The 288,358-nt window shown below is 37.6% G+C and overlaps 5 protein-coding genes and 3 long non-coding RNA genes across 14 annotated transcripts; 4 read left to right on the top strand and 4 right to left on the bottom strand.

Annotated features, from left to right (window-relative positions):
* Positions 1-51,524: 51,524 nt before the first annotated feature.
* Positions 51,525-117,113, bottom strand: LOC148219892 (uncharacterized). The gene is made up of 3 exons (XR_015799568.1): positions 116,214-117,113; positions 56,883-57,016; positions 51,525-51,657 (listed from the first exon to the last, which is right to left on the bottom strand). It is a non-coding gene; the product is annotated as an uncharacterized LOC148219892 (long non-coding RNA).
* On the top strand, positions 111,079-184,751 carry ITGA1 (integrin subunit alpha 1). Its single transcript, XM_014889710.2, has 30 exons — positions 111,079-111,387; positions 139,688-139,808; positions 141,935-142,047; positions 143,016-143,104; positions 143,193-143,307; positions 143,970-144,097; positions 150,035-150,183; positions 151,912-152,062; positions 153,621-153,786; positions 157,285-157,358; positions 158,322-158,466; positions 159,597-159,739; positions 161,401-161,544; positions 163,008-163,262; positions 163,691-163,821; positions 165,706-165,869; positions 166,072-166,208; positions 167,113-167,223; positions 167,775-167,860; positions 168,084-168,219; positions 169,228-169,308; positions 171,044-171,120; positions 171,786-171,875; positions 172,894-172,996; positions 174,756-174,869; positions 176,407-176,511; positions 177,608-177,712; positions 178,361-178,453; positions 179,878-179,994; positions 180,764-184,751. The coding sequence occupies exons 1-30, from the start codon at positions 111,360-111,362 to the stop codon at positions 180,806-180,808; spliced, it is 3,516 nt and encodes a 1,171-aa protein (XP_014745196.1). The 5' UTR covers positions 111,079-111,359; the 3' UTR covers positions 180,809-184,751.
* On the top strand, positions 117,257-121,935 carry PELO (pelota mRNA surveillance and ribosome rescue factor). The gene is made up of 2 exons (XM_014889711.2): positions 117,257-118,158; positions 119,290-121,935. The coding sequence occupies exons 1-2, from the start codon at positions 117,433-117,435 to the stop codon at positions 119,719-119,721; spliced, it is 1,158 nt and encodes a 385-aa protein (XP_014745197.1). The 5' UTR covers positions 117,257-117,432; the 3' UTR covers positions 119,722-121,935.
* On the bottom strand, positions 150,091-167,118 carry LOC148219891 (uncharacterized). Its single transcript, XR_015799569.1, has 3 exons — positions 166,407-167,118; positions 162,705-162,777; positions 150,091-150,210 (listed from the first exon to the last, which is right to left on the bottom strand). It is a non-coding gene; the product is annotated as an uncharacterized LOC148219891 (long non-coding RNA).
* A 4,794-nt stretch (positions 184,752-189,545) lies between the features above and the next one.
* On the bottom strand, positions 189,546-274,990 carry LOC148219890 (molybdopterin synthase sulfur carrier subunit-like). 6 transcript variants are annotated; one of them, XM_088156336.1, is made up of 4 exons: positions 273,392-274,990; positions 272,924-273,045; positions 270,164-270,310; positions 189,546-190,859 (listed from the first exon to the last, which is right to left on the bottom strand). In XM_088156336.1, exons 1-3 carry the CDS (start codon positions 273,401-273,403, stop codon positions 270,184-270,186), a joined length of 261 nt encoding a protein of 86 aa, XP_088012462.1. In that variant the 5' UTR covers positions 273,404-274,990; the 3' UTR covers positions 189,546-190,859; positions 270,164-270,183. The 6 variants fall into 6 exon arrangements, with proteins under 6 accessions (XP_088012462.1, XP_088012461.1, XP_088012460.1 ...); XM_088156335.1 differs by lacking the exon at positions 189,546-190,859 and adding an exon at positions 209,405-210,845; XM_088156334.1 differs by lacking the exon at positions 189,546-190,859 and adding an exon at positions 267,981-268,093.
* ITGA2 (integrin subunit alpha 2) lies at positions 192,123-259,430 on the top strand. Of its 2 annotated transcripts, XM_014889709.2 has the most exons (30): positions 192,123-192,255; positions 210,805-210,928; positions 218,295-218,404; positions 219,290-219,381; positions 223,535-223,649; positions 224,042-224,169; positions 225,313-225,461; positions 226,424-226,574; positions 226,999-227,164; positions 228,397-228,470; positions 229,785-229,923; positions 232,452-232,597; positions 233,395-233,538; positions 235,428-235,631; positions 236,419-236,555; positions 238,026-238,165; positions 239,126-239,277; positions 240,324-240,434; positions 240,978-241,060; positions 241,845-241,986; positions 243,566-243,658; positions 244,667-244,743; positions 244,842-244,925; positions 247,992-248,094; positions 248,887-248,997; positions 249,441-249,545; positions 249,845-249,958; positions 252,179-252,268; positions 255,590-255,706; positions 256,447-259,430. In XM_014889709.2, the coding sequence occupies exons 1-30, from the start codon at positions 192,216-192,218 to the stop codon at positions 256,534-256,536; spliced, it is 3,531 nt and encodes a 1,176-aa protein (XP_014745195.2). In that variant the 5' UTR covers positions 192,123-192,215; the 3' UTR covers positions 256,537-259,430. The 2 variants fall into 2 exon arrangements, with proteins under 2 accessions (XP_014745195.2, XP_088012455.1); XM_088156329.1 differs by lacking the exon at positions 192,123-192,255 and having other exon boundaries at positions 210,729-210,928.
* Positions 265,249-269,044, bottom strand: LOC106861367 (molybdopterin synthase catalytic subunit). The gene is made up of 4 exons (XM_088156330.1): positions 268,924-269,044; positions 267,940-268,093; positions 266,429-266,552; positions 265,249-265,354 (listed from the first exon to the last, which is right to left on the bottom strand). Exons 1-4 carry the CDS (start codon positions 269,042-269,044, stop codon positions 265,286-265,288), a joined length of 468 nt encoding a protein of 155 aa, XP_088012456.1. The 3' UTR covers positions 265,249-265,285.
* LOC148219889 (uncharacterized) lies at positions 272,960-277,368 on the top strand. Its single transcript, XR_015799410.1, has 3 exons — positions 272,960-273,242; positions 276,184-276,320; positions 276,999-277,368. It is a non-coding gene; the product is annotated as an uncharacterized LOC148219889 (long non-coding RNA).
* Positions 277,369-288,358: the final 10,990 nt, after the last annotated feature.

Raw genomic sequence — 288,358 nt, 5'->3', positions numbered from 1 at the left:
TCAGGACATTAGAAGAACTGTCCAAACCAGGTTGTTATGATGTCAGCATAAAATGAACAAATAATCTGATCAATAATGCCAGTTCTCAATGTAGAAATCTCTATAATTTTGTCCAATAACTAAAAAAATGCTTATCATGACCATATAAAAGAATAAGGGTAACTAAGTAAAAATTTCTGTTATCGAATTTTCTACAATCTTTGTGAGGCTCAAAGCTGTCAGGGAGGTATAAATAGCTGAACACCATTTTCCCTTAGCACCATCAGAGAAACCGAAATATTTTATGACTTTAGTAGGTATTTTTTATCTTAATCTTTTTGGTTTTGTATACTTTTCTGACAGTCACATTTGAGATGGTTTATGTTCATAGTGTGTATCTAAGTATCTGAGTCAGATTTCCTCTAATAAAGACTGGTTCGATTTCACGTGTTCATTTTCATCATCAGAGACGGTTCATTGCTGCCCACACATTCTCGTTTGTGTTAGTATTGCTCTGTTAGTTAGTACAGGAATCCTTTACTGCTTGGTAGGCCATCAAAATTGGAGCAAAACTGCAGTGGCCCATGAAGTTTTATCTCCCATGTAAAAATCAGCTATCAATTAAATGTCATTAAGATTAAGAGTCATAGGTCCCATTAAGAGTCATAGGTCCCATTAAGAAAGCTGCAATTACTCCCTCAAAAAAATTGTGAAGAACCACAGAAAAGCTGTATCATGGTTCATCTGAACAAGATAACATGATAACAAGACAACAAAAAAAAATTTTATTAATTCAAGACTAAGTTATCATTGACTTCTAAAAATAAGTATTTTTAATTCAGCACTGATAACTGGTAAATTGGGACAATTTGAGATGCATTTTGTAGGAAATTTATTTCTTGCTAGTAATCACAAAATTCAAGAAACAGTCAACAACTGCTACCAAAAAGACCACTAAAAGCAGTCTAGAAGTCCTCTATTTAGAAGCTGAAGCTAATAAAATCTGGATATTTTTCACCTTCTATTCAATTTCGCAGTGAAGATTATGACAGAAATGAAATATCATTAAAGGGTGAACCAAAACTCCTGTCTATAATTAACCATTAGTCCTAGCTGCAGAGACAGAGACACTGGAGAGACCTGGACCTCAGGAAACCAAATCACAGCCCCTGCAGTGAAAAGAGAAATGTGGATTATAAATGAAATGTAAGCAAATTGTTGTAAAGGACGACAAGAAGATTTTGCTGTTTTAGGGAAGAGTACAAAGCCTAGAGTGCCTTGCACACTACTGAGGTAGATAGCCACACATTTTGCTTGATTAATTGATCTTAATTGCAAGCTTATAGGGGTTGTGTTAGGTCCATTTTGATTGCTTTTGACTTCAGCAATTTCAATACTGCTTTTTATCAGTTTAAATTGTAATCACCTAAAATTTGCACTTAAAAGAAAAATTATAGGCTGTAACAATATTCTATGAGACTATTAAAATTTTATATTTCAATTAAATTCTGACATGATATTAAATTCAATATACTGAAATTTCAGTTGTAATATCAAGGTTAGAAAAACAAGCACCACAAGTTAATAGCACAATACTGACTATTGATGGATTTGATGAAACCAAATTTTCTTTTTTAGTTTTTACAATTGAAATTGCAATGTTCATATTTTGTCTTTTTTTCAGATCAAATTTCCCCGTTTATAATAGTTGAGCAGGTCTTTCACTGACAGAAACACCAGAATGGCATGCTACATTCTCCCAAGAATCTGGGTACCAAAGCCTTTAGCATTAGATGTTGCTGAAAATATTTCCAAATGATACAGTAATGCGGACCTAGAGTACAAATCACTAGCCCGGACATTTCTTATTAAATTTCAGCAATTCAATTGCCATGAGAAGAAATTGACAAAGATATGAACCAGGCACCTGCAGTGTGGAAGATGTGACTAATATCATAATAGTCCTAACAGTAAATGTTTTGAAAGTCATTTAAGTAATTGGACCATGTTATTTTATTGGTGAAAAATACTTTCTATATAAACGTATTTTTTTTCTCTCATATTCTGTTATTTTTGATTGATTGTGCAATATTCACTATCAAATATTTAAAATATGATAACCTGCATTGATTGTCTATATGTTGAATAAGTAATAGGATGTTAGTATAAATAATTTTATAGAATAACAAAAGAAAAAAACTATTTAATTCCAGTTTTTGTACCCTTTGCTAAAAAAATCCTAAACTGACGTGATTATTTGACCGGATAGACTTAAATCTTAAATTAAGTAGATCTAAACGCAATATAACAATGTACACTCATATCAGTATGAAGCACAGCTATTCTGATTTGCAAAAAAAATATATATTTTCAAAAATTTGTGGAAAATTTGTGACTCCTTTATATGATTTCTGCAGGCCAAGTCAATCAATGTACACCATAACCTTGTATTTTGTTAGTACTACACAGACTTTGTAGAACCAACACTTTTACTTGTAAATAACCTTGAGGCTGTGCCTAAGGCAGACTGTCAGGGACTGTGAATAACTTCTTTTCACGTGTCTTCACAGCAGAACAGCAAGCTGGTTGAGGACTGCAAAGTTCAACTGGTTAATAGGCTGAGCAAGTATTTTCTGATACGGAAAACAAATGAGAAAGAAACAGGAGGAGTCTTAGGAAATGCCAGCACCTTGACAGTGCTGTGCATCATGTTTGAAAAAGCCACATAAACAACTTTCCCTGAGTAGTCTCTGTGGACTCTTTCATGAAACCTCAGTCTTGCTCACAGAAGTGGGGAAAGTCTCTGACTTTGTAGGAGGATCAGTCTAGCATAGAAGGTGGCACCTAACCTTAGGAGATATTTTCATTTTCCATCTCAGGGAACTCTAGGCTGTCAAGGGAGCTTGAACAAATCTATCATCATCCCTCTGAAGTACCAAGTCCAATTCCTTCCCTTGGGCTCCCACAGTAACCCTGAGCAGCAGCTGAGTGCAGTCAGCTCAGCTTTTGGTGGGGAGCCTGGGACCTGAGCTAAGGACAGTGCATGGAAGGGAACAAGGCTTCCACCTTTCAGCCATGGAAAGTTATAGCATCAGCGGACACAGCAGTGAAAACAAAGCCTTTATGCCACCATTCTGCTCAGTTAGAATGCTGGAATAACACAGCTTTGGTATTCAGAAAAAAATCTAGACATGTCCATTAATTACATGGTTCATGAGGGAAGCAATCTCCCCAGCATGAGCAGGCCTAGGTGTAATATAGCAGCCTATTAGTCAATTGCATTTCCAAGGGAAATGAAGGAGTAAATATAATTTTTTTTTCTCATTCTGTCTCGCAAAAGTAGGAAAAACTAAATATTTTTATAATTTTTCAGTGGTGCTTATAAGTTTTAATGGTTGGGGTGTTTTTCCTTTTGAGTCTTAAATTAGATAGATAGATAGATAGATAGATAGATAGATAGATAGATAGATAGATAGAGATAAACAAGTTATATGAAGAATTTAAAAATCAAAGCACTGTGATCCTTCAGCAAACATCCAGACAATTCAATGTATGACAGACATATTAGAGGGTCTTTCCAGTTCAGCTTTCTGAGACTTATTTGAGATCAATTATCACAGAAATCAATAGAAGAAGAAGTATCTTTAGTCAATGCTGATCACCATGATGGACCTCTGGAATAAACTAAGATTTTGAGGAGAACTCTTGAGCACTCAGGATAGTTATTGCCATACCACATATTTTGCATTTACACTTTTACTAAGCTAACAATTTTTTTTCTTCACTCACATAGAATTCCTAATCCCAACATGGGATTTTTTCCATGATAAAATGGCAAAGAAGGTATGAAGGCTAGCAGTTTTCCCTAAATCCTTGGAAAGGGCAGTTAACAGCAGCTACACACAATCAGACTTAAGTGGATCTAATAATGAAGAACAACTAAATTGAAAAACATATAAACTCAGCACACATTACTGTGTTTTTCCCTTAGTGACAATTTGCAGCTGTATCTGCTATTTCCTTTTCTAGACAAGTCTTTCATTGTCTACTTTCCAAAAGAACCTTCTTTGACTTTATTAACTCAACTGTTATTTACAACTAAGTTTTTATTGTCCTCCTGTCTTTTATGCATATGTATATGTATTTATAGATGTAGTTATATGTGTATATAAATATTCTGCTGAATTTTCTTTTCCCAATACCACTATGATCTGTTGATATGTAACATTATCTGAGACAAGCTTTGGACTTAAGTGTTTTAAATTAAAATACAATAAATCAAAAATACATTAATCACTTTTTAAAAATCTTATAAATGAGAACAGTGAAAAATGAATCTTATATTTTGTCCTGTGACTCATTCTTTGACAATAATTCTTTGGTGAAAAGAACTAATGTACTAGAGAATCAATAAGCTTTCAGACATACTACATCAGTGTGTTTCCTTTGTTGATCCATGTTTTCATTATTAACAGTTTACGTCAAGAGTGGCCTCTGTCTAGCTGGGGTATTTTTAATTTATTTCATCACTGTGGAATTCTTGACTGTTTGAGGGATCTCAGGTAGAACAACAGAGTCAGAAACCAAAATTAAGACTAACGTATTGCAATTAAGATTGCCCAACTAAATCACTTGGGTGTAGGATTTAATTGCTCTTTTTGTTTGAAAAGAATTTTTGTTTGTTTTCTTCCGTAATAAACTAATAAACCTGATTGAATTTCTGATTCTCATTTCATTCTAGTGAATCAACTATTTACAGGTTGTTTATGTTTTGTCAAGTGAATGTTATTGATTTGTCATAAGTCATAAAACCAGAGGGTGTTTTGTTTGCTAGAGAAACTCCTCAAAATCATTGGTCTTTAATAATAACACTGGAATGGAATCACAATTACCATTAAAGCATGTTGTTAGCAATCTAATAATATTATGCTTACAGAGCAAAGAAGCATGCACTTCAGTAGAGCTAATATAGCAAACTTTACAGATAAGTAGAACCAGATTAAGATGTGTGGATCAACCTTCTCATTTCAGTATATCCTGGAAATATATTCACAATGTCACAGTATTCATATCATTTTGCATTTTGCAAAAACAAAGCACAGCATAAGACCTTTCTATTTCACAACATCAGCCCCTAGTCTGACTGTACCATGCACATCTTGCAGCTGAAGAACCTGTTATACAATGACAGAGCTCTAGAGTAATTTGAGTTGGAACAGACTTTTAAATGGCTATCTAGTCCAAATCCCTGCAATGACGAGGGAGTTCTTTGATTTGATGTTCACATGCCAAACACAACTAAGACAGGACTGCCTTTTACCCATAGCACAGAATTGCAGGCCCCTCTTGCTGCTGCTGTTTGATGTCTTGTCTTCCTGCAGTGCAGCTGAAATGAACATTGCTGGGCTGGGCCAGGCAGGCTTCACCTGCCTCAGTTAATTGTCACTTGACGTGTAGGGTATGGTAAGATGAAATGTAGTTGGTAACTTCTCATTCAAAGGAACAGTTTTTTTCATTCATAGGGAGGAGCAGGCAGAGGGCGAGCTGCACTTTCCTACAAAATGAGGTGCTTCCAACTCAATAACATAAAAATAGCCTTTACTGATCAGTGTCAGCCTCATATCTAGTGCAAGAAATTATCATCATCCTGTATGATAACTTTTACTCAATACAGTAAAAAACGACTAAACCCTGTATTTAACTCCTTCACCAAGTCTTTGTGATTGCCCAACCTTGCCTACCATCATCAAGTGCATAGGAAGCTTGGGTTCTCTCTTTCACTGGCCAAGCAAAGATGGTCTGAGCTGTTCTCCCAAACAAGCATAGGGATAACTATCACGACAGTATAAGAAGGGCTGAATTTTTGTCTAGAAATAATTTAGTCCCTGGTGGGTTGTTGCAATAGTTCAGATATTTACTGCTCCCAATCAAAAATATTTGCAAGATGATAATCTCTTACTATTCAAGAGATGGATCCTAAAATGCTCCTAGTTGCAAGGCCTGAGATTAAACAACTATGCCCTGTACAAAAGTTCTGACAGATATTCTTCTCATGTGATTTTTAGATTGTTTTTTCTGCTACACCAAAACTTTCGTATTTGATGCTGTGTATTGCTTGCTTGCTGGGAATTTTATTATCTTTGTGTCCTTGAGCTTATTCTTCCAAATTTCCCAGAAATCAGTGAAACTTTCTAGTGCATGCTGTTATTCATTAAATAAGATCCTATTTAACTTTGTATATTTCTGCACTTGCACTAGTTTTCATTACACAAACTCTAAAAAGAGATCAGTGGATTGAAGAACCAGTACTGTAAGCCTATCATTTTACGTTTTGCAATGATTTAGACAGAAAGCAGTAAAATCTTTTCTTAACTCAAGATGAACTATTTCACTTCTTCTGTTAATTCCAATCAGATTTGTGGGTTGTAAAAAACTCACTTATGAGGTCTAGTCTGTATATACATAAGGCAAGGACTGGCATGGTTCTAACAGCTAGAGTAATAATGTTGTTTTTAGAACACAACACTCCTATAAGCAAGACCCCTGGCCTTCATTTTCCAGTCACAGAACTTTAAATGAAACATAAACAACAGGCTGGACAGAAAAAGGAAGGATAAAGGTAGATGTGAAGGCAGAAGGAAGTGACAGAAAAATTGGGGAAAGAAAGAGTGGGAAGAAAACAGTGGTTCACATTCCAGTGACATTTTTGAGAGAAGGGAAATGTATTCTAGCATATACACTGTCCTTTGATGTACGTACTTTATGCCAGCACTTCTTCCTTAGGAACAGTCACATTGTGATGCTTAGAAATACATTTAAGCTTTTATTTCAGAAAGCTTGTAATCCACTATTTCTTCTCCCTGAAACCTTTCTCCTTTTATTAGCCCCTGTTAACTAAATCCCCTTAAATAACTAAATAGTACTCTAATTAGACAGCATAAATTTAAAATCTGTGAGTTGCCACCTAATCCTAAAAGCAAATAAAGTCTGGAGGTGACAGGATTTTGAGCACAGACCCACATTTTCAGTACTTCTATTCTTTGGAAGGTTTCAGCCTTGCTAGAATGATATGCCTCTGTGATTAGCAGAATTAAACACCTCAAGTCCCAGTAGAATATTAAGATTAACAATCCTTTGTGCTTTTGCAGGCCTTCATCTGAGAGCTGTGTTCAGAATACAGAGTATAGTGTAAAAATTCGCTTAGCCATGACCATAGCAGTGCCTAACATGAGTCAGGGGTTTAACTGCTCACCTCAGGTAGCAGCAGGTTCAATTTCTTTTTCTGCATAAGAGTTCAAAATTGTAGAAGTAAATACTGACCAACAGGAAATAGGCTTTTGATTCAAACATTGAGATGTGTCTCAATAGCATGGCAATAAATACAAATTAGACATGTAGAACTAACCAGAGAATTTGGATGGCCTAATTTGGAAGATCCTAACCCTTAAAATAAATTTTCTACCATTTTACATACATTGTAATTTAGGTATATGAACAATGTTTTGAGTAGAAAAATTATTAAGATTATAAAGGAAATAAGATTTAAATAAGATCAATCAAATCAATAAAAAATGGTTTATTAAAAAATGCCAGAAAATAACTCATTAAATTTGTGATCCTTCTTTATCAGTTTTCTGATTAAATTTTTAATGTCTTTATCTTTTTTTCAAAACATTTGCCACTGCTTTGACAGACACCTATACTGTGTAAATGCAATATTCAATTCAATATACAATTTCAATTCAATATACAATTTCATCATATTAAATTAGCAAAATTATTCTTCTTTTTATTTTTTGTAACTCATACAGGATTTAACGTTTTATATAAAGAGTGATATACTGCAATACAATTTTTGTAAATTTCTGAAATGTTCCTGATTTTTCAAACATTCTTCAATGAATCTGTAAAAAGCACAAATTTCAGAGTCACCACAACCTATCCTAATGACTTTAGCTGAAGTACACTGACATAACAGAACAGTTATTTTCCCACCAAAATTATCAGTTTTCTACTCACTCCAAAACAGTTGAAGAAGAGACTATGTGACACTTGGTTTTCTTGTCTCTGTACAAAGATATTTCCCATTCAAAGTATTTTGCAGGTCACTCAGCTTTCTGTTAGGTCCTTTTCATCTGCTACTCTGATGATACTTTTGCTAAAGTTTTGCTAAAATGGAAAAACTGAGAAAACACTATACTGAACCTTGTAAGCTGAACTGTGTTAGCAGGCATATGAGAACATTATGCAGAAATTATACAGTTTTCTAAGCAAAAATAAATTCATGGAAAATCAGACACTTAGAAAATACCTCTAAGCAATGATCTCTCTCTAATGCAAAGTACTGGAAGACTTTAAAAGCAGGAGTTTTTGTTCAGTCCTAGATTCTCCATACCAATAAAACATCTATAGATTTTAATAAAATATTTATCAAGTAAAGAATTTCTTTTCATCATCTCCTTTATATTTACATATATGATGAAAGAAATAAAATTTATTTAAAAATCTAAGATTTATCAAAATAATTTATTTTCTCCTCACTACAAAAGAAGAAAAAACATGGTTTTTAAACTTTAGCATAAAAAAGAAAAGTTAGAGACACGCATGTGTCTGCAGGGCTGTGATTTTCTTGGCATAGTGGAGACGAGGTGGGATGGTTCCTGTGGCCTGAGTGGAAGGATACAGGTTTTTTGGGAAGGGCAGGCAGGGAAGATGAGGAGACAGTGTCACCTTCTATGTCAGTGACACCAGCTGGAGAGCACAGAGCTGTGCCTGGGGTGGGTGAGGAGCTCACAGACAGGTGATGGGTCAGGGTTAAACGGAGGGTGAGGACAGGGGACATTATAGTGCAGATCTGCTCCAGGCAACCTGACCAAGGAAGGCTGAGCAGATGAGACTCTCTATAGAGCAGCCTTGTGTTCATAAATCCTCGTCCACATGGGGATTTTCAACCTCCACAATAGCTGTTGGAGGGATAGCAACCCAGCAGTTTTGTGGAATTCATTGATGATAACTTCCTTCTTCTGTGAGGAGTTGAGGAGAAAATTACTCTGTTGGATCTTGTTCACAACAAAAAGGAGGGATTGGTAGAGAATGTGAAGCTCAGGGCAGCCTAGTCTGCAGTGACCATGAAAGAGTAAAGGAAACCAAATCCTTAGAGCAGCAAAGAGTGTATACAGCAAGTTCACTGACCAGCACTGCAGCAGAGCAGATTTTGGCTTCTTTGGCAATCTGCTTGGTGGAGCACCATGGGATAAAGCCCTGGAGGGAAGAGGGGCCCAAGAAATTGGGTTGATATTCAAGGATCATTTCCACCAAGCTCAGGAGAAATGCATCTCTACAAAGAGCAAGTCTGGCAAAAAAAAAAATCCAGGAGACCTATGCTGTGACTTGTGCTTCAGCCACACCATCCAAGTCACAGAAGGAAAAAGCAGGGACTGGGAGAATGAAAAACCACCTGCTGGAAGGGATGCCATGCAGAGGGACCTGGACAGGCTTGAGAGGTGGGCCTGTACAAACCTCATGAAGTTCAACAACACCAAGTGAAAGATCTTGTACCTGAATTGAGGCAATCTCAAGCACAAGTATTGTATGGACAGAAAATGGATCAAGAGTAGCTCTGAGAAGGACTTGGGAATGTTGATGGATGGTAACATCCACCTGAAGCCCAGAAAGCCAATTTTATCCTGGGCTGCATTCTGAGCAGTATCACCAGTAGAGTGAGGGGGGGGGGATTCTGCTCCTCTATTCCATTCTGGTGGGACCACACCTGGAACTCTGCATCTAGCTCTGGATACTCAACATAGTCAGGACATGGAACTCTTACAGTGGAGGGTCATGATTATGACCAGAGGACTGGAGCATTTCTCCTATGGAAGCAGGTTTAGAGAGTTAGGGTGCTTAGCCTGAAGAAGTCTCCAGATAGACCTAGAAGATGCCAACAGAAAATCTGAAGACAGCTTTTTAGCAGAGCAGGTAATGACAGGAAACAGGGGAATGGCTTCAGGCTGGAAGAGAGTAGGTTAATGTTAGCTATTAGGGAGAAATTCTTTACTGTGAGGGTGGTGAGGCACTTGCACAGGCTGCCCAGAGAAGCTGTAGATGCCTAATTCCTGGCAGTGTTCAAGTCCAAGCTGGGTCAGGCTTTGAGACACTTGGTCTAGTGAAATGTTCCCCACCCATATCAGGGGTTTGGAACTAGATGATCTTTAAGATCCTTCCAACCCAAATAATCCTGTGGTTTTATGGATCTATTCTAATATTGAACGCTGATTGCCAAATTAATAGATTCCATTTTAGATTTTTTTTTTAATGCAATAAAAGGAAGGACTGCTGTTTAAGAGTCCTATATGTCTTTCTGTCATGTGAGACAGGCACACGAACTGCATTATCATCTTGGATTTACTATATCTGTACACATTGCCTGCATACATTGAGTGACCACATTTTTGAGAGGTGTATATACCAAACATTTGGAGGTCTCAGGCATTTGCATGGAACTGGGCAGTATCAAGGGCAGTGGTTGAAGTCCTTTAAACCTTGACTTCACAATGGAGTTATTAATGTGAGGCACTGTTCCTGCTTCACAAGTAGCCAAATTAAAAGTGTTCATTCAGATAAAAATTCACAGATGAATTTAGAATCATAGACTTATGAAATGTTTTGGTTTGCAAGAGACCTTAGTGATCACCTAGTTGCATTGCCTACGATGGGCAGGGATAAAGTTGGTTATTAAAATTATGTTGATGTGAAAGTTCATGTGACTGTGGGGCTGACATCAAATATGAGTAATGGAAGCTGGATATGTCATACAGAGCCATCTGGCATCATCCTCTCATCCAGCACTTTGAAAGGGAAATGCTTGAAATTGTTTGCTTATATATATTTCACAATTGGATTAATAGTTTATTCTTATTTGATTGGTTTATGTTAATTTATTGCATCTGTTTATTTTAACTAACTCTTTCTCTTGGTTGAATACAGTGTAGAGCACAATGCATTGTCTTCAATTGCATCTCACAATGGGACTAGTATAAACATATTTAAGCAGTATTAGAAAATACATTTCTACTCAATTCCAATCTACTCATTAGGAATTAACAACCTTGATTGCAAGGTGGTACAGGAGTTGTTTGGTTTTGGTTTTGGTTTTTTTTTAAAAAGGAAAAAAAAATCTAATTCTAGTGAAGATTTACAGGACTGCAGAGACTAAATGGTATGACTTTTTTTTACAGTGATTTTTAAAATCTATGCAAAACACTACCACACTACAATAATTCAGATAGGAACTTCAAGAAGAGAAATAAATACATAAAATAAATAGTATGACAGTTGTCTCCTTAAAATTAATACTTGGGAATGACGATGTTAATTCAAGTTCCCATTTATAACTGGAAACACACCGCATTTGGAAAGTAATAATCCTATTGCATTCAAGGGTATAAAATCACTGATGCTGCATTTGTAAAAATACTATACAAAAAGAAGGAAATTTTTTCATAAAGGTTTTTAACTGCTTGCACTTTTCTGTAACTACCAAAATAAAAAGAGAAAAAAAATACGGCCAGATATATTGGTTAAATATAATTTAAATGTTAATGGGAAATACAGAAAGTCCATGTAGATTAATTCCAGAATTATAGAAAATAAAAAGCGAAAAAGAGTGTTGGGACATACTTTCCTTTCCATTAAGCCTGGGAAAACCTCTATCTTCCTCAACTTTTTGTGATCACTTTTCTTTTTATATGCCAGGAATAACTCTGGAAAGACAGTCCTACTGGGAGGAGCATGCTGAGGTGTAGGATACTGCTGCATTTTTGTGCAAGCAGCTGAGGAATTACAAGTAAATCATGTATCTATGCTTCAGTTCCCTTTCTGTGAAGCACTAACAGCTTCTCCCTTTCCGTCTTTTTTTTACCCCCTAGAGATTTATTCCTAAATGATCGCCTACTGCATCTTTGTGCAAAAAGCAGTGAAACTATGACTTTAACTGGACAGTTTGGATTCACTGACTAAAGATCACACAGCTGTGTGATCCAGATTTGCCAATTTTAATTCAGTAACTTAGAGTTTTGTCAATAATGAATATTAAAAAAATATGTAGAAATTAATCTCAGATTATTTGTCAATGATTTTAAAATAAGTAATGTGGTTCTCTGAGTGTTAAATCTTAATATAGTAAATTGCCAGCAACTGAATATGAGCCATTGATAACAGCGTTATGAAACAAATAGATTTATGTTTTCCACTACTCAAAGGTTATTAATCTTTCTTTAGTCGATCCTCTCTCATTTATGAAGTGAAGCCATCAATACTTTCCATAGTGATAACAATATTTGAAACGTGTATGCTCTAATTTTTCACCTAGATCACACAAAACTGAAATTTGAAAGACTCAGAACAAAAAGGTCAATTTTCTTCCATCTTCTTTGGACAACATTATTTTTGAAAAATAAAATTAAGATGGAATAAAAGATCTCAGTTTCAAATAAACAGTCTGTTTTTCTTGCACTAATCAGTTGTACAAGACCACTGTCAATGTTAGTTCTGTGAAAGAGGGAAAAAGGCAGAGGAAGAGACGAAAAGATAGCCCAGTAAAAACTCCACAAACATAGGTTGCCAGTTTTCCAGGACACTTACCTTTCAAGTGCATGCTGCACTCTTTCACCATCCTTCTAGCTTTTAAACTCGAGCTCTTTATGATGCTAATGAAGAAAGTAGGCAGCAGATGCTTCATCTTAACCATGAAAGAGAGGGTAAAGTGTGACTCTGGATAGTCTTCAGAAAATGAAGATCATGGTCAACAGACACTTGGAAGATTAGCTGTGTTCAAAGCACATTCAAAAATATGGAGAAACTCATTAATGTTATATCACATGGATATCCTCCAGGGTTAAAGAAACAAGATAAAGTTTATGTTTGTGTAGGATACAAGTGAGCCACTAAATAAATAATTTAATCAGTTCAATATTTCTCTCTCATATTGTAAAGAACCTCTCCTCTTTTTGTGATGCATTTTTTTCTTTTTTTTTTTTTTTTTTTTTCTGTGGAGAAACAAATATCTGAGCTCACTGAGCAGGTTTGTTTGTTGCCAGCACCTGTTATCTGCAAGCTATGATACAGGCTCTGTGAAGCCAAAGAACATTAAAAGTGGGCAAGCTCTTCAACTCTCATGATAATTAGAAACAAGATGGAAGAAGTGCAAGGGGAAAATAGAGAATGGCAGGATATATTTTGAAAGATGAAAGGAACCTAGAAGAGCAGCAGTCTAATTAAAACAGAAGTGGATATGCTACAACCAGAGCACTCTTCTGTAAATGATGCATCGTTAAAAGACATTAAAGCTTCGTTCCTGAAGAAAATTTGTTACTACTAAAATAAGAGGAGAAAAACATGAGAGAGAGATTAAATTGATATTATAAACTCCAACAGTCTAAGAATAAAGATAAAGGGCTGAAAGAAAAATACCATTTAAATAAGCTAATTCTGGAAGACATCAGAAAAAACAAGACACAGATATTAAAATCCAAAAAATAGCTCCAAAATAAGAGCTAAAATGTTGATAAGTCTTGTCATATCTTCTATTATCCTATTCATATGATCAAAACATTCTTCATTAACTTGACCAAGGTGTCAGAGCTCCCACAGTTTATTACTTCTAAATATAGTGATAATTTATTGATGCGTGGGGGCAAGAAAGGCTAACTTTTCAAAAGCATTTTGTTTGGTACTGTAACTTTTAGGTATTTGAGTTATGACAGCTCCTCTGCTTTCCAGAGAACCTCAGTACTCCTTATTCCACCTGAATTCTGAAATATTTCCTGCAGCATTTTTTAAGCCCATGGTATTACTCTCTGGTCAGAAAAAATAGATGCATTTACCAGCCAGAACTGTAGCCAATTCTTCAGCAGGGTCTTTAAGCTATGATTTACACAAGCCTGCAGAAAGGTCTGAATACGTGATTGCTGCTATGGCAGTCCAGACCTAAGCTGAGCTTAGACCTTTTTAGGAGGGCAATATTCTCCCAGTGAGCCAAGTGTCTGGAGAGGTGGACACAAAACGGCCAGTTCAGAATGCCTGTGTAAGATCATGCATATATAGTTAGTCTGTAATCTGAAATAACATTTGTTAGATAGTGTGATGACCTACTTCATATTCAGATCTTCTTTGCAGGAAATGAACTCAATAATTGTGTCATATTACAGGGTAAAGTGCACAAACGAAGGGAAGGAGGAATAAGGAGGGAAAAAAGGGATCATTACCCTCCAGATGGAACTGGAAGAAGCCACATATGAGCTTTTGCTGTGCAGACACTACGGGAAATTTAATCTCTTTTTTGTTAATTACTATGTAAATTCACTGTTCTGACAGTTTCCAAATAAACCTACTTTCAAACGTTATTTCATATTCAGTTTTAGCAATTCTTATAAAAGTACCAAATCTTGGCAAAATACAAGATTGGTCAGCTGTCAAATATTATTCATTGTTTTAGGATTAGTTTCAAGATATTGATTTGGTAATTCAACCTGTATTAAATATAAAAAAATTAAATACTCTCCCAAGTATGAATGGATACAATTTTTAGGAGTTTGAGTTGTGATATACTCCTTTGAGAAGCTTCATTTTTCTTCCTTTTCCTAATAGTCGTTATCTGCATAACTTTCACAAGAGGGTGTAATATTAAACTGTCAGATAAGAAATGGGTAAAAAACTGGGTCATGGCTGATACACATTTGAAAAGCACAGAATCATTCTCCAGGCCTTTCGAATGGCAAAGTGGCAGCAGAACACATACATGGTTTTCAAGCCTCTGAAAATTGACTCTACCAGCCCTCGAAGGAGGAGTACTCGCCACCTACCAGGAGACCCAGCACAACAAATGTAGAAGACCAGAAACTGGCAGGCAGAGCCTAGGAGAGGAAAGGGTGCAAAGGAGAGAGGAAAATTTTAACAAAAACACAGGTAGACAAGAAGGAATAAATTTTAGACAGCATTTCTATCACCAAACAATACAGGAGAAAGAAAGAAACCTTTCTTCCAGACCAAATGGACTCATGAGAAACTCTGACAAAAAGAATGGAGACAGAAAATCCAATAGCAATGAAGAAATGCAGCTGGGGTCAGTTCATATTGTGCAACAAAGGTGAAACAGGCCATGGCACAGACTGAAATTGCAGTCAATTGTGGGAGGAATCAATTCCTTCAGTGCTGCACTTATTGATATTAGTTCATAAAAGTAAAAGGAATTTGTTCTCAGATAATCCATGCCCCTGTTTTGTTAATATAAATACTGAGCTGCAAATGTTACTATTTTATACTTTAAACTGGATGCAGAACCTTTGCCCAAAGCCTCTTCCTTGCACTATGGTGTAAGGAATCAAGCAGTTTTCAGTGAAGCAGTTTTGTGTACACAGAGATACAAGTGAAAATACCATTTGACCCACTGAGTGTATTTCCCTGAGGATTCATATGAATTTTCAACAATTATTATTTTTTTCCCCAGATCAGTAGTTTTAGTACAGCAGAACATTGTACTTAACTCTTGTGTAAAATGTATTCTTAGTGAAGATTAAAAAGTATTATCAAAGGTTAAAAAGTTCCAAATATCTAGCTTTCAGAAATGCTTTCAGATAACTTATATTGAATTAAAAATAGATGGCATGAATAATTTTTAAACTATTTTTTATACTATTTTTCTCCAAAAGAAAATATACTATCTGTCAGGATTTATTTATAATCTAGTTGAATCTACGAAAAATGAAATAAAATTAAAAAAAAAATACCAAAACCAGATAGGAAGTTAAGTCAAATTTATGTGGCCTTAGATGTCCTCAGAATGTGCATCTTCTGTAAATTATGATATATCTTATAAAACTGGCATTTCATTATATAAAATATTATATTATAAAGTATAATTCTTAAAAATGTTATCATTCAAATTCTATCCCTTCTTCTCATTCTTGGATGCAGGGGGAGGGGTTGTTAGGAAAGGTGAGTAGGAATACATTTTATAGAAATAAGTATATCACAATCTAAAGGATATTCCCAACTAGACAAAATCTAAATGATGTGCACCTTCAAATGACATCTAATAAGTTTTTCAATCTTTTCATGAAGTTAACATTTCTGATACTAAAACCTAAAATTTTTCCTGGTGCCCTGTTTCACTCCAATATAAAGTAATATAGAGGTGGAGTGGCAAAGATAGTTAATGTTGTGACTGTCTTGCACTGTAGTTGTAAGGCAATCACTACATAGTGTAATTTATCACAAAATCATTGATTGGCCTGGCTGGAAATGACCTTAAAGATCACCTAGTTGCACCCCTCTGCCACGGACAGGGACACTTTCCACTAGACCAGGTTGCTCCAAGCTTCATCCAGGCTGGCCTTGGACACTGCCAGGAATGGGGCAACAACAATTTCCCTGAGCACATGTGCCAGTGCATTCTGTCATGCATTGTCACTGCATGTTGTTGTAAATAGCCTCTCTCCATCTTTCTTGTAGGCTCCCTCGTAGGCTACAATCAGATCACCCTAAAACCCTCTTCTTTTCAGGCTGAACACTCCCACAACTCTCAACCTTTCCTTACAAGAAAGGTACTCCATCCCTCTGATATATTTGTGGCCTCCTCTGGACTTGTTCAAATGGGTCCATGTCCTTCCTGTGCAGGGACCCCAGCTCTGGATGCAGTGCTCCAGGTGGGTCTGAGCAGAGCAGAGCAGAGGGGCAGAATCCCCTCCCTGCCCTGCTGCCCACGGGGCTCTGGATGCAGCCCAGGACACGTTTGGCTCTCTGGGCTGGGAGTGCCATGGCCAGGGCATGTCCAGCCTCTCACCCACAGCACCCCCAAGCCCTTCTGGGCAGGGCTGCTCTGGGGCTCTTCATGCCCAGCCTGTGCTGATACCAAGGATCGCCATGAGTCAGGTGCAGCACATTATACTTGGTCTTATTAAACCTCATTAGATATCCATGGGCACCCTTCCTGAACTTTTCCAGGTCCCTCTGGATGCCATTCTCTAAGCATTTTATGAAACTGTATTTTAGACCTGATTTTTATAATCAAGTAAAAAATAAACCATCAGCAAAACCTGTTGTTCAAAATAATTAATGTTGCCAGAAGGAATGCAATGCTACGCATCTGTGTACAGTGATGTTGATGCCTTGTTTTTTGTGTATTTACATTTGGCTAGTGATGTTATAAATTTGGGTCATGCTGACAATTAGTATTCCCTTTCAGCTGTTGGCTGCCTTTTCAGTCATCACAATTAACTCCTGGTTTAATATAATTTCTAGAGTGTCATTGTCTCAAATATATATGATAAATTAGATAGACAAATAGTGATAGATACATTAGATAGATAGATAGATAGATAGATAGATAGATAGATAGATAGATTAGATAGATGATAGATGGATCTACTGTCCTAATTATTATATTTCTTATTAATATTGCGTAGATTACACTTCTATGCCTGGTCAACACTCAGTTGGGTGGTGTACTTTGGGGTATAATGCTGGAGACTGTGGCAGCTGTCTTACTCTTCCTGACATGTTCTGTAAAGGAATAAAAATCAATGGCCCTTCAATTTTGCTTTCATTCTTTGGGGATACAGCCTTCAAGGAAGTAACAAAAAGATCACACTCATCTGAGGAGACTTTCCACTTTGCTGGAAGAAAACAACATACTTATCAGTAACCAAACAAAAAAGGAGCTAAGATCATTAAACGGGCCCAGATAAATTGTTTCACTAACTGTGTTCTTAAAAAGGACAGAGAGCATGAGCAACTTACTGTTGTCCCAATGGATTGTTGAAAACTCGCAATCTCCATTAAGAGGGAAGAAATTAAATTGAGAGGAGAGGTACTTGCAATGTCTTATTATCCTGCATTGTCTCAATAAATTGCACAGCTAGTAAATGTTATCATATCTACATTTCTTAATCACGAATCCACTGCTGATGTTCATAGCATGTCTCCTGCAAACTTAAGACTGGACAATTTGTCATACCACTAAACCCTTTGGACAGTTATGCCTCAGGGGGCTCAGTCAATCAACAGCAGTAGAAAAGAGATGCATTTCACATTTTCTTATTTATAGGACTTGAATAAGCAATGAAAGTGGGTGCAAAACACTTTAGAACTAAATGTACTATTATCATTATAACTTGCAATCTGAACATATGACATTCAAAGTTGAGAAAATTGCTTATGTTTCAGGAGACTCAACAGAGTTAATCGGCAATCAGAGATCTCTCAGCTGATATGCAAAACAGCAATGGGGAAGAAGGGCAGCAAAATGCCTGGGAAAATGGTGGAGATGAACAACAGAAAAAGGTTGTTCAATCAGTAATATCAGCAGCAAAAGGTGCATTCATGCACTTATCGTCAATTTTCTAGTGTACATCAGCAGGGGAATGCCCACAGAGACCGGGGCTGGGGCATGGTTATACCCTATCCCAACAGGTGTCCAAGTACTGCATATAATGCTCTGTATTGAAAATGACAAGACAAAGCAGACAGTGCTGTAAATTACTAACATCTACGTGTGATACTGGGATGACCACCAGAAAGCCAAAGAACAACAGTGTGTGGGATAATTGACCTGATAATTCCGAGATTGCGATCTCAGCTTCTACTGACAGATTTAACTATGTCTGTCTGTGTTTCAAGGCCACAGCATTAAAAAAACACTAAGGCCTTGGTTTCCGGTTCCTTCAAGACCATTTTAACCTGTATTTTCAATGCCCTGGCTCTGTGTGTATGAGAATATGCTAAACATTATAAGATGAAAGATTTGATTTTCTGTACCCCTTGTCTCCCCTCTGTTTGGCAAATATATATGAGTAAATATATTACACAGAGTATAACACACTGTGAAAAGAAGAGTGAGCAAATATAAAGAACTTGCTGCTGCTGACACTTCAGTCCTGCCAAGCACTTCTACCTGTTTCATAGATCAGTTTTTATTTTTTATTATTGTGACTAAGTAAAAATGGGCTGGTTCATTTTTATTCATGCACAGTTCTACTGCACATGGTTTGCACTGTCAAGGTGTTGACGTCTAAAAGCTGTGGGTCATATTTTCAAACAATACATATCGATATAGCCCTAGGGAAATCATTAAGCAAAACTTTTGTACCAGATGGAGAACAGCAGTCCTTATACTAAACCTGTAGAATGTGGATTGTGATTTCTAGATTGACAGCAATAACTTTTCTACTCAGCATTTTTTCCTTTAAAACTTAGCCCATCTTAATAAAACTTAACCCATCTTAAATCGCTTATGTGTGTCCTTACAATTTTAAACACTGACATCTGCTATTTCTTTTATTGATTTGATTCTCCCTTTACACTGCCTCAGTAAATTATTTTTGTGGAAATTTTGTTTTGTGACATATCTTAAGACCACACAGGACAATCAGTATACTAGTGTAGTTTCTCCTAATTTGCAGAAATCAGACACACATCAAAGAGACTAAATGTTCAAAGCCTAAAACAAGGTTTTTCTTTCTAAATAGTTTGCGGTTTAGGTTTCATTGTCAAAAATTATGTTGGAATTACATCCGTAAATATTAATTCATATTTACTAAAATGTGGATCCCTTCAATATAAAATCTTGAAATCCCACAATTCATCAGACCTTCTATAAAATCTAAATTTAAATCCTTAAAATGAGAAGTGAGGTAAGAAGTGATATTGACAGAACTGTGATACATATTTTCAAATTAGATAGTATAAGATCAATTGGTTTGGTTTTTTGTTTTGGGAAAAGGAGGAAGGAAGGAAGGAAGGAAGGAAGGAAGGAAGGAAGGAAGGAAGGAAGGAAGGAAGGAAGGAAGGAAGGAAGGAAGGAAGGAAGGAAGGAAGGAAGGAAGGAAGGAAGGAAGGAAGGAAGGAAGGAAGGAAGGAAGGAAGGAAGGAAGGAAGGAAGGAAGGAAGGAAGGAAGGAAGGAAGGAAGGAAGGAAGGAAGGAAGGAAGGAAGGAAGGAAGGAAGGAAGGAAGGAAGGAAGGAAGGAAGGAAGGAAGGAAGGAAGGAAGGAAGGAAGGAAGGAAGGAAGGAAGGAAGGGAAAACTTTTCCTCATTGGTAAATATTATCTTCTCATTCTGAAAACAAAAGTGGGACAGCTCCACAAAGGAACATTCTGATCAAAGCAGTTAATGCTAAATATAATGCATTTAATGCTAAAAATATTACTCAGTTGCCATAGAGGTAATTGGAATGCTCCTACTAATTTCAATTTTTTAAAATGTCTTTTGAGAAAATTTAGAAACGAGTGGAGTAACAGATACATAAGGTCTCAGATTCTTCTATCTTACAGGAATCCATAACAAGTCTAAAGTCAATGTTTTAGTTATTAAAACTATTATTTAGTTATTTAGTTATTAGTTATTTAGTTATTAGTTATTTAGTTATTAGTTAAGTTTAAATAGTTCAATTAAAACAGTTAATATTAAATACATTGAAATTGAAATTCATTAAATTGCCCTGTTCTAAGATTGGAATATAACCAATTGTGAAAAAATGTTACAAAATATATTAAAAAGTCAGCATCTAATCACAATTTTAATGTGTGTGTTATGTTAATTTTCACAGTTATTTACAGATGCCAGGATATATGCTGGTATATGTCAGTATAGTTTCAGGTATTAGTAGAGAAAAGTTATTATCTTTGGAAAGATGGCCTCTTGACTACTGCAGGACAATTCTTAGTTTAGAAATAAGAAAATTGCACTGAATAATTTAGAAAATATTCTGGAAAATTGCATTTGAGCAATAGTGAAATGTCTTTTATTTATTTATCTCTGTAGAAACTACAAAGGACACATGTCATCTACCAATCTCAGTTTTAGTGCATAAATATTCAGCTCAAGTTCTCCCCAAGTGTGTCTTTTGGTTTTCCAGTAACTGTGTCAACTGCTGTGATAACAATCATCTAAATAAGCTCTATTATCCTTTTATTTCTGATGAAAAAGAAAATTTTTTTTTTGGATAAAACACTGAAGCAATGGGAGCTGGGGAAGAAAACACCTGACAGGATTTATACCCATAGATCCTACCAAACCAAACACAGAAGACAATTTCCTGATGCCTGCACTCTTCTACAGGCTGACCTCTGTCTATCAATTTGTTCCAGCCTACAAACTATGCTCAAACATATCTGATGGTAATCGACAGGAGTTTATAGGTGCATAATTTTTCTTTTCCTTTTCCTATTTCAACTTGCATAAGACAATACTTCCATATGGGAATCAATCGCTACCACTTATTTTTTACAGTTTTAAAGAGTAAGTTTCATAGTTGCTACATGCAGATCATATGGAGGAAATAGTGAACAATGAACACCAGGCATATTCTTTTGCCCCAAATCTCCCAGCTGCACAAACATGCACAAAGTCCAGAATCATGTTTCAAAGAGCATACTTAAATGAATTCCCAACAATTTTGTATGCCCATAAGTAATGCTTAATATTTCTTAAAACATCAGCAATAGCTTCAATGCTACACTAAAAATTGTAGCTGAAGCCAAAATCTAAAATCCTAAGGCATCAGCAACGTACGCCAATTATTGCAGCATACCATAAAACCTCTTGAAATATTATTTCAATCCCAGACATTGAATGATAAACTGCCTAATGGTCTGAATTTCAGAAAAGGAATCCAAGTTTCTTTTCAAGATATTTGAGGTAATACCATAGCATGAAAATATGGCCTTCCGTTTCTTTTTCTCCTCTGTGTGCACTGAACATCTTTCATTCATATTTAGTAAGGAGGTATTCCCCAGGCATTTAAACCTCATAGCCTAATTCCAGTTTGAGATTTGATTATCCACCTTAATCCCATTAGACAGTGATCTTTTAAACAGCAGGAAAATTGCTGACAAAATGCCACCAAGAACATTAAAATTCCATTCACAGGGGGAATTTAATATTACAATTAGTTGCAGTAGCAACATAAGCATTGTAATTGTTTACATTTATTTAGTTACTGAGTGAGAATTAAAAAATGCTGAATTAAATGAGCAATTGCTCCATAAGTGAAAAAAAAAATTAAGAGGGAAAGCAAGACAACTTCAAATTCTAACTAATAAGACTAACTTCCATTTGCTTGTAACTTAGATGATTTTAATCTCGTATTAGAAAATGGATATTTTATTCTCTGAATAAATGAAATACAGGTATTTCTGTTAGAGTTATAAGAAAGGAACATTTCCTTATGGAAATATGCAGTATAAGAAAATTTGAACTATTTCATCATTTGGGGAATCAGTCTGAGGGTAAATGCCTAGGGCCCATTTAAAAAACCAGCTGTACTGGAGGGGATCTGAACCTCTGGTCTTCTAAGTGACCAGTTTTGATGTTTCACACTCTTTAATACTTGTCTGCATAGCATCCTAGGACTGTATAGCAACCTAGGACTCTTGCTACAATTTAGGCCATGACCTCTTTTTCTTCCATCATAGTTATGGACAGTACATTTCTCCTTCCTCTGTGCATATCTGAAGGTCATTACGCTCAAATGATGGAATGGGCAGACAATAGCCTCATGAGCTTAACAAAGGCAAATGCAGTGTCCTGCCCCTGAGGGAGAGTACATCTCCTACATCTTCCTACATCTGCGCTGTCTGCTGCCCAGCTGGCTTGGTAGCAGCTATACAGAGTGGGACCCAGTGGATAATGTCTTAAAAATGAGTTCATCTTTTGTTTTCCTAGACAAGTCTTCTTGTAGATGTGTTTGTGAAAAGAAGCTACTGAGAAGACACAGAACACTGTCATGGTGGGTGCAGAGTGGAATGTAAAGGTTCAACAGATACAAAGTCAAACATGGGAAATTCCAGATGGATGTACAGCCAATTCTTCCCCTAAAAGTGTTTAAATGCTGGAACAGGTCACTTACTCAGAGAGGCTGTGAAGTCTCCATTATTCCTGCAAGTCTTGAGACCTCAGCTGGACAAGATCCCAGGGAAGCTGATTTAAGTCTGAATTTAGCCCTGCTCTGAGCATTTCTGCCAAGTATAAAAAGTCTTAATCATAATCTTCAGCAACTTGTAGCGAGTGAATTAAGAAACAGAAAATCCAAATGCTTTTAAAGGAGAGAGAAATAATATTAATACACTGGAAAACACACATTAAAAGTGGACACATGCTTCTCACATACTGAACAAATGCATAGAATTGAAATAGTACAAACTACAAGAATTTACCTACATATTTCAAGATATTTTATTGTTAATGCACCATGTGCCTCCTGTCATCAGCTTACAGGTATGCCTTCTATCCTTGCTAGCACTTCCTACACACTTTTCTATAAAATATATTCCAAATATGCAAAAGCCAGCATATTGTGTCATTATATTCAAGAGTCTACATTTTTTAAAAAGAGTCACTCTAGATTTGTAAAAAAATCAGAGATATCCTAGAGTTAAAAATTCCAATTTTATTCCCCTTAATAAAAAGAGAGATATTACTTTTATATTCTTATATGGTAGCATGTATTTTTTTTTTTTGTTTTGTATTCTACTGTGTGTAAAGTCTAGCTACTTTGGTAATAAGCATCCATGCAAACAAGTGGAAAATTAAGTAGATGAAAGGAAATTCACAGAAGTATGTATAAGTGTGTGCAATTGTGAACAATGCACATTCACAGCCATGAGAGTTAGTAAGCCACCTCTATGTGGAGCAGCAATGTGAACAGTAAGATATTCAATAAGTTATATATATCTCCGTTATTTTTCAGATTTTTCTGCGAGAAGTAGCATTTTGGAACCAAAGTATTAAATTATAATAAGAAAGTTTTAATTTCCTCCCTGTTTTTTCTAGTCGTCCTTTCTGAAAGTGCACATTGGTTCTACAAGCCCCTTACTGTACTGTAAATCCAATTCAATACAGCAAAGAATATTTTTGTTTGTTTTCTGCATGTATCTTTGGAGTGGGGAGGGTTGTCTATTTACATTTGTAAAATGTTTTCAGTGTTCGAGGAGTGACCAAAAGGGGAAATTGCATATTGGTGTAGAAGTAAACCATGACAGTTTTTATTCTGAACTGCACAGATTATTTTGTTGTGTCTGTTCTAAATTACGTTTTACCAGATCTGGAAAAAGATAAAGGAAACATCTAACATACAGTGACTTCCTCCTGTTAACATTTTGAAGGACTGGTCAGGTGAGCCAATCAAGCTTTCATTCCTTCTTCAAAAAAATCTTTCTTGTTCATAACAGGAATGAATATAGGAAAGGTCTGGATCAGCCTGCCATCAGTGACCACTGCTGACCAGAACTGGAAGGCACCAGATAGGCAGACATTTGCTGCCCTCTTTTGGAATATGCAAGTGAAGATTCAGAGGATGATTCAATGTAGTTTTGTTTTTATCAGATGTTTCCCTTAGCCGCATTCCGCACAATCAATGGATTTATAGTCAACTTCTTGGCTTACTGACTTATAAACTCATTGCTGAGTAATCAAAACAAAAAAAATATTTTTGAGATTAATTTTTTAGGTACAGAGGACATTTGGATACACGGCATATATTCTTTAATAACTGAGTAATTGAGCATTTATTTTACTGGATAACGCTCATATTTTTCTATTAATTTTAATAAAATTATTTTATGCAAATTTGTGAAGTGTGTGAAGTGTCCTTGAAAAAATAATACAGTTGGTCTTTCTGTTTTAACAGAAAAAATAATTCATAAAGAATGGTAATGTCTCTTTATGCATAACAACTCTTTATTCATTATTTATTCTTTATTGATTCTGCCTTCAATTTGACCTGACTGACATTTCACTAAATATTAGAACTAATAAACTGAGAATCTAATGAGATGCCATGCAAATTAATCTGAAATATTACAGAAGTCTAAGTACCTTATCAAAATTGTCACCACCTACCAACACAGCAAGGAAATTATCAGAAGCCTATCAGAGACTTACAGTGGGGCATTAGGACAATAGAAACAGTATATTGTGCCCATCAAGGTCATCAGAACTGAACCAGGAAAAAAAATGGCTGTTTGAAAAGAAAGAAATGTGGAGCGTTTTGAAGCAGTTATGGTAGCAAATTAGGGAGCTTCTACTAAGTAACATAGGTTGCTAAAGATAACATCATTCAGTGAACAAAGGAAAGTCCATTTACTCTACAATCACTGTACACACGAGTTAATCTGTACCAGTATTTTTTCCTGGCCTTTTTTTTCATCTTTTCTGTATATGACAGAAAATAATTTTGCTGTGGTTGAAATTTTTGGGTAGGAAAACCTTAATGAAATTAAATGAACCTTCCTTATTCTTAAAAAATACTATCCTATACCATCTTAATATATGATAATTGTTTCATTGTTGTGCTTTAATGAACATGCTATGTTGTAAAAACAGAATAAGACAATTCTTTTTGTTATCAAAATCTCTATAAAAGTGCTTTATCAAAGACTACTCTAAAATAAATTCTCTATGTTGTATGAAAATTCTCAATCTTTGAGCTAGATCCTGCGACTACTATTTCCTGTGTTTAGGTAGTAGCTCTTGGACTTTCATGCAACATCTATTTTATGGCTAGAACAGGCTCTATAAAGCTCCAAATTCTAATTCTGCTGGGGGTTTAAAATTTTTGAGACGTTTGTGAGCTGTCTGGTTCTGAGTCAGAGAATATAGTTACTAAGCTGTGCAAGTCTAGAATTAATTACATTACTTGGTGTGAGTTCTGTCATTGAGACTACTAAAGTAAGTTTAATGTTGAAAGTTATCAACAACATCAAATATGACGAGTAGGATAATAAGGAACTACCTTTTAGAAGTCAATATTTTAGAAGTTTTGTATTGACAAATTTGGCACTTTCATGCAATGGCTTTAGAAATATTTTGGCTTTAAAATATAAAATTGCAGTTATACATTATAAGGGTTTTTTAAGTTTAAATATTTTTCTCATTGCTCAGAGGGATCCAAGAGTCAGAACAACACTTACAATTACCCTGTCATTTTCCTTGTTGATTCTGGACCTAGTAGGAATAACAATGTTCCTCTCTTTCCACCTTGAAAATTTTGAATCATGTAATCTCTTCCATAATTTCTTTTTTCCATAGTCTTTTTTGTAGTTCACAGGTAACTGGCTTAATTAAACTAGAACAATCAAATCCAGATTGAGGATATTGCTAAAATGTTGTTTTGGAAAACTTGAAATATATTTTTATTGCCCACTACATCCCCAGTACCTGCGTTTATTAGTTATTTACCTGTTTTCTACTATATTATGCACACTGTGTGTGCATATATACTATAGTAGAAGCAATTCTGACCAAACTGTGTAAGTCCATTAAAGGTCCAGTACAGGTCTTTAAAAAATCAGTGTGTTTTTTTACATCTTCCAAAGAAACTCAGAGAATAATGTTAGTCTAAGCCTACCAAGTGAAAGAAAGGAACACTTCATTTACGACAAACACAGGTCAGTCTGATTCTGTTCTAATTCTTGAAATCAAGAGAAAATCTCCCTAAGTTAAAGAAATCTAACTGGTTTTAAGGGGAGTCCGCAATGATTTATTAGTTTGTCAACCAACAACGTTAGAAATCTACTGAAGATTTATCATCTGCTATCATAGAAAATTATTTTTATTTATTTTTTACTTCCATTTCACCTGCAGTCAGGAATTTGAAAATTTTCTCAGCAATAATAAGAGCATAATTTCTGTCAGTGGTGCTTCCAAATATACAGTCAGTCATTCTCATCAATAAACTGTGATGACTTTAGAAAGTGGTATATGGGGAAAAAAGTATAGAAGCCACAGCACTGACAATATCAGGCAATAGATCATTACAATGTCCTCCAAGGCCATCAGTGGAATGGCTCATCTACTGTCTTTACAATTCCCCATGTAGCTATTCAGCAGAACTGATTATGATAAAGAATTTGTACAGGTAGCATTAGAGTTTCCATAAAAGATCTTGATAGCTTATGTTGTAGTAGGTGTTATAACCCTATTTTGAACATATCTTTCCAACTATATCTACAAAAATCACAGTTACATGGCTGCATTGGTAAAAAGCAGACATTTGCGTTTGCACATAAAATCTGAGTGTATGTATATCTACACTTAGAGATTTTGGCTTTTTCCTAGAGCGATGATGAATGTCATAATTAAAGCAACAGCATCTATAGCCAGAATAGACTTATTATTTACCTGACATGTTCAGATTTTATCTGCTTTCATTCACCAACTGTAACATGAAACTTTCTAAACATGTAATAACTATTGTATAATAAAATTTTATTTTTATTTTTGTGGTCTGTAAGCCTTCCCTGTTCCTATGAAGAGCTTTTTTTTTCCCCCACAAAGTAGTTAATTGGCTTAACAGTTCAATTTACTTATACCATAAATTGCACACTGCCTGAATATAATATAGCAACAAGATGTCAATATTCATGAAGACATAAGGATACCATATACACTATAAACTTGAATCACCTTAGCTCTTTCAGTAATGTGTTCGTATCTTTAGGGTCATACCTTTTAGTCATCTCAATAACCTCAGAGAAGTAAAAAGACATATATAGTGCACTTCCAGGAGACACATGATGAGTGCTGTTTCATACATGCAGTGTGAGCTGTGTCTCTCTCCAGAGATCTTCAAGGGTTTAGGATAATAGGAAGGCAAAGAGAGACACAGAGAGGTGAACCACAGCTGTCAGCTTTTTTATTCCTAGTTCTGGTTTGCTTAAGGGTTTTAAAACTGTCACTAAGATCAAAAGCCTAGCACTTAAGACAGCCCTCAGGCAGTCAAAGAACAACACTTTCATGTTTAGTGCCTCCCACCAGAATTCATAATATGCAGGCTACATATCCATTTGTACTACTGCAGCATTTCCTAATTGGGTATAATGGATACTAGTAAATGTGTATGCCATGAGATTTCCTGCAAATCTTCTGTATCTGCCAATTAAAAATATCTGAAGATATATGTCAATATACAGAGGAATACAATATATATGTAGTTAACTTCCAAATGTCTTGTTCTGTCCAGCTACCCTCTACAAAGGAAACTTCATAGGACCGTAGGTTCCTCTAATCTGGGAAAAAAGTCATGCCCACAGCATTCTTTGCTATTCCTGTCCTTCTGTATTGGCAACCTGTCGTAGAAATTAGCTGCTGGCCATCCCACTTTGAAACATAACTATCAATCTCCATATGAAGATGCATCTGGATATGAACCCAGATACCATCCAGACAGGTTAGTGGATAAAATCTCTGAGACATCCGCTAATCCTGTTTGTAAGAACTCTTCCTAAATGTTGTTGATTTTCTGCTTTTTTTATTGAGTGCTACTCACTCTGACAGGTTTCAAGACAAAACTCACATTTAAATAGTGGTAAATCATATATGTGTTCTCTTAACTAAACAAATATAAGATGGGTAAGTAGAGAAGATTGATCATTTATTGAAGGCTTTTCTTGGCCTGTATTTCTGACCCATTATCAGGAAAAAAATAAGTTTGAACAATATTCCCAGAAAGACGATATATTATTTTCCCTCTGAAGTAAACCCTTTCAAAAAGAAAAAATGAGCAAATTACTAATGTCAAGAACCTCATCTGTACAAAATTCTTCAAAAAAAATTTATTACAATAGCTAAAATTCTTAGAAGTGTATAATATTTTAGCACTATCATCATTGAAAAAAAAAATCAATTTTTTTTTCATAACTTTTTCTGGAAAAAAAGAAAAAATTAAAAAGAAAAAAATTACAGGCAGTCAGTTTTAACGCGGCATTTGAATACATGTTGACTATGTTGTAATTCCTAGTAAAGTGTCTTCATCAGAAACCATAGAAAGTGCACCCCATGGAGCAGACAAAGTAGCATTTATTCAGCTCCATGATGACATTACCCATGGTCTAGCCTTGGCCACTCATTTTCTGGGTCATTCTGAACAAATTGATCCACTTTTGTCCTTTTCTATAAAACAAAGACAACAACATTAGGTCCCTTGGGAAGCTCTCCAGCATCTCCTGATAGAAAAGGTTGTTAGGCTGTGACTTACAGCCTCATCAGAACCAAAATAATTTCTTTATTGATTGTCATTGAAAGTAGCTTTTTCAGGTCTTCCAGCTTTCTTTCTAACACTTTCAAATTTCAAGTCACTTTTGCCAACTCATATGTGTTCCTGTATATCTATTTAGCACCCAGTACCCAGATATTTGCAACCTCATGGAGTGCAACAGGGATCTTAATAACAGTAAAGTGTAAGTTTAGAGATGTTTTGGAAGTCCAATATTAGGGAGAAAACATTTTTCAGAATTTTGACATTCAGAGTAACTGTTTCTCAAACAGAGCAGGTTTTCCCACTTCAGAGAGATGCTTAACCTCTGCCTGGAACTACAGTTTGGATCATGACAGCCTTTTGTCTGCATAAAATTCTAAAGTCATTGTATGAAAACTATTGATGATGACGAATCTATGGTAATTGAGATACAACATCTATTTCACTGCCATTTCATTTTCAGTTTTGTATGCATTTGCCAGAGGTAAGTGTTGTGGTACTTCATATCCTTACTGATTTATTTCTGTCATGACATGTTAGTTGCCATGCAATATTACAAGCTGTGGCACAGCAACCTAGTACAATCCACTGAAACATGGTACATAGGAAACTTCACCGAGTGCTCTTTCTCCCTTCTACAAAGATAACACCATCTGATACCTACAGTCATCTCAATTTGAATGAGTAGATGACACTGCAAGGCAAATGGAGCGATGATGTTATTACAGGACTTGAAATGTGTGAAGTATATTTTTCTAATTCTATCCAGACAAACAGAAAGCAATAAACCATTCAGGTAATATGTGAAACAGCCAAACCGTAAAAATTTCACAGAAGTTATGTAAGAGAATTTTCTTGTCATTTGTGTGTTAGATTGCTTTTATAAAACCGTCAAACTAACCAAAACTGTGAGAGAAAAGCTCTGCGCCTGTCTTTTCTGTGCACCATTATAGTAAACCACAAATCATTATTCCTGTAACAAAATATCTCAAAAAAACCAATCAAATTATATAGTTACCAATTAATTAATAACACCCCCAAAATACATAGTTTTAAGATAACCGTGTGAGAAAAATGTTTTACATAACTGTAATAACCTTTGAATCAAAATTCTTATAAGAGTTTATCGTACTTCTAATAATTTAATGAAGTACCAAGAGGCTTATGCGTTTTCTCTTGATTCAAAATAAATCCATGGTTTGCTAGATGTGTTTGTAGTTTCCTGCCCTAGTCTAAATTCCAGATATGTAGGCTCTTAGTGTTTCCATTCTCCACTGCTAAAATGGAAGAAAAATTCTGTACTGTTATTGTCAGAATAAGTGGGGTCTAAAGGAACATAATTTCTCACCCCTCCTACTTGGTGAGGCCTCAATTTCTCAGAACAATGTGCCCTCTCAGAGAGATGACAAGGAGCAGACTACAGCACAGCAGTGCTCAGCCTCGTCCTTGCAGAACCCTTCTACTACACTGCATGACTGAGGGAGTTACATAAAGCTAGAGCATGGCCTAGTTGAGAACCAAAGCCAGGGAAATGCCCTTAAGGTCTAGAATTTGCCAGCCAGCTGGCATGTAAGTCTGACAAAATATGCTGTCTTTCACCCCTGAAAACACCATGAAGTTGTTCTCTACCTTTTCCAAGTCCTGAGGGACTGATCCCAGCAAAACTAGTCTCTCTATTGCAACTCCTTTTCCCACTTGTGCTTACTTTTATGCTTAGTTAGATACTAATTAACGTGAGTTTGATATTTACATTGGTAAGAAGAAAAACACCCCTTTCTTAATGAAGGGTGTCAACTATTTATTCTTCAAACATTCATCATGTCATTTCCTAAATTTTCAAGACGTTTGGATCTCACAATTGAGTGCACCCCCAATTATCAGCAATTATTTCATTTGTGCATGTACAAAAACAAAGCATATAAAGAAGGAATTTGCATGTAAACTATTTGAAGTACTCATTAAAAACACCTTTTCTAAATCTCTGAGAAAGAATTCCTTCTTTCAATTCTCAGAGCCTGAAAATATTCTGGACACATGAAGTGAGTGAAGAAGTGCCCATCTTAGCATTCTGGACAAGAAGTCTATACACATTTTTTTACATGTAAGTTGAAAGCAATGCCAGGTGCATTAGACTATAAACTCTGATAGAATTGTGACGTTTAAAGCTATTGTATCTGGAAAATACCCAGTGTACCTATTGATGCCTTTTATCTATATTCATTAGTATTACTGCAGTGGTCTGCGTTATAAAAGTTCTGTCTGATTGTTCAGAGCCTTGTCACGGAAGGCACTGTACATGCAGTGCTGTAAAAGCTTCCAGTGGTGGCATGTGAGAGGCTACTAGCAGTGCTAACGACTACAAAAAAAGACAAGATGGGAGAACTGGAGTAGCAGCTCTAAAGAAAGAACATTGTGTCATGTGGCCCAACTGTAAAATAGAAAAATTGCATGCAATTATTTCTCCAAGCTGAGTGTGATGATGTGAAAGGGACAAACTAATGATGATGCACTCTGCTTGTTAGAGGTATTTCCTTCCTGCAGCTCAAGGTTACAGTGCTCTTCGCTTGGCTGTTCTTTCTTCCTTCCACTAGAAATGTGATGGTTACAAATAACTTCTGTAAACAGGGAGTTAATAACACTCCAAAGACATTATGAAATAATTTTAGTTCCTAGTGCCAGACATTCAGTCTTGGTAATATTTTTTTTCCTGACTTCAAGCATCCTGTATTGATTGATTAATTATTCTACCAATGAACTAACAAATATTGACCTTATAGAGTTGAGCAGCATTTAGCCAAAAGTCAGTAATCCACATCGATCACTTAATGGAACATCAAAGCTCAGCATCTCTGACAGTTTTATGTCATTCAGCAAAAATCTGTCTATGTTTTGATGATACCTTGACCTTTCTTATTATGCATCCTTGGAAGAAAACAAAGACCAATAATAAAATTAAACCTGTGGATAATATTTTGTTATCTATTGTGAAACAATCGCTGCAACAGAAATGCTTCCTGCAGATTTGCCTACAGGGTCAGCCTGCTTTTTAAAGACTAAAAATACAATTTTCTAGTTCTACAATCAGGCACCTCTGCATGATACATGAAAGTGATTTTATGACATCAGAGTATTATGAAAAAATAAGGGGAAAGTGCTGGTGTATGTATTTAAAAAATAAAGAAAGAAAGAAAACTCAAACCCACAATTTCAGAATAGGATGGTGAAGCCTCCTATTCAGCTTGGGATCTGTCTATGCAGCTGTCACAGCAGCAATTCAATTCACCCTGCCTCTGCACAAGAGCTATTGCTAACATCACGGATCAGGTACAGAGAACAGGGTTTTTGCTACAAGCCCTGAGCAGATACAGAGAACACCCTTGCTAAGCTTATTTACTCTGCTTCTGGGGTATGTCTTCAACCTCCAAACCTAGCTAATGTGCCTTTTCACACACAGCAAACATCGAAATCACATATGACTGAAAGCACAGATGTACCCTGAGGGGATTAGTGAGAGGCAGATGATGGGGATGGTTTCTTGCCCAGCTTCCCTCTGCAGAGAAACAGTGTCCAGAGAGTTTGCACTAGTGGCTAGCACCTCAAGCCGGCTCTCTTCTCTTCTTCAAGCTAATGTCAGTCATTAGGATAGTGAAATACTCCAAGATATATAGCTACCCCAATATTATTGTATGCAGAAGTAAACTTCAGTTTACACAAAGTAAATCCCAGATCCCTGAGTGACAAGAGCAGCGGAAAAATGACAAAGGAAGCATCAAAGTTAAACTGGGATAGAAGGAGAAGGTAGAGGATTATTACTTCAGTTCCTTAACCCCAGCAGCTGAAGTAATTCCTCTCCTTGGCAAGAAACAAGCCTAGGAAATCCCCTTCTCATTTTGAAGAGGGCTCACTCTAATCTTCTTGTCCGTATTATTCAGGTGTAACTTGCCTAGGAAAACATGCTGCAGAAAGCACTGGCATTCTACTAGTATTTAGTTAGCTAAGAAGCTCATGAGGCTCAGGCTAGATGTGCTTTCCTGGCTCTGAATCCATTGCTTCACTAGGCTGGTTTACAGACAAAACTAGTCCATCCATCTCTTTACCTAAATTTCAGAGATGTTCTTTTGATCCCAGTCTAAAATAGATAAATATACACTGCTGTGACATCTCCTACTCAATACTGTTGCATAAAGAAATATGTAAATATTAAAATAAATAAATATGTAAATATATAAAAAAATTCAGGTCCACCTGACTTCTGAGAAATGATAGAGTTCTACTGAAAGCCAAAAGAGACAATGCAAAGAACTGCAGTCCCAAAGTCTGGGAAGGCTTTGATCACAACAACCTGGGTATAAGAGAGTTCTGATTCAGCTCCCTGAAAATATTGCTACTGTAAGTCAAGATTGCTACCATAGAGGTGTCTTAATGATCATTATTTCTTATTCACTGACACAATAATTCATAATTTCAATTCTACTTGTCATTTACTGTGATCTCATGAGAAAGACTCTTGGTTTAGTGAAATCTTCCTTTTTTACTAATGTCAAGTTGCATCCAGGTTGTTATTTTCATTGAGTGGCTGATTTTTACTGAAAAGAAAATTTTTCAAGCTGTACTGGTGAGCATTTCAAATATTTTGCCAAGAGAACATTTTAAACTGATTGCCAACTAAATTGCATGCATGAGTGATCAAGAGAAAATGGTGCAGTTCAATATTAAATTTGATTATGCTTGTGGTTCAATAGGACTCTGAGCATTCAACTTTTATATCTGCTAATGATGCAGCCCAATTTTGGGCGCCCGAGTAAGAAACCAGATTTTGAAAACATCCCAGTAACCAGGAAGCTTTAAAAAATCAACCCTAAGAAGACCAGAGATTTTTGAAAATTATGTCATTCAGTGTCTCAAATCCATCACACATACTTTAAAAATCTACCTTAATTTCCTCAGTGAAAGCCATTGTATATAATATTTCTTTGTAGCAGGTAGTGAGTGTTGCAAGGTAATTAACAGTTTATGCAAAACTGCAGTGCTCTAGAAATCCACCTTGTGCAATAACAGAGTATTAAACAATCGCACCATTTCCTGCATTCCAGCTTAGGGTGTAATTGTCTCTTGCAAAACCTTTTCCAGTGGAAGAAAATCGTAGATAAATGAGCTATAAGTTCATCACACCTGTCCATCTCCTAACCTTGAAGCACAATTAACTCTAACTTGTATTATTATGCATAAATACTAGAGGTTAAACACACTGTTGTTTTTTTTTAAATTCAGATATAGTCTCTGTTCTAGTTGTTCAAAATCGTAAGTCTATTTCTTATGATATTCAAATTCATTGTGTGTGAAGACATACAACTCCCCATTTGTTTGTTTCTATTATACTAAGTAACACACCTTATTTAAGAGTTTTGTCTGAAATTACAGCATGGAGCAGAACTCTGGAAACAGACAACCTGACTTCCTAAATTGTCTGTAATCTAGAATAATAACTAAGCATTTTACCACACACAGTATAGATGAAATTGTATGCTATTATCAGTATCTGGAATAAAGGACACTATTTGTCTGCTGCCCTACAACAGATATTCATGTCTGCACATTCACACAGACACACACACATGCACTTCCATCTACAGAACTGAAGAGATATTATTTAAAACCACTTCCAAATGATGGAGGGTTTTTTTTCATCACCCTGCCACATTTAATATATGCTTTGTGCTCAAAAACTATATCAAGTAGGGAACTCAGTTGAAAATAAATTGTGCTGTTGTTCTTTTCTTGTGTGTTAATTTGCTTCTAAATTTTCTATAGGTACCCTCTTTAAAGTGGTACATTCTGTTTCTATTTTACTGTATTCAGCAATCAGTGTCAATTACTCTTGGTAACCATGGCAACAAGGCAACTAACTGTTCTTAAATCTTCATTTGTCCACTATTTTTACAGAATACTATACAGTTAAGAATGTTTTCTTAATAAATACATAGTGAAAAGCTGGAAGGGAGAAATTAATAACCTCTTTTAACAAATAATATATTGACAATATGTTCTGCAATAAAAACATATTTTCTCTTCCAGATTTAAACATTCTTTAGAAATTAACCATATAGAAATAGCAATTTCACAGTTTTCAGGATCTTCAAGACTATACTCAATGATTTTTTATTTCTTGTCTGTATTTAATACCTTCCCAGAAGACCTGTGGAATCTTTTCTGATATTAAGAGTTTACTGCCTGTAGTAGTCTGTTTCGAGATGACTACTAATATCATAAGAAAATAGCTAAAGACCCTAGCACAAACATAGTTCTCCAATATCTTTTGGCATCCTCAAAAGCTAGTAAAGTATACAATGGTATAGAATAATTTCAGCTGCTTCTGTGATTCTTATGAGCTCCAGTTCAGACATAAAAAAGACGGTGATATTTGTGTAAAAAATCAGGGACTCGATATGGGTAGATAAGGGCAGATCAACATGCAGCAAAACTAAAAAAGTGTCATGCCACGAAGTGGGAAGACGGGAGAAAAGGTTTTGTATTCCGGTAATGATGGAAATTTGTACTGAGCTATCAGTGCAGCAAACTATGTAGAAGGAAAAAAGAAATGAATGATTGTGTGCATCTATTCTGTTTGGAGACAAGAGAAACTCAATTTCCTTTTCAAGTAAAAAGCATTGAAAAATGTGAGGTATTAAAAGGATTTCATGCCCAGTTTTTGTGGGGTGAACTCCTTAGGAATACATTGTTTTTTAATCACTAACGATATAATAAAGTAAGCAAGCTTTGTTGTGATGTGTGCAAAAATATTTCCTTATCACAACATTTTATAAAAATGCAAGAGTTTATACATTTATCCTGTTTAATACATTTAATGCTGCAAAGTGTGCAGTCCAGTTTTACTTTTCTCTTCTTCAGCCATGCACTTCATACCATTGTGTATTTCTCTAACGTTTGGCTTATTTTCATACAGTAAGAATTGTACACACACACCCACCCACACACATGCACACATGCACACACACACACACACACACGCACACATCCCACCCGCCTTACTTCGAGCAAAATTGTTACTTTGTGCACATGAATCTAGAAAATATCAGCTTATGAGATAAAGGACTGACAAAAAGCTACAGGGAATTGAAGCTGGCCTTTCAGAATGGAACATTTTTTAGCTCTAAGCAGATATTTCTGTACTCTGTCCCTAGTAAATCTCACAGAGGTTTGGATTTGGTTGGTAGAAAATGCACTTGTAGCTGCAATGTCTCATGAAACCTTCAAGTACATCTCAATAGACAATGTCATAGACGCCCAGCAGTCCTAGCTACAGTCTCATTTTACCCATACAAGATAAGCAAATAGAGAAATCTGCATGAAAATGGAACACTGGGTATAGGTGGTGATAGACGTGAAGATTTGGTTTCAATTATTCTCTTTGCTCCTTCAGATTTGTGTATTTTTGTGTGTGTGTGTGTTTTTCGAAAGTACTTGTTAAGTTAATGAATAATTGCTTTGTACAACAAATTCCTGTCTTACATATTTTTTACATAAATTTGGGCAGGACATAAGATTTTCTAAGTTTCACAATTGCCTTTGGTAAATATGCAGTCTAAGTTCAATCCAGATGGGAATGAGCACCCAATTTTGCACAACAGACACTTCCTACTGTTCCTGCCTTCCTACTTCTAAATCTACCAATTCCATTGCACTAACTCTTCCAAATCTAGGTGCAACCACATCTCTCATAAGACTTCCTTGAATTTACCCTCATCAAAAATTTTCTCCCTGACATATGGATTAAATAAAAATGTACTTTGACAATTTAGAATTTCTACTTTATGAAAATAGGGTTTGTTTTCCCTGCCCACCCCCCTCCCCCCACTTTTTTTTTCCTCTTCCCAAAGGGAAGTGAATATCTATGATGTTGTCAGGCTGGTTACCAAGATTACTATTCTACATTTGGGGAACTGAAAGCAATATCAGTATTTTCCATCTATCAAGTGTTCCCTTATGTAACGTTTCAAGGAAAATTTTACAACTCCTGCTGGGGTATAGCTGAATCTCTTTCTATCACTGCATCTGAGACGAAGGAATGAAATTTAATGGTAAAATGTACATTGGAACCAAGAAAAAGACCACTATAATACTGTCATTGTCATACCATTACAAGGATTTTATAATGTACAGCTACTGCTTTTCTCAATTGACATCATGTAGGGCTCAGCTAATGAAATGAGACATGGAACATAATGCACCAACTAGATGCTGGACAGGAAACAGTAAATGGATCATGAATCCAGCCCCCCTAGCTAAATCAGTCAAAACTCTGAATAGCAAAGAGACTAATGCTTTTAGCCATTTTCCCTTCCAGTTATAAGCCATAAAAATCCAGCACTGAAGTGTTTCTGTTATCTGGCTGCCCACCGTATTGTGAAAGCCATGCTCAGAAGACAGCCATGCTCAAACGCATTTTTGCTTTTGAGTCACAGCAATACAATAGAGATGCAACATGCAGATTAAGTTCAAATCCATTGCAGAAGCTGTGGCTCACATCAGTATATTCCAAAGTACAGGAACTGCTCACAGTCAGAGACAGTTCATCTTTTCAAAAGAGAAAAGACAGACATGGTGAACTACAGGTCAGTGTCACTCCAGATCCAAGCAAGATCGTGGAGGAGTTCCTCCTCCAAACTATGCTATGGCATGTGAAATATAAGAATATGATTGCTAACAGCCAGCATGACTTCACTAAGAGTTAAATCATGCCTGATAAATTCGGTGGCCTTCTATGATGAGGATGTGGCATTAATAAGCAAGGGAAAAGACATCATCTAGTTGCACTTGTGTATTTGACACTGTCCCACAATATATCCTTGTTTCTAAACTGGAGGGAATGGATTTGATGGGTGGACATCATAGAAATGGAACTGGATAGATGGTTGCACTTAAAGAGATGTGATCAATGGCCTGATGCCCAAGTGGAGGCCAATGACAAATACCATTCCTCAGGATCAGTGGGATTGGTGCTGTTTTACTTTATTGGTTACAAGGACAGTGGGATTGAGTGCACCCTCTGCAAGTCTGCAGACAACCGTGTGGGGCAGTTGACACACTGAAGGGAAGGGATGCCATCCAGGAGAATCTTGACAGGCTTGAGAGGTGGGCCCATGCAAACCTCATGAAGTTCAGCAACACCAAATGAAAGTCTTGCACTTGGGCTGGAGCAATCCCAGGCACAAGTACAGGTTGGGTGGAGAATGGATCAAGAGCAGATTAGAGAGAAGGGCTTGTGGGTGCTGTGGGTGAGAGGCTGGACATGCCCTGGCCATGGCACTCACAGCCCAGAGAGCCAAACGTGTCCTGGGCTGCATCCAGAGCCCCGTGGGCAGCAGGGCAGGGAGGGGATTCTGCCCCTCTGCTCTGCTCTGCTCAGACCCACCTGGAGCACTGCATCCAGAGCTGGGGCACTCAACACAAGAACCAAGACTTGTGCGAACATGTCCAGAAGAGGCCATGAAGATGATCAGAAGGCTGGAGATCCTCTCCTAAACTGAGAGTGGGGGGTGTAGAAGAGAAGGTTCCACCTAATAGCAGGCTCCCAGTACCTAGTGGGTCTTAAAGGGAACCTGGAGAGAGACTTTTTATGAGGACATATGGTGATATGGCAAGAGGGAATGCTTTTTAATTAAAAGAGGGTAGGTTTAGATTAGATACTAAAAAGAAATTCTTTACCGTGAGGATGGAACTGGTTGGCTCAAAGAAGTCTTCTTGACCAGTTCTTGGAAGTGATCAAGGCCAGGTTGTAGCATAGAATCATGGAGTATCCTGGGTTGAAAGGGACACAGAAAGACCATTGAGTCTACCTCCTGACCCTGCACAGGATATCCCCAAGATTCTCACCATGTTCCTGAAAACACTTCTTGAACTCTGACTCCTTTCCTGGGGAGCCTGTTCAAGGGCCCAACCACCCTTTGGGGAAAGAAACTTTTCTAAAAATCCAATTTATTCATCCCCTGACACAGCTTTATGCTATGCCTTTTGGTCTTATCACCATTTACCAGAGGAATGTGGCTTTGCGAAACCTGATCTAGTGGAGAGTCTCCCCTCCCATGGCATGGGTTTGGAGCTAGATGATCTTTAAGATCCTTTCCGATCTCCTGCTACATCTCCAGCTCTTTGGCTAAGTTGCATACTGTAATCATCAGGCTTCTCTTCTCCAGTACAGGAATTAACCATGTTTTACAGTACTACTGTTTTTAGGGGGAAAAAGGGTTTTATTTAGAAACAGATAGTAATTTCATAGCTCTTCACAGGCTGAAACTTTGAAAGATAGCTTTAAGTTATATCTATAATCTTTCAACAGGAATTGACAGTTTTCCTGGAGTACTGGAAGCACATTTTTTTCTTCTCTCCAAGCACATATAATTGAGCACATGGAAAAACAGCAATCTGTGTTTAGGCCTCTCTCTAATGCAATTGGTGAAGTTCACAAAAGACAAAAAAGCACTGGGAATGAACCAAAGCCAGACCTCCATGGTCAATTTTTTTCCATTATCTTGTTTTTTGTTGACTAAAACTACCAGGATCTTAATTCTCTTCCAGGGGGTCCCAGACACCACAAATACAATCCCAGTTTCTCAAACTTAAAATTAGATTCTTCAATGCTAAAGGCCTGGTTTAAGCCCAGCTGGAGATGAAACACCACACAGCCCCTCACTCAATCTCTTTCTTTACTTACTCCCCACCCTGGTGAAATGAGGAGGAGAATCAAAGAAAAACTTGTATGTTCGTATAAGAACAGTTCAATAATTGATACCAATGGAAAATGCAATAATAATGGTAAATAATAATAGTGATCATTAAAAGGAAATAAACAGATGATGCACAATGCAACTGCTCACCACCCACTGACCGATGCCAGACTCCCCTTCCCGAGCCCAGATCTGCTCCGCTTCTAGGTGACACCCCCCAGTTTATATCCTGGGCATGCCTTCTGTGGTGTGGAATATTCCTTTGGTCAGTTCCAATCACCTGTCTTGGCTATGCTCCTTCACAGTCAGTTTTGGGAGGGTTTTTTGCATACCTCCTCATTGGCAGAATATGAGACAAAGAGAGCAAGTCCTTGAACTTATGATAAACAAGCCTTAGCAAAAACCCAAGCATCAGTGTGTTATCAACACCATTCTCATTCTGAATCCAAGCCACATTTAGCACCTACCGAGAAGAAATTGGCTCTATCCTAGATGAAACCAGGACAAGATCCCATTAAACTGCTCGATTTTTCAAGGTGACGAGAATATAAAAACTCTAAAATATTATTTGTGTAACAACTGGTTCTAACCAAAATGTTTTCAAAATTTGAATCTAAACTAGAAAGAGGTAATGATCCATGTAGAAATAGTAATGGCACCACTGGATCATACTGACTTACATATACACTGCACTTTCCAGAAAGCTATAAACTTCAATTTATCCCGAAAGCTAATTAGGGGCAAGAAAATGCAATTCCTCTGTTAATAAATCTCTCTCTGAATAGCGTTTTTTATACTAAGATAAATCAAAGATAGATAGCACCATCATACTTCTTTAGAATACGTTTTATTTTGCAGCAGAAAAATATGTCTTCCTAAAACCAGGGAAGGTTTTTTTTTTCAGAGAACTACCATGTTCTCCTATGCTTCTGAGTTATTTGCTCTAGTTTAGGCATGTACATTAGCTTTTACATTTCCAAAATGTGTTAACACACTTAACTGTGTATTTTCCATATTATGTTAGGATTTATCAATGTTTAATCAGTTGTATCAATTTGTGTTACTAAATTTTACTTCTGCTGAAAACTAAAACAATTTACTTTTGCAGTTTGCATTTACGTTCTCTAAATTATATTTATGACACATTTGCCGTTGGTGCTTCATAGCAGTCTAAAAAGAAAAAATATTCCCAGTGTTTGTAGGGTTTTTACATTTACCTATATTTAAAAAAATGCCACAATGCTCAATTTTGTGCTGCTATGAAGAATGCAGGATAATTGAATTTCCCTAATAGTGTATTTTTCACTTTGTCGCTACTCCTTTATATACTGTTACTAGGCTGAAATAAAGTGCCATTTTGTGGTTATCAATATAAAGAGAAAACCCAAATTGCATTTTGAAGCACCAAGTTCCAATACTTCTTTTAAAATTAAACTGTAACATGCATACAGATATCATATAAAACACACTGGATGAACCCTGGCTGTGGTAAGGGCGAGTGACATGAGAATAGTGGTTCTCTTTTTCATAGAATAGTGATTCTCTTTTTCATAGATAGGCTGCTAAAAGGCACAAGTATCTGATCATAGATCTATGTGACATTAAAATCTAGTATACAATCTGACGTTGTCTCCAATGTCAATACACCTTTGGTTTCTAATTTAATAAATATAAAGCAAATATGAAATTATAAGATACTTGGAATAATTCTTTCTTCAAATTTAGATAATAATAAATAATTGATGGCTTACAATGCCAGAATAATTTATATCATATTGCTTATAAATATGGTCTCTGAGATTTGGAAAACTCTACTCTAAAAACAAAAGGAGGGTTTTTTTTAAAATGAAATAGATCTTTTTAAAATGTTTATAAACAGAGCAATGCAAGTAAATAACAAGTAAATAACTTTTTTCCAAATTATATTTTAGAATATACCAATTTGTTTCATATTAAGTTATGTTATGCATAAAAGTAAACATATCAAGGTTGGTAAAAGGGATCAATTTGCAGAATTCTCTGTTTACGGCATTTTTTTATCTTCTCATATTAACAAGAGTACCTAATATCTTGACTCTAATTAGCTCTCAGAAAACTGTAACCGCATCACAAAGACTTTCTTTATTTTCTCAAAATTGCATGTATTGTGTAGATGTCCTTTTGGGATTTAATGATCATTATGAAGAGTCAGGACATATGGCACTTAATTTTTTCTGCATGTATTGACCTAATTTCCTCTTATTAGGAACTCCTTATCAGATTGAGATGGAGTCTAACCTCACCACTGAAAAACACCTGTAAGATGATTTGGAGTCATATTACTAATAAAACAGCAGACAAAGATTTCCTCCCTAGAAAATTAGCATTTCCATCCATCTCCGAATGAAATGACAGGAGGCAACTCCTCTGCATATCAGATATGCCAAAGAGAAAAATCCTATTGCAGTAAAACTAGGGAGTAACCACTGAGCTAATTGAATCAGGGTTGTTATGATTGTAAGAGATAAAAACACATTAAACAAATTAGGATATTTTGCAATACAATATATGATTTAAAATTCACATTTTCCCAACAGAAGGTGATCCATGATGCCTAAATACGGATGCTATAAAGCTAACAAAGTTTTAGATTTCAAAGTGTAATTAAACTAAGAGGAAGCTGCTTTTGAACAAAATGAAAAAAGCTTTGAAACTTTATGCACTTTTCATGTTCTTTTTCTTTCCACTCTTTAAAATTTTATTATTAAATCAACCTAAAGGAAGAAAAAAAAATTAGCCTAAGGTTCTGGAAAATTACAATTTTTGTGACCATTGAAGGCTGAAATTTCCACCCCATTTCCCCTTATTCTTGCACTAACCAGTTACAATTTTTTTTTTCTTTTCTTGGTCACATTTGCAATATTATCTCTCTTCTTTTTTTTCCAGTGCTGTCACACTTTTTATTGTTTGGCTTTTGGTGTGGTCCAGACTGTCCTTTACTAAAGCTCTTATCATGCAATTTAAGGTCCCCAGCCATCTGCTATGCTGAATGTTCTGAGTAAACTCATGATACATGGAAAATGCAAGCACACAGAAGATGGCTCTTTCTGGTGATAGAGAAATCTGAGAAAATAAAAATATAAAGATTCCTTTCCCATCATTCAAGAAGCCCAATGCTCCTTTGGATCATCATAGTTTTGACTGTTTCATTTCAAGTGAGAATCATCACTGGAAGACAGACAATGTGTCAGCAGGAGCCTAATTATAGGGAATCATAGGAAATATCTTAAAACATCTACAATATTCACACAGGCTGTGCTCAGTTTCATTGTCTCAGCACATTGGTATTTCCTTTTGGTAGCTAGCTCTGCACAGATTGTAAGAGTGAGGACAAAATGGGAAATTATTTGGCTCATAATTGTGTTTCTCTGAAAGCATCAGACAAGAGATATCTGGTTCCTTTTTAGAGGTTAAGTTTTAGGTGCTCCTTCTCTTCTGCTTGGGGAGGGTTTGTTGTGTGTAATAGGATGAGGAGTTGTTTTTTCTTTTAAGCAAATATATTTCCTATATTTCCTATAATATGATATACCCATATCATATACTCATCATCAATACTCATTGCTGAATAATTAGGATGCAAAAACTAGAATTAGACTTATTAAAAGCTGATGCATCCTGTTTTTATATGCTTCTGTGTTACATCCAGAAAGAGACTATAGTTTCACAAATATCTTCACATTTTATTCTGTGCTTAAGAGTCAGCTAAGACTAAGGCAGAATTCTGACTTCTTTATTGCTTGTTGTAGGTTGCTTATATATGTTAGCTGGCTAACCTAGCTACAGAACAAACATAATTTCTATATATTCCTAAAAATCAAACTCAAGGACAAAATTTTATTATAAAATGACAATAAAATATAATGTTTCTTGGACATAAAAAGCATAATAGAAGTTATTTTCAGAGTGAAGAACAGCAGTTGAGGAAATAATAAAGAAATACAGTCACCAAAGTGAGTGATTGCCTTCCCTTGTGGCTACTTCCATCAGGAATAATAAAATTAGAAAAATCAGGAAAAAATAGAAATAGTATCCTGATGATAAGGTACCCTAATGATAGGTGGTAAGAGCAATTGCAGTTAGCATTTGTTTTGTGCTTATCTTTAGGTGACTTAAGAATAATGAAAAAATAAGAAAATATTCAAAGAACCAGTCTGAAATGGGTAATTTCATGATAATGTGCATCAATGGAAAATATTCATCCTTCTGGGTCTTATTCCCAATTCCTATTCTCCTAATGTTCCAGTTTCCAGTTCTGTGCCTGTTGGTACAATTTTAGTCTACTTAATAGAATAATTCAGTTCATTCAATGATGTATGGCACAATTCATATACATTTTATTGTTCTGTGTTTGTTCAAAAATGTAAAGGAGTTAAGCAATGATCCAGGAGAGAAAGCAATCAAGAGAAGGCTAATATCACTGATATCTCCAGTATGGCCTAGATCAGAGCTCAAAACTTGTCAGGAAACAAATGTTTTGAAGTTAATGACTACAAGTTCTCTTGGCAAGCTGCCTGAGGCACTCAGCTTGTAAGATGAGAAGTCTCATTTCAAAGAGCAATCCGTTTCCTAAAAACAATCTACATTCATAAAGCCTAAAATTTGCATCATCTCCAAACTTGATGACTCTCAGCTATCATATCTGCAGACACACTTACAACTTGGTCACACACAGTGGAATTTATCCACATGAACAAATTTTTATGCTGGATGGTATTAGGTGTCACAACTGTGTCAGGACCACCTGTCAATCTGCCATGTCTCTAAATTTGCTCATGTTTTAATAAAGTTCAGACTGTCCTGGTGCATACAGCAAACAGGTAGGTATGTATCAGCAGAGGAAGAGGAAGATGTTCAGAACTAATGATGCAGCAGATTAAATCCTACTATTTTCCTCAAGTTAGATGGTTTCGTTTCTCTAGTGGCCACCCAAGAAGCAGAAAAATAAATAAAAATTTTCCTCTTTTGCACTTTATTCTAGCATTAGCATCTCAGGTCGTAAGTCAGAATATTTTTGTGATCTCTACATGAGTAGATTGGTCAAAAAGTATTTTAATGTAACTATGTATGCATTTTGAAGAAAATGGTATATTGTGAACACGCTGTAATATGTAATTACAAATTACACACTATGTAATATTTTCCACATACTTTAAATAAAAAGCAGTACAAGCAAGAAAAGCCATACATTCCTGATGCAAATATCTGAAAACATGCACTCACACAGAACACAAACACATGAGAAATAGGAAGGAAACTGTGTCAACTGAAAGGGAAAACAATCAGTTGAGGTTTATTTTCCAGGCAAAACCACACATAGAGGGATAAAACCTGACCAAACCAACAAACTAAAAAACTCCATCCAGGATAGATGACAAGAAAAACAGATTTTCCCACATTCCTGCTTCACTCAATTCTTTCTAAGGACCTTATGTACAGAAGTATAAACAGAAGCAATTATGTGCAAATTGGCTGAATATCACTGATCTGATCCACCTGAACCCAAGAATATAGCCTTTTTACTCTGCATTCATATTTTAGCACTGCAATGAAGACTAAACTGCATTATAACTAAAAATGGACTAGATTTTGAAACACAGAAAAGAAAAAAATTTTAGAGCCCACTGCCGCCTCCATCACCATATAAACCAGCTGTGCCTATCTATCTCAATGGTCCTAAAGGTGATGCAGAAAAAAAATTTTCAGAAATAGTAATGAGTAATTTCCAGTTAGTCTAAGCTGTAATATTCCATAATTTTCTTCACCAGTTTAAAATAAACTACTATGTTTAAACTTTGGAATATAATGGTATTCAAATTTCAGGATATAAATACGGACATGTGCTCTTAAAACCTTTACTGACTGTCCTTTCTTATGCACTGGTGAAATTATCATTCTTTCCAGTAGGATAGGGAAAGGACTAAAATATTCTTCGGTCTTTGTGACTTCCACTTTCTGTTCAGTGCCAAAGTAAGGCTTCAGAACTGGTCTACTAATGCACAGGAATGTGTTAGGAGCTCAGCACAAGAATTACTGTGTGAAATTATAAGGCTTATGTTATACAAGAGGTGAGACTAAATTATCATAATGGCCCCTTCTGGGTCTTAAAACCTATGAATAATCAGTGTCTCCATCCTAACGTAGACTACTACTTCATGTAATCTAGTCATCATCATATTTCCTACAGAGGCTAGCACCTGAGATTTCAGTGGAAATCAAATCCCCTTTCACCCTTTTAATGTAACTAGATAATTGCATAAGGGAAGAAAAATTTCTTCCCAACTCTTGTAGGCTATCATATTATAAATGAAAGTAAGGTGCTTGTTTCCTTTTCTGAAATAAGAATGTTTTATCCCATTAAAAATGTAACATTCTTGAACTTCATATATGGTTAACACATACAGCTGCATCCAGCCACTATTTAGTTGATACTGTGGGGCATTTATGAACCAAAACTTAATTGGGAGTTTTGTGATACAGGAAAATTTTCATCAGCAAAGTAGTCAAGAGAAGTTCAGCCATAGTTCATGCGATCTTTTCAAAAATTCATATTAGAATACAGCCGTAAAGAAATGACAGCCTGAATCTGAAAAAGGGTGTCTTCCCTAGTATGTCACATGGTCAAGAAATCCTGTACCAAAAAAGAATGCTGAGCTTTGCTGCAAATATTTGTGGTTCTCCTTTTCATACAGTCTTTTTACCCAGTGCTGGAATGCTGACGTATCACACTCTCAAGATGAAGTACATAAAAGTACCAAAAAAAGTACAAAAAAAATAAAAAAAATTTAAGTACTTTCAAACGCATGTTGAAGTGAATTTTAGCATTTACAAAAGTGTGATGACAGAAGATACTATGAGACCCATGCCCATGCAAGGAGCTAGGAAGAGGTAAAAGAGGCTAGGAACAGTTATAAGATGAACTACCAACTTAGTCAATGAAGCATGGAGAGAATTAGTCAGACAAATGAAGCAAAATCCCAGACGTATCCTTCTACCTTTTTTTCATGAAAAATTCAAGATGAGTGATTAGCTCTGTAAAGTCTTCAGTTCACTGTCTCAGGTCTTAACCCTAGGTCTTAAAAAATGTAATGAACCTAGCAAGATTGTTCAAACTGCATAACCCCAAACATTAGAGCTGTAGTGCAGCAGTTATTATTTCTTTTCAGGAGACTTCTTGTAAGACCCTGGTCTGCTCTGCTGCATGACAGAGGGTCCCTTCTCTATGGTACAGAAATAACCCATGCTGCATGTTCACTATTAGAAATTCTTCCTTCATTATTCTTTGCTTTCCTATTATACTATTCAAAGCAAAGGTATTTTCCTTACATCTAGAATGCAAACTTTTAATATAAATGAAGTTGCTGCTTGCACTTCCCTACCATTTTCACTGTATCCACTGAAAAATCTGTGATCTGGAAACCACAGTTAAACACAGCTATCAGGTGTCAGGAAATGTAATTGGACTGACACCTGCACACAAAAGGGACTGGAAGGTAGGGATGAGATGGGAGCAGCCATCTGGACAGGGAGAGCCATTTCAATCTTTGTATGAAAACCTGTGACACTAAGTCATATTAACAATTTCTCAATTCATAAAGTCTGGTGACTTCTCCTTCCTAAGACACATGTTTATAATTACCACAAAGAAAGCATTTCACTTCTATAGAATCTGCAGAACTGCACCAGGAAACAGGTCTGAGAATTCACAGGGCGACAGGTTCCTGTAACACATTTCTATTACTCTCTGAGCACCTCCAAATGCAGAGTAACCACTGTTTCTATTGTAGGAACATGGTGATTATGAAAAAAAAAAAAAAGAGAGAGACTATTACAGGAAAACATAAATCTAAAGCTACTTTTATTAACTTTCAATAATATAAACATTTTTTTCTAAATCAACCACGGCCTTACATTGTCCAACTAATTTTTCTTCCAAAATGTTTCTTAAGTTAAACACTTATGTTTGCAAAATGTCTTATTTTCCCCCAAAATCTGCTTAGAGGTGTGGAATCATTGCAATGTAAATGGACAGATTTAACTCCTCTCTTTTTATCCCTTACAATACAAATAAAATTTGGATTACCCGTGTTCAAAAAATGCATTGAATATATGTATGTGTGTGTAACATTTGTCTATCTGATACATATTCTAATAGCAATTTAAGGTCTTTCTTGGAATTTATACTGCAGCCATTGATTGTGAGTTATTGTCATTATGTATCTTGAAAAAAATTTAAGTTAAAGCATAAGTGTTTTCTCTGTATAAGTATGTATGGAAATATATAGATTCACATACATATACAGTCACACAGATGAAATCTCTATTTCCATAACCTCCTCAACAGAACCCTGAAGGGAGTGAACATATTTAAAAGTATTTAATGGTGATTAATACAGTTTAGATGTTGATAAATTAGTGTATTTTATCATTAAAATCTGCCTACCAATATGCAAGGAGACATAAGATAAAACCATCTATTCTTTCCAATAGCAATTCTATATTACAGTACACCCAAACTGAACCAGACCACTTCACTGTAAAGCACCTTCAAAATGATCCCCCTTTAACAAGTGTGTACAATGAGTCATTGACCTGATCATCTTAGAAAACCATATGTGCTAATGGAGAAAAAAAAAGACTGGGATTTAACTGGGGAAGTGAGAGAGATGGCCAAGAAAGCACAGCTGCATGAAGTATGTTATAAGGAGCTTTGGTCTATTCTAGAAACCACAGAATCAGTGTGGTTTCTTTCTGCCTTCAGCCCAAAGATCTGGGAGAGCTGCCAAAAGCAAAAAGAACTGTAGGATGCTAGTTAGGTTGACTGGAAAGGAGGAAGATGTTTTATTAAAATAGAATGTTTGGGGTTTTTCTCTGAGAGGGGAAGCTGCAGAACACATAACCTGCTGGTAGGGTCATCAAATGATGAAGGAAATTTCTTAGGACTAAAACACCTCTCCTCCCAGTGGAAACTGGGGAAAAGATCCTATTTCCTCCCAGGTAAACAGTGGTCAGAACTGTTGATATTCTGTGCTCTGTCCTGCAACCAGGATTTTGCAAAAAACAACTTTGGAGAGGAAAAGCTTTGGATAAGGGTCTGGAACAAAGATAGTTAGTTAGTGGAAGGAATACTTTCAGAAAATGAACAGGAACTAGCTGAATTTGGGGTGAACAGCTACATCAAAACTGACCACGAGGACTTGGATGTGGTGTTTGACATCTTGAGTGCTGAGTGAGGGGTACACACTGCTTGGAATATACCACCCATGTTGGAGGTAGCAAATGTCTGCATGGAAGAAAATTTATGAGCAATGGATTTGATGATTAAAAGCTCAGGGAGGCTGAGGCTCCAAAAACAAGCAGAACAAAATCTGCATAACTAAATTAATCACCAGAAGACAGGTGATTATTTCAAGTGGAGGAAAGCAAGCCATGGTTTCATTCAGCAGGAGGAAGGGCAAAGTTCTTGAAGCAAATAGAGCAAGATGAAGACTGTAAGACTACTGTAAGACTACTGCAGCTTCTACTTGGATTCCCAAATAGCAAACTATGGGAATAAGCCACACTTCCACTCACAGCAGTGCACTCCTGGAATGAGTTTTGGCAAAAAGTATGACACTAAAGCAGCAATGGAAAATAAAAGCTATTAACCAGTCATGCTGTTATGTCTATTAAAGATGTTATTAGAGTCTAGAAGATAATTTAGAGAATATGGTAAATGTTAATTTACTCCATATCTTCCGAATATGGGGGGGGAGAAGGGTCTCCTTCTTTGTATTTTTTATTTCATTCCTTACTCCTTAGCCAGTGGCTGAATCACAGCTCTGTAAGAAATTGTGCAGCACTGTACGATTGAATCTGCAAACTCTATTCCAGAAGCACTTAGTATGTGCATAAACCAATTTCTTTTCTTAAAAATTACCTTCTATGCTTCACCAGAAGGAGTTACATTTCAATAAATTCTTCAGAGAGGAATTTGAAGAGGTATTCAGCTGCTAATAAACACAAGAAGTATTTTAAAATAAACAGTAAAGAAAAGTATGTTCTACTGACTAATACTGTATAAACCATAGGTACTCTTCAAAGAAAAAAAAAATACTTTTAAATAATAATTTTTAAATAAACGTACCTAGAATAAGTGCCAGAATTTAGATTTTTAAAGTGTAGATACTGGAGGTGTGTAGTAGGTAAAAAAAATCTCTTAAATGTAAAGACATAATTCTGATTTAAAATAATAGAAAAAGAAAGCAGTAGCTGTACAATTATACCTGACATCAAAAATACCCATAAGAAGTTTTCTTCATTCATAGTTTCTAGGAGTTGTACCACAATGCAAGCACCACTTTGAGCAGAAGTGTAGGCAAGGGGACAGAAGGGGGAAGAGGGAACTGCAGGTGACCTTGAAAGTGGAGGTTTTTGTCAACCAGATACTGCCACAATCCTTTTTCAATATGAAACTCTCCTAAAAGCAGAGCTCTTTTTTGCTATGTGTTTGTCAGAGGGAATTCTGAACATACGCTTTTAGTAGTTAGATTGGCTAAATTAATAATTCTAAAGTATTCCTTTAAAAAATTAAAAACTTTCTTAGTCTCAACAATCCAATACTCCACTAATTTCTGCCACTAATCTCAATTATTTATTTCCAACTGTATAACAAGTGGCAGAGCTCTTATCTTTACTTAATTAGCTTCAATTTGTAATGTTAAATTCCTGTTTAAGATTAAAAAGACCATGGCTGGCCACATGCTATCTGCAAATGACTCTGTTGTGAAAAGTTCATATGCAAATGCATATTGTTGATGCAACAACCATGAGTAATCAAGGCTGTAAATCTGTCATTGTGACGTACAATAAATGCTTAGCTCGACACTTAGTACAAGGGCAAATATGAAAGTGGAAAACTTGTAGATCAGTATTGTGAAGAAAACAATCAAATAATTCCAAACACTCTTTAGAGAGCTGTTTAGTTTAGGGGAGTTAAACCCTGTATCTTAAAATTACCAACTGTAGTTACAAAAACATTCTATGATAAATCATTTGTCTGTTGAGAATCACTGTCAAAAATGATACTGCTAGATAATTATCTCTTCAGAAGAAGCAAGCATTTCAGTTGCACAGATTGGACAGATACTGAACGTTATTTTGCATCTGAAAATTTTTGCGAATGAAAGGAATGAATTTGATAAGGTGATACTCCTAAAATCGTTTTATTTGTGATATATGCACACCTGGCTTGGGAGAATTTTGCTGTGTGGTCCACTTTTCTGCTTGAGATAATTCCTATCTACTTCTGCCAATCTCACTGGACTCATTTGACTTTTATTAGACTTTCTGCAATATAGATAGAGCTGAGTAGGGGTAACAGGAAAGGCCACGTCAGGTCTTGTACATGTCACATAGCTGCATCTATACACTTATAAAAAGTCATTTTCAGTGGCTGGATGAACCACAGAGTCTATCCTCTGTTAAAGGAAGTAGAGAAACTTGAGATTTCTGCAGACTGAAAATCTGCTGCTCTCCAGCAGGCTGCTATATTTTACTACAAACCTTCAACAAAAAGGTTATCATTTTATTTATCATAATAGCAGCAAAAAATCCTAGCAGTAAAAGCCACTGAATCAGAGAGTTAAAGCTGAAGTTTTATGACACCAAAGGAATTACTTATAGTAAGGTAAATCACCAAGAAAGGCAGGATTACTGAGCTCTAATAAAATTCTTTAATGTCCACCTACCTCTGGTCACAATGTACTTTGAGGATACTCTTCAGTATTCTTTTACTTCTGAGCATCTTTCAGTTTCTTTCCAAGTTCACATGGGACATTTTGCTGCCCATCCAAAGGCAATACAAAGTATCAAACAGAGGTAATACAAATATCTACAAATAACAAATGAGAAAAACATTTATTAAAAACTCCATTCTCCTATTTGTTGCACAAGCATACAAGAGGAAATAACTACAGAGTAAATACTGAAATCTACATGATGAAAATGCTCTCATACCTCAAATAATTTTACTGATCAGTTCTAACCAAAGGTCACAGTCTCAAACCAATTTTTGCTACTGCTATCTGACATTGTCAGTTTTACCAAAACTTGGATAATAGAGTGCTCATACTGTTCTTTGTTCCAAATTATTGGATCTCTTCACAATTCTGCAAGCAAAATGTATGAAACACCTATTAGTCATTTTGCATTTGCAGTTCTGTTGAGACAGGGAAGAAGTGACCACTAAGCATTCACAATCATTCCAGCTTTCAATTTATATGAGAAATTAGTATATCTGATCTTTCAATTAAAACTACAACCTGATTTGAATACCACAAGTCATTTACATTATTGTCTAAAATTTCAGGATTGGTATTCATATTGAGAAGAATACACAGAAACACTTGCCATCAAAATATAGTGAATAAATACTTCTGCAGTGACCCAGTTCTGACTGTCTCTGATGATTCAGTACATTCATGGATATGTAGAAAAAAATAAATAGGTCAAAGTCAGAGGAGGTTTGTTCCCAGGAAAGACTCCTGCATGGACAAGGGAGCATGAATTTCTTCAGACCAGGCAGGCATATGAGACTTCCACCATTTCCATTTCCACTAACCTCCTAATTTAATCAAAAGATAATTTTTCTGCCTATTTCTAAAAGCAGTGGCATTGTAGGATGATCTCTTAGGAAAATCACACCAAATTATCTCAGACCTGACAGTTCAAGAATCAGGTCTTCCTGCCTCGGCACATCTGTCTGAGAAAGGTACTTCATTCTCACCAAATGTTATCTTAGCCTGTCCTGAGACTCTGAGTGTACTTAAGTGATACCAATGTTTACAGTGTACTTGCATCCCTAAGACAGCTGCAAAAGAGTGATACGACAGATCAAAGCTCTGTGGAAGTTTTCAGGTAATCCTAATCACAGCCTATTATAAGAAACACAATCCTGTCTGACACATGGAGCAAATGACCTGTAAATGAAGCTGCCTCATGAACTATACAGACAGTTCTCTGTTTTCCACACAACTTTTGCTTCAAAAAATTTAGGTCAAATAGCATTTCAATTTTTTTTCTCTAGCAGATTAAATTGGGTCATGTTCCTAGAGAAGTGGGTCATTTTTCCTTGTAAATAAACAGTTTCATGCCTGCATATCCTTAGTTCAAAGACTCTATTGTTTGTACTCAAAACTGCACAATTCTTTTGCTTAGCCAAGAGGCAGTGATTTTTTTTTTTCCAAAGGGCAGTCTTTAGACTAACCCAGTAAGACACATGATTTTTTTCAGTACATGACAGTAAAGAGTCTCTTTTCTGCCTTTCCATCAAAACACTGACTGGGGACAAAATTCTTAGCCAGTATTGATTGATTTGCTCCAGTGACTTCAACAGAGCTGTTCTGGTTTATATCATGTGGGAATCCATGCTAAAAAAGATCAGTGTCCAGTGCAAAAATATAGAAAATTTATTGCCAATTTTCTAACACACCTCAAAAGATTATTTTCACATCTGTTCACGTGAGAATAAGGACCTTTATGAAGAGAAAATGGTGCAATTCCCTAGCTTGAACCTGTAAAGTTCAAGACAGATGATCCAGCAGCTTAGTGAATTTACACAGGTTGTTTCAGTTAAATGTTATAGCAAGGAAAAAAAAGTCAACAATAATATAATATTCTCTCCCTTCTTTTTTTTTTAGTTTAGGTTTATCAATTTTGTTATCATGTATGTCATAATAAATGAAAACATGGAGTATTCCCATTCTGCTTAAATGAGTTTTCAAAGGATCGCATACTGGTCTAATTTCCATATATACAGACAAACATTTCAAGTTCACATATGTGAATATGATGTAAGGCCATTCTTGTGCCAGCCACTCCCCAGTCCTTTGTGCTCTGTTTCACAGTTTTTTCCTAATGTTTAATGGCTACAGCAATATTTTCTCACTGTTGTTAATCTTTCATTGCATGTCTAACAGAAACTCAAGGATTTTAACATTTTTCCTTTTTAAATTCACAATCCTCTTGTTCTCAAATTGGCATTGCATACATATGCCCAACAAACCCTAGAATACCTACTGTCTTTATAAGTTTAATTCTTCTTCACTATTATTTCTTCACTATCAAAAGAGGAATATTGCTGTGTCAAATTTCAGCAAGCATAGGTAAAATAAGAATTTTAAAAGAGCATAAATTATTGAACAAGTAAGTTGTTTTTTTTAATTATAGGAGTGATATTTACTGAGTTTTCTGGGAAATCTAGTCCCACTTTATGGATGTTATTTATTTTTTTTATGTTCTGTACTACTCTATGTGCTTCAGGAAAGACTATATTTAAAGTGTATCAGCAACAGACATAAAAATTATTCTTACTCTTTAGTCACAAATTTAGTCTAGTAATATTATCTGATATAATTGCTATATATGTAACACACAGCTCCAGTCTGGTTTTCTATGGTTTTTGGAATCAAACCTTTCAATAGAGACACACCAACACTTTTTGTTTTGAAAAATCCTTTCAATATGACCTAGAATTTCCCAACTTCAGAAATACTCCAGAGATAACCCATCACGTTGTCAAGAGATTTGAGAGCTGCACACAGATTTGGCAGCATTTCTTGACATGCTAAGATTTTGCCATATTAGTCTTGATGTCTTGGTTGTATGAATAATGAAGAAACTTCTGTTAGCAGCAACATTTTCTAAATTAATTTGGAAAAAATCTTCCAGTAGATGCACTGCATCTTTTCATCAATTTTACTCTTAAGACATTTGTTCAGTTATATAATGAAGACAATAACTAACACCAGTGAATGTTGCTTTATTCATATCAGTAAGTGAGCTTCTGAAATGCTGAAATTCTGGAAAAAAAAACCAACTAAAATTATTGTCACAAGAAGATTGTAGACAAATAGAAAAATACCAAGTCTAACATTAAAAGAGTAAATGAATCCTTTTTATGTTGGTTTTATGATACTGAAAATTTTATTCTAGTGATTTCACTTAATTTACTTATATATTAAAATAAAGGGTCATAACATAAGCATAAACTTGTGTAGATTAGATTGAAAAGGGGATCATTCAAGAGAAGCACAACATAGCCTGTAGAGATCTGTATCATGTCACAGATGATCACCCACAAATAGAGACCAGGGCAGCAGTGCTCTCAGGTAAGATCCTTGAAAAGTATTTTTCATGACATGTATTTGTTTACTTTGAAAAACAATTCCATAGTATAATACAGATTTTGCAGATCTTTCTTAATAAAATTGGACTTTCTCATATCACAACGAGGTTATGATGTGTACATCAGACATGTGAGAAATAAAGTAGCCAAAAAACAGAGATCTCATTCCAAAAGGATGCAAACCAGCATTTTTTTCTGAAAAACATCACCCAAATAAAAAAATAACGAAACCAAATTCTACACATTAAAAAGGCAGACAGGGAAGCTGAACAGCCCTAATGGATAGCACTGGATTGTTTTCCAAACTTTGCCATTCTCTGTGTATATTAATTTAAATTACAATTAGTAAATTGAAAAGACATTGGTAAGAACATACCAGCTCTTAAACTGGATGCAGCGAAACAGAGTGCAAATAAATTGGAGAAGGGTGATGTAAAAGTAAAATCAAACCAAGACAAACAAAACTGGTCAATTTTTCCTGCTGTGTTTTTGTTTGTTTTTTGGGAGTTTGCTGGGGGGAAAGCTGGCCATTTGTTTGTTTGCTTGTTTGTTTGTTTGTGGGGAGTGGTGATTTATCATTAAGAGAATTGTAAATTCTGACATTCTATCATAATGCAAGTAGTTAGAAATGGAAATAAAGGCATAGTCAGAGAAAAAAGTTAAAAAAATTACTTAGAGATACTGATAAATATTTAAAAATAAATTCTTGAAATTCTTTTAAAATTGTGGATAATATGTAACAGAAATTAACAGACATGGGATTACATATGCAAAAAAAAGTTATGAATTTGTTCTCCCTTGTGCTTTCAAAACTGAAACAAGAAAGTCTATAATCAAAGTAATTTCAGAATATGAGAAAAACAAAAGGAAGTAAAAGTAGAATTGCATTAAAAAAAAACTTATCAGCAAAGCAGGAGAAGTTACTGAAAAAGCAGATTGGGATGAAGCCATGGGTATTGAACAAAAATTTTAAAAGGTTACTAGCAAAGAGACAAGAATACTCCTAGAAATATAAGCAAATAAGGGGCTGGTGTAAGTGAGACTGGTAACTATGTAACTAATTTTCCAATTTTGAAAACAGTGTCAATATGGTAATATTTGTGAGGTTTATATTCCTATCAACACAATACTGCCCAGTGTTGACCATGACCACTATTAACCAAAATCAAGTTATTTAAATAATACTAGATCTCTATTTAACAGCCTGTCATGAAATTTATTTTAATAGTACTCTTAGTCAACAGTCTTATCATGCTTTTACCAACAGTGTGATCAATATAAGCATTATATCTAGCCTACAATTTTACCCACCACTTCAAAAGCTTCATAAATCATCAACTTTTATAACTTCTTGATTACCTCCTAACGTTCATACAAAACAAGGATAAAAACAAAAATCACCCTCTGATGAAAGCATGCTGAGCACTTGAAAAACTTTTATTAAATGATATCCAGTTAGCAACACCCTGTTGGGCCATCACTGTGTAGTGATGATTATGGAGTGCTCTTTCGCATAAACTGAATAAATCTCATAAATTGTTGATGGAGGTGCTTTAAAATATCATCTATTGACCAACTTTACCCCAGCAACAGAACAGAATTGATTTACTTTGCCTCTCTTCTAAGAAATTTTATCCATAGCCTGAGGCTTGGGGATTGTACAGCAAACAGATCAATCCCATGTACTTTCAAGGGCTGGAAAAATCTGTTCATGTCTGGGTTTCCTGAAAGGTCTGCATCTTGCTACCCAATTTAGTGAGGCTTGCTCACAGTATGACAAGAAAGGTAGATAAGGGTAGCCCATCTCTAACATCAAAGAGAGCTCACATAGGCACGATTAAAGGTAAAATTGTCAGGCCAATTTTTACAGTGAGGTTAGATCTACAGGCGGCATGTAATTGAATTTTAGTTCCACCGGAGCCCCAACTCACCTTATTCCTTCCTTGTTCTGCCTTGGCTGTTCCAGGTAGTGTGAAAAGGCAAAAGGCCATGCTGGACATGGCCCATATGATCACTATCCATTAGACAGGCTCCTTGAGCAGTATAGCTACATGCAGATTGCAACCTGATGATAGAAAAAAAATAGAGGAGAGATCAGAAATGCCTTATGTTGCTGTTCCACTTCTACAAGGTTTGTGTTATAGATCTCTTCAACAACACTTTCTGAGCTTGCACAAGGTATGGGAAATATTTTTGTCTACAGCCTTCAGTGAATTAAAAATGCCTTCAGCATTTTGATCCACTTGCCTTTAGACCCTTCAAGAAAAATTTTTGCCACTTTTTGTTACCACTGGTGATGAAAACCTGAATTACTCCAGAGCTCTTCACACTGTTATGCCTCTGTCTTTCATACTTCTGTGATGCTGCTTTGCTAACATACACTTCAACTTACTGAAAAAAAAAAAAAAAAGAGTAAAGTTCATGTTGGTAAGATAACCCAAAGTTCATCATGGTAAGATAACTAAAGAAAACCAGGTAAATCCAACCATAAGTAGAGTCATATATTTCATCAATAATGTCCTTGCAATAGCATGATATCTTACTTTTGGGTGACATCTCTTTTCAGATCCTTTTAGATTCTTTTAGAATCTATATCTAACAGGGCCCATTGGTTTCTTTAGAACTGCCAGTGCATTTGAAATTGATTAATTAGTATATGAGGTAAAAGATTTAATACCTTATTGAATTGTCTCATAAGCTGTCAGGCAGGCATGGAATTGTTTTGCTTATAATAAAATACACAAAAGACCAGTAGAAAGTCCCCTATGTGAGGCAGTCAGAAACCCCTTATTAAATCCCTCCCCCCAAAATGAGGTGCACGTTGAAGCCTCTCATGGCTGTTAACTGCCCCAAATGTGGCATTGTCTATCAACTTGCATCTCCTGTCTCACCAAATTGTGGTTTATCTTTGGATCTGATTTTATCACAGAGTGCCAAAACAGAATTCAGCTTTCCAGGCCTGGGGACATATGGGAACATGATTTTCACAATTATTTTCAATTTTAGTGTATGTATAAACCATCGATCCCACTTGAAGTCATTACAGAGGTAACACAGCCTCATATTATAAGGTGGTTCCTTCAATCAGATTACATTTTAAAATAAAGTCACATCTCCAATATTATATTTTCTGATTCATTTTTTCTACATGTACGTCCAAACAGCTCTCATTTAAGCAAAAGTATTAATATATTTCTTCTTACCAGGCAGTGTAACAGCCAGGAACTTAAGATCCCAATTAAAATGTACTGGAAAAGAAAGGAAAACCAGCTCTATTTTTCTGGAGGCATTGCCAAGATGTAACCAAACTAACAATGAGTTTTATATTTTCTGTACTCCTTGAGCTACGTCTGCTTCTCACCTGAGAATTAATCCCTCTCCTCCATAAATATGCCCCAGATGGCTGAGGAGGGCCTTGAGAAGGCCTGAAAGGGCACTCTACAGAAGAGCTGTAGTGTCACACTCAGGAGGCACTGAAGTAGTCTTTTGTAAAACCTACTGTCAGTCATTTATCATAGTACTACACATCCAGGGAAAAAACAAGCAACGAGAGAAGGAGGGCAGAAAGCATACTCTTCCAAGGTCACTTTCTGCCAAACAGACATCACGCTATTTTCCATGAAAATGCTGCATTTCCTTTCCTCCTTTCTTTGTGAGATTTCTTTTTTAATTCCTTAAATGTGGGTCTAAGTCTAAGCTATATTTCTTCAGCTATTGTTGCATGTCTAAGACAAGTTTCTTATATCTTTGTAGAGGCCAACATATCAAGTTTCCAGTAGGATCACAGTGAGGGAAGACAAGGTTTCAGATTGAGCAGGAGGCCCAGGCATATGGGGAGAGCATTAATATATCTGCTGCAATTTTGTAACTGCTTGCCATAAGTCAGCTCAGTCTTTGTTTTCATTATTGCGTACACAGAAGGACCATTAGCACTAAAATTCTCAGTGTGTCCACATTATAGGAGCAAGAAGATTCAAGTTTTCATCTTGTTAAAATGCAGACCAAAGCTGACTAATTATCTGTAGCTAGGTACAGATGTCAAACCCTGAAAATATGGCATTTACCAAGGCAAGGTGTAATGGGTAAACTATTTTTTACTCACATCATCTACACAAAGAAAAAACCCAAACAAACAAACAAAATGTCTTCTTTTTTACTATTAATAAACTAGCTTAAACCCAGCACAAATTCTAAGAGTTTTGAAAGGAAAAGAACAAAGCAGAAAGAAATTTCAGCATGCTACTTAAAAAAAACAAACAAATAAACAAACAAGACACCAAACTCCACTGCCTGATTTAAAATTTTGCAATGGCTTCTGAAAAAAAACCCTAGTTTTTCTTTTAATTATTTCAATAGGAGTCAAGTTACTTGGAAAATATATTAGACTATTGCTTTCTTATAGCACACATCTACTTAACAAATCCAGAAATTATGTTTTGTCTGATTACATTTGTTTTAATACCTGCACACAGAATGTAATGGTTAAGTCATTTTCTCTCTTTTTTGTACCAGATGTATTAACCATAATGGACATTTTATCAAGGCTGTTCACAGATATGAAAACTCCTCTAGCAGAAGCAAGGTATCCAGGTACTTTCTACACACTCATTTAAAAAAAACTTTGGTCTTTAACCAAAGGAGAAGAGGAGGTGTGACTATGAAAAATTGAAAAACCGTTAATAGATTATCTTTGATGATGCTGTGTTTCAGATGTGAGAGGGATATGGGTCACATTATGTGAAAATAAAGTTTCGAATGCCTTGGGCACAGCCAAGAACTTTCATATCTGAGCATTCTTCAATGCTCAGAACTTTTGAATTGGTCCATTTTCTTTTAGTAGTATCACAGGCACTATGGGCCACATGACAAATAGGAGGACATCTCTGCATGCTCAAACCTTTCAGAAATAAGTCTAAAAGCAGAATAAATAGTTGTCCAGTTGCCCATATAGTAACATTTAACTGGGATTTTCTTGTCCATTATGTTTTCTTAACATAAGCTCTCATTTCCACAATTACTCAGTCATTTTATAAGCTGTGTTCTTTCCAACTTGCAGATGGTGACCTGTAAATGCAGCAAGAAGTGTTTTGATCTGTTGCTCCACTTATCCTTACAGCCTTGTGAGAGTACTAAAGGGAACCCATTATCTGAAAAGATGGTATATCTGTGCAGAACTGAAAAAAAAACCGTTTGAAATTTATATCAGAGAAATGTGATGCTTAGTCACAAGAAATTCTTTTAATGTACCTGTGACCTTTGCCTCCTGGATTAATGTTGGGAATAAGGCTGACTAACATTCTGTAAAAATCCCAGAGATTCTCTCCGGTTTAGTTCATTGCAGAGAACTTGTTCAGGAAGGAACAAAATATATTCTCTAAGTCTCTGCCTGGCACAGCACAGGAGTAAAGAAGGAAAACCAAAGAACAAAATGAGAGCTTTAAGGGTCAATACTTCCATCTTGTGGCTACTGAAGAAAATGCATATGCTTAAGTAAAAATGGAAAAATGGTTTCGTGTAGATAGTTTATAAATATTAATTTACTTGAAAAGACATTTTCTTTTATGCTGTAATCAAATTTGTATCCTAGAATTACCAGTGTTATATTCAGAGAAGGAAGGATGTGGAATTTTTTTCAGTCAGCCACAACAAGCTAGTAACTGTAGCAAATTCCTAATTGCAAGAAGTCGAAAGGATGAAATCCACTTCTGTGATACTCTGAATTCAAAATATCCTGAATGAAGGCAGGGATGTGATGGAAGTCTAGAGGCTAGTAGGCAGTGGGTGGTTCTAGAATTTAAGGACACGTGATAGAGTAACAAGCACTTAATTCACAACCTCTGGATACAACAGATACAGCTCTCCTCTTCGTAACTCTATGAACCTCAGAAGGGGAAAGTCTCACTTTTCCTGGATCTCCCTAAAGATTTTTCTGCTAGATTTATTAGTTACCTACATAAAGCTAAAACGAAGAGCATGTGGCTGATATGCCTCATTAGAGGTCCTATATGGTTCTCGTGTTAGATACCTGTTTCCTTACACAAATCACTGCTTAATAAACTTGTTTCCTTTATCATTTCCCTGCATCCATACAAATTCTAAGATAGTATGCATCCAGATCCTTGATTAGAATCTCAAAGTAGACTTAATTTATGATATGTACTAATGCCAATACCAACATGAGAGTACTCCTGTGCTGTTTGACACTGAGACGTTTGCTTTAATATTTGGCCATAAGCAATTCCTGGGAAACACCTAACATTCCATTTTAGAAAATAAAATTCTGAGTGAAAACTCATCTGGAAAAGTTGAAAAGGATGACAGTTACAGAGATTATGAGTCAGATATTATCACCTTAATAAGAATTAAATATGCAAGGAAAAAATTTCCCATGAAGCTTGAACGCCTTTTAAATATTCTGATTCATATAAAGCAACTAAATGTATAGACTGAGAAGATTTAAGGAATGTTAAGGTCAAACTCATAGAAACTGTTTTTTAGATCCATGTGACTGAAATAAGACCAAGGCCCAGCCTACTGAACTAGAAATGGGACTTCTAGGAAACACTTGATCCATGTATGTAGTAGGGGGCTATGTCTTACCAAAGTAGAAAGAAAAAACATAGTGAACCCTCCTGCAGGTCAACAGCAGGTGAAATTTGCCTTGAGAGCAAGATGATAGATTAAGAGACATAACATTTCAAAGCAGAAGATGCATAAAGCACATTTCAAAGACAGAAGCAACCAGTCAAAAGGACTCTGTTCACTAACAAGCCTTCTGTTAAAATATCTCAACAGAAGTTCTCACCTCAGGTTCCTAACACAGGAACTGTGGCTCCTCAGGTGAATGCAGATCCAGACCCCCAGAGCAGGGTTAAATTATGAGGGAGCACAAGACTGAAGTCAGAGCCTGTCAGCCTCAGGTGAATAAATGCTGTAATTATGGTATACAGACTATAAAAATGGAGGCAAGACACAAGAAGAACAGTGACAATAACAACTTCAACTCTACACTACCCTCTGAGTACACAGGTCAAAACACCTGGAAGTGATTGGCAGCATAGGTTAGTGCTTCAATCTGGGTTGTTTTAGTTTGAGGGGGAAAAATAAAGAGCTTCTCCCTTTGTGGAAGATGTTCAGCGCCTATTAAAAATAGTGCTTCATAACAATTAAACTTTGAATGAGGGATGCTCACCATAGTCAAAAGAGAGTGAGAAGGGTACCTTTGCAGTATGAAAATACTGCATATTTTGGGCTGTATTAACAACAGTGTGACCAAAAGCTGATATAAATGATGACACTGCAGTACTAGAAGCTTGGAATACTGGATTTAGTTTTAGACAGCTAACCTTTAACAGCTTCAGACTGAAAGGGAGTTGGCTTATATTAGATATTGGAGAAAATAGCGTTTACTGTGAGGTTGGTGATGCAGTGGAACAGAGACATTGTGGACGTCCCATCCCTGGAAGCATTTAAGGCCAGGTGGGATGAGGCTCTGAGTAATGAAATCTCTGCCCCATGCCCACAACAGGGAGGTTGGAACTAGATGTTCTTTAAGGCCCTTTCCAACCTAAACCATTCTCTATGATTTTTTAAAAAATGATAGTGATAAACCTGAGAGAATCTAGAAGGACAAGGCACTAAGGTGACCAAGGACTGGAGAACCTGCTGTTAAGAGTATCTGAGGGGACTCTGTGCACGAGTGCCGGGAGAAGAGGGGACCTGACTGCAGACTCCCCTACTGGAAGGTGCGTTCTAGCCTTCTCATCTGAGAGATGCATAATGGGAAAAGACTAGGCTCAGAAAGTGCAACAGAGGAAATTATAATAAAATATTTTAAAAATTATTCTCTGTGGTAGTGCTGGAAGAGATTGCTTGGAGACAAAGTGGAATTTTCATTCTCAGGGGTTGTGAAACTCAGTTGGACACAGAATCATACACTGAGGTTCGACGGAAGCTGTGCATTAAGAAGCCACAGTAAAAAAAACCCACAGAGGTCTCCTTCACCTAAATTTTTCTACAACTGCCTATTTTAAGAGCTGAGGCACAGTGTGGTGAGAATACTGGAAGCAGAACAGAGCTTAACTTATATCAGAGAAATTTGACTACAATATAGGTACAGGATCCTCAAATGCAATTTGCATAGCTGCCAGCCTGGTCAAGTCACACATAAGATCAGCAGAAATAATACCAGCTGTATCACAATCCAACATGATAACATTAGTCCAATGCAATAGATGTCAAAGATAAACTGTAGCTAATCATTACTCACTGACTGTAGGTCAAAAATGAAACCTTAACAGTTAAAGTGGTTTTGTGGCAAACAGTCAGTGAAGCTTTGCTTCAGAAGAATGCACATTTATTTTTTCATTTGCATAATTCAACACGCATCCTAGTGAGGTTAGCCTCACTAGGAAAAGAATCAGCAGTGTTGTGGCTGTCTGCAGGACTGGCCAGAAGCCATCTGCTGCCAGATAAAATGTGAAGAAATTGACTCTGTCCTGGGGACAAAATACTTGGGTTCCACTCCCTGACTCAGATGCTGCATGTGTAAAATCCATAAACCCATAGAAATATTATTCTTGTTAAGATTTCCTTCAGCTTCTAAATGTGATTGAAATTGGGTAGTAATTTCAAATCCTAAGGTGTATGCCCTGCAGAGTAAGAAGTCTGGAATGAATGCACCCTTAGCATCAAACTATAATTACAATCAAAATTCCTCCATGTGGAAAACTTCTGATCTAAATTGACTTTAGCTTACAATGATTAATTTAAAAACAAACAAACAAACAAATAAACAAATCCAAAAAAAAACCAAAAACCAAAACACAAAGAGAATTCTTCAATGACCAGACAGTCACAAAGATGTTATAATAAATAACCACAGTTTTCGTGGCAGACTGCATGAGTAATTAAAATAATGGGACATAAAAAGAAAATAGCTTTCATTTAGCCATGTAAAGATGATTCTATGTATGATGAAACAGCTGAATGAAATTGCTGTTCATCGGCTTAAAACATGATATATGGGAAAGTCTAGATGAGAGCATTCTCTAGTTTTTTCATGGTGGCAAAATTTTAATCTACGATTTGAGATATGTTTCCAAAAAAAAACCATTTAGTCTGCTCTTTTGGAATACACAACTTTCATATCCAATTCACACACCTAAGCTTCGTCATATTTTTATCCAATGTTATCCACACAAATAATATTCTGTCTCCCTGCTAAGGAACTCTTGCTCTAGGCCAGACAAAGCAAAGTTAAAATGCTGCCAAAAATCAGTGAGACTCATAAATTTCTGTACTAACATATCAATCTGAATGAGATTAACACACATATTTAGCACCTTTAAATCAATCCACACAGCAGTCATGTTTTAAGAAGAACATTTGTTTTAAAAGTTCGGAAAAAGCAGTTTGGGATTCATGGATTTGCTTTGGTATCATTCCAGATTATTTCTGTTACCCTGCCATTATGGATATAATCATACTAAATAATGTACATGTCCCTAATTTCTAAGACTTCTTTTCTACATTATAGAACCATCTTGCCACCAAAAGCAAGCAGTGAGATATATTGTGAATGAGATTCCTCAGTAAGGTAAAATCTATACAGTGAGTTTCTTACAGTAAGATGAAACGATGATAAGGATGCCAGCCAAATATGTCCTATGTATAATGATATATAAGAATGTTTTTAAATGTATATTCTTGCACAAATATGGTGCTCTGTGTCTCCCCATCCAAATCTACAACTGTGCGTCTTCTTTTTTACATGGTAGTGTCATTCCATACCTAAATGCCTTATTTGTAACATGAATGGAAGCTTTTTTCCTCTTCTATCAGAAGCCTCCACAGGTGAATATGGTTTCTGAAACAACTTCTGCTGCATAATGTTTCTTTAATTTCTCGGCATAAAAAACGGATCTAGACTTACATCTGTTAGATGTTCTTTAGCCAATAGAGACTGAGACTTTGCCCTTCAGTTTCGAAAGCAAAATTTTTTTAAAATGTTTAAAACACAAAATAGTACTAATATTAGTATTTAGGAACTCTAATGGAATTTGAATCAATAACTCAAAAATTGAGGCTTTTTTCTTCTCTTATATTAAACAGCTCTGTCTCTGATGGATTCTATCCAGCAGGACGCTGGGTATCTCTAAATATAATTTAAAACTCTTGCAGGAGAACAATGTTGAGCAGTTTTGTTAATGGATTTCAACATAAAATACAAGATTAAGACAGTTCATCTAGCAAATCTGATTCAATGCAACATAATTTGAAGATTATGATGGAAGGACTGTTCTGCACATATGGAATATCATAAGCAGCAATGATTCATTGCAGTAATTTATTATCATCACCAATATTATCACAAACAAATTATTGCTGTAGAATGTGGCTTAAAGGAGGTTGTAATTAGGATGCTTTTCAGTCACTACTTTACACTATTTTACAAAATAATGAAGATACTAAAACTGCTCCTGCTACGAATAGCTACAAATACCAGGACAGGTCTAAAGCTGGTTTCAATGAGCGTAGATGTTTGCAGGTCATCTGAAGATAGAATAATACATAGAGTCATATAAAGTGTTTTTCAAAATACCTAGAGCAGAATGGGACCCTGGATGCTGGAATTATCTTACTGTTGTTATTATTATGGTTTTGAGGCTCATCTCACTCTTTCTACACTATATAAGTATTAGGTCAGCAATGCTTTAATGTTAGCATTGCTACAGTTAGGCGCTACAAATGGGACATTCTGAACACTTAGGAATTAAAATAAAATTTATATAATCTGTTCAGAATTAGGCAATTAAAAATGTCTAGAGATTCAAAATCTTGACATAGCAATTTTTATAATAACCAATTTAAACTCATTTTAATTAAATCAGAATAGAAAATTTTTCACTTAAAATGAGTTATAGAGTCTCTATTTACTACCAGAAAAATTTTTATCTGGGCACAGGATGGACATTACTCTAAAAAGCCCTCAGGAAAAGGGAGAACAGACCAATGGATGGGTTCAGCTTTCCAAAAATCACATTTTTCTCATGTCTAAAGTAACGTGTAAAGAACTCAGAAGTGTCTTGAAGGGCTCTATGGATCCATTATTCACACAGACTAGACAAATGTTTTAGACTGTGTGCTGCCCTCTACTGATAAAGAAATATGACATACGTGGTCACTGCAAGTGCCTAGTAGATGATTCCTCTGAAATAAATGTGGTTTTTTTAATTTCAAGAGTGTAAAAATATTCAAAATAGGATAGGTCTGAAAAGTTTAAAGAGTATCTAAGGTAGGATCTCTGCAACACTTAGGTACCTAAAGTTCTGATCCTGAACTAGTAGAGTTCTTTCTTATTTGAATATTACAGCTATCACAGATTGAAGTTCTCCAGGACTACATATGACATTTTCCATTGACCTTGGACTGTTCTCATCAATTTTGAAATATGTTCAGGCAAAAGAACTGCTGCAGTGCAAACTTCCCCTCCGTGTGCAGTTTCTATGCTCTGTGAGATTGAAGAAGTGTACAGAAAAAGAAGAATTTACCATGTCTGACACTCTTTAGCAGAAGTGACTTACCTCCTATTCTGGGGAGGGGTCTAAAATCAAGTACCGTATTCCAGATGCAGCTTAATAAATGGTATGAGTACCCTTATCATGGGCAATTTTATAAATTAAACCACTGAACACATGATATTTCAAGCAACAGCCACAAGGTAGCAGAATAACTTTAATTTGAGGCACTTTTATGATGTAATGGATGTCCAAACAGATAAGAAAAGCATATATTAAAAAAAAGAAGCCACTACACATACCTCTGTCCTCCCACTCTTGAAAAACAGCCCCTAGACATTCCTTAATGACATGTATGGTAGCATTCAGCTGTGCCTTGAAGTTCAGTGAAAGGAAAATGGGGGTAATATGTAACACAATCTCATTAAAGATAAAGACTTAAAATTTATTTCACAATCCAGGAACTACAGTTCCTCTCTCTTTAAACCCTTATGAGAGAAGCAAAGATTTTGAAGCTGAATATCATTATCAAGAAATTTTATTGCAGAGTTCTAAGGATGACAGTTACTGTCTTTACTTGTGAATATATTGCAGAGTGAAAAAATATTTTAATTTAAATTATTTTTTCTCCATTTTAGCTCATGGTTTACCTTATGTGGCCACTGCATTTTAAGAGTAGGTTTCCTCAAGGGTTTAAGCTTTGAGGCAATTCAGATCTTAAGTATTTAGAGACAGATTTTAGCTCCCATAGAGAACATAGAGAAGTATTTTAAAATCCTTCACTTTCATGGACAGAAGATAGTTCTACAACATATTAAAATCACAACATTTCATACAGGATTTCAGACTTGTTAGACATTTTTTCTGTATTTTACTAATTTCTTGGCATCTTCCCCAGTTCCCATGACCTGGAGTGAACAGGCCATTAGTTTCATTCTGTTATCAATCTCGACAGGGTCTCATGAACCTCTCACCTACAGGAAGGAAAAATTGCTGAGATTTTTTTACTGATTATTTCTCATGTGCAGTCTCTGGGCATAGTCAAATGGGCCAATCCAACCTGATCCTTGTGGTGATTATGTTTTATATGGTATTACACTTAGAATAGAAATCCTTCCATATTATTTGGGCATGATGACAAGTAGAGACATGGGGAGCAGAAGGGCAACAGGATATAGTTAAAGAATTCATGTGAGATTAGCTCCAAGGAAAGTAACAGGAAATTAAATTTTAATTTATTATTTTTCAAATGCTAATTATTCCTGTAAAAGATAATTTCAAAAGATGTATTGCTGTTTCTTCCTGTGGTTTCCCATGGATATATGTATCAGTTTTGACCCACTGCTTACATGGAGGATGAGACTAAGCACTTTTGTCCCAGGTAAGGAGGAGGACGCTCAGGGCTGAGAAATCCTTAAGACAAATTCATAAGTCTTGATATGTGGTAATGTCATTAATATGTCAAAAGCCATGAAAACACTGCTCTTTTGCAATTATAATTAGAGTAAACTTAAATTTAGGTAATTTTAAAAATGTTTTCAACCTACTCTGTGTTGCTGAGTCACTACTGTGTCATCCTTCACAAAACTTCCAGAAAGAGCTGAAAAGTTTTGTATAGTCATTTAGTTTACTTACGTTATCACTTCTTTACAGAAAATCAGATAGTTAAGTTTTATCAAGGCTGGCCACAAAAACAGAGAAAAAAGCTAGAAAACCTCCCTTCATTGACTGGTTGGCAGAAAAGAGATAAAATGGTGAAGTGTTATACTAACCAGTCTAGGAACGGGGAAAATAACTGCTGATTAAATACAGATGCTGAACAAAAAGTCACTGCTAATCACGCCCACGGATACTGCTTTACAAAAGGAAAGAGTAAAGACATGACCTCCACTCACTCTTCATTTACTTTACTGCTACATGATTACTCATGCCTAAATACTACAGTGAAACAACTTCAGTGTTTCCCAACTGTTTCTACACATAAACAGGGTATTACAAGGACAAAACACAATTACCTATTTATAAGAAAAGAATAAAGGAATTAAAGTCATGAAACAGCAGAACTCTGATAGGCATTAGACATCAATAATTGAAAAGAGAATAAAAGAAATCAATTTAAACATGCAAAATGCAGAAAAAGCACTAAAATAAAATTTATGTTAAAAGAGATCAACCTAATACTAAAGTACAGAGTTAAATATGAAGCCTTGAGGTAACATGGCCTGATTTTAATAGAGCTATATTTATTTTGTAATTACTAAAAGGTTGATCCAAGACCAACCCAGATCAAATCAAAGTTCCCATTGATTTCAAAATGTTTGGGCCAGGTTTCAGAAAACAATTAAAGTCAACATACATTTTCTTATATGTTTCAAATATTAAAACTCAATTTTTCAATATTCCAGAAAAAAACATAAAAGACACATGAGCTTTTCTAGAATTTGTTCTTGCATATACCAAATGAACCAATTTAATTGATCCTGTGAAATGCTCATAAATCAATGAGTTCTCACTCCATAATGCATGGCACTGTTTTTCATACCATGACAGAAAAGTTGCTAAAGGGTTTATGGGATGCTGTCAGAAAGGCATCCAAAATTATATATCACTGACCACATGTTTTCTGTTTGGAAAACCTTCAGTGTGTTGTTTATGGAGCTGGCAGGGAATATTTGGAATATATTTGGAGATAGATAAATAGATAGAAGATTATATAAGTAGATAGATGATAGATGGTTGGTAGATAGATAGATAGATAGATAATCTTACTGCCAAATATATTTGGAATGCAGTCCCACAGTTTAATCTGTATAGGTATAGCCTTCTGTCTGCACCGATTTTCACTATAAACGAACTTATCCATATGTATTTCTGTTTTTCTTTAAAAAATGTTTTTCTTAAAAAAAAAAACATTCATAATGCCATCAAAGTTCTCTAATGCTTCTATTGTCAAATCAGCAGTGAAGATATCTGGTATTAAGAGAAGTCTGATTGCTCCCTCTGGACAAATGAAACCATTACAAAACATAGAGATTCCTACCGGAAAATCTTTTAAGTACCTTCAGTTTAAACTTTCCTAGTAGTTTAATTATTGTTCATATGGAGATAAACAGTGATACAATGACATCAATACTTTTAAATGGAATATTAAAGTTTTAAAAATGAGAGACTATGCATATCTGTTATATATATTTATTTTTCAGCTATGGAATATTTATATATATATATTTAAAACATACTAAAATTATTTCTTGTATTAGTAAATATTAAACTTCAATTTCTAAAATATAGGAACATTATCTGTTCCAGAACAGTAGAAGTCTGTTGAGCCCACAGTCTGGTCTCCAGTAGGGCTGACAGACAAGTACCTGAGTATAGGCAAGAGCATGACAAGGATATACATTGTCCCTCTCTAAAACCTGAGTGTCTTTTCAGGTCTTCATGAGATAGAATGGTTTCTATACATTTTATAATCTTCAAAGAATTTCCATTCCATCAAGTTTTCCATTTTCCTCTTTAATCCATGTGATTTTTTATTATTCACAACATCCTTTGGCAGGGAGTTGCTCTCATCAGCTATTGCATGATGAATTCTCTTTTTAACTTGTTTGAAACTGAGTCCAATTGGTTTCCACTTATTTTCTCCTTCTTCTTCTATTGTCTGCCCTATAACCTAGTTGAATTAATAATGCATAACATCACTGTATTTTACATCAGCTCTCAAGGACTGATTACTCTCATCTTTTGGAGGTAGAAATGAATATAGCTTAACTCTATGCCAGTCTACATATCTGAGCATTCTAACTACCCCTAAAACTGGCTGTTTCTTAATCCATTAATATAGACCATTTTGTAATATCTATAAAAAAGAATGGCATATCCTCTTTGTCAGGAAAACCTCAGATTCTTTTTCACTTATTTCAACAGAAATATAAATGAAAATACTATATGACAATTCATTCTATGAAAGCGTAGCAAAAAACCTGACTCCTCCACCTTAATCATTTACAGGAACAGCACTGTAGGAAACAGGAGCTTGGGAGAAATTAATTTGTGTGATGAACTGGGGAAATCTCCAAACCCAAAATTACAGAGCCTGATAGTCACTAAAAAAGTTGGATCCTGACAGCAGTAGGACACTAATTCTTGAAGCTGATACTTCAGCCAAAAATCTATGATCATTTGGTTTGTTTCCTCTTAAAACTTACTGTTTCTATTTGCATCAAGATTCTTACATTATTGTTGAATAAGAAATTATGAATAAGAAATGTATAAGAAATGTTCTGAGGACATTTCAGATCCAAAATGTGTTTACCATACTATTTTCCTAATGTCTGGAAATATTCTCCATTGTTTTCCAGGCCAACAAAACAGGGAGAGGTTTCTATTCCAGAAAACAGCACTAAGAGTGTAAATGGGGAAAGGATAGCATTATACACAAGGAATGAAGCAAGTGGGGGCAGGGAAAGCACAGAAGGAAATAGTTTGCCACATTGTGAGAGTAAAATGCTCTTCCCTGTTTGACCATATTAAAATTGCTTACCTAGGCAAATTGAAATCTATTTGACTACTGGCTAAGTGATGCTTTCAATAACACCAAGACTGTATTTGAGGCTAACTTTATATTTGGTTTATTTTACTTTGCATGGTTTTGTTTCCATTTTACAAAATCCATAGATTTTGCCTAGGCTATCTAAACCAAGTTACCTTCTTCTAGCCATCTGACTTAGAAATCTCCTGGGCTGATAGCATGATAAGTGACTGAAACTGCTTGATCTGGCAGTCATGGAAAGTTAATTTAAAAAGCAGCAAAGATGAATTAGTCTGCTAGAGAGATCAACGGCTACCTTCTCACACATACCCTCTTCCAACTCCTGTTTGGAGCCAATGGGAAACTCAAATTGCGTCAGCTAGAGAGAGATAAATTTTTCTGTCAAGTAAATCATTGGCTTTTGAATTTCTGCCTAAATATGGACTTCATGATGGGAAGAATGTCTGTGATGCTGAAATCGGACCAAAATCTCCCCACAGACAGAAGCAGAAAAATCTCAACAGTTTTAAAAAATCTAAACTCTTAGACAGGATTACTGTCACTAAAAACCTTTTGTACTTCTATTAATTTTTTATGCTATTTTTTCATTAGCTCATAGTTGCCTTCACATGGAGAATTTTTCTTGATCTATCCCAAACTCACTAAAGCCTAATGAAACAAACAGATATTACCTCAATAATTTCCATTTCACTTTTTAACATCTTTTGTATTACAAAATATTACTCTATTCTGAATTAGTCAGATGTATAGATAGTACTCTCTGATATCTTGGGGAAGAATTTCAGTATGTTTATTACAGTATTGTTGTGCAATTTTTAAACTCGTTCCTGTAAAAATAATTACTGTGAAGCCACTGTGCAGGCATTACACATTTTCACAATGCACCTATTTCTTTTATAAATAGCCGTAAACCTTCCATTTGTTAGCAGAAATTATGAGTTCTATCCAGAAACCTTGAATTCCAATATGAATCCTAAGTGTTCTCTGTGACACCACTGATCCTTAAATCTACCAAAGCAATTTCTGATAAACCATCTTACAACTCATATTCACCTTTGTGTTTGTTTATAGCCAGCACGCTCTTTTTCATGTCATTATTTTGCTTTCGTATTGACTGTAGTAGTTCCAACTTTCTCTTCAGAAAACTAATCATTAGCTACCATGTGTCACCTCAGTAGTACTTAATGATTGTAACATCTTTGTCTTTACTATCTGTCCTTGAATACTTCACCCAGGATTTTCTGTTTTCTTCAATCATTCATTACACTTCAGTTTTATTAGCCTGAAATATAAAAACACAATTATATTATTACCCTATGTAAGACAAGAAGTAAAACAAGCTTACTTCTATTTCTCAAAATAACAGGTTATTCTAAAAAAGGGGGCCAACCCAGACAAAGACCTTGGGCGATGTTATTTCAGAGAAAAATGTTCTGTCTCTGCTCCAAGAGCAAATGTTCAAATTGCTTACTCTGAGATTTATATATATGAGGTTTACACATGAAAACCTCTAGAAGTTCAACAATGTAAAGCAGAAGTTTCTGCACCTGGGTCAGGGTAATCCCAAGCACAAATACAGGCTGGGTGGAGAATAGATTGTAAGCAGCCCTGAGGAGAAGAGCTTGGGGCGTTGGTGGACAAGAAGTTCAACATAACCCAGCAACGTGTACTCACAGCCCAAAAAGACAAACACATCCTGGGCTGTAGTCAAAGCAGCGTGGCAAGCAGAGTGAGGGAGCCAGTTCTGCCACTCTGCCCTGCTCTGCTCTGTTGAGACCCACCTACAGTGCTGCATCCCGCTCTGGAACACCCAATGTAAGAAGGAAGCACAACTCTTTGTACAGGTCCAGAGGAGGCCATGAAAATGATCACAGGGCTGGAGCAAGTCCTCTCTGAAGGGACTTGCAGAGAGAGTGGGGGCTGTTCAGCATAGAGGAGGCTCTGGAGAGATCTTATAGTGCCTTCCATTGCCTAAGGGGGCTTACAAGAGACCTGGAGTGGGACATTTTACAAGGTCATGTAGTGATAGGACATGGGGAAATTACTTCAAACAAAGAGGAAATCTTTTGTGCTGTTTCAGTTGACTTTTATAGTTGCAAAACTGAAGTTAAGGGAGAAAACTTTTTAAAACATCATCCCCAAATTTTTCATCAAGAAAGCAATGATAGGTACTAAATGGTAGACCACAGGGACAGTTCACAAACTATATATTTCTTGTCATACTCTCAGCATGGTGACTATTAAGATCAGATTAGTTAAGAGTTGTCTCTGCCTGAATTAAGTTATAAAGGAGACCATATGCCAAAATCAATAGTACAGATTTTGTTTAACAATGAAAAGAGAGGTAGAGAAATAGTAAGAAATAGAGAAAAGATAGGCGGAGAGAGAGACAGAGACACAGATCAATACAATTGTGGATCCTTCTTTACTCTGTGCATATCCATGGTGGGGAACCCCAGTCCATTCAGAACGTTTCACAATATATTTTAGCAAACAAAGGAATCAATGATCATTGGCTACAGAGTTCTCTTATTCTACCAGTTAAATTACTTCCTCTCCTCTAATCCTAATTAGTCCACATGCTCAGTCTTTCACTTCTTTTGTATCTGTGGGTTGTGCATTTGTGACCCGCAAATTCTGTGCTCTGTGTGTCCATTATCAGTGATATATTCTTCTCCCTCAGTTTTGCTAACCTCCCTGTAAGTCTGAGACAACACTCAGAAAATAGTATCTCCTATATTTTATCTCAAGTTCCTGCTGTGGGGGCTTATCCTACAGTCCAGGTTCCAGGAACACATAGAGGCTTATTTGGGGAGAATTCAGTGGTCAATGGTGGTCATACAAAGCAAGCATCTGTCCTATAATGTGATCTTTTTTTGACCACTGAGATGCATGAGAGCAGTTGCTTCTTTATAAAATTGCCAACTTTGAGTCAGCTATTAGTGGTCAGAAAACAGAATGACTAGTTTAAATTCACTGAAAAAAATCTATTCCATGATTGGCTGACACATAAAGTACTTCTTTTAAGAAAAAAAAACAACAAAGGACAAGTAATAAAACAAACACACATAAATGAAAACAAAGTTAGAAAAGAAATTGAACGTGAAGGTATCTTAAAGAATAAATTAATAATATAATTATATACCAAAACTGTTACTCAGTGTTTCCTTTAGTTCTAATATTCTTGAAGTAAATGTCTTAGATGGACCATGGGCCTGTTGCAGATCACCTCTCTGTTATTACTGTCCTCTTACATTCTAAGATCCCTCACAGAAATTCTGAAACACCTATTGAAAAAATGTATCCAAAGCAGTATATTAGAATATCTGCATCTCAACATAGGTGAGCCTCCAAGTCAGGCAAAAACAGTCATCCATGTAGCAAACTTTATACCTTTGTAGTGGGCTTCAGCTCTCGCCAATAGGTCACCATATTTTCATTTTTTACATTTAGATGTGGAACATGGTTTTCTAGATTACAGTGATGTAAACCATGATCCGTTTGTTTCCTTTAATTTTAATATCAAGCTACACTAATAATGATTTACATTTTTGGTTTTTTCAATTTTCATTTGCAGATTCCTTTAATTGTTTTGTTTATAAATATACAAACAACCCTTTATTAATTTGTTTATTCTGCTTTTTAGTTGACTACTGAAGTAGTCCATACTCAATTTATTTCCCATATTTTCTTCAGAAAGACAGGCACCCTCAATGTTTTTGAATACTTACGCTCTTAACTGCCCTATACTCATTTCTACTTCTCTGCGATTATTCTTCCCTCAAAACTCTGCTTTCTATTTTTTCTTGTTTCCTAGATCTGTTTCACTGCTTAATATAATTTTCTGACAACCATCTGCTTACTTTAGACAACGCTTCCTTCCTGTGTTCTCTCACTGTATATATTACCCCCTTGTATCTTCACTTCCTTTCCCATTCTTTAAAGACTACCTGTAAAGATTCCAGCTACCAGCTACCATATTATTCACTAAAAACACCATGATTTTCATTTAGCTACTTCCCTCAAAATAATTCAAGCAACTTCTTATCCACGTGTTGGCCATGAATCCCTTCAGTGCAGCACTTTTAGCTTATCATGCTGGTAACATCATTCACTTAATAACAAAAAAAAAAAAAAAAAAAAAAAAAAAAAAAAAACAACAAAAAAAGAAACAAACAAACAAATTAGGAAAACTATTTACTATCTTCTCCATTAAAGCATTAAATACAGAGTCATCAACAAAAGTGTTTCTGCTGCATGTATTATTTTTGTTGCTTGGTACTGTTGCTGTTTACCAGGTCTTAAGAGCCCTGCTGGAATCCCAACTCTATGCTGTTTACAAACACAGAAGAAAATTAGGATCCTGGCTGAAAATGTCTTGCAGTCTACAGGAATCAACAGATAGAAAGAGCCAGATGAAGCAGTACAGACAACAAAGTCTTATCATCTTAATACTCTGCACATCAGTAACATAACTGTTGCAGAGGACTTTGGAAGCATCAGATTGAAAAAATAAATGTTTTTGGCTGGAGAGACATTGTAACCTTGCGAATCTCCATCCAAATGCAAGAAGCAGGATAAAAAAATATCTTAGAGTGTTTGAAAAGTCAACAATGGGATAATGGCTGCCAGCAGAGCACGTAAAGGTGGGAGAAATGCTTCAACTCAAAAACAGATAAAATAACTGATGAACTGATGTATGGTGGTGCAGATGTACCAGTCTGCCATTCTAGCAACCAAAACTCAAAAGCCTGATGAAAAATGTACATCATTCTGCATTTCTTCTTGAGGTTTTAAGTGCTAGTTTTATAAGCACGGTAATAATTAGGTATGCCAGTGACACTTCAAGTTGTAGTTGTTGACAAGTTGTAGCTTATCAGTTCTCGAAGAATTCAGTCGTACATACATTTAATATATACATCATAAAGACAGAAATAACAGTAACAACACTGGGTTCATCACATCCCAGTGGTGCACGTTAGGAAGTCTTAGGAAGTCTTCAATATTGCAGCCAGTGTTTACTTTCAGAATGGATTTACTCTCACATGTTTCATACAGTATTTACATGTTTCTCTTGTCCATCCTTTTCCAGTAAGCATTTTTATGTTTCCTCTTTCTTCGTGAATTGCTTGTCACACTGTAGCATTTTTTTAGTTCAATTTAAACAAATACATTCAATTTCACCCTGCTAAAGATATCCTGTGGTGGGTTGACCTCGCCTGGCCACCAGGTGCCCTCCACAGCCCCTATATCATTTCACTGCTCAGCGAGATAGAGGACAGAAAATATAACTGAAGTCCATGGGTCAAGACAAGCACAGGGAGAGATCACTCAACAATTACCAAAAGAGGAAAACAGATTTCACTTGGGGAAATATAATTTAATTTACTACCAATAAACTCAGAGTAGGATAATGAGAAAATAAAAACTAAATCTTAAAAACACCTTCCCTTCCTTCTTCCAGGGTTCAGATTTGCTCTGATTTTATTAACTCCTCCTCATCAGTAGGGATGTGTGGGCTGCAGTCAGTTGCAGTCAGACATATCATCTCTGCTGCTTCTTCCTCCTCAGAGGGAGCACTCCTCACACTCTCACTCTGCTCCAGCTTGGGGTTCCTCCCACAACAGTTCTCTGTTAACTACTCCAATGTGAATCCTTCCCATGGGCTGCAATGCTTCATGCACTACTCTAGCACGGGTCCCTTCAACAGACTGCAGTCCTTCAGGAACACACATGAGTCCCCTGTGGGGTAATAAGTAAACCAAAAAGCTGCTTCACAAAATTATCTCTCCAAGGGTCCACAGGTCCTTCCAGGAGCCTGCCCAGCATGGCTGTCCCACAGGGTGTTCATGTGCTGCAAGTGGATCTCTGCTCCATTATGAACCTCCTCGAGCTGCCTCACCATGGCCTTCACCATGGGCTGCAGGGAATCTCTGCTCCCACACCTGGAGCACTTCCTCTCCCTCCTCTGCACTGACCTTGTCTGCACAGTTGTTTCATTTATTCCCATTCATCACTTCTGACTGTTGCTGCTGGTATTGGACTGGGGTCCTTTCCCCTTCTTAAATAACCCAGAGGTGCTACCACCATCTGATGGCTGAGCCCTGACCTATGGCCTGGTTTGGAGCCAGCTAGCATTGGCTTTATCAGACACACAGGAAGCTTCTACCAGCCTGTCACAGAAGCCACACCTGTAGCCTTCCAGCTATCAAAACCTTGCCACACAAACCCAATATGCACACCAAACCATGACTGATTAGGATTATCATGACTGCTCTTCATGCTCAGTAAACTGTGAACTATTCTCCATACAGAGACTTCATATGTACCTGAAACTCTGAGATGTTTTAGGAATACATACATGTCCTAGTCTGCAATTCAGAAAATAAATTTTATTTTTGTGAATCACATTTTCATGAGATTTAAGTTCATTTGCTTAACTTTCTGCTTGCAATGCTATGGTCACTCTATCCATAGCAATTTTTTTCTTCCCCTTCTCATGACCCCAGTATTAGCAACTAGACAGCAGCTTGCTGTGCACACAGGTCCAATAAATTATATTGTATGGTTTCTCAGACAAATCTCCTTTAAAATGTTTGAACTGGAAAGACTTTTCTGATATTCTAACAATCAGAAACAATTTCCCTGATGATCTGTTTTGTTTTTATTTTGGGAGGGCCTTGATCTTATTTAACCTTAAAAACTTACAGGGAACTTCTTCCATAATAGGAATGTGTGTGATTACTCCTGAGGCTTCTCCCCAGGGATAATCTTTTGTGAAAGTTTGTTAGATATCTCCATGTCTGAATGGTTTGCTCTGCATTGATTTCCTGGGATCACTTTGACATCAGTCTGTAGCTGATATCCACAGGAATTTCGCTGTGTCCCTGTACAGAAAAGCTAGTCTTGCCTCTCCCCATTTGGAATCACTGAGAAGAATCTTCTAATAGAGTTTGCAGAGATTTTCTTACTCATTATGCTGCTCTGCAGGCTTTCCTGTAGGAAGGGTCCTCAGACTCACTTCTTTCTTCTTTTAGTCAAGCCATCTGTAACAATAGCAGAAAGCTGATGAAATAGCTGAGAGTGGGGAATGACTGCTGTTTGTTTAGTTTTCTAGCCTGTTAGAGTATTTCCTGCACAACATTAATCTTATGTTTCCAAGATACGTAACACAGAGCAGCATGGTCATGTAAGCACAAAGATTTTTCCCACAAGATGTTCAGCTGGTATCGGTGTCTTCAAAAGGTCCAGTCTGCATGCTTTCAACTTCTGCTGTGTTTGGTTGGAGATGAAAGAATTCCACACCCTCTAATTCTGCTCACTAAAATTAATACCGCAGGAGAAGAAGTCTTGAACAAAAATAATTTTGAACCTCACACCATTGTCTGTCAGAACTTGGAAATGGATACGAGGTGGCCATATAGCAGCTGCAAAATAGAACATATTCATCTAGTCAGTAACTGTAAAATGAAGATATTCCACATGCCAACTTCAAGAGGTTCCAGTTCATTTAACTCCCAGCACTTTTATCTAAAGTCCACCCATACCATCCCAGACAAATGCAATTGGATCTTCCAAGCCTCTTTGAACTTCTTGTGGACTAGGATCTAAAATATAACCTACCATTATGCCAATACTGGGAATGTGTTTTCCACCACTTTCCACACTTCGCAATTCATCTACTAATTTAGATGCTTTACATGGCCAATAGAACATTGTTTTATTGTTGTTACCTAAAAAGTAAGTCTTCAGTATAGTTCAAAGAGGAATAACAGATAATATTTCTTTTCTCAATATTCGCCCTCATTTTTCCTTGATTTATATGGCCCAAAAAAGTAGAACATTTTGAAGTATAAAGTAATTTTATTTTGAAGATGATTTGATTTTTATCATGGTATTTCTCTTCTTCTTTCTGTGATACAGCCTTATTAAACTAGATCCCAGCCCTTAAAACAGTGGTTTATGCACTGCTATGGAGAAAAGTGTTTTTAGGTAGACATGCTCTCATGATAAAAATCAGTCCAAGTTTTTAAGCCATGTTCATTGTCATATTTCTGAAATTGAAAGAAAATGGCTAGATCAGATGCAGTTAAAGTCATGGTCATAAAGTCTACAGCACAGGCCATGAGGAACATTCTTTCTTGTGCTTTAATATTTTGAAGTAATCATTTTATAGTATTTACAGAGTTATCTGAAGAACTGTCTTAAGGCAGTCATCTCTTGATACACTACTGCAATAAAGCATATGTTTAGTTTATGAATACTATTTGTTAGGTTTACCAGTGTTACACAATTTAAATACAATGAACGTACCAGGTGCAGTTTGGAGGGAATATTCTCATGAAAATGGAAGCTGCTTCCTGATTACTAAGAAGTGCCTAAAGCTTCCTTCAGTAACGTGGAGTATGTGCAGAACACTGACATCTCTACTGAGAAAATAGCTGAGCCAGTTGGAGGCATGTCTTCACTCACAAAGGTCAGCCAATGTGAAGTGTAACAGCTATTATTTTGGGCTTTCAAAGACTGGGAAGTCTGTACTCTGTTTTTTCCCTTCTCTCCCTAGAGAAAGGATAAATACCAAATGGGCCCAGCTGAGATCTGTAAACTTAACAGCTAGAGATGGGGAATAAACCATCTTAGATCAGTAGTCACTGCAGATTTTTGCTTTAAGATTAATATAGGGGCACCTCTTCATGTCAGCCTGTTTTTCTTTCTCTTTTTCCCCACAGGAATATTCAGCCATGAGATTGTATGTGGCCTCTTGCCCTGCATTTAATATCATCTTTCTGTCTTAATTTTTTTTTTAATCAGAAAAGCAACTTTAAATTCCTTTTATATCTCTATTTCAGCCTTGTTTGTAGATTTGTGGCCATGATACAGAATGAACACATCTCATACCACAGTCAAGCCCAGAGTCTGCCCTCAGTCTGGGTTTGTGGTAGCCATGATTGCTCTCAAGATTCTATTCACATCAGAACACAACATGTGTCTTCTTACATTCATGCTGTACTTAATCCTATAATTTCTGGAGCCTTTGAGCGCTCCTGGCATTAGACAAATCTTGAAGGGTGGCTGACTTTCATTACCATCTTACTATTCAAGAAAAACGCTGCAGTAGGTGGTCCTGAGTCATCATTTTGGCATGCCTTGGGGCTGATATTCTCATAAGTCTTGCAGTAGTAATTTGTTATGGAGACACTGTTTTAGCTGTAAACTAGACATTATTTCCGTGTAAACTCAAGTATATGCATCTAATGCAAAACCAGGCTTCCAAGCAAGGTAGAGATTTTTTGTGCTTTTCCAAATGGATACACAAGTCACATACAGAATTTTAATTTCATTATTTAGACACAACTTCCAATAAAATGAATCAAAATTCAGATTCAGCTGTTTAAACTAGACCTCCAAGACCCAATAAAGTGCCCTAAATCAAAAATCAAACTATTCTACAAGATAAACAATGCATATTTAGTTGGAAATAATAAATACATCCATTATTTTAGACTGCAATCTGTAATCACATTTATCTATGTTCACAACAGTCCAAATTTGACACTGACTTGCAGCACAGCTTTTTTTTATGCTATATCTTTGCAAGTATTGAAATAAAGGATCTTCTTAACATCTGACGTTCAAACTCATCCCTTTGCCACTGGTGAGATAAAACTGAAGAAAACATGTTTCAAGGAAGGTAGTTACTGAAGAGAAAAAAAATATGATTCAGACTACAATGGAAATGTTCTTCCTGATTTATTGGCTTAAAAATATGTTTTTCAGTCAATTTTCCACGTTCTGACTGTAGAGCATTTTGTACTTGAGATTTTTAACTCATTTTAACTCATAAAATTATTGTATGATGTGAAGATGATTGTTGTCTCAGTAAAATTATGACTATATTTCATATTATACCTATGCATCAATGTTGTGTTGCACAGGGACCTACCTAAGTACTCTAGCACTTTAAGATAAGTTTTCAACCAGAATTCCACAAGGATAGAGGCAAGCAACTGCTATTTGTCTGTGACATAAGATTCTACCTTATGGCACCAAGCTGGAATTTTATTCCATTTAGGCTTTGCCACAGATCACTCAGTAACTTTGATCTGGAAGCCATTGCATAAAAGACATTTCTTCTGGAATTGTTATCATGTGAAGAAGCAGAGGTTATTGCTGTTAGCAGAGACAGCTTCCACTGGAGTAGGAAAGAAAGACAGCTATGGATTTCCAAATTTCTCACAACCATCCCTGAAACTGTGTAATATTCTGAGGGAAAATGCATGCATTTTTCAAAGGCATAAAGACTTTCATCCTGCAGCAGTGAAAAAATTTCTGTCTACTTAGCGCACAGATAGTCATTATGAAGCTAAATACTCATAATAGCTTCATAAAACAATTACACTGTGTTATTGCTACCAAGTGACTTCAAGGATTTCAAAGAAGAAGAATGAAAAAAAACTTACTCAAATGCAAGCTCAATCACTTTTTATAACAAAAAGCACCATGCAATTTATATTCATATGTATTTTTTACCTGTCATTCCTTCAGCTTGATGGCTGTCAGAATACTACATTTTTAGTAGACTAGCAATTTCTGGAGAACTTAAATATACCCTATGATTATATGCTGCAGGGCCGACAGCTGAAATGTCAAATGGTCAGTGCAATGCCCCTGGCAACACTCTTCTCCCTTTGTGACAGAAATTCAGGTGCTTTTCTTTAGCTGCAATTAGCATTTGATGTTTGGAATAGGCTTTGGATTCTCTTTCCTTCCCTCGCCTTTTTTTCCTCTCTTTCCAGGCCTACTGAGACAGTCAGAAGACTGCATAAATTACCTTTTCAGCCAGGTCAGAAAGAAGGTTTCCTACCACATTATATCGTGTTATGAAATTGCTGATCCTTTTTCTATTGAGAGAGAGTATGGCAAACTTTTCAAACTCACAATCTTATAAAGATATCTAGGAAATACAGGCAGTGTATAAATATGAAAGACTGACATTAATATCTGATCACTTATCAGAGCACCATTATACTTACCAATAATGTCATGACTAAACATGAAATCTCGCAGAATCTTATTACCCCAGATTAAACATATTTTATAGCTATAGATTAGAGATATAATGAAAATTATAACTATTTTCTACTTACAAGTTTCTGCAAGTACTTTCTTACTACTTCTGCAAGTTTCTACACAGAATATTACAGAAAAAAGTAAATATTCTTTATAAGTACAAGAAGGATCAGTAGACAGCAAAATAAGTGCCTATGGTATCTGTATCTTTGTATGTAATGATATTATATGGACCCTTGTATCTGAAGAAATAAACAATCTTCATTTGATTTTCAGCTTAATTCCTTGGAGATATGTGAATTGCCTTCTGGTGTAGCAGTAGCTGGTATGGCACTTCAGGGTGATCAGAAATGTCATTTTCAGATCTCCCAGACAAGTTATTTTGTACTGCAGTGGGGTATAGAACCACGCACAGAGATGTTAGAGCTGTTCCATTGCCATTTGGAGGGCACTAATGAACTCTAGAAGTCCCACTCACAATCTTGTGCACATTCTTGAAATTTTTGTGTGCCATATCAACTGAATAAAACCTGAATGATATCAATTACATATCTAATTCTGTAAGAGTCACCTAATCAGATTAGACAAATATGTCTAATCAGAAACTCAGCAGTGTTTTATTGTTTGCTGGTCTGACAGCAGGTCTAGAATATTTTACTGCTCTAAGAGTACCTGCATATGGCAGGTAATAACTTCCTAAGCCTAGGAAAAACACAATAAGCTTAATACTATTTTGATTTCTTTGCCACATCCAGTCTCACGTTATTTTTAATGGAAAAGCTAAAATAAAAAAAACAATGCCGCATAGAGAGTGAGTGTTTGAAATACCACTGTCAGCTGTAAAGCAGAGACTAACATTGACCATGAGTTTTAAGATGTGATCAGACACTAATAGGCAAGAAGATGTGGACATTAAACACAATCTTCTGTAGTTCTGTGTGTCCCAGTTTCAACCAGTTGGTTTTAATTAGAGATTGGACAGTGGCATGGACTATGTGGAGCACCAGTCTGATTTAGCATAATGGTTCCCACATTCATTTTTCTGGATTACTGAAAGGCTGAAAATAAAAATTGTAATAGTTCCTGGGGAGCTATATAAAAACAAATACAATTATGCATGACATGAAAAATCAGGGCCCCTTCTAACATTTCAAAAATAATTGCTTTGGAGTAATTTTTTTCTTACAAAATAGAGTTCCTGTATAGAATAAAAGAGATAAGCTTACAAAAAAAACACAACAACAAAAAAAAACAGCAAAAAAAAAAAAATCAATTGAGTAATAGCAGTGATCTAGCAATGGTCTAGCATCGGCATTGGATTGGCTATTTGTGTCCTATCTGTCATATCCTGTGTTCATATTTTCATTATATGATTAACAAAATTCCTGAATAGACTCTTTCTGTGAACAAAGCACAAATTAAGATCAAATAAAATCTTACCAATGGTTAAAAACAGGATCTGAAAATCCTACAACAATTTGATTCCTGGACTTTTCCACAGAAAAGTCTTCTGCTGCCTATGGTTTGCATCAGCAGCTTGGTGTATAGCAGGTTTAGGAGGGAGATATCTCAGTCATATTTTCTGCAAAAGCCAAAACTGTCCCCTCACAGCCACTGAAGAAATCTTTATTAATATAAAGATATTTAAAGGCAAACGATTAATCCATCATACTATTCCTTTGAGTAGTTTCATAGCTGTATTTTCTTTGCATTCCCAGGAAATGAAACTCAAATTCATATCCAAGTACTTTCATGCATCAAGGCACATGATGTGGCTGCACTTGGTGCACTGTAGGGTTTTAAAAATAAGGGCAGAATATTGAGTAAAAAACTGACATAGTTTCTAAAACACACTCAACTGCAGTTTTAGGTAGACATGCCAGTGCCTTCACTGTCATTCCAGGGTAATACAACGCTATTGAAGTGCCATTCTGCCTCTTTGTTTGGGTTGGGTTTTAAGTCTACAATTCATAAATTTTCTTGCAAAAGGTAAAGAGGAAGGACAAAATATTGCAACTGCAGCTTTTCTTATGTAAAGCATGGAAGAAAGCAAGTTGAAAGTAGGCATACTTCCGAACTCTCTTTTCTCATATAATTTGCAGAGGAGTTCAAATGGAAAGTAATAACTAGGCTTTGCTGTTTAGGATATAGGCCTCCATCTTACACTTTAATTCATTTCTGAATGAGACAAATTTTCATGTGGCTGCACTGAGAAAAACGTCTAAAAATCCCACGAATTTCCAGTTATTTTAACAAGGGTTTAAAACAAGTACCAAGAACATGAAAGTGTGGACAGACCATTGCATAAAACAAATGCACACTATACCAGACAAATACTTTATATGTTTCTCTTGCTTAGCATTGTGATGCCTCAGCACAGTGAAAATAATAGGTCTTATCACATAGCAAGACCATTTGAAAATTAGTTGGGTATTTACTTATCCTCAGAGTGATTCTGGCTATAAGCCTTTAAGTGAGAAGTCTCTCCTGATGCAGAGAAATATGTATATATGTTCCATTGAACAGTAAAACAAATTCCACTTTCTAGTTTTTTGGCATGGCAATAGCTATTGTAACTCCTAGTAGAATTCCCTTATGTGTTCCAATTAATAAAAGCCAGAAAGCCCCTGTAAAAACTTAAGCATTTCCTGCAATCTTCAAACTGTTATTCAATCCAAGTTTATACATTCTAGTATATGGCTCTTTAAACTTGGATACCTGAATAGAACTACTCTCCTGCTCAGCAGCACTGTATTTTTGTACAGTGGAGGTGTCCAGGAAGTCATGGAGGTGGGCAGGAGTCTGGAAAATGTTGATGAGAGTTTTAGCAGGTTGGAATAGTGGAAGTCAGGGTAAACAAATAAGTTGGGAAAGCTTGAGGGAGCCTGTGGGTGCTCAGAATGGGGATAAGAGACAGCACAATATCAGAATGTCTACCTAGGAGGACAGGGAAGAGCAGAAATTATTGCATCAGAATTTCAGAAAGAAATGGTCATTGTTAGGGATGCTAGAGAATACTACACACATCACTCAGTGTTCAGCATCACTCACCTGTGCCTAAGCCTGTTCCTAGGTAACACACGAGTTAAAGCAATTAGGTAATACCTAAGTATGAGCAATGATGCAGAAAAAAATGTTGATGTTTAAGACATTTCCAAATTTGTTTTCCTAACATAGTTGTTGTTCATAATGGAAGTGAACATCACCTGGCAAGTGACCATAGAAACTCCTAGATTTTATAACTGAGGCTAAAAGAAAATGAAGCCATATGCAAAAATGAAGACAAAGAAGTAATGAAAAATAGCTTTGTTTAAAAAAGCCAACTCTCCCGCTAGCAACCAAAACAAGAGTTAGTACAACTCAGCAGGCATTCACAGTTACATTATATTCCTCTCATAAGTTACGAGCTTTATCCAAAAGGCAGGTTTTGCCAATGGGAAAGCAATGGAACAGATTCCCTAAATGTTAACAAAATTGGTTTCAGGCCTACTATATTGTGTTATTTTTCTGGGAATTCACTGTCAGCAGAGAGTGAAGAAGAAATAATGAAAAAAAAAGTTTTCTCTGTTGATTTAACTGGAGATGTATCCAGATTTTCATAGCAGAATTGGAAAGAAAAAATCCACCGAGTTCAACAATCAATAATTGTAACAATCAACACACTAATGGCACTGATCATTAAAGCTGTCTAAGAAACTGGCCTGAGACCACCTAGAGATGAGAAAAAAATCTGACTTGCTAAAAACACTGCTTACATTCTAACACTAATGGTAATAGTCATTTTCCTCAATTTATTTAGTGGATTGCTGTTCCCTAATTCTCAGCTTCATTGACATCTATATATTAAATCCCATTATGTGCAATTCTATCTCAAGTAGTATAGCTATGTTTTGAAACAGCTAAAAATAAATTATACTTCCATTTTAAAAAGTAAAACTGGAAAAACAGCTGATCAGCATTCCAGTCCTTACTTTTATTAGCAATAATGTTCCTGGTCAGGTTAAAAGATGTTGTCCTTCTGATAGATGAAAGTGCTCCTTCTGCACAGTCCTCATCCTGGGCTTTTTCTGATTGGTTGGTCTCATTTGTTTAGTCGGTATTTTTCTGGTTTACAGGGCATCTGGGCTTTGAAGCTTCCCTGAGCCCGGAAAGAAAGTATTACTGTTTGTCTCAGCAGAACTGCACATGTGCCTTCACAGAATGCGGATCCACCGCCCTCAGTGACTGCCTCCTCACTGGAACATGCCCTTTTTCAGACAGTCCACAACATCAGCAGTTTGCACTTAGAATTTAATGAACAGGGCCATAAGGTAGTTATATAGAACACTTCATTTAGGCTTCTAAAACAAATTTAATTTCCCATTAATTTGCATTTTAAAAATCCCTAATGGTAACACATTTCTCTGCTTTCTTTCCGTACCACTCTAAAAAGAAATATTGGGGGTGGGGGGAGGGGGAGTGTTGCAAAGAAGCATAAAAAACACCAGAGGAATTATTTGTGATGGGTAGGATGGTATCAAAATTTTGGTCCCCAAAATTCCGTGTCTCTCCTCTCTCCCCCCATCTTTCTCTCTGCCCCCCTTCTGACTCCCCATACACCCCACACACTCCCGAATCTGTTATTCCTTAAATCTCCATCTGCCAGTGGAGGAACTTCTGCACAGTTACATATAACATTCCCATCTTTTTCTGGTTATATGGCTTTATGACTGATATTTTTAGGCACAAATAACAGTCTTGTCAGTTCATAGTAGATTTGGACATTGGAACACTTAGTAATATTTCTGTCATAACATCAGTTAGAAACTCCTGACAGTTCTTGAACTATAACAGGTTACTTTAAGCAAAAGGAAGAGGATGGAACCACTATTCATCTCTGAGCTGAGGGAGAGACAAAGAGAGAGCACAGCTTTTCTAACACCCATACCAAGAAATATAACAAAAATTTTGCAACAGACTCAATCCAAAGGAACAGAACTGGGCACAATCACTATTAGCACAATGGCTGTCGTCAGGCTTGGCACCTGCACAATTTCTCATGGGAGTCAAAACACCCTCTCCTTTATTCAGAATGGTATTTGCATGACAAATATGTCTGGCAAAAGACAGAGTGATTTGGTTTTTTACTTTCTGTTAAATCTAGCTAAACTAGAAACAGCCTGGTTGTCCTTTAGCTTCTGATCTGTTTTCTTGGTAGCTAAATCCTAGATTTATGATTTCTTTTCATTGAAATTGCCCTCTGGTTTTTATCAGCAATATCTAGCACTATGTATCAAGGACTGAAAAGTTTTACAATGTTATGAGAAGGGAGTTGCAAAAACACAGATTGCTTCTTTGTTTCAAGTTACTCCACAAACTAGAGGCAAATATAAATAGCACGTCGCATATCCCTTCATTTAGCACTTGTATTCTTCATTAAGGTGATGCTGCCAACCCCTACAGTTAATTTCAAAAGCACATTTAATTACACCTTCTATCATTCCAACTGATGCTGTGTTATTTCTGCCAGTGTCCTGCCAGAAATAAAACTGAGTGTTAAAACAGCAACACAAAAAACCTTAGTATATTACTCTCAATTATATTATTCTCAGAAAGAAACAAAGCGGAATCAGAATCCTGCATTACAAGGTTATTACATACAGAGAACTCCAGCAAACTTGCTCTCTCTGTTCTTCTTCCAGCAACTAATTTTTACATGCAAATGAGAGATTTGTGGTACATTTCTCTCAGTTAGCTCATTGTGAATACTGGTTCAGGAAACACTCTGAATTGATGTATCAGTTCTGTCCCTTACTAGATCACATATCAATACAAATTTGGTCAGAATTGAACGGATAGCAAAGTCAATCTGTCCCTTGGAGGAGTTACCATCTCTCTGGGTGCTCAGACTGCTTCTTATCGGCAGCACCTACAGCAAGAAGTGAAGCTGGAAGTCCAGGATTGAAGACATCCCAAATGAAAATTCCACTTCCATTATCTTTTTCCTCACTCTCTACCTTCTCAGTGCACCTGCATCAGGAGTAGTACGACCTTGCTTAAGTATTGTACCTGGCAGGGTCTTAGTGGATTAGGAGCAGTCTGTGCCAATGAAAGGCCCAGACTTCCTCTGTGTACACAGGTTCCTCCTCCTCTCTTTGCGTCTCACAAAGGGTTCTCCACATGGCAGGCTCTGGTACTTCTTGGTTCTCCCAGGTTCTAGGCTGATGGGATGAGAAATCACATTTTGGAGCATCTGTATATAAAGTCTCCGGAAAGAAAGTAATTTGTCGTGATAGTTCTCAAGATCCATACAGGACTATGTTACTATGCTATCTTTCTGCTCATACCTATCAACACTAATCTTAAGACCAAATCTGAGTGAAGCAATCAGAAGAGCAAAGGCTACAAAAGTGCTGAGACCACCAGAGTGGAAAAAACTGAGGGAGAGGAGGTGTCATTTGAAGATTGTCTCCAAGCATTCTCTACCTGGAGGGACATGAAACCAACAAGTAAATAGGCATTGAAAAGGTAATTCATCACACAGGATCAGGCAACTCATATTTATCCTACTTCATTACAAGCTCACTTGGGGTCAAATCATTGACAGTGAGCATCGCAGTTCAAAAATAACTTGTGCTATTTGGATAGTTCTTAATTAAGGACAACTGTGGCTGATGGTGCTTCCCTGAGAGAGAAATTTGTCATCGAAAACCACTTCTGGTTCCACTTGCTCCTTTCAGCTTGCTATTCTATGACCTTGACATTACAGCAGAGGTGACTAGGGGGCTCCATGAAGCATAATGCAAACAACTACAAAGTTCTGCTTCCATGATTTTCCAAGGCTAAAAGCACACACACAATTAAAAACCAACCAAACAAAACCAAACAAAAATAAAAACAAACAAAACAAACAAAAAAAAACTACCAGGAAGATGAAAAAAAAAAAAAAAAAAGACAAAGAAGCAGCTAAATCACAAAATGGAGAGAGAGGAGAACATGTTGTTAGAGCATATGTTCTAGACATCTGATATATCTGTTTTAAGAGTCCTGGCTCCCAGAAGTTCACTTCATGCCTCTCCCCTGGATTTCATTCCTTTTGACTCTTCTACCAGAGACACTTCTTATTCTAGTTTTCCTCAGTACTTCCAGGAGAGGAATAGGGGGCTCAGAGATCATCCAACAATCTCCCTCACACTCTCAACAGATGTAGCCACCTGTTATGGTAGACGGGCTCTCTTTTGACTTCTGACTGCTTATTGCCCTAAATTTTCCTCTCAACATAAGGCCTTAAATGAATCAGATACCTAATAACTCCAAAAGACACTATTTCACTCAGACACAAAATATCACTTGTTCCCAAAAATAACTTTCCATCCAGCTATTTCTGCCCACATTGAAACATATCTATAGTCCTCAGCTAGGATGAGAAAAACCCTTGGGAAATGCAACTTATGATTTTGCAGTGTCAGATTTCAGCTCCAAATTCGCAGCAATCATTTTTGCTAGAATCCTTGAATCCAACTTTTCCAGTGTGAGAGATAAGAAAAATTTCTGGCTTGAAGTATTTCAGGTGTGAAGGCAGGGTCATGTCAGGCCTTGCTCTGGTGAAGCAGTGAACTACTCCATACACCCCAGCCCCAGAGTGTATCCCAACCCCGTCAGCCACTGGCACACTGAAGACAATGCTCCATATCCCACCTCTGAAGCCTCTCATCCAGTTCCTCAGTGGCCCCCAGACCAGAAACCCCACATCAGAAAAGGACCTAGGAAAACTAAAGGGTATTTAACCTGAAACACTAGGCAAGCACGTGTCTTGACCCTACTTCCTCTTGGAATTTCTGTCAACTGAACACTGCTGGAACCAGGAGTGGTAGTTATGTTTCTTCCTTTCTCTATCTTTTCTGTGTTTCTCTTCTTCTTTTTTCTAACTCCCTCTTATCAGAATTTTGCATAATTTAAAATCAGACAGTCTTAGGGTTTGTTAAGCTATTTTTCTGAGAAGTGTCTTATGTTGATTGAATATTACTCTAAACATTTTGCCAAAGTTCTTTGATTTTCGAACGTTGTTATTGCTGTTGTTATGACCACTTCAGGATATCTTGTTGGTATTTCTCTCCCATGTGTTTGACTCAGAGTATGTGAAAGACCACGAGCCATTTTAAGCAATGTTTTTTGGGCCTTACATTCAGCTTTAGTTAGGGGAACAGAGAACAGCTAGAATCTAATGAAAGGAAGACTATTCCACATGCATGCTCTAGTGAAGATGTAGGACAAAGTGCTTGGAACTGAAGTGGTAACAGATCACAGAAATTGTTACGGAGCAAGGCAAAGTCATATATACTCAAAGCATGAAACAGGAAATTAATCTAAGCCATCTATAAAAGTGTGACACCCTAGAAAGAGATTTATTAGAGTACTTGGCTACAGCTTTGCTCTGTCATCCTTCATAAGCTCCAAGACAGACTTTATAGACAACAAAATTCATTTTGTGCTAATGCCTAACCACCATATAAATTTAATTTTCACTGATCACAAGAGAATTTCATAATCTTTAAAGCCACATAAAGAAAAGATTTAAGATGCATCCCATCACCTATTAATTTTGCCCTCTACCTTAATTAGGGATATAATCTTTTTGGGTTGAAAATTAATAGGAACCAAATCACACTGTAAATGGTTTTGTTTCTTTTGAATGAAAATGACAACATATAAAATTCTTTGTAGCAAACACAAAAATCAGTGTGGAAATCTGAGACAATCTGGTTTAAAATACAGAAATTTAAAATGTTAGGTTGCTTCAATAAATATAAATTAATAATTTCTTTATGTCATATATAGATCCAAACTAAGAAAAGCATTTGATATTTGGAGTTCAGTCATGCAGTATTTGATTACTAAAATAGCATTTATTTAAGTGAATAAATTCAACTGGTCTGAAAAACCTGCTTGCAAAAGCAAGAAGTAATTCTTCCAAACATAAATGCTGCGAAAACAAATATTTATTAATTACCCAACAAAAAAGACAAGGAAGTATATTGCTGCAAACTTGAAGGTCAAATGGTCTTTTCCACAATAACATTGCAAAATTAGGTTCATCTCTAATGAACTTTCTTGTAGAAGGAAACTAGAGGTCATTACTTGACTCAGCAATGAGGATTCCCATGCTGTCAGCAGTCCGCAAAAATGGTCTTGTTCCTTTAAAAGTTCATAAGCTATTTCAAATCACTGTTTTTTAAGAATGTCAGCATTTTCTACTATGTCAAAAGATAATATTGAATCATTATTACAATTCTCTAGAATAAAAGTCCAATCTGGGCTGAGACAAAATCTATTCTTATTAGCAAACCCATGTTTCTAAGGATAGTACTTAACAGGAAGAGTGGAGGCTGATGGTTCCATTGTTTAATGTTTGAAGTTGTAGCAATTGACAAAAATAACAGGACTAATTCTTGATGGGTTTTGGGAGTTGTATGAGTCTTTTAAGTCAAAAATTTAAAAATGCATGCAAAAAAATGAATCGAAACAACAATAGGAAAATCTCTATAATTTTGCATTGCAGTTGTCCTAAAAACGACTAGAATTTCCTATCAAGCACCAGAAGAAATTATGAGGTAATCATCAGCCAAGCTGTAACAGATCCCATTGATTTTTAAAGAAGTCCACCTAAGACCATAACAGCCAATGCAAGCTATAGCAATAAAACCTAAAGCATGAATTTGCAGGAGTATTACACAAGAAACTGACAGCTTCTGAAAATGTGGTACAGACCACACTTGGTTTTCAGAGTGCAAGCAGATAATAATTTCCTGAAAAAACTACTGTCTGTGATGCCAGTTGTGAATCCCTACCCATATTAAGACGGAGACAGAAGTTTCCCTGAAACTGGTCTCCAGGGACAATAGTTTTCTGCCCTATTGAGTGAAAACACTCACAGATGGGGATTTCGTCTTCGAAATGTGCATTCTTTTCTGAATATTCACAAAAATTACCAGCAATTTTTCAAGACTCCGAAGATACATGAGCTGGTGATGATCACTGTACTCCAGCCAGAGTAATGTAACACACACATGAAAAAGAGTTTTTTACTATAAATTCTCTATGAAACTATTGACAGAGTAAGAAAGGACTGAGCAGTCTAAAAATAGTATTATACCAAAATTATTGACAGTTTTCAAGGAAGAGAAGGGACATGGCTGTCTCCATTAAGAGTCCAGCAGCTCTGAGTACAATTCCTCTAAAGGGACTGGATTAGTCTGGGGACAATATTTACACGTGAAACAGACTTGCTTCTGAAGGCAAAAAGAAGATTCTCTCTGTGAAGTTATTAGCACCTAGAACTTTGGGGTATAAGTAATCTTACCATGTGCAGCCATCTATATGTCAGATGACTTCCAAAATTCACTATTATAGCTCCTTCTGCATTCACTTCCAAGAGAGAACCACTTGACAATGTTCTTCTAGCCACTGCTGCAAGGTGGGAAGAATCAGTTCCTGAAGAAACTCTGTTTTTTAACAATAAAGGAAGTCTTAAAAATAGCTTTCACCACATTCCCAGATGTCAAAAAATGGACAGTTAAGCCCATTTTTGGCAAATATACATAGAATCACAGAATCACAGAATCATTTCAGTTGAAAAACACTTCTAAGGTCATTGAATGTAACCATTAACCTAGCACTGTCAAGTGCACCACTTAAACCATGTGCCTAATATAACATAGAACAGTGACCCAGTTTGAGGACAAACCTGAGGATTAAAAAATTGTAGTGTTTTATCATATCAATATCAGAAAATATTCTTCAGATCTATGCAAGCATTGAAACAGAAAAGCCAATATTGTGAATTCTTCATCTTAAATGAAGAAAATCCTGTAATTTCAGTTCAGATTTCCTGCTTAGCTGCTTGAAAACGTCTCAAATTCTCCTACAGCACATCACTCTAGAGCAGTCCAGATTCTAACCACCCACAGATTAAATTATAGTTACAGGCAAAACCTCAGTAGGTACACTTTCTATCTCATTTCATTTTCCATAAATTTGCACAGCTAGAAACATAGCATCAGGTAAGACCTCTGCTCTTATTTAATAAATCATTTCAGGCCTCTTACTGGAGGACAAGCAATGAAATGTCTTTTTCTGCTCCTGACAGATGAAGCACCTGGGGAGAGCTACAAAACATTTTTATCCTGAGTGTTCAAATATGGAGTTATTCATACAGAGCTTTTTTAATGGTTAACAGAATATGTTGTATCATTTCAAGAACTTACCACATTGTTTATTTTGGATCGGAATTTCACTCACATTGTGTTAAAATCATGTTGGTTTATTCAAGGTCTGGTATTGTTTAGCTACTTTCACTTCCAAGTTAATTAACTTGAACAAAAAGAAACACACCCAAAACACTGAAAAATTTCCAATAAAACATTGGTAAATTTTGATACTAAAAAAGGATGTGATGAGGAAAAAAAAGTACTCAGAATCTATGGAACTACAGATGGAGGAAACAAGTAATAAAGAAAAATGCCCATTCATATCAAGTTATGATCTAGCTGATACTAAATTATATCTTCTTAATAATAATAATGGTAACGCTTCCACATAATTCATAAACATAGAAAGATAACAGAAGGTAAACTTCACTGCTCCTACTTTTAACCATTTAAATGCTGTACACTTAGCTTAAGTTGGCAGTTAGGCTCCCTCTAGAGCTGGTGAAAAAAAAGAAGGTACAAGAGAGTCATTGCAGCTGAACTAAGTAGATTGGATATGGCTATGGGGGAACTTCATTTCACTGACTGTCCAATGAACCTTGACAAATGGGTTAGATTAGACAGACACGTTTAAATGCAGAAGATGTATCTTAGCAAAAAATGCAATTGCATGACTTATTAAGGAATCCTCTCCACTACCGAATTTGAGTGTCCAGACTGTTTAGAAATGTGAGAGAAATGAAGATTAAAAATTCTGCATCTAATGTGCAACGCATAGGCACTAGATTTCATCCAAGGATTAATCTAATTTATTCGTGTCTGCTTTTCAGATTTTATACCCCTTTAAAAGCCTTCAAAAGAATGTATTTCTATTCCACTTGGATGTATATGGGAAACCTGTTGTTCACATAATTTTATGATGCCAAATAAAAATTAATCTCAATGAGATTTTATAAGAATCAAATAATGCACATTCTAGACATATTGTTTCTTTAAAGGTAAAGAAGTACCTAAACTGTTTAATAGAGCAAGGGCTTTAAAAAGCTAAATGTCTTTTGTCATATTGGGAAAATAAGAAAAAGAAATTATCTGTCTCAATAAAAAACAAAGCCAGGGAAATTTCATTGAACTGATTTTCTCTCTTTTGAGAGATATTCTATGAACTTAATTTAGGAAAACTATTTTTATATTCCAAGAAGTTAAAAAAAACTTACACAGTCCTGTACATAAGGAGCATGAGATGCAAATATGAGTCTCAGTGGTCTGTTTGAGAAAGCAAACTGCACCACACTTCAAGGCACACTCTGAGCCAACTCCTACACTTTGAGCTGACTTTTACACGCTGCTTTAAACCAAACCATCTTTTATGTAATACTTTTCAGTGACTTTCATTTAAACAAAAAAGGACTAAACCTTGACCCTCCATTTGTCTAAGATAACTATAATCCTTGTAAGTGTTAGAGCTGGGATAAAGAGCTGTGGTTTCAGAGATATCATACAATGCATTGTCAGGAAAAGGCGTGGATAGCTTGCATACGAAATTTCCTGAAAACTATGTTTACAAGGAATTTGCTTTGTTATAAAGCGTTGAAAGCCTTTCCACATCTTACTAAACACTGTTCTCTTGAGAATATACATTTCGTAATATTTTTAATTCCTACAGCAAAATATAGTATATGGTTTTTCCTCGAGTATTTCTGTTCTACATAGAAGTTAAGCTCGCATGAAAATTTCCATGGCCTTTCATAGGTGGGAAAATACAATCTATTAATTATTATAGCATCTGCTTTTATGCTGACCTCTGTAACAGGAAATAAGAGCACAAATGACCCAATAAAGCTGGTGATAAAAAATATAAATAACATCTTGCCTTCTTGCTATTGTGTTGGCTTTTCTGCATTTCTTGGCATCCTGTATCACAATATAAACCACAACATCGTGTACAGAAAGACATTGGAGAAAAACGGTATGGTTTTAGGCAAGTTGTTGAAAAAAGATGCTGCTAAGCTGCATCTAAAAATTAGTTTTAGAAAACTACTTCGTTAGCTTATTCTTACAAGCAAATAGCACACAATACTAAATAATATTTATAAATATAATGCAACTCCTCTCAGTATATGTAACTATGTATTTGAGTTATTAAAAATACATATTAGACTTATAACCCTAATTATAAATGTTGTATTTCAATAGTAAAAGTACTTTGAATTCAAATTGTTCATCTACTTTAAAAAATCATAACATAATCATAACATAATACTGTTAAAGTTATCATAGATACTCTCTTGTGTTACTTGTGTCACAGCATTTCACTCCCTATCTCAAGGTGAAAAAAAAATCAACAAAGTTATGTATTTTTCATCAATTAATGACTGTAATTTTAAAACTGTATCTTTAAAATCTTTTTTGATGTAGTCAAGTATTCAAAGTATCTGGAGGTTTTTTTCAATATGGTATGTCTAAACAGGAGGTGTGTATCGATGAAAATGGTAGAATTTATCCTCGTTTTCCACAATAGTGGCTAGAAAGCTACAATACCCTTTTTCATTAATCTACCAAATTGTCTGGAAACCTTGAACTGAACTGTTCATCCAGTTGGCAAAGAATTCCATTGCATTTAACACAATTTTCTATCTTTTAACTGGGTTTTTTACAAAGACTACACATTTTTTTCCCCTTTCAATGTCTAACTCAAAGTCAATTTTAGACAAAAAAAAAATTACATTTTTAATTATAAATGAGGTGAATTATTTGTAATCTGAAAACGAAAGTACAGTGAGTAAGAGGGAAGGGAAGGTTTGGGAAGGGAAGGTTTGGGAAGGGAAGGTTTGGGAAGGGAAGGGAAGGTTTGGGAAGGGAAGGGAAGGTTTGGGAAGGGAAGGGAAGGTTTGGGAAGGTTTGGGAAGGGAAGGGAAGGGAAGGGAAGGGAAGGTTTGGGAAGGTTTGGGAAGGTTTGGGAAGGGAAGGGAAGGGAAGGGAAGGGAAGGGAAGGGAAGGGAAGGGAAGGGAAGGGAAGGGAAGGGAAGGGAAGGGAAGGGAAGGGAAGGGAAGCGAAGGGAAGGGAAGGGAAGGGAAGGGAAGGGAAGGGAAGGGAAGGGAAGGGAAGGGAAGGGAAGGGAAGGGAAGGGAAGGGAAGGGAAGGGAAGGGAAGGGAAGGGAAGGGAAGGGAAGGGAAGGGAAGGGAAGGGAAGGGAAGGGAAGGGAAGGGAAGGGAAGGGAAGGGAAGGGAAGGTTTGGGAAGGGAAGGTTTGGGAAGGGAAGGGAAGGTTTGGGAAGGGAAGGGAAGGTTTGGGAAGGGAAGGGAAGGGAAGGGAAGGGAAGGGAAGGGAAGGGAAGGGAAGGGAAGGGAAGGGAAGGGAAGGGAAGGGAAGGGAAGGGAAGGGAAGGGAAGGGAAGGGAAGGGAAGGTTTGGGAAGGTTTGGGAAGGGAAGGTTTGGGAAGGGAAGGTTTGGGAAGGTTTGGGAAGGTTTGGGAAGGGAAGGGAAGGTTTGGGAAGGTTTGGGAAGGTTTGGGAAGGTTTGGGAAGGGAAGGAAAGGAAAGGAAAGGAAAGGAAAGGAAAGGAAAGGAAAGGAAAGGAAAGGAAAGGAAAGGAAAGGAAAGGAAAGGAAAGGAAAGGAAAGGAAAGGAAAGGAAAGGAAAGGAAAGGAAAGGAAAGGAAAGGAAAGGAAAGGAAAGGAAAGGAAAGGAAAGGAAAGGAAAGGAAAGGAAAGGAAAGGAAAGGAAAGGAAAGGAAAGGAAAGGAAAGGAAAGGAAAGGAAAGGAAAGGAAAGGAAAGGAAAGGAAAGGAAAGGAAAGGAAAGGAAAGGAAAGGAAAGGAAAGGAAAGGAAAGGAAAGGAAAGGAAAGGAAAGGAAAGGAAAGGAAAGGAATCTATTTTTCTGTGAGTTTGTCTTGCAAAGAAAGCTCTTCACTTACTATGACTTCTTTCTTCCCTTCACCCACATCCCTTATCAAAAACCTTCCCCCATGCCATGACAACAATATTGTTGTAATGCTGAACTTCTAAGCATGATAATTATCTGTCTGCTATTATGTATGCTGCTTGATTGAGACTAACATTATCCCGCATGGGAACTGGTGGAAAAGATGAGTATCTGATTTAACATGATTTGACCACACTTCCCCAGACTGGGTAGACCATACTCAGTCCTCTGCTTCTCCTTCAAATGGAATCATCTGAAACTGACTGCTAGGTTCAAAGATTACTTGGGAAAATGGCACATATGCGATAGAACTGATAAGCTGACAGCATAATTGCATAATCTTCAACTCCAGAAGGGTGATTAAAATCAGCAAATTAGAAGCTGAATAGGGAATATGTTTGTTATCTTTTGAAAACACCATTTCCTTGACCAAATGGGGTCACCACAGTTGCTCAAAATTATACTCTTGCATTTTAGCAGGGCCCTTACAAGGACAAAACAGAAAATGAAAAGATATTTCCTTTAAAGAATATAACAAAAGACTAGGCACTGTGACTGTGAATTCTCCATATGTCATGTATTCCAGTCTATCAATATAGACAAATAAACATCTAAGAGAAGTTGAAAGGAAAATCTATTAAGTTTATTTCCAGTGCCTTTTCCATATCATGACGCCTTTTATTCCTCTTCATTATTCATTCTTCTACTTCTTCTATTTTTGTGACAGGAGATCTCACTTAAGAATAATGTTTGACCAATACCCATGTAATCCAAACAATGAACTCTGATACTATCAGTCGTTACAAAGACATGTGAAAACAGTGGGTTTTGTAGTCTTCCTTAGAGAAAGTGGAAGTTTTTTCTCCCTTCCTAATTCTACCAACAAACTTTCCTTTGTCAAAAGATGCAGAAGAGATTGGTGACTACCATAGATACACATTGAGCACATCCACCAGCATTCTTTGAATAAATCAGGTCAGAAGTGGTTTTCTCTCTTTTCAAGGATCTTTGAACAAGGGAATCTCCACTGTTTTGTTTTTCTATGGGCCACGATGCAATATAAAGATGTCGTCCCTACCAATGGATACACAATTAGCAGTTACATCAATCATACAGGTGGAAAATTGGAAAAACATCTTTGCAATCCTAGCTACCTTCTATGTAATGTATATATTCCCTTCAGAACATGCTGACATTCTTTCCATAATGAAGCTATCCAAAGATAAGTAATGGATTTTTCTAAATTAGGGATTTCATTTCCAGTATGGATTCAATTCTTATGTTTATACATCTACAGCGTAGACTTCTACCCCTCAGCTATCAGCCAGAATACCTGTAGACAACAGAGAAGAAAAGACTATTTCAGGTCATGAGTTATCTAAACTTTTTCAGACCTTTTGTGATATATCTTTAAGACACTGGAAAAGCCTGATTCTCTTCAGTGGTTACTAGAAAAGCCTAAACTAACCAGCCAATTATTTCAATAAATTTTACTACTAGAACTTAGTACGGCTGGAGGTAAAGACAGCCAGTACTGAGTTCCTTGTGAATTACAAGTAGCATCTTTCAATGTAAAGTGTATTCTTTGGAGCTGGCTTTCCCTTGTTCCGGAAAAATGGCCAGTTTTCTGCTTGAAATTTCAACTGTCTTTCCCAAGAAAAACTTGTCATTCAAACAAACCAATAAACCAAAAAATTAATAGAATTCTAGTTCACAGGAACTGAGAAGAATCCTTTCTGTTGTTCTGACTATGTAAAGGCTCAGATTCCTATTTTCAGGAACTCATTTTGTGAGGTCATGACAGGAAAAAAAGTCAAAAATATACACTGTCCTATGTATGTCTGCTACCCCACGGCCTCAGCTGCTTTAATAGGACTCATTTACATGTGGAATTCTGACAAATATTAACAGAGCTTAAGTTAATGTTTACAGATATAGTAGGTGCTTTTTGGTTTCTTCTGAGTTTTTTTTTAATATACCACAGAGAGGACAGAAAACAGTTTGTTAACAGCAAACTAGCTTGAGTTCATAATAGATAGACTAATGTTGGTACTAGTTATAGCTTAATCCTTTACCTCCTGCTACGCAATGTTACACTACTTTCTCCTTTTCTTCACAATATTCCTCATTTTTGGAAGATATTGCAAAACTTACCCTCTAAGCCTTTCTCATTTTCCCCCTTGAAATTTCCAAGACCTACTCAAATTCAATCAGTTTTCACTTGTAAACCAAAACAAAGTGTTGGCATCATATAAATATATATATATATATATATATATATATATATATATACACACACGTATGTATGTGTATATATATATATGTATGTAAAAGGCTGAACTGAGTTTTTAATAGCATGAAAAATGCTGATCTTGTTTAAGGGGTGGTTGCAATATTTTCATGTAAGAAGCTGCATTTCATTAATGACATACTCTGCTTTGTTATACTTTTAAGCACATATTCTCTCTCTTAACTGGCTGATCCTTGTCTAATGAAATCCATTTAAAAGTTGAAAAACAGACTTAAGTTAAGCTTAACTACTGCCTGCTTACACAAAAGTTATTTGCAGTGTTCAAAGTAAAATCTTTGATTTACCTTAAAAGGGTACCAGTTCTAATGACATCCCTTTCCTTTGTTTTTCTAACTCCTCTCTCAGCCTTACTGACTTGAAGATTCTAATCTTTGTTTAAAAAAGCAATAATTAATAGCTTAGATAAATCAAAGAATTAAATTAATTACATGGAAGATAAAAGAATTAAAATTAGTTCCTCTAAGTGGGGGAATGGTATTTTTAAGTAATATTATCTAAATGTTTAATATTATATAAATTTTTATCTGACCTAAAGAGAATACTTAAATGAGAACTCTACATACTACAGTAGGTCGGACTAAACAACTATAACACCATAACAATTCCCTTGACCTTAATGTCTGTTCATTCTAAAACAAATTTATTGCCACAGCTAATTCCTTCAGTGTGACAGGCGATCTTATATATTTTGCAGGTCTAAAGATTTGGAGAAAGTCAGTAAAATATGTCTTGAAACATATGCAGTAGGTTACCTTTTTTAATGTAAAATCTCACAACCAAGAACAACGTGATATGCAAAGTATTAAATCAAACTGATTGATTTAATAGTCTGGGTTATTTTAAAATTATTTCTTTTTTAATTTTGAATTTTTTAAAGGAAGTACAAAACTGAACAATTATCTGAATTTACAAGTTTCTTTTCCCCTCCAAAACAGTCAAAACAATGCTAAAATAATGTAAAACAACTATTTTAATATCATTTATCAAGAAGAGCCAAATAAAATTATGAGAAGCCAGTTTTATAAGATTTTCATCACAATGCTTGTATCATTATATGTCTCACATCAGTATGCTAATTACTCTTATTTTACAAAATATATGAATTTACTATCAATTCGATTCAAAAAACAATCCCTTGCAAACTTGTCAATCAAGCTCTCCGTGCAGACAAACTTTGGGCAAGACAATAACTAAAAAAAGATCAAGTTCAGCGTATTCTTGACATACATTCATAGATTTATTTGTTTACAAAATATGACATACTGATACCATGTGCAAAATTTCAAATAGTAAATTGGGTTTCGCTACCTTGAATGCTCAAGCTTTGTAGAAAACCTTACCATGTACCTTGCTGTGTACCTACACTGCTACATAATCTCCTGCTACATAATCTCCTGAATAAATTCCTTTTGCATTGTACATATGACTAAAAGCAGCAAAAAATTGGATCTCACAGTTTATTTCTGCTTTAGCCTGAGTGACTGTTTTGAAAAGCAGAAATCCTGTGACTTTTCAAAGCTCACTTCTCCCCAGCCTTGCACTTTCCCATGCGAAATACTCAATTCTGATTCAGTATTGTAATCACTACTGGAAATCTTGTTGCCATAGCTGCAGCTGAGATGGATGTCTTATCTTAAATTAGATATTACAACTATAAGACACTTATGAGTGTGGTCTAAACTTCCCTATTTCTTCTTTCCCTTCCTTTATCTTGCTAGCTGGAAAGGTTTTCATGCAGCTCTATAGACCAGCTGGCTACATGACCCAAATACACAAACAGAACTAGTATAAATGCAAGTATAAAACCAACTATAAAATAATTCTAAATGTTTCTATATGAGTTATTGGAATGGCTATTTATCAAGCACATATAATTTACACACGTTCCCTTTCTGGGTTAAGTACAGATGGCCCATCCACCCTGGTTAAAATCAGTAGAATTTTGTCTTGAACTGATGGAACGTGACACATCATGATATGAGTTCATTGGTGTCCTCATGTACTATCCAGGCCTGGTGTTAGCTGGATTGTGGCTGCCTTGTGCTCACAGCATTCACTGAGAAATTATTAAGATGATACAACAGTAAATATTTCATTTGCAAATATATGTATAACATCTACAGAAGCAAGGAGCTTTCTGGAGGCCTAAGCTGTCTTCTCTTGTCTCAGTCTGGAGAGACTCTAGGTCCTCAAAAGTTCATCATTTCTATGGTACCTCTTTTCCTGTTTTCCAAGAGGTAAGCCCATAAATACAATGCCTACCACATTTGTTAGTTCCTGAATGAGTTTGTGAACATACTGGTATTTCTATACTTTTTCCATCACGACCTCTTCTAAAGATGTGTCAGGATACTCAGTGTCGCACAGCCACAGCCACCACAAACACTTGGTTCTCTTCAGAAAAATTATGTTCAGTTCCTATAACTTGTTGTCATCTCTTGTATGTCGTTCCTGAAACATTGTCCAATCTTTCTGTTTAGCTTACTTTGAGAACACTTCACAGATGTAATCATGCCTTTTAATTCCTGCACCCTGTATGATTGGGCAGTTCCCTATGATATGGAAGTATGTTTTATTCTCGGCCTGGCAGTGCCTGAAGGATTTGATGTACATTTCTTGTCTACCCCTTGCCAGGAGCTCTCTTTTGGGGTAAATGTTGACAGTGGAATCTTCTCAGATGGATGTGAAGTATAATTTCTTCCTGTTCCAGTTCTTACCACTCAGTTCTTATGCTCTCCAAAGCAAGAGGAATGCTTCAAGGAGACCAGCTCGTATTGTCACACCACTGCAGCCTCGTTTTCCTAATTGGCACAGTGTATCTAGCAACTTGCATGCATCCATGTACAGCAGCATTCATCCAAGTAACGATAAACTGGGAAACTGGGATTGAAATCTTTAGGTCCTTGCCAGACCATTAATCCAGGGGCCTAGGAAACACATTTGATAAGGTACTCTTAATCTACAAAATACTGTTCCCCAAATCAGAATGGGCTACAAATATCAGATGGACCAGCTGGTAAGATACCAACTTCAGACCATTCCTGAAAAAAAAAGTCATCTGAATACTTCAAAATCTCAGGAAAGACCTTCCAAAAATATTTTTGGGGAAAATATTCTATTTTTTCCAAGCAGCTTTAAAGCAGTGATAATGACTTAGCTGAGTAGTGAGGAGAGAGATTACTAAAAGAAATACATTTCTGATACCTGGGATATGTATTCATCCTTGGCTAAGTAAAATACTCTTAGAAAAGATCATAAGGAAAGACTTTTCAGAAAATATTCTAAAATCAGATTAAATAGGTCTGAGAACAAACATGGTCAGTGATATGACCATTCATTTTATTTTAATAAGAGCCCTCAAAGAGCACTCTTGAAAGCAAACAAATCTAGTTCTTCTAACAGTCAAAACTCAGTTCTGTTCTGGTGACACAAGACCTTCCATTAAAGCCTGGAAAACTTCTAAAGAGATTCAAGATGTCAGGCAGCTAAATGTATGTTAGGTGCATAGGTATTTGATAATGGTGCCAGACTGAGTTAATCAAGAAGCTGCAATCTGTGAGTTCTGGACAAGGTCAAAAAGGCTAGTTTAGTCGCAGAGTTTGAGGGAAATATTGTCCTGAATTGCTCCACAGGGGGTTATTTGGATTGCTGAGATAACTTTAAAGCCTCTGCAAAACGTGCTGACCTGAATCAAGGTCTTGGCTGTAAGCCCAGCCCTACTGTAGAAATAAGATTTCCATAGACAGTAAACACAAATTAATCCAGGTGTAATACTCACATCCACTGCTTCATCAATGAGCAAACTATTAATAACATTAACTCTACCTCTGGCTTATATGTTGGTTAACAATCTGCACAAATGCATTGAATTGTTCATGCTTAATAGACTGACAAATATATTGAAGATGAAGAAAATTTGGTTTTTTGGATGCTATAAAATAAGGCATTTATGTGGGGTTTTTTTACATATATATATATATACATACATATATATATATACTTTTTTTTTTTTTTTTTAACTTCTATCTGTGTACAAACCTACCCCCAGGTCATTCTGAATCCACTATTAATGTTGCATCATCTGAATAAATGCTACACCACAACAGAACCCACAGTAAAACACTGAATATCCATCTTTGGGATTATTGGTTTACACAGTGTTAACCATGAATTCTTTGTAACTAAAATTTCTTTGTAACAAACAACTTTCCTCTTGAATTTTGAGTTCATTCTGGTCTCTAAAACCAAAATTTTCTATGAGCTGGAGGAAAAATGTGCATCTTTATTTTTTCAGATTATACTTTTACAACATATACATAATATTTAGACATGCAAATATTTAGGCCTATTTAGACCTGCCAAATGGCATAGCAATGACAGATCTATAGTATCACTTCTATTGATTTCTAACTCAGTAGCAGGTGAAAAGGAGAACAATACAGCATGAGCTACTGTTTTGTTTTTCACAGAGAATGAATTTTCAAACTAACAAAAAGCTACTAATCATAAACTCCTTATACCACAGCAAATCTTCCTCTTTCTTTATGACTACACAGTTTAAACAATTTCTATGAATTGCTAAAGTTTTATTTGTTACATTCAAGGATCATTTTGCAGAAATGAATCACAGCTTCTTGGGGCTTTCAATCAGCAAATATTGCCATCACTTGATTAAAATACTCTAAGAAATCTCTCTTTTAAATTAAAAAACAAACCCAAAGCCATGATTTTGACATGACCTAGATATTGTAAAGCAACTCCTAATTTAAACTGCATATTTAAATTCAAAATTCTGATCTAAAAATTGTGCTTTCATCTCTTCTCCAAACTTAGAGTTAATTACTCTAAGTAATTAATGTTTGTATGCTGGTCCATCCATGAGGTTCTCTAGATATTCAGCATTTTGGTTTTTGCATGGCTAGAACTGTGCTTCTGAAGCAGTTTGGTGTCTGGATCAAACCTTCATATCAGAAGCTCTTCTTTTCTGTTTCACTGAAGAGCTTGATCCTGGACATGCATTCAGAGTATGCTCAGCATAAATTGATTCACAGTGATTGACACTGCAAGGGAAATAGTTTTTTGAGTCCTTTGAAAAGAAGATTGTCATTCTGGTGATGAGTCCTGGTCACTGGTTCCTTCTAGGACATGCATTCTATATGTTGCTCAGGGCATTCCCATGTAAGTGAATTAGCCTAAAATGGCTGGGTGTATCCAGTGACAATTCAGTCACTTTTAAGATTCTCCTGGCTATCTGAAGGCTTATGGCGATGGTGTAGGCAGAGTGGTCCTGGTATGGGTTGTCTTGGGAGCCTTGCCTTTTGTCACTCCTTTTCAGGAGTTCCTGGCAGCACCTCTTTCATACACAGTCATACTCATGCCTATCATATCTCAAAGGGTTGAGATGCAAAAGCACGATGTCTTTATATATCTGCATAGTACTCATCTGACAGGGCTTATACATGTGCATTCAGTCATGTGACACACGTGTTAATATATAGGTCACTTGAGAAGACCACGTCTCATGGCATCAAGAGCTACACAACTCAGCCTGCATGGGGAAGAAAGGTTCATTGCAGCAGTTTCCAGAATTACAGTTCAGCAGATTGCTTCTGGCCTGAAGAAACCTTACTTCTCCAGTTCACACTATTAGTTTAAACAGAACACTAGAGCTAATTAGGCAAAAGTCTACTGGTTTTGACATTACTCTGGGAAACTGGAGATGCTTATTAAAAAGCATTTCAATGTGAAAAGGAACAGCAATTTATAATTCTGATCTAGAAGCTGAGTGCTTTTTTAATCTTCTAACAAAATTATACATACTACCTTCTCTGTCAGTTGTCCACTATTTCAATATGATCAACATTCAGAAAGATCCAGACTTCCAGACCACAAAACAAATTAATTCTATAGACAGGTAGATGGAGCAGTGGGATGTGAATTACAGGTCTCTGCAGGTAAAAATTACTGTAGCACCCGTGAAACAAAGAATTACAGAAATCTACAGGAGTTCAAATCCCAGCAGGAGCCTGGTTTGCAACTTTACTAAAAAAAGTAGCAATGTGCTCCTCACTGTAGAGATTTTTGCAAATTTCTAATTTGTCTTAAAAATCATACAGTTAAAAAACAAAGAGGTAATCCTAGCAAAAATATTAAGATTCTGTACTACAGGGATCTTTTTCCTTCTTGTGTGTGTGCTGTTTTGCTGGGGTGACTTGTTTGGTTGGTTTTACTCTGGGTTTTGTGTGTTTGTTTGTGCTGGGTTTTCGTATGAATTTTTTGTGGGTTTGTTTTGTTTATTGGCTTTTGGGGTGTTTTGGTTGGTTGGCTGATTTTTGTTGTTCTGTTTTGCTTTTTCAATTAAGGCCATAAAATAGGCTGTCATCATGATCACATTTGTGTTCCTTCAAAAAATGCAAGATTTTTTTTCTTCCTGATTAAGAAGATTAAAGGGAAGCTTGGGCAGTGATCTGTATTTAAATATTGCTTTTGCATTAACAGCGACACAATAGACATAGAAGAAGAATGCACGCATCAAGGAAAAAGGAGACAATGTTTCTATCTATTAGGAAAGAAAAAAAATATAATTAGCTTTCACAGAGTTATTACAATCAGTCACCTTTTTTCTGTAACCAAACAGTAATAAGTAATTATATCATGCAGACCAGCTGTGAAGGTAATGAATACAGTGCAATGTAATACAATGTAAGATTCTGAAGACTATGTAATTATTTTGAGAAATTAATGTCATCAGTTAGCCTCCCTTCACAGCATGCTCTCAATAAGTTATTCTTTTATACAGCTTCATAAATGAAATCTATCTGAACAATAAATAACATTGGTTATACAACATACCACAAGCAGAATGTTAAAAACAAAACAAAACTAAACAATTGTTTAGAAGTAGTAATAAAATGAAATGTGTATGCACTGCAGAAAGCTCAAGTCAATAATGAGAATAATTAACCCTCTACACCTACATTCTGGCCTCATTGCAAATCTTCTTCGTATATTGCAATAGAATCAATGTGCTGATGTACCAACACTGTCCAAGTTATTATATGTACCTTTAGTCAAAAATCCTATAAACACATTGTAATTTCTAGGTCCTTGATTTTGCACAATACAATTTAATTTCTGTTTTTCATCCCTACACTTGAAGTTACCAGTTCCATTCCCCTCAGACTCAATGTCATAGCTACAGTGACTTCAGTGGTGCAGAAACAGTGCTCCAACACAAAAAAAATGTTGATAGGCCAGAGAAATCAGTGCCTCATTCATGTTGGATAGACTGTTCTATAGTATACAGTTTGAAGAACCATATGCATGTTAAAGTTTGCTAATGTACTACAGAGCTCAAAGATAACTTAAAAACTAGCACATAGGTAAATAAATAAGCAAGCAGAAAATCTCCCCCTTGCCAGAAAAAGAATGGTTAATCAGGACTAAATTTGGAAGAAACTGACTCAAAGGAAATGGCATCAGGAATTATGAAAAGCATAGGCATATAACCTGAAATTATCTTAAAATCTGTTTTAATATTAAAATCCTTCTACATTATTATAAAGCAACAATCAAAAATTAAAGAGATTGGTGGAAGATGTATAGCAGTAAATGATGCTGTATAAACTCATCTCTTTCTGGTCTTGCTGTATTTTTGTGGCACACCTAATTCTGATCACTACAAATTTAGAATGACCATTTAAAAACTTGCATCTAGAGAAAATGCATAAGGAAATGCAGCAGGGCTGATGATGTGAGACACTTGAAATCTGCTAAGGAGGAAAACCAGAAATTTAAGTAAGAACAACGGCTGTCAATTAATTTCGTTCACAATTACACTATGATATTTGATACATAATCCAGAAAAGAACAAGAAGAAATAAAAGATATTGTAGAGAATAGATTTAACACAGAACACAAAGAGCATCTTCCATAACATTTCCTAGCAACATTAATAATACTAACACAATCTTCAAAACAAAAATTTTATAAAGATTCTATTGTATAGCAAAAAGGATTTTTGGCACGTTTTTACCACTGGTTAATACAGATGGAGCAGAAACATGGGCATTCTCCAAGAATATCAAGTATCAGTTAAAAGCTGAGCTGTAAAACATGAAAAGATTTATGCATAGAGTACTTCTGGAACCATACCAAATCCTTCAAGGTCTTAGTTCTGGTACTTGAAGAAGAAGCCCTTGAGTATTTCAGACATAATAAAAATCAGACTACAGACCCACAAGCTATGCCAAGTGAATTCTAGTATGGTCTTAGAATCAGATAGGAAAAAATGGAGAGTATGAAAATGAACAACAAAGTCATCAAGGTGAAAGACATGTTGGAGACGCTGAATAAGCAAGTGTAAGAAAAACACACAAATGTAAACTACTACTAATCTACAGTGCAGTGTAAACTATCCAAGATTTCAGTAAGTGCTGCCAATGATAAATATTCACTTAGAAGCTATATGAACACATTCTGTAGTATTTTCCATGCAGTGCATAATGCAGTGTAATAACAACAGTGAACACCACAGAAACACGTAACATATTTCTTACAATATTGATGCTGTCATACTATTCCTTTAATGGAAGAAAGTTAGACATGCTTTTGGCTGTTTGAAGTCAGTCTTGCGTTATGAGTTCCTCTCTTGAGTTACAGATTAGAGATCTTTCTCACCCAACAAGCAAAATAAAATTGCTCATACCCTCTTTAAGAGGGGAAGAAAAAATTCCATGAAAAATGAGTTCTATGTAAATTATAGTCACACTATGTAGAAGACTGCCTGCCTTTGAAATTATTTGAAGAACTTTGCTTCCACTTTCTTCAGCGTGACCTTTGGAATAAAATTTGTTTCCACTGGTTGGGGGTTTTCTGCAGGAATCCCACCCCCTAAAGGAGAAGAACTGTGTCTTTCTGGTTTTTTTTTTTTTTTTTTTTTTTTTTTTTTTTTTTTTTTGCTTTTCAAAGACTAGTTTTCCAGTCGTTAAACTAATCTTTAATCAAAAATAATGATTAAATAAAGTTCCATCCGATTCCACGGAATTACTGATATAATTACTCTATATCACGTATTCTAAAACTAATTGCTGAAACTGAGTTAGGAGGCACAGCTCAAAATCACAAATTATGTTTAATTTATAGCACTAGGAAAAAAAAATCTTCCTCAGCATTCTGTGACATCTTAGAAAGACATAAATTATGCAAGCCAGCTATATTATTTCAACTAATTTGACCTTTTTCTTTTATCCACAACTATGGATACTACTATCCATAACTATGATTTTGTATACTATTACAATCCACTGAAACTAATAATACTTGTTTATCTCACATTAAAATAGCCTAATATCTTAACTACTTCTGGGCCTGAGTGAGCTTCATCTAGAGATTCTTGCTTAACACAGATTTGCTCCTTACTACTAAGGTATGAAACTTTAAACTCCAACAAGAGAATTTAGCAGCATGTTACTAACATCGCTTGAATACTGCGCATAAAGCAACATTAACTGTGAAAAGGAGGGTTTGCGTTTTTTTTTCTAGTTTGACATTCCAAAATAGATAGTTGTCTGTAAGTCTGTAGTGTATTTTACTTTCCTGAATGTGTTCAAATAAATAAGAAATGCTAGCACAGTCCAGCAATTCATCTTTTCTAATTTTTTCCTTTTGACATTGCCTGATGCAAGACATATAAGACATCACCACAAAAACAAACGAATGAATCATAATATTAAGAATAATTTGAGAAAAATTAGGAATAACTCTTCATCAAAAATGTTTCTTTTTATTCTCAAGAAGTGCTATTCTCCAACATGATGTACAGTCCCCACATATATACCAAACGCTTCATAAATTTCATACAGACTTGAGTTTATTTTAGTCCAAGAGAAAATCCTTAGTTCCCTGGCTTCTTCCTCTGATGCAATACATTAAACATACAAAAAAAACCCAAAACCAAAAACAAACAAACAAAAAACATCCTTCACTATGATTGGAAAGCAAGTCCAACTCCTTTAGTTGAAGTATAGTGACAGAAGCAATACAAAGATTTCGTTGTTTGGTCTGGTTGGTTTTTTTTGGTGTTTTTTTTTTGTTGTTGTTTAAAGAAAATACAGCAGTTCATCTGTATAAGGTAGGTGGAATATATTACTAAAAAGGGTATTAAAAAAACCCAGCTTTGTAACCCTGAGGGTGCTGACTTTTGTGGATTACCACCCAGCACCCAGACTTGCAACTCTGTAATAAACTACATCAACTCCGCAAGCTGTTGGCTTAGGACATGGGGTTACGAACCCTGTTTTGGAATAACAGTAGTAGTAATGCAACTGACTGGGAAAAATGAAATGACAGTTTTTCCATAAACTCAGTCTTCTTTTAGTTTGGATGCCATTTCCTTTAATTTTATGCATAAAACCTTTGACTGGAAAAAATGTGTCTTGTCTTTTACACTGGCACCAACCAAGCTAAAATTCTCATTCAACAGAAGTTACACATGTGCTTGATTTCACCAGCTTTGAGTAGTCTGACTAAGATCTTTTCTTTTAAAACCAGCTTTTAAATTGTTCAGTTTTCTCAAATTTCCGCAGATCTACATGGAGCACCCTAAGTGTTTTCATGAAATTAAGACAGAAGTTGGAAGGTGCAATAAGCTATTACAGTGCTTATTAAAAGCTGCAGTTTATTAGTCTCAAAGGAACTTGCCAAATTCCACTAACTTCCACTTACTCACCAAATCCTTTGCTCCAAGTCAAAGAAATTATAGAGGGTTTTTCTAGAAGCACCAAAATTTCCAAATCCTTATATTTTGGTTTTCCTTTTTCCTGCCTGAGGGACTACGGGTTCTCTTGGTTAATAAAAAATAAAATTATTTTTCATATTGTTTATTTTATTCAGACCTAGTGTGGGACCTTATACACTGCTGAAAGGGTTCCACTTGAGCATCAGTCTGGTAAACTCAAAAAGTCCTGCAAAACTGCTCCTTTCCTGAGTGTGCAACAAACCCTGAAAATCCCTGATCACGAGCCTGAACCTGGCTGATTATTACCTTTGCTATTTATTCAGTTATTTACTTGTGAAGTCGTTTTGGGTGCAGGGAGAGGGGAAGGCATGCCATGCAAACGTTCGATAGATGAGGGCAAAGGCAGCTGTCTGGTATTTCCTCTACGCAGCAAAGCACAGGAGGACGCAAAGACTCGAGAAAATCGCCCACTGTCTGAAGAGTTACTGCGTCTCCCGAGCCGCCGAGAATGGGCAAGGGGTGGCTGGCTTCCTCTTGCGGGCAAATGACCGGTCGTAAGAGTGCGTTTTTAAGGGGTGATGTCAGAGAAATTAAACTTAAGCAAACACACCCCCCTACCTCAACGACGTGTTTCTCCTGTTGATAAGGCGAGAGAGGTGGCTGTGTAGCACACCCAGCTCACTCCTGCCCTACTGGGACGGGAGCTGGCTGGCGGGAGACACTTATTAATTATGAACGGGGAGATGTCCCTTTAAGGTCTGCTGTGCTCTCCGAGAGTGTTTAGCGGGGGAGACTTGGCTTTATTTGTACATCCTAACGCTGGGCTAATTCAACGGGGAGGTTTCCAAAACTCAGAGACCTTTAGAGGGGTGAGTGGGGGGGAGACTGTGTGCGGTGGGAGGAAGCTAAATCTTCTTAACGCGAAGAAGCAACGTAAAGACTGGATAACAAACAGGAAATGCCTAACTCGGCTGCGAGGCGGACGGGCGGCGCAGAGCGCTGAGCTCCACCGGCAGCGCAGCTCTGCCGAGCGCGCCGGCGGCCGGACCGCTCCCGCCACCCCTGCTCTCCGCCCGGGCTCCCGGGCCCCGGCTCGCAGGATACCAGGCATGGCTGCCTCCTACTGGATGCTGACAGGTGAGGAAAGCCCAGTTTCTGCCTTGCTTTGAAGACTCGGGTCCCTAAATCAGCCCTGCTCCCGGCGGGAAGCCGGTGAAGCCAGTAGGGTCTGGCACCCAAGGGACGGCGCCCTCCCGCCTCGATCCCTGCCTCGAGAGTGTGCCCGGAGCTGCCCTCCAGCCGCAGGCTGTGAGGGAACGTACTTCTCTCTGGGAACTTTAATCCTTAAACCAATTTTAGAATCTGGGGGCAAGGAGTAGTTGCCAGATGAGGATGAATGGCTGAGAAGGCATACTGTAATTGAATCTGTCTTGGAAGAAACAAGTTTATTTGTTTTTGTTGGTTTGGGTTTTGGTTGGTTTGGGCGGTTTTTTTTTAAATTCGGGTAGACCTTCTGCTTTCCTCTGTTTGGCTTTCAGACTTCTGACTGGTAAAAGGGAAGTGAGGAAGCACTCACTCACTTCAGAAAGATGAGTTCATCCAGAGATGGAAAATGTAATATTTCCTTTTAGGGGTTCATTGATTGTTAGTGACTTACTCGCTTTCCTAGAAAAAAGAATGCAGTAATCTTTCAAGTAACAATCTCCCTAGCTAGTCAGTAGTAACATTTTGGATCTGAAATCAGGGGAATCCAAGAAGTAGGAAAGAAGCTAAGGCAATGCTGGGATTCATGTGCTTGGAAACTTGGACATTGAACTCTCCAGCAGCTCTTGCGCAGGCAAGTAGCACAGAGTGAACCTGAAGCAGTTCCCCCCTGAAACAGGGGAAGAAATCAATTTCATAAGAATTGTCCAAATGCAGGCAGCAGCAAGTGGGGAAAAGGCAAAACTAGAGTTTTGTGCTTATTGGGCAAGACAACAGATACAGGAAAATGTGAAAATTTGAATATAGGATTTTGGCATACCATACTTAGTTGTTGTTCATAACTGTTCTTAATTTCATTATTATTACAGTGACATACTCCAAAACATGTTTTGGTTTATTTTCCTTCAAAGAAGGACACTGTAAAACAGCAACAACTTAGTGTGCCACAACTTCCCTGCAGAGTTGCAGAGTTGCCACTGACAGATAATTCACCAGTAATGAAAAAAAGGTTTACTGTCAGATAGGAAAACATTTCAAGAGCAAGTCTCATCCAGATTTGCCAGGCGATTACTTTTTTGGTGGTGTTATCATGGGGGTTTCTTTTTGAAAAGACTGGTGGGAAAGAGAATAGACTTAGAAATAAGAGGAGGCATTAGAGATACCAGGTAAAAGATTCAAATTGTCTCTGATAAATAAGAGAAGTAGTCCTACATAAGTCAAAATATCATAAAAATATGGACAAGGGGTTTTCTTCATAAAGAGAAATATGGTGACATTAAAATTAATTTAAAAATAAATTACATGCTGCTCTTCCTTAAAAGAAAAAAACAGCAAATAATCTGGAAGGCCCTAGCAGACAAAAAGAACCAAGAGTAAAGGAGGTACATAGAGATGTTATGTACATTTGTGTATTTATATAGATTTTTGTTCTTTTTTATTTTGACTTTGTTTGATGAGACCTCTGAGAATCTTGACCACAGAAAGTCTGACATGCAAACAGACAGAAGTGCACATAGAATTGAGAAGGGCTGAGAAAAATGATCTATGACAAAAGACTGAATTAGTTAGGCTTGCTTATCTAGTAAGAGAAACACTAAGGGCAAAATGTTGAACATTTCAAATATATCTTTTTATCCAAGTATTATTGCTGAGGATATTATTCCAGATGTCAGCGTTTCTTTGTTTTGTGAGAGCACTCAGTCCTGACTTTCCACATTGGACATGTTGATTTCCAAAGATATTGATGAATACTTGTAGATTCCAAAAAAGGACAAAAGAAAATCTATGCAACTGACTTTTCAAAAATCTTAGGAAATATTCAGAATTTTCTTACTCTTCAGGTAAAGAATGGCTAGGCTACCCAAAAAAAAAACCCACCTCTGTATAGTCTCTTTCACCAGGACCTTTGAGGAAGTTGGATGAACAGCTATAACTGATGGCTGAGTTTACTTTAGGTGGCCTCTATGTAAGTGGTTTGACTAGAGATCTGCTGAAGTTTTCTCCAGCCCTACACTTCAACAAATGAGGAATGAAGAAGTCAGTCTAAAGGGTTACATTACCTTTAAAAACTTCTTTACTTAACAGTGTTATGCAAAGCCTGTTCCCTACTGGACTTCTTATTGATGATGGTCTTCTTGCACTCATCTTTATAACAGAAGAGATGAAAATAAATAGATAAAGACAGAACTGTATGCAGAAAATGAAGTGATCTTTGTTCAGAGTTTGTAGAGGCAGGACAAGTCACAGGATAAAGGCAAAGCATGAAAAAAGATGTTTTCCCAAGTTTCCCTCTCCATGTGTCTCTTTTTTTCATCCTTTGCTCTTTCAAAAATAATGTCCAACATCTCTTAGCAGACTTCCGCCTAATTTAGAGATTCTTTCCTATTAGTTTTTCTTATCCAGAATTATAAGTATGTTTGCATGAATTCTAGCTAAAGAGGCTATAATGTGGAGGAGATGGGATTTCCTATGAAAATTACCTTTTCTTGTCTAAAATATGTACATAACCTATCTTCATTAAGAAGTTGACCAGGACTTGAAGATACAGGAAAGCGTGTCTCAAACATTTTCAGAATAATAACCTTATAACCAGCATGGCTCCAAAATCCCTAGAATATATGCTGTCACCATTTTCATTTTATCTTGCACTGTACTTAAAAAGGTCCAAAAATGGATGCCGAATTGCTGTAATTATTAATACCTATAAAATCGTATTTGAAAAGTGATTTATTGCAACAACTCTTAGGTCCTACACATAGTCTCAATCTTTCACCAAGACAGGAACAGGCTACGCAATTTTAAACTTGTATGTTAAAACTGTATGAAAAGTTAAAAGAACACACTTGTTTTGGTTCTACCATCGTCAAATTCATCTCTCTCCCTGTCATTAGCAAAGGTAGAATGAACTTAGAAACTTTCTATGGTCTTCTTAATTTTTTTGAGATGTTTTTCTTCTACTGCTCATACTTTGACATACTCAAACAAATAATAATACCCTGTATTTACTTTTTACCAGAGTAGGCAAAGCATCATCTCTAGTAAATATTTTCCTTTCTAAGTTCACAATGGTTCTGCTGATACTGGATACATCATTGATGTTTACATTTCCCACTAAATATTTGTAGATCAGTGTTCATAACTCTATAAATCTTACAACCTGCTTTTTGAGAAAAGGCCCATATCAAAATGTCTCTTTCTAAAGCGGTCAATTTGAGATTTTGAGTGGCAACTTCATTTCAAAGTTGGTCTTTCTTCTTTGATTGTGGTTTTGTTTGTTTGTTGTGAGTTTTTTGCTCGTAGGGTGTGTGTATATGTGTGTACATGCACATGTGTTATTGTGGGGGTTCTTTTAATGCAGCAAGTCACCTGTTTTCCTGAACTGAATGTTTATTTTCTACTAGATAGTATATTGGATGCCAACTTGGAACCTTTATTTAAAATATGTTGTATCTCCAGGGATGTAAGGCTGCTTGTGAAAATTTGACTGGAATGAATAAGCACAGAAAAGTTTGTATACACACAGCAGTAAAAAAGTAAAATACATTTTAATGTGGAAATTAAATATGCACCACAACTACTTTTTCTTGAAAGAACAGCATGAGGTGAACCCTTGCAATTTTATAGATGCAAAGAACGTAAAGAAGAAAAATTTGCCATGAATTCACCACTCAGCATTTAAATAGATAAGTGAAAGGAACTCTAAAGTAAAGTTGAATGCACACTCTCTCCTAAAGAAAAGCTGAATGCAGAAGTTCTCTGCCTCTGCTGTTGCATTAAAACGTTAATGCAAAATTATTACTATGTACAAGTTCAAGTTAAATAAACACACGTGCTTATGTTATATTCCCTTGGGTGGTCCTGCTTGATTCTGTGAAACTATTCATGCTAACAGAGTTAAGCATGTGTACTCACCGGAAGAGAGTCTGAGGTCTGATAAATAAATCCTATTATGTAATATCTGATAAAGTTGTTTTTACACCAGTATCAAGCTTAGGGAAAAGGAATGCACATTTCTGGGCCAGATCTGAGTTCACTACTGTCCTGTCACAACTGACTAGAGCTAGATACTTAAGAGAAATTTATAGGTACACCATAATGGGAGATATGGGATTATTTTTGCTCACAGTAGCCTTATATCTCATTAAATTATTGACTCCAAAGCCTTTCCAAGTCAGCAAATTCCATAATCCACAGTGGGTTGTTTTTTCTATTAAAAACAAAAAAAAGAAAAGCTAATAGAAAACAGAAACTTCCTTGTAGCTACCCTCTCATCTGTAAGAAGATACCCCTATGCTTTTCTGTTACCAGACTGTGTAGCCATTCCAAGCTTAATGTATCTGTTGCAATTGCCCAGACACACTTAGCATGGCACATTAGTGTGCCTACTTTCTCAACCTATTTTTATTTAATCATTTCTCATGCAAGCTTTTTTTTTCTATTCTCACTCTTTTCTTTGTTCTAAATTTACAACATTCATTCTTTAATGGAGTTCCTAGTGTTGTACGCTGTTTCAAAAATAAGCTACAGAATTAGAATCATAGAATTATAGATTTTTAAGCGGTTGGAAAGGGCATTAAAGACCATCTAGTCCCAACCCACCCGGCCATGGGCAAGGACAATTCCCTACAGACTAGCTTACTCAAGGCCTTGTCCAATCAGTACCAGGGTTGGGGTAACCACAACCTCCCTGGGCAGCCAGGGGTTAGACACTATTCTAGTGTCTAACCACCCTCAAAGAAAAATTTCTTCATATTAGTTACCTTAAATTTCCCCTCTTTCACTTTGTACCGTTTACTTATTGTCCTGTCACTGCAGTTCCTGATGAAGAATCCCTCTCCAGATGCCCTCTTTCCTGTCATATACCGGAAGGTTGCTATGAGGTCTCCACATAACCTTCTCTTCTTCTCCAATATTCTTCCCTTCTTGTTGATACAATTTTTCATTATTTCTGGCTTGTTAAATTTGTCTAAGCTGCAAATTCTAGTAACGGTTCAGGTCCATTTTCTTTGCAATATCATTGAACTGATACGTGTTTTAGCAAGGCATCTTATTTCTGTACGTGAACATCCAGCTTCGTTTGAAACGTGCTTATGTGCCTCCCTAGCATCTCAGAACTGGAAGGAAGCCGGTCAAGGTTCAGTACTGGCTGAACTGTAACTTGCAAATTTAACCAAAACCTTTTAAGCCGGAATTCAGTTTAAGAGCAGCGTCCAAGTAAGAGTTCAGGTTCTGATGTTGCCTGCGTCTGGTTTTCATTTCCATGGGTGACGGCCGCCCCGCTCCGCCTCAGGCGGCGGCGGCTGCCGGGGCTGGGTGGCACCGCGGTCCCCTGGCCCCTTGGCACTCGCTGAACCACGGGACTGTACCGCTCGCCTGTTTCGCCATCTGTGCCTGTAATCTTCCACAACTGCTTGGCTTTCGCCGTTTGGTTTTGGTTTGTTTTTTTCCCCTCGTGTTTTGAACCGTGCGGCACGGTGTTAGAAGACTTTAGGAGTTTGGACTGCCGCTGTGAAGCGCTGGAGGGAAAGAACGAAGGCGGGGACGACCCCCTCCCCCCCTCCTGGCGAGTAGCCGACTTTCAGTGCTCGCAGCACCCGGCAGCAACGCGGCTGCTTCCCAGGCCCCCTCCCTCACACCGCCCCGGCATTTTTCCTTCCGCAGGACGGAGCCTCAAGACGCGCCGCCAGGTTCCCCGCGCATGCGCCGTGCCTGCGGTGACAGCGCGGGGCGGGGCGCGCCCCGGCAGCGCCGTAGCAGGGAGCGGGTCTGTGCGCGTGCGCCGTGGGGCGGCCGTGGACGCTGCGCGTGCGCGTTGGGGGCGGCGGCGGGCGCTCCGGGAAGGCCGCGCGTGGGTCCGTCCGTCCGGGAGTGTGTGGGCCCGCCGGCTCCAGCCCTCAGCCTTCCGTCCCGGGACAGGCCTGCTGCCCGCTGCCCCCGTGGCACGGGGGAGGCCGGGGAGCGGCGCGAGGAACCGCCAGGATGAAGCTGGTGAGGAAGGACCTGGAGAAGGATAATGCGGGGCAGGTGACGCTGATCCCCGAGGAGCCTGAGGACATGTGGCACACCTACAACCTGCTGCAGGTGGGTGACAGCCTGCGCGCCTCCACCATCCGCAAGGTTCAGACCGAGTCGTCCACGGGCAGCGTGGGCAGCAACCGCATCCGCACCACCCTCACTCTCTGCGTGGAGACCATCGACTTCGACTCGCAGGCCTGCCAGCTGCGGGTCAAGGGCACGAACATCCAAGAGAACGAGTATGTGAAGATGGGCGCCTACCACACCATCGAGCTGGAGCCTAACCGGCAGTTCACCCTAGCGAAGAAGCAGTGGGACAGCGTGGTGCTGGAGCGCATCGAGCAGGCCTGTGACCCGGCCTGGAGCGCCGATGTGGCGGCCGTGGTCATGCAGGAGGGGTTGGCTCACGTCTGCCTTGTCACCCCGAGCATGACGCTTACTCGTGCCAAGGTGGAGGTGAACATCCCCCGCAAGAGGAAAGGGAACTGCAGTCAGCACGACCGGGCGCTGGAGAGGTTTTACGAGCAGGTGATGCAAGCCATCCAGAGGCATATCAACTTTGAGGTGGTGAAGTGTGTACTGGTGGCTAGCCCAGGTTTCGTGCGGGAGCAGTTTTGTGACTACATGTTCCAGCAGGCAGTCAAGACTGACAACAAACTTCTGCTGGAGAACAGGTCCAAGTTCCTGCAGGTAAGGATCTAAGCAGTCTCCAGAGTGGGCAAAAAAAGGCTTGAGAGTTGTGGATGATAATAAAAGGTAGTTACATGGGAAATAAGTCATTAAAGAAAATAGATTTCTGACTGAGCATCATAAGGAAATTATTCTCATGCCTCCCAAACTGTAAAGGAGTCAGGCATGGTACAAGGATGGTTCCCACCTAGGATACCTTAATGTGGAGTAGAGAAAGTGTTGGATATTTTAAACTCCCTGTAAAGGCACATTTACTTTTCAATTAAGTGTGAAGTGCAGGTTGGAAAAAACTTTGCACTCTTACTCTGTCACACTGGATAGCTTGCATGTTTAATAACAACTTTTTAAAAGTACCTGGATGTGGTATAGATTAGTTAATTTTGTATTACAAAAATTAACTACGCTTTTGTTGTTAGTTTGTACTACATAATTAAAGGCTGTCCTTTTCCCCTTGTTTCTTAGTCATCTCATTGGTTGAGTTGCGAGGGGTTCAGCCTTATACTGAAATAGGCATATTTACAGCCTAAAATAGGTTTTATGAGGATGCTTATGTAATTTTTAGGTTGGAAGAGGCCTGGGGTGATCTGGGGGCAGGGGTAGTGAAGTGAGTCTCAGTGCTTGATGATCCCAGTACTTAGAAGACCCAATGCATCAAGAGCCCTCCTTTTCCATGTGTAGCAAAGTGATAACAGAGAGAAGTTTTAAGCTATTTGCAGCTTTGCAACCATAATAATTGCAGAGTTGATGCTTTTGCACTATATGCTTGCAGTGTTGAGGGACCTTCGTTTTCTTGAATGTTCTGAAAAAGAGACTTAGACTTAGATCTTAGTTTCTTGGTAGTTTCGAGTAGCCTTACCTTGGGAACTGTTGAGCTTGTATATTTACCCCAGCCTTTGAATAAGAGCGGCAGTTTTCTTGTGCTGCTTGTCAGGCAATTGAGGGGATTTGGTATAGGCTTTGGGTTGCAGGAGAGATTAAGAAAATTATTTGTGTTTCAAGTAGGAGATAATTTCCCCAAACAATTATCAAGATTAATATTATGTATAATGGAGGATGTTTGTGATTCGTTAATCAAGAAAATGGTCCTTTTTCTTCATAAACACCAAACCTTTGACTTTGTTTTCACTCTAGGTCCACTCTTCCTCAGGACATAAATACGCATTGAAGGAAGCACTCTGCGACCCAGCTGTAACTAGCCGTCTGTCTGACACTAAAGCAGCTGGGGAGGTGAAAGCCTTAGATGACTTCTATAAAATGCTGCAGCACGAGCCTGACCGGGCTTTTTATGGCCTGAAACATGTGGAGAAGGCCAATGAAGCCATGGCCATTGATACCTTGCTGATCAGTGATGAGCTTTTTCGGCACCAGGATGTGGCTACACGTGCCCGATACGTTAAATTGGTAGATAGCGTACGGGAGAACATGGGCACAGTACGCATTTTCTCCAGCCTCCATGTGTCTGGAGAGCAGCTGGGCCAGCTCACAGGGGTGGCAGCTATCCTCCGCTTTCCTGTTGCTGAGCTCTCTGATCAGGAGGATGAATCTAGCTCTGAAGAGGATTGATAACAGTGACTTCATTCCAGTTTATTTTCCGTGTCATGTTGAAGTGACATTAAAGGTCCTCCCAACCTGAATACTGTGTGCAGATGTACTAGGATATGTAATTAAAAACTTTCAATAGTAAACATACACATACATTTATATGGTTTTACTCAGCACACTACTTGATGTCTAATCTATGGTAATAGCTGTTGGTATGCTGTGCTGAGCTGACTGTTTTTGCAGTTCTGGACCACCAGCAGTACAAGAAACTAATTTGTCTCCCCAGTGCTGCTTAGTCTGCATCTTAGGGCAGACTGCTAGCTTAGTGAAATTTGTAGGGAAAAAATAGTAAACTAACAGAGAGAAATTCACATTAGACTATTTCTATTCAAGTGCTTGAAAAGAGTATTGCAAAACAAACTTCTTGGAAGACCTGTCAAAACTGCTTGGTCTTCGTAAGAACTCCCTGTTCCTCATAAGGTGTGTGAAAGGAATGGGGTCAGTATCATCTCTTAGGGCTTTATGTGGTGATGTAAGTCTAACCACTTAAATATTTCTGTGAAACACTTGAAGCAGTCTTTCAGCAACCAGTTCCTTTAAGTTAACATCTATTTGCTAACATGATAGTAGATGCAGGACAAATGGTGAATCTCAGTGCAACCACTTAGTTATCTTTGAATGCTGTTACCTTGGGAGATTGTTCTGAAGACTAAAAAGATGTCATTAACTGTATATTGGTATTTTTTAGCACCCAGTTTTGAGAAAATACAGGAAAAAACTTAGAAAATCAGGACTCTAGTTTCCACAATGAATCTTCTGATAGCAAATAGCTTAAATTCATAATCTGATATTTTATTTGCATATCTCTTTAAAAACATACATAAACTGTGATACAGAAATGAAGATGACAAAATTATAAATTAAACTTCAACTTAAGATAGTGGCAACTATAAAAGTGAAAATTACTTTTTCAATTATTTGATCAGCTCAAAGTACTTAGAGCCAAAACCAGTTTTGTTTCTTCACTGGGCAGTAAATCTTCGTTTGAGGAAGCAAAAATTGCTTTCAGATTCAGACATAACCCTATGGTTGTATTGTTTGAAACCAAGGTTTGATGGTGTGGCTTGTATGGGTAAATAGGCATTACTTTTTTATATGTGATGGAAGGTGAGAATAGGAACCACGGAAGAATTCTGTAATATGGAAAGTGTTGTAAGAATGGAACATTAAGAAATAAAACCATCAAAACTCCTAGTCTGGGTAAAATAGTTTTAGGAAAATCGTTTTTAAGGGTGCCAATCCTCTGAATTTAATACTATCTATTGGTAGCTGAAACATCAGTCTAGACTTGATAGAGAAGTACTTTTGAATTAAAGCCATCTCCCTTTTCTATATCATCCACACAATCTAAGAAATTATTGAATAGAACATCTATTAGAGCTGTAACACTTCGATTCTTACTTGTTGAAGACAGCAAGCCCATTGAGACACTTGTTTACTGTCAGCTTGCACACCTGAATTATGTTACTTGAGCTTTTTTTTGTCTTGAATGGTGTTGGGTGCCACAAGTCATAGAATGCTCAGGTAAGATTTCTTTTGCAGTTAAGACTGCTTAAATTAATTTATTTTTATTTTAATTTGCGTAAGTTTATTATACACTCATTTAGCTACAAAGCACCTTGATTCCTGTTGTATCTAGTTTAATCTAGAAAAATAAAATAGGAAGCAGAAGAAGTTGTCCAGGAAATACTAATTATATGAAGCAAATTAGGCCTTAAAAAAACTCATATCTAAATAAGTCGTTAATTTCTCCAAGCTTTTATAACATTGGATGGTATAGTAGTATATTCTCTTTAATTAATGCAGTTTGTTGCAGCTGTACACAAATGACATATTCCCATTTGTAGTACACCAGAAATTCTTGGTTTTTCTCAACAAACTCTCTGAGAGACAAATCAAACTGTTCTTTGGTTGTGGGATAGATTGCTATTTATCAGACAAGATTGGTTACAATTATTCCATTGTAAACCAGAAGTTATGAAGAGTTTTTGCTGTGTACTACATGATTACAATGGTGATTTTCTGTTTTGTGCCTGTAGTTAGCATCAAGGAAAAGAAGTGCCCATTTTGTTGCATTTTTTTTTGTTTCATCTGGTAAGAAAATGTGACAATAGTGATTCTTTTGATTCCTTGAATTATTTACACTTAAAATTAAAATTATGCCATGACTTTGTATTTTGTGTATTTTTCTTTTTTTTAATCTAGTGCTCTCATGTTGTTACGTCTCTGAAAGAAATACACATGGGGTTGTAGAGTTGCCCAAAGTATGGAAGGATGGGATTGGTTTTTTTCCTTCTTTTTTTTTTTTGGTGGGGGGAGGAGGGGAAAGCATTTTTGTTGTAAAATAAATATACAATCACTATGTACACAAATGTATCCTGTTTCAGGAAACAGCTTAAAGGCTTGGTATTGAAAGTGGGTTGTGTTCAGTAGTTGCAGATGCTTGACCTGGGCAAGTTCCAGAGTTGTTAGTATCTTCCACATTTCAAGGAATTTTGATTAGTTGGAAAGTCCTTATTGACAAAGTTGCTTGCTCAATGCAGACCTTAGTTTATGTGTATAGATAACATTTGCACAGAAGAGACATGCTATCAACAGATGAAAGGAGTGCTAGAGCCATGGGAAAATATTTTTTGTGTCTGTTGTCTGGAACTAAACATACATGAACTAAAAAATGTGTCTCCATTTAGTTTAGTATTATATTCTGACATAATTCTGTGAATTAATAGTGTGGTTTAACTTCGAGTTTTTCAGTGTTCAAAATTCATGAAGACATAGTAGAAGTTCCTAAAGCTTGTTACATTTGGTAGGAAGAAAGCTTTTAAAACTATGAAATTAGATTAATCATGAACCCTGCTGTGCTATACAGTGATTCAAATAAATTTATTCATTTATTCATTTGCCTGTCTTGCAAATTTGTAATTTGGAACAGGCTCCAGTTTGTCAGTTTTGTCACCTTTGGCATTCAAATCCAGTTACATACATTTTTTGTGATTGTTAATCAGCTAAAGCTTGGTGCAAAATGCAGGGTCACCACCAGCTAGAGACCAAAATAATCGTACTGATTAAAAAGCAAAATAAAAGATAAATCCTTCAGTAAAACTGTAAAGCATTTAACAGTGTTTGATTGGGGAATTCCTCATCTCCCTCCTGTCTTTACCCCATTTAAGTAAAATGCTAGTAATAAGTGATCTTTGGACCACCAGTTTAACAAGTTTAACATAGCTCTTCAGTTTAATTTGTGATGGGACTAGACATGATGATTTTAAACCTGTCTAAATATCTACATTTTCATTTGCTACTGTTCTCTCACGGGTTAAGTAGCCCTGAATTTTAAAACTAACTTAGCTTTTGAAAATTTCTTACAGCTTCTGAGCTGCTGATCTTGGTTTGCCTTGTTCAGTGAAGGTATATTATAACTTACTTCTCATTGGATGTATGTATCACTTGAGCCTCTCAAATTTCTTTCTGGAAGCTGGATTATACATCTAGAAAAATGTGTTCATATGCATGTGTCTGTCAGATCACCCAGTCCATTCACTTTTCTCTAGGATTTTCATAGCTCTCTTTTTAAAGAAAAACTTGTTTTAGAGATTGAGTTTTGCAGGAAGAACCCCCATATTGTGAGAATGTGTTACTTGAAGCCATATTTCTACAGTGTGTTGTCTAATGATTCTACAAAAGACCTAAGAAAGCAGTTTATAAAATTTGAAGCAGCAATTAGAAGGTCTGCAATTAGGAATCCTTGCTTATAACCTAAAATCGGAATCCCTACAGGAAACATAATAAAAAAGAAATGAAGGACTGACTTCAGAAAAGTACTTATTTATGTACTTGTTAGATCGGCAGAACTTCAGACTTGATTTTTTTTTCCTTGCACCAGTTGCTTTAGTCTGAAGATTTCTCAGTTCTGATTTGATTTAGCAGATAATGGGGAGAGAGTGGTGACAGCATTGCGGTAGATAATTTTCCAGTATCTCTCTTTCTTCTGTAATGGCCACAACTTGCTTTTAGGGACTGTTTCATTCAGATTTTGTGTGGGAAAGAATATTTTGATTTTTCATTATTCTGCAAATTTGAGGTTAAGAAAATGTCTAACCATTTGGGTCTGTGATAATTATGATTCTTAATTCAGGCTCCGACAGCGGTTGAGTCTGGGCTTTTTAAGTAGAGGAAAGGGTAAACACAGGCTGTGAAGCTTCTTGTGTGACAGATGCCCAAAGACTTGCTGAATAAGTGTAATGTTTAGTCCTGCCACATGTTTTATTCTTGACTCAAATAGGGCATTGACTTGAATTTGAGGGTAGCTGTTTGCATGATACAGAATCTAAAGGAAAGACATGTATTTAGTCTAACAACCAGACTGCATATTGCCTGTCAGCTTGTGAACTTGACACAAGTTGAACTTGAACTGGTTTTAGAGATGCTCTATAGCTTTTCTGTGAAAAAATTGACTCCTAAGGTGTCTTAGCCTAAAATAAAGTGTGAGGAAAAGGTTTCTGAAATCATAGTTGTTTTTTCTGTCTGAAAATAATTCTTCCTTTTGTCCCACTTAAGGGCTATGTAAGAAACAGAGAGGGGAGTGGTATCAGAGCAGCCCTTCCTTCCAAGTTAGTGTCTTCTGGGAAATGCAACATGAAGCAGCAACTTTCAAGCCCTGCCAGGTCTTGTCAGTTTTCTGCTATATCAGTCTTTAATTTATTGCCCTCTTTTTGGGAAATGCTACATTCACAGCTAATGTAATAGCTGTCATGCTGCTCTAATAATCACTTAGAAGTCAAATTAGAGCTGATCATGAATCCTCTGGCAAAGCAGCTGTTCCGTTAGAGAATGTTAATTAGTTGAAACCAGTCCTCCTTTTTAGGAATGTACATACCAGACATGATGGGAAGTGTTTTCTCTGGTCCAAAATGGAATTTCTACTCAAAGCCAAGCCTGGAATAGCAAAGAAAGAGTGTAGGGATTTAAGAAGTCAAATGGAACAGAACATACAAGCCTTAAGGCCATTTTCTCTTCCATAGTAAACACTAGGTTAGAGGTGCTCTTTTCTGTCAGTGTCATTGGTAAGTACAACTTCCACATTGAGCAAATAAATATTTTTATATCTTGTCAGAGATATCTAAATCACAACTGGCTCAGGCATGATATCTCATGGGATGAGGGAGGCAATTTTCAGATTTCTGGTCTGAACATGAAAGGAAAATAATTGAAAGTTAGGACTGTTCCTACCAAACATGTTTCATCTGTAATCTTTTCAGAAAAAAGCCCTGAATAGTGTTTCATGTTTCAAAAATATTTTGGACCTGACGGCAACCAGCAAATCTGCTTTTGAAGATGGGCAGATTTTTTCCCATGCAGTACTTTTTGTTTAATTAGAACAAATACTTCTAACACACTTTTTACCATAAGGGTTTGTATGCAAAGACGTGTGTGTGTGTGTGTGTGTGTTTAGTAAGAGAAAAAGCTAACTTGGCTCTTGGCTTGTAGTTGCTTTGGTAGCTGCAGGATTGGCTCAGGATGTAGGGTTGATAATTATCTTCAAGACTCGAAGATTTGTTTACTGTAGGAGGAACTCGGTAGCAAGTGATAAATCCAGGAAATCTGACAGTTGTTAAATGCTCATGGACATTTCCTTTAATGGCTTCTGAAGCTCTAAAAGCTACAGCAGGTTTTGCTGAAGAAAATTGCCTTTTCCTTGACCTGCATTGTTGAAGTGTTTTAGATAAATAATCTAGTTTGGGTGTGAGAGAGGTTAATTAATTGCATTTGTTTATCTTGCCCAAACAGGTACCATAAGACCAGGGCCATTTGGTAAAGAGAACTGGTGTATCCCATATAATTTACTCCTCTCCTGAGTGGAAATTGCTGTTCTGAGATAGGTTGTCTAAGAGAAGCTGAAATGGACTTCGCAGAAACAGTGCTGGGTGAACGCTGGCAGACAGCCAGGACAGTCAAGTCTCCTGGGGCACTGGCTGCCCTCACTGCAAGGCTGTATGTAGGAGCTACTGGGACAGCAGTGGTGAGAGGCAGAAAAAGAGCAGCTGTCTCCTGAGGGAACTTTTCCAAGTTCCAGAGCTGTGAGGAAAGATGAAAAGCTATGGTTTAATGGAAAACATGAGATGCTGTTTTGGGTATGTGACTTCTTCCCAAAGGGAGACGCAGTGAATGTTTGAAATATCTGTACTCAGTTCTAACAACTCATGCTCGGTTGAGGGTAGGATGCCAGCTGATGTGATTAAGCTCTGTGTGTGTGTCTGGGGGAGAGAAGCTTTGAGCCTGAGACGGCTAGAGATACTAGACATACTGAGACTTTGCTAATCTTCTCACTGTGGAGTATTTTGCGGCCACCCTGCTATTGCTGTATTTGAGGCTTGTGAAAGACTGTCTTTGTTTTCCCTTCATACCTGTCTGAAAGCCATCTTCTTTTTCAAAAACAGTGCTTTGTGAAACAAACACCTCACTGTGTTGTGTTGGCAGTCTATGTGATAAGCAAAGGAAAAAATTCTAGTCAGACATTAAAAAAACTCATAAAACCAAGAGAAGCTGATTGAAATAAACCTTACAGGCTTTTTGAAAGGGTACCTAGTGAGAAGAAAAAGACAGATGAAACCATATGTAATAAGGTTTGTTGGTGGTTTTTAATGGTTCTTCAGGTCATTTCAACTGGGATAAACAGACGAGTAAGTCAAACCAGTCAAATGACAGGTTTTTAGGCCTTTTCTCTAGAAAGCCCCAGAATTCAGTTGTTAAAACTCTATTAGTACACAGTCAAGCATTGTGATCTTGGTAAATTATGACTGCCGAAATTATTTCAAGCTGTCTGCGTTTGTTTTATCTAAGTGTAGATTTGCATGGTCCTGTGTATTGTTCTTATGAGACAAAGTGTTTTGGTATGAATAAAAGTAAGTGTTCAGAAAAAACAATATTTAATGTTAACAACTGAGTTTAGACTTTCCTAATTTTGAAGACTTGTCTTTCTTGTCTAAATAGGTAATACAAATTTATAAGTGATGTGAGTTTTTTTGGAAGGTGTGTGGAAATCATCGCTGAAAAAAATGTTTAGGGCTTTAGGCAGTATTAATTTGAATTTGAGCATTTTGCTTATTTACAAAACATTTTTTAAACTGCTTTGTTCCCTACTTAAAGCACTTTTATTTTGACATAAGGACTGGCAAGAAATAAATGTATGTTAGAGAGCAGAAAGTTCCTGCTACTGAAGAAATGAAAAATTGGAACAGCGTTCCAGTCAGAAAAAAATCAGAGCAAAAGGTCACTTTTATATGAAATTTGTTTACGCTGGGAAATGTGATGTAGTTGCCAGCAGCAGATAGGAATCAATTCAAGTCCTGTACCCATGCTTGGAACAGAAGCAGAATACTTGCTGTTTTGGTTTTTTTCCATCAGAGCATTCTGTTGCCCTGTTTATATCTATTCAACTCTTAGCACATATGTTCACACTACATCTCAACAACTGCACCAGATTGCACCACAACATTGACCTCCTGTCAGACAGGGGTTAGCTGTCTGAGCTAATGATGCAAAAATGCTTGGATTAGGTACCTGATAAGGATTTCATGAGGACTTTCTTTTCCATCTCTGCCAGTTTGAGGTCCTCCAGGAGCTGCAAAGGTTATTAAAAAATAATTTTTGAGTATTTTATTTGTAAACAGGCATTAGACTGAAGTCATTGATCATTAAATGGGTTTTCTTTAGAAAACATGTTTTCTCCAGTAATTTTGAAATGAGCAGCTATGAGCACAGCTTTGTTTCTTACAAAGGAAGCTGTGGTATCTAAAGAGTTGTAGAACAAAGAAGAATAAAAAGAGCTGAGCATCAGCACTGCTGTATTGCCTCATAGCTGGGCAGGAAGGAAAAGCTGGAAGTGATCTGCCAGTCTCTGCTGCTAGAGGTGCTACTTGCATAAGACTGCTGTTAAATCTGTGGTAAGATAGCACGTACATGTAACAGGAGTGTTGTGGGATGTAAGTTGGTGGCACAAGGTTCATTTGTACCTTTTCAGGAGCTCCCTTTTTTAAGACTTTCAGGTCCTGTTCACTTTAGAAGACTGAGTCACTCTTAAATTACCCCAAAACTGACCTTAGTTTTGCAAACTTCAATTCAGCTTGGACAATTTCCTCACTATTAAACTTTCATGGTCATTCTGTGAGGGTGATGTAGATGTTTGAAAGAATGAGTAACAGGTTCTTTATGGAACTCCTGGTATCACGAGGATACTAGGCCTGGTCCAGATAAATATCTTTAAAATCATGGGTGTACTTTAGTGGTGTGGGTGGGAAATGAAAGTTATTAGTGCCAGTAATTCATGTAGAAAATTCTATCTTAAACTGCATCTAAAAAACAGGATGTTTTTCTACCTCTAGAATCCAGCTCTTAATTTTTTGGGGGGAAACAAACCTTCCTTTTATAAATTCTTCATGACTGGTTCCAAATTTCCCTGAATTGTTTATTGACCAGTAAAAATGAAGATTTGCAGCAAAAAGACCTAAGATTAATTTTGCAGTGCTTTTAACTGGTTTACCAGAAAAATCCCTACCGCAATGATACAAGAGGTATTCATGCTATTACTGATACTTGAGTGCCAGAGTCTTTAAAAATTAGTAGATATTGTTGGTGATGCATATTATGGTAAAGTTTTCACTACATTGCCAATCAGTATTGATAGTTCATGATGAAGTGACTTTTGGAGAATTTATAAGCTTTTCACTTAAAAAAAAGTATCTTGACCATAAAACAATACCCACATTAAAAGCCCATCAAATTTTACTGCAGTTTTTAAAATTGCTTTGTTTTCCAACTGCAGTGCGAAATGACAGTGAAATAGTCACCAATCTTGACCATATTCTATTCCAAATATATCCCTTATAATTATTTCCGGGAATAAGTGTCGTGCTAGAGGTGCATCTTCTGTTCTTATTTCATGAGTGATATCAATGGGAAATTGGCACTTTGATTTTGTCTTTTTTTCTGATGGTCCCACATGAACACTGTATGCCAATTCCTGGCTTACTGGTATAGGAATCCATTGACAGAAAGTTCAGTTTTATCTGTTGCCTCTAAATTATGCTCACCTCACAGGTAGACTGGAAATGAGCTACTATATGACGCATCAAGCTTGTGAAAGTCGTTGTTATTATCTTAGACCATAAAATGAGCTAAGCTGCAAAATACCTTTTGCAGCAGCCTTATGAATAGACTAGTGCAATACCAGGTGTTCTTTTCATCTTTGACCAAATGAGTAAACTTTTCTTTCTTAGGGTGCAGTGTCTTTCATTATATGTGTATGTTTTTTGTAGCCTTTACTAGATTAGGCAGCTATTTTTATGATGAAGTCCATGGAAAATTTGATTTAATTATCATTGTGGTAATTTGCAATTCCACATTCTTATCTGCTTGGATTTCTCAGTTCTAAGTGTAAACTTTATGTTATCACAGAGTCATGTTCTTTAAATTGTCCCGTACAATAAAAGATTTCTCATCATAGTTAATTCATAGGTAGAGATGACTAAGGAAACAAACTGGCTGAGGATTATCTTCTCTTTAGCAGTGAAAAGTCATAAATTTCAAACCAGGAGGGCTCTGTACATCTTAGCAGAAAGTCACTGCTGTGATCACCCGTGCTGGTACATGCTTGAAACTGGTTCAGGATTTTGCTATGAGCAGATCAGACCTGATCTGTGCAAACAGGCAGTGCCTGCTCCCTCATGCTCTTGGCAGGACAGGCTAGCTTTCCCTGTGGGCATTTCAGTTCTGTGCAGTTGGGGATGAAAAGGCATTTCCATCTGACCCTTTGTGAGAACACTAGCATCTGGGGACCATTCATGGAGAAATTCCAGCATTTAAAAAAATACATAACTTATTTTCCATTATTGCCTGTAGCAATCTCTTATCACTGTAGTCATTTTTTGGTTACCAATAAGATAAAAAGTTTTTTAAAAAAGTAAATCTTGAACAATATTATTGACAGTACATTTGATGCATTGCAAAGAATTAACAATAGGGAAAAGGAATTATTTGGATGATGGTTCATGTTTTCAGTCCAAGCTCCATGTCAAGCATTTTTTAAACTTCAAAATTTGCCTTTAGTAGCAGTAGGTTTTATCCCTTACTCTACAGTTCTTCTCTCAGAAAGCTGCACATACAATTATTTATTTTTTTTAATTGTTTCAACTTTACTAGGGTACTTAACATTAGTAAAGGTGTTTCTTTGTTAGACTTGTTGTAGTATTTCCCTGTGTCTTTAAAATGGAGTTCAGTTTAGTGAACATTATTTGATTTATGTTTTTTCTGGAACCTGTAGCTTTATGCAACAAGTTTATCTGAAGAATAAACTAAGTGTTAGTGCTAAGAAGCACTTTAAGAGTTTTCAGGTCTCTGCTGTATTAGGAATACATACAAACAGGGAAACAGAACTCTATGTATCCATGACATAAGAAGCTGCAGAAACAGAGTGTTTTCCTCTTACTGTACAGAACATCGTTCAGCTAAAAATGAATTTTCTGTTGTGTTACAAAGAAAATTATGATAGCTGCTTTATCATGGGAAACCACAGGTAAGTTTTCTCTATACATCTTGACTATACTTTGCAAGTTAATTTTTTATTTTAATATACATGTCCAGGATTTAATTCTGAAGTGTGTCTCTGCCCTACTTATCTCCTGTCATTTTTGTTTGGTCAAGCTTTCTTCTTGCTTTTGGGTTCCCGCCCTGCCCAAATCACTGCATAGCAAAATTGTTTCAGACCAAAGGAAAACCTAGATATTTATAATCTTCTATCCTTTCCCTTCCATTGCACTCCAAAAGAAATTGGATCACAGCTGAATTGATATTGATGCATTTTATAGAGACAATTATGTTTTTGTTGTACTGTGTAAAAAACTGCTTTAGATTTGATGCTCTAGCTAGCTGTGTGGGAGTGGGTCATATCATGCATATATTTGCACTTCCTTTTGGAGGATTTCTTCTGTTCTGAAGCCTTGAGTGATTTGATTGAGAGCAAGCCAATGGTTATGCTCAGTCCAAGGCAATGAAAGACAGGAGTTAGCCGTCATTGTGAAGGAATGGAAAAAGTTGTAGTACCTTAAGACTTTGAGAAAAATTACTCAACAATCTCTGAAAACCTACTGAGGGAGGAAATGAAAGGGTAAAGGAACCAAGTCAGGTAGGAAAAAAAAATTCCTTCATCCATGCAGCGAGTGATGTACTTCACTCACATGACTGAAACACCAATACATTTTATTGATATAAAACAGTGAGTTGACAAAATTCAGTGGTAAATGTGTAGTTTAACAAGATTTGATGGCAAAGTACACTTGACTATTAATAATGTACAGGGCAGAGACATAGCTGTCAGGGACGCCCTTCTGTTGTGTCCCCAGGTTCAGAAAGGACTCCCTTGCTTTTTAAACTCCTCTCAGAGAGGAATCTCTCTAGGTGCAGCTAGATCCTCTCTTGGTTCTAGATTTGGTCAATGCTTACATCCAAAAGATTTTATGTGCACAGTCAATCCTCTGTATCAGTTATCTTAGATGTCAGAGTTCAGCATGCTGTTACTCACTGAGAATGTACTTTTGCAAAGAGTCTTTCAATTCTTCAAGGAGTAATCTTGAGAGGTCCCTTCTCAGGGTGAGAAAGGACAATACTTGCAGTCCTGGTAGGGAGATAGTAGCACGAGTTTTAGTTAGGCATTGGTTTTTTACATCAGTTCTCAGATTATCAAATTTCCCACAAAGTTTGAAAGGAATTTATGTCCTGGGGCATTTTATACCCATTTGATGGAGTAGACTGGTGAAGCGTAGGCTTATCAGATAGAGTGACTTGTTTGGGGGCCTTTTCTGGTGCAATGGTTTACATTCTTAAAGTCTATTTAGATGGTTTTGTATGTAAATACCAGCACAGTGACAATGTATGTGCCTTCAAAATGCATTGATTTGCCTGCAGTGTTTAGCACTTTTTTTCTCGGTTTTGACAGGTTTTTTTCAAATAAACCGTGCAAGTGGTAAGGAAAAAAAACAAGTACAAAGCATGGATTCAAAAGAAACTTAAAAATATGCAGACAATGCCATTTGCAATTCACATTTGAACACTGACAAGTAGTGATTTCCTCAAATCAAAGGATTCACCAGTGTCATGAGTATTCAGGACTTTCTTTTTCCTTAGTCCCTATATTAGCATACTAAAATTGTGTAAGATGTAGCATGTTGCATAACGGCAAAAGTCACCAGTCTCCATGTTCTCAAAATAAACCTCTGTTGGATCACAAATGACTTACTGTTGAACACGTATTACACTTAACATCTCTGCCTTAAAATTTCTGACATAATTCTACAGCCTTGCGCGTGTTTTGTCCATGAGCTTCAACTCTAAAGTAAACTCTGCATTATAAACTCGGTACTGTAAAATGCATCTCTGATTCAAAGGTACATTTACAATAACCAACTGCCAACCACCAATAAAGTGGAACTATGTAAGGATGATCATATAATTTTTTAACCACACTGTGATGGGTTGACCTTCTCAATTGTTTGTGCTACCTATTGCATAAACCAGCTATATCTTTGGGTTGAATCTTAAGCAGAAGGTTAGAGGAACTGTTGTTCAGTGACATGATATATGTGATTTGATAAGATAGAAAAGGTATGGCAGCTATTTGCTTAAGAATGAAAAAAAAATACTAGGTTTGCTTCCTCCCATTAAGCAAATGTCACAGAATTTAATTTTGTAGGAAACATGAAATGAATACTTAGAAATATTAATTAATTATTTCACATGATAAGAAAAATAACACTCTTGATACTCAATTACCGTCATACTTGTTTAAAAGAAACAATAAGTTTCATGTTGGATCTATTTAAGTGGAGATTTTTTAGGCTAAGAGCAACAAAATTGTCCTGTAATACGTAAAGTATACTTGTGTGGAAAAACAGCCTAACTAACTAAACTAACTAACTAACTAACTAACTAACTAACTAACTAACTAACTAACAGTGAAGTCAAATGAAAAATCACTATAGAAGTGTCTCTGGGGCTTGGTATCTTGTGTTTCCTGCAGCACATGGTGTATTTGACCTACCATGCTAGTTTCAAGAAGGCTGCACAATGGAAACCTTACCGAATATCAGCCAGGAAAGCTGGGATTCATCATAACTGAACAAGTGGTTGTAGAATACCAAAGCAAATGTCCTATTTGACTCTTACTGATGAATTTTATTTCAGAAAACATAGTACATGTTCATTTTATCTATGGTTTCTGCCTGAAATATGAGGCTTACGCCTAAAGCTGAATGGTAGGAAATGAAATTTCCAGTGGAGTGTTCATGAGGAATGGTCTTTGGCAGCAAAGGAGGATGGACATCAAGGGAATGCAAAGATTGTAGGGGCTCGTGTAGAATTAAGTGTTGATGGAAGAACTATGTCCAAAAGATGGACTGGAAGTTGTTGGAGACAAGATCAAACATTTTGTAGGACTTGTTTCACTTTCATCAAGCTGCTAAATTTGCTAAGATAGTGTACATCTGCACAAGTCAAGAAGCAGACTTCATAAAGTTCTTTATATGTGACTGCATATTTCTAAGGCTTTTCGCTTTATTTGGTGAGAAACTGCAAAATGCTAAGGATTGTGAGGACGAGAGGACCACTTTCCAAATTCTGAACAAAATAGTTTTATTCTGATTACTGCTAATTGAGTGGGAGACATATTATTGGTCTCTGCCACTATATTTCCAAGTTTTGCCTGGTGCATTGTGTTACTCATTTAGTACCACATTACAAAGCATTGATTCAGTATATTTTCGGACTTGATACTGCATTATAAAGCTATTTTCCAGCACAAAATACTTAGTACAAAACCAGCAAAGAGAGCTTTATTTAATGGGTTGTACAAAGCATTTAATTGGTTTTGAAAAGCATTTGGCTACTGCATCTGGAATTACTTTCAAATATATATTTCTTGGTCTTCTGGGGTATTTATCTACTTTTAATAAGAAGTGGTTTATTAGTTATTCAGTCTCTTTCCAGAAAGTCAGCCTTTTGCTCTTCAAAGGTTAAAGATTAAAGAAAAAATGCTGGAGGCAAAATCATACAAAAGTTCTTTTGTAGCCCAGAAAAATAAAAGACTTGATTTAAGCAGTACTGAAAAAGTTTCTGAAGTTGATTTTTTTTTAATATATATATATACAGCTTTATGTGAAATATGTTGCTATTTAGCCAGGCAGAACTGAATGCAACAAGAACTCCTGCCTCAGCCTCCTTCTGCAGACCAGAGCACTGTGGCCCCTGAGCTCACAGACAGCAATTGTACAATGCTGTCGTATTTTCTTCCACTTTGCATGCCAGTGGCTAAATCTCTTTTTCATAGGAAAAGGCTGTGTAATTCTGCAGTGCCATTATCACAAGTGAAGCAAAAAATAAAAGCGTGTAGATTTGCTGGTCCGCTTGCACATGTTTGAGCGATTATTTAAAAAAATAGCATTTCTATCAGTATAACTTTTCAAATAGATGAATGTTTAATCTTCCTTGCTGCCAGCCAGGTGCAGCCCAGCCCTGACCCGAGTGCATGGTGTTGTGTTGGTGCAGCTAAAGGATCCATAAAGCTTAGAGGAGGTTTTATTTCCCGAGGCACAGCGCTGTGTGTAAGGACACGGTTTGTTCAGCTGAGGGCTGAGCTGCAGCTCAGGAGTGCAGGTGCCAACACACAGCAGTGTCAGTTTCCACAAGTGAAAGAATTTTCAAATTGCAAAGCATGATACTATTTGCCACCAGTTTGAAAATAAGCTTTTGTGGGAGGCCACAGCAATGCTTCCCTCACTGAGTCGCACTGACCAACACCCCACCTTTTATGCTGATTACTTTCATAGGTTTTCTAAGACCACAAGACAGGTAGTCTTTGCAACATCAATGTAAAATACTTTTAAAGGCTGTCGTTTACTGTCTTACAATTAGGACATCTAATATCACCTAGCTTTCAGTACATTTTGATCACATCCACAGTTCCCAGTTACTGTATTGCACAGCTGTTCTGTTTGCAGATTTTAAAAATAAATTTATAATGCCATTGATTGTAATACATACTGTACAAACATTGAGGCAATTTTTCTTTTCATTTATTTTCCAAGACCTCTAAATATACAAGAACTCCATGAGGCATTTTAATCTTATTTTCGTCTTCAGCTTAAATTTCTGCATTCTTTCTTATATTCCAGGATGGAGGCAGTCTTATTTTTTTAACTTTTTTTTTTCATTTCCAAGTGTTTTCCAATTAGGCATACTTATGAGGAACATTTCTGCTTGTTTTGGTGTGCTCCTTGGTGCACTGAGAGCTCCTTTGTTTCAGTCTCCTCCAAAATACAGATGAATTGATAAAAACATCAGAAGTGCTATTGCAATAAGTGTGAAATGAAACAAAAATAACTTTAACCACATGCTGGCAGGGAGAAGTAGTGCACAGCCAATGTGTTAGCCTTGTCCGTTTCTAAGTGTTAATTTGTCCTTTCCTGTTCTTGAAAGAAAATATTTTTATTTCTTGGGATAAGCTCTATTTATAGAGGATGCAATTGTTATTTGCCATAGACCATACAGTTAAATTATCCTAACTCAATTTATTTCTTCTCTTGTCTAAGTTGGTCTTTGTGATGTCATTTATTGTGGGTGATTTGTGTTAATCTCTTTCTCATCAGTAAAGAACCAGGTGTTAGGCTTTGTTCTGCAGTTTGGGTTATGTTTATATCCATCTCTTTAGGAAAATAAGGGTTCTGATTCTGTGTTTGTAAGGTTAGAGTGGCCAGCCAGGAAATGTGCTTGTGAAGAAGGCCCAGAAAAATCTGGTTCTTCATGGTTTGGAGGCAGAATAACTATCCAGACAGCACAAACGTTTAGTTAGAAGAACTCATTAAATAAAACAGAAAAGAATTTATTAGTGGCTACTGGACAAGTATGAGCTACTACTCCAGGTTTGTAATAGAAATAATATTTGTGTTGTCGTCTTGGTGACTGAGTGTTAACCTTTCACGTATAGGTACAAGCTGTGCTAAGCAAAGAATGGCACGTGCATCAGCTCATGTTCTGCTCAGTGTAAATCAGTAGTGAGAGGGACATTGTCCCAGGTTTTCTGCAGTGCCTTGTTTCTTGTAGAACATGAAGATAAAACTGCAACTTCAAGTTTCAACCTTTGAGAAACTTCCATACTCTGCATTTCTGTCAGTTGATTCTGGTCTGTTTGCAGTCATTCTGTTAACACTATGAAATAGTTCAAAATCTTAATTTACCTACATTATTTGTGTTTAAGTCAAGTACTATGTACCTTATGATTACTTTTTCTCCTTAATTCCCATAATTCTGAAGAGAATCCTCTCCAACTTCCCTGTAGTTCTCCTTTTTCCACTGCTTCTGCCAATACTCTTCTTAATTCATACAAAAGTTAACTAGAAACAGTAGAGATTGCATGCCATTTTAGACAGAAACTGGAAGTTTGAAAGAGTTCAAGCTAGGTATTATTAATAATTTAATTTTCACAGTCACAATCAGTAATATTTTTAAATGTTCTGAATTGTTAGCTTCTGTGTACAGTGTTCTCTCTATTTAAAAATGAAATAAAACATGAAAGCCAAGATGCAATAAATCAGTAGATTATTGTTAACTAGATGTGTAATATAGGTCACTGTAAACTCCACTTTTCCATTTACTATCTGCAGATCTGAACATCTCTTTGTCTTGTAAGATTTCCTTTTACAGGATCTATGGAAAATGCAGCAAGCTACCTTTTAAATATGTTAATTAATTATAAGTTCATTTTACACTGCTTATCATGACCCTTACTTTAATGCAAAAAAATTATACCCGTGATGTTTCAAAGCATATAGCAGACAAAGAAGGCCGTGCAGTACATTTGCATATTAAAATATGCCAAACAGTTTGTGTATGCAGTCAAACTTAAAATGTCTGATTTCTGGCTAAGATAGAATGGGAAGATGAGAGAGCAAAAGCAGAGCCATACTGGATCAAATCAAGATTATGTTTTGTCCAGTATCATGTCTGCAGGAATACATGTAAGCTGATAGCTGCAGTCAAAAAGCAACCACGCAATCATATGTAACATTCCTCTTCCAGTTTCCGAGTATCAGTTTCCAAGCTCTTCCAGCTGAAGGGATTTCCTGGACCAGATTCTGCATTCTGTGTGGGTTGTAAACTGCGGTGGTTTTGTCTTCCATGGAGTTATTCAGATCTCCATTGTGCTCATTACATTTAGCCTCCAGAACATCCTTTGCCAGCAAGGTCTACAGGTTTGTTCTGCTGTGTGGAGTCGCCGCCACAGTTTTATTTCTGACCAGTCTGGCCCATCTAGTTTCTTTTGGTTCCCCTAGCTTTATGTTTTTAGAAGAAAGCATTATTATTGTTGATTCTAAGTTGACCTCGCTCAGAAGCATGAGGATTTGGGTCGTTGGTAGTAAATGGCTGGCATTTTTATTTGTCTTCTGGTTTGCTTACTAGCATTTCATATTTTCAGCTGTTAAACCTATGAGGATTAGAAACGTGTCCATTAAAATGATGAGTTTTGTGCATGTTACATAAACAATTCAGGAAACTTCACGACCATTTCCTGTAATGACTACAGAGTAAAACTCCTCCATCATTGTCAATACTACATCACTGTGATGAAGCTCCTTGTCTATCAGCAGATGATAAAATGATGGTGGAGGATATCATGGTGAACAGAGTACAGGGGGCACATGCAACTTTTGGCTGCTTTAGGAGACAGAAAATGGGCAGGAATCTGTGGTGGCCTTTAGTGTTTCATATCATGGTACGTGTTGAATATCATAAGGTGAGAAAGGGGAAGAGTGTGCCTGTAAAGATCTCTAGATGGATGTTCTGTCCTTTTTGTTCAGAGGCTGAAGTGAAAGGAGTTCTGGAGATCATTAAGAGAGAAGTTGACATGGGTATATTGGGCTACTACGTTTCCTTTTGAACTAGATAATGAACTTGGACAGTTACTATAGCAGGTGACTCATTAGCACTGTTTCATTTTCTAGGAGGTAGACTGTGAGTGTGAATAATGCGGTTGCAATCCCTTATGTGGTTTGAAAAGTAATAATAGCAATTGTTCTTAATCTTTTAGTAGTAAATTCCAGATTTTACTTAAATTTAACAAAAGACTTGAACTAGTGATAACTTGACTGAATTCCTAAAAATTGGGTTTGTTCATTGTAATTATACTTGAATGACTGAGAATAGGGGAGAAAAATGCCTATTGCACATGAACAGGCATAGCAGAATCTCTTTAAGCATCAATGTTTAAGGGAGACAAAGTTATTTTCTACCAAATTATTTCACATCAGGCTGTCGATGATTAATTTTTTCTTATCACTTGCAATGAATATTTGCTGAAGAACTAATCTCTGTTTTAGTCTTTTTCACTTCCTTCTATTTCCTGGCTCTGACTGGAGAAAGGAAAACTAAAATAACACAAATTAAACTTTTCCCCTTTTTGCTGTCCAGTGAATCTGGAAATACCTACTGAATGACAAATGGTCTTCTGTGATAATTTTACTGCATTAAGCAGGAAATAAGATGCTGAGAAAGACAGATTAGCATTGACCACTTGGGAGCTGAATTATAGTAACAATCTTTCCATGAGAATTTTGTCAGCTCCATGGTGAATAACACAGATGTGCTTTAGTAACTGGATTTAGATGCTTTGACATGCAGCAAATATTGGGTATTTGGGTGCTTTTATGTAACTGTTAAGTGTCAGAAAATGATAATGAAATGCTTCTTTAAAATTAAATGTAATTTGTGTATATTTGTGGTTTTAAGCAATCTTAATGTTCTGCAAATTCACCTAATTTTTTACTCTCATGAATTAAATATGCAGTTTTGCAGCAGCAGAGTTGGTGGTTACTTTTGAAATTGATTTACAGGAAAAGATGGAAGAGATCACTATAACAAATAGTAAATAAAGAAAATATAAATAGCCTTATTTTTATACATAAATAGTGATTTTCACTTCTTAATGAGCCTTGCAGTTGGTTATAGGTTTCACTTCAAGCTGGATTTTTACCTTATATCTCAAATTTTTCTGAAACTTGCTGTACGGTATGACTTTCATACTTCTGTAGTATTTTCCTTGGTGATGATCACTGAAATTTAGGGTATGGAAAGTCAGAAAAAGCATTTACTCTCTTGATTGATCCCTTCATAGTCCAAGATCACCATTGCATAGTAACTTTTCCTAAATGCACAAGTATCAGAGTTCTGCAAATAATCACATATAGGTACTTTGGAGGTCAGCATATGTTTGCATAGGAAATTTATTTTATTCTTTTCCAAATATAAATGGTTTACAGAAATTAAGAGAAAACTAGATGCTTTTTGTTCTCTAATATAGATTAAAATAAAATACATCTGAAAGCTTTTCCTCATTCTTTTCCCATGTGGTTTTTCTGCAAAATGTTTCTGTTATAAATTAGTTATTTCTCAATTTTAGTAACCTTTAGAACTACTTACTTGAATAAGGGAAGGAATATATTGTGTTAAATTCTTGCTTTAGAAATTAATGGAGCTAAAAGAATAACTAAACTAAACTAAACTAAATAAATAACTAAAAAGTTATTTATTCTTAAAGGTGATGGTGTTTTACTTACTGACATTGGAATTGATTTTAAAATGAGTGATGGGAGTTTGAAAAATATGTTTTGGATACCAAAGTCCAGTTTCTAACAACTCTGAATTTAGCTGTGTATCTATGTATGAGGAAGTTTGTTTTCAATCACTTACAAGCTGTGATATGTGTGCCTCAAATGCCACTTTCAACATGTCTTCTACCTTTTGTTAAGTCATAATTGATTTCTTGGAAGTATTTGGGCTTATTTGTACTGCTACATACTAATTTTTTTTTAATATTTATTTTTTAAAGCTCTCTTTCACCTTGTTTGCACTTCCAATGTTGATGTGAAAAATGCACTGACATTCAGTGGGCCCCTGGAAGATATGTTCGGGTACACAGTCCAACAGTATGAAAATGAGGAAGGGAAATGGTAAGCTCTTTTTCTTTTTTTAACTGAACACTCCAAATTATCAGGCATTCAATGCTGTACTTTTATTTTCAAGTTAGGGTCAGATTCTGTTAGGCATATTTCTTAAACTTATGCACAGTCCTTAGGAAATCTGGAAAGATTGGGAGAGAGAAAAATCCACATGTATACCTCCAATTATCTCCTCAAGTATATAAATGACTTCACAAAATGGGTAAATTCCCTCACTGACGGTGCTGAGAAAGTACTATGTTTTGCCTAAGCTCTGTTTTTTCCATTTACCAAATGACATCTTTACTTTTTCCTTCAGTTAATGTATTTACAATTAAATTGCTCCTGTTTTACCTACATAATCTGCATTAAGTGCTTTTTTCCCTAAAGTTTTCTGACCGAGGCTGTCTAAACTGAATTTTTTAACTCAGTTGGAAGATTTGCCTGTCAAAATATTAATTAGTACTGTACTCCCTCTGCCTTCTCTTTTGGAGGGCTAAATATGTCTTGCAACTGGTAATATATTTGCGTTTGGGGCCTGGAGCCTTTATCTTAACCTCTTATTTCCTTCCTGTTGTTCTAAGTAGAGGCTGTATTTTGGCGTGCTCACTCATATCATTGCTTCTTGATCATTTGATAAACACCTGCCTATGCTTTTCCCTTGTTAAACCCCAGAGGCTGATGACTGGACTGGAGGACTGAAATAACAATTGTATTGTAAAAGGTTTGGGAAAGAGATCTCTATCATTCTTTGCAGCTGGCTCTGGTTTTCCCAGAGCTTTTTCGATAATTCTTGGTAAACCCAGGGACTCCTGCAGGCATGCAGGAATGACAGGCAGCAGGAGGCTGAGTGACAGACAGGCCAGACTGTTCTGTGGTGAGCAATCACCACTGCAATTCTGGTTCTGCCGGACTCTGGGAGTCTGACCACCACTTCAACACAGTGCCCAGAGAAACGAAACCACAGAGCCTGCTTTTGAACGTGCTAGTTCTTGACTGCTGCCATTGTAGGATGTTTAAATGCACATTTGTATGAGGGTCATGAGAGAATAAGAGTAATGACCTTCTTTGAGCTAATTTAGACCTTCAGGAAATGGAATCCATTCTAGGAGCTGGGATTTTGCAAAGTAAGCTATATTGTTCTAAACAGTCCTGAAACCTTTCAGAAGCAAACAATAATACGAGCTGGAACTGGTGGTTCTACTAGTAGCCAGACAGTGATATAAACTAGTGTGCTAGATCTGAACATCTCTGAAATTGAACTTCAGAACTCCTGTAAGTTGTCAAGCTTTCAGCATGTCAATATTTAAAGCAGAAAATGTGTAAGCTGATAGTTGAAAATATACAAGACAGCCTTGAGAGGATTTTTCTACTGCTATAATGCTACCTATAGGACACCAATAGAGCTTTCCAGCACCAAATGGTGTTTGAACCTGACTGCAGCTGTTTCTCAATAACTCAGGGATTCCCTCATGCAAAAAGACAAAAAATAGCCTTTCACATAACACTCTTCATGGGACTCTTTCTTTCTGAGAAGGGAACAGCACAGGGGCTTGAGCCTGATGACCATTGACCACCTCCCAGGGAATGTCAGGCACACTCAGCTTCTCTGCATTTCACAAGTTTTAAATTTCTTTTAATAACCTTTTTTTTTATTAATGAGAGGGAAGAACACATTAATATTAACACATTAATTAATTAACACAAATAATGCTCCACATTATTTAAGACTAAATTCTTCCTCTGAGCGCTTGTGAGCCTCTCCTTTGGCATTTGGTCTCAGAGCTTCAAAAACAGGTTTTCATCTAAGATCTTGTAAAGATCAAGGACATATTAAATAAAGCATATCTTTCCTTCTGTATTACTTCTAAGACTTGTCGTCTACCCACCTATATTGCTTTAATTTTCCTCTGGAATTTTTTAAAATGTTATTCTATTCTGTAATTTGGTATATAAGCACATTTCATGTCCTTATTATTTCTCTTGCATTTGAACTGGTATAATACATACTTTTCTTTTTCTCCATTGCAATGCTAGTGCGGAGCTTGCTGCACCAGCACTCTCTCTGTAAGTTTTATTTGCTGACTTTTGTGCCTTGTTAGAGAGAAGACATTTCAGGTAACTTATTTAATTTACAGGGTACTTATTGGTTCACCACTAGTTGGCCAACCTGAGAAAAGAACAGGAGATGTCTACAAATGCCCTGTAGGAAGGGACAGCCCATCACCCTGCATAAAACTGAACTTACCAGGTATGAAAGGAAATAAAGCTGTGTCACATGGAGGAGTAATAGAGGTCAGATCTTAGGAGACTTTTAGCTAGTAAGTAAACATTAGAAATGCTTTTCTAGTGAAAATTTGCATGGGGCTCCAGAGCTAAATGAAAAGAAGCTGAGTTTGTAACATTAAAAATAATTTTATTTTAAGGCTTCTTGCTATCCTGTGGAAAACATGCTCATGGTTTTAGAATGGGTATATGGTGGTCTTATCAAAACTGTATTATGACTGACATTAATTGACTGTGGTTGGCAGTCCTGGCCATTGAGTCAGGAAGGTCTTGGATCATAGTTTCATGGTTACCTTTCCAAAGCTCTCTGAAGCCAAGAGCCTTCATAATGCCATCAGTAAGCTTTTGATGAAAATGTAACTAGGCTGATGCATCTTAATATGCCAAAGGTAAATATTAATAATTTTCTTGGTCAAGTCAAGAAGTACCTGATGTAGACTGGAACAAAATTCCCGTTTAATATGAACTTCACTGAATATACCTGTTGTGAGATTTTTTTACCTACTTCTGTTCCTTGAAAATCTAAATGTCAATAATGTAACATAATAGTAATAAATAGAAAAGTTATTAAGTCAGTCATAGCAAGACAAGGTAAAAAATGAATTTTTTTTTTCCTAATTAGCAAAACTCTGTGCGTAGTAGTATCTTGTTTTCATTGTGCTGTTATTTTTACTTTTTTTTTTCTTTTCTTGTGGTTCAAGAAAACTATTTGAGACAGCAACCCAGACAAATTTTCTGGGATAAAAGCCAGTCTCAGAAATTTTTCTTGATTGTTGCAATTGAAGAAGGAGGGGGAAGGGTGCTAAAATATTTGATGAAACCAGTGTCAGTCTGGGTTTTATTTTAGAAGCTGGAAGCTCCATACTAGGGGATATATAATTTAACATTTTGTTTTCATGTTCCCAAATACTTAACATTTTAATCTATTTATAGCTTCTACTTCAGTTCCTAATGTTGTGGAAGTAAAAGAAAACATGACTCTTGGAACAACCTTAGTGACTAACCCAAAAGGAGGGTTTCTGGTAAGAAAGGACTTTTTGCTAATTTTAAAAGTCTGGTTTTTTTCTCGGGTATCATAACAAAAACATTTCACTCTTTCATTTTTTAAAGGCATGTGGACCACTTTATGCTTATAAATGTGGACGTTTGCATTACACTACTGGAGTTTGTTCTAATGTCAGCTCCACTTTTGAAACCGTTGAGGCCATTGCTCCGTCTGTGCAAGGTATGCATGCTGCAGGAATTTTCCTGTGTGTCCAAAAATAAAGAGTGCCAAACAAGACAAATGTATACACATAGGCATACTGAAAAAAAATGAACTGCTTAACTTAGCTACCAGCATTACCAAGTTAAGTAAATGTTTTCATTGTCCGTATATAACCTAAATTCTTCCTACTTTTGGAATTTATCTCAGTATAAACAATCATTACAGTGCTATGTAACATCCAAACACAACTGCTAAAAATAGTTGCTTATGTTTTTAACTTATGGCCAAAAGACTCCTTTTAAATAATGACCGCATATTGAGACCTAATACAAACCCAGCTTAGTAACATGCATACAAATCTTAAAGACCTGGTCCTTTGAAAAAACTGTAGAAGAATAGACTGACATTGAATAAGATAGGGAATCACTGGTAAACACTCCAGTTATGTGAACTTCTTCCATTCTTAAATTTCTCATAAGAAAACCCCTTCCTGATAAAGGGAACACAAGCCATGTGAAATACAAGGCCAAAGTTGAAGAATTATGTTTGGCATCAAACATGTCAGTTCAGCCCCACTGCAGAAGGATATACATTTGTTACTAGTGACAAAAGTAGCTGGAGCTGTGAGATAAGTCTGATCCTTGTTACTGTCAATTCTTATGTGGCAATTTGTGTTGCAGAGTGTAAAACCCAGTTGGACATTGTCATAGTCCTTGATGGGTCCAACAGCATTTATCCATGGGAGAGTGTCACAGACTTTCTGAACAGCCTCCTAAGAAACATGGATATCGGTCCTCAGCAAACACAGGTAACATGGAAGATATTTTATGTTTTTTAATTTGAGAGCAAAAAGCAGTTTACAGGAAATGGTATAACAGTGTCATCTATGGACATCTTCAATTCCAAGAACTTAGAGCAGCAGGATACTAAAGCAAAATAGCTGAAACCGCAACTAAGTCACTACTCAGTCATCAAGCAGCAATGTCAGGAAGACAATCCCTCCCCCACTGCTCAGGCAGTCTGGTGAAACCAGCTTTCTAACCTAGAGACAAAAGTTAAGTGCATTAAGTGAGGCTACTTGAACACTGTCCTTTCCCACTTCCTTCCTCTCCACAGCCCCTTCTTGTCTTCCTTTGTACTTCGTTGCACAAAGGTCATTTCTGCTCTTCTGAAGCACACATGCGTGGTTTGGGCAGCCTTTGATTGTAAGCTTGTTGGAGCAGTGCTCTTGGTACTGTGGAACATTGGGCATGCAGCCTTTAAACCTTGAGATCCTAATTAACGAGTGGCTGTTTAGCTGCATGTTATTAATGGCAGAAGCTGCATTTATATAATAAGTGGAGAGGGCCAAATTCCCAGCTGCTATAAATCAGTGCGGTTCCATCAGAATTAATGGAGCTACAACCAATTACCCCTCTGAGGATCTGGCATATGTCCCACAGGCTGCTGAACAGATTATGTAAATATCAGTTCTAAAAGAACTCTGGGAAGGGGGAAACACTGACTCTGGGATACATATTAACACAAAAAGCTTTATTAACAGCAAGAGAAAAAACTCTTTCTTCCTTTGCTTTCTCTATTTTCTGCCTCCCAAAATCAAGGATTTTCCAGGACCTCCTGTAATAAATCATATGCTACAGGCAGTTTTGCAGTTTTGGGTTAGCTGCTAACATTCAGCTCCTGCCTTCACAAAGGAGACTGTGAGAGGATGTAAAGGATACCTCTGTCTGCAGAGAGCATTACCCCATAATTTTCCATGTTAATTGGGGTTTTCAAGTTACCACCCAGGTCCTCTGCTGTCTATACTGAACACTGGCTGATAAAATAACTTATAAACTGTCAACTTCGCAATCGTATCCTGTTATTTTAAAAACACTTTTCTTCAGATATTGTGAGGAAGAAGGAAAAACACTTTGTCAAATTCAGCAGAAAGGAAAAAATTCCTTCTGTTGTCTTAAATAGATGATTACTCAAACATGTACCATTTAAAAATACTTAAATCTGACCTTAACAGTATGGGGCATTGGGTGCATGGAAATCATCACTGTCTTTTGCCCAAAGGTCTTCATAGGAGTGGTACACAGGGGAATCAGCTCTACTGCACCCTCACTCCTCTTCTTCACCCAGCAACTCCTAAATTTTTACAATGCCACACCTCTGTTATTCAGTTTTGGAATACTGCCTCATCTGTGTGACTTAGCTTGTGCACAAAAGGTCCCTCTCTGGACTGCACTCCAGTAGCCTCCCATCTCCACCTACAAAATCCCTTGTGCCCACAGTTTGGCATAGCTACCCCCTGTTCTCACACGTACACATATTCACTTGAGGACGTCAGCTTTGGCATCTGGTTGCTGCAGAGCAGAAACATTTGAGAGGGAGATAAGAATGGGATAAGGAGGAGAGGGGCTGAAAAGCTGGAAATGAATGACAAAAGCTCGGTGGAATTTTCTCAGTCCCTCTTACCATCCTTCCCCAGAACACATCTCATCTTTCTCCCCTCCTCTGAGCCCCCTGCTTGGGAACCCTGGGGCATCTGAAGCTAGTAATGAGTTTATACTCTGCCCCTCACCCACACTGTCTCCTTTCTCAGAAAAAATTGTTTAAATGACTATACAATAGGGAAGAGGAGAAAAAACAGAGCAGGCTTATTTATCCCTTCTCCTCTGGGAGCGCAGAAGAGAAGCATAGGAACAATAACTTAGTTTTTGTCTGTTTAAATTGATTTTTCCAATTTGATTTTTTATTACTGAGCATGTAGAAATCAGCAGACGTTCACTGACTTAAGATTGTTTTGCACAGGAAAGGAATGAGGTGATTACAGAATAACTCCTTAGCAGATTGGGTGTGACTTGTTCAAAACTGTGTTTTGATTAGAGGCTTTTGAGATTTTTTTTTTCCCCCTTACCTCCTCCATGAACAATGGTCATTAGACTTGTAGCAAGTTGAGAGAAATTGCTCAGTGTCCTGTGTTTGGCAGATTTGAAAATGAAAGCCTGAAGTTTCAGATGCAGAAGGCCAAAGTTTATGGTATTTTTTTCCTTCCCTTCATCTTTCTCTTCTCCAGATAATCTACAACACCATACTGATGATTAAGCTGCATATCTTGAGTTTCGGGATAAAGGAAGTAAAAGGAAAGTGATGATAGAAAAATGGAAAAAGAAAGAGGAATTATGTAGAAATAGTAAATAGTAGGAACAAAATCAAAATACTTCTCTTGGCCTTTTTTAACTTCATTTTTAACTGTTGTGGAGATAATTATGTTTTTAATATGGAGGGGTAGGTTTTTTAATCGTTCACATATGAATAACTTTCTGTGGATTTCTCTCAAATGAGAAAGCAGGATACTTGAATAAATTCAGTTCCAGCTTTAACACTAATCTGGAAAGGCCTTCAGAAATCTGAAATTCAGTGGGACAGATTTTGGAACAAAGCAGTTCTCTGGGCTACAATTTATTCAGTGAAATAAAGTGGGACAGATTTGAAATTCAGTGGGACAGATTTTGTTATCACATGCCATTATAATTATAGTCCATAATCATATGTAACTAGCATTTCATAATGCTCATTTTATTGATGTTTATTGTGAAATATTATATATGACATAGGGAGTTACAGATATTTGGCCTGTACCTTACTGTGTCTCCAGAGGGACTATATCAGTACACTAATAACTCAACAGAAGTGTAATTAAGAGGTATTACAAAGATTAAGAATGAAGAAAGGTTTTTGCAAGAGTTTACAAATAATTTGTGTCTTGAAGTAAACAAAATGTGAGAGATTTTTTTTTTCAGTTCAGATGTCTTTAAAAAGATCTCCTTATGAAAAGAGATATTATCCATTAATGCTTCCCAAAGCATTTCTGCTTTTCTTTTACATTAAGTATCAGTACATCCAAAAATATATCTGATTTCTCCCAACATCCCAATGCTGAAAACCCTAACATGATTTCATGTAATAAATGGTTTTCCTTTCATTTTGTCATTTTAGATTTTGGGTTTTGCCAAATTGATTAGCTTAATAATTTATTGGGAAAGTCAGAATGTACTTTCCAAATAAGGGTCTGTATTCATTTATAGGACAACAATAAATTGTAGCCCTGAGAACTTTTTTGTTCCAAAGTAGAACAGTTCATCACTTGCCTGTTCTCTTGTACAACACTTTTCACAGGAACTGGGGACAATTAAGGAATTATTCCCTTGTGTAATGTAAAAGCCATGGAATGCTAGGGAAGGGAACATAAACTTAAGAATTACAAGAATGTTCAATAGATTATGGTCAGCAATGCTGGGAAAATAATGGGTTCTCTGGAGCAGAGCAGAATTATATCCTTTGGTGTAGTATTGCATTTTCCAGATAGAAATTAAACAAGCAAATCAAAACATATGGTGCCTGTAAGCATCATTCTTAGAGGCTTGCTGAAGTCCCATAAAGGCACATTTGCATCATGTAGATGTGCCACTTTTAGTTTTTCATAAGATGAAAAGGCTACGAAAGTTCAAACCTTCATTGCTGTCTAGTAACTCTAATTTTACAAGGTGATCATTCTGTGATCCTGTAGGAGACTGGAACATGAAGCCTAGTAGCATTTTCTCAGAGGCTTTTTGTTATCTTTTATTGAGGAATGGTTTGTCTTTGATGCTATGGAATATGTAGAACATGATGATCAGTGTTTTCAAAGCTAGTGCTAAGGAAGGGTCGCTCATGACAATTGTATCCCACAAGATAACCACATGCCCCTCTTCCTTCCTGATTTACAAGCTATGCTGCACAGTGCAGTTTTCAGACTCAGATGTTCTTCCCATTCACTTCCTGAGAAGGAAATGCTCAAAATGTGTACTTGCTGTGATCATGGACGTTTCCTTTCAAACAGGAAATGATACAACTCAATGTCAGCCTGTAATCTATTTTTAGTAAAATGACAACACCAACATGGGTCTCTAGAATCATGAAAGACTGGCAGATGCTTTTCACTGGCAGCAGTCAATGGATGATTTCATTATTGGTAGCTCCGAAGCTGTAGAGAAGGACCACACCAAACAGCTTCCCAGCATACTATCATCTCTAGCTACAATTGGTACATGGCACTGAATTCTTAAGCCATTACTCCTCTTCCAGAAAATCATGCATGATGCAAATCTCTTGTTCATCACAGTTCACAGCAGTCTTTTTAAAAAACTAACAGCATCCTATTCAGACAATGTAGTGTGTCACTCTACATGCACACCACAAAACAGTTGCCTTGGAGGGAACAGGTTAAAAATTTCATCTTCAGCTTGTGATTTATTCAGTGCCACATGAGTGCTCTGAGTGATGATACAGAGTATGCCCTGGTTGGTTCTGTAAACACTGCACAGGGTTAATAGCCCACTGCTCACGGGAACATTGCAACCTCTGCATTCTCTCTGCTGCAGATGGAAGAGGGAAACAAATATCTGAAAGGCAGCAACTTGCCTTAACTTTGCGCCCACATCAGTTCTTCCAGATTTCACTGTCTTTTCAAAAAGATACAGAAATTCAGTGGGACAGATTTTGTTATCACATGCCATTATAATTATAGTCCCATAATCATATGTAACTAACATTTCATAATGATCATTTTATTGATGTTTACTGTGAAATATTTATCCAATTCTAACCCTTCTGCTACAAGCAAACAAGCACTGTGTAGAATCTGAGAGGCTATGAAAATACCTCTAAAAAAAAAAAAACCTGTAAAGCAATTGTAAAGTACATACTAAGCCACTTCTAAAGTAATATGATGGAAAAACATCCCAGAGGTCTTATTGATCTTCAATACCTTAATGCTAGAGTGCTTTTAATAATAGATGAGTGAGACATAAATGCCACATAATACTGCATTATCCTAAATAACACCTATAAATTACCAGGTGTAACGTAAAATTGAAATATGCTAATGGAACATTGTGTGGCTTCTTCCCAGTAAAAGCTGTCAGAAACCTGCCAAAATATTAAAACTGGCAGAGATGAATGGGAGAAATTAATTAAGATTTAAGAGTATTGCTCGTCATTTTATGCCACTCTTGGTTTTGCAGCAGGTTTCCTCAGGCATTTTGAGGTTATTACACAATCCTATGTATTGATCTTTTGCACAAAGACTTATCCTGCTAATGTCATCTATAGGCTTTACTTTACCTTCCCCCATCCCAAAGCCACCATTTCCTTCATGTTTTACCCTCTAGTACTTGTCAGGTGATACTTTGACTTATCTCCTGCTAGGAGAAGGTGCATATCACGGTTGTCCCTGCTGTCTTCATCAAGATAGGAGTAATTGGATCTTCCTGTTTCTAGGCTCAATTTAGGGTAAATAAACTACTGGATGTAGGAATATTATATTTGAGTGGAATGAAGAGAGTTGTGAGTGAGCCATGACTTTGTATGCTGTAAGGAAAACAGTTTTGAGGAGTTGGGGGTTGGTCTGGTTGGTCTAGAGGAGAGCAGAGCTCCCATCCAGATTGTCTCAAACCAGGAAGACCAAGGACTTGAGACAGCTTTTGGCTTTATTCCAGTTTTTAACAAAAGCAATTTAGAAACTTCAGAATGTTTCATGAGACTGTCACCTAGCTAGTCTTGCTCAAACTCATATAGGTGTTTCATACTGAGAGAAACACAGAGTTCAGTTGTTCTCCTGGTTGTAATTACAGGCAGACATTTACTGCACTGCTGAAGGAGGCAGGGGTATTTTCTTCAAGGGCAGTTGATTTTAAACATGAGCTGTGTGTTTCAGGTTGGAATTGTTCAGTATGGACAGACTGTAGTCCATGAATTTTACCTGAATACATACTCAACAACAGAAGATGTGATGGCTGCAGCCTCGAGGATACGCCAGCGGGGTGGCACTCAAACCATGACAGCCTTGGGAATAGACACGGCCAGGTAAGTGCACAAGATGCTGTCCTGCACCTGGGGAAACAAGCACAGGCAGGGGGTGATTCTGATTTTATGTGTTAAAAACATGGCGTGGCTAACATCTGACTTCATTTTAGCCAAGTAAGCATCATTTACGAGGAAAGTGGATAAGCAGACACTATCCAACACCTAGAGCAATTGCATATGAAAGGCAGCTGTCTCCTGAATGGGAGAATTAGGAAAATATGATAGATACGGAGCAAGATTGTAGGCCTAAGCAAAGAGTTGACAATATCTGATGTCCACATAGAACAGGTAGGAACTGTGTATGTAGAGGGATAAAGAAAATCAAGTTTTTCAAGGGAAAAACAAAAAATAGAGTTTTTAATGTGAATTTGTTTTAATTCTGAAGTTGAATTTTACAATGTTTGAGCCTACACTTGTCAGAAAGCCTAAAAATTTTATATCCTAAGTCTTTGAAGCTTCTCAATCAATGGAAGATGAAAGACTTGTCTATAAAGACCTGTTTAAAGACCTAGCAATAGCAATATTTATAAATGCTTTTTTAATGAGAAAAATGAAGTCTGAGTTTCACAGAACAGATAGTAAATATAAAATCTCTCCGAAAATTTCAAACTGTACAATGTTATCCTGGTATCTTTTTTCTTTTCTGAGTTTGTTTTTTCCATGACAAAAGCATGCTTTTATTCTACGAAAGATTGCATTCATTCTTTACAAACAACCATTTAGTGAAATATGCAGCATCCTTCTGATGAACAATATGATTTTCAGACCAAACTTTTGTTGATCTGGTACACAACTGAATTCTTACATACTAAAATTTTCCTGAGACAGAAGTAGAAGCTCGAGGAGTCTGAACAAGTTCATGAAAGCAGAGCCAATTGAGAATTGCCAAGTATCCAGAAACCACATCTAGTTCAGAAAGCCCCCATGTACCACAAACTACTGCAGGCTTGTATATACAGAAACTGTCAGCAAAAGCTTCCTCTGGTCTCACAGTCATTCCCCTTTGGCCATTTTCAGTGGTAAATTTCAGCTTTCACTCATGTGGCCAGTCCTAGAATTCTGTGGTATTTTTCTGAAAAGAGGAAGCCCTGCTTCCTTCCTTCTCCTCCAGAGCCCTAATTCAGCCCTGCTTTGTCAAGTCCAGAGTCTGGCTGAACAGCTGCCCAAAACCTCAGAGCCTGTTTGTGCATCTATAACTGTAGAATTCAAGTGGGTGCCCCGACCTGCCTCCACCCACCTGCAACCTTTCTGCCACGCCCCCAACGCCCAGTGTTAATTAACATAGGTGTGCAGAGATGTGCTCGTAGCTGAGTAAATAGTTTGACCACTTGAAGTGCTGCTGAAAGTTGGAAGTAGGTGAGGGTTTTCTACATGGGTTTTTGGAAAGGGAGGGTGTTGGTTGGATCTTTTTTTAAGATGCCAAAAGCTATTTTAAAGTGCCAGGAGTTTATTTGTAGAGGGGAAGAATTTTTTGCTATCCAGATTGGTATTTTCTGCTATTGCTCTCAAGTGAGTGAATGATGAATGAATGCTTGTGTAACTTTGGCTGTGAACTGTCATGTAAGTTCCAATTGCAGTTGTTTGTATTTGTTCATGGTTAACATTAATGTCCATTTCCTGCTTCCCAGTTAATATAAAATCTTTTAGTTTATGGTTGTCTATGCAAATATGATGCATGTGCTAAATGCTGACATTGCCTTTCTCCAAAACACTTTATGGTCCCTTTAGGGAAGAAGCTTTTACTGAGGCTCACGGCGCAAGAAGAGGAGTACAAAAAGTAATGGTTATTGTGACTGATGGGGAATCACATGACAACTACAGATTACAAGAAGTGATTGATGATTGTGAAGATGAAAACATTCAGAGATTTGCTATTGCTGTAAGTGAAATTTAATGGGAAAATTCAGAATCTTAAAAGCATGTTTCATCTTCTAGATGCAATTTCAGTTTTAGAAGTTCATTTCATAGAATCTTTATGGAAATATTTCAGAGAGGAAAAAGCTGAAAAAAACCTAAAATTTGCTTTCTGATTTTATAGCATATAACAAAAGCAATTTATCTGTCTTCTGGGTGATGACAGGTGTGTGTCTGTGTGAGGAAGAGTTTGAGGGACGGTTTTAAATTAAATCCTTTTTGTTAAAAGCAACACTGAGCAAAGTGGACTAATAAAATTCTAAGCAATTGCTATAGAAACATTACCTATTTAAGCAAAAAAACAAATGTAAACCATCCAAAAAATATATGTTCATTATGTCTGTATTCTATGCTTGCATTCTAAAGCTGTCATTTTCATGTTAAGCAAACAGTAGCTGAATGACTATAGAGGTTAACCCATATCAACAAATATGAAAGCATTAGTCATTAATTTGGTGTTAATAGTCCACTATATTTGTGTATTTTATACACAAATCTTGTATTTTATGCTGTTAATTTTGAATTGACATTGGTTTGTTGCCTCTCCATTGATATCTTTCTTTGTTTTGCTAGTTTATTGTTTGGTAAAATAAGGTGGTATGAAACCATAAAGCTTTAAGAAAGACGTTATACTTAATTTAAACAAAGACGTAAAACAAAAGTTGAGTCCAGCAGCACACAGATTTGCAGTGGTTTTCTTCATAAAACTAGAGATAGCTAAATAAAACGTTGTCCTTGACTGCAACAATTTTTGGCAATAAAATCCCTGTTTAGAACCAAATTTTAATTGCTCCAGTGGACTGACATGCTAGAGCATGTCATAGGAATTTGGTTTTTGTCTCCCTCTCAAATCAAGTTTCGTCTACAGAGCCCTTTTTCATATGAAAAATATATGTTTGTCTGGGAATTAGAGAAGTGAGGTGGTTTTTTTCTGAGGTATCATGAATTGTTACAGCAGTATTGTTAAAACTGCAAACTAAATCTAAATTCTTGTATGATGTTGAAATTAACACTGAATGCAAGTGTTGCTCTTTTGCATATTCATTCTTCACAGAATGAAGAACTATTCTATGCCTAATCAACTTGTCATTAATTGTATGTATAACATGTTAGGATAAGAACTGGTGGTTATGCAGAAGCCAGTGTAATTGTACTCTGGGTTGGGAAGTGTTTTGTTGTTTTTTTTTCCTAAATTGTGGCCTACTTCAATAAGTCAGAGAATAAATTATTAGAATTTTGTGAAGGAGGGGTAAAAATTAAAGTTGAGGATAGCAGACATCACACAATACAGTTGCTTTGTTTTCTGTCGAATGGTATTTTCAAAAAAAAAACAACAGAGCTGTCATACAGTTCTGTTCTCCTTGAGAAAGAGTGATTTCAAATCAATTTGAGTGTAACAGAAGGTAAGATATGATTTTCCACCATTCTCTGACAGCCTACCTCAATAATATCTTTTTAAATAGGTTATGAAATGTATGCTTGACTTCTGTTTTGTTCTTTGGGTTTTTTTTTATTCTCTTTAGATTCTTGGCAGCTACAGCAGAGGAAATTTAAGTACTGAGAAATTTGTAGAGGAAATAAAATCAATTGCCAGTAAGCCTACTGAAAAGCATTTTTTCAATGTCTCAGATGAATTAGCTCTTTTAACCATTGTTGAAGCACTTGGAGAGAGAATATTTGCCCTGGAAGGTATGACATTATTTTAAATTTTACTTTATGCCTGCATTACAACTGAAACAAATAGAAGAACACCTATTTTTACCTTCCTTTGAAATGCATTGTGCTCCGTAAAATTTATTATACAATTATTTCTTCCATACTCGTAATAAAAATATTTTATAATAGACATCAAAATAGTAGATACAGATGTGACCATATTCATAGGAATTAGAGCCTGTGCAGACAACAGCCTAAAAGGGTAAGTAACCAAAACTGTTTTAATGTGGTAAATAGGAAGTTGCCCTCTTTTAGGTAAAAAACATTGCCGGATCATACCCCAATTACCCTATGATCATCTGTTTTTCTGCCTAAATGTTAAGGGTCTCTCTTTGGTTAGTTATTAATTACAGCATATTACTTTGCAAGTTAGCATGGACTTGCTCTATAGAGTTAACAAGATATAATTTTCCTTTGGGAAGGTTCAGTTTTCAGATTGTAGCACAGAAAAGTCATTCTCTCATCATGTCTGCTTACATTCTCCATCCAAACAAGACAACACTGTCCAAATCACTGTTTGTTTCAAGTACACTACTGGTAACAGGAGACAGAGTTTATTAGTTATAAATTATACTGGCCAACTCTGAAGGGATTCATATAATACAAAGAAAACATCCATCTATTTGGACTAGTTTTTTCAACACTTCAACTTTCCAAGTAGCTAGAATAGTGTAGTTTATAGCTGGAACAAAAGAAAATATTGATTTGAATGTACAAAATTGAGAGACTACTTTCATTTTTTTTTTTTGCATTGGAGTTGTATTTCTTAGACATATTTAGATTGGAGGGTTTTTTTAGCATATTGTTTAGTTTGATCAAATATTAATGTTTTCAGCTATTACGAAAATTTTCAGCAATAAACAGTTTATTAAAATATAATTTATATGTAAATTTTTTACCTTTCTGGATGATTTGGTTTCCTCAGATTTGCAACAAATTAATTTGAGGAGAATCTAATCTCTCTGAAGCTCAAAGTTTAGCCTATTTAGTGTCATTGAGTACTTCAAAATTCATTGAATAGGGTGCTCTTTTCTTAAGTCACTGTGTACTATGAAGTATACACTTTCAGCGGGAATATAGCTGTTCAAACAGAAAGTGTACACTTGGTCTTCAATTTGTCCTTTATACTTTTTAAAAAGTAAAAAAAATATTTGCATTTCATTGTCAGAATAAAATTTTAGTTACATCTGTTAGCTATAATGAATATAGAATAAGAAGTTAATTCATAAGACAACAGGTGAAGGATGTAAGACTTAATGTGACTGAGTTTCTCGTAATCTAATTAATTTTATTACTGCCAAAAGGCTTCTTGGTTTGCAGATTTTCTGTAGGAACTCAGAGATGCTCTAAGATTTCTATACAGGACACCTGCAATATGAGGCATGAAATGTCTCCTCTTCCACCTAAGTCCCAGAAATCATGTAATCTGTCTGCAAGAGAATCAGAATAGAAATGAAAACGGGATTTAGCTTTTTTTGCTAAAACATTGCAAGGTCAAGCTGCTCCAGTGGGTTGGAGCAGATATTGCTGACCAAATCAATTTATTCTGATTCTACAGGCATAGTTTCCTGTCCTAAACCAAAACCTTTCGGTTGTGATTTACAACTGTGTCCATGCATGCATTTTTCTGGTAGTAGAAGCAAGCAGATTATTTCTGTACCATGCAGCTTTCAAGCCAGGTGACAAGACAGTTTATTGGATGTGTTTAATTGGACATTAATCAGCTCTGTATATATTAGCTTATGTGCATCACAAGAACCTTGATTGCTGAAATTTTATATCTGAATCTGTTTAAATTCTCAATCTAACTTGCTTCTTGCTAGTGTAGTAGTACATTTGATTGTTCTTGGATTTCTTATTTTCATTTTGGTTCTTTAAAAAATTCAAAGAAAAATTGAGAGAGATTTGAAAAATCAAATCCAACAAAAACTCCTTCTTGACAGCCAGTGGATTTTTACACATAATCTTTTTCATATGCCTCTGTGTCTCATGGCATGGACATTGCTTTTAACAGCAATTTTATGTTTTATCCAACCCATAGGCAGGCACAAATGTTTTTTCACAAAATATCCTTTGTAAGATGCTTGGCAGTTTAAAACTGAATGGAAAGTTAGGCTAAGGGCCATTATCTAAGTAGTATTTTGAGCTGCAGACACCAACAGTACCAGCTTTGTCTTCTGCCTCAGGCTGTGAGAATCCTGTCTTTCTCAGCTCATTAAGGAGCATCCTTTACTGCATGAAAATATTGTTTATCAGCAGATGTGCAGCTTAAGAGTTTTATGCCTAAAAATGACTTTTTCAGACACAGCAAACCAGCTACATCTTGTGAAACATGATAGTATTCATTTGTATGTTGAACACTGTCTTAGAGATCATGCCTCCTTCTTATGACTGGCTGTAAATTGTAACAATTAGGAAAGCCATCATGTTCCAGGGAGCAATTGCTGGGGTTTACTTGCTGAGTATCAAAAGTTCAGTATTATTTAATAGTCCAGATGCCTGAAATTCATGCAACCATGGCTTGCTATGGCTCAGTTTCATTCACACATTTGAAGGTTTGCTGCAGCACTCAGCTGGTAGGAAATTGTGAACTCTTCCTGGACCGGCATCAGAGCAGATTTCATAGTTTGCCTCTACTGCTTGTTAGCATGTCTTGTTCTCAAAGAAGAATCAACATGCAGAATATAGTTCCCTTACTTGGCCACTTAGAGTGGCAAAATAGTCCTTGACTATTAAGGGCTGCTTATCTTTCTTTTAAATAAAGACAGAACTTTTTCTTCCCCAATGATATCTCAAGTTTACCTGGGAGCAAAACAGCCCATCAAAATTTAATAACTAGCATATCACTACCTGAAAGGATACTGAACCTCGTACAAAATCACCTGGTACTTTTTTTATACAAAGTCATTTGAGAGAATCAGATCTTCATGTACTTGTCTGGACAGGATTATCATTCCCAAGCACTTTGCTGAGGGTTATGAATCTTGGACAGCAGAGTTTTTCCTATGTTGTTTTTGCAAAGGTTCATACAAACATCAAGTGTTTTTCATTTAAAGTTTCTCCAGCTGCCTACAAAACTTCAGTTGCTTGAATACAAGGCCAGGGTTACATGGCTGGCGTTTTATTGTTCACTTAGCTCAAGTGGAAAATGGCTTAACCATATTAATCAAACATTCCAAACATACTTACCATCAGCTTGAGTTCAAATCTGGTCAGTTTTAGCCCAGAAACTTTGTTGGACAAGTTCTGAGATAGGATCTTTAAATGGAAATTCCCGTACTTAATTGGAGCATTCAACAAGGGTCTTTATTTCTGTGTTTATTATAAAAATCTATTGTAAACTTTATTCACTAAATAGATTTGTTAATTATGCTATCCTTTACTATCATATGATCATTTTCAAACATTCTTCAGTTACTTTTTCAGATTGGAAAAAAATTATTTTTGAAACTTGTTTTTTCTTTTTAATAGCAACAACAGACCAGCAGGCCTCCTCTTTTGAAATGGAAATGTCTCAAGCTGGTTTCAGTGCTCATTATTCTCAGGTAAACAAACTGTTTGAAAATTGAAGTTATTTTATAAAGTAGATTTTTGCTGATGGTTCTATGAATTTGAAATAAGTGTTTCAGATTTCTTTGTATAGTCCTGTTTGCTGTTGGAAGTTTTGGAGTGTCCTGTAATACAGTTACCTTTTTTGTAAAATGTATGTAAAGAACATTTATGAACAACTAAAGCTTGAGAGAATACATATATACTTCACATGAACTCTAAACTTAATGTTCTCATAGCATTTTCTATCAGGAAAATAGCCTAAAAATATGTTAAGAAAGATTGAGAAAAACTTTTTACCAGAGCCTTTAGTGACAGAACAAGGGGCAATGTTTTAACTTGAGATAGCTCCAGAGCAGGGCCACAAATATGACCAGAGGGCCAATGCACCTATCCTATGAAGACAGGCTGAGAGATGGGGTTATTTAGCTTGGGGAAAAGAAGGCTTCAGGGATCTTAGAGCAGCCTTCTACTATTTAAAAGGGGCTTATAAAAAGGAGGGAGAATGTTTTTTTCCATGGGTAGCTAGCAATAGGACAACGGGGAACAGTTTTAAACTAAGGAGCAGAGGTTTAGATTAGATATTAGGAAGAAATTCTTTCTATGGATCAAAGTAAGGCACTGGAACAGATTGTCCAGAGAAGCTATGGATGCCTCACCCCTGGAGGTGTTCAAAGACAGGTTGAATGGGGCTCTGAACAATCTAGTCTAGTTAGTGGCAACCCTGCCCATGGCAATAGGATTGGAACTGGATGATTCAGGACATTTCTACTCAAGCCTTTCTATGACCCTATGTTTGAAGGATCTGTACCATAAGAGCAAAAGCAAGGGTAACTATGTAAGTATGCAGGAAGCATTACCCAATGTCAGCATCCTGAGCCGTGAATGTTTAAAAATGATTCACATAGAGAAAAGATGATTCACATAGAGAACAGGCTTTTTGCTTTACTCTCCTTAAGGACTGGATCATGCTCGGAGCAGTAGGAGCATATGACTGGAATGGCACAGTGCTCATGGTGAAGGACAGTGGTATTTCAATGCCAACTAATGACACCTTCCGTGACAGGCGTTCAGAAAGAAATGAACCTCTTGCAGCCTACCTAGGTAAGAGAAATAGCCCACCTTACAACACCTTTCAAAAGATGCTACAAGACCTCTCTCAAAGCTCATTCAAAAGGAGTATCTTACAGAATATTTTATATTCCAGGATCCTGGGAGCAAGTCTACTCTCTGATTTTCATGTTTTTTTAAAAAAGTAAATAACAACTCCTACAACTAGAAAACGAGTCCAAACATAGACCAAAGTATACCTAGACTTTCCCAACAAAGGTATTTAATCTGTTCAAAGAAGATTTCACAGATCCCTCTAGTACTCTTATCAAGTTCTTCTATGCCTTGTTAGTTAAAAGCTCTTATACAACATTAAGCCCAAATATTTGAGTAAAATTAGGCTGTTTTCTGTCACTCAGTGGAAAAAACTGACAAGACCAACATCTTTTTTTATAATACCGTTCTGCATACTGGCAGGTTGTTTTTCTATCAAAAAGCTTTAGTGTCCTTGCTCTCTCCTCTAGGGCTTGCTTTCTATACTTCATGGTTCTGTTTGCTCTGTTTTCTCATTTAAGTCATACTTCCATTGATGAAGGATCAATGCTAGAATATTTTAATGTTTTTTCCTAAGTACACTATCTTTATTGCCAAATGCCTTTAGCTGTTGCCTTTTATTACCTGTCCAATTTGGCAAAGCAATTTTCAAATTAACATTATATCCTTCCATAATACTTGCAACTCTTTCACAGTTTTTATTTCAATGCAAATCTTTTAAGTCTTCCTTCACTAAAGTTGTTAAATTGTTGTTACTATTAAGCAGAACAGAGGTAGGTTCAAAATTATCCCAGAATCACTATCTGAAGACTCCATGAGACAATGGGCTGGTGACAATTGTTCTTTAAAAGAGCTTTCCAATGAGCTATTCATGAGTTATTTCTTGCACTGTGTGAGAATGGCAAAGTGAACATGGCTCACCAGCCTGGGAATAGGTTTAATAACCCAGTGGTGCTCCTCACTCTGAGACTAGACCAAAAAAATGGGCTTTTAATTAACTGCTATTGCTCCCTCCCATAATTAGGGCTAAACATCTAGTTGTGGAATTAACCTTACAAAGGCTCTGTTTCACAGCAAGTATTTCTGATGCATTCTGTGTGTATTGCATTTGATTTCTTTCCGCTTCCTAGGATATACTGTGAATTCAGCACTGACACCTGGAGGTGTGCTGTACATAGCAGGACAGCCACGATACAATCACACTGGTCAAGTTATCATTTATAAGATGGAAGGAAAAGAGGTGCAAGTGATTCAGAGATTAAATGGAGAACAAGTAAGTATGCATTCAATAATTAGCATACAAAAGGAATATAGCCAAAGAAATAATCAATACTTCAAATGAGAACTCATTCGAAGAGCACATGAAACTGGGGGTTGTAATCAAGATCAGAAGGAAGAGTTAGGCAGATCCTTTGGTGTAATTAGCAATGCGAAGTGGACTGTACAGTTGATCATTGGAAATTTTGTCTTTGAGGGTTAAATCTTCACTAGTGTCAAAGCGGTTGTTGCCATCTCTGTACGTGCAATTTTTTCTGTCTGCTGAGTGGAAGAGCATGTCACTGGCAGGAGAGTTTTGACAAGCAGGGTTTTGTGCAATGGCATCTTCTGGGATAGACTGAGGTGTTGAATAGTTGCTTGTTACACTGAGTAGCAGCTCCCTGAAAGTTATTGCTGTAGGAGGAAAAATCCCCATGTGGTTGCATAATTAAGGATGGTATTATTCAGATAATACTGTGCTTGTGAGAATTGAGACACCTGCCTATTCTTATCTCCCCAGGCTGCAGTATCAGCTTCTCTCAGGAGCATTCAGGTTACCTAATTTTAATGTATAGCTGCATATATTGCAGTTGCAATATATGTCTGCAACTCAGCTAATCAATCAGTCAATCAAACAAACATTTTAGAGTCAATGAACTAAAGTGGGTATTAGGGAACTGGGCCTACTCACCCCTGAGAAAGATGATTGAGAGGGCACCTCATCAGTGTGTGTCAGTGTCTGCAGGAAGGGCTCAGGAAAAGGAGCAGGCTCTGCTCAGTGGTGCTGAGCAGCAGGGCAAGAGGCAAGGGGCAGAAACTGATGCACAGGAAGTTCCACCTGAACATGGGGAAGAAATTCTTTACTTTGTGGGTAACCATGGACTGGAATGGATTGTCCAGAGAGATTGTGGAGTCTCCCTCCCTGGAGATATTCCAGAACCATCTGGACACAATCCTGTGCCATGTGCTCCAGGATGACCTTGCTTGAGCAGGAAGGTTGGACCTGATGACCCACCGTGGGCCCTTCCAGTCTGACCCATTCTGTGATTCTGTGATTTTTAAGGTTTGAGACATCTGGGCTACTTGAAGCATCTCTGAGAAGAGATGTATCCTAGATTAGAAGAGGCTGCTTCTCCTGTTAATATAAAGGAAATACAGGGTATCTTGCTTATCTGTGAAGTGAATGTAATGAGATAAATCCTGTAGTTTGTAGCCGATCTATGAATGTATCCATCTCTTCATGTAAACTTTGTTCCTCTGAAAATAATAACTTAAGAATTTTGGCGACTGTCTTCACTGGGCTGTCTCAGAGCTTTGGTCCAAGCTTTTTTACTTGTTTTTTGAAGAGAAAACTGTCTTTCCCAAGATACTCCTATTTTGATACCGTCTTAAGAGTTCTACTCCCCATAGTGGGTAGAAAACACCCATTTTATACTTTCAAACTCAGAAGAGTGGAAAGTTGAATGTCCCAGTTGTTAATAAAAATAATCAGAAAACAATGCTAAAACTGAAAACCAGCTTCAAAGGTCGACCAAAAGAAATCTAGCTAGTAGAGAAAATTTCTGCCTAGTGGTTAATATTTGTCATTGTTACAAGCAGGAAGTTGGTCTCTGAAAAGGAAATGCAGCATGATGTTGCTAACTCTTTTTCTGATGTATACTGTATGTTTTCCTACAGATTGGATCATACTTTGGGGGTGTTATTACCACAGTTGACATCGATAGGGACTCATTTACAGACCTCCTTCTTGTTGGAGCTCCTATGTATATGGGAACTGAGAAAGAGGAGCAAGGGAAGGTATATGTTTATAGTCTGAACAAGGTAAGACAGTGATTTTTATTGAACAGGAATAGAGCATGCTCTTTACTGCCTTCTTATCCTTATTTAAAAGAAATACAGTGATTTGAACTGAGGAAGTTGAACTGTTGAAAATAAGGAAAAATGGTTTTGACAACTGAGATTATAATGCAACTTAATTTTAAACTTCATTCTCAAATTCTCGTTTGAGAATGGAGTCTATTATGTAGATTAGTACTATATCCTATAAGCTGAAATTTGGCATAGATATAAATTTATAGGATTACTTTTCTACCACTTTTTTTTTCTTTTTTTTTTTTTCTTTGTTTTCCTTGCATGGATAAGGGAACGATAAGGCTCATCCATCCTTAAAGTGTGATCTCCAATATCCTTGTGATTTGCTTAGCAACATACAGCCAAACCCCGTACATCCAACAGCTTTTAAATGTCTGACTAGATCGAGGATTATACCAGAGACACTCACTTTATTAATTTGCTACGTCTGTTCTCCCAATGTCTGTGCATACTTCTTCCCTTCCCTTCCTTTCCCTTCCCTTCCCTTCCCTTCCCTTCCCTTCCCTTCCCTTCCCTTCCCTTCCCTTCCCTTCCCTTCCCTTCCCTTCCCTTCCCTTCTCTATCATCATATGCTGTTATAACAGTTACAAAATACGTCTTAGCAATGACGATTTCCTAAAATCCTATCTCAAGAAAAGGACCTGGAGAGACTGGATATTTTTGAAAAGGAATTCTTACAGTCTCCACATGCATGTTGCCAACAACAAATTCTGGTGAATAGGATTGGTGAGATAACAAGAATTCCATGTCCTCCAGTAGCGTGGGGTTTGAAATTTGTTTTTTCCTGTGTATGCTGTTATCCCTCTCCAAATAAAGGAGATGCAGTAACTGCTAATTTCTAACATGGAATTCGTGGGAAAGATTGATTACGTGCCCTAGTGTCTGTGTGTTTTTGGTCCAGGATACACACTGAATCAGAATATGTATGTTAGGCCACAGTATACGTGTCTACTGGGGGCAAAATTCATTCTGTATAAAAGAAATGCTATCTTTTATTCTGGAACAACAGTATCGCCATCTGTGTTTCATTAGAAACTTGGCTAACTTCTCAGATTAAGAGAATGCCTTTAGAAAAACTCTTTACACTGACTAAAGAATGATTTACTTACAATAGCATCCAGATATTGTTATGATACTGTGCTTTCCTGTGAACCTCTAATTTCGAGAAATATGCAGAAGCATCTAGAGGCAGAAAAAGAGGGAGAAAGAATGTTATTGCCACACGCTGCTCAGAAAGAACACTTGAGTTATAGTTGTAGAATTACATCTTCTACAGTGCATGTAATCACTAGGAATAGTTTGTAATTGTTCTGTTTAATTCATCCATTTGTCTTCTGGACAGGAGCTCTTAAAAGTCTGCATTGCTGAAATGTTGGTGGAAATTCACAAATTCTAAATCTGTTCTTCCACAGACAAAGTTTGAATATCAGATGAGTCTTGAACCCATAAAGCAAACGTGCTGCTCAGCATTAAAGCAGGACACCTGCAAAGTTCTTAAGAACGAGCCCTGCGGTGCACGCTTCGGGACTGCGATTGCTGCAGTGAAGGATCTCAACCTGGACGGATACAATGACATTGTGATAGGCTCTCCCTTAGAGGATGACCATCGGGGAGCTGTTTATATTTATCATGGCCGTGGCAAAGCAATCAGTAAAAAATACTCACAGGTATGAAGTAAAACTCTGCAGGTTGCCAGCTGCTCTAATGTATATATTGTTTATAAACCTGTCTTCCTAACATAGGATGACACTGTGACTTGACCAGTTGTAACGGCTTCTTTTTTAAATTGCTCTATACTTTAAAAGTCATACTGATTTAAAAGTTATACCGAATCTGAGTCTTAATATTGTTAAAGAATATATCACATGCTTTTATCAGAAACCTTCTGACATGTTCTGAACAGCCAGAAAAGCAGATATTTTGCAATGTGAAAATTTATAGTGTGTTCATCACCATGGTAACTGTTTTAGGAGAATTGTAATGAAAATTTAATGTAGTTAAAGAGCCTAAACCTCATCTCACTGCGTCAAATGCATCTTGACTGTTATAAAACCCTTCAAAGAGCACTGCATTAACCTCTTAACTCATTTCACAGCGTATTGCATCAGGTGGAGACGGGGAAAAAGTGAAATTTTTTGGCCAATCTGTGCACGGGGAAATGGATTTAAACAATGACGGGCTGATTGATGTCACCATCGGAGGCCTTGGTGGGGCTGCCCTCTTCTGGTACGGAGACTCACAGCAACTGTCAGGACAAAAAAACTTTTGCTTGAATACCAGTGTAACTTGCTCACATGACTGCTTGGACTTTGTAAGGTTATGGTTTCATCTCATGTTTTGACACTGACTGCAAATATTCATCTGTTCACATCTCTCTAGAGGAATGAGCTAAAACTTAATGAATACCTTTATATGTTTTAAGAATGTTTTAGAAATCTTGCTAGCCTAGAATGAAGAACTTGACCACCTTCAAAAGAGAAACTGATTCCACTCGTGGCACTAAGTAAAATAGGAAAAAAACCTGAATTTCTCTCTTTTTCACAGTATATTGCATATTATTTTATTAACAATATCAAGAACAGGTTCAAATGTAAAGGGGCCACTAAGAAAACTGATTTTATTTCTTAATAGGAAAACTGCAGTTTGTTTCCCTACAGAAAATCTGTAAAATTAAACTAAGCCTTCTGCTTAACAGTCAAGTCATTTTTTTAATATAAGAACATGATTCAAATCTAGTAGTGAGCAATATAATTTTTAAGGGAAATGACAAATGAACAATGTGACATTAAATCCCTCATTTCTGAAGCTCAACTGAAACTATTTCCGTCTCTGATAAGGAAATTGCTAACCCAGCTCCTTGCTTTCCCTGTCCTGCTGTTTCACCTAACTCACCTGGTAGGTAATCAAGTTTGTCAAGGCTTGCTGCCATCCACAAGGTCCCAACTTCTTCTGGACTTCACCTAGTAATTTCTTTCAAAATGTTCCATGTGTAAACACAGTGTGATGCCCTTCACTGCATTGTTGGGACCACAATTTTGAAGAAAGTTACTTTGCCAGCTAAATTTTTTGCTGGTTTAGTACACTGCATCTCATGGCCAAAAGGGAACTGAATCAGACCAAGGGGTGAGATAGGAGTGCATTGCAGGGCCAAAGGACATTTAAAGTGAAACAAACTGGAGGCAAATATTAGCCTGTTTGCCTACTCACAACCTAAGAGATGGCTTGCTGTCCTCCAGCTTATGTATAATATTATGTTTACCTGTGATTCTTTCAGTGATAGGTCTGGGCCTTCAGTCTCTTTTGAAATGGATCTTGCTCTGTAGAGTTGCTTAAATGCTTTTGGAAATATTTCACCTGCTGTCTTTTCTGAAATAAGTGCAGCACTGTGGAAATCTGTTTCCTCAGTAATTCCTCTTTTATTGGTACTAGGTATAGGATATATAGTTAATTACTCTTCTAGACCATCATGTTTCTCTTGTCCCCAGTTCTTCAGGGGCTTTCCCTACCGAGTGATAGTTGAGCTTTAAAAAATGCTCTAGCGCTTTATAGGTTTTGGCTATTGTGGACATTTCTTTGCCTCCTCTTTTTGTTGCTCACTTTTTGGTTTTCTATATAATGAGTTCTCTCTCTGATGGCAGCAAACAGGCATGCAGTAATCTGCCCAAATGGAGAAAGGCAAATGTAGACCGAAAATGTGCTAGAGAAGTGCATTGCAACTGCCAGTTGTTTTTATAGCACCACACAGCGAAGACAGAAAACATGAAATAATAGATGGCCTCTTAATTGACACAACATGGCCAACACTGTGTGGGCTACTGTACTGCAGCATGGTGCCATCAACATGTGCCACAGGATTCTCACTGCAATTGTGGATTTTATGCCTCTGTTATTTTCCAAAGAACATTAAGGATTTTTTTTCTTTTTAGCTGTAAGCTTTCTGACAGTTGGACTCAAATGATCTTAAAGTCTGTTCCAACCTAGACGATTCCATGAATCTGTGATTCTATGTCTATATCTGAATGCTGAATGTGCATATTTTGTAAGTTCATTCTTAAGGTGTAAAAATTTGCTGCTCTTATTTCCAAGCACTTTCTTTGTGGTTTTTTTAAGGTCTCGTGATGTGGCTGAAGTAAATGTTTCCATGCAATTTGTACCTAAAAGCATCAATATTCAACAACAAAATTGTCAGATAAATATAAGAAAAACAATATGCATAGACGCCACAATTTGTTTTAAGACCAGACTAAAGTCAAAAGAAGATATATTTGAATCCAGTAAGTAGATAAGCACTAAGCTGTGGAAGCTTTAAGCTATAAAACTCATATGCTCGCATGCATTTATTAATTTAAAAATGGAATTCAGCTTTTCTAAATTCAGTATTCAAAGTGCATCTAAAATATTTTGAGAAAAAATAATGTGTAGAGGCAAAGTGCTTCATAATATACTTCATAATATTGATCTCAACCTCCTTTTCAGGTCTGCAGTATTGGATTACCCTTGATGCACAAAGACAGATATCTCGAAGCTTGTTCACAGAAAGCCATGAGAGGAAAATGCAAAAAAATATAACTATCAAAGGGTCAGAATGTACGAAACATAACTTCTACATGTTGGCAAGTAAATCATTTAAAGTATTTTTTTCATGTTGACACTAGAGTAACTAGAGTAACTAGAGTCAGAATTAATCTTAAGAAGTGTACATAAAATTTGTTTAAAACTTAGAGTTATTTATTTATACATGTATTAACAATTTACTTAAATGTACGGTCTTTTTAGCTACATCTCTGTGTCTGCCTTAAGGAAAAGCCTACCTCACTTGGAACCAAGCAGCTGTCACAGCAGTTTAGGTGCACTCAAAACTCAGCAGGAGCATGTGAGAGAATATCAGTTTGCATATTGGTGCAATTCCTCCTAACAAAATAGAGTAAATAAACGTTTAAACTTGGGATAGAGAGTATTTATTCACTGCGAAACAGAAGCATGATTAGCAACTGTGAGTATGAATTTGCCCAGATTGTAGCTAATATGTGGAGTGAGTGGAGTTGCATACTATAAGCTACCCACGTTTAAAATGTTTAGTGACTTCACAGTTGTATCTTAATGCAAAACTAATGGTAAATGATACTCAGAATTTTCTTCACCAAACAGCAGGCCTAAGTTTGACTTCACGAGAGGTTATACTGCTGATGCTTATCTTATTGACCCTTTAAGCACAACTAGAAGAGAAAAGTCTGTGAGTCAACAGATGAGATAGTCTTTAATGAAACTCTGTGGGACATGTTCGAGCTATGTGAAATTTTGTGAAAAGGTACACAAAAACCTTAGTAAATATTTATAAGGAATTCCTGGCACATTGAATATTTCATCATCAACTACAAGCATTCAGATGCTTCCCTAGCAAGAATGGCAACACTGTGACAGAAATATATTTTACCTCAGCACTTTTTGGGTCTTTGGGTCTCCTTAGATACTAAAGTGAATTTCAGTAACAGCAGTTTTGTTTTCCTTATGTTCTAGGATAAACCTGATTTTCAAGATTCCATAAAGGTTTTGCTGGAATTCAATTTTTCTGATCCAGAGAGTGGACCTGTTCTTGATAGCAACTTGCCAAATTCAATAGCAGAATATGTAAGTCAGAAAGATTCTGTATCAATAACCAGAGTATTTAAGATAAAAATCATAGCCCACAAAAGAGCTGAAACTACTGCCACAGATTAGCTAGAGAAGAGGAGTCATTGAGCCTGTCCAGGAGATGTTTCCTCCAAATGAGTATTCAGGAGTGAAAAGCCTGATCCAATGTGCTTGTGAACCATGCTGGGGTTTCAAAGCTGTCCATAGGTGGCTGAAGATAGAAGAGACTTACCAACTATTTTATTGTCAGGTTTTAGGTAGATGGAGCAGAGGAGTGTTAATCCACTTACCTTGGTGGTGCTTGCCATCATTCATACTTCTATTAATGCCTCTTTTCAGAATCTAGGTGAATAATTTAGAAGGGAGTGATAAGAAAGCTTATGTTTTACCCTTGCATTTTACAAGATATTAGCATGTTTAACTGGTTAATATTAGGGAAGACTTCCTCAATTATTAAACAAAATTATTAAACAAAAATTAGATAATACGTTTAAATTCAAGTATTTGATAATGTAATAAAATTAGGAATAAACATATTATTTTTGCAGATTCCTTTTACAAAAGATTGTGGAGCCAAAAATAAGTGCATTTCAGATCTTGTTCTGATTGTAAAAGCAAGCATAGCTGGAGACAGGTAACTGTACTGAATTTAATGTATTGCATGATATCTGTACAAAGTTTCTATTATAATAAAATAATAATATAAGATTATAATTCTAATCACAGAATTATAAATTCTGCTAGGGCTTCCTTTCTAATTCAGAAACAAGATAGTCTGGAGACTGAAAGAAGTTTCTCTTTATGTTAAAAACAGATTCAATAGTTAAGATGCCTGACATTCCTAATTTATTTTTCAGCTCTTCTCCATTTATTGTAAAGTCACGCAATGATAGGTTCACCATCCAGCTCTCTGTGAAGAACAAAAAAGACAGTGCCTATAATACCAGAGTTTTGGTTCAATATTCTCCAAATATTATTTTTGCTGGCATTGAGGTAGGTTTTTTTTCACATTAGCACAATTATCATAACATATAATGCTAGAGAGATAGGAGGAAACCTTTTTATTAAACCTTAGTTTGACTGCTTGGGCATCATTTCAGTTGTTTGAAAGAGATTTCCTAGGGTTGCCCTTGCTCATGCATCTAAAGGAGTGTATTTATTTTGACATGAGTGGACTCTTGCCTAACCTTGTCCATAAAATACACATGCAAATTTCACAGTGGCAAATTTCACAATTTCAGTTAGAAAAAGTGCCTGCCTCTTAGACAAACTTCAGCATTATGAATCATCTGTACATCTGTAGAGCCAGAAATGCCTTGTTCTTTATCAGTCGAACTCCTGAGCCTCTAGAATTTTCCTTTTGCACATGCATAGAAAAAGCACTGTCATGGTAGGGCAGGATATATCAGTGCTTGTGTCTACTGTACCTCAGACAGCATTTCCAGAAGTGGCTGTTTTCCTTCCTGCCTCAGCAGATATGATAAAAATATACCTTGGTTCCAATGGGAAGCATTTAGAGCATTTTCTTTTCTGTCAGCAGTCCTGATGCTGCACATTAGGAGGAGTCAGGGTTCCACAGCACTGTTGCTGATCCTATTGCAATAATTGATGGAGTATGAATGTGACTTTTTTTGCTACATTAGGAAGACATTTGCAAAATTTGAAAACTGTGTAATTATAGACATGTTGATTAGGGGTTGATAGACCTCATGACTAATTTGCATGATATCCAGTAGGCATATATAATTGTGAATGTTCCAAACACTGTCATTGGAAAGGCATAATGGCAAGTAATTGGTATAAATGTCCATAGGTGAAAATTGCCTTGCAGAATTTGTAGCTTCATATTTTTGTTCTAGTTCAACTAAAGCTTTGACTCTTACAATATATTGACAGTGAAAAGTGGCAGTGGTATATGAGTTCAGCAGGTCTGTGATGCTCAGTCAAAATTTAAAGGGAATTTGTTCAAGGCCATGTTTTCACTGTCTTTTTTCCCTTCAGGATATACAGAAAGACAGCTGTGAATCTAATCACAACATCACCTGTAAAGTGGGATATCCATTTCTAAAACCTGCAGAAGAGGTAAACAGTCCCCCTGCATGCAAGTTCTCCTTGCCCTATGTTGTTCTAAGGGCAGGGTAGTCCATATCACCTCTGAAGCTCTTTTCTCTTGTGTTGATCCCAAAAACTCTCCATGCATGCTTCCCAAGCCATCTTTGGTATCAACTGCACAGACCCAGGTGGGAAACCATCAGATATTCAGTACCTGGGCAGTCATAGGTGGTACTTGAGGATGCAATGGATGCATATTGCCATCCTTGACACTGTCAGAAGGCAAGTGACACACAAGTGACTCACCTGGCCAAAAGTGTGTCTCAAGGCTTTCCACAGCCTGAAGCTTATTTTATTTTGCCTAGTTTAGTTGTTTTGTGTATAAAGTCCCTTTATTGAAGATAGAATAAAGTTTTATGTGGAATTGCTAACCCAGATATGCCAAAGTCAGGCATCGAGACCTCACCTCTGCTCAGTGGGAAATGAGAGGCCTTTCCAGCAAGTAGTCCACTTAAAATCAAACTCCATCTTGACACTTCCAGTGATGTCTGTATCTCTTGTTGGAATGGAGAGGGAGCTTTAGTTAAATTAAGGCTTCAAAAAGCCATACTTAGATCTTGATCTTGAATTGGGAGATATCAATTTGCATGCAAATAAGACAATATTTCCTGGCAATTTCTTGTTTGCCCCTCTGTCATGCACTGAGAGGATCATGAGAGATTTCTTCTTACACTGCCTCCCACACAAACGTTCCAGCTTGTGTCCTGGACTTGTAGGGATTAAGTCAGCTGTTACCTTCTTGAAGCCAAATAAGTCTATTTATCCAATGCCCCTGCCCACGGTGTTCCACTCCCAAGTTTACTGGATTTTTCACATTTTCCTTTCATGCTTTGCTTGTTAGTTTGTCTGTGGCTATAAAGCCCTAAATTTAGAAATTTCACACTTTTCTTTGCATTCAGAAATAAATTAATCTCTGGTTGACTTCTAAGCATCCCTAATATATTCCATTCTAAAGCTGCTTTTTTTTAAAATATAAATATTTAGGACAACTTTCTGTGGACCGCTTTGCAATAAAGATTTGTACACATGAAAAGAAAGATAAAAGTCTGAGCTGAAAATTCCATGCCATAAAAAATAAGAAAACTTTTTGCTTCATATAAAATTACTCTTAAGTGTCAGGATATGAGGAAGAACATTTGGGACAGTGTTCCTAAATATTTTGTAATTCCAAATTATGATAGATTTGCCCTGATTATAATAACAATGAGATTTTTTTATAACTAATGGTCTCTCCTTTGTCTATATTGTAAACATTTCTTTTTGGTATTCTAGACGTTCTGATATATATTAAGTGATATTCCAGCAGCCTTCTACGGGCAGCTCATCTCCACTGCAATAGCTAGGCTTTTAAGCTTTTTTTTCTTCCTCATCGGAAGAAAAAAAGAGATTTTGACAAATTGCTTGTAAGACCAATTGCTTTCAATTAAGAACTATTTAGCCATGTGTTTCTAATATACTACATAATTTTTTTTCTTGAGGTTTGTGAAAATTTGAGGCTTCTGTTCAATAAGTGATAACTATTGGATTTCCTTCTTGGTTGGGGCAAATTCCTAATTCAGATTCATTCAGATTCATAGAAAACTGGTAAAATATGAATAAGGATTCCCTAGGTAAAAGCAAGTTTGTATACGTTTTTCATTATATAATCCCTGTTAGGGTGGGCATTTTTTTCCTTTCAAAATGTGTAATGTATTTCTCTACACAGATTTCCTTCAAAATATCATTCCAATTCAACGCATCATATCTCCTGGAAAATGCCACTATCCATGTGTACGCCACAAGGTTAGTTGCAGTCTTTGCCTTCTGATTTTTTTTTTTTTTGAAAGCTCCACAGTTTTGTGTTTCACAGTGAAACACAAATGAACTCACAAACAGTTAAATTTTCTGTAGAGCTGTCACCCTTACGGATGTATTCAGTCTAGCAGTGGATTGAGTGGACTAAATAAATAGTTGATACACTCTACAGCCTTAGAGTTACAAGTGAGTCATAATTTCTGGTTGTTTTACCTTCGGCAAAGGTTTATTCTCCTAGAGAATTACTGCATACTTAAGCATGAATCACAGTTAACAAAAAGCTTGGCCTTCAAGGAGCAAGAGCATTGCAGAAGTTGTCCCTGATAGGGTAAAGGAATGCACTTGCCCTCAGTGTTTGCTGCCCCTGCAAAATCGAGGGATGTTGTGGCTTTTAATTGATCTATTTTCACTCAATCATCTGCCATCTGTAATTTTAACAAAGATGCATTTATGAGCTGGTGCAGGACTTAAATCATTAGTTATTGGAAAAAAAAATTAATTTATTTTTAGAAGACAGTACTTAACTGGAAACGAGTAGTATGCTTTCATACCCAGAGCTGTAGGTATTTAATTTTCTAAGATCCCTTTCTACCCAGTAGTTGTGTTGTGTCTGCACCAGTCTGATCTGAATGATGTACGTTGCTTTGTTTCAGTGACAGTGAAGAACCACCTGAGACCCTGAGTGACAACAGAGGACATGTTACAATTCCAGTAAAATATGAAGTAGGATTAATATTTGTAAGGTATTGACATTTCTATGTACTTTACTTGCCAGCAAAGCAAATTGCAGATGTTCAAAGAATATAGTGTTGTTTTGTTTTAGAAATGTGCACAGTATCTACAGGCAACAACTTCAAAGCTCATAAAGTGGAAGCACAGGCTTCAGTGAAAAGATAAGTCATGAAATAATGGAGCAGTTACTGTCCCTAAGTTGATGAAATTCCATTTTATGTATTTAAATTTGGTCTGCAGTTTGCAAGTACAACAGCAGCTTTTGCTTGGCTCCTGTGCTTTGCTATATTGATTCAAAGGCATTTCAGGTACATAAAAAAGCAAATACTTCCAGCTTCTTGATGGCCATGGATTTGTATTGCTATAATATTGCATGGTGTGGTGTTTGATTTCCATTTTCAAAAATTAGCCTTAATTTTAGGTTTTGGGGTTTTTTTTCAAAGTTCAGACTTATATTTTCATGCAGGTCTTGTAGCACATTTTATTTTCAGAAACAGACAGAATTCAGTTAGATTCTATCCTTGAAAAGCATGCTCTATGTTAATGGTAAACAACATTCTGTGGTGTGCAGGTATAAATAATTAAGCCAAATTTATTTTGAATGCATTTCATGGTTCACATCCAGCCTTTGCTTGCCCCATAGGGAATAAGGCTGAATTTGGAACATGCTGGCTGGGTTCTGTTTTTGCTTAATTCTGTCTTTTACAGGATCCTGCCTGTTTCACATGTCAGTGCCCAGGAATCTGCACAACTAGAAAAAGGACAGCAAAATCAGACACAAATGTATTAATTTGGGGAATTATATTTTCTTTTTTTGTAGTTATATCTGAACAAAAAAATTCTAAATGTAAAAAGTAGAGCCTATTCAGAGAATAGAGCAGTTGAACTTCAGTGGATGCAGCAATGCACTCTTAATTGCAACACTAGTTCTGAAATTAATTAAATAATGAAAATACCTATATTATTAACTCCTAGGGGTTTTTATGAAGTTTGTGTGCTTACTTTTTTGTGTATTTTTTTAACTTGCAGTGTTTTCAAAGAGCACCATGTTATAATTGCAGCAAATGATACTGTCCCTACTGCTATAAACACAACAGAGCAGATCGGGGATGAAGTTACTCTACATTATAGGGTAAGAAACAATTAAAAATGTATGACATAGGTACTGTCTTAATTTTTTTTACATTTGGTTTGAATTACTTAAATGGCAGGAATGGAATACATTAAACCCTCTACCTGCATATTTTGTGCTTAAAATCCTTTTCTCCTTCCTTCCTTTGGAACACAGTGAGTTAGAAGGTCTCAGATGGTCCGTCCCCTGCAGAGTAGTTCTGGGGGATTTTAGACCTTCTGTCCTCAGCTGGGAAAAGAAAGCATGCCCTGGTAAATGAGGACTTGGACTACCCCTGCTGCAGGTTACAACAGCCATTTCCAAAATCCAGTCAATTTAATAATTTTATAATAGGCAAAATGCCATGCTCCAAGAATGTGGTCTTCCTAGTTGAATGGATACTGCAAAGTAAAATCACATAGGAAAGATATTTAATGGACTCTGCTCTTGTGAGATCCCTGCTGGACTACTACATCCAGTTCTAGAACTCCCAAAATAAGGACATGGACCTCCTGAAGTGAGTCCAGAGGTGGGCCTTAAAGGTGATCACAGGGCTGGAGCACCACTCCTGTGAGGACAGTCTGGAGCAGTCAGGTCTATTCAACCTGTAAAAGAGAAGACCCTGTGGAGGGCTCGTTGGGGCCTTCCAGTACCTAATGGGAGGATTCAAAAGAGCAGGAGACAGTTTTGACAAGGACATGTAATTATAGGACAAAGGGGAATGGCTTTTAACTGAAAGGGGGGTAGGTCTAGATTGGATATTATGTGGTGAGGCAGTGGAGAAGTTGAGGATGCCTCGTCCCTGGAATTGTTCAAGGCCAGGTTTGAGAAACCTCTTCTAGTGGAAGGAAGGTGTCCCTACCCATAGCAAGGGCTTGGAACTTTAGATTATCCTTAAGGTCTTTTCCAGCCTGAATCAGTCCATGATGCTGTGATTCTGTGACTAAGAGTCCGACCTAAAGCTGCATCAAAACGTAATTTAGTTATCTTGAGAGCATCCTGTTTCCCAATGTCAAATCCAAAACTGAACGAAGGTCCCACATAAAAGCATAAAAGTCTCTAAATCAACTTCCATCTGTAAAAAATGGGATATGGTAAAATTATTGCTCTCACTAAATAGCAGTGTCAAAGGGGGTTTTTTTCTATTCTTTTAGGCCACTACAGTGCTTTACTCAGCTACCTTTTATTTTTGTCTATTGTGGATGTCTAAGACATTATTCATCTAATTTGCCAATCTTTTTTTTTCTGAGTCAAAAGCTGATGGATTTCAGATCATACCATGTATGATCTTGAAAAGTAAAACTCATCTATGCAAGCAGCTAATCACAAATAAGGACCCAGGAGGAAAAAGTTTAAAAGATTCTTGAGCATTTATTAAGTTTGTCCACTTCAGAGATGATATCACCAATTCCCCTACCAGCAATTCCACCTACGTAGTTACCCAATCCTCAACCACAGCAGGCCAGAAAGAGCTGCTGCTTTCAGATATGTCCTGTTGTCTTCTCAGAGAAAACAGGAGAGGAACAGATGAGCACAAGAGCAATTACCTGAGCACACCAGAGGAGGAACCAGCAGGAGCCACCACTGATACAGTGGCTTCTCTCTCATATAAAGCACTTTTTGCATAACTAACCATGGAAATGTAAAAATGAGCAGAAGAAAATAAAAACACGGGAAAGGAAAAAACTTACAATCAAATACTAACAAAATGAGGAAAGTACTAGTCAAAATATTTTTCTTTTTATATATTTCTTTTCGTTTTTTCTTTCTTATTTCATAGATTGAAAAAGGTGAACACTTTCCAATGCCAAACCTCACACTGCAGATCTTATTTCCCAATGTAACTGCTGCTAAAAACACTCTTCTCTACCTTACTGCATTGTCACATTCCCAGGTAAGATAAGAATTTCTATTTTTATGATCAATTTGAGTTTAAAATAAATGTTGTAAGGAACTGCAAATTGCAAACATTTGGGATTATGCATTGCTTTTAGTCTAAATAAGAAGATGCTATTGTTTTAAGAGTATGTACAGAGGTGCATAGGAAGATGGACAAATTTTCATAAAAGGAAACAAGCAGATTTAAGATGGTGTTGAACAATAGCTGCACTATAACAAGGCTAGTTTGTTATATTGCAAGTGCTGAGATGTCCAGACTCAGATACGAGCCTTATATTCTCTGCATTGTCAGCTGTGCTTATTGCAAATGCTCGAATCCTGCTGTGTACATCTAAATCCCAACTTCCTGTAACTTCACTTTTTTTGGGTGCTGAAATTAACTTTCGTGCATGTCTGCTCTCCAGCACTAGCAGTCCTCTGGCTTCTTCCTTCTCTGGGGCACTGAGACATCTTGAAGGGGATGGTAGGTTGTGTGTTTCAAATGCTCTTCACTGCAGTCCTCATTTGAGATTTTCCATTTCAGTCCTCCAGTGCAACTAACAGAGATCACAATTCCAACAAATTCCATTATCCTAGAGCTGTAGATATTACAGCTAGAGCTATATCAATAACTACGTGGCTGAAAAACCCAGCTATCACTAAGTGATGACCTAAACCACCTTGTTTTTTTCTTTCATTCAGTGACATATACATATACACCTCCCTTCTTATAATTTCACTTAGTTGCTCAACTGAAAAATAAACCAGAATATGTGAATGAATGTTCAAGGTTCACTTTAAAACAAAACAAATATCAAATTAACAACCCCCCCCCCCATATTTAGAATACAAAGAAATGTTTTGTCTGTTCTTGACTTCCTTTCCCCATTATTGTCATTCCTAGTCAATCACCCCATTTGATATGTTTGCACATAAACTCAGTAAATTCTGTTTTTCTAAGACAAATTCCATGTCCTGCTAGCTGCACCCTAATGATGGTAGTGTGACAAAGTGCATTACAGGGGATTTGTCATCCCTTTCACGCTAGCAAGGTGACCAAAGGATTTCCTACCTACCAGTGGAGCAGGCACAGAGATCCAGCAGTGCTCCAGCACCAACTCCCCCTCCTTAGATATTGCAGCGAGGATTCTGCATCCTGCACTTAACCTGTCTGTCTGCTTGCTAGGGCAGAGCCTCTGTGGCTTCCCATGCAAAAGCTGTTTAACTAATTTAATAGCCAACTCTTCTGGTTCACATAATGATCATCTTGCAGGGAATTTTTGTTTGCTTGCACAGTTGTTTAAGTAACTGCATAGAGTTTAGGTTAAATAATCTCATAAATATTTCATGTGCTGTTTGAATAATAATACTTCAATATATACATCTGAATTTCCTATTCTCCACTCTTCCAATATGCTATTTATTTTAGTGGTTAGTAAACATTATAATTGTTTTTAAATATTAAATTATTAATGTTGACTTGTTTCCAGATAATTTTTGTAGTAGATTGTGTATCCAGACAATAAGAACATTATTTTTATTTCTGCTTACAGAATGCCATCTGCCAAACTAGTTACCCTGTAGATCCCTTAAAGATTGGCACTGGGAAACCATTTGTGTTGTCAAAAATAAAAGAACCTACAAGGGATACAATTATGGTAAGCCTACACATAGTGTATATATATTTACCCCAGACATTAAGCCAGATCTTGGAACTGAGTACTTCTAAAAAAGATATATAAAAGCTGCTCTGAAATGGAATCATTTGGACAGTCACTTTGTCTTAATAGCTTAGAAAATCTTTTTTATGTCAACTAGAGTTTGGTTTTTATTTGGCTGCAAAACTCTATGTGGAACTGAATTTAGATAGTTTGGGGTTTAATTTTAAAAATATATAAATAACAATAGCACATTTGACAGCTGAATACATTGTTACCATTTATGTTTCCATTGTAATTAATAAATAATAGTATTCTAAATGCTTATCTTTCTTTCAGCTTCTTTAGACATCCAGTAGAAAATACATTAAAATGTGATCTGACAGATTTTCCATGAAACTGTAATTGATGATCCCATTTGGAAAGGACTAGCCTTCACATTTAGATGAAAGAGTTACAGAGGGATTTTGCTGCTGTAGTTATGTTAACATGTCAGAGGGAAGGTGTCCTCAGCACAGAGGTCCAAGTGGAGTTTCTGGTGCAAATGAAACCATGTCATGGGAAGAGTATTTTACCATGTTTATCATCGTCCTTCACAGAGGTGACAAAGGTCTAGGCTAAGTGACTGTTTCTAACTTTTTACAACATAATCCTGCTGTACTCACAGATAGCAAGTGATACTAGGAAGTAAAGATACTTGAATTTTCACACACACATATTGCCCTGCTTGAGAGATTCAGGTGTCCCAAGATTTGAAAAAAACTGCAGAAAAGCCATAGCTGTGTTGGTAGAAAAACACTTAATTTTACAAGCTGTGCTTCCCTTAGGAGTTCTGTGATGACTTTTGCTCCATAGCTGCAGCAACAGAGATTCTGCAGGGCTTGCCAGCCTGCAAAAACTGAGCCTATTCTACCACAGTATTAACATCTCAACCTGTTTTATATACTGCAGAGTCATTTTTACATAAAAAGCTTTGGCAATTAATACCACTTTGTGTCATAGCAAGTGATCTGTATATATAGTAGTTTACATGGTTTTATTTTAATGATGTGAAAAGTCTCTTCCTATTTACCTCATGCTAGTCCATTTTAAACAGGACTGTGATACATACAGCTGTGCCTCTATTAATTGTGCCCTGGTCCCATCTGACATATATCAAGTGAATGTTTCATTGAGAGTATGGAAACCTACCATCATAAAGGTAAGTAAATCCTGTTTACATTCAGAATACTTTAGGTTTGAGAAACTTAAGCCAGTGTTTCTAATGTCTATTAAAATTGTCTTTCATTTTCTTAAGTGTCTCCTCTAATATTTCAAGTAATTTCTTTTGCTGTTTTAAAATTTCCAAAAAACTGTGTCACATGCACTTTCTTAACCCTAAAGTAAATGCTTATAATTTAGCAGGAGTTTAAAACCATGGTAAGAAGACACCCTTACTTACTCTGTATTGATGGTCCATTTTTAATAGTTACTTATGCATCCTCAAAGTCTAATTCAGCAGATATCAGAAGGGGCACGTATTTTTTTAAGTAAGTCTGAATCTGTGAAGATATCAACTCTAGAAAGGATTTTTTGATTAAGAAAAAAACAAACAGGAGAGACAGTAGTATTCCAGGATTAATTAATATTTCTTTGAAGTCTCTGCAATCTACCCTTTCAAAGCAGTATTGCTTGTCTTGCAAGCAATAATGTGTGTGCTGAAGGTGACATACGTGAGCAGTTTAACTGACTTCCATGTTTTTCAGCAGCCCCCAAAGTATTAAGTTTTCCTTTCACCCTTCTCATTGTTACAAAGCTTTCTACTAAAAATACCTAACTGTGAACCACAGTAACTACTATCTTCTTTCAGGCCAGTATTCACAGCTTAACCCTTGTTGTGAAAGCATTGCTTAGGAGTGAGAATTCATCACTGATTTTGAGAAATGACCATCAAAAACTGGAGGTAAGAGTGTGATAGTTGATGTATTTGTTCTTCATAGAATTTGTTGTGCTGTGGAATCATTCATTTTCGTCCATTACTAATGAACTGTCTGTTACCTTTAGTAATGCATTATCTTACTTTAAACAGCAGTGATTTCGTATTACAGTAGAAATGTCAGAATTAGTCAGAAAATAGCACCAAAAGCCCAGTACCCACTAATGTACCTAGGTAGAATTTTTTTCTGCTTGCTGTAATATAAATACTTCCTGCAGCTATGTAAATTAAAAATATAATTAAAATTCTTTTAAGGAATCAGTAGTATTTTAAAATTGTCCTGGATCAATTAAAATTGATCATACTTTAGATTTTCTTTACTATTTCCTTATTTATTCTTTCTTTCCACTTTGTTATCAGGATATATATTTGAAACAGGATCTTTTATTTTTCAGAAGTTCACTTCAATTTTCTTAGATAAGGAAATATATAACATCATAGTAATATTATCAGATATAAAGAGAAATGTCTTAAATTTTGTTCGAGGTATTATTCATCCTTTTAATACGCTCAATTCCAAGCATTTATAGTGTTTAAACATTGGTCTTTTGTGATAACTTGTACATGGAGGAGCTTATTTACTACAACGTCCATTTTTTTAAGCAAAAGTCTTATTATGAGTTCTTATTGTTAATACTCCAAAATTTAGAAAAGCAATTTTCAGTGTGAACTACATATTGCACAAAATATTTTTGAAAATGCAAAAGTCAGAGGTCCATTGTTAGCTGGTTTTGTATCTAGAAATTTCTTGTAAGTGACAGATTAAAATTCATTCCAGGAGTGAAAACACAGCTGAGAGGCTTGCAGATAATGAGAGACAAGGAATTTCAGATTTACCCTTTTTAGGGACATAATTTTATGTTTAGTGTTCAGTTCTTCAATGCTCTTTTTAACTATAAAGCTAGGGTCTAAAAAATTCTTTAGTTAATTCAAACTCCTACATGGTCATATCTATTCAAAAGTGAATATTACTTATTTCTGTTCAGTTTACACCCGATGTGCCATGTTTTAACATCAAATTAGTGTCTACACAGGTTTTTACCCTTATGCTTACCTCCGTCTTTCGGGGAAGCCAGCACTGAGTGAAGAATAATGTACTGCAGAAACTCCTTAGCTTATTGCTCCACTGCTCATGCTTTTGGTCCTGCATCCTTTAAAACAATGATTAGTGACTTGTAGCCGGGCCACTCTCATAAATGAATGCACTTACAAAAGTGCAAAGCATTGTGCAAACACAGCCTTTCATGTTGGAGATTAATTCCCTCCTACTAATTCCCGTGGGTAAACTGAGGTAGTACCCTGGAAAATCATCCATACTGATTAATTACTGCTGTGTTTTGATATTTTAAAAGGACAGATTTTTTATTGCTTATGTTCTGAACGCTTTGCAGACCATGATTAAGATTTCCAAAGAACACCCACCGGGTACAGTCCCCTTATGGGTAATCCTCCTGAGTATCTTCGCCGGACTCTTGATTCTTGCACTGCTTATATTTGCTCTGTGGAAGGTAAGCTGCACGACCTTGTCTTCAGGAGCATAAACAAATATGCTTAAATTCTCAGTCATTTCTTTCTCAAAACTAGAACCTCACAGACAATAATCTCATCTAATAAGCAATGTGAAATCTTGAAGAAATTACAAAAATAACTAATTACACTGCATTTTTTTTTTATGTGGAGCGAGCGGTGCTACCTGATTGAAACCTATATTGCCATTATGTTAGGGAAAGAAAAATAAGAAGATATTTCGGTGCGAGTAAGGATTTAGTAGGGAATTTTTCTATCAGCATTATCTGTGACCTTTGTGAACTAGGTTTTCTCTGTTGTGCAAGAGATGCTAGACCATGTGGTGTAAGTCTTGCCACAAGTCGGCACTCTTCTCCAGGCGAACTATTTTGTTCATAATTACATTAGAAGGTTACAGCTTATAAATTTCAACATGCATAATCTCTTGAAAATTTTGACATTATAAAATAAAATATTATTTATTCAACTGAGTAACAAATATTACTATTAAGCACTTTAACCCTTGACAATATGAGAGCAAAACCATGATTCAGCAATCACTCTACTGTATATTAACTGTACTTAGTTTTTCCATCCCAGGAAAAACAATGATGTGATAAAATATTCATTAACTTTTTACATCAGTCCAAGTATTAAAATAGTAGTAAGAACCATGAATGTAACCAGTGTGGTTTGTATGCTTTGAGAAGTTCTTAGTCATTTTTTTGTTTTAGAAAATTTAGAAATTAGAAATTTTTTTCTTTTCTGCAGGCTGGATTTTTCAAAAGGCCATTAAAGAAGAAAATGGAGAAATGAAAAAAAAGAAAAAAGCAGAAATTTTTCCTCAGGTCTGCCTCCAAAATGTTACTGTAAAATTATAAACTTAGATGCAGTGGTTACAATGCTTTCTAAATGCTGGTGCGTAGAAAAAACCCAAGAAACAGAAAAAAAAGAAGAAAATCAAGCACACATGCAAATGAATTATGCAAAAAAAGAATGAACAATCTTGCAGCATTTTGTGATCTTCAAGGATATACCTTTAAGCTTTACTCATTTTTGAAGAGTAACTGAGCTCAAAGTTTCTAACGTTTATGAATATGGAAAGTTTGTAATCATATTTTCATATACCTATGTATGTGGAATCATTTTTCCCTCCAAATTACACTACAGGTCAGCTTGTATGTAGCAATCCCAGTCTTTTTTATCACCTTACGATCTTCAAAAGGAAAATGCATCATTTTCAAAATTCCCTCCTAATGTCAGTTCTGTGGAAGCAGATTCTCAATTCACAAGGCAGAACATGTAAACTTTGAGAATGCACCAAATACTATGTGATATCTGATACAATGGAAACTCAGAAGACAGAAGCACCTCCACAATATTGGGTGAAAATATTGGAATACCATGGATTTCTCTTTCTGCTCATTTTAGCATGTCCAGCTGAATGAAGAATACTCCAAGAAAGAGATTTTTATGGCCAAGTGGACCATAAAGGGGTGATCCACTAAATCAATTAAATGTATGAACTTGAAATATATTTTTGGCAGGCCTAAAAATGAGCAAATCATTCAAGCCCACCTGATTGCACACTGTACTCAAATAAGCAGGGGCATAATTGTATCTGCAAGTTGAAATGTCCATATTTATGCAGAAAATGTTTAGAGGCACCCTGAAAGTTTGACTCTTGCTGTATATCTTGGAGTAGCCAGCAGGGTGCTTCATAAACTGTCACTGTAAATTTCTTGTGTAGCTATTTAATCCAATGAATTTAAAGTGTACAAAATGAAAATTATCAAAAGAGCACAGATAGGAAATTCAGCACTGGCAAGCTTCTTCTAATATTATAAGTCACAGCTCATCTTTATTACTTAGGAATTTAAGAAGTGATGAAGAATTTGCATACTAAATAAGCACTTAAAATGATGTTTATTTTGTGTCAAAGATTAAAAGTTTATATGAGAATACACTGAAATGTAGATAGCAAAAGGTTTCTTTAAGAAATTTTTTCTTTCTATTTAGTTCATTCAGTTTCTTCCTTTCTTTCATGCACTTGTCTTCCTCCCATGAGGATCTCTCCCTGTGGCTCATGGCTGTGCCATGAACTTGAGAGCTTCCTGTGTTTCTTGGAGCCACATGAAATTAATAGGAGAAAAGGGATACATGCTGGCAAAGTATGATACTGCCTCAGCATGACTCAGTATTGATTGCCAGTATATCAGAAAATGCTGAGAAGGTGTTCTAAGACATACTTGTTGGCAAAAAAAGCTTTGCCTTGCCAAGAAAGCCAGGAAAATTTGTTCCTCCTCTTGGGACAAATATCACTTAAAAAAAAAAAAAAAAAAAAAAAAAGAGCTTTTTCTTGTCACTTTCCTTGTATTATTAGCTTAAAAAGAGTAATAAATTTTTTAAAGACTTATTTTTCAAGAAGAGAATATAGACTGTGTTGAACATGCTGACAAGTAAAACTCTGAAAGTGTGCCAGAAGGTGCTTCATTGCTTGAAAGATGCTGTCACTCTTCAGTACCTTTTATTTAGTTCCTAAATTAGAGAAAGTAGTTATTGGGAAAGGCTGAATGCAACAAGTAAGAGTTTGAAAGGAGTTTGAGTTTGAAAGTGTTGGCAATTTCTCCTCGTGTCTGTGGGAAAGGTGGTTATTTCATAGCAGCAGTGTGCTGAAGGTAGCAGTATGACTCAGAGGAGAGGGCAGAGCCCTCCGTGGGAACACTGTGGGTGGCTTTGCAGAGCCTGGCAGATCTGCTGAGCCTGTGGGACGTGGTTGCAGTGCTCATCTGGACAGCTGGAAGGGCACCCTGCCTGAAGTGGGTCTGAGCACAGAACATATGAATGGAAGCAAAAAGTGACGCAGGGGAATTGTGGATAGAAACCCTGCTTCATTCATTGTGAAAGAAGCCAAAAATCTATTTGTTCAACTGTGAAGATAAATGAATACGGTGGTGATTTCAGCCCCAAGCAAGAGGCAGGTTTTACTTTAGGAAAATGTATTATTTTGCCCATTTGTTTGAAAGATTTAAATAGCACTTGTCACCATAGCATTTGAACACACCGGAATTGTAATTTTTTTCTCACAGTATCTCTGAAAAGGCATAACAGTGTTGTTAACCTCTTACGAGCTTTCAAAGGAACAGAGTTTTGAAGGAATTGTGACTCACCTATGGACACGTAGGAAGTCTGTGGTAGGAGAGGAAATACTTGTATTTATTATTATTCATTCAGTTTGTTAACAATGAGGTCATTTTTCCTGGCTTCAAAAAATTACTTACAAGTTGTGTAAGACACACGTAATTCTTATGCAGCATACTTTTAAGTGTTTCACTATTTAGTTATGATAAGCTGTTAACCAAAGCTTTTCATTTTTCCCGTGACATTTTATATCTTATTTTAAAGCATCAGCCTAACTGAAAAATATGTAAGTCAAAAGAAAGGTCTATTTCCCTAGATGAAGACTATACAAAAATAAATCAATAGTATTTATCAATGCTTAAGATCAGTGTTTAATTTTAGACTTTCTTTGCACTGTAAAAACAGTAATAAGCTTCATATAACCACACCGCTTTCCTCTTTCATGATGCTTTCTCTCTTTTCACATTTGTCCTATTATCGTGTTTTCAATTATATCTATTTAAAAGATAAGTATATATACATACATACAAGTATGTCAAGGGGATAGCACTATAGCACATTATTTTTACACAATTCTTAATGATTAGTAAACTCGTTATTTTTATCCATACTAGCCTTTCCACATAACACTGGAAGAGCAGTATTTTACTGCTTTTCAAGATATACAACAGAAAAACCTACTGAAAGCAATATTGCAAACATCAGTAACATCTCGCTTAAATTTGTCAGGCACTAAAGGTACCAGAACCTAATTTTGCATGTAACCAGTTTTATTCCTAAAAATGGACACATTCGGGTTTTAATGTGATTCTAATAAGTATGAAGTTAAATACTTTTATTGAAACAAAAGTGTTTAAAAAGTAATAATAAATTGGGTGTGTAACTAGAGATTAGGCAACTAAAGGATTCTGGCCCACCCAACTCAGTTCCTAACTTCAGCACTGAAGTAGGTAATTTAGTAGGAATGGACAAGCTACTTTTCTATAGGGCAGGGATTCTCTGCACACTCCTGCCTCAATATCAGGTTGTTCTAGAGATTACTGATCTCATACATGATTTTAGAAAGCTTAGGAAACAGCATCTCCATTAGAGCAATCTCCTTGAGCAGCTCTTGTGCTTCGTGGGCAGTTCCTTTGCTTGTCTGGTTTCACTCTAAGTCATTCCTATGAGCCATTACTACAGACACATCCCACGTACCCTGACCCCCTACCTGAGCCCTTTAGTACATATCCTGTGTTGAGTCATTTTGAGCATGGTGTTCCTCCTTTTTCCTCTTCTTCAGAGCTTGAGTCAGGGGAATACACCTTCAACTGAAGCCAAGGGTTTTCATCTCACCTGGCACCAAGAGGCTGGAGTTAGGGTCATACTCATCTAATGAATTCCACATAATCTAATTGGTTAATTTCTTTCATTACCTGTTGTATAGATGATGACCCATTCAAAAATAAAAGCAGATAAGATAATCAGAATGTACTGCTCTTAACTATACCACTTAACAGGAACAAACGGGGATTTACATAGTTTTTAAGAAAGCCACAACATTCTGCACAGCATTTTCTTTTTCCTGTAAAAGTATTCCATGTGCTTTATTGATTAAAAAAGAAATTAAGTCTAAGAAGTCTCCTGTGTAGTTTTTTTTGCTTGTTATTGATGTAAGAATAACACCAAGTCATCTCTACCTAAAAACAGATTCATCTGCCTGTCAATAGAAAGGAATTGTAGAAACTAGTATTCTTGCAGCATAACATCCAGGAAATCTTGATGTGGTCAAGCTGTCAGAAATACATTGCCATTAGATTTATGGGCTTTGTGCTTATACCAATGTTTGAAAGGTATTTAGAAAACCATATGACTTCCTGGCACAGAGTTTTTTCCATGACACTAAAAAAAAAGATACATACACTTAAAGATACATTCATTCATTCATTCATTCATTCATTCATTCATTCATTCATTCATCTAACTATTCTTCATGTCCAGCGATTCCTCTGTACAGCTTATTCCTGTAACCCAAATAGTTTATGGTCTTGCATAATTATAAATGATTCACATTAACTTCCTTAAACCCAGTAAACTTTTGTATCAAAACTTCCTAGAAGACTAAGTTTATACCCTTTATATCACCTTTAACTTTTTGAACACATTACAAATATGTAATAACTGTTCTCTCATCTGAGACTACTTTGATGCTGAATCACAGTTCTCTAATAGCAACATCCTGTCTAGTCATGGGGGAGTGCTTATCAAATTAGCGACTCTGTATGTATCTGATCATTAAGAGTTTGCTGGACATTTCCCATGGAAGCATTTCAATGAAAATCGGGGAGGGGGGGCGGGGGGAAATCCATTCATAGTTTTGTTTGATTGGTTTAAATTGCTTTTCAGTGGAATTAATGAATAACCAGAATCACTTTCTCACAGCACGAAGTGTAACGTGACGTATGATTTTCACTGAACTGGATTATAATTCATTGAGTTTATCAGAAGCAGGCTTTAGCACTCCACAGTTCAGAGATAATACCATTTCATGGGGTGGGTGTAGTTTGAGCCCTGTAACAATAAAGAGTCATAAAGATTAAAGTGCTGATGAAGTTTTAGTAACAACTGGCTGATACCACAATTTAGACAGCACAACTGGATTTTGTTTTAAAAAGTTGACGATAAAACAAGCTATCATCAGTGAAATCATGTTTTAGGTAGAAAGATTGAGAGCTGACACCACAGAGATCTTGGATTTTCTTCATTCAATTTTAAAAAGTGAGTCAATGACCTCAGAAAGGCAGATTTTGATTCTGACTCTAGCACAGTGGGGCACTTTACTGCTTTTCCCTACTCATGCTCTTACCCTTCTGAACTTCTTCTTTTCTCAGTTTCTGAGCATTCTCAGAAAGGAAAGACATTCCTCAAAGGCTCACTGAATGTCACATCTCCTGGGGATTTTCAAAGAAATAGCATAGGAAGCAGAAGTATTCAAAGTAGATTGAATTTATAGATCTAGCAAACCAGTTGTCTTGGCACATTTTGTCCATTCCCTTTGCCCACTCTTTCACTTCCAGTGAAATCACACTTCTTGGTTATGGTTCAGCTTGATTTGATACTGGAAGTTAATATTTATTGCAAAACTTCACATAATCTGGTTCAATATTAGCTATGGTCCTTAAGATTTATTCATATTCAGGGTATTGTTATTCTTCCTGGGGTAAAGGAAAAGAATCTCATTCTCCAGTGAAAGTTTCTTCATACTGCTTTCCATGACAACTCATTTTCACTCCATCAGAATTATTAAGATGAAAAACAGAGGATATCATCAGTTTTCCCTGAAGAGCATTTGAAATTTAGCAGTTCTGTGACAGTAGACATGGTCTGAGAAAAGCAAATGACTTTCTATCATTTTGGAGAACACATAGAGAAATCATTCTCAGTATTCTTTTCTCATAGTCCAAATTAATAGCCATTAATAACTCACTTTCTTGGATGCTATCTCATAAAATCTCACTGACAAAAGGCTATTACTTTGGCCTCAGCCATTCTACACTGTGCCAGAATAGATGCTGTTGCATCTCAAAACTTTTGGGGTTCAGCTAAAATTTCCAATGACCCTGTTAGCCAGGAACAAAACTGAGTTCTGGTGATGAAGTTTTGAACCTCTCAGGAATCTCACAAACTACTAAATTTCTTTTTGCTGTTTATTTGGGGGAACTGCCAAAATTAACTCAGAGTACCGGCTCCTATATGTCATAAATTCCCAGCATTTGGAAAATTACCTATATCACCAAGCCAACAAATATTAGAGAGTAATATATGCCTTATAACATGCTGCTACAACATAGTTCATAGAATCATAGAATCATAGAATCATAGAATCATTAAGGCTGGAAAAGACCTCCACAATCAAGTCCACACTTTGACAACACCATATCAAAAAACCACAGCACAAAGTCCCATGTCCAGTCATTTCTTGAACACCTCCAGGGAGAGTGATTCTACCATCTCCATGGGTTTCCCATTACAATGTCTAACCATCCATTCTGTGAAAAAATTCTCCCTAATTTCCAACCTAAAGCTCTCCAGGAGCAGCTTGAATTTATGTCCTCTCTTCCTGTCGCTGGTTGCCTGAGAGAAGAAGCCAACTCCCACCTGGCTACACTCTACTTCCAGGCAGCTGTGGAGAGTGATAATGTCACCCTGATCCTCCTTTTCTCCAGGGTTGTTGTGATCCAAGGGCCAGGTCCTGCTGGCACAGAGTGGCTGGAAAGGAGCTGGGGGTGCTGGTGACAGTGACTGACCACGAGCCAGGGTGTGCCCAGGTGGCCAAGAAGGCCAATGGCATCCTGGGCTGGATCAGCAATAGTGTGGCCAGCAGGAGCAGGGCAGGGATTGTCCCCCTGTGCTGGGCACTGCTGAGGCCACACCTCGAGTGCTGTGTCCAGTTCTGGGCCCTCCCTGCAAGAAAGACCCTGAGGGGCTGGAGTGAGTGCAGAGAAGGGAACGGAGCTGGGGCAGGGTCTGGAGCACCAGTGCTGTGAGGAGCAGCTGAGGGAGCTGGGGGTGTTTATCCTGGAGAAAAGGAGGCTCAGGGAGACATTATCACTCCTTGAAAGGAGGTCATGGCCAGATGGGGGTCAGTCTCTTCTGCCATTCAATCAGTAACAGGATGAGAGGACATAAATTCAAGCTGCGCCAGGGGAGACTGAAATTGAACATTTGGAGGTATTTCTTCACAGAATGGTGATTAGCCATTGGAATGGGCCTGATGATTTCAGAAGTTTTTTTCCAATCTGATTGATTCTGTGATAATGTGAATGCTTTTTTACAGTCAGATAGACAACAATGATCACATTACCGTATTTTATCCACCACCTTTTTGATGTTACATCTTTTACTCAAGAGCTAATGCTACATAATGTAGCAAATATCCAGGAGAGAATAGGTCCAGTTCAGCAGTCCTAGATATACCAAAAGGTGGGGTTTCTTTTATACTCGGTGTTACTTTTTATTAGCTTCACACACCTAAATTGCAAACAATCTAAGAAGGAAAAAAAAAAAAAAGGAAAACAAATCTGCCACAAAGTAATGCATTAAGACTAATATATTTCCCACATAATTAGTTAAAAATTCTGTGCAATTCAGTGGAAATTGTTAAGGTAGTCAGGTTTACTAAAAAATGTCTACCAAATTATTGAGCAACTTTCGATGGCAGGCAAATAAAAAGGAATAACTTATAGATCTTAATTCCAAAAAATCAAAACAATTATGAAGTTTTCAAAACAGACATGGCCAAAAATGTAAACAAAGGCATATTCTAAGAATATAGAGGCTCCAATCTTCTCATAGGGTACTTTTAAATCTTGCCTGATAAATATTTTAAAGATACCCTCCATTTTTAAGAGTTCATGTGGTTATTGGAGCTGTATCATGGTTAATACCTTGGTAATTGGAGTAGCACATAAAATCTATGAAATTACGCAGGTTGCCTTAGCGGGCTCTGCTATGGGACATTACTTTTGGGATCACAGGTGAATGGAACGCTTCTTCACTGGCTTCACTGCATCCCATTTATATTATTTCCCCATGACAGGTTTAGGCTTTCCTTACCTGGAAAAGGAATTGGTAAAAATATGTGTGTATATTTTGTGCTGGGTAGAAGATAGTACAGTCAAAACAGCAAGAAACAGGTAAATGTGTGCTGGTACACCCAGAGTAGGAAGTGGAGCTGTGCATCAAGACCAGGACTAGACAGTTCCTGTGTAGCACTCTGACATGATTGAACCAAAGCTGCAAAAGGTGTTAAAATTGTACAGTTTGCACAGTAGCATAGCAAAGTGCTGTTTTGTCCTCTGCTCATTCCCTACGTGATACCTAAAATGCCATTATAGCATATTTTTGACCTTTTCCCGTTTTATTTCAAAACTGAACTATTATAATGTCTAAACTACATCCTCACAGCTAATTTTAACATTTCCTTTATAGATCTGGGGTTTTTTTAGTAGCTTGTTCTTTTTCCTTCAGTGGAGCTCTTAATGTAATTTTTTGTAGACACCATGTTTCTGCTAAAAACAATAACTAATATTTGTAGCCCTTTCCTCTAGCATCTTCAGACAAATCAAACAATGACCTGGAGCCATGCATCTTGGCCTCCTGTGTGTAAATTAGTCACTTTTCCAAGATTTCCTCCCAGAAATACATTAACAGAGAACTCCTAAGCTTTGCATACCACAGAAACTCTGATTCTGTGGTTGAGCCCTTGCAAATGACAAAAAATGGAAATACCTGCATATTTCTCTGAGGAGGTTGTAATTGATTTATACATTTTTTCAGCACATTAAAAAGCTAGAATAACATGCATAAATTGTAAAATTGATCATTAAGTATGTGTTCACCAGAGTAACTTTTAAAAGCAAATATTTCTTCATTATCTTCACTTTGCAAATTCTATTTTTATTGGAAATGCAAAAATTACAGTGATATTTTCACAGTGATCAAGCAACGTGCTTCATACAGCCATTACTTTCAAAAAGAAAGCCTTTTTGTCCCTTGATAATAAAATAGTGTGTTCTAATGTGTAATCACATTGCATTTGCATAGAACCAAGTCTGAAACTTTCCAGTCAGCTCAGGGAGATACGGTGATTTTGACAAGTGTCCCTATGATCAATGACAAGCAGACAATGACAAGGTGCTATGAAACATCATTCAACAACAAGCACATGTACAGCAAAGATGATGTGTATCCGACCCCATTTTATAGTGCAGAGATAAGGAGCACTAACCAAGCTTTTCTCTGAGTAATTTGATTATCAGTGTAGGTGAACAATAATAAATAATAACTTCCCTGAATATGTGCAATATATGTATATAATTTCTGAAGTGAGTCAAAAAAGGTGAAATATTGCACAATATAAAACCTCTTGTTTCCTATAATATGCAAAGTGCAGTTCAAGATTATATGAGAGGGTTTTTATCAAATGGCTTATAATAATTTAAAATAAAAGCATTAATCTAAGGGTGTATTGTTAAAGAATATAGTAATTGTCACAGTATTTATTCTCTTACAACCTATTCTTTTATACACCTTGGGAGACAGCCTTTGTGTGTGAGAAATTAGTCTTCCACATTGTGTCTGCATGAGAATGAAAGTTTCATATCCTAAGGGTATATTTATAATTAGAATGATGTAACTGAATCAAAGACATTGTTTCTTAGGAAACTGAGACATTAGTCTGCAGTGGTTATTTTAAGGTGGGGCAGAGGGCAACTCTAGGTTTATTCCATTGTTAAGAAACCATTTTTCTCTGTAGATTTTTGTTTGTTGTTTTCTATTGTCCTTTCATTAGTATTTATTAATTAGTGTTCTTATTCTTCCTTGTGGAAGTATAGATTTTCCTTCTTGTCCTGGTGACACATACATGTATGCACCCAGTACAGATGGAAAGAAAACTCCCGTGGCTGTTCTTCCCATCACAATTTTCCTGCTGGTCACAGGATCAGTCTGGGTGCTGAAGCTGGTGCTACTGCTTCAATATCTGCCCTTTGATACTGCTTGAGGTGTCTGCAGGTCTTCTGTGACACCATGCACAGGAAACAGAGTGTTCCCAGAGACTTGCGGTGATTCCTGGTGATGACTGACCAAGGGTTTTGGAGTTCAGCAGTGACAGTATCTTGAGAAGTACTCACTGTGAGTCCATGTACAAGCTCTTGCATTAGGATGGGTAACACTCCTGTGTGTCCTATAAAGTAAACATATAAAATAATTCAATGTAAGTTATACAAAGACAGGTCTCTGCTGCACTTCCATCAAGTGGATTTTAACATCCTGGTGGAGATTTCTTTAACTGCATAATGTCCATATAAAATCCACGTCCAAAAAAACCTGTTGATTAACTCCATCTGCTTACAAATGCTGACAAACATCTTCATTTTAACTTACAGCTCAGTTTCCAAATGTTAAAAACAATAAGAAGTTGAGAGAATACATGTGCTCCTTAAATAATAGCTACAGCGTATCACACCTAAAGGGCCATGACCTAGATGCCAAGAAGGGTGAAAGAAGAAAGCTTTTCTTATTTCAATTTTCCAGGCCAACTGTCTTTTTCATTACACAGTGTTAATGCCAAGAAGTTCAAATTATTCAGCAGAATTCATTGTACAAAACGAAATACATGCCATATGAAAAGGTAGTGCCATAAATTTTAATATTTTCTGGAACTCTGGAATGGAGAAAATGCATGTTTCTGAAACACTCTGCACGTACAGTATTCAAGCAGTGCTGACAAGAGTAGGTAGGCTGAAAGCTACTCAGCACCTTGCGTAAGAACTCCTGATTTCTTACAAAGCCAAACTCCTCACCTCCCTATTTTTATTGGCTTCTATTCTCTTTGTCTTCCTGGATATTGGCCTAGCATCTAAGGCAACGTAGGCAGTTATTTTGCCTAAGCAATTCATCTTCACCATCACTGCCAAATTCGAGACAGTTGTGTGGCAAGGCTTCTGGATCCAGTTTCACTCCTGCATAGCTGGGGGCATATTCTGCAAGAATTTCATTTAAAGAAGAAGATACAGACTCATTGTCATCAAATGTTCCACTTGATACTCGAGGAAGATAGCCACTCTACACTCTTCAACAAATACAAGTTTAAAGACTATTCTACAGGTTTCTGCCACCAAAGAAAAGAGGCATCCCCAGCTCTCCAAAACGCCCAGGGTACCCAGGGAGGAGGCCGTGGGTGTCCCCCATCCCGGAGCCCTCCTTCCAGCGCAGCCACGAGGCTAGGGCACGCAGCCTTGGGCAGCGCCAGGCGGGGCGAGCGCGGGGCTCTCCTTCGGGGAATAAAAGCGAGGGAGAAGCAGGGGAGCAACCCGCAGGGCACAGCACGGCCGGCAGCGCCGCGGGTGCGGGGCGAGGGGCAGGAGACGGGAGGAGCTGCCTCCGGCCCCTCCGCGGCTGAGGACCTCAGGGGGCGGGGACGAGGAGGAGGAGGAGGAGGAGTATTTGGGGGCGGCTCGGAGCAGGTGGCGCTCAGTGTCGCCCTGGGAAGTGGCCAGCTCGAGAGCGGCCCCGGCCCCGACCTCGCCCCGCGCCGGACATGGGCTCTGCGGCGCTGCCGCCCCTGCTCCTCGCACTGGGTACGTCTGTCCGTCCGTCTGTCTGTCCGTCCGTCCGTCCAGCCGCTCCGGGGAAGAACGAGGGAGGGAGGGAAGGTGCACCCGCGGCGAGAGGAGCGGAGCGGGGGGCGGCCGCGGTGGGTGCGCGGCTGCGGGCTGGCGGCTCTGTGTGCGGTGAGAGGCATCGCGGCGATTTTAAAGCGGCTTAAACTCCTGGAGTGGTCAAGATTTCACTGTCCCGTAAAGGGACTGTGTGTGTGCGCTGGCGTGGAGGGAACGGGGAGAGTCTGATGCGTGAGTTTAGGGTTATGTGACGATTATACCTTTTTAGGCGCGAAGATTATGTTCTCTTTGTGAATGCTGCTCCTGTTTGCAAGAGTCCTCTAGGTCTATTAACACATTGTTGGGCAGATAGCACTCCTTGGAAGAGGATAGGGAAACTTGAACCATCTCCTCCTTCTCTTGGCTGACTTAATTACCATTACATCTATTTTCCTGGGAACTATAAGCAATCATATTCACTTGCCATGAGCAAATTCCCAGGCATTTTCAGAGTTTTAATATTACTGTATACTCTCATAAACCCTTAATTAGCAAGTCACTGAAGAGGCAGCATGAAAATGAGTTTTCACTGATGAGCTGTTCCAACTTGTTCTTTCAGTAACTATAGTGAACACTCCAGTGGAATGTGTGGCTGCAGGGTATGAAGTAAAATACAAAAATATTAACCTGTGATGTGATATATAGCACACAAACAACATGGCAGTTTTTTTAAAAAAGAAAAGTTCTGAAAAGTACCAGTGGGCAAAACATTCCACCCTGTACTTTTGTTTAATCTATCCTTTATTCTCCTGGTTATAGCGACTGAAAATCAGGACCATTAACATTCCCTGTAATGTGTGGGGTCTTAAGACTTGCAAAGGTTGTAGAGCCGTGCTGAAAGCAGAAGATGAGGACTGATTATGAGAGGAAAATTTCCCTGGTACTGTGAATGACTATGAAGTGGGATAGGTCTACTTCGTTCAGGCAGTATTCATGATTAATCTTAATTTATACATCTGAAAGCTGTCATAATTTTGATTTCAGATGTGTCATGACATTTGATGTTAGTGGATGAAATTACTGGGTTAATACTTGCTCAGGCCTTTTTGATCTTGTAGGAGTAGCAACAAAAAGAACCTTTCAGGACAGAGAGTTTCCCTTAAGTGTTTTTAGGGTTCTGCTATGGTGGTACTCTTGTAGCTCTCCCACAATAATTTTCAAATTGCTTGAATTCTAGAGAACTGGTTTACTTTCAAAGGTGATTGAATTGGGACAGTTTAGTTGAATTAGTCATTACATCTGGAAAATATTCCAAGTTATTCCAGACTTGATTTTATGTCAGTATATTAACTTCTGAATTATCAGTTGTATTAAATGGATCACATGGAGTGCTTTTGTTGTGTCTCTAAATTCAACTAAAAATAGTGCAACAGTGAAGTAGTGGGTCACTCCTTGCTAATGTGTACTTTTGTGACTGGAAAGTCATTAGGACTTTGTTGATGCTACAAGAAGAAGAGATCTGAAGAAGAGATCGTTGTGATAGTGTGACTTTGCTAGCAACCTTGTTAATTGTTGACCAAAAAATAAGTGACATAGGGAAGTAGATTATGTTAAGAAGACTAAATCATGCATTAACAGGGCACCTAATGCAACAAAGCCAGAAGCTTTTTTGTTGCTACATGCTGCTGATAGTTTTGCCACGTCCAGTTCTTTAAATTTACATTTTACACATGCATTTTTTTCCTTATCCTGTTCTTAAAAGTCAGAGCCAAAACATCCCAGCTCTCTCTGAGAGTGAAGCCAGTGGAAAATACAGTAGCTTTCCTGGGATCAATTCTGGTAACATTTTCTTTGGAAAGCTTTAGTGCCCTCATGCTTCAGAGGAGATATTTGAAATTTGGCAGGAAGGCACTATTTGCATTGTCTACCTAAATTTGGCCAGGTAACAAGTTTTTGCAAAACTCTATTCTTCTGGAAAGAAATGCATTTTTATCAACTGGATTCTAAGTTAATTTATGTTCACCTTGTTGTGCATCTTAGTCAGATGTTTCTGTGTGAGGTCTTAGATCTACACCTCTAAATACAAAAAATTTTTCTCTTGACTTCTCATATTATTTTTACAGCAATATCCACTGTTGTTTAAGTCACTCTGCTTTCCAGTTTGCTTCTGGATAGTGGTCTACTGACTGTCTGTACTGCATGCTCTTCACTGTTTCCTGATGATTCGGATGAATCAGCTTGTTCTCCTTTTTATAAGAATAATTCACGTCAGAGTGAATTATCAACTGATAGTGTTGGAGGACCATACCTAGGAGAGGACGTAAAATTTGGGGTGACCTCACCTGTACTATCTCAGCAAGCCATCACACTGAAGTTTAACATGTACCTTTCTCCAGCAATCCAGGATGTTAAAGATACAGCTTTAGCACATTCATAAAATCTCCACTCTGCGAAGCGCGTATCCCTTGAACTCTTTAACTGTAAATGAAAGCTTGAAGTGACTTAAGGGTTATATCTTTTGGGATATAGGTCTACTACACGAGTGCCATGGATTCTCAAGTGTCTCTGTGGAACCCAGGCAGACTGTAGGAGGAAATAGATCTATCTGAAACTGGGATGTGTGTGTGTGTAGAATAGGGAATTTCCAGTGATGGAAATTCTTCTTCCATCACTGGAAATTATTTCTCTTGTAAGTAATGGGCAGTAAGACCCTATAGAGGAATAGGAGACCTTACTTACAAACCGTTTTTCTTCAGTACGCTTTTGTTTAAACTGGAATGGAAGCTGTGATAATGGCATTTGACATGCAAAAGTTGGAAAGTGTAAGTCAGTGTAAGCCAGAGTAAGTTAGCCACCTGGATTTGTCTCTTTTGCACATCAGTGCATCATGGTGCCACTGCCTATAAACAGAGAAAGATGGTGTAATCAGAGAATGAGCTGGAAGTCCTGCCTTCCGTGGCTTTGAAATTAGAAAGTGGTCTAATGAATGAGGATAAAATGTAGGATTAAGAGGAATAAATTTATCTTTTTTCCTTACAAAATTTATTCTTCATCTCTCTCTTTTTTTTTCCTGCAAAAGCTGAGTACAATTTCAGATGAGTCATTTAAACCAAATCTTTGACATGTGGTTGGAGCTTTTGTGTTCTTCTCTTTCTCTTTGCTCAGCCAGGGGTTCTCAAAACTGAAGCTGCGTTTTGATGATCTGGTTAAGCTGACCTGAATGTGGAGCTGTCGCCGCAAGGACATTTCATCCACTCCTGTTTGCATGTTTCCACCAGTTTCTCTGTGCTATCACCAGGGCTTAGTCTGGGGAACAGGTCAGGGACCCATTTGCTTCAATAATTTTTCCCCTTTTTGAGCCAGGTTAGTTTTGGGGATGAGCTAAACTGATCCTGCTCACTTGAGCAATTTATTTGTTAGTCCTGGCATAGGGGAAAGTCAGAACTTGTGGCCAGAGGAGGGAGGAAAGCTGGAAAAATCCCTTTCATTGGTAGCTGTCACTTCTACTGGCTTGAGCAGGTTGTGCAAGTGCAGCTTGATGTGCAAAACGGCTTTGTATTCACAGCTGTGACTGAAGTAAATGGAAGTTGTACTTAAATGTGAAAAAAGTAATATCACTAGATATCCAAAAGTGGTAAGTACTTTTTTTTTTTTTTAATGGAGCTAGTGATGATCTCTCATTTTACTTGAGTGTTGAAAATATCTCCTCTGTCAGATGCAAATACTTGAATATTTATGGTCAAGATATGTAGGCAATAATCAATAATGAAACTGCTAAGGTTAAAATCATATACATAAATAGTACATGGCAGTGTACAGAGCAGAAGGGACTAAACTGGTAATTGAATACGAAATGGAAATTGAACATTTGGTGCAAAAAATGAAGTTAAAAGTTGGAGTGAAAATGCTTTTAACATGCATCCATGCACACCAACTTAAATCTGTACGACCTCTTTTGATTTCTGCCTTTCTTCCTCTTTGTGATCAACTTTTGATACCTTGATGTTTTATTATCATATTTGTGAGTAATGTTAATGTTAAGAATCATTTTATAATCTAGAGATGGCTTGAAAGCAGGACCTAGATATGAATTCTTAAAGTAAACCTGTCTCTAGTTTTTCCTTCTTTCTGAGGTAGCAAGTAGTAGCAGCACTACTACATATTATTTTTGGAGTTTTGCCTCTCACAGCATTGCAGATTGAAGTAAGGCTTCATTCATACTGCATTACAGGACTTGTATTTTGTATTATGTTTATTTTAGAAAGCATACAGGCTATTACCATCAGACACCTAAACACATTAACAGTTAATATTTATTTGTGCATAATTTGGTCAAAGTCAACATGAGATCCTACCAACAAGTTTTAACTGTGTGCTGCTTCTCTCTGGAACAGCCTATGAATTGTTCTTCACTTTTTTGAATCGGTGTCACAGAACTTCAATTTAAGAAGTTAAAGAAGTAAAAGTACAGCTAGTCCTTTTTTCATTGTGCTTTCTAGCCACTATATAAATGTTATTCATTGTGGTCTTTCTTCACTATTGTAATTTTGAGTGAGTGAAAATGGCGTTTGTGTGTACTTCATATGATGTATTTTTATGAGGGCTAATAACTGGAACTACCAGTGTAACAGCTTAATGCCAAAAGAGCTAAGTGTAAATAAAGTACTTTCCTTTAGGATTAATGCAGGTAAAATGGGGTTTCTGCATCTCCAGATGAGTAAAGCAAGTAATTTTCTCCAGCAGAAACCTTGTGCAGCCTCTATCCAGTGTTGTTATTTTCATTTAAAGGTTTCCTTTGTTAGGCTCTGTGCTGGCTGGTTCCCATTTCCATGGTGACCGTGCTGAAATGCAGACAGGACACAGGCTGGATTCTCATCGGCATAGCCATGCACTTGCATACCAACACATGTTATCTGCTTGGCTTAGGACATTTCCATTAGCAGTTTTAATGTTTAGAACTTCTTTTTTACATAGTGATCTCTGGCCCCTGTGATACTGCACAGTGTTGGGATTTCAGACCCTGTGAGGCAAGACAGAACAAGTTTGATAAGCTTATTTTTTGTGTAAATAATTTGGCTCTACTGTTCCAATTTAAATTACTCAAGGACATTAGAGAACTGTCTGAACCTCAGTTTTCTCTTAACAGTGATAACACAGAAGGATTTTTATTTATAAACCCTTAGGTGGAAGACTGACATAAATCTGTGCTAAATAGTTATAGGAACATACCACTTCTTAAGGCACTGATAAAAGGATAATGAAAATAAGTGAGTGTGAATTACACAGGATAAATGATACGTTCTGTCTGTATCGTTTGAGTGTATGTATCTTTGTGAGGCAATATGTGATAATCTTCTTCCTGCTCATACTGCAATCGTTTTCTGAGGGTGGCAAATACTAAAGGCATTTTGAGAAGTCAACATAAGCATTTCCATCACTTGCAAATCAGGCTGCGATTTCTGAATTGCCAAATAAACTCAATATTCTGAGTGCTAGTAATTGTTATTTTGAATTATTCCCTGAGTAGCATTTCAGGATCTTCAGAGGAGAAAATTTTATTTTCTCCTGGAGATGGACAGCTGTAAAAATATAATAAGACTTGCATATTATTCAGGACTTAGAAGTGCAGGCAAAGAAGTAGGATCAACACAGACTCTTTGAATGGAGGATGAGCAAAGACATTTTGTGTGCAACTGAATGGCATCTGCATGGTTGAATGTCACACATGATGAATGTCACGGATTCTTTTGTCCCTTTCAAATTGCTGTTAGACAGGGTGGAGGGCTTGGAAGTTATGCACAGCCCTGATGGAACTCTAGCCTTATTCCTGATTTATTTTGCCCTTTGCAACCTCCTTCCAAGTTTGTAAGTTCTTCTCTTAAATCATACAGTTGTATGCCTTTTTCCATTTTTTTTTTCTTAATCACATGAACCTTCTTTCATAATATTGTTAATTATTTCTAAAGGACAGACAATAAAGAAATATTGGGGAAAATTACTGTGAACATCAGACTTCAGGGAGGAAGTATATAGCACGGTAGAAATACCTAAGAAAATAGTTGAGTTTGAGGATGGGGATGTGAGTGGGGGGTGGATGGATGTGGAGGATTGAGCTAGGTTTTTGCCTTTTATCTATATGACAGCTAATCTATCTGCTTCAAAAATATCTGTCTCAAACATAAGTGACCTTCAGCAAGAAAAGCTGGCAGCAGCTGATGCTGTGTTAAGACTGTGATGGAAAGCTGTGTGTGATGATAAGGATGCAGACTACCAGACTGCTTTACCCACGGGATTACCTGGTAAATAACCACCTCAGCCAGCTGCAAGATCAGTGTCCTCACCTGAGGAGTAGCTGCCTTGTACTAGGTCTGCACAAGCAGCTAAGGGTGCTGTTACTAGAAGTTGTGAACCCAGCACCTTCTGGGGGATATTCCTGTGCCAGGCTCTGTGTTGCCTGAGGTAAGGCAGCTGCACACAGGTAAACTATGGAATTAGCTATCAGTGTGTCTGAATTTCCACATGCACATCAGTCACTTCTCATAATTCCTCAATTTCTGTGATTGTTGTGTTCGAGTTTCCCTTCAGCTGTGAAAGCACATGGGTAAGGAATTCTACTTCATTATATATTCGGATAAAAGAACAAAAGAGTAAATTACTGCAATTCAGGCCTAAATTTATTCTTTGCTGGTCCCATTCTCTTAGTTGAGTAGATGTCTACGTATTGAATCAGGACGGCCTGTGTCAGGCGTTTGTGTCTTGGTTTATTAATAGCAATATGCTACAATAAGGAGAGTAAAACACAGAAGAATCCCCTTGAGGCACCTGTCCAAAGCAGCAGCAAGTGGAGTATGATGTCCTGAGGCAACTAGTGCATCCTGGATAGTCACCAAATATCACTGCAGAGTGTGTGACTCTGTGGTTAAGTTCTTATCTGAATTTTCTGTTTGAAGAAAATATTAATTGCTAACTAAACAATAGCACAACATTTTATTAAATAATTTTTCAGTGATTCTATTTTCTTAACAGTAAATTCTAATAAGACAATGACAGCACTCTATAAAAATGAATTTTAAAACTATTTTATCCAGTATTTCTACTGTGTAGTATAAAATTCAGTTGTCTTTATATGCAATACTTTAGATGCACATAGATTGAATTTATAGTGTTAAACTCAGATTTAGCTGAAATTCCTCAAATGATAATTTAGCTAACCTTTCCTGCATAGAAAAAAATTAAGTGATGTGACACTTCCTTTAACTATGCTCACCTAAAAAACTTCCCATTTAAACATTCCTGAAGGACCTATAGGTCAAATATAAAATAGTAGAAATTACTGAGAAGGAACTCTTATTAAGATGGGTTAAAACAATAAACAGAGAAAAAAATCCAGCAGCACTACTGGCATAGTCCTTCAGCTCTGCTAATAATAATTATCCATTTAACTCTAGTCAAATATCCTTTAATTTCACTGTCTCTACTCTTTCCTTTTTTTTTTCTTCCTTTTAATGGGGGGGGGGGGGGGAAGGGAGTGGCGGTTGGTATGTGGGTTTTTTCCTTTTTTTTTTTTTTTAATTTTTGTTTTCTCTTCCAAGCTGCCAAAAGCCAGTCCATCATATTGAACAGTAGAAAAGTACTTGAGTTTCTGAGGTTGTCCTTCTGAGAAGCTGAGACCTACAATAGACTTTGGTTCTGTGAAGACAAAAAAGCAATTGTTCTGCTTTTGTGGAAGCAAGTATTATCTCCAGAAAACTCTTCTTAAATGTACAGGGGCCCTTGTCTCTGACCTCAAAATGTACAATGGCTGCGTTTTACAAAAAAAACAACAAAAAAACAACCAACCAAAAAAACCCAAAAAACAAAAAACCACACACACACACAAAAAAACCAAAAAAACCCAACAACAACAAAACCCACTTCCTTCTGGACTGTTAATACAGATATCCTGTCACCAACCTGAGCACTGGCATCTGGGTAGACCCAATAGTGTGGTGTGTGGGCTGAGGGCTGGGAGAGTGCCTGCTGCAGTCCCACTTCCCCTAAAACATGCCCCAGAGTGCAGGGTTAGGTACCTTGGACTCAGCACTTTAAAATGCACAAAAAACCCAATTTATTGCACAAGAAGATTTCTGCAGCTAAGAGGTGGATCAAGGTTGTTTGAACTCCATCCATCTCGGGCACCAGCATGAGGTGCCTCCTTCTACTGAGGTTAAGCATGGGGAAGAATTTTGGGAAATAGGTGTCCAGTTCAGCTTTTTTCAAGAGATAGCAGCTTCAGAAGTAATGGTAATAGTCACCTAAGAAAGAGGGGTCTAGTTCTCCCTTGAAACTCAACATGATGTAGATTCACCTCTCAGTGTTTTCCAGAATCATCTTTGCTACCTGGTAATAAAGCAGTCAGACAAGCAGTCTCTACCTCATATATTGAAACAAGGTCTTAGCTCATCCCAGGATGTATATTCATGTTTCCAGACAGGCAAAGATATATCTTGCCTGTGGTCTAAAGTCTGGACTCTTAGCTGGGAGGAGTTTTGAGCTGGCTCTTTAGGATCTACTACCCATGCAATTCGCATTTGGTAATTTGGTTGTGCATAAAAAGAAGTTACTTAGCTATTTAGTTAAATAATTAAAAATTATTACAAGTAGAAATAAGTTGAAAATCCTTCATTGCCTCTTACTGTGTCAGGGTTAACAGTAAGGTAGGATGCTTTGCTTTTAGACAGGGCTGCTTCTACACCTGATTCATATTCTAAACTTTTGTGCAACTTTGTGTAATGAAACCTAAGTGACAGGTAATTTTAGGTTCATTGTGAGTTAGCCAGCTGCTGAAGTCTGGGCTTCCTGGATTGTTTTCCTGATTTTAATGTGCCCAGATTCTGCCGAGACACTATCTGGTGCCAGAATTGATCATTTCAAGGTGCATTAAGGTGCAATTTCAGGTTAGTGATTGGGACCACCTGCCTACCATTCAGGATGCCCAGCCATGAGCTTCCATTAAAATCAGATGAAAGAAGTAGTCATTACTTCTGGCATAGGAGAACAAATGTTCTGATAATTATAGCTCTTCCAAGTATTGTATTATATATCCTGTGGTGCTTTGGAGGTTTTCTTTTTGCAGGAAGCTGATGTGGAAAACTTTTTACAGCTGAGGCTGCTCTTATTTCTGCTTCTGTCTGTGTACAGTGCACAGAGCACAGCTCCTAGCTAGCTTCAGAAGCTGTGAGGGATGAACAGGGTCTTAAACAGGTGTGTCCTAAAACTGATATAATGGAATTGTCGCTGGACCCACTGCAGTCCTCACACTTTAGGCTGTGACACTGGAGTGGCAGAGGGATGGATGGTGCTGGCAAGTCCCTCAGCTATTTTCTAGTCTAGTCGTTCAGGTCACATTTAACAGTGATGTGATATGATATACCACACAATACTATATGTTATAATACACTGTAATTTTCATATAGGCTCGAGTGTGATATGGGTAGGGAAGTTCAGATACCTGTGACTCCTTTTCCTTCCTGATATTTGTGTGAAAACCTGAATTTTTGCTTTGTAAATTCATGTTTTCATAGCAGCTGAGGTGAGCAAATGTGGCATATAGGGTGTACAGACAGCAGTCACGTTGCTTTCAATGTGGTGACATGCATTTCCTCTCTTACAGTCGTAATGTGGTTCATGCTTCTCTGACTATATTTGGAATATTCCTGGTTTTAAAAAGAGAAAATGCAACCAATGATAATGTGGATACAAAGGAAGAAAAACTGCTGGAGTGAAATGTTACTTGGAAAGTCAGTTTTATCATAGGGAAGCATGCAAGGTTTTTTGTGTTTATCATCATTACTTGTAAAGGCCAGTGACAACTGCATAAACAACATATATGTGTGTACAACTTGTTACCCTCACATTCTTTTAATTTCTTTGTGATGTTGAGAAGAAATTGTGGTACTCTAAGGACAAAGTTGAACAATTGTGTTAATACCAAGATAAAAGAAAAACTGCAGGTCATAAGAAAAAGATGGAATTTATGTGAATTTTCTGTAAAATAGAGCTTTTCCTCACTGAAACCATGGATGGAAACATGCCAAGATAATAAATTTGAGTAGGCTTGAATACTTGCTGTCTTTATTAAAAAACTCATAGGAAGTTGTCAGTCTTACAGGAACTGCTCCTAAGCATTTTTTTGGAATCAGTCCTTGTGTGTATAGTAGGTTGTCTGGATTTCTTGACTACAGATGAAGAGTGGGATTTTTGTCTGCTCTGGCAGCCAAGGAGGGCAGTATCTGGGCCACAAGTAGAGAGCTACCAGGAGAAAGAAAAGTCTTATAGAGTAACTAATGAAGTTGTGGAGAAATTTAATTAGATCTCTTATTCTGCAGCAGTGTCAGAACAACAAAATAGACAGCTCCTCAGTTGTGTGAGCCCAGTCTCTCCAACTTTTCAGTCACAATTCATGTCCTATCAGGTTTGGGCTGCTTTTATAGGAGGTTGATGGTAACTCCTTGGGGCATCTCTTTGCGTTCCGAAGCGTTGGAAGGAAAAGGCAGAGTCTCAGGCTTTCACACACGCTGAGGCTCCCAGGCTGGCAGCTGACCTATTTCCAGGAAGGAGCAGTCCGCTAACTAAGCCAAGAAAACCTGCTGGAAAGGAGGGGAGGAAGAAGGGTGGGAGGATTGTTACTAAATGAGGCATTGTTTCTCTTTTCTGAGTGGTGGATTTGGGGGAGGCTTTTTGCCTGTAGTTAATTGCTACTCTAAATGTTATGATTTCTGTTAATTATTAAATAGTCTGAGATATTGTAGCTGTTGCGAAGAAAAAGTTGGTCTCAAGACAAGAGAAAGTAAAACAATTAGATGAAGTAGTAAAATGAAGACTAGCTTTTTCCAAGCTATACGAAAGAGCAACAAAGAAACTGAAGTGAGGATTATACAGTGTTTCAACTGCCACTATAAAATGCAGTCGCTGGCAATCACTTTCTTTATTCTTTTGATTCCTCTAGTGGATCACGTTGTCTCTATTTAGGAGGTTGTTCTCAATAAGAAATCTGTTCAGTTTGAAATAAAAACAGATTAAATGTGATTATAAAACTGCTGGTTTAGTATCTACTGCTGTGCGTAGGGTGTCCGTATTGAAGAAAACATTATTACAGAAAGTAGAAAAGTAAATACAAAGGAGAAAACTAATGAGATTTTTTTTTTTTGTTATGTTGACCATACTGGGTAAAGGTTAATACACCTTTCCTGACTGAATAAGTAGCACTTTATTTTCCTTGCATGTTGGGTTGTATTCCTTCTAGCTATTTGTGAGTATTCTAAAGACAGATAAAAAGGTTTTATTTACGTCCATTTGTAGGAAAGTCCCAAACAGTGAAACCAATATATAATTTCTCTTTTTGCATGAGAAGAACTGGATTTAATATCCTTACCTTTGCATGCACACAGTGCACATCCCAATACAGTATAGTGGATCACATGGTTGAATTATTGCTCTGATAATATACGTTCTGAATAATAAGGGAGTAATGTTACTCTTAAACCAAAATGTTGTTCCATTTAATAAAAAACAGTAAAGTAAGACTAAATATATTGAATATAAAGCAAATACTACTTGACTACCCTCTTTCATAACTTTATTGCTTCCCCTTCCTGCCTTCTTTCCACCTTCTGACTAATATTGCAAGGACAGTAGGTGATTATAATGTGAAGGGGATCTGTAGGTGCCTGTACTTCCTCTCTAGCTTTGGAATCTGTGAGCCAACTTCAGCAAACTTTTGCAGAGGGATGAAAAAAATAACCAGCTGGGTATCAGACTGAGACAAAAGCTCTTTTTCAAGTTCCCTAACAGCTAAGGAGATCCAGTGTGACTTTGCACAATAGAAAATAGCTGAAAATCTACCCCAAAGAGAGCCCTTAGAAATATTTCAGTCATGGAGAAAGCTTGAACCAGAGTGTGCATCCACTGTGAGATGAGGTCAGTGGAAAACAACAGCTACAAGTTCTCTCATCCCTCCCACCCTTTTCTTTTCTCTGTCCTCAGCAGGGTCTGACAGGCTTCAGGGCCCTGCTGATATGTGTTTTTTGGAGGTAGACATCTTTGAGACCAAGAGAAAAACTTTCTTCGTGGAATTTGTAGTGGCTTTCTTGGAGCAGTATAACATAAAGGGCAAAGCAAAGCCCTCTTCTGGAATGAATAGATATTTTTGAAAAGGCCAGACTGAGCAATTAAAGCAATGTCAGCAGTACACATCTTAGTGGCTGCTAATCTAAGAAACTAATTCAGGAAGCAGCCAATAATCCAGTGGAGTATTCTTGATTCATTTTTCCACCCAAAACAATTTATAGATGAAAAAACCATAGTGCACAGTTTTAGGATAATGCCAGGTCATGGCCTTTCTTTTCTATGGTGACTACATGCTTACCCCTTCCACCCCCAAATCCCTCAGCATGCAGCTGACCTTGAGTTTGGGTTTCTGGGGGTTGGCTGCCCTGCTGGAGCTGGCATGAGGGGCCGTGGTTGTGGCACAGAGCATGGCTGTGGCTGTGCTACCCAGCAGAGGGGAGCTGCCAAGGATGCTCTCCTGGCGTCGTGACTGACACAAATGCTCACTCACAGAGTTACTTAGCTGGGTTATATAAGAAACTTTCTCTGGTTTGTAGTTAGTAGTTGTTCAGAGGAAAGAACATCATAACATTAAGGAAAAAAGGTGAACTTTCATACTGGCAAGGTTAATATTAGATAAATTTAAAATTTAGTATGTGGTGGATCATTGCAGATAAGTGATCAAAATACGTTGTCTCTTCTTTTTTCTTAATACTGTCTTTGCTAGACCTGTTTGTGGAGAGGTATAAATAACAACAGCAGAGAATGCCTCTGTTTGACTCGATATTTTAATAAGAGGTGAGACTTGGCATAACTGAGTCTGTGTAATTATGGTATTTTGTAGTTCATTGCCATCTTAAATTGGCACATCACCTTTGCAATGTAATAAAATGTGATTGAAAATTCAATCTTTACTATTTAAAGTGAAAACAAAATGACATGTTTATTATGATACTTATGATACAAAACAATGTTCAGTACATTTTATTCGAGTTCTATAAACTTACTTCACTAAATCAAATACATTAAAATCTGATTTAATTTTTTTTATCCTGTTGATTTATTTTTATGTTTGTTAATCTGAATAAGGGGTTTCAATCAAACAACTATCATAATCTTAACATCAAACAATTGATTATCAAACAGGCATTTTTTGCTTGATCACTTTAAGCTGTAAGCTTTGCTTACAAAATCAAAACAATTATGAATTGGGTGTACCTAATATGAGCTTTTACTTCATTAAAACTTGCTTCAGCTTGTAGTACAAACAGAATGAAGCAAACAGAAGGCATTTGAGCTATGATTAGACATGTCATTTATAGTTACAGAAGAATTCCCACACGTTGAGGCTTAAAGGTGCCCAGTCATAACATGTATTATTTTTCATCCTAAGAGAAAAAAAAATTCTGATGTTAAGGTTTAAAACCAGCTGTATAACTACACTGCAACTCCCATGGCTCACACTGCAATAATGCTGCAATATGGGAATTCCCAGGAAAAAAAAAATACCACGCAGAGAGATATTGGAGTTTATTAGAAAGCTTACAGTTTCTTTTTTCCCATTAGGATTTTTTTTCTTGCACTTCCTGTCTGAAGCTTGATGTTGAGGCTACTCTGCTTAGTGAAGGTGTTCTGTTTAAACTGCCCAAGCACCCCTCCCAGTGGAGAGGAACTGCTGCTTTTGAAGTGTGCAGAGGGGCTTTCAGAAGCTTTAGGCTTGTATCTGGCTTCCTTTGTTCTACAGAGTCTGTTTACTTGACTGTAAATAAAGTGCCATTTACAGACAGAAGTTAGGAAGTGAATTTTCAGTTCCCCGACCAATCTCTCATCATGATCGTTAGGTCACAAAGTAGAAGTCTGTCACCAAAAGCTATTAAAATCCAGATAGTGAATTAGTTTTCTTTATTTCAAGATTCTTAAATTATCAAAGTTCACTGCCTGAAGGCAGAAACAGATACTGAATCGTTCCAGCCAAGAATGTACAGTACTTTGAACCTAGATACTTCAATGATTGGCACCCTTTTAATGAATAAGAGACCCTCTTATTTTGCACAGGCTTAAAATAGGTTTAAAGGAAACTTAGAATTTTCTCTTTTTTTGGCTGCAAATGCTTGAGTTTCTTTTTATGGATACTATATTAAGATAAATGTACAAAATGCATAAAAGATGTTCTTATAGTGTAAGCACCATACAAGATGGAGGAAAATGGCAGGACAAATGCCTACTGTATTATTGCCAGTATATACTTGCTAGGCCCAAGCCAAGCCAACTAAGATTTGTGTGGAGTAGACCTAAAAAAATCTTCTGATGATTATAAAAATATGGAATTTAAAATGTGACTGAAATATGCTGAAATTTGGGTTTTTTTATAATGGTTGTGCTGAGTCAGATTGTGTTTGCCAGTATTTCTACTTTGATTTTTGCAAAGCAGTTGTGAGTGAGAGGCAAAGGTGATCTGTAAGAACACTGCAGACAACAGTAGCTGGGTTTTATGATTTCTTTTTTTGTTCTTCTCTTTTCACTGTCCTTGACTGGTGCCTGTTCAGAAAGTGAACATGATAGAAGCAGCTTTGAAGAGACCTGTGATCTGGCAGACACCTCTCCATTATTCTAGCTGTACATTTTTGCTGTCAAAGGGCAGTGCTCTGATTCTGCAGTCGTGTAAATGATTAAAAAGAATAAAATCAAGCCCCAGTGGTAAGTGGGAAGGATGGGTGAAATGGTTCAGTGAGAAGAAGGCATGGGTCATGCTGTGAGAAGAGAAAAAGGACATTGCTTCTGTAAGCTGTGGTGAAGCCTGGGGGACCTACAAGGAGTTGAAGCTTCCCCGTGCAGACAGGCAATGTCCTTGCTCCTTGGAATAAGCCCCCATCTTGGAGAAAACAGGACCACAGAGAGTGGCCCTGGAAGGTCCAGGGATGGATGCTGCACACCAGTGGGAGGTCAAGGCAGGAGATGAACAGGCAACACATAACCTAGCACAGATTTTGTTGGCCCCATCTGACTTGTCACAGCTCCCCAGGGGAATTGAACCATGGGGACTTTCCTTCAGGCTGCTGGCTGTCATGCATGCTCCCTGTACTTTTGCCCAGTTCTGGAGGAAATTTATGCCCTGTCTGTAGCATTTAACAAAACTCTCACATTAGGCATAAAGTAGAAACATCTTCCATGTATTTGTACCAACGTTGCCCAATGCCCTCAGCAGAGTTACCATTCGGGTTGCAGTGTGATTTGCTAGTAAGTGTGTAACAGTCCAGACAGTCATAAGTTTTTCTCTAAATGTTTCTGGATTGTGGGTCAGAGTGGAACTGTTTATCATTCTAGATTGCTTCCATCTCTTTGCTTTTCATGTGCATTATATAAAGTGGAGAGTTCTTCTTCAGTATTTATGTGCAGGATGACACTCTGGTATAATCTGTGGTTCTTGAGAAGGGGACACTGCTGCATCATGCTTGATTTCTAACTGAGGATAATGATTTCTGACCTGAGGACAATACAACTTAACAACAGACACAATCCTGCCCCCTCCTCCCCCAGGATATGTAATGAAGAAAATATTTTTATAAAATACGAGTATATTAGATCACAAAGGAATTACTGGCAATTGTCGATTACTATCTCAATACCTTTTCCCTGCCCTCAGAACCCAGACATAAACTGTGATTATATGAGGTTGTGTTGAGTGTCAAAAGGCTTTCAAAACACAGAGTAAAGAGTCTGTACACATTCTCTTCTCCAGTCTTAAATAGCTTGATTCAGGAAATATATTTATCTCTAAGGATGTTTCTCAAGGAATTATACTTCTAGCAGTGGGTGACTTCTTGCTTTCCAGAGGCTGACTGTAAATACTGGTTGTTTGAGATAACTAATATATGACTTCCTGTTTTGAATTTGTGGTAAAAAAGTAGTTACTACTTTAGAGTTGTATTTAGTCTTCTGCTAGCCAATGTTTCTATTTTGAATTTTGTGGGCAAGGGTACAATATACATTACACTTTTTACAGGTCATGAACTTTGCCTGCAAACCTGTGGTTGTGATTTTAATATTTTCACTATGATTTTATTATCATTATTACTATTACAGTTCAACTAATGTGATGGGCTGTTTCATCTTGATATAAACCCTGTTAACCTCTCTCCCAAAGCTGCTCCTGGGACCTGGGAGAAAGTGATACCAACAGTAAGCTCTCTGCCCATCAAAACTAAAGTAATCGTTAGAATTTGAGATTATATTTTTAAGATGCCATTTCTCCTTAAAGTGGCCTTGTTATAAGGGATTATTGAAAAGGCTGGTTCTTTACCACATAATGACTCATACTAAATAACTGTGGTGAGGCATATTTGTGTGTAAAGGAGATAAAACTCACTCTGTCTGGGCACACAGGAAGGGAGGGGAAACATGAGGGATGTTGTTTAACTCATGAGCAACTCTGTGAACCTTCCTCATCTGGGAACTTTAGAGAGAAGCTGCACAGTGCAACCACAAGTCATGATTTCTTCCATCATTGTCATTTTTGGAGGCTTTTCAGGAGCTCTAAGGTGTTCCTTAGCTGGGCTCTAACTTGTTCCTGGGAGACCACTGTTATCTCAGTCCTTCCACATCCATGCTGGGGAAGGAGTTACCTACTCACAGCAGAGTCCCTCGGGTAGTCAAGCTTTTTTCCTCCATTCTTCCAATTGGATATTCTCCTCGGTATCCACCTACAGTTCTTGATCAGAAGAAAACCAGGCACTTTATAGATGAGGAGTGGACTCCCATGTCCAACAAAATCAGCTTTGTCCCTAGTCTACATTGCTGGTTCCTTGCAAAATGGGATGGAATGATAAACCATTATTCCCAGGCACATAAGTGCCCAAGGAAAAGCAATTAAGAACAAAACCACAGCTAAGTAGAGTTGCAATGTTAAATGTCACGATTTATTAATGCTGTTCTACCTTGCATGTTTGTATTTCTAAGTTTTCCTGTTTGGACAACTGTTCAGACTGTTTGGACTGAAAACAAAGGCTTCTGGCGTGATAATGAAATGACTCAAAAAATTATGTTTTCTGATACAGGAGATAATCTCATTTTTATTCCGGTGCCACAAACTCAAATATAAACAGTATTAGCAGGTAAAGTCAGGGCAATTTGAGCATGGAAAGTTGAGGTGAATGGAGCTGTACCCAGCTGGTGGATGGTTACAAGTGGCGTTCTCCAGGGCTCAGTTTTGCTTTGATATCTCCATTGCCTGGATGAGGGGATCGAGTGCACGCTCAGTGCGTAGTGGGAGTGTTGATCTGCTGCAGATCCTCTGCAGAGGGATCTGGACAGGCTGGATCATGGCTGAGGCCAATGGTGTGAGGTTCAACAAGGCCAAGTGCCAGGTCCTGCCCTTGGGTCACAACAAGCCCAGGCAGTGCCACAGGCTGGCACAGAGTGGCTGGAAAGGAGCTGGGGGTGCTGGTGACAGTGACTGACCATGAGCCAGGGTGTGCCCAGGTGGCCAAGAAGGCCAATGGCATCCTGGGCTGGATCAGCAATAGTGTGGCCAGCAGGAGCAGGGCAGGGATTGTCCCCCTGTGCTGGGCACTGCTGAGGCCACACCTCGAGTGCTGTGTCCAGTTCTGGGCCCTCCCTGCAAGAAAGACCCTGAGGGGCTGGAGTGAGTGCAGAGAAGGGAACGGAGCTGGGGCAGGGTCTGGAGCACCAGTGCTGTGAGGAGCAGCTGAGGGAGCTGGGGGTGTTTATCCCGGAGAAAAGGAGGATCAGGGTGACATTATCACTCTCCACAGCTGCCTGGAAGGATGCTGTGGCCAGGTAGGGATCAGCAATAGCACAAGAAGAAATGAGCTCAGGTTCCACCAGGGAAGGTTTAATCTCAACATCAAGAAAAATTTCTTCCTGGAAAAGGTGGTCTAGTACTGAAACACTCTGCCCAAGGAAATGTAGGAATCACCACCCCTGAAAGTTTTTAAAAGATGTGTAGTTCTAGGTCTTGGGAACATGGTTTATTGGTGGATTTGGCAGTGGTTGAGTAAGGTTTTTTCAGCCTAAAAGATTCTAGTGATTCTAGTGTACCTCAGCAGGCTGTTGATGTGTTTGCTGTGCTGTAAGCTTAACTTATGCCTGAAGGTAAAGGAGGTTAACAGACCTCTGAATCATACATTTTGCCTCTATTCAACTAAAACATTCCCATTAGAAACGCTGCAACTTTTGTTAAGGCAAACAGTGAATGAGTCATTGATCTCTGCCCACAGTAATACAACACACGTAAAGAGTGCTAGAGAGGCATTCCACATGGCCAGGGAACTGTAGCAAAACCACTGTTTTTTCAAGTATGTGTCAAAGGCTGTATTTATTTTCTTCTGTTGGGGGAGCTGTCGCAGATGAAGAGCCTTTTTCACTGGGATCAAAATTCTTCTGTAATTGCTTCTTCGATAATCATAATCTTTCTGTTAACAGGCATTCTTCATAATTGCTGTGAAGCCTACAATGTTGGTCTCCTGGAAGCAAAAATATTTTCTGGTCCATCAAGAGAGCAGTTTGGATATGCAGTTCAACAGTTTATAAATGAACAAGGCAAATGGTAAGCTGCTTGAATGGCTTGGTTTATCTCCTGCTAAAAGGTTAAGTAAAAAACGTTGCAATTCTTAATTTCCAATTAATTTCCAAATTTCATTTAAAGAGTTTCTGGCTAATTTGTTTTTATATTGGAGCTATCTTTTTTACGAATAAATACTTAATGTTATTAAACCAAAAGTTGAGATATTCTAAAAACAGATGCATGTCATGTTTCACACTTTTTTCCTTAGCACCCTATTGCCCAAGGTCTTTCTCATGGTAATCTTATACTTCATCTCCAGCACACTCATTTTTAGGCTGACAATTTCTTTAGAATTTTAACTTGCATATCATTTCTTTGCGTACCCAGAGCATCTTTGTTACATTTTACGAGTATGTGGCATATTTTTCCATTTTAACATTGTTAAGGTTAATACAAATTATTTAGGTCTGGTGAGTTCTAATTATTAATATTAAAATTAAATTAAATGGATGTAATTTTATGTCTGACACAGTGTTAATTCCTTGCTTCTCAAGGGATGGTGTATTGGGATGTATATCATAACACAATCATAGCAGCCTTGTGTCTGCTACATCTTTTCAGCCACAAAATTTGACCTGAAATCCACTGTTGCCAACATTTGGCTTGAAGACCAATTAGTAAAATATTTTTCTTATTAATGTTGGTTTCAAAAAGAACTTTAACATATGACTAAGCACATTTAGTCGAAGACGCATTGTTTCTTCTTCTGCAACCTCAGCAGGCACAAGTCTTAAGGTGTCGTTGTGTGTAAGGACTGTAAATTTTTTAAAGTAGTTGAGAACTACCGAACTGCTAAGTGGCTGTCTGTGTATATATAGCTTTAAGTCAAGAAAGCCACACGGATTGTACATATTCTAGTATGCTGAGACACTTCAGACCTGTCGTCCTTCACGGACAGGAACTGTGTCAGAAACCAAATAACCACGAACTGGCAGTTCTGCTTGAGTGACAGCAGACTCAGTAACTGCACTTCTTTCAGTAAACAGAAAATAAAGATGTTGAAATCTGAGATCGAAGGAAATGCACATGAAAATGTATGTTGCTGTTGGAGTTTGGAAGAGCGGGTACAGGATTACAGAGGCAGCTGAGATGTTTGTGATGGCGCTGCTCGGGGACACCTTTGTGTGGCTGCATGCACGAACGTACAGCTCCCAACTTGTCAGTGGTGTTTGCTTCCAGGCACCAGGAGACACTGCAAGGGGAGAGCAGGGCTGTATCCTCTGAATTCAAACCCTGGCGTTTTCTCTCCTTCAGCTGGGTAGGCTTCCAGCCTAGCCCAACGCTTCATCTGATGCTGTGGGGCTTCTCACCACGTTTCTGCCTGCTTTAATTGTGTCTTTAGTCACCCATAGATCAGAGATCTCTTAAACAAAAAATAAAATAAACAAAACACCCCCAAAAACACTCAAAAAACCAAAAAGCTGTACCCAAAAAAACAGCTTCTGTGTAAAGTCATTGAAGGAGAACGAGAATGTGTGCCTGCAGTGAATTGTACATTTTTGCCTCATACATGGAGAAATTGCCGTGTGTTTTATACTTGTGAATTTTTTCTGTAAGCTTGCAGAATAAGCAATAGGTGCCTGAACCATTCAAGCAATTTATGTTTTATATTTTCCTCTTTTATTTTTGCTTCTAATATAAAAACTCCTCCAGTACCACCTTCTTGGATATTGTGTGCTGAATAGAAGGGGAAAAAAGTAACTTTGGTTTAACTTTTCCTACCTTACAGAATCATAGAATTATTAAGGCTGGAAAGGGTCTTTATGACCATGGAGTTCAACCAATCTTCTCCTAAGTATATGAATGTTTTGAATCTGGTAAACTTTTCTGTATGTAGGCACTTCACCATTAGTTCTTTCATTGTATGGTGTCTGACCTATCTCCAAAAATCAGTGAAATTTTATCAGCGTGTGTTCAACTAACTAAGACTTATTAGTGACTCTTCAGTGAAGAAAAGCCCTTTTCAGTCTCCCGCTCAAGAAATCATTAGGCAAACTTAAAAGTGAGTTATGTTCTACTGTCTTGTTCTCTTGATTTCTAGGCTATTTTCTTTTCCTTGGGACAATAGAGCTTTCTCCTGTATGCATGATTAAAAAAAAAAAAAACAACAACTAAAACCCAAAATAAAATCCCAAGCAAACAGACAAGCCCCGCCCCTCCAACACCAACAGAACACTCAATCTCTTTCAAGTTGTTCAGTAGAGTTGTTTTCTCCTATGAGCAGCACATAGGCTCCAATCCATGCACAGAGTTCTTGTTGACATGGCTGAGCTGGGAACAAGATAAACAGTCTGAGATAAGATCAGGGTGATTTTTCTGTCTGAGGGGAGCATTTGTCACCATATGATTTTGTGAAGATTGTCACTGTGCAGCAAGAATGTGATGTATTAGAAAATTCTGTCCAGGCACAGAGAGTGGGGCTGCTCACAGCACCATGTGCTACTGGGGTGCCATCTCTCCCCAGAATAGGTTATCCAGAATCTGAGGCCTACCAGAAATTTTATCACTTCCTAGATTTTGCTTAATAAGTTCACAAGATGCTATATAAAATACAGCTTAAAAAAACCTCCTGTACTCTCTCAGAGTAGAAGGGAGAGATATAGAAATATAGCAGATGGCAGTTATATCATTCAGCAGTATTTCTGGGCAGTAAGAACTAAAGAAATTATAAAGGGAGAATTTTTGCAGAATTGGTACTGGTTTTCACTTTCGCTTGGAGATGAGCTCAGTGAGAAGAGGGAAGGCAATCCAAAAGGGAATGCAGGACTATTGAAGTGTCTGGTACATGTTGGGACGCTGTGCCACAAACCAATAAGGAAGACTTTTTTGTGTTAGAGACAGACAATCCAGGATAATTGGGTACTGGTCCACTGTGAATTGATGAGCTTTGGTGGCATGTGATGCTCATAAATAAGGACAAACTTGCAAGTCAAGCACAGCTCAAGCTTTTCACAGTGCCTGGTGGAAATTTTAAAGAAGGAGCTCTTTAATGAACTCAAGTAAAATTGTGAATACCAGTGAGACTCATCAGTTAGAAAAGCAGTTCACCACACAAGTAAATTAGCCACCACAGAAACGGTCTATGCCATAGTTCTCTTTGTCAAGCAGTCATTTGCATTCGAATCTAAAATTGAGACCAAATTTTATGTTATTTTATAAACATAATATTTTAGAAAGTCAGATTGTACCCTGTCAAGTTCATCTTGAATGTGCATTCCCTGAACAGCAGCTGACACTACATTCTTCAGAGGTAACAGTACTTACTCCATGCTGAGAATTGGTTTTATAGCTATCTTAGGTTTAAAACCTGAGAAAGATTGCAATAGGTGTAGATAGGTGTTAAAATGTTTTTTCCTACACACGTGTCTTCAGACACGTGCTCAGCTGAGTCTGTGTGCTTAGAATTTGCACTTTTAAAAATTATTTTGGCTTTAAACTTATATTGTGGGATTTTTGTGTCTTCAAATATTTTGTATCATCTCACATATTAGTAATGACACCTTACAGTGCACTTACTGATGTATCACATCAATGTCACACTACCAAAAGTAGTTTTAAAAATCATTGTCTACTGCTCACTGGTCACCAAATATAGTGACCTTTTTCCTGATATTCTGGAGACTTCTTCAGATCAATAACATATTTTGCCAAAAAGACACATTTCTGTATGAACTTCTATTGAAATCAGTAAATTTTCAAAGCTTTCTGATTCTAATGAGGAAGGCCATTTCTTTTGAGGAGAGTAATTTTTTTATTTTTTTTTCCTAACAGAAGCTGCCATTGTTGCAGCTCTGCCTTTTCAGTGCCAGAAGCACTGCTAACGCTGAGTTCTTTACCCAGTTTTGTTTTCCCTGACTGCATGCAGCACAGTTTGCCCTTTTCCTTGTTGGAGAAGCTCTGGCTGCTTTTTTCTAGGACTTCTGAGTTTGTCACTCAAACTCTCTTGCCATTCCTCACTGTAGTTTTTGAACTTTTGATTCTTGTTGAAAGGATCAAAAGTTTTAGATGGTGAGAAGTGTTTTAGTGTGTGCAGAGAAGCATCTCTGCATGAAGAGTTTTCTGATCTTCATATCTACTCACCACTTGTGGAACTGTAGGAAAAAAGGCCACATGATCTGAGAGTTTCTTTCTACTTTTATTTTCCTATTAGCAATCTTCATGTTTAGAAAAAAAACAAAACACAACACAATAAGAAGCAAATACATGAAAAGAGAAGGAAAAAAAAGAAAGAAACCAGAAAATATAAAACATGCTCTGACAACAGCTGGGAATTCAGCCCTTTGCTATGAATTCTGATTTTGCTTTCTGCTACATCACAGTTTGCTGATTACTAGCTTTTTCATGGTGTAATTTCCCAGAAATAATTCCTGTTGCACTTTGATCTGCCACTCCTGCAGCTTGTGTGGTGAGGCATTGCTGCTGAACTTCATTTGACTTCCTAGTGCCATTGCTTTCTATACAGTGTTGGAGAATTATTAGGGAGATGAATAATAACATCAGTAGTGATACTACATTATACTCACTGTAGTATTTTGTAAAGACAGTCTGCCAGGACACATAAAGAACTTTTGTAAAAAGAAATATTTAACTCGTGGCTGAAAAAGAGCCTTAATTAATGCATTATACATGATACAGTTTATTTGGAAACAAGCATTCTCAAGTATTTTAGTACTACTTTCTTGCATTCTTTCCTGTCATATTCCGCTTCACTTTGTCTCATGCATCCTGTCTAATTACAGTAAAAAAAGTTTTGTAGTTAGCAGGATGCTAGCCAGATATTCCCTTGCTGTCTTCACTTCTGATGTTGCAGACAGATACACATGCATTTTCCCAGAGCAGTGTTGTGTAACTTCCTGCAGTAATGGTTTATGTTAATTTTGAAAGGCAAGCAGGACTTTCTGATTTCTTATGTAGATTAAGGCTGGTACTAAACATAAGTAAGGCAAAGAATACAAAAGAAATAAAAATTGTGTTATTTCCTAGAGCTGTTAAGGCTGGCAAATAAAAGTAGAGGGCAAATCTTGGCATAAGTCAGTTAATAATTTTTTCTGTCGTGTATTGATGACAGGTTAGACTAGTTCAGTCAAATAATGGAACAGGTTTAATGGCTCTGTTCATTTCTAAAAATCACCATCAGTAACCGTCAATTCTAAGTGTGAATTCTGTGTATGGAGTGGCATTTTTTGGCCTGCAATCTAGGTATGACATTGAGATTCACAGACTCTGCAAACCTACAGGGAATACAGGAAAAATAAGCTAATAAAATAAGTCCCAGTAAACTGTGAGGAGTGCAAGACTAGTAAAAGACAAAATTAAGTTTCTTTACCTGGCATAGATTTAAATTTGGATTTAAAATGAGAAAAGTTTGTCTTGTTTCATCTTACATTTTTCTGTTTGTACCATGCAGCAGCCCCAAGGTTAGTTTCAGGGATAGCAAAAGTAAAATTATTCTTGTGAATATCAAGTTTTAGAAGTGATGGTTCCTTGTGTCTGGATTGCAGTTAATTTTGAGGACAGGAAAAATGAGAGGCAAATACTGCCAATGGATTGAGCAAAAGTATGCGTGCTGAGAAGGAGAGAACAGCTTTTAGCACACACGAAAGCAGGGATGATGTTTGTCTCTATGTCAGTAGCAGGGGTGGAGTTCGGAGTTCTCTTGGAGTTAGCCTTAGATTTGAGGTCACCTAGTGCTCAAGCATGCCTCTGTTCCTCTTCTTCTCACTCACCCTTCATGTGAGTGAAACTCTGTGCTCTGGGCTCTCAGGAAAACCTGTGGCTGCAGCACAGTGCCAGCACAACACAGAGATTCACAGATTTCATCACCAGATGGGAGTGGTTGCAGAGGGTATTTCCAAGATACAAGGCCATTCTCTGAACAGTAGCTGTCATCCTGCAAGGACTCTGAAATATGTTTGCCTTCTGGGAAACTTAGAAAAAATTACAAGTGTTTATAAATGTACACAGGGCAATGTTCATCTTGACAGTTAATGCTGGAAAGCTGTTCCAGTTTCAGATGTTGCACACGCAGCTTTGCCATCCATTTTAAAACAGTTTCCTGTTCCCACAAAAACTCCTATCCCTTCCCTTCCATCAGCCCAGTTTGCACTTTATACCTGCACCTAACTTGGTAGTACCTAGCAAGGTGAGACAGTGTAACACCACGTCTTCCTCCTGTTCTTCTTCCTTCTTCTTCCCACTATTGACCAGCTCCAGCCCTCTGTGTCACTGCAAGTATTTGCAGATTATGTTATCTGTTGGCACATAACCAGTGCAGTAGTTGCTTATGAGCTCTGTTTATTTGGTCCTGAGCTGTGGCAGTTCTGGTTTCCACTGTGCTGAAAAGGCTCAGAAACAAGAAAAAACACAGAATAACAACAAAATCAGAGGCCTCCTCACAGCTAGTGCAATGTACATTGTTTTGTTAGAGAGAGCTGTTTATATGAACCTAATTTGCACATTTAGAGATGCTGTAAGTACACAAAGTCCTGTTCCCGCTGCCTGCAAGATCACCCTTTTCCAGCAAGGTAATTGAGAAGGAGTTAGGCATTCTTAAAATACCCAGACACACAAGAAAGAGAACCTGAAACCAAACACCAAAATAGGTGTTCTTAAGCAGTGTTTCCAGAAGGTGAACTAAACAGTTTTGTGAAGGCTTTCAGATAAAAATTAAGAGTCTTGAGGAGCAGATGTTGGGGGGAAACCTTATGGCAAATGAAGGAATGAGTCAGAGAACATGAATCACTTTGTGTTGTAGACAAAATTATCATAAGTATTAACTTTCTTGTTCAGGATTACAGACTTTATGCAGCAGATTGTTACCACCTACAGTATTTTCTTTCTGACTCAGTGTGATCAAGGTGTGGTAGTGCTCAAGCTCAGACATAAGTGTTTTTAACTGAGCAGATCCTGTAGAAAATGCTTCTTATCAGTTGAAAGAATAATCTAAAAGGAATCAGTTAACCATTAACTGATAGAACAATAAGTAATATGTCTCTCAATCCCCAACATATATATTTCTCTTTTTTTTGTGTGTCTATATATTTTTGTACTTTCACTATATTTCTTCTAACCTATGACATAATGTCACATTTAAAATCGTACATGTGTATGAGGCAGCTGAATCCTCAAAGGCTCTCCCATTCTTTTCCACCAAAGCTGCCCCTGCTGAATCCAGTGCAGTGTACTGACATTCAAATAAACAGTTCTGGAGAAGACTCCTACACCTGAATGCCTTGGGTGCTATATCTTGTGAAAACCTCTCTACCTGTTATCTGTAGTGTGCCATGCAATGCTGCTGCTGAACTTTTTCAGTATCACTAAGGACCTAATGAAGTTCCTTTTCCTTTAGGTTGTTGGTTGGTTCACCCTGGAGTGGCTATCCTGCCAACAGAACTGGAGATATATACGCATGTCCTGTTGGTGTGTCCAAAAACACATGTAAAAAATTAAATTTGCAAGGTATGTTCAAACTCACAATGTCTTGCTGCACTTGTTCAGTTTTCCCTTGTGTTTGTATGAGGCCAATCTACCTTATTAAAACTTTTCTTAACTAGCTGTCCCCATAATCTCAGATTCTGTGGAGGTGTGTGTGTGTGCTGCGAGGCCTCAGTGCTGATGTCTCTGTCTGAGCAAAAACTGGTGCCTGCCACTGGGCTCTGGCCAGGTGGTGCCAGGTGCTGGAGGCCCTGGAGTCTCGGTGTCACCCACTGGAGCAGCTGGGGTCTGTGCCCTCCAGGCAAGGGTCCCAGAGCTGGCAGGCACAGGGCTCCGTGCTGGCATCCAGGGGAGGGTGCCTTGGGGGATTGCCTGTCCTGTCCTCCCTAAAGCGGGTAGGGCGTGTGTCTGTGTTTGCAAACTGACTATAAAAGTTCAAGTTCGGATACAGTGAAAATATGAGGCAGCAGGGTGTGCTGAGATGCCTCCTTTATGTTTACTTGTGGTGCAGATAATTTCTGCCCTCCGCTGCCCCTTCCAGTTTTTTGTCTAAAGCCTGATCCTGGGTCACAGGAGTCCGGTGTCCTGAGGAATGTAACAGTAGCTACTCAGCCAGCCAAAAATATGCAGAAGGTAGATTATTTCTTCCTCTCTTTTGCCTTCAGCTCTCTTGAGGGCAGATACTCTAAATGGCCATATTTAATTTATCTATGTGAATATTTAAGGGTTAGCATTTTTTTTTTCCCAAATGTTGGCTTTTGTTTCTTTCTTCTCAGAATTGTATGCAGCCATTTGGAAGAGGCGCCTTAGATTCTGAAAAATCAAGCTTTTGAAAAGAATTCTAACTTAGTAGATTGCTTCTACATCTTATTTATTATTCTGTCATTACATAATCTACTTTTATTTCAGCTTTAATAAATGTTCCAAATGTGACTGAAATTAAAGAGGAGATGAACCTTGGCTTGACTCTGATACAGAACTCAAAAACTGGAGGATTTTTGGTATGTATCCAGATCATATGCAGTACACACAGAAATTTCTCAGGAGAATCAAGAAACCAGAATTCTCCACATTTTTTCCTAAATCCAAGCTAAATGTACTTATTATGCAGCATGGATTAGTACATCCCACTGCGATTACCTCAGGTCCAAAATCAATTGCAAAATGTATCATTAATGCAGGAAAATTGTGAAGTCTCTCCTTTGTCACTTACCTAAACATCTTATCCTAATTAATGTCTCAGTAATTTAAGCCAGACAATATAGACAAAAATATTTCCACCATTAATTATTTAAGGCAGTCTTTTATAGTTCTGATTGTGCTTTCACAAGACTTTATATAATCTCTCTATCATTCACACAGGGCACTGTTCTCCTAAGATATTCTGAGTATTTCTAGTCCCTTGGATTTGTGATGTGTTTTATTTGGTTAGTGAGCTTGGAAGAGCATGCATTTTCTCAGTGCATATTCCCCAATCCACTGTCCTTGGAGCCTGCAAAATGGAATTCTTACTCAAAAGGAAGTGAATGCCTGTTAAATATCTTTTTTTATGATCCTAACCATGAGAATGAAAACTGTTGTGTAGGTGTATTTCAGTTTGATGTAGCCATGTGCAGTAAGTAAAACAATAAATTACAGAGAAGAGCTCTAGGTTGTCCTTAAGCTATGTATTTTTTGCTGTATCTTCCTAGTAATCACAAAAGTATTCAAGTACCTATTATATTCATTAACATGTGGCTCAGTTAACTGAAGTACTTAGAAGTATGCCTAATTCCAACCTTCCCAGCAGTTCTCATGGAATTAGTAAAGTTATTAATAACTTCAGAATACAGCAATAGTAATTTTCTTGACTTGTGGCTTGAAAAGGCCTTGATTAAAAAAGTCTTATTCTCTCTCTTGAATAATCTTTCAATTACTGTTAATGTCCTGTGCATACCCACTTTTAATTTGTATAAGTAACTGCAGTGTTTTAAAATATCTTATGCAGGGAAATTTGTATTTTCTAATAATATTTGAACTTCTCTCAGTTAAAAAGTATTTCCTGATCCACATGTTATTGATTGATTCTCCTTTAATTGCATGGATTTAGGGAAAAAAAAAAAAAAACCACAAAAAGCTAGGTTGTGTTCTAAGGCATAAACAATCACACGTTCATCAACAGGAGTTCTTTTTTGACATAAGGAGAACGAGGTACTGGAGATAGGTGCTTATCTGTAACTTAGCTTCTACAAATACCAAAAGCCCTGTGACTTAATTGTACTGAACGGGTATTGAACCCCATGCGTGGACTGCCTGCTCGTATTTGCAAGCTGCTTCCCGTCGGGACTTTGCTCTGTCTGAGGCAGCTGGCCTCTGTGATGGGCTCTTCGGGTTATTTCAGGGTTTCCTCCTCCCAGCTCACTGTTCTCCTTCCTGCTGTGACCCCTCTCAGCCTGCTCAGTCCCTGGGCTCTTTGGCTGGGGAGTGTGACCAGGCTGGCACATCTGTGCTTTTGCTGTTTGATGCCAGGGGATTGCTTCCCACAGGTATTCTAAGTGCTGGGCAGTCATCTCCCACACACTCATTACATTTTTCTGAGGCATGCTTAGTCCTGATGGAGAGGTGCTGAAGAATTTCACTGAAGGTTAACAAGGTTTTTCTGGATTTCCCATCTTAATTTTTATCAGCTTGTTTGCTGGGCAGTGCTGTGCCTTTTGTTGAAAGAAGCAGCTCTCATCTCCCTGCCTGTAAAATCTCCCTTCTCTATTTGACAGCCCACAAACACCTTTCTCCTTTGCTTTGCTAAACAAATATAGAGTTTTTTGGCTGAAATATTCTTTTAAAAATATACCTCTCTCAAACATCAGTGACCAGGTCTATGCTGAATTCCACGTGAGTCTTTCCCAGGCACTATACAGTGTATTTGGTATTTTCCCAACTCAACAGCTTCTCACCACACATCTTTAACCCATGTTTGCTTTGCATGCTGGCTGCAGGTTTGCAGTCACCCTGCAGTCATCTGGTGCCTGATCCATCTGCTTCTCTCCCTTCCATTCAATGACCTTCCAGTTTATGTCTACATTTCTTGATGTTAGTCCTGAAGGGCAAGTCTACATCCGTTTATAACATTCTGCCTTTCAAGTTCATTTGTCCATCTTAAATTTCTGACTTAAGCAATGCCAGACATTAGTTTTTACCTTTCTTCTTCTCAGAAGATCAACAAAGATTTAGAACATTTTTGCTCCAAGATTAACATCACAGTTTTGAACTACCACCAATACAGAAAAAAAAAGTTAGAGAATGGGCAAATAAGACCAATCTAAAAAGAACTTTAATTTTAAAGGCCAGTAACCCTCCTCCAGCTTCATATAGATGATTTATTTTCTGCTTTTCATGTCTCTAAAAATCTGTCTTTTTCAGTAAGAACTAACCATGCTCCATGTAGCAGCTAAAAAAAGCACTTATCTCAAGATCAGATAATGTGGATACACTTCCTTTCTCATCTAGAAAATCCACCATCTGGTCAAATATCTTAGGATAGTTTGATGTTGTCTCTCACTGGGAAACCAGTGGGTGATTTAGTTAATTTTTTATTTACTTTTGAATTTAATGACCTTTTTCTGCCTCCAGTATTCTTGAGGAAAGACTAAAAGTCCCTCTTTTTTTCTAAACTGAGGTGGGTGCAACCAGAGTGTATTTATAAGGAAACTGTAATTTCTCACAGAACGCTTGAAGAGAGGTTATGTGGAGGTTATATTTATTTCCTCGAGTTTCTAATGTTTTCTTTTACGAAGGAAAGACACCCACAAACTTGCCACCTCAACCCACACACACAAGCCCCCCTATATTCTCACGGCAAAATACTGTCTTAATATGTGGTTGATATAAGTATGTATAAAGAGGTATAAAGAAGTACAGCTGGTTGATCCAGCCGAAAATACTTATTTTACAGAGGTAGTTTTCAGCAGCGAAGCAGGGTCATTTTTCCCCAAACACATGGGGGGTGATGCATGGCCAGGGCAGATCTGTGCAGTTCACCCTGTAAATGCGAGGAGCATTCCCGTCGGGACGAGGCTTTCGGAGGGGTCTGAGCTGTCGGAACCTCTACTGCGGCCACTGAGCCCCCCGCTCTGGCCACTGCCGCCTCTCCTCTCACTGCCCCCTCTCCTCTCTCTGACCCCTGCCCCTCTCACTGTCCCCTGTCCTCTCTCTGTCCCCTCTCCTCTCTCTGTCCCCTCTCCTCTCTCTGTCCCCTCTCTCTGTCCCCTCTCACTGTCCCTTCTCCTCTCTCTGTCCCCTCTCTCTGTCCCCCTCTCCTCTCTCTGCTCCCTGCCCCTCTCTCTGTCCCCTCTCCTCTCTCTGTCCCCTCTCTCTGTCCCCTCTCTCTGTCCCCTCTCCTCTCTCTGTCCCCTCTCTCTGTCCCCTCTCACTGTCCCCTCTCCTCTCTCTGTCCCCTCTCTCTGTCCCCTCTCTCTGTCCCCTCTCCTCTCTCTGTCCCCTCTCTCTGTCCCCTCTCTCTGTCCCCTCTCCTCTCTCTGTCCCCTCTCTCTGTCCCCTCTCTCTCTCCCCTCTCCTCTCTCCCCTCTCCTCTCTCTGTCCCCTCTCTCTGTCCCCCTCTCCTCTCTCTGCTCCCTGCCCCTCTCTCTGTCCCCTCTCCTCTCTCTGTCTCCTCTCACTGTCCCCTCTCCTCTCTCTGTCCCCTCTCTCTGTCCCCTCTCTCTGTCCCCTCTCCTCTCCCTGCCCCTCTCTCTGTCCCCTCCCCTCTCTCTGTCCCCTCTCTCTGTCCCCTCTCACTGTCCCCTCTCCTCTCTCTGTCCCCTCTCACTGTCCCCTCTCCTCTCTCTGTCTCCTCTCTCTGTCCCCTCTCCTCTCTCTGTCCCCGCTCCTGTCGCTGTCGCCTTGCCCGGTGCGCGGGGCGCTGCCGCCCCCTGCGGGCCGCTGTTGTCGCTGCAGCGCGGGGCCGGCGCGCACGGAGCTCCGGGGGCCGCGGGGTGGGGGGAGCAGCACCGGCAGGAATTCCTCCAAAGGGATTCGGCCCGGCACCCCGAGCGCTTTCCTGGTCCTGTATGCCTGTCGTTCTGCTTGCCGTGGTTTCGTGTACAGATATGGAGGGACAAGTATTTGATGGTTTTAGAGTTTGTTTTTTATAGTTTATTTTCGTTGTCATTTTTTAAGACCTGTGGTCCCTTGTGGGCGCAGCAGTGTGGAAGACAATACTATGCAACAGGAGTCTGTTCTGAAGTCAGTCCAAGTTTCGAGATCCTAAGAAGCTTTTCTCCTGCTGTTCAAAGTAAGGCAACGTGTGCAAAATGGATTCAATTAAAAAACAAAACAAAACAAACATATCAAACAAAATCAACAGATACTGCGTTGGGGACTCAATTTTGATTTCTTAAAAAAATGTGTGTGCCAAAAGCAAAGTCCCGGGATTTATATGTAATGACTGACAAATTGTCATCTGATGCTGATGTAAATATGCTCTTAATCCTCTGTATTCAGAGGCATTGCATTTAAGTGCAGGCTTAAAACCTGCATACATGCTCCTATTGAGTCCTCATTCTGGCAAAGCCTTCTGATCTGAAGTGTTACCTGTGGGAGACCTAAATATGTACCTCTGAATTTAGCTAAAGAGTATATTAAGACTGCAAGTGATTTAATGTCCACTTCTTATTTTTATTTTAGAGTGTTCCTCGGTTATAGATGTTGTGGTGGTTTGTGATGAGTCAAACAGCATTTATCCCTGGGATGCAGTGCGGGCATTTTTGAAAAAGTTTGTACAAGGCTTAGACATAGGCCTTAACAAAACCCAGGTAAGTCAAAGACATATTTGAGACAGACCAAAAAAACCCAAACAAAACAAAACCTAAACCAACCAATTTTAAAGGAAACCAAATGTGATTTTGTGTAACTACAGTACCTCCCTCAAAGCCACAGGTTATACAGTTATCCTATTCAGATAAAATTCAGGGAATTTTATCTCATGGTTATCCTATTTCAAAAGGGATTAGTAATTTGATCCAAAATATAAATTAACTGAAATAGAAGTCTATATTGTATCTAGGCGAGTCAGATCTCTTTCGTGCATTAGATGTAAAAGTAGTTGAAAATAGCCTTTGGGGATGTGATAAAACAGGTTTTTAATGGGCTTTTCATACCACTCTTACTTTCCAACTGCTGCTTCTTTAAAACAGAAGCTTTTCCTGCTGGTTTACTCACTGATCTTTGAGGGTTTTTTCCTTTTGATTTGATGATAGTAAGGAAAATTTCATTGTCTTTTTTTTTGTTTTAAACATCTTCTGTCTTTACAGTTGTCCATTTTCCCTAAACAGTTCTGAGAACAAAGACTGGGGCACTGGATATCTCTCTCCCAAAGGCTGCCTTCTTCCTTGGGCTACTTTGGAAGTGAGGTGCTTAAAAGCTAGGCTTCCTGCTCAGTTCTTTCTGAACCTCACCTCTAGCATCTTTTCTGTTTTCCTTTTGTTTTAAATGCACATTTTATCATATGTCTTTAGCTTCACCTAGACTAAAGACAAGTAAGGTTTGCAGTGCTGTAAAGTAACTAACCTTCAGGACTTCCTCAGGAGAGACCAGACTGAGGTGCTGTCAGCTTGTAGAGCTATCGCTATTTTCTTATTTTTCCCAGAGCTTCTTGTATTATTGCTATCCATCAGCCCTACCAGAAGTAACCAAGCAAATATTTAATGTCTACTATTTTAGATTGTTTGCAGTAACATATTGTAGTCCATAACAAATGATACAAATTACATAAAGTGCAAGAGCATTTTAGTTTTCTTCGCTTTTCAAATGTGTTAATATTAATTGATTTTATATGTATTGAAAGAGAACTGTGCATCTGTAGACCTCTTACACCAACCTGACACATAAGTAAGCATCATGATTCTATGTAACTAATTGCAAATCATCATAATCTAACACCTTTTTTTATTGCATAGGTGGGTTTAATTCAGTATGCCAATGATCCCCGTGTTGTCTTCAACTTGAATACGTATCAAACAAAGGATGAGGTTGTTAAAGCCATGGAGAAAACGTCTCAGAAGGGAGGAGATCTCACTAATACTTTCAAAGCCATTGACAATGCAAGGTGAGATGCATTGGTGATTTACTGGGAAACTGTTGTAACTTACCTTACATGGCAAGAGAACGCCTTGAATTTCATTCCCACTGGAAGACCATGTGCCTAGAGTAGGTTCCCAGCACTAGGCAGAATTCATCAGTCCATTTACAGTGTCCCATGCAGATTGGTACAGGAATATGTAAACTAGAATTGCTGAAAAGCATATTGTTAACCACTGGGTTGAACTCTTACTCTAAAGGAATTGTGGTACCCAACAGAATTGCTTGTTATTATGCTACAGATCATTAAACATGACAGTGCATGAAACAGAGTGGACAAGGTTTTAGTAAAGTTTATCCAGGCATTCAGTGGGCCCAGTAATATTTGTGTTTGCATCTCAGGCTTTGGTTGATTGCAGAGAAAATAAAACCTCTTGTCTGTTGTCAGTTTGCCACTGCAGCACCATAAGTGTGAAAAAACAGGGAAAATTTAAACCAATGCTTTATGACTCTGAACATGTATACAAACCAGGTCCATTTCTCAACAAGAAGATGATCGAGTACAGATCTCTAGGCCAAAATACATGCTGAACTTAATGAACTTGAGAATTTGGTTTAGGAACAGATTCAGCTTTCAGTGGAGTCAATATTTGCATTAGTATTAAGAAGCCTATTATTAATTCTGTTCCATTTTTGTCTGAGCTTGACGATGCCAATTCCTGGTGTCATAAAATTTCAATAGTTCTGATAAAATCCCCTTTTTGTTTAGAAATACTTGTACAAAAAAGTATTGTTTTCCCTGGAATTTACATTTTTATCAGAAAGACCATCCAGTCTTTCCAGTCCTACATATTTTTCTGCTTCTTTGGTTACATTTCTTATACACTACAGAAACAACTTGTTCTAATTCAGTGGTGGACACATTCATTATATGTACTGTTCTCCATCCATTATGGATTGATGTGTGATAAACCCAATGTTTTATAACAGACAGTATGCCTTCTCAGCTGAAGCTGGAGGACGCCCAGCAGCCACAAAAGTCATGGTTGTTGTGACAGATGGTGAATCACATGATGGCTCCAACTTGAAAACAGTGATAGGTAAATGCAATGAAGACAATATAACCAGATTTGGCATTGCTGTAAGTATTACTAGAATTATACATCACTGCATGTTTGAAGATTGTTTTGTTGTGTATGTATGAAGTGCATGTTCTATACTATAGTGGTGTGTAACGCACACACTGTTTACACTGCTGAGACTGAAGCAAAGTCAAACTAATCCTCTGGACTGCTGGAAATACTGGTCTTTTCCCTAGCTGAAAAAGCAAGACTAGAATTGCCTGAGTAATTTCAGTGATTTTCTCCCTTGCCAGGCCTTATGTATTTTTCCTGTATGAATGGTACCTTGCATTGGAATGAACTCGAATAAGCAATTCAGTAATATGAATAGAGGCAACTTTTTTTTAATATGTAGAATATTTGCTAAAATAATACAGACGGAAACAGAGGAGCACCATGATCTCTGTCTTCTTCTTTTGTTGTTTGTTTGTTTCTTTACACAAGGTTTTGGGATACTTAATAAGGAATGAACTCGATACTAAAAACTTAATTAAAGAAATCAAGGGAATTGCTAGTCACCCAACAGAAAAGTATTTCTTCAATGTGTCATCTGAGGCTGCGCTACTGGAAGAAGCAGGAACGCTTGGAGAGCGTATTTTTAGTATAGAAGGTAATGCTCAATGTCTCTGAAAAATTAGATCAGATTCTCCCAGCTGATGAGCTTAGGATTTGATCTAGCTTCACTTTAGTGCAGTATTGTGAAAAGGAGGGGTAGCTGGAGCTGCAGGCAGCTCCCTGCTCACCAGGAGGACTCTGGTTTTCACAGCTGTTCCCCCAGCTACTCCACCCCTAATTAGCCTGAGCTTTAGGTTAATTTATGCAGTTTGGGGAAAACATTACACAGCCTATGACAATTTCTATCAGGCTTCAGGCATGGGGGCTTTTCCATATGCAACCAAATGTATTTGTTACCACGAGAAGAGTAAAGAAGAATAAAGGTATCTTTATGCTTATGAGCTTCACCTCTGTGAATCCCAAGCCACTTTAAATTTAAAAGGAAAAAAAAAACAAACCAAAACAAAAAACCCAGAAGATTTTAGGTTACTGATTACAGAACTGAAAATGCAGTTTGTGTGGTACCTACCAGGCCCCCTCCCTAGCACCACCCATATTTCTGTGTATTGCGAAGAGGAAGGTGGTGTTGTGGGGGTGACACACAGATAATTTAGCTGTCCCAAAAGCCGGCTTTTAAATTTAAGTTAATTTCAGACCTTGCCTGGGAGATGTCTAGCCTGCTCTCAGCTCCCTAAGGAGCTTATGTCTGCCACTTTCCTGCGCTCAGGAAGAAATCTTCCCTTCTCTTTCACCTTCATTTATTCTTTGCCAGGCCCTGCTGCTACTCAAAGCAAGGGAACAGGTCTTTTTACTTAAAACTCCCGCTGAATTCCTATCCATCTAGCTTAGGAAATGTATGTCACAGTATTCTTCAAGACAATTACAACAGTTTCTAGAAGTCCTATAAGAAAATAAAATTCATGATTCTATATGAAAGTTGTGAATATACAGTCATTAAAGTGTTAATTTCAGGATATTAATGCTTCCTAGGAAACATAAAAAGAGACCAGCCACAGTGGCAAGACTGTGCAAACTGTTTCAAACTATCTTGACCATCATCTTTTGCCCTTTTCGGAAGAGACTTACAGCATGGCTCTTGGCTCCGTCTTATCAATTTGCTATTAAATCCTCCAAAATTTCTATGGTTTACCAGCTCTGATTTTCATTGTTTGTAAATGCTTCGGCCACCTTGGTGGATAAACATGGCCCCTGCAGCTAAACTCAGAGGCAGCAAGGCCTCTGTGTGGTTATATAGAGATAACCATTTATGCATATCTGTTTTACCAGGTACTGATCAAGGTGATACTTTCCAAATGGAAATGTCACAGGTGGGCTTCAGTGCATATTACTCACCAAAAAAGGTATGTGAGTTTAATTATTTAATGATACAAATAGATGTACATATGTACAGGAGTGTAAGAAAAGAGAAATAAAAACACAATGTACAGTTTTAAGAACTTTTTACAAGTAGGAGAATATCAACTTATCCTTCTTTTTTTTTTACTTGAATGTATATATTAATAAGTATAGTCGTATTATAGTTTGTTTAATGTACTGATTTTGAGATGTGTTAATACAATAATTTCAGTGATTTCTGCGTTCAAGTAACAGAAAAAATGTAATTCCTCCCTGTTTGTGACTAGCTATATTGTAAAGCTGGTAGGCAGTCACCAAAATATAAATAAATCAAGTCTGAAAATAATTTATCTATAAGTTATAAAATGAATAATATGTTTAAAGCATATTTCACTTAAAAATTAGAACCAAAAAAATCAGATCTGTTTTAATGTTAATCGATTTTAAGCTTATCTTTATCAAGTAAATCCTCCTTGTAAAATCCAAATGTGGCTCAATAAGCTTTCAACTGAAAATACAAGAAGACTGTTTCTTTCTCATAGCCCTTAAAGATGAATGAAATAATTTTTTATAAGTCCTCTGTATTTGTACAAACTGAAGTTTTAAATTATGAAGCAGTTGATGCTAAGAAATGGCAAAAAATGAGAAACGTATGGGCATTTTTTCAGGAAAATTACACATTCAATTTTATTATAGTTTTCTGTAGCAAAGTGAAGAATTTTAATAACTAGAATAAACTAAACTATGTTTGTTTTCTGTGTACAAGTGTAAGATTAAGTGTTTCTTTATGAAGTATTCTGTATAATAAGCCATGCTAATTTGGATTTTAGATTTAGCTGTTCTCTCAAGAACATCTCCTTACATAAAGAATTAAGCTGTGTCCATTCGCATCAGTTTTTGTGTGCTACTATTGGCACTTTTGTTGTAGAGAAAAGGGGCTTTAGCTTTTTTGTACTGCTGCATTTGTGTGATCCTCAGTCTTCTGAGGATCATGGATGCATAAAAGCATGGACTTAGCGAGCCCAGCCCCAGCGTGGACAGACTTAGGAAATTAACACAGTGTTTAAATAAACCCATTTATCATGAGCATAGAAACTAAAGTAGTCACTTATCCTCTTGCAGTAGAAGGGTGATAATCCCTCTTATTAGGGCAGTAAAGTCCTGCACGTTATGAGCAGCTCAGTCAGCTGCCTGCAGGCTTTAGTCTGCATCACTTGCTTAAACACAGTGATGTAGGAAATTATGCATGGGACCTACAGCTTTGCTCACACTTTTTCTAAATCAGATAGTTCTAAAATACTGACTTTTATTTTTTGAAGGATGTTCTGCTGCTGGGTGCAGTTGGGGCCTATGACTGGAGTGGAACAGTAGTTCAGGAGTCTTCAGACAGAGCCACGATCTTTCCAAGCCATGTGTTTGAGAAGATTCTACAGGACAGAAATCATAGTTCATACCTAGGTAAGGGGCTGAAATACAAATCTGGAAATGTATGAAAAGTTGATGAAGATATTTGAAAAGTTGGAAAGTTCTCTAGCCAGATTTGTGTTAAGAAATTATTTGAGAATGTAAAGAGAATTTTTAGTAAAAAAAGATTATTTTTACTGTTCATTGAATAAAAACTTGACTTTTTAAAAATTCTACTATTATCAAAGTGGTAAGCTGAAAAAAAAATCAGTCTTTGTCACAGCTGTGGTTTAACCCTAGCTGGCAGCTAAGCAGCCACTCAGTCACTCCTCTTAAGAGGAGTGAGAATGGGGGAGAATTGGAAGATTCAAAGTGAGTGAACTCCTGGGTTGAGATAGAGACAAAGTGAATGTCATGCATGCAAGCAAAGCAAAACAAGGGATTTATTCACCACTTTCCATGGGCAGACAGGTGTTCAGCCATCCCCAGGACAGCAGGGCTCCAACACTCACAACTGTGACTTGGGAAGACAAAAGCCATCACTCTGAACATCCCCTCATTCCTCCTTCTCCCTCCAGCTTTACATGCTGAGCATGCCACCACATGGAATGGGATACCCTGTAGTCATTTGTGGCAGCTGCCCTGGCTCTGTCCCCTCCCAACTCCTTGTGACCCCTCCCAGCCTCCTCACTGGTGGGGTAAGGAGAGGAAAGGGCCTCGACACCGTGTGAGCACTGCTCAGCAGTAATTAAAACATCCCTGTGTTATCAACTCTGTTTCCAGCATAAATCCAAAACACAGCTCCACACCAGCTGCTGTGAAGAAAATTAACTGTATTCCAGCCAAAACCAGCACAGTCGCAGAGACATAATAAATCACAGGATTTGAAAAGGCTGGTTAGTGAATCATACTGATCATTATGAATTGCTTCTGTTACAATATTTGAGTGTTCTTCCCCAGTTTGATGTGGATGAGAAACTGATTGACTTTCTATTGTTTCATATGTGCTTACTGTTCCCTTTAGCCTTTTCCAGTTCAGTTTATGGATTCTGAATATTGTTACCAATTAATAGAGATTTTACTTATAATCTCCAAATGTATTTTTGACAAGTTTTTATGACCCAATAAAGCCAGTATTCTCAGTTCATTGAAATGTTCTCTGTAAATCTTCAACATGCCTGCTCTGCTGTTTCATCCTTGCATAATACTACTACATTAAGCATCTATGACTTTCTCATTCTTGAAGGTATTTAATAATATACTCTCTTTGCAACTAACATACTCTTTTTTTTTTCCTATGGCTCAGTATTACTTGCATCCAACAAAATGAATAAATCTAAACCCAACCAAATGAGCAGTAGCTCTTTTGAATGTATGACCTCTTCAGGCTTTCTCTTCATTTTCTTAATAATTTTAAAAAGCTCAGGTAACTGCAAGGCAGTTTTCATGTATTTATTTTAATCTTTCTGAACTAAATAATGTTGTTGACTTTTCTGTCCCTTTGCTTCCCTTCCACTTTCTGTCTTCCAGTAGGAGCTCTCCATGCTAGCTCTCTCTCACCAGCTTGGGGGAGTGTAAGTTAAAGAGCTGCTAGAACATCACAGCCTGATCAATTGGCCCCTGTTCTGCACTGCAGCCACTCACTTCAAATTATTGTATTCTTTATTAATTAGAAAGGTGTGTACTTGCAGAATAAAATCTTGTTTTGTTGCTCATTGAACTCCCAGTCACAAAAGTTGTTCTCACCCTGTGTCTGAACAAAAAATCTGAATTAGATTGGTGTGATGTAAAGATTGAGACATAATCCTTTTAGACTGTGCTCCTCATATTGTTCTGCAGCATGCAAAAGATCTGCATATTCTGTTCCCTCACTGGCATTTTTTTATTAAGTTTAACTACCGACTTTATAAAGAATGACTTCATTTTCTTTGCTTAAAATAAATTTGCTGGAACTAAACCACAGAAATCTAAAGTATGTACTAATGCTAGATTTGTACTGTGAATACATGTTTACATTTTTGCAGGTATAAAATGATGTTTCCTGAAAGCAAATAAATGCTAGAATAATGGCAATGAGGATTAAAATGTTCAAAGTTCAATCAGCCCTTCAGCTAACAAGCTGTTAATGTTGCCTCTTCTATTCACACAAACCACTGGTCTGTGTTTTGGTGAGCTGTGGGAAAATGCACTGCAAACTTTGCAGAAGCTAGGTGTTCCTCCCAAGACTGGTTCAAACGTTCATCTCATATTTCTCTTCATTTCTTCTTTTCAAGGATACTTTTTGCACTTTTTTTCCTGTCTCCTTCACAAGCATGACATTTTTGTGGTCTACATTTTACTGCATAGGCTAAGCTATTGTGTTATTCTGTAAACCTGCTTCAACTTGATCTGTGTGTCATTGTTTTCTCCAGGAGAATATTGCAAATTTTATGCATGTGTGGCAGCATAACTTCCCATCTGGAATTGTTGCTCTGCAATTAACATACCAGATTGACTCATCCTCTGAGCCTTTATGGATAACCAACTGATAAATTGTAGTTAATGGTCTCTCACATATGTTAAATGTTGGCTTCTATCCCCAGGTTATTCTGTTGCTGTTCTCTCAACTACGAGCTCTGTCTATTTTGTTGCGGGTGCACCAAGATCCAACTACACTGGCAGAGTGGTGGTTTATGATGTTGACAGTGATGGTAATATTGCAATTGTGCAGTCACAGAGAGGCGAGCAGGCAAGTATATTTTAGTCATGAATACAGACTTTCAGGAATCTGTTTTTATTGACCCAGCAGTAAATTGCAATTTGTTTTGAAAATTCCTCTTTGTCTCAAAGCATTTAGAATCCACTTGAACTTTTCTCTGCCACTGGACTATTTCAATGCGGTTAGCTGTAACTCTTAAACAGTACTTTGGGAAGTACTCCAATTACTGGTAAAAGATAATATACAAATCTAACTAATGTATCCTTCTGTCAACAATTAAAATTGGGAGAGACTCAGTGAACTCAGCTCTGCCTGAGAAGTTATGAACTAGATGATATCAGAAGACAGATCTGGAAGCTCAATCTCTTTTTCTCTTTGGAAAAGAGGAATGATTTTAGATGATTTTGGTGTCATCTGCAAGACAGATCTGAGAGTAGATCAGAGGTTGGGTAGTTTCTTATGCAGTTATTAAAAATATATCTATCTCATATCTTACTTTCTGTTGGAATTTGTATTGCTGAGTGGTAAAGCCATAGCAGCAACTACAGGACAGAAACAATGGAGTATGCGTATATGTATATGTATATGTATATGTATATGTATATGTATATGTATATGTATATGTATATGTATATGTATATGTATATGTATATGTATATGTATATGTATATGTATATGATACTTCCAAGAAGACTTCCTACAGTTTTAATTTAATTCATCCATATTCAGTAGTATTGGAATATTACTGGATGTATGTTTTCTGAATCAGGTGCTAAAACATGACTTACAAAAATATACAGCCACAACCCATTTACTACTGATTTCAGATTGGCTCCTACTTTGGCAGTGTGGTGTGTTCAGTGGATGTCAACAGAGATTCTGTGACAGATGTACTGCTTGTGGGTGCACCAATGTATATGAATGACCTGAAGAAGGAAGAAGGGAGAGTATACATGTTTTCCATCACAAAGGTAAAAATGGCTCAAGCCAGCATTGCTTAGGGCTAATTTCTTTCAAATCAGATTGGCCACATGCATGCTAAAAGGCCTTTGGCCTCTCCAGATCCTTGAAGTCACTATTTAGTGAATCTTTTCAAGGTTTTAGAAATATTCCTAGTGACTTTTCTTTTTCAACAAGAAACAGAGCACAGTGCTTTTCCTGGGATGTGACATAAGGGCAGGGATGAATGGTGCCAAGACTTCCTGGTTAGAGGGCTGTGTGTGGAGGACTTTCCAATGCTGCCTTGCATGTTCTGCTTTTCAGTAGCAGCTGCAAACTTTCCCCACAACTGCTTGTGCATGTAATCTGGGAATTAGGCAGCTGAAACAGACCAAAATGGAGCTAATGAGCAAGGCAGTAGCTAAGCACTGTTAGTGGTCAGGGGCCTGGTGCTCTCAGTGTCTCCCTGGTCCTGCTGTCAGACAATGTGCTTCATGCTAATATAGCATGGGTTGGCCATATCTCTGAAAAATCTAGCTCAAGGCTCTTTCTAATTAATTTACCGTTTGTTTTTGGTGACTGTATTCAATGCCTGAGAGTATTCCCAAAGCAGTTGTAAGAAATGCTCTTCTACCAGCTTTCTGCATTGTTTTGTAGATTCTATCTCTGGATGGTTACCATAACTCTTGTTGTCCCCTCTGTTCAGTAAAGCTTAATTATTTGTCTGATGCTTGACTGACAGTGCTTTTTATTCAGACCCGTAGTAGGCTTTTTCAGAATATATGTATTAACCATACTCGGAGCCCTCTGGAATTTTTGAACAGTCTTTCATTCACTGGATATCTGCAAAGTAAATTAATATCTGACATTCACCAGAGAAAACAGAAAATGGTCTCTTTGCTAGGTAAATTACAATCAGATAAATAAGAGAAGAAGGACCACCCTCCTCAGCAGGACCTCAGTCAGGGTGTCCTGGCGCAACAGGAGACTACCCTAAAACAATTTCAATGTACATGGAGGAGCTGAAAGTTGGCAGCTGATTTTCATCTTTTTGCCTGTGGTATCAGACATGAGATATTAAAGAAAAGAAAAATGAAAGGTTATTTTTTCCTTTGCTTTTGAAAACCAAATAAATTGGAAGATTATCTTGCAATTTTTAGTTGTTGTCAAATGTTGGGTTTAAAATTATTTAGATTTTAAATAAGAAAGGATAATGAAAGGTGTTTTTAATATTTTTGAAAGAATCTGGATTTGTGCAAGTTGTCCCTGTTGCGCAAGTAATAGTTTTGTCATAATTTTTAATAAATAACTTGGCTGTTATTTCTAAAATTTTAAGCACAGTATGATAACTGAGGTTAAAGGTGAGAATGCTATTTGCCGGAGTTGAATTTAATCAAATGTAAGTGGGATTATTTAACTATGAAGATCTCCAATCTTTCTTTCTTCATTGGCATTGGAGAGGTCAGAAGTTTACCATTTGGACACATGTTTTTTGCATTAGTTTAGTAAGGAAATTCCATTTCTGTTTCAAAGAATTATGTCCAGTTACATAATTTCCATTCCCTCTGCATAAAAACCAGTAATCCAAAACTGGAAACTGTATTTTTCAATGTATTGTGAAACTTCAGAACAGTCAGATGAGGACAGAGAGGGCATTTAAGCTTCATACATATGGTTATATTTGCTGTTAGGACTTTGCATAGCAGGCTTTGATTTTGCTGTGTAATTCTTGCCAAGACGTTGAGACATAATGCAAACTGAATGGGCAATACAATGGGGAAGGAATTCAATGTTGAGCTATCTGAGGGAAATGTACTGGAAAACAGAAACAAAAAACAATGCACATAGACACTGCTCCTATGTCTAATCTGCTGCAATGATAGTTGTGCTTCTGCTTTTTCTTATTTTTCAATTTTTAAAGAGAATCTTGGATCAACAAGAACTCCTGGAAGGTCCACAGGGGTCCGAAAATGCACGCTTTGGATCAGCAATTGCAGCACTTGCAGATATTGACTTGGACGGCTTTAATGATGTTATAATAGGTGCACCACTTGAAAACCAAAACTCTGGAGCAATTTACATTTATAATGGATTTCAAAAGACTATACGTACCAAATATTCTCAGGTAAATAACTGTGTTGCATAATGCTATACTCAGTGCCTTTAAATCTGCTAGAGGAAAACCGAAGGTTCTCTCTGTTTTAATTGGCTACTGTTTCAGTCTCTTAAAGGAGTACGATTATTCTCGTGGTTTATTTCACATTTTGTAGCTCTCCTTCCTTCTTCAGCTGTCAGCATATCCAGGTGGATGTTATGTTGCTTGTAACTTAACCATGTAGAGGAAAAGGATCTGCAAGATTCTTGTTCTGAGCCATTTTTGATGCCTGAGTGTGAAGTCAGCTAATAGCCTAAAAGTGTTTGACACCCATTATTTCCAGGTTTTAGTGCTGATGTACAGCAATGAAGATTAGATAAGTCCCAGCTCTGCAAATTGCAAATACATACTATTAAAGGGGAAGTCTTTCACTGGTCTTCATATATACTGTAATGGTAATCTTATTATCACTTTCCATGCAGATTTTGTGGTTGCAGCAAGTATTTGTTAGAACTCCTATTAAGCTTCATATTCATTGAGTTGCTCAATGTAAGATGGAAAAAGTTTCCAGCTGTATCTGGCATACAGCAGTCAGTTAGTTGATCTGCTCCCAAGACAGAAAAATCTAGTCCTTTGTCTGCTCCAACAGAGGAGAAAAAAGTGCTACAAAAGCATCTGAATAAACACCCCCAAATGCATTTTCTTTAAACAATACATTGCATATACAGGGAATATGAGTGAAAATCTATTCATTAGGCTACTATATACAGACTTAAGCGTGCTTTGGCAAACTCAGTAACCAAACTCTCTTTCCCAGAAAATCTTAGGATCGGATTCTGCTTTTGGACAAAAGCTCCAATTCTTTGGAAGATCAGTAGATGGCCATAGAGACTTAGATGACGATGGCATTACTGACGTATCAGTTGGTGCTGATGGAAATGTGGTTGTGCTATGGTTGGTATACTCTTTCTTAGAAAGGAAGCAGTTAGTGATTCAGATGCAGCAGTTGAACATGTAGTTAATTTAACAGAAAAATAAGCAAATTAAAGAGATCTTTCATTCCATGTGTTCAACGCTAACACACTTACTGCCTCATCACTGCTATCAAAACTAGGTAAAAAAAGAGCATTAGACTAAATTTCTTTTAAGCATTTATCATTAAACCACTGAAAGCCAAGGCAGCACACAGGGCAGAGTCAGGGCATGTGGGAGGAAGCCAGGTGGCAGAGGCTGGTGGAAGGGACCTGACCAGGAATGAAAAAGTCAGAAGACATCTGCCTGCTACTGCTGTGCAGACACAGAGGGAAAGGGGACAGCAGCAGGGAATGGGGCTTGATGGAGAGTGTTTGTAACAGCAGGTTATGTACCTCACATATAATCAGCCACAGTATAATTTTGATATCTGAGCCTGAGGCAGGTGAAACCACGTCTCACACAACCTGAGTGACCTTTACTGGCTGATATTGGGGGAGTGTTGTCCTGCAGGGTAAGGACAGAGGGCAGCAATAGAGACCTGACACCTAGTTCTGGCCAGAAACACATTTTTAATGGCACGTTGTCTTTGCACAGAAGTTGGAGTACTTTCACAAAATATAAAAAGCTTTCACAGAACCCAAATCATCTGCCTGCCTAAGTAGGCTGTGATTTCCACTCCTTGCTTGAGGAGTTAATTCAAATGCTGCTTCCTTTCCTATCTGTTGCCTGTCTTCATGCCTTAGGCTCCCCATTGTAAGAAAAAAATCACAGAATTGCTACTTCTTTCATAATGATACAAGATAATTAAAAATGAATGGTCAGTTTGGACCTTTGACTGCTGCTGCTGCTGCTGCTGCTGGGAATTTCATTAAAGAAAATTATGCTCCTTGAAGTACCAGCATTTATTTAGATTTGATTAATGAAGATGCTTATTCTTCTTTCGCTCTGACATTTGGACTGATTAATGCATTTTTGTTTTGATTAAAGTGTTTGTTTTTACATGTAGGGCTCCTTTGAAACTGTTCTGCAAAATCCTGATTAATTACATGAAAGTTGTTTTTCAGAAAAATTAGATTATTAAATAAAAAGAAGAATTACCCATTCTCACCTTCCCAGAAGAGCTCTAAAGGAGAAGAAGGTTACTTATTTGGAAAATAGGCCAAGGGCTTCATTCTCTGATACCTTGAGGGATTGATTAGAGCATTAGGATGAAGACATCAATAAGCCATTAATTTGACATGAAAATACATATTATTATTACTGTAAGCAACAATATCAACAAATTCATGTATACCTAAGGAAAAATAATTTTACAAGTGCCACTAAAATAAGTTTACATTGGGAGCCAAAAAAATCAATGCTAACATTTACAGATAGTATTAGACAACAGCTTCTATGTTACCTAGTGTTCTTCAAAACCCCATGTAACTTTTAAAATATATTTTTCAGGTCAAGAGGCATTGCAAATGTGGCCATAACTGCTTCATTTAAACCTGAGAAAATCAGTCTGCTGAACAAGAATACAGATGTAACTGTCAAAATATGTTTTCAGGCTACATTTAGACCTGCTAAGAAAAATAATCAAGTGGGTAAGAGTATTTAAATGATTTTTCTTATATTAATTACTTCAAAAGTCCATTATTCAAATGAGTAATGTAAAGTTTAAAGATGTATTAGATTGAATGTCAAGAATCACAAAATCAATGTAAAACTTAAGTGTTTGAGAAAGTGTTTGTTTTTAAGACCTAATTTATCATTGGCTCCATACTCTGTGAAAAGTGGGGAATTAACAGTATAGAAGAGAGCTTTGTCTTTGTTGTTCAACAATCCTCAGAAAGGTTATTAGTGAGGAGCTGGGTTTTTCCAGCCTTCTGGTTTCAACAACAGACTGCATGCTTTTCCTCTTTCTTCGGGAAAAGAAAATTAAACATTTTCCAGAGGCTCAGAGCAGTTGTCAGTGGGAGGAAGCTCTTCTTTTCAGAGGACAGGGAATATTTCTGTGACCAGAAGTGGGTTCCCATGAAGTTTTTAAGTTCAATCTCACAGATAACACCAGTTGGACTGCTGCAGTGCTACATAAAGTGCTTTTAGGAACTCGGGATTTTAAACTATAAAATAACAATGAACTTCCACAACATATTACTCATAAAACAAAGAGAAGGTGGAAATTATTATGTGATTGAAGAGAAGATGCAGATTCTTTAAAGTCACCCTGGCTTCAGTGATATTGCTGCAAGGCTCCTTTATCTAGAGGAACCCTGGCCCTGCTGACTGGCTTCTTGCCTGAGCTGCAGGCTCAGACATCTGCAGTGGAGGCTGGATTGATTGCCACTTAATGTGCTCCTTGCAGATCAGGACCTAAACCTGTCTGACTGCTTGGGAAAACACAAGAGAAAATATTTTCATTTTGAAACTGCCCTGTGTTTAGCTATGAAAAATATGAAATATTTAGTGTGGTTTGGAAAGCCTGGTCCCTATAATATTGAGCATAGTAATGAGATCACGGGCAACCATGCCCAGTCAAAAATGTACTGTTACTCTTTTTGTAGCTATAAAGTACAATGCAACATTGGATGCAGATCTCCAGTCCTCCAGAGTGACTTCTAGAGGATTTTTCAAAGAAAATAATGAAAGGTACATGCAGAGGGATCTTGTGGTACATGATGAAGAGAATTGTGTACACGATGTCTTCAGTGTACAAGTAAGTGCAATTGCAAGTAGTGTTGCATAACAAAAGTGAGCAGAGGAAGACATGGATTATTTTTTGTCTGTAATGTGAATTTCATGCATGGTGAACTGAATGAGTTATGTTTTCCAAATCTCCCCAGCTGAAAAATACTTAATAAGTTTATGGTTCCATAGAAACAAATAACTGTCATATTCAGTACAAATTTTTAGGATAGGAAAGAGGGTTCTTAATTGTGTTATTCAGCTCTGCTGTAATATTGAACCCATGGTCTATAGTTTAAATAGATTTTAATTTCCCTCTGAGTAGATTCTTCTGTAAGAACTAAGACATACATGCAAATGTTTTCTTCAGACTAACATTCAGGCAAATTTTGGGTGCATTCTAACCCCTGGTGCACACCAAGGAATTAAATAAAAATAAGCAGGTCTCCATTTTTCTCCAGAACCAAAGACTGAACACAGCCCTGAGGCTTGCCTTAAGCCCTACTGCATGATGCTAGGTCAGGTAGAGGACTTCTGTCCCTGCTCTGCTTTGCAGTGACCTATTAATAACATTGAGTGCCATATGGAGCAGTAAGCCATAGGGCTAGAAGGTGATTAATCCAGTACTGAGAAAAAGAGGAAACATGGCATTTACTGTGTTTTAGTGTCACTCAGGTCCAGATGCTCTTTGTGATGGTAAGGCAGAGTGGAATAGGAATTTGATTTCTTCAGCTAGATGAGAATGAAAGCTACCTCGTGATGGTTTTGAGGACCAGCTCCTACAGCTGGAAACAATCTGCATTTCCTTAGCCCTAGTAGTTACTGTGATGTGTACAGTCTAGGAATCGTAGAAAAATCAGTTTTATCATGGAAATCCCACTAAAAACTGTTAACCTAGAGGAGCCCACACTAGTCAATCTCACAAAATTATTTTCTTTAGAAATGAAGCTTTGAAGTGCTGCTTCTACTGTTTTAGATCAAGTATTTTTTTACTTCGCATTCTCAATTCACAATAGAAATGGCCAGCTTTACCATTTTCCGTGCTGGCAGCCATCATTTGAACCATGTGTTTTACAGGAACCTTCAGATGCAGTGAATTCACTTAGTCTGCGCATTGACATTGGCCTTGCTAATCCTGGCTCCAGCCCTGTTCTGGACATATCTTCTCCAGCATCTGTGGCCTATAGTGTAAGTATGCAGATTTACTATCCAGATATGCATGGTTGTACACATCCAAAATGTGTGGCCCCCACAAACACCAGAGAGGTACATGCAAGGGAAAACTGTGTTCCATGGAAGTCACATGGAGGGATTTTATACATTTGCCTGTATTGCATGAGCTTGTTCACAGACACATCAGTCACCATAGCATAACAAGCAAAGCTAGTTCAGCCACATCACTGTGAACTTCTAGTTGATGGCAAAGATGAATTCTTTCAGTTTATTCTACAGTAAAATGTACATAAAAGAGAGATGGAACTAATTTGACTACATCGCTTTTGCTGTCATTGAAGAGTAACCTGTCTGTACTGTTCTTGGATCAGTTGACATGTAGCAACACATTATTCAGTACACTCATTCCTTTGTGAAGATTTTTAATGTTTGTTAGAGGGATTTTCTTATCTACAAACCAAGAATCTGCTTCAGCTTGAAGGAGTTTGCATTCTACTGTCTTCGGATAATGTTAAAGGTTGAGCCCTGTCGTTCAGGAAATGTTTTTGTTTTTCCTAGCTTCCTTTTATTAAAGACTGTGGTGAAGATGAACTTTGTATCTGTGATCTTGTTCTGAATGTTCAGCGGAAGGCAGATGACAGGTAAGAGCTGAATCAGCTGTTAGAGTCCAATGTTTTCACCAGTTGGTTTGTCTGTAGGCTTTGAATTTCTAGAGGAGAATGCCTTTCTAGTTTAACATCTACTTAGAAACACCACAGATTTAAAAAAAAAGCAATGGCATTTTAATCTAAATTTAATCAAGGAAAAAGAGGTGGGATAGGAATGCAAACATAGAAGTAGGACTCCTGTCAGCTTAAACCAACCCAAATTTTGGTACCTTAGAGATGAGGACATAGTATTTGGACAAATCATGTCTGACTGGTTGCTGTTGGGAAAAGGAGCGCAATGGGAGAGCAGCAACAGCTGCAGCAGCTGTCTTCATGTCTCCTACAGGGAGCAGCAAGGATCCTGCAGTAGCTGTGCCAGTGGGGAGCTGTGGTCAGCTCTTTGGGCAACACGTATTCTAAGTCCACATCAGATATATGCATACATGTACATTACAGAGATAAGGCTGCCCATGTGTGCTGCCCACTCTGTCCAGCTTCCCACCAGGGTAGACCTCTTGAAAATTCAGCAAAGTTGCTATAACAACACATAATCAAAGTCCTGCACTTTTGGAAGACAATAATTCTGTCTAGTTTTAGGAAACACCATCACAGAATTTCTTATGCCAAGGGGTTTAGAAAGCAGAGTGTTTAAGTGTGTACAATGTAGGAAATGTCTTGCTGTGCTTGTTATTTGTTGTTGGCTTCAGGCAACACATTTTCCTGATCCACAGCTGTTCTAGTATCTCTATTTACAACAATGGACTTTATTTTCTAACAGCAAACAACAGTTTATTGTCAGCAGCAAAAACAGAAGGCTAACGTTCAATGTGAAACTGAGAAATAAAAAGGAAAATGCATATAACACCAGAATCCAGGCTACATTTTCAGACAACTTGTTTTTTGCCTCATCTTCTTTACCGGTGCGTGATATCCAGCTTCACTGTTTCTGTTATTGCCCCTGATTTTTGAGGTTCTCAGATAATTTTTTTTCCTTTCTAGCAGTGCCTATTCCAGAAAAGAATGTTTGTACAAAACTCTCACATAATTTGTTTTTTGGACACCAGAATTATTCCCCCAGCATATCAGTTTATTTAGGTCAAGGAGAGATATTTCCAACTCAGCATAAAAGCTGGCAACTTGTTGAGTTTGACCTCACCTCAGACATCTTTTCCTCACTTTAGGCCTTGGCACCCACACCTTCTTCTTAACTCTCAGCAACACGCCTGAAGCAGTTGCTGTGCCACAGGGAATTTGTATTTGATAAATCAGACATGCAGCATTGATGAGGAATCCTTAAAGCACAGACTTTGGATCTAGAAATAGTGTTACTGCCAAGGCCATGTGTTCCAGCTAGACAGTTAATCAGATTGACATGATTGCTATACCAAAAGCTCTTCTTTCAACAAATTTTATCTTAGCGAAGGGGAAAGAGAGGAATTATGCATACTATTTTGGGGAATACAATATACCTATAATTTAAATGGTTCACGAAGGATGAAATGCAGATTTCAGTGCTTGGCTTATATGGTCAAGCTCCTGCTGGAGAGGTGCGTGATAATCCTGGGAGTGAAATCCAGAGCAATCCCTGTACTTAAGGGAGAGGAGGGATAGCATTCATTCCTGCCCAAGAGCAGCATTATTCTGAACAATGAATTGGCAAAAGTACTGCACACAACGCTGGGGGTGCCCCTCTACCTCCCCATCCTGTTGTGCAGCAAGATTGTTCATTTCACTCCTGCCAAAAGACCACACTGGAGCTAGAATTTTCTGTTGCTTTCAAAGCTCTTTTGCTTAGAAGCACTTCAGCCTGCAAGTGAAGTTTGGACCAAAAATGTGCCTGCTTCAAGGCAGGAAGAAAAATATAAACTGAGTATGTATGGGTCTTTTGGGGGGTTTTGTTTTGAGGGTTTTTTTGTAGCACAATTAATGAATGGTAAATGTCTACCAGGAATGTTTTTTACAAAAGACAGTACTTTTTAATAAATTCTTCTCCAAGGGTTGATAACTGGCTCTGGTCTGGGAATTTGTCTTTGACTCAAGGATGATGACAACCCCATAGTCTGCAAAGTAGTAAACAAACTATTATGTATGGCAGATTTTCCTACAGAAAGTTTGATTTCTGTAGGAATTCCCCTTCACACACAAAATTCTACAGTGAAAATACTTAACCAGCTCTAAGATTGTGTAAATATGCAAAAGCTCTGTAAAAATTCTGTAAAAAAGGACTGTAGAAGTTAATGCTAAAGCTGACCTGTACTTTCTGGCCTGTATTCCTTCTTCCAAGCTCAGCACAAAGTTCTAGTAAGATGATTACAGCCCACAAGAAATGGAATAGGAATGGTCCTTGTCCCACCTTTCTTGTGACTTCCTCCTGGCCCACCCATCTGCTGCGTATTTTCACTCCTCCTTAGTATAAAACATATGCTGTTGATGGTACACACTGCTCTGCCTTATCAAAACCTGATATTAAGATGGTGTTTCTGTCTGTTTTCTCTGCAGAGTGATGGGTCTGAAGTCTCGTGTGAAACAGGAGCAGCACAAAGTACAGTCATTTGCCAAATAAGCTATCCTGTTTTCAGAACAGGACAACAGGTACAGCTAGCATGTTTAAATAACCTTGAACGATACCCAAAGCCTTTTCTGCTGTTGTTTTTCCCTAACTCTGTATTTATTACTGTTAAGGGTTTCTTAGATTTTACAATAGAGGCATTAAAAGATGCAAACTAGGGCTTAAAATTTGTGACTCCCTACCAGATTAAAGGAAAAAAAGGCTCTCAAGGCTATTTGTCACAACCCACAACTTCCGATTGCTGCTATAGTTATGTAGCTTTTGGAGAGTGAAAGCTGGGGGCAGAGAAGCATAGAGCATCATGTGCAGGCTCCTAGGAATTAAGCACCATTCCCATCAAATCCCTCCTTCAGTCCCTCACCTGTTCCATGAATCTCATCTCTTCAAGAAAGCAGTATTGTTTTGGGAGGAGATGGGAGGCCCACACAGCCCTATAATGAATTGTATATCTTTTTTTTCATATCTACCATAAACCTCAGGATATCCACAGTTTTATGGAATCTCTTATTCCTCAAGGGCAGAGCAGAAACAGGGTTCTAGCCTCTAACATAATCACCTAGAGCAATAAGAAACTTGCTAGAAAAAACAGAAACATGATGCTCTGTGGTGGGACATGTAGAATAATAAAATATATCTATATAAAGGGTTAAGTTTGTTCTTAATGTTAATGGAATTGCTCAAAGTGGACCTGCTGGAACAAATGGAAGAAAAGTGTGAATACAAAGCTTGTGTCAATGATAGAGTTTAAAAGGAAGGAATTGTGAACATCTTTTGTTGCAGCTTGTAGCTAGTCTACACAATTTTAAAATGCAATTAACTCATGTTTATGTAAGAATACCAACTTGTAGCAGAATGCAAGAACAAATCAATTCTGAGTATTAAGAAATTACTGAAATATTACACAGAAATCTGTAGAGAATTCAGACACAGAGGGCAGTTCTAGATTGTTGCACACATGAATAATGCCTTTTGGGAAGTCCCTTGGATGTTGTACCAAGTCATTTACTGTGTGTTCCTTGTCTCTTCTGTAGGTATCCTTTGATATTAGCTTTGATTTTAACCTTAAAAATCTTCAGAATGTGGCAGTTCTAAGTTTTCATGCATGGAGGTAAAGTACATAATGATATGAAAGCAAGTTAGATATTAAAAGTTTATTTGTATAAAACAGTATTATTACAGCTGACTCAAATGTGTTTTGATGAACAGTGAAAGTAAAGAACAGCAAGACTCGGACAACCAGGTCACCTTATCGATTCCTTTGCGATATGATGCAGAAATTCACTTCACAAGGTATGCTGACTCGTGTGGACAGACACTGTCCTTTTGCCAAGCCACTTGAAGTTAACAGTCTTGAAAGGCCACTAAAATATAGTGAAGCTTTGCTTTTGTTTTGGAAGTAATAAGAAAGTTCCCTCTTCACCAGTAGTAGCAGATTTCTCTGTCCTTTTAACCAAACTTAAATGTAAAAAGTTATGGAAGTTGTGGACCTGTGCTTACCTCTGAACAGTTGTCACAGATGCTCTTGTGAACTGAAGTGATATGAAGGCCAAACAGTGCATGTAGTTTTGATAACATAAATAGTATATACTGTATAATAACATTGGGTTTCTTGGCTCAAATGTAATGACATAGAATCGAATCTGGAGTTACAGTGATCAAAACTAAACAAAAGAATAACAAAAGGAAAAATATGCCCCACTTAATCTCTCAGCAAAGGAGGGAAAGGAAGAAAGGAAAAAAATTATGGATGTACCTGCTGAACCTGGAGCAAGACTAGAAACTTTTTAGCAGTTTGAGATAATGATTTGAACTAAAACCTGAAGTACGCCTGGCAGATTCTCCCTTGCTTTCCCATGCACCCATCCAGATTCTGGCTCAAGTCTAAACCCCCTGCCTGGTGCCAGCCCTTTCTTCTCCATGTAGAAGGCAAGTTAGGGCTGTTACAAGAGGGATCCTTTATCCTGGGAAGGGTGGTTTGTAAGAAGAGGCAGCTGAGCAGGCAGGGGGAGAGAGAACAACAAAGAGCCTTTAAGACCTTTTATCTTCATATAGTGAGCTTGAAAGTTCTTATCTTGAGTCCTGGCAATGCTCTTGTGATCTGGGATGCACTCAAACAGTAATTAGTCTGTTACTGTTCCAAACAAGAATTATTTCAGTTACTGTTTAACTTAGATTACAACTGAAACAGAAATAGATCTGTGTCACTCTCAGATCAAGGTAGGATATTTGAATTTTCATCAAAGAAAAGATTTATCTTTCCCAAATACTGAATTTCTAGGCTCAACCTGTAGTTACACTTAATGCATTTGGTCACCAATTCTAGGTGAAAAAATGCTTTTGCATCCCAAAGTGTTCAAAAATTACTAAATATAAATTAAATTTTAAAAACCCAGTAGATATTCAGAGAATAAAAGAAATTTGTAAAAGAAGGAGCTGCTTCAAAATGCACAGCAACAATGGATCCAGGAAATTAATATTCAGAGATCACCATTGCTAGAAAACTGTTGGCTGCTATGTAGGATGAGCTGGAATAGGGAACACAGTATAGAAGATTAGTGTTATGACCTTCTTTGCAGAAGCAGTTTCAGAATATTGGAGGCCCTGCATCATGAATAGGTGCATGAGTCCTGGAATCATGCAGAATTTCTGAGATTATTTTAAGCGCAGAGAAGCATTTGAGTCAGTGGTGCAAGTTCTTTCAGCTCCGTGAGGAAGTTGTATGAGACCTCACCAGAAGCAGCAGAGGCTGCAGGAGCATCTGTACAGAGGGCTAGCTTCTTAGGAAATTCAGATGGTGCAAACTTGAATCAGCAGGTTTAATTGGCTGAGAAATATGAACTTAAATGAAAAGCTTCAGAAGAAGTCAGGAATTTAGTCTATAAAAGTTATTCAAGGGAAAACAAGGGTTTGAGTTCAGCTACATCTCCTAAATATGAGAAAATGCAATTTCATATGCACATCAGGGAATGAAGGAATACCTACTGCCAGAAAATTGTTTGTTATTCCTGAAGATGATAAATTTAAAAGATTGAAATGAAATGCATATTAAGCCATGGTATAACTTGGCTTAGGAAGTATTTACCTGGAATTAATTTCTTCCTGAGGCAGGTAACACAGCCAAGAAGTAATCCCTTAAAATACAAGAGTTGAGAAAAGTATTGTTTTGCTGAAGTCTTTCTAGGGATAATTTCCTGAGTTTCTAGGAGAAGGTGAAGCAATGTCTTACCAGAGACTTCTGAAAGGATAAGGAAGCTGATACTGTGCATCTTGGAAGGACTGGAGTCTTCTGCAATAAGGAAGCAGAAAATATTTCATGTGTGTTTTCCTTGGAGTCCCTGTTAGCAAACCCTTCAAGGAAAGGGCTCATGGGAAAAAGTACTGAAGATCAAAAAGGATCCACAGTCCAGTATGGAGGACCACAACTGATCAAGAAGCACATTTGTGATGCTGCACACACATTAAATTGTGATTTTACACACAGATGTTACCCACATTCAACAGGGAGAGTGGAAAAGATGATAGATTCCTTGTGTAATAGGAAGAGCTGATGTAGGAGTTGTAATAGCCCTATTTCTTGTTAACTCTCTCACCAGCTTGCTTTTTGACTGCTCAAATTAGCCTTCTAATGAAAGCTAATGATAAAGAGTAGACACAGTTCTGGGATGGTTTAGCAGAGGACCTGCTCACAGGTAGCAGACAGACAGTGAGATGCACTCACTTTCCACAAGGTTTTCCTTACCTTTGAGCGTGGTTCTGACTAACTGAGGTCCTTAAGCACCCACAGATGTTTGGAAGGACATGGTGCATCACACACCTCCCATTCTGTGCTGCAGTGGGCTGAAAACTCCCTTATGTTACTTTGGAAATTCTGGATTTTAAACCCCATAATTACTAAAGAATGTGACCCAAAGATGACTGTGAGGGCTATATGCTATGTACCATGTACATAAGCAGGGTGATGCCTGTGTTTCCACAATTCCCAACCAGTTACAGATGTACCTAGGAAGATAGCCAGGAAGGCCCTTTCTGAAGCAAAAGATGACTGCAAGGGTCAACGTTGCAGTTTGTGCACAGAGAAGGAGTTTGCAGTATGGCCCTGAAACAATGCAGGGTCTAGAAGCCTGGGAGAGCCTGTATCCTGTACAACTCTCTTGTCTCAATTTCACATATTTGTTCCAGGTCTGGGCTTCAGTACACCATTTTCTTAACCAACTTTGTAAAATTTAAACAAGAATCTAAGTGACTGACTTTTTCTCTGTCTGTACTTCTGACCTGTTTCACAAAAGCATATCCAGTAACATATGTTTTCAAAGCAGCTGCCAAATTGAAATGTATTGTTTTATGGTTGTTAACCAGGCTTGCCAACATCAACTTTTATGAAGTATACTCTGGTCATAACATTCCTTCCACTGTGAATAATTTTGAAGATATTGGCCCCACGTTCAACTTCTCAGTTAAGGTTCGTAACTCTGTTTTGTTCTGGTTCAAGAAGTTGCCTTAGCTCCCTCTGTAGCCTGCTCCCAAAACCTAGATTTAAAAAAAAACACTCCTGCTTTCACTGTCTGATTTTGAGGCTTTTGAATAGGTCAAGTAAGAAAAAAAATTTGCAAATAGCATAAGTGCTTGGAGTCTTCATAAGGTTACGGATGACATTTGCAAAAGTAGAACGGGGGAGGGATTGGTCCTGCACTGTGTACATATTTAAAAGATGGTTAATGCTTAACTTTAGGCCAACTTAAACTGTTTTTTCACAGTCTCCTGACAACTTGGAAATGAAAAACAAGTCTTTGCAGGCTTGGACTTTGAAACTTGAAGTTTGGCAAGGGTTAAGGGCTCAAACCTGATGCAAGAACAAGCCAAATCACAGTGCTCATTACATAACACAGAAAAAACTTAGATCCAAATATGCAACGTGGAAGAAATTTAAATTATGTTCCATTTCCATTCCTGTAACTGCTACTCCAAAGAACTAAACAGGTCTATTGGCCGTGGCAGAATATTTAGTTTTCAAAACATATTTCATGCAATTAATAATGAGCTTTGCTGAGAAAACAGACAGGAAACTGGAGTTATACAGTATACTTACTGCTTTACTATTCATAAAATTGCTACCCCAGTGTCTTAATAAGGAAAAAAAATATGTAAAAGAGTCCAGTTCTTTCATACTCATCCATTATTTTTAACTTTCTTGCTGTATCAAATAATTTATGCATAGCTACCTGAATTAACTCTTGAGGTTTCTGCTTTGCAGGTAACAACCGGAAGTATTCCAGTAAAGATGGCATCTGTAACAATCAATCTTCCAGAAATGACCAGCAAAGGCAACCCACTGATGTACCTAACTGCAGTCACCACAGATGAGGTATAGAAGTGAACTGTGTTTCAGGGCTTTATCGGTACTATAACATCAATTAGCTACCCAATATTATGGCTTAGTGTAAGAGAATCTATGCTCTTTCCTCTTGTCCCTTCCTTAAAGGGGGACCACAATGCCAGTAGTACACTAAACTATTACTTGGCAGATGTGGAGTATCTGGATCTCTTCAATTAGGTCTTTCCCCAAATTCCTGGAAAAGTTATCATAAAAATGAAATTTTTAGATTTTTAGATTCAGGTCGGTCTTGGGAGGAAAAAAAAAAAGTGTCATAAGAATTAATTACTTCTGACCAAAACCATATACTCTTAGTTTCCTAAAGAATTCAGACTTTAAAAGCCACCATATAAGCCCAGAAATATATATTATTATGATGAGTACAAACTCCCAAGTAGCATGTCATCCAGTGTCATTCCTGCCATCTTTCCTAGGCCAGAGGTGTTACTTGTGATGCTCAGATAAATCCACTGCAAATAGGGAAAAGACTTTATTCTCCATCTTTCACAAAAGAGAACTTCAGAGCTTCCAAAGAACTGGTGAGTAAAACCCTGGGCTGCAGTAAGCAGGACCTTCTGAGCTGAGGGAAGCAGCTGAGCTTATTCCTGTACTTGTGAGGAAAGCTGTGATGGGGTGGCATTCCTTATTTACTGAGCAGGAGCTTAGCCTATGGATGTTCTCACAGACACTGCATCTGCTTTAGCACAGCCTGCAACCACTTAATTTGTATGCACAGAACAGCAAAGGCAAGGGCAAAAATCCTGGATGTTGCAAGAACATTTTTAAAAGTGTATTTTTAATGCATGCTGTTGCTTCTTCTTGCTGTTTCCCCTGGAAGAACTGTAAGAACGTGAAGTGCAGTACCATCACATGCAAACTAGAAGACATGACACTGAAGGGAGAGTACTTTGTGAATGTGTCCACCCAAATCTGGAATGGAACCTTTGCTGCCGTGAGTATCAGCTGCATCTTTATGGAGAATCCAATACTCAAGTATTTTCAAACTCCTGATATTTTTCAAAGTTTAGTACAGAGACCTTACACTCTAGAAAGACTCTATGTGACTTTGTGTTTTTCCAGATTGAAAACATGAACCTAAAAGTAGTGAGGCTGCATAATGGAGCTGATAAGACTTTAGTCCAGCACAGAATCTAAGAAAATGCTGTGATAATGCAACCTTCGCAACTGAAAAAAATATTTCCTATATCTGTTAGATTCATTCTAGGGGAACTACAGTTTCAACAAAACTCATCATAGGACAGCAGAGCATAGTATCATCATAGCCTGTAAAATAATCATGCTTTTAGCTTTTGAACATCACAGCCTACATTGTGATCATCATTAAATCACATAAAAATACCAAAACCCTGTTAGTGCTGCCAGTTTTATTTGATATAGAAAGTGTGGAAACTATCTTTGATTTTTTTGTGTTTATTAGAGTAGGTGTCAAAGAAACAGTCCTTGCTTAGAGACCTACAGGATGCTTAAAATATCCATCAATATGTCAGCCTATTTTCAATCACCATTTGTCCTCCAGGATATAACTCATCATGAGTTACCAGCCTTTTGAAGTTAGACCATATTTGCTTCTTAGCTAGGCAACCAACAAAATGATCTTGGAGTCCTGGATTTGCCTGACGCGTCAGGAACGTGACGCAGTCTCCCTAGCGTGTCTGGCAATTCTTGTGGCAGGTATTGACATTCAACAGCAGGGATGTTGTCAGCTCCAGCATTCACTCTTAAAAGGAAAAGGTCAGGTTGATATTGTTAAATGTGTTATGGAAGTGTGTGACAGAAAGCATCTGTCTGTCTTTAAAATTTGTATTTTTCTAATCAGCTGGGTCAAGGCCATTTGTTAGTGCTGTTAGGTACGCAGAAGGTGAAGACTTGAACAAAAGGTTACTACCCTCACAAAAAAGTGAGTGGGAATGGTTTGTTTACCATCACTGGCCGACTGTTTAACATCACTGGGAACGAAAGATCATATGTCATAGTTCTCCTCGCATCTCCCATTTTGTAATTTTCTATTTGATTGTCAAAATTCAGTTCAAATAATAATGCATATCATCAGCCTTTTTATTTAGTGGAAATTTTATTTAGTGGCAATCAGCTATTGTCCAAGAAGGGCTTGCCAGTACCTGCTAAGCAAAGAAAAGATGTGTTTAGGAATTGAGGTGCTTTGAATAGTGCTCAGATGTGTTTCTAAACTTTTAGGTGTGCAGGACGCACCACTTGGGCAGATGGCCACAATGCAGGGATGCAATAACTCACACTGCAGAAACAGTCAGTTTGGTGTGTTGGCCACTGCAGACCCACAGCTGCCCATGGTAACTGGTCCTACCACGGAGAAACAGCTGAGGAGGCAAAGTGACAGAGCAGGCATTGCCTTTGGTTCAGCTGGAGAGTGGTCCTGGGCTCCCTTGACCCTGAAGCCATTCCTTGTGGTGCTGTAGAAGAGCAGCAGTGAACCATCAGTGTCTGCACAGCCATGCACCTCTCTTCCCAGTACATCCACAGAGGGAAGTGGGGTCTGGCACAAGGTCCCTTTTCAAATAGGAATTGGCTTAAGATTCTTGTAATCTTCTCTGTTTAAGCTGAGAGAGCTATGTCAGAATTTGAGACGTGGAGAGGAACACATAATGAAAGGAAAAAGTAAGTGGGGAAAAACAGAAGCATTGGATAGAAGTGAGGGCAGGGGGAAGTAAAAGAACATCCAGTTTCCATTTCTTTCAAAGTCCAGATATATATTCCCATCCGTCTTTTGTTGCTGTATCTCCTTTTCTCACTCCTATTTTCCCCCATCTATTCCCAGCTAGCAGCAGTGACAGCTTTGATATAACTTTAAAAAGGGTTACATAAATAATTCCTTCTGTTTTGCTTGAACTGTACATTAAAGAAAAAGAAAAACCAGTTCCCAAATGTCATTGCTAAGTGGATTATTACTAAGTGATATAGTGGATTATATATAGAGGATTGCTAAGTGATATATTATTACTTTGACATGTTGGCTGGGGAAAAATATAAAAATAATTTTAATTTTCTTAATACTATGATTTTCTTTTCTGGCTGCAAAATCTTCATTTCAAGGCAATAGACTCATTTTAGGATATCTACATTTTAATTGAGTTGCTCTATAACAGAGCTTTACGGTTGTTTTACTCTTCTCTTTCAGTTAATTTTCCAGACGTTACAACTCTCCGCAGAAGCAAAAATTGATACACATAACCCTGAGTTATTCATAATTGGAGAGAATACCCTAACTGTAAGTGATAGTTAAGTAAATTTTTTCAACTTCTCTTTCTTTGACTGTATTAAAGTGATAGTATTTCATTATTGGTGTCCTTTAGGAGTACACAGCAACTTGTTTATGTTGAACTAATGTATCCTTCTGACTATATACAACTCCCTTAAGTTATTAAAATGTTTTCATTTCAGCCCACTGCTATATAAACCAGACAGACTTAAAACCTGTAGGTCTCAAATAAATTGTAGAACTCTGAGAAAAAGTCAGCTAGAAACTTCTGCAATTCAGACAGCTGTTCATGAAAAGATCAAAATTTGGACTTCTTGCTGCAATGGAATTAATCGTTATAGATAAATGAGCTCTGGGAAAAATGTTCACAAATTTGATTTATGGTTGTACTTACTTCTATAAGAGTATAGTTTGATGTTTCTACACAAATGTTTGGCAAAGCTCTCCAGAAAATAATCTCATTTGTAAAGGATTGTGGAATATTTTTAGCATTTGGAATAGCTGTCATATGGACAATGTGGACACCACTAATCTTAAGAGAAATCTCCATACCACTGCTTTATTAGTACAGAATTCTTCCAAGCTTTCTATTTGCTATATACAAATATAAAAAACACTGAAAGAATACAATAGCGCTGTGGTACTGTTTTAATAAAAGAGGATACCTTATTCTCTTAGTCTGTCTTGAGAGGAACACCTTCCATTTTTGCAGTACTAATTTCAGATTTATTTTTACAGGAATTAATAGCCTGTTTTATCCATAAAATAGCCGAGGCCATTAAAGAGCAAAATGCAAATTAATAAATTAGTAAAATATCTGTAAGAATGTGCAGCATAGCCCATTCACAGATAATAAAGAATTCAACTAAATGTATACAAAAGCAGTTACAGATTGATCTCTCCCACTGTGTGATACAATCATCATCCAATACCATTTTAATCATTGGTTTCTCATGGATCATTCTATTTCTTGTGAAGAACCTCTAAATAAGCCATTTTGTAAACCTCCAGAGCCTGAAGAACAAAGTATGTTTTCACAGAAAAATTACATGCCAGTAATTACATTTGAAATGTTCTAAGTGCTTCACTTTGACATGGTATTATTTCTACTATTCTATTAAGAGATAGAACTCATTACTATACAATGCAAATATTCCAGGTAATTGCACAGACTTTTTAGGTAACTTATAAACCATGTATTCATAAGTATTTTTCCACGTTTGAAGCATGGTATTCCCAAATCTAGATCACCAGAAGTTCTGTTGGCAATTCCAGGAGACCTAGAATTTAATTATTCCAGTGACACCTGACAAATAAAAGTTAATTCCTTCCCCAGCCATTGACATATGAGCAGCTGGGACTTTTACCCCCTTGAGGGCAGTAGCTGAACAGACCATGAAAGTTATCCACAGGGTTCCTAGGAAACAAAGTGGCTTTTGGTGACTTGCAGCCTGATCTTTACTCAAGGACATATTGCCCTGTGAGCAATCTTGGTAAATGTGCCAGGTTGTGGAGGTATATTCTCCCTAGAGCAGTTAGTTTCACACTTGAAGTCAGTACCCAGCACTGCACATACTCCTTGTCAGGCCAACAGGGATACCCAGTCTGCTCTTCATACTTCCTTGGGAACAGGACAGTGCAGAAGCAAACAGAGCTTATTCCCCTACCAACCCTGTTAATTTAGATGGATGTGGTACGATTCATCCAATTTAATATCTGCATTAGTCATCCACATTCTATAAACCCTGGAAAGAACAGGTATTTCTGAAATTAAGGTCATCTCAAGCTAAGGATGATCTTGAAAATAACTAAGGTGAATTAGACTCTTAAAAAAGCCTATCCTCCTTTGGGACCTTTTAGGAACCATGTTGCAGACATAACACCAGATGAGCTAAATCCCAGTCTCATGGTGTCTTACTGACCACAGTTTAACTTCAGGAAAGATAATTTGTTCTTAGGCATCAATTTTCCTTTCCAATAGTGCCACTTCACTGTTAATCTAATGCAGAAAGTATTACTAGGCAAACTGCATATATGAAATTGGCTTTTTATATTGGATGAACAGGGTTGTTGTTTAGCCAAATAAATGAATATTGCCTGGTGATGCTATGTGGGGAAGCTGCTTAGGTATTTTTACGTAAAAGCTTTCACATTTTTTCCAAGTTGGAAAGGACTGCAGCTGGAGGCCAGAATGTCAACCTGCTAGAATCATCATTATGGCCATTCAGTTAGAAAATACACAAAGCCATCCTGCCTTGGTGAAATGAATACACATAACCACACCTAGCACAACACTGGAGCCTTCCAACAGAAATTACTTAAATCACTGAAATGTCAGTCCAGTGCAAGTTTCCCAGAAAGCTTAAGATTAAATTACTCCAGACAAATGCACAGATCAACCACCCTGAGAAAATAAACCAGTGTGACTTGTTTTATCATGTTTCAGGAAGGAAAAAAACTTTCAGCTAACTGTGCGTAGTTCCAAGATTAAATCCAAAAATTTGACAGCTCGTAAATATTACAGCAATGTCTCCCTGAGAAGCTCTGTTATATGTAATTATATATTTGGTTATTCCTAATCCAGCTAGATAGGGTATCACTTGAAAACTAACTTCCAGACACTGTATGCTCTTCTGGGACCTCTCTGGTTTTACTTTTGGTTCAGGAAATGTAGGTGTGCTAGAGGTGCTCCTGTTTGACCCATACATCTTGCAGCAAATTAATGCAGTTGACCCAGGAGAACACAGATCATCACCATGAGAGCTGTCAAGTCATTAGTGGTTTCATAGAAGGTAGGAACAGCAGGCAAATGAGACTGAAGTACCTGCCCAGCAGGAGAATTGGAATTTCAGCAGATGTGATGGTGTCTGGCCTCAGTGATTAGTACTGCCTCCTACAGCTGCCCAGTACAGACAATAGGCTCTGAAAACGCTTGGTGAAAAGTAGTGCTTCTCCAGCAGTCTGATTTCAGGGCTGTATACCAGACTGTTCCCCATCGTCATGTAAATATGGCTGGTTTACACAGTGATGATATGTGGAGCCTCTGAAAGGCCTCCTGTTAATGGAGAGGCAGCTGGCAGGAGGATTGGCTCTCTGCCTGTTACACATGGCCAAGAGTGATGAGGGTCTCTAGTTCTTAGCCAGCATTGCTGTGTGCCACAGTGCAACCAGGCTCCCATGGACACCACTGAAAGGGCTATAATTGCTTCGTGTATTCCAGTCATTGATCCTGGAATACACGCAGTCCAGGAATTCTTGATCTTAGGTTTGCAAATCCTACCTTACTTGCAGTTAACATTAAGCCCTAAGACACTATCTCTCTGCTTTCAGATCCCAGTTACAATAATGAAGCCGGATGAGAAAGCTGAGGTACCAGTAGGTGTTGTGATTGGCAGCATATTGGCTGGACTCCTCTTGCTGTTGGTACTGGTTGCTGTTTTGTGGAAAGTAAGTAGGTACTTATACTCTTAAAACCAGAAGGGTATAAATATATTAGCGCTATTTTCTTTGGAATCTCCCTTCTCTAGTGTGAAACAAAACCACATCCAGAGTTTGGTGTGAATAATACTGCATTGGCATTACACCCTATATTTTAGAAGGGTTTATCAAATGGGTCCTCATAGGAACTGGCAACATGAAGATGATAAATGAGCTGCCAGTCATTCAAAACAGGGCTATGGCATTTACTTTTTTTCCTTTTAACACTGTCTGCCTCCTTCCATAGTATCCCAGCTGGGCTCTGAACACTCATGATATTCCCAGTGGAAAAGGGTGGGGATTACAAACAAGGTGGGAGATGATATATATTGAACAGACAAAAGAAGAGACAAAAGAAAGGGCAAGGGCAAAAAATAAATTACAAAGGTTACATAGAAAAAGGAGGAAGTTTTTCTGTGTGCCAGGGCATTGCTGTTTGAAGGGCTCCTTGGCACACCCAGGCATCATGGAAATATATCTCAGCAGGGAGAAAACTGGCTAATCAGCACTTCTGCTCTAGCCTTTAGATGCACCAAGTAGGAGTTCAGGGCTTACCTCCTTTCATTTTAGAGGCAGGAATTGTCTACAAATCAAACTCTATAGTCTATGCATGCGCACGTGCATTTCTACCATCACAGTATTTAGTTTTGCTGAGAAATGAATTATCAATGACTGACTGCAATGTGGTGTTATTTTAATACTTCTCACAGCTTGGCTTCTTCAAGAGACAGTATGAGAAAATGACACAGGATATAGAAGATGTCGATGAAATTGCAGAACTCACAAAGGACAAAGACTGAAGATGAGTTACATGGATAAAGAGGAGATCTGAGCCACCAATAGTAGTTGTGATCAGTCAGTTCTTCAGCTGGAGTGCCTTAAAACTTAGTAACATTTAAACATTTTTAATGAAAGTGTCTTTATAGATGAAAATATTTTACAGATACTACTCTATTGTAAGAGTAACTGCAGGACAGTTTGGTTTCTTCAAAAATGATTTATAGTGCTTTTTCTTGTAAATTTTTGCCTTTCAAACAAACTTAACCCTTAGAACTGGCAGGTCCGGAGTATACAGTAACATACTGTTCCAGCAGCCCTTCTCTCGATCTACTGCAGAGTGAAACAGAAGAGTTTATTCCAGATTATTGTGGAACAGCATCAGTTGGTAATTCAGTTGACAAGTACCACATGTGTTAAAGGACATTTTCTATTAAGTTGATGATGAATGTGTGGTGAATACTGCTTCCAGACTGGGAGAAGAAAAGTCATATTTTCATTGACTAGCTCCATCCTTATTGTTTTAGAAAAATAGTTTCCACCAGCAAACCTTTGCTTTAACTAATCTATAAACTGGGAACTGTGTATGAAGATGTCTGTCTGGGTGCTACAGGACAACAACTGGTTGGGCAAAGTTCTTCCAAACGTTCACCATATTTCTTGCACTAAGGTCACAACTAAATTACTGAAGGATATTGTTTTGGGGAAATACTGCCAAATGGCATGTATAACTGTCTTCTGCATACTTTCTCCCTCAGAAGAAAATACGAATTTCAGAATGTCTTACAGCATGTTCTCTGCAATGTTATTACTCATTTTCATCTTGAGAAGCACTACCACTACTGTTACACTGGCCTTTACACTCACGGTCCCTCTGATACCAGTTTGGCTTTTGACATAAATAGAAAAGACAGTCAAGATCTTGCCTTTAATTCTGTATTGAAAGATTTTGCAAGACTAATAGCATAGAGTGAACTAAAGGGGATAGCTGACTGAGGAATTATGCACGTTACAAAAGGGGATAGTGAAGATCTAAGCTCTGTAAAATGTTTACTGCACTTCTTTAGCATCTCAGTGCCCTCCAGGAGACCAAAGTTCAGTACAACCTCCTTACCCGTCACGTTTTTTTTTGGTCCCACCTGTTCATGTCTTGATGAAGTTAATTTATATTTTATACAGTGAAGTACTGTAGTGCTCTGGAATGAGCTCTAAGCACAACACTTGGGTGACTTTGTGTTGGTTACACACCACAAGTTCATCACATGCTGTTACGCTGCCTGGCTATAATGAAAGCTCAGTCTTATAAAGGCCCGTGCTGTAAGACTGGTAACAGTCAGGGGAATTGGCCTTTTGGCTGCCTTTCTCTCTCATGCCTGGCAGTTACACTTACAATTGATTGTGAGAGAAGATGTGTGTGTTTTTTGTCTGTATGCTGCCATGCAAGTGAGATTGTTTCCAACTTGAGGTGATTTACTTGAAGAGTAAAACATGCAAATGTGCTTGATTAAGAACACGAAGTCATGGTTTCTTCCCCCCAAAGCTGGATTGTAATTATGCTTAGGCACTTTTCCATTATTTTCTGAAAGACTAGGCTTAAGCACGTTTGAAAGTTTTACTGAGTCTTTTTTAATAGCTAATCAGTCAAAAGCCAACCATCTCTTTGGCAAATAACAGCTTCATTTGCACCAACAGCTGGATTATGCTCAGTGTAGTTTTATATGGGTTTTGAATTTATTTTGTATCTATGAAATGCTATGTTTTGGGACATTTTGTTGGGCTTTTTTTAACATTCTGAAAAACAATTCCAATTCTCATATCAATTATCAAACAAGATTCTTGCCATCAGCTGAGTCTGTGACAAAAAAAATATTTTAAAAGTGGGAAAAAATCGCAATTGCATAAATCTAAAGAATAAGCTTCTGACTTGTAATTATAAACTTTGAGGGCAAATGCTCTGAGAGTAAAAATAAAAAAAAATTCTCTGCCTCAATTCTTATATAAACTTGTGTGAAAAAAATAACCCCTACAGCCATGTATGTGGGAAGCTCCTACATAAGCATTCATGCACTCTAGAGTAGAGGGGGAATTTCACAATACACCAGATGATAGAATCTTCAATTTCTAGTGCTGCCTACAAGGGCAATTCAGGCATTGACCCAGATTTCCTTCTTGCACCTTTGATGGGAGGTACAGGTCAATATCCAATATGCAACTTCTTTGGGGATTTAACAGTATAGCAGTCAGCAATGATTCAATTCACTAGTCTTCACTGGGTTATATTTTGACATGGACAACATGATTCTTCTTACAAACCTGGACACAATACTGCTTTTCCAAAATAAAGGGGAGACATAGCAATGGGTAAGGTTTTTGTATCCTAACCACTCCAAGTTACTAGTCTATTTTTCTTTTACAATTAATACTTAAATTCAGTTTTTATAATGGGTGAATCTATTGCACTTTTAAGTTGGCACAGCCATAAATAATACTGGAAATATTATGTATATTTTGTATTGTGTGCAAGGGTTTGGTTTGTTGTTGTTTTTTTGTTGTTTTTTTAATTTACTTTTATAAAGCAGCATGTTTTAATTACTCTGAAATTTTGCGCTTCAGCATGTACTTCTGTTTGTGCTTGCAGCAAGAAAAGTCAGCAATACCTTCAGCAAACTCAAGTTATATCTGATTCTGGTCTTGAAATCTAGCTGCTGATTTCCTGAAGTACTAGAATCAAGTCCAAAACATGAGTTGGTTTCATATGAGCCTATGTATAAATTCGGGATGTACAACAGAGTTTATAATAAAGTTGACTTCTAAAAGCTAGCATGTAAGCTTTATTGGAACAGGGACTGTATCACTGTGGTGGTCTGTCTGAGGGCCTAACAGCATTACTGCAATAAAATCCAAGACTACTGCTGAACACAGACTCATTCATCTTTAAATAGCACCCTAAAGAGAAGCAATGCATAAAATGGGGCCAAATATGATTTTGTCCCAATTGCACACAGTGAGAACCTGAAAGGAATGACTCTGCTAGGTAGACAAAGACATTGCACTTGAAGTCTTGTAGATCACAGTCAGAAGTGTAACATTACAAATAAGCTGTACTGTACTGTAACTCAGTTCATATTAGTGCCAAATATTTGGAAAGCTTTAACTGAGTCGATGGTTAAAACATTTCCATGACCAGGCCTTCCTATAAACATGAGCTTATCATCACTGGTATCTAAAATTGCAGCTCATTCTGCCAGTCTCTGCACTTTATCTATTTACAGCACTGGTCAGCAGTAGCATGTCACAACTCGGGCTCTGGCTACACCCCACCATATGTTGGAAAAGCTGAATTCAACTTTTCAGCAGGAACAATATGGCTAAAGAAGAGAGGGAGGAACTTAGCGATGAATAGAAAGATGACAGGAAGACAATACTGACAGAAACTACCACCTGAAACCTACCTGCTTTCACAGAACTTTTTATTTCCATTTTCAGGACGTCCATACTTTTAACAGTGGTACATAAACATTCAGGTAGGCCACCAATTTTAACACTTACATTGTACAGTATCAGATGAACCTAATCTTAAGGCTCAAAATTCTGTCTTTCAGCAAGTCTCAGGTCTCAGTGTTTTGCAGAATTACAAGCCAGATTCCTTATATACTGACTTATGTGATGGTTTTGACTGGGGCAGAGGCACATTTCTTGACAGTATGGAGCTGTGTTTTGGATTTGTGCTGGAAACTGTTGATAACACAGGGATGTTTTATCTGTCACTAAGCAATGCTTACAGGTTCAAGGCCTTTTGTGCTCTTCACCTCACCAGTGAGGAGGCTGGGGGTGCATAGGAAGGTGGGAGGGGACAGAGCTGTGACAACTGCCCACAACTGACCACAGGCATTCCGAGTGTTTGGTGTTTGTCTTCACAAGTCACTGCCACATGCAGTGGAGCTCTGCTTTACTAGGGTTGACTCAACCTGCTTGCCAGTGGCAAGTGGTGAATGCATTCCTTGTTTTGCTTTCCTTACATGAGCAGTTTTTACTTTTCCTTTTAAACTGTGTTCCATCTCAACCCACAAAACTTCTCGCTTTTTCTATTCTCCTCCATTCCACGAGTGGCAGAGTGAATGGCTGGGTGGGGCTGAGTTGCTGACTGGGGTTAAAGCACATCCAAAACTGAACTACAGCAAAAGCTTGCAAATTAAAGACTAAAAAAAATGAAGGTATAAAAATGCATCTCAAAATCTACAGCTAATTGCCTCAATTTTTTTATTGCCTGTGAAAGTAAATTAAGTGTACATTTTCACAACTTTAAGAAAAGTTGAGTCCTATATTTTAAGTGAACCTTTCTGTTCTCAGTTAATTGGTCAATTATTTGTATGCAATCACAGGCTTTAGTATGCTACCAGTATTAAAAATGTACTTGCCTTTTAAAATTGTCAAAATGGAACTTTTATAAAGAGAACTGCTATAAAGATACATCAGGATGCTAATTTTTGTAACACTTGATAAGATCAAATTTTATGGTGTATTTGTGTTTCAAAAAATAGGCCTAAAGTACTCAAAGAAACTGGTAATTTATAGTCATCAGCCTAATCTGAACTATTTTCAGTCACCTCCACAGGACACTTAATTGCACCCATTGGCATTTAATGCCCAAGGTTATTTTTCACAGCATTTTATGATGGAAAGGGCAGCACTGTCTGTTTTAACATACAATTTGTTAATAATTAGATTTAGCAGTTCTTTCTTTTTAATGCTGCTGAAGCAACAAATGAATGTGCTACTCTATAAAACTACAACTTACTTGGAATAGCTGTGCACAAAGTGAGCAGAGAGAAAGACCAAAAACCTAGTTGAAAGCTGAGCAATCTAAAGGCTTCATTCCTGAGTGCAGCAGTGGCACTTTCACGAGCAACAGCCGAAGTGAGGACTTGTATTTCGCAGCACGGCCAGCACCTGAGAGGGCCAGGAGCCGCTCCTCCTGCTCAGCCATCTCTCGGCTGCCATCTCCTGGATAGGCGCCTTATGAAACAAACCCCTTCCTCCCCGCCCCGTTACTCCTTGACAATCCATCAGTTGCTGTTCTCATCGTACACATCACGCTGAGCTTCTCTTGAGGGCAGAGCACAATGCTCAAAATCAGGCAAGGAAACTCTTAAAATCAATCAGTGCTGGTATATGGAAGTTCGGCCAGACAAAGGGGTGGATCAGTGCATTCAAATTTTGCCAGCCAAGACTAAAGCATCTTTTCATAAGGACAAATTATCACTCTGAAGACATGCACTTCCCTTCCACAGACAGCCCTTATCTGGCAGATCTATACAGGAATCACATGGTGACCCTCTGAGTCTGCAGCATTTGTTTCTGGGAATAGCTGCCTCATGGAGAGGTGGGATTACCCTTCCCTATGGACAAGGAAGAGAAACAGCTGGACTCATTCCAGAGACAGACCTGCAGCTGTTTCTCATCCCACTCAATGGACCTCACCATGGACAGCAGGACATTGCAAATCTTTTCCTAACACACAGTGAGACACAGCTGGGATTGCCCTGGCCTGGCAATTTGGAAACATTTCTGGGTCACTTCACACTCAGTTTAAGCATTTCTCTTAGAACACAGTAATCTGCCTTCTTATGATAATACTGCCCTAGCAGAGAGGGTAGCCCTACAGAGGGAGAGAGAACACTGAGTTCAGAGCATGGGCTTAAATTTCAGTGAGATACATTTTACCTCTAATTAGCACACCATCCCTCCCAGAAACATTTCCATTTCGCTTTTACATGCCAGCTGAAGAACCCAAAGTTACACAAGACTGATATATCATTGTTCCAGAACAAAGCAGTACTTGCCTCATGCACAGCTAGGGACAAAAAATGACATTTCATTGTCTTTACCATGGCAGCATACACACATTGTAACACTCAGCTGTGACTCAGTACAACATCTCTTCCATTCATTGTTCCTGGTCACTGTGGGGAAGTACACAATTATTGTCTCTTCTATTCTGCACCCTCCTTCCCAGCTGCATTGCTGATGGGGAAGGTGCACTTAAGGTCACCCCGGAGAAATCTTCCAGGAGACTGCAGCACTAAAAAGGCACTAAAGAACGCTACTGCAACTCAGAAATTGCCCCTGATCATGGGGTCCAAAGTGGAATTTAACTGACTTAAATACCACTGTTTTTCTGTATCAGAGCACACCACTAGGATGGAAGCACTGCATAAGTTTTACTTCATTCATAAACTATCCCCTTAAAAACAAGCTAAACATTTATTTTTGTGAAATTAATACACTAATTAGTTGCATGATAACAGCAAACATGGACATGGAAAAATGAATACCAAATATGAAAAAGTTAATCTATTTCTTTCTCTTCTAAAGTGAAAAATATTTTTTTCACAGAGCAAGTGATCGTGCTCAGTGTTCTGTACAATTCCTGGCAAAAATGACATTCAAACAGCAGAGGGCTTCTCTCCAACCTTCAAAACAAAGGAAAACCCAGTCTTGTACTTGACCAGCTCTGCCTAGATAATAGGGCCCACATGGTTTGTCGAGTGTGTATCTGCAAGCACGCAAGGAGCAGCTGCTGCCCTGCAGAGGAAGGACTGACTTCCACTGAGGAAAGTGCATCAGTAAGTCAATAAAAACAGTTTAACTACGTTTCTGCCTGAAGCAGTATATTTCCTTACTTAATTCAGATACAGTAACTAAGTACTAAAGTGATTAAAATCCCCGTGGGAAAAAAATATCATCATTCCTCATTTCACTTTGTGCAGTTAGAAATTGCTACTAGAATTTTGCTGCAGACACAATAAAATGGAATATACAGCTGAGGCTTCACTAGTGTGTGATATGATTCTAGAATCAGACTGGTTTGGGTTGGAAGGGACCTTACAGATCACCTAGTAGCAAACGTCCTGCTGTAGGCTGGGACACCTTCCACTAGACCCAGTTGCTCAAAGCCCCACATCTAGTCTGGCCTTGAACACTTCAGGCATCCAGATCTTCTCTGGCCAACCTGTGCCAGTGCTTCACCACCCTCACAGTAAAGAATTTCTTCCTAGTATCTCTTCTAAACCTACCCTCACTTCAGCTTAAAGCCATTCCTCTTGTCTTATCACTACATGTTGTTGTGAAAATTCCACCTCCAAACTTCTTGTAAGCCCCCTTTAGGTACTGAAAGGTGATGTAATGTTTCCCTGGAGCCTTCTGCAAGCTGAACAACTCCAGCTCTCAACCTGTCTTCATAGGAAAGGTGTTCTAGTCCTCTGATGAACTTAGTGGCCCTCCACTGGACTCATTCCAACAAAACTACCTTTTTCGTGCACTGGGGGCTCCAGAACCAGATGCAGTGCTCCAGTGGGCTCTCCTGAGCTCACAGCAGAGGAGCAGAATCAAATCCTTTGACCTGCTGGCCCCACTGCTTTTGATGCAGCCCAGGACAGAGCCAGCTTTCTGGGCTGCAAGTGCACATTGCCAGCTCATATTCAGCTTTTTGTTCACAAACACCCTCAAGTGTTTGTCCTCAGGGCTAGTCTTGATCCATTCTCCCTCCAGCCTGTGTTTGGGATTGCCCTGACTCAGGAGTATGACTTTGCACCTGGATTATAACTATGTATGATAAAGGAACATATATATTAGCAACTGAGCAAATAATTTTGCGTTACCTTATTTCGCTTCATTTGTATCTACCTTGTCTACACTGATAATGATGACTAGATAAAACTGCCTCTCAGCATTAGCAGAAATGCCGTACACAATGGGACTTCAAACTCTTAGCATCTAAGTACTACCATGGCACAGTAGAATAAATAAATATGAAATAAAATGACCTTGCTCAGACAGGTAACCCACTATCTCCAGTGAAACCCAGGTAAACTCCCTTTTCTTTGAAAAACTATTCCAGTTGATGACTTTTAATCCCTACACATATAAAGTCGAATTACTGAAACGAATTACACTACAGTTGTGTATTTGTAATAATAGCTGGTTTGGGTTCTTTTTCCCGCAGCACCATAAAACCACACAACCAAAAAGTCACCTTTGAAAGTTTGTCTAGACACCATTAAGTAGTTACAGGTTAGTGTACTATTGCCAAGGCAATTTTTTTTGTTGGTAGAGTATTAGCTTTAACTTTGATTCAATCTCTATCCATACTTTTTAATGCAATGGACTTGTAATATCAGCTGCACAGTAAAAATCCTTCTGTGAGACAGAGCTACTGGAATAAAAGCACTACTAAAAAGTTAATAACTCTGGGGTATAGTTTGTATTTTCTTCTCTGTCTGTACTAAAATAGTTAATCTACTTCAAGTAGCTTTCATATTACAAGAATGTCAAAACAGCATAAAGCTTGCAAACTAAGTCCGCAAGTCATATAAAATGAAACCTCTCTGAATATAAAGATTAAAAAAAAAAAAAAAAAGCAGTTGTCCTGTGGTGACCTCCCATACAGACAGAGAACACAGACTACACCAAGGTAAAAACATTAAAACAGTATTTATCACAGAGTAGTCTAAACACCTTGCAACAAAGAATTTTAGGGAAGATTATTTTAAAAACTGACTCCATGTAAGAATGCACAAAAGGCAATTCCAAAGGAGAGTCAAGAACACCTAAAGCCCCTAATTAATCTTCATTCATTTCACTCAGTCCAAACTAAATTATTGAGATTGAAACATCTATTAGAACTTTTAGAAACTGAGATTCTCTGTAAAAACTCAGAGAAAGAGTAACACTCATTAGGAAGAGTAACACTTTATTTTCAAAAGAGTACAATTATTTTTCTGAATTTGCCCAAAAGCATTCCTTGTTTTCTTTCCAAGAATATTCATCCTCATAAATCTCCTGTAATATAAACAAAGAATGGGAAATATTGTGAGTCTGCTACATACAGCTAAAAACCAGGCCAAATAACTCAATAGCCATCCCACTATTATTTACTGATCACAACAGGACTGCACAGTACTTGGCTGGCAAGCAGAAGAGAGGGCAGCACCCTCAGAACATATGGACTTGGATGAACCTCAGGCTGATTCCCACTGAATTTAAAAGGGCTGACCTATGCTGAAGTCAATTCAACAAAGAGATCTAGAAGAAATTATGTAATAGCTGTAGAGCACACAGCTTTCATGCTGCTACATTAACCTACTGTACCATCATTTTAGAGAATTTAGACATAACAAAATGTCAATATTAAAATAAAAATTACACTAATACACTAAATACACTACCGATAGATCTTAAGGACAGACTGGTTTACCAGCTGCAGTCCAGTCCCAAGCAGCAAATTCTGAGTCCCTGATTATTCATTCTGAGAGAATTTCCATCTCCTCAAAGAGGTATCAGAAAACTGGAGTAATGGGGAGAATATCACTGCTAACCACATGCCAAGTTCTGCTAGGGAGAGAAGGCAGAGATAATGCTCATTAATTGCATGCAACACTGAGGCTCCACACACTGTTGGGTGCCTATACTATCTTTGGGACTTCTGCTCATCCCTTCACTGTCTGCTGTTGTTTAATGATTCGTGCTTTCTCGTGGCCACAGCAATGAGGGGAAAAAATGGCAAGAAATACCCTTTTACTTGCAAACTGCAATGCTGTCCAAAGCAGAGTTGACTCAAATTCTTCCACAAGCTTGTGCAGAACTGAGTTTTGCTACTCAAAAGAGGACAGCTCAGGCCTCCTTCGCTTTCACCCTACAATGGCTTCAAAATAAAGAGAAGCTAGATGGTACAGGTAGAGGAGAACCTTCCAGATGCTCTACCTGCCACATATGGGCCTGGTTGCGCTAGAGGAAACTCACTGGTGCTACACACTGAAAACACATCAGGAGCAGCTGCTGCCTGTAATGCTGCTAAGGCAGTCCAGAAGTCTAAGACTAGTATAGGCCTAAATTTGATTTTGTCCCCAAACATACCTTTTTCCATATTGGGACAGATGCTTTTAAGGTATTGATGCAGTACGTTACAGCTTCAAGGGATTCTGTTCTGTGTGGAGAGGAGACTGCAATAATTACACTTGCTTCAGTTATTGGAACCACACTAGGGAGAAAAGAGGAACAACAGCAGCTTTAGCTAACACTTAACATCAAGAGCGCCCAAAAGTTGTAGCCATGTCACGTCAGTATTCTGGCCACATGCTCTCCTGACTCATTCATACTGAGCAAGTGTTAAACCACATCCAAAAGATTATATACTTTTTAAAAGAAAGAAAACCACAACCCAAATCAGTACCAGATGTTAGAATTCCACACTTTAGAATAAATAAACCCGCCAGACATAGGCTTTTTTCTCCCATTCTTTTTTTAAAAATTAAGCCTATGGAATTAAGAGGGGTAAATTGTTAACTTGTAACAATTCATAGGAAATTCACTGGAAGCTGGCTTAATAATGAACAATATCAAGTTAGAACAGCCAGTTCTTATCTAAAAACCTAAGAAATCATCTCAGTTTGCACAAGCATTTGTGAAAGAAGAAATTAGGTGCCTCACACTATGCAGATCTTGCAATGAAACCAAATTCTTGACAAATTCTGATTTAAGATTCTGAAGTTTGCTACTTGGTGTGTTGTGTTAAACTCAATAGAAGGACAAGGTTTTGTGTTTCTCCTTGCAACTGTAGCATTTCTAAAACCTGCCTCCCAATCATTCCTCTATAGTAAGACTCCTTCATGCAGTCCAGAGGAAGAAATCTCAGCCTAAATGCTGCCCTCATGACAGCCACCCTCTCTGTTGACTATAGACGAAATCAAGGGAAACTACCCCTCAGGCCTTGTATCTTACTTACTCTTTGCAATCACATCCCAAGTTCCTTTCTGCAAATCCTGCTAGTTTCAGCGAGAAATCTTCCCTGAACTGGGAAGGCCCAAGAGTATGTCAAACACTAGTGTTCCATGTGAATTGAAAGGAAAATGCTTATCCAAGAGTCAAGGAACAGGAAGTTCTCCCACAAGCATGGCTGGCAATTCCTATGCACCACAGCCTAAGCTTTCAGACTTTTTGCAGCATAAACAGACTTAAATCTGACAACAACAACAACAACAACAAAAAATCTTAAATCTGACAACAACATTCTGCAGCCCCACAACAGGAGAGAGAAGAAAAAATGACGTGCTGCCAACTTCACACCTTTTAAAAATAACAAAATAAACCAACAGCCTCCCCTTCCCTGGAGTGAAATATCTCCCCACTTTCAAAACATCACATCAGCATCAAAGATCCTGCCAGGGTAAGTGTGGACTCCAGCAAACCCTACCAATAAACACATTTTTGAAACTTAACTCCAGAGCAAGACCTTGATCCTGCAGGCAGCTTTGCTGCACTATGGTTTCTAAACACTCCTGCAGGCTCTGCAACTATGTAAGCGCAGTCATGCACCAGACAAGGATTGATACTCCAGCTGCAGAAGAATGGGGTCTGGACATACATACCCAACTCTGTGGTACATTGCAATATGTTTGACTGAAGGCCATTTCTGTCTAACATCTCTGCAGATTTTCTTTATTTCAGTCTCTGCCATTGAAGAATATGCTTCATATTCTAAGTGAATCACTTTTCTTCCTTCAAAATTATTTCTTGTAGTACCTAAACAAAAATTATTTATCAACTAACGGCACTAAGTAAATGAATACATATTTTATCTTTATAATACACATTATATATTATATTAATATGGAGAAAAAACCCAGGATCTCTTGCTATGGTCAAGGTCATCACTGTGCAAATATCAACAACCTCCTCTAATCATAGCTGAATAATGAGATTATTTGAACAAGGTAAATCTTTACTATAAAAGGAAGAATTCAGTTTACAGGTTACACACATCTGCAGCCCATAATGTCCAAGGCTGGGACATCATCTGTGGTAACTCCTAAGCTGCTATAATGGCATTTGGCCATGTAATTTTTAAATGCCCAGTATTTAGGAGCCTAGTAGCACTAAGGTTTAAGCACAAAGCAGTTTCATATGTGTGCCATGTACATTAAGCACAGGACAGAGCTACAAGCCTGACCTTCATCAGCCCATTGGAAAAATACTACTTCACTTTCAACTAAGCCCGAGTTACAGGACCTCACATACAGGTGTGGACATGTGGTCAGCACAGCCACAATATTCCATTTCCCACACTGAACAAGTTGTATTCCAAGGGACAGGAGAACAACTCCCAGGCAGTTCTCTACTCCAGAGCTGCTCTTCTGTTCAGTCCTACAATAGCCAGTCATAACAGTCAAAAAGCTTCACACCACTTTAGCCTACTGCAGCTATTTAAGAATTGGTCTTGCTCTAATAGTTCAGAACCTGTTTTCTAAACATCCTAGACCAGGAACTGATTTATTTGAGAACTACAAGTCTGGGATGTGGACAACCTAGGTTCCATTTATTAGACTATCAACATATCCAGAGACTTAACTCACCAATGAACAGAGACACTGCCCCACAGGATGGTGAAACAACCAGCTCTGACACTTCATCTACAGAGAGCTTTTCAGACTTGAGCTTGATAAAATCTTTTGGCACATCTTCACTTTCTTCCATATCGCACTAGAAAAATTGAAACTAAACAGACTCTGTTGTTGTCCCTGAAGATAGGAGCACCACCCAACTGTTTTTTTTCCAGTGCTGATGCCCCAATTTATGCACAACACAGTCACTATCTATTTGCTCAAGAGACCAGTCTACGTGTGAAATTCACTTCTCTGCAGCCTCACTGAAAGAACATTAACTGCAAGTAACAAGCAATGACTTGGTTTTATTGCATACATATTTCTTTCTGATAGGAAAGTCTGGTATAGTAGAATGCAACTATAATTAGCTGAGGCCCTGGTTTAACAGCACTGTGTAGTGCTGTTAAATCTGTGGTGATACTGTCAGTCTCTCCTACTCATCAAATCAAGCAGTTTAAAACAGAGATTCTTGATAAACATGGATTAGTGTTTTAATCCTAAAGTTGAGTTGAGAACGCTCTCCAGGGCATTCAGGACATCATACTATCAGTGTGTTACATGTGTTACAGACACACAGGAGATATATCTAACTTTTCTGAGTAGAAACCAGTCATCATATCACCTAAGAATGAGAAGTATTTTGGTCAGCAGCCGTGAAACAAGCTGCAGTGAACAGATGGACTAGCACTGAAAAGCAGGAAAAGAAATAAAGCTATTCTAAGGACACCTTTTTAACAGCAACAAACTAAGAAAATTTCTAAGCAGAAGTCAGTTATTTTCACTATATTATCTTTTCTGTTAATAAGTGGCAGGAAATTTTTCATTATCATCTTATTTACGCAAGCCAAGTTTCCACTGGTAGGAAGAAACAACCAGGAAAGAGTTACAAGACCTAAAACCCAGACTCAAAGCAATGCCTGGCCTCTCTGGCAAGTGTCTTCCATTTACTGCATGCATGTTAATCATTTACTGGTGCACTGGCTTATAGTTTCTGCTCTCTTATAGTTTCTGCTGGCTTATAGTTTCCGCACTCTTCAGATGGAAACACAAGTTGGGTTCTCTCAAAAGAGGACTGGGGTGGAGGGAGAGAATTGCAATCACATCTTCGGACCTAAACAAAAAAAGGTTCTTGTAACATCATACAGAATTAATGAGGTATTTTAGCATGGGATTACACTCCACAGGAAACTAGGCAATAAGTGATACCTACCAAACAGAACCTGAGCAGATTCAGCCTCCACTAATTGGTGGGATGATGGCAACCTCGTCTCCAGGCTGCAGGACCAGCACCTGGTCTCCAAGAAGCACGTACTCCTGCCGAACTGCAAATACCACTTGATCCCGGATGACAGCAAGCCTGAGGGGAATTGGCAAGAGCACAAATAGGTTTCCAAACAATGTTTGCATTTAACCATGAGATTTCATTAAACAGCAAACTGGTGCACATTCTAGGGCAGCTGAGGTAAAAACCACTGAGACTTACACAACTTTGCTTGCAAGACACTGTCAAAAATACAACACACACCTCCTAATCTTGGATTCTCCTGTAATGGCTAAGAAGAAAGAAGATCAGTATAATTTTCAGAAATCAGGAATTGGATTTGTCACAGGCCTATGTCAGAACAAACCAATGAATACCAGACCCAGAAGCAAACAACAAAAATGTTGGTAACTCAAGAGGCAGCAACCATTCAATTTGGGATTAGAAGGAAATTCTGTCTTGATGAATTCTGGCTGGACTGGAACAATTTTCTTACACACCAAAAAGCATTATGGTATGCTGTTCATGAGATCTCATGAAGATTCAGTCGTCAGAGAGTTGCTTCTCTTATTGTGTGGGCTCAGACTTTATGAAGCTTTCGGTCTTTTGTACTTACAGGTCTGAAATCTGCTATTGATAAGGACTGGCCACAGAACTGAGAGCAGATGTGATGTGTCTTCCAGCAGATCTTCTACATATTTTTTTATGTGATACATATTTTCATTTATTGCTGTGAGAGTCCATAGTATTGGATATCATGAGGCAGGGAATAACTTCCATGACTAAATGCAATTACATAGCAAGCATGAGGTCCATAGCACTAAGACAGCAGAAAAAATAATTGCGTGTTTCTTCAGATGGTGCAGGCATTATAGCAGTTCTTGTTTGAGACTACAAAATCTGGCACAGCCAGCTCAGTATTGACTAGAAACAAGTAAGCAGACCAAAAGAGCAAGAGTAAAAATCATCTTGCTTCCTACCAGCCAGATAGACAAAAGTAGTCAAGGCACAGGCTGAGCAAAACACAGTAGCACTGATTCAGAGAACAGACTTAAGGGAGGGATTGTATGAAAGCAAAGCAAGCCACTAAAGAACTGTGCACAACCATGAAACTGAAGTGCCCATTAGAAGGATGGACTCTGATTAAAGTCCCTTGCAAGCTAATTAGTTGGGGGAAAATGGGTGGAACAGAAAAGCACTGTCAAGTAGGCTCAAGCTGCAATTTGAATATCCATTAGCAATGTGAATAGAAGTCTGTGGTCAATGCCCTACAATTATATTGAGTTTTTCCAGAAAAGCTAGGAACAGAAGCATTTTTCAAGAAGGCCGCTGTGAAGTAACTGCAAATGCAAATTGTACTGCCCCAAGTCATCATTCATAAAAGGACAAAGTTGACAAATTACAGCAAAACAACCAACGGTGCTGCTGCTGCTTCTGTCATAGACGAAAAGGCTGCAAAGTAAAATATACACATTCCCTACTGCCTCTCGCACCAAACACACAATTTGAATTCTCTGTGAGGAAAAGGTTCCTGGTCCAGCGTTTTCTGAAGAGTTTCTCACGTGGTAACAGATACCAATGTTAAACAGTTCATTTTGTTCGTAGTGTTTGAAAGTATTTTACTAAAGAAAGGTTGTGCCTAAAGGAAGACTTGGACACCTAAGTCCAAAGTTATGGAAATTCCAGAGCACTGAGCACTAAATCCTGAGGACCATAACCTGTCTTACACCTTTCTTTTTTTTCACACCTTTCTATCCCTCCAAAATGGTGTTTCAGCTTTGTCCATCAGACTTGTTCTTGACAGGACTGACCACCTTCCCTTAGCTTTAAACAGAGGGGACATTTCTGTTGACACCCCCTTGAGCACCAATGCAGCACCAATGCCCTTACAGCACATACAGTGCTTTCTCAGGACCAGATTCCTTATGAAATGCAACCAGCAGTGGTGTGGGCCTTCAGAGCATTGAAGTGGCTGAACAGAAGGCTGTGTCAGGGCTGAGTGCCTGGAAGCCTGTAGGGACTTCAGTTCCCTTCCTGACCTGCCTTGCATAGTGTGCCATAGGCTCAGACCAATGGTTTACAGTACAGTTAATCATAGAATCAATTAAGTTTGAAAAGCACTCTGAGATCAAGTTCAGCCTATGACTGAACATCGCCATATCAACTAGACCATGGCACAAAGTCCAGTCTTTCCTTAAAAGCCTTCAAAGACAGTGACTCCACCACCTCCCTGGACAGCCCATTCCAATGTATAAGCATCCTTTCAATGAAGAACTTCTTCCTAATGTCTAACCTAAGCAACTGGAAACACCTGCATATTATAATTTATTTCTTATTTATTGTCCTGGCTGTGCTTGATCCCTCCTTGCAACATCTCATCTTCTCCACATAATTATAACCTGGTAGTTTTCAGGTTACCACATCACAGCCCTCCTGGACAATGGGCCACGTGTACCTCTCAGGCCCAGTTTTGGGAACATCTCCTGCACCTGGACTTTCCTTGCGTATACATAAAGCTATAACATTCCCAGCTGTGCAAAACACAAAACACTTGGTACAGGCTACCAAAAGAAGGTGACACCACTGGTAGTGTGCTGTCGAAGTACTGCTATGTGTTCCAGTTCAATGCTAAACACCGAATTTGTGTTTAAAAAAAAAAAAAATGCAACCACGTTTGTTTGTGCACCTCAAGCGTAACTCGCTGCATACCTGGGGTGGACCTTGACGATCTCCTCCCAGAGCTGCAGAGAGGTGATCTCCCGTGGCACCGAGAGGGTCTCGCAGCGCAGCCCCGCCAGCTCCGCGCTCCTGGCGAAATACAGCACCGAGACCTGCCCGGGGAACCAACAGCGCTCAGGCCCGCGCGGCCTGCCCAGGAAACCGCTCTCAAAGCACCAGCACACTGGCACCGGAAACAGAGCGCCAAGAAAAGCTTTCCCAGGCTTTTCTCGATGCCGATGGGCTCTGCTGCATGTCTCCTGCCCCGGGTGTCAGGACAGCGGGGGAAAGGCGGAGAAGGCGAGGAGCGGTGAGTGACCGCGGGCCCGCCGCCCAGGCCGCTCCCGCCGCCCACCGGAGCCAGGGGCAGCCGGAGCCCCACCGCACCGCCGCCCTGCCCGGCACCGGCCGAGCCTCCGACCAGACCGGCCCCTAGGGTCGCCGGCAGGTCGCACTTACCTGGCAGCGCATGGAGCCGCCGTCCCGGGCGAGCTGCCCTCCGCCGCGGGCCCGCGGCAGCGCCTGCGCCCAGGCGAGCGGCGCCGGGCCCGGACCGCCCCCTGCGGCCTGCCCGGGAGCACCGCGGGCCGCTCCCGCTGTGGGGTCCGGCAGCGCCGGTTCCTTCCCACACGGGCAGTGCCGAAGGTGGGAGAAGCCGCGGCTTTGCCCCAGAACTCACGGTGCGGTGATGGGGATGGCACTTAACAAGCCTGGTTTGTGAATAGGGCCGGGTAGGGGGACTCGCAGCCCCGCGCACATCGGGATTGCAGATCTTCGCAAATATTACGCGTCCACAGCTTTGCACGTGTTAAACATCAGCTAAATTAACAGGACAGGTATAGTTAGCGTGTAAAAGCCATGGATCCGTTTCAATGCTGAGGCAGGACTTCAGGACTAGGGCGTGTTTCACCTCAGTTTCCTGCAGCAACTGAGCACGGAAGGACAGCAGGGTGGGAGAGCGCTGGCTCTCACCGGGGAGGGGAGAGTGACACGGGGTGTGTAGAAAGTGCTGCCGAGAGACTCACAGCAGTTGTTCCACACGGCATAACTGTGCGCCAAAACCATTCCTTGTGGGTGGCCAGGGTTATTTCTATAGTGTTTGGTGACACTGGTAACCTCACAACAGTAATGGAGGAGCTCTTCCAGACCGTCCAAACAAACCAGGGACAAGTCCACAGTCGTTACTGCTGTGCAGAAAATCACGCTGCCAAAGGTCAGTGTCCATAAACGAGACAGAGGAGTCCTGCAAAAATCAATTTTACGCAAAACTAGGAAGATCTTATAGAGGCGTACCTATCTAGGGTCTCTCCAGTTTTTAGCAGACCCAGCCTCCATTTATTCTAAACATCCTCCTACTTTTCCCATTGGGTGAGGCACTAGGAAGATGCAATTTTCAGATCCACATACTACATATCTGCCCTCCGACATGTGGGAGGGCATTCTTCCAGAATTCTTCCACAACCTGATTGGTTCCTTCAGGTTATCTAGTCGTTTGCAAAGACATGCACACTCATTTCTCCTATCATCAGTGTCATAGAGTTTATGGTGAGTCATTGTGATCTGGGCTGGTGGTCATTGAATTGTTTAGGTTGGAAAAGCCCTCTGAGATCATTGAGTCCAATTCTTACGCCAGCACCACTGTTTTCACCACTAGACCATATACCTGGGTGCCACATCCACAGATTTTCTGAGCCCTTCGTGATTCCTCCACTTTCCTAAGCAGCCTATTCCAATGCCTGATCAATGAAGTAATTGTTCCTCATATACAAATTGAACTTCCCCTGGTGCAGCTTGAGGCCATTTGCTCTTGTACTGTTGCTTGTTACTTGGGAGAAGACACTGACCCTCACCTGGCCACAGCCTCTTTTCAGGGAGTTGTAGACAGTGATAATGTGTCCCCTGAGCCTCCTTTTCTCTAGGATAAAAACCCCCAAGTCCCTCAGCTGCTCCTCACAGAACTTGTGCTCCACACCCATCACCAGCTGTGTTGCCGTCTCTGGACAAGAACATCAAGCTTTGCTGGATACAATACTGTCAGTAAAAAAAAAAAAAAAAAAAAAAAAAAAAAAAAAGCCCTCAAATGAAGAACTAATAAGATGGCTGAGAATGGAAGCAGACCTTTCTGCGTAATAATTCTTGCCTCTGCATTACAAACACAGTGAAAGTTAAAGTGATTACGTTTTCCAAAAAGTGTGTGATAGAAACACAATCATTTCTGGGGAGCAATTGTATTGCACCAGCTACCCAGTACATTGTGTCTTAATCCTCTGCTGTGAGGAACAAATAAGTTACTTTTTAAAACTGTGTTCTTTTGTGAATGATTAACTAGTGTTACAAATTGAACTCTCCTAAACACAGCATGTGTTAAGTGAATAAAAAATTGCTTTCTTTTTTCTCTGAGCTGAGTAATTTTGGATCTATGCATCTTAAATAGAATAAATCACTTTGACATGGTATGTATGACCAGCCAGTAGCTAGCAAGTGGCTGGCACATTTTTCCCATGCAAAAGGTGTACCATAGGTGTAAACTGAAGTGGGGGAGTACTGCCTCAGCTAGCGAAAATTAGCCTCTCAGCCCAGAAAACAGTGAGCTTTGAAGGATTTGTCTGTACATTTAGGGTTAAGTCAACTATGTAATAAGGAGAGAAGGGTAACTGGCAGTGAATTTCTGGATTTTCTTTCTTTGAGCTCCAAGAAATAACTTAGCTAAACCAATTCTTGAATATTTTTTCAAAGGATAGCTCAGTATTCAGCTCTGCATTGTATGATTTAGTTAAAGGCAGATTCTGTGCCTAGAAAGCAGAGGAATAGAGTAGGATCTATGACTCTTATGCTCTATTAACTATGTTCTCGAACAGCTAAGAAATAGCTAAAAGTTCTTAATCAAAACCAGGAATTAAAATGAGGTATTAGTGGCTAAACCAAAATTCTCCCTAAATACCTGTTTATTCTGGAAGTCTTATCTTCCAGGGACATCAGCCTCAGCAAGAGGTGGGACAACTATACTGCTAGGTTTGCAATAATGAGTTTTAGCAAGATTGATTTTGTTCAGTTGTTTGATTCTTTGACTTGTTTGGTGTTTGGGGGGGGAGAGTATGGGTACCTACATCAGATTAAATAAGAGATAATTTTATAGCTCTCAAGGAGATATGTTAGCTCTGTAGAGACCAGGATTCAAAACTATCCATTATATAGACCACCTCTATGTGATGTTTTCTTAAAATATTTCCTGTTCTATATCCTTCTTTCAGGCACCACTTTCTTCCTGAAACTTTTGGGTTGGAGTATGAGTATCTACAAGTATGGCATCTAGTTCCATTACTTATTGAGTCCATTATTTTCAATTGATTCTTGTCCTAAGCAATGGGGCCTTTGCTGTAGCAGAAAGGTATGTATGTATTCTCCTACACCAATACGTACAGTAGGCAAAATGTAGTATATGTACATTTTCAGAATGTATTTCTTTCAGATGTATTCAATTTCAAAAAAGTTATGCTATGAAGTCCTCCAAAACAGGTATTTCCTATTTCACTTTCCAACTTTTCTTTGTTTTAATAATGCGTAATACTGAAAAAGTGCAAATTTTCCTGTATGTGTGGGATTTCCTTCCACTACCCAAATAGCAGCTTAAAGAAGTTCAGTTCTAAGGAATCACAGATGGGGATGTTTTCCCTCCTAATTTCTTTCTTACTTACCATCAGCAAACTTTGACCATTTAGATGTAGCTGGAGTATGCTCAGACACTATGCTTATAGTCTAAAGCACAGATTCTGCATGTGATGTTGAACAGAGAGAACCACAGCAAAGTCATCAATACTTAAATGGATACAGTAGTCTGCCTGCTAGTCCTAAGTTAATTTTATAACAACCTATTACAAGAATTGCTATAAAATAGCACTGGGAAAACCAAAGAGCAATGAACTAGAGACATGTTACTAATGTTTAATTCTTTCTACCAATGATTTACCTAATGTCACTGCAGAAAAAAAAGTCTCTGTAGGACTGCACAAGATTGTGACCGTCTAATTTCTAGCAGATTTTCTGTTTCCTTTTGTTTTCATTTTAGACATTTTCTCAGAACTGTTTGATATAAATCATAAGTTGCTGCTCCGAAATTCAGATTTATACTTGGGAAATCTTCAGAGAATGTTTATTACTCCAGTTTTGTTGTGAAGAATTTAAGCCATGTTGATGGCAGACTTGAGTGCTCTTTTTTTTTTCTTTTCTTTTTTTTGAGATGTTGATGCATGAGACTTTATTTAGAAGAATTGAGAAAATTCCTTTACTTCAAACTTCCTGAAATAAATAGGGAAAATAAAAATTATCACTCATGACATGGAATAAACTCTTCATTACCTCGCACAACCTTCATATTCCTTGGGCAACCAGCCAAATCTGAAGTCATTTTAGCATTAAATTTTTGTGACTGAATTCATTTGGGGGAAAAAAAAAAAAAAAAAAAAAAAAAAAAAAAAAAAGGAAAAGTAGAGAAAAACAAACACCCTAGGTCTTCCTCCAAAGGAAAAAAAAAAAAAAAAACAGAAACAACAACAAAAGCCATTTGGAAAAATCTACAAAGATCCAGAAGTCAGGCAGGTATAGAAGACATGTCACTGTGAATTCCAGTAATTCCACTGAATTCAGGTCTGAATTTGGCGTCATACATGTCAACACTGGCAATAACCTGGAAAACATCTTCCTATTTTGGAAGGAAGGAGAGCTGTTCATTGAATTTCCATAGTGGAACAATGGAGAAGAAAAACTTGAAAATATGCATCTTTCTGAGGCACTGTGACCTCTAGGATTCCTCTGTGTGTGAGGTATATGTGGCCGTTTGACCAATGTATTTAACATTCCCCTTGGCACTCTTTGAAATTGTCTATTACAAAACAGATGGTGCAGTAGTTACTTCTTGAAGGGCTAGTAGAGCATGACTACATCTGGAATTAATCTTTAGCTCCCTAAACCAATAGATCACCCAGTTTTAAGAGGGCCTTCTAATATAATTGCATTGCACAAGTACAGAGAAAGAATACACAGCTTTAAGGCAGAGCATAAGCAGTCCGGAACTATAATTCATAGGCACACAAGTCTTTCTCTTCAACTGTCTCATTTATGGGCAAGTATTTTCTACAATAATTTATTTTTATTGAGCAACAGCAGTATGTGAAATCTGTAACTTCTTCAATGAGATTTTTAAAATCTAAAATTTTTCAAGGTTTGTGTAAAGTATTTTTCTTTTCAGTTGGCAACTATGGTGTTTTTAGAGAGATGACTTCTTTCATTTTTATACTGTCCTACCAAGAAGGTAGCTCAAGGTTGTATCAAACTAGAATGCACACCATCGTCACTCAAATAAAGCCAGTTATGGAGTTTTTGATGATTATTAAGTCATACAGCATATGCTCTGAAGAATGATGGGAAAGGGCATTAGGACATGCAGGGTGGATGCTAGAGTAAAAACTGCTTCTGCAAACTTCAATGCCAAAGGAAAGTGCACGTTTTAACACAGAGAACCTCATATTTGCAAGTGCCTTGTACCAAACTGCCTGGCTAATATTTGATCTAGATTATCTAAATATCTAAAATATTAAATGTGTTATTTGTCTTGGAAAAAATTATATTGTCAAAAATGCACTGCTTCCTGCAAAGGTCTTGAATTTTGTAATAAAGTGGTTATAGGGTAAGAAACTTGGAATACAATCAAATTAGATACCTTAAATAGTGTTCAGAAATATAAAATAGCTTTTGTTTGTAGTATTTCAGTGAGTTTGTATGCTTTTCTGTCCTTCTTTTGTAAAGCATAAAGCACCTAGAACAGGGAGACATGAAAGGCTGGCAGATAAATAATACATTGTTGGTTTACATTCCCAGATTACATTATTGGCACTCTAATTATCATAATGTGTAAGAATTTGAAACACTGTATGAAGTAAGAAGCATTTCACAATATCAGTTTTTCTGAAGCCAATGGAATTCCCCAGGAACTACTCAGATCTGTGGGTGACAATGAAAATGAAGACAACCTCTACCAGTTCATAACTTGTAATGTCAAATTACAGATTGCAGTTACCTTGCCTTTCCATTCTTTATAATCATAGTAGCTGCTTTACTCAGCTTGAAAGAGGAAGTTTTGCTGAAGTTTTTACTTACTATTATTTCAGATCAGTATTTCAGTTTAGTAACTTTATTGCAAGTCAGTGCCTTTAGTTGCCACTGGTGGCATGCACAGCACAATTATTACAGAAAATTCTGCAAATGGCAGCCTATCTTAGGTTTACATTCTGGCTATACGACTTGATTATTCTTTTGATATCTGTTTAAGTACTGTGGAAGGTTTGCCTTCAATCTTTTCCTTACATTTAAGGTGTAAATATTATGTAGCTGGTTCTGTAGAATGCTGCACAACTTGATTAATTCTATGCTTAGAGTTTAATGTTTTCAAGTAATAGAGTTAAAAATGCATACATTTTTAAAAGCACTCCAAAGGAACAGTTGCTCAGTAAACAGTAGAAGTGTACCTGCTCTGGCCCTAGCAGGGGGTGGGCCGCAGCTTGCATTCTGCCTACTATCAAACCTGCCTACTTGCCATCCACAGGATCCCTGCTGACAGACTGCAGATGTTCATCATCACACAGTCCGTGTATAAAACTGAATGAGTATCCTTATTGAAAGCGTTCTATGCTTTTCACTCACCTGTTTTGCACACTTCCAGGAAATCATGTCTAGATTTTGACTGATAATGTCTTCCACTGAGGCTGATCGGAAAGGAATTATTTCCACCAGCCCATGTGCCCTGGTCATATTCAGCTTCTCTCTGTGATGGCTGACAAACTGGAATGCTTCTTTGGAAATAGGAAAGGCGTTTCTTCAAAAAGATTATATTCTGTTGAAATTTTTCCAACCCCTGGAAAAAGGTTGTGTGATTAGTCCTGCAAGCCAGTCACTTGATACTTTTACATTTTAGTATGAATCCATAGGGGTTTTTTGAGGGAGAGAGACTGTGGTTCTGCAGATAAGAATGAGTTCAGTTTCATACTTAAAATTTACATTAAGAGCTATGCTGTATGGCATCCAGGTAGCAAATTCTGCTTACAACTAAGTAAATAGCATTGCCTGTACTGCAAGTAGATAATGAAAGACCCTTAAGCCATCTGTCCAAATTCTGTGTGCAAATCTGAGATTTTAAAGTTTCTATGGCTTTGTTTTGACTATAAGTTTCATTTTCTATTATATATAATGGCACACTTAGCCACATGAGGGCACCAGCTGACATCTTATTCTCAGACCAATGTGAAATCTGTTTCTGAAATGAACATGTTTATCAATGTTCATTCTATCTTTACAGAGCTGGAGTAAAGATTAAGCTGCTAAATGTTACAGTTTTTCAATTTTAGGGTTTTTTTTCAATTCTTAGGGCAGCAATATTTTCGCTTTCCCTAAACTCTATATGCAGCAGAAATATTGAAATATACTTCCATCACATGGAGATGTGGGGTTGTTAAGTTTTTAAGAGAAATAAAATCAAAATTATTTTTTAATTTGACTGTATAATAAAATTTGAGGGAACATTCATTAAAATTGGTAAACTTTATAGTTTCTAAGCTTTCAAAACTGAACAAATACCCTGAGTTTTTAGCTTCATTCTTATAAAACCCACAACAATATGCAGTCAACACCCATTCCATTTGTAGGCAAGCATACAATCGCGTTATTTTTAATATTTTATTTTATGTATAATAGAAGTTTTATAATCTTTAAAAAAAAATGCAAAGAGTAATTGACACCATACTCTGGGTTAGCATGACAATCCAAGACCAAGTTTGTCCACTTCCTTACCCTACCGAACATTAAGAACATTGACCAATATACAGTACAGGAACAATCTCCTTTCCGCTCCCATCTCCTAAAGTGTCAGGCAATCAGAACTGCAAAGGCTTGAGGCTTTCCTCAGGGACCAGCAGATTGCATACTATGAGGAGGAGGTATCAGTCTGTTACCTGCTGAAGGAAGGATACCCAAGCAGACTGCAGGGTTATTTGACAGAGATGAGTGCACACAACATGAAGAGATGTAAAGATTATATTTCTTTGAAACCAACTTGACAGCTTTTTGAAGGAAAGAAAAACTTTCCTTTTCTTATGAAGTCAGGGACTTCAAAAATGCTTCAGAGTACATTCACAAGAAGTTTTAGCTTAGTGAGGCTAATCTTTCTAGACTCTAAGGAGTGGAAACCCACAGGCTTTTCCAAAGAATGATTTTGAAGAAATTATCTTTTTCTGTTCGTTTCCCCTGGCCAAGCCTGTTTCTCCATTGACTAGTTGGCATGAACCAGAGAAATCAGGGGTTTAGGGCTGATCATGGTCTTGAATAATATAGTCCCCCTCGTGACAGAGAATCAAAATACCAGTTTTTAGATATTAAAATTATCATGGTAGAACAGAGTCCTGTAAGTGGGGAGGAGAAAGCCCAAAAAATTTCTTCTCAGCAGAAAGCCCGCAGGGCTGGAAAAATCAGAAAAGGTGTTAAATAATTCTCAGTCTTTATTGAAGCACAGATAAAGACACAAGCATGTTTTGTAGCATGAGAAGTAACCTGAGCATTGGAACAGGTACTAAAAAATTGAGAAAATGTGAATCCACTGAAAATCCTGATGCAAAATGTTGACTTAATTGCCTATTTTTTCTGAACAAAAAGGGGAAAAAATAGCCAGTAAGTGTTTCAAGCATTAAAATAGAAGAGGTTTTTCTTGATCCATAGAATATTTGATCAGCTACCTAAAAGTCTGGATTAGCTGAATATATATTCATAATTTGAAAAGTCTGATGCCTTGGAAACACCAGAAGATTTCTAAGATTCTGGGTAACTTTTAGCACAAGTCAGACCTCAATTTAGCTCAATGCAGCTGATATACAGGAGAAAAAAATTCTACGTCCTTAGAGAAGTTGACAAATCTAATAATGCATAAGAGAGGACCTGAGATTTCAGCATGCACCCTGAATTCCTGCCAACAGGAATAAGGCAGAAAATGTTGTTGCTGTGTAATCCGCTGAGGGGGTCAGTAGTCTAAGCACTATGGGACTGTTCATACTTGAGAGGAATTGTAAAGCTGATAACACTTTGTGTGCCAAGATTTTTGGCATATATGAGTCACAGCCTCTTGCATCTAAGAAGTATAAGCAACTGAGAGAAATTTTCAAAGTCATTGCAGGAACAACAATAACTAAGAAAAAGATGAAAAACAAAAGACTGTAAACTGAAGCTGTAGCATAGAGCAGTAGCAGCTCTAGCCAGAGTAGCAGTGATTTCTGTAGGAAGCTTCTGAGAGGGGACCTGGGAAAGGATGGGAGTAGTGTGATCTACTTTTAGCTGTCCAGCATAATGAGCCTTAATTTGTCGCCTAGGTTTTTCTTATAATTTATGAAGAGATAGACATATCTTCAGATAATGGTTCAGGTCTTTTATACCAATCTAACTTTGATACTTATTCTGGGTAAGATATCTGCTGTCTAGAGGCAACTGTACAGTTTCACTGGCTGTAGAAGGATCATCTGGGACTAGATTAGACACAAAACTTTTAGACAGCCAAAGTTAAGTGAAACAGTCCCATCGATTTATAAGCGATGGTGTGCATTTATAACCTGTGACTGAGTAATGGTGTCTTGCACAGAATCATGGAATCACTAAGGTTGGAAGACACCTCTCAGACCATTGAGTCCAACCATTAACCTAACAGTGACATTTTCACCACTGAACCATATGCTCATATCTAGACATGGTTAACCTGATCTCCTTCTGTAACAAGGCCACCCACTTGTGGATGAGCGAGAGGCTGTACAGGTTAATGAAGCAGGACCCGCCTGTTCCGTGGCTTGTAATTCTATATAAGAAACTTATAATAGTTGACCTGTCACACATTTGATATGTGGAGACTCAGGTGCTAACAGTAATACACAAATAACAACACCAGTGTGGCACAGGAGAAAGCAGTGATGTAGACAGGATTCCAGATGCATGCAGGCCTTGAAGACACAGGCATCCTTGTACTACGAAGTGACAAGTAATGATAAGGAATCATGTGTAGTATTTTCCTTGACTCCTCTCTCTTGCTAATAATTATTCAATGAGAGCATGGATTTTTCTGTATACTTAAGAGCTCCTCTTCCTTGGTTCATCGATATCCAAATGAGAGTAAGTTGGTTCAAATGGACCATTTCACAAACTGAATCCAACTGTGCTAACAACATGAAGGTTCTGTAAAATAGAACAGAGCCTAAAAGGCTCCTGATTTTCCAGTGACATAGTTGAAATAATAATTAGTATTTAAATTAATGGAAACAAAAAACCCAAACTCAATAATAGGTTTATTAAAAGAGAAATCTTTCCATAAGCAAAAGCACTAAAATGTTTTCCATGGGTTAACTCAGATTATTTACCAGATATCTCTACCATGGAGATCAGGTAGGGGTATGTAATCAAACTACCTTCTAAAGCAAACATTTGCTAGTGTAAATTATGTTTAAGCATCCAAGTAGAATTAGGATGCTCTGCTACTTTTTCTTTTTCTTTTTCTTTTTCTTTCTCTTTCTCTTTTTTTTTTTCTTTTTCTTTTTCTTTTTCTTTTTCTTTTTATTTTTCTTTTTCTTTTTCTTTTTCTTTTTCTTTTTCTTTTTCTTTTTCTTTTTCTTTCAGATAAGGCAATGTCCCACTTTTTTCCCCAGCAAAGCATCAAGGCAGACTTTTGGCCTCCACTTCCTCAGTCTGGACTTCTCTTGGACTCCTCAAATTTTTACTTTTTTAGTCATATTTAAGCAGTTGTATTTAATAAATATATACATGACAGGGACCTGCAACCTCTTTTCCCGGGCAACAGCAGGACCTGAACATATTTTTTCTGTCTGGTATTTGCTTTGAAGAACAGATGGCATCAGCCCTTTTTTCCTCACCTCTGCAATGAATCTAGATCTGCTACAGAATATTTCAAGAGTGTGCCAAAAATGCTACCTGTAGCAGCTTGAGTGAAGCTTACTCTGTACTCAGGTACAGCAGCTTTATAGAGTTCTGAGAACTGCAAAACCTGCTCTTTTATAGAGACCTGGTGACCCTCAGTCAAATTCTGCAGGACTACTATCAAAGGCAACTAAATATCAATTAAATTAAAAGAATGTCTCTCTGCCTTTTCAAGGATAAAATACTACCGAATTTCAGATTTTTCCTGGCTGGCCAGAATTTACAGCTAATTTTAATAATAATTTTGTCACTTTCTCTCAAGCGTATGCAAACAAACAGCAAGAGGTAAAAACATCCAAAAAATCTGAAGCATACAATGTCTGTTTATTGTATGCAGCATGGTATTTGTGGGTTTGAGTTTCACATACATTTGTGTGTTTCCTGCAATGAGGACAATTAATGTCTCTTGAAGAATTTGCGCTTTAAAATCTTTTCAAAATTCAGCATCCACTGAAAGTATTGCAGATAACCAGTTAGTGATTACCCCTTTTTTGACAACGCTCAGATACACTTCATTCAACCTGATGCTAATGATTACTAGCCTTGTATTAAAAGGCTAACAAGAGTATTTGTTGCCTGAGTAGATACTCTCTAACACAGAATAGATACATATGTAGCGCTTTTAATTCTGTGAGTACTTCTCTGGTTAGTGTGGCCAGCTTCAGGATCAAATGTGGTAACTGCTGAAAGACGTCTAGCCTCAGCCAAAAAAAAAACCCTGCAGAGGAAGTGCATCAGTTCACCGTGCAGCTGCATAGACATGGATGCCAGCTCAAGAGAGAAGGTAAGGGTAGGAACTAGTAGTTGGAAAGTGGAATCATTTATTTCATCAGCATATGCCAAAATAAACTGCTCATGGGTCTGCTATCTAAGCGTCACCAATATAACAATGACACGTGAGTAGAAACTCACTACTGATAAAGTTTTTTGGTAGTCATCCATAAATTTAAGACTAGAAAACTGAACCCAGATTTTAAAAGAACTCCAGATATCTGATACCAGCATGTAATCGTTCTCTCAAAATTAAATTCAAAGAAAAATCAGATCAGAAACTTGTGCATGAAGATAGGCATGCTCTTGTGAAAGAAATGAAGGTTTGAATTAATGAAGTTGAGTGCCTTTCATTTTGTTGTCCATGCGCATCAGCAGCTGCCCTAATGCAGATGGAATCAGGATGCTCATAGCTCCAAGACACAGGCCATTTTATGCGGACCTAGAAGTGGCTCCAGAAAAGTAAAATGGCCCTATATTTTGAGAATAAATATAGTCTCTGTGATTGGTTTGTCAAATTAAACACTCACAAGTGGTTAACTAAACACGCACACACACACACAGACATCAAATTGAAGTTACAATGAAAAATTGCTAGAATATTAAGTAAACTCCTAGCATTACACCAGGGCCTATGGATTACCCAACTAATCTGGAATAGAGCTTTCTCTGTAAAAATAAACTCTCCAAAGTAGAAAATTATAGGGAATTTCCTTTGGGCTCAGTACTCAGATCTCAGACCTGGGAAATAAATGTGATCTGTAACAAACCTAATAGGAGCTCAAATACTACACAGCCTCTTCTAGTGACCCCAAGGTAATAATTCTTTTCCTCAGTGCTTCTGTTGCTACATCTTAAGGATGGTTCTCAGGACTTGGGGGAAAATGTCTCTTTTTAGAAAGCACCTCCTGAGTTCCCATCTCATTTGCACACAGCACTGTCATTAGACTAATTTTAAACTGGTAATGTGCAGTTGTAGCCTCTTTATTACTAAGGGTGAATAATGCATGCAGTTATCCACACATAAAATGAAATGGTTAGTGGAAGCCTGTACCTTATAAGCCTATGGCTTTTTACTTCAGCTCTTTCCTTTGGATTCAAATAGAGATAGAACGGAGATGTTTGTTATTTCTTTTTCAAAAAGTTGTTACTCAGTTTAATGATGCTTTTTTCTTTACAGCAAGATGAGTAGGAGCTATTAGTGAAAATACTTGAGTTTATAATCCAGCATACACGTGACAAGTCATATAGTGTACATGAACAGCAGTGGTTAGTGAATCACTTCTACTGTAGTGTCTATTTTTCATTCTGCTGATATGTGACAATCCTGGCTTGTAGACTCTCTTGCCATGTCAGAGATTGTGAAACTGGAAGTAACAGGGTAAGAATTAAATTCAAGTTATTTCTGATCAGTCTTAATATTATTTATATCTTCTGTACCTGTTTCAGCCTGTCACAATTCCCTTTAACATAGCACAATGAAGAAAATTTAATACTTTATGCAAAGCACAGCACTGCTTCAGATACACATGAAAACCATGAGTTTCACCTTGGCATTGACTTTGTATGTTGCTGAATGAGATTTGTCTTCTGTCTCTTCCAACAATTGATTTTTTAATTTTTTTGTTGTTGTCTTTTCTTGTGGATAGTGCAAATTATAGCACATTGGTTTTGGCAGCTATGAAGGAAAATTAACATCCCCACATTTGGAAAGACTGTATAGAGACGAGACATATATTATCATCACATGAATAAGACACAACAACACTGTCAAGAAGTGCTGGGAAGGAAAAGTAGAATATCTTTCTTTCAAAGACTTTACATTACCACTGTTTCTACATTTTCATCTTGGAACTTCTTCAGTTCTGGCTTGACCACTGTCAAAGATGTTCTATTTAAAGTTAAAGTCAGATTACTGGTGTTTCAGAGATTTTGCTACAATTTAATAAAAGCAGAGGAAGGTGTCACAGCTTTAGTTATAAGTATATATAGGGGAAAATAGTGTAAATTATCAAGTAAACATTGTATGTCATTCTCTAGGAGCTAAAGTACAGTAACAACCTTTAAAGCTATGATATTTCCCAGACTATAAGAGTCTTCACAATGGTACCCCAAGAGGAAAATTTAAATATCATCCAGTAAAATGATGCAACTAAGTATCCTTTTTAAGACCAGTTTATTTAATTTCACTGTCAAAGCAGCCTGGATCAGCATATTCTTAAAGCTTAAAAACATGTCAAGGTGGAAAGAGGGCACAACAGCACAAAAGTCCTAACAGACCCTGTCAACATTCATGAAGGATGTTATACTAATAGACACTATTTATTTATTTATTTATTTATTTATCTACAAGAGAAATATAACACCACTTTGTCTCTAGATGAGAAATATGGATGGATATTCACTGATGTATGCTTTTCACAGATGTCTCCCAGAACTGGCGTGTCTTGTTCACTGTGTCTGACCAGAGGTTATGCCACACGACCAAAACTCTCTTCCTTCCTTCTTGGTTGATGGGGAGTGTCTGTAAACCTGGTCTCAGTAGGTGAACCTGTGGGCTCTGGCCTCCCCCAGGCCAAACTCTGCCACAGTTGATTTTCAGGACAGCTGTGGCATTTGGTTTTCTTGTGAATACATTCTCCCTCGGTCTTGTTTATTTGTGCCTTGACCTGAGGTAATTAAACAATAGTGTCACCATTATTGTATCTCAAGTTCTGTTGGGCAGCTTAAATCACAGTCCAAAACTCCAGTCAGATCAAGGATGGGTGGACCTCATGGTCACAGCTTCTTCATACAGTTTTGCCATAATGGGCAAAACTGCTTCATAGCAATGCTTAAGCCACTCCCCTATAACATTTCAGTCTCTGACACTCCTGATGTGCCCAGAGCCCCTGTGAAGCTTTGGACACAGTGCCACATGACACCCCAAGCCCCACAGTGCAGAGGTCTGGCTTTGGAGAATAGGCTATGCAGGGCACGAGGAGTCGGCCGGATGGATGCAGCCAGGGAGTTTTGGTCAGTGGCTCCATGTTCAGGTGGAGGCCAGGGATGATGAGTGTCCCTCAGGGCTCTGCCTTGGCACAACAGCTCTTTAATGGTTTTGCCAATGACACAGAGAGTGGATGGACCTTCCCTGCAGCACAAGGTTTGCAGGGTTGCAGGGGACAGGCAGCTGGGCAGGCCAGGGACTGAGGAGAAGGACGTGGGGGTGCAAATGGAGGAGAAGCTAGTGTGAGCCAGCCATTTGTGCTCACAGCCCAGAAAGCCAGCCATGGGCTGGGCTACACAGAAAGGAGCAAAGAGGAGAGGTCAAGTGAGGTGAGCACGGCCCTCTAGTCCATTTTTGTGAGACTGTACCTGGAACATTGCATCTGTGTCCAAGCATTAAGAGGATGTTGACCTGATAGAATGAGTTCAGAGGAGAGGAACAGAGATCCTCAGAGAGCTGGAGTACCTCTCCTATAATGACAGGCAGGGCAGAGAATAAGTTCCAATCCAATTAGCCTCTGTCTCGGCTAAGGCACAAATGAGACAAATGTGATGACAACATGCAAATTTTATTTAACATGGATTTTATTTAACAAGAAATGTGAAGTAGAGGGATAGCAAGAAATAGGAAAGAAGTCTCAGAGAGAGAGAAAGAGA

Source organism: Sturnus vulgaris, chromosome Z, assembly GCF_052056855.1.
Source record: "Sturnus vulgaris isolate bStuVul1 chromosome Z, bStuVul1.hap1, whole genome shotgun sequence".
In the NCBI taxonomy this organism is placed as follows: Eukaryota; Metazoa; Chordata; class Aves; order Passeriformes; family Sturnidae; genus Sturnus; species Sturnus vulgaris.
This window is presented reverse-complemented; position numbering and strand designations above follow the sequence as displayed.

Excerpts from the sequence above, each read along its gene's own strand:
- LOC106861367 (XM_088156330.1), bottom strand. The coding sequence starts at position 269,044 with ATGGAAGAAAGTGAAGATGTGCCAAAAGATTTTATCAAGCTCAAGTCT. Across the intron at positions 268,094-268,923 it reads GGCAGTGTCTCTGTTCATTG|GTACTACAAGAAATAATTTT; the intron begins GTGAGTTAAGTC and ends ATTTTTGTTTAG. Across the intron at positions 266,553-267,939 it reads GCAATGTACCACAGAGTTGG|TGTGGTTCCAATAACTGAAG; the intron begins GTATGTATGTCC and ends TTTTCTCCCTAG.
- ITGA1 (XM_014889710.2), top strand. The coding sequence starts at position 111,360 with ATGGCTGCCTCCTACTGGATGCTGACAG. Across the intron at positions 157,359-158,321 it reads TCAGTGCTCATTATTCTCAG|GACTGGATCATGCTCGGAGC; the intron begins GTAAACAAACTG and ends ACTCTCCTTAAG. Across the intron at positions 163,822-165,705 it reads GGTGGGGCTGCCCTCTTCTG|GTCTCGTGATGTGGCTGAAG; the intron begins GTACGGAGACTC and ends GGTTTTTTTAAG.
- ITGA2 (XM_088156329.1), top strand. The coding sequence starts at position 210,729 with ATGAAGAGCCTTTTTCACTGGGATCAAAATTCTTCTGTAATTGCTTCT. Across the intron at positions 240,435-240,977 it reads CAGCATCTGTGGCCTATAGT|CTTCCTTTTATTAAAGACTG; the intron begins GTAAGTATGCAG and ends TGTTTTTCCTAG. Across the intron at positions 244,926-247,991 it reads GCAGAAATTCACTTCACAAG|GCTTGCCAACATCAACTTTT; the intron begins GTATGCTGACTC and ends GTTGTTAACCAG.
- LOC148219890 (XM_088156336.1), bottom strand. Across the intron at positions 270,311-272,923 it reads ATCGTCAAGGTCCACCCCAG|GCTTGCTGTCATCCGGGATC; the intron begins GTATGCAGCGAG and ends AATTCCCCTCAG.
- PELO (XM_014889711.2), top strand. The coding sequence starts at position 117,433 with ATGAAGCTGGTGAGGAAGGACCTGGAGAAGGATAATGCGGGGCAGGTG. Across the intron at positions 118,159-119,289 it reads ACAGGTCCAAGTTCCTGCAG|GTCCACTCTTCCTCAGGACA; the intron begins GTAAGGATCTAA and ends TTTTCACTCTAG.